At 43.8% G+C, this 203902-nt stretch overlaps 5 protein-coding genes and 3 long non-coding RNA genes across 48 annotated transcripts; 5 read left to right on the forward strand and 3 right to left on the reverse strand.

Annotated features, from left to right (window-relative positions):
* Nucleotides 1–12353: 12353 nt before the first annotated feature.
* Nucleotides 12354–14108, forward strand: LOC148106853 (uncharacterized). The gene is made up of 3 exons (XM_087859699.1): nucleotides 12354–12732; nucleotides 12901–13225; nucleotides 13846–14108. Exons 1-3 carry the CDS (start codon nucleotides 12651–12653, stop codon nucleotides 13922–13924), a joined length of 486 nt encoding a protein of 161 aa, XP_087715825.1. The 5' UTR covers nucleotides 12354–12650; the 3' UTR covers nucleotides 13925–14108.
* Nucleotides 14109–15963: 1855 nt separating this feature from the next.
* Nucleotides 15964–24494, reverse strand: LOC148106854 (uncharacterized). The gene is made up of 4 exons (XR_015723387.1): nucleotides 24409–24494; nucleotides 23685–23757; nucleotides 21225–21298; nucleotides 15964–16546 (listed from the first exon to the last, which is right to left on the reverse strand). It is a non-coding gene; the product is annotated as an uncharacterized LOC148106854 (long non-coding RNA).
* Nucleotides 24416–61537, forward strand: LOC148106855 (NF-kappa-B-activating protein-like). 9 transcript variants are annotated; one of them, XR_015723382.1, is made up of 7 exons: nucleotides 24416–24928; nucleotides 27375–27455; nucleotides 45297–45384; nucleotides 46384–46919; nucleotides 49329–49426; nucleotides 53124–53404; nucleotides 54620–61537. XR_015723382.1 is itself a non-coding variant. In XM_087859832.1 (3 exons), the coding sequence occupies exons 1-3, from the start codon at nucleotides 24543–24545 to the stop codon at nucleotides 32323–32325; spliced, it is 588 nt and encodes a 195-aa protein (XP_087715958.1). In that variant the 5' UTR covers nucleotides 24416–24542; the 3' UTR covers nucleotides 32326–34035. The 9 variants fall into 9 exon arrangements, 1 of the variants encoding a protein (XP_087715958.1); XR_015723380.1 differs by lacking the exon at nucleotides 53124–53404 and adding an exon at nucleotides 53935–54023; XR_015723386.1 differs by lacking the exon at nucleotides 53124–53404 and adding an exon at nucleotides 53935–54023 and having other exon boundaries at nucleotides 45300–45384.
* Nucleotides 61538–78923: 17386 nt separating this feature from the next.
* On the reverse strand, nucleotides 78924–87438 carry LOC148106856 (uncharacterized). The gene is made up of 4 exons (XR_015723419.1): nucleotides 87353–87438; nucleotides 86641–86713; nucleotides 84181–84254; nucleotides 78924–79506 (listed from the first exon to the last, which is right to left on the reverse strand). It is a non-coding gene; the product is annotated as an uncharacterized LOC148106856 (long non-coding RNA).
* A 48-nt stretch (nucleotides 87439–87486) lies between these two features.
* On the forward strand, nucleotides 87487–124483 carry LOC148106857 (NF-kappa-B-activating protein-like). Of its 17 annotated transcripts, none has more exons than XM_087859950.1 (8): nucleotides 87487–87872; nucleotides 90319–90399; nucleotides 95149–98170; nucleotides 98570–98717; nucleotides 99159–99319; nucleotides 100638–100825; nucleotides 102284–102342; nucleotides 108241–108897. In XM_087859950.1, exons 1-3 carry the CDS (start codon nucleotides 87487–87489, stop codon nucleotides 95267–95269), a joined length of 588 nt encoding a protein of 195 aa, XP_087716076.1. In that variant the 3' UTR covers nucleotides 95270–98170; nucleotides 98570–98717; nucleotides 99159–99319; nucleotides 100638–100825; nucleotides 102284–102342; nucleotides 108241–108897. The 17 variants fall into 17 exon arrangements, with proteins under 17 accessions (XP_087716076.1, XP_087716075.1, XP_087716077.1 ...); XM_087859949.1 differs by having other exon boundaries at nucleotides 102284–102333; XM_087859951.1 differs by having other exon boundaries at nucleotides 102284–102333; nucleotides 108244–108897.
* Nucleotides 124484–138310: 13827 nt separating this feature from the next.
* On the forward strand, nucleotides 138311–140010 carry LOC148106858 (uncharacterized). The gene is made up of 3 exons (XM_087859560.1): nucleotides 138311–138640; nucleotides 138809–139133; nucleotides 139753–140010. Exons 1-3 carry the CDS (start codon nucleotides 138559–138561, stop codon nucleotides 139829–139831), a joined length of 486 nt encoding a protein of 161 aa, XP_087715686.1. The 5' UTR covers nucleotides 138311–138558; the 3' UTR covers nucleotides 139832–140010.
* A 1861-nt stretch (nucleotides 140011–141871) lies between these two features.
* On the reverse strand, nucleotides 141872–150427 carry LOC148106859 (uncharacterized). Its single transcript, XR_015723418.1, has 4 exons — nucleotides 150296–150427; nucleotides 149778–149854; nucleotides 147328–147401; nucleotides 141872–142454 (listed from the first exon to the last, which is right to left on the reverse strand). It is a non-coding gene; the product is annotated as an uncharacterized LOC148106859 (long non-coding RNA).
* A 32-nt stretch (nucleotides 150428–150459) lies between these two features.
* Nucleotides 150460–186838, forward strand: LOC123803756 (NF-kappa-B-activating protein-like). 17 transcript variants are annotated; one of them, XM_087859929.1, is made up of 14 exons: nucleotides 150460–150911; nucleotides 153559–153639; nucleotides 161278–161398; nucleotides 161798–161945; nucleotides 162388–162548; nucleotides 164082–164265; nucleotides 165725–165774; nucleotides 171696–171783; nucleotides 172568–173106; nucleotides 173582–173862; nucleotides 175510–175607; nucleotides 179107–179387; nucleotides 179918–180006; nucleotides 180603–186838. In XM_087859929.1, exons 1-5 carry the CDS (start codon nucleotides 150526–150528, stop codon nucleotides 162495–162497), a joined length of 846 nt encoding a protein of 281 aa, XP_087716055.1. In that variant the 5' UTR covers nucleotides 150460–150525; the 3' UTR covers nucleotides 162498–162548; nucleotides 164082–164265; nucleotides 165725–165774; nucleotides 171696–171783; nucleotides 172568–173106; nucleotides 173582–173862; nucleotides 175510–175607; nucleotides 179107–179387; nucleotides 179918–180006; nucleotides 180603–186838. The 17 variants fall into 17 exon arrangements, with proteins under 17 accessions (XP_087716055.1, XP_087716057.1, XP_087716053.1 ...); XM_087859931.1 differs by lacking the exon at nucleotides 179107–179387 and having other exon boundaries at nucleotides 165725–165783; nucleotides 171699–171783; XM_087859927.1 differs by lacking the exon at nucleotides 179107–179387.
* The last annotated feature ends 17064 nt before the right edge of the window (nucleotides 186839–203902 follow it).

Raw genomic sequence — 203902 nt, forward strand, 5'->3', positions numbered from 1 at the left:
TGTTCCCTCTCTCACTGGCTGTCTCTCTGTTGAATAAATAAATAAAAACTCTTAAAAAAAAAACAGACTGAGACAATACAAAGAATAGGAAGAGAAATGAACACTTAATAGGGTTATGGTGGGTTTTAAAAAAAGATTTTATTTATTTACTTGTCAGAGAGAGACAGAGAGCGCGCGCATGCGCACAAGAAGGCCGGGGGGCAGAGGCAGAGGGAGAAGCAGACTCCCCGCTGAGCAGGGAGCCCCATGCGGGACTCGATCCCGGGACCCTGGGATCATCACCTGAGCCAAAGGCGGACACTTCACCAACTGAGCCCCCCAGGCGCCCCAGGCTGCTGGGTGCTATGGTGCTTTGAGAGAATTTATCCTCTCCTAAATTGACTAACATCCCCGACCTGCCACTGTACCCACCGTGCACACCAGGGATCATTTGGGTGACGTTGCCCTCATTATAATCTTTCCTCCTCAAGCCAGAGGAGTTGCTTGGATCGGAGAAGGGCTGTTCTGAATAACTTTCAGGCCAGCTTACTCACAGCAAAGCTGGATTCATTCAGTGCAGTGGAGTGGAGAAGAAACAAAGCTATGCCGAGGAGTCATCAGGAAAGGAGAGAAGGTAGGATTTCAGAGAAAAAAGTTAAAATGCTCTCTTTTGTCCAGGTGTAAAAAAATGCACCATGTGGTATGATCTTCCTGGTTGTTCTAAGGTACCTATGTTCTTGGCAGCATTTGGGAAGATTATGTTAAAATGGAGTAACCCTGGCTGCTCAAGATATGGAAATAAAATGGTTTTCCCTCGCCTTTGGCGGAATACACAAAGTGTAAACTTGCCAAAGCTTAAAAGCACTGTTTTCTCACTCTTTCCATAAAGAAGGTATAAGAATGTGGTTTATATTTTCACTCGGTCCTGCTGCTTAAGACATTTTTGTACATATTCTGAGATAATATAAATTGAACAAATTATAAGCTTTAGAAATGGAACACAAAGAGAATATTAATTATTGTAACATACTCCAGACTCTAAAAGTCAAATACTCAATATTTATTTCTTCCTTCCAAGTCTTACTTAAGCAGCGGGGGTCTAGGGTTAAACTTACAGTCCCTTCAATCTTCGAGCAACACCACATTTCAAGGTATCGAATCAAAACTTTCTCTGTTGAGGGGGCACCTGGGTGGCTCAGTCAGTGAAGCGTCTGACTTGGGCTCAGGTCATGATCTCCAGGTCCTGGGATCAAGCCCCACATCGGGCTCCCTGCTCAGCTTGGAGTCCGCTTGCCCTTCTCCATCTGCCCTCCCCCACTTGTGCACATGTGAACATGCTCTCTCTCTCTCTCTCTCTCTCTCTCTCTCTCAAATAAATAAATAAATAAATAAAACTGTGTTAGAATTTTTTCTAATTTCTAAAAAAAAAAAAAGAACTATCTGTGTTAGAATCCTCTGGGAGTACTCTTTACAACCAGAATGGGAAGGTGGAAGTCTTATTAAAATTGTGCTATGAATTGTTTTATTCTTTTCTCTCAAGACCACATTCCATTGCCTCCATATGAATCACATTCCTTCCATTTTTAATTTCTGCCTCATTCTCCTGGAGACATGGTTTTACTCTGGCCGATTAGAAGGAGCAGGACATTTTGAGCTTCCGCTTTGCATGGACTTTGTTTTCACAGGTTCACTTATATTGCTACTTTTAATACCAAGCGTGCTTCGGGGGTCACCTGATATATATCAATAACGGAGCCCATCGATTTTGAGCCGAATATAGCATCTAGATAGATGTGTAGGCTCAGGAGAAGGTCACAGAAGCCCTGTCCCTTTTCCTGAGTGATCTAGTTTTCATTTCAAGGTGACTTTCGTTGGCTACTGCCCTATCACCCAGCTAGTCCTTTATCTGGTCCTACTTTCATTGAGTAAAGACAATTTTAATGAAAACTGTTTTGTGCTGAAATGAAAGAAACCTTAACATTTCCCATGCTGAACCAGAATGTTAAAATTTTTTTTAAGATTTATTTATTTATTTGAGAGAGAGAGAGAGAGAAGGAGGGGGAAGCTTGCACTCAGGGGTAGGGGCAGAGGGAGAGGGGGAGAGAGAGACATTCAAGCAGACTCCCCACTGAGCCTAGAGTCAGATATGGGCTCCATCTCACAACCCTGAGATCATGACCTGAGCCAAATTCAAGAATCAGACGCTTCACTGACTAAGCCACCCAGGCAACCTTGAACCAGAATTTTTTAACAAACTGCCCTTTGGGGCTCCTGGGTGGCTCAGTCGGCAAAGCATCTGCCTTCGGCCCAGGTCATGATCCCAGGGTCCTGGGATTGAGCCCCACATCAGGCTCCCTGCTAAGCAGGGAGTTTGCTTCTCCCTCTGCCCCTCTCCCCCACTCGTTCTCGCTCTCTCTCTCACAAAATAAATAAAATCTTTTAAAAAAATAAATAAACTGCCCTTTATAACTCATTCCACCTCTCTTTTCTGGGTTAGTACATACTCAGACAGAGCACAATTCATATTTGCATTTAGTTCCAAACCTAACTTTATGTACTCCTTTTTTTTTTTTAAGATTTCATTTATTTATTTGTCAGAGAGAGAGAGAGCACAAGCAGAGGGAGCAGCAGGCAGAGGGAGAAGCAGGCTCCCCACTGAGCAGGGAGCCCGATGCAAGACTCGATCCTACAACCCTGGGATCATGACCTGAGCTGAAGGCAGATGCTTCACTGAGTGAGTCCCCCAGGAGCCTCTAACTTTATGTGCTTCTTAAGGCATTTTGTAATGTTTCATACGAACTGTGCTTATTGCCCTCTTGCCAGACTGGTCTTCCAGAGAGTTATTTTGGCTTCATAGCTAGATCCTTGCTTCTTGGTTTTTATTTCTTTTTAACCTTATGGCTTGCTGAATAGCTTGATGGTGAAGTAAAGAAATTTTTTGCAATAGAGGGCTGAAGAATTCAGCTACCTTAGACTTTTTCCCTAACCGGTCTTAGAAAATTAAGGAACTGATGTATTATTTCAATGGTAAATAAGAATTTTTGGCTGAGTGTACTGCGGTTTCTACATTCTAGCTTCAACTATTCATCTGTAGTTATTCTAGTTTAACTAGTTGCCCAATGCTAGGTAATCTGTACCACTAAATCTAGGACCATAAGAGATAAGAATCAGGATTGTGAGAAATGGTTTTTCAAACAAATTTCCTGGTATCTTTAGCTATCCCTAGTAAACTAGTTACCGAGCTACAATAGCTATTTATAGTGCTAAAGAAATAATGGCAAGAATAAATAAGTAATAGCAAGAATAAATGACCTGATGGATAAATAAATATAAATAAAATAGTAAGAATTGGGGTGCTTGGGTGGTATAGTCGGTTGAGCAACTGACTCTTGGTTTCTTGTTTTTTTTAAACACTTTATTTATTCACTTATTTGAGAGAGAGAGAGAGTGAGAGCGAGAGAGAGCATGAGCAGGGTGAAGGGCAGAGGGAGAAGCAGGCTCCCTGCTGAGCAGGGTGCCCGATGTGGGACTTGATCCTGGGACTCCAGGATCATGACCCAAGCCAAAAGCAGACACTTAACCAGCTGAGCCACCCAGGCGCCCCTGACTCTTGGTTTCTGCTCAGTCATGGTCTTGGGGTGGTGAGATCTAGCCCCAGTGGGCTCTGTGCTTGTTGTGGAGTCTGCTTGGGACTCTCCCTCTCTCTGCCCCTCCTGCTCATGCTCTCTCTCTCTCAAATCAATCAATCAATCTTTACAAAAAATAGTCAGAATTAGGGGCACCTGGGCAGCTCAGGCGTTGTCTGCCTTCAGCTCAGATCATGATCCTGGAGTCCCGGGATCGAGGCCCACATTGGGCTCCCTGCTCAGCAGGGATTCTACTTCTCCCTCTGCCCCTCTCCCTGGCTCGTGTTCTCTCTCTCTCTCAAATAAATAACTCTTTAAAAAAATAAAATAGTAAGAATTAATACATGCTAGTGATACGAATGGTTTTTCAACTTCCTACTTCAATTATTCTTCTCAGCATATCTAGCTACCTCTTAGTAAATAGTTTCTACTATTCTCAATAGTACTAACTCAATATTATCAAAAGAAATAGACGTTGGATTTGAGAATAATGTCTTGATTAACTTCCTGGTCCCAAATATTTATTCTGGTTATAAGTTTTTACTTAGCTCCATTTAACTAATGACCTAGGTGCCACTAGATGAGCATACTAGTCACTCATTTTTCCACTGGTAATAGGAATTTAAATTTGGATAAAATGTTTTTTAGGTTATTGGCTTCTACCAGTTTTTCTACTTATCTCCACTTATTTCTAGTTAACTAGTTCCTTTGATCACCTGGTTATCTGTAGAGGTAACTCATTATCCCAAAGAGAAATAAGAAGAGGTGAGTAGAACATGTTTTCAACTTGCTGGATTCAACTAATTATTTTAATTATCACAACCGTAGTTTCCTCATCCCCCAGGTGTCATGAGTTGTCAAAGTACTAACGCATTATGCCAACAAGAAATATGATTAGAGTTGAGAAGAGTGCTTTTTTTTTTCTGGCTTACTCTAGTCATTCTAGTTACCTCCAGTTACCCATAGAGAGCTAGTTTTTTAGATGCTACCTCTATAGTCTCGCTTCTAGGCTCTGTAGTTCTGAGGCAGTGTTCCAGCAAAGAATTAGAACAAAGTATTACAGGGGCTCCTGGGTGGCGCAGCGGTTAAGCATCTGCCTTCGGCTCAGGGCGTGATCCCGGCGTTCTGGGTTCGAGCCCCACATCAGGCTCCTCCGCTATGAGCCTGCTTCTTCCTCTCCCACTCCCCCTGCTTGTGTTCCCTCTCTCGCTGGCTGTCTCTATCTCTGTCAAATAAATAAATAAATAAAATCTTAAAAAAAAAAAAAAGAACAAAGTATTACAAGGCTGTGTTTTTCAGCTCTCGGGCTTCAAATACTTTTTCTAATCCTATCCAGTTGCCTCTAATTAACTGGTAAAATAAGTACACAAGCTGCCTATAGTACTAACTCATTCTTGTACCAAAGGAGAAGAGCTTAGAGTGGTGACTCATGAATGTTCAAGGTCTTATTTTATTTATTTATTTTAATTTTTTTAAGTACACTCTGCCCTCAACGTGGGGCTCCAATGCATGACCCTGAGATCAAGAATCATATGCTCTACCCACTGAACCAGCCGGGTGCCTCCAATTTCTGGTTTTAAATATCCTCTGGTAATTTCCCGTTAACTTTATCACTCACCTAGGTACCACTATGGCTATTTGATCTAGAGGACACAGTCTTTTTTTTTTTTAAGAAGTAGGGATTTGAAATTGTTGTAAAGGATGTGTTTTCTAGCTTCTGCGCTAGTTATCTTTAGTTGTCTCCAGTTTGGTAGTTCCTAGGTACAACTAGTTATATAGAACTAACTGATTATGCTAACGAGAAAGAAGTCAGTTATAACAAGAATGTGTTTTCACTCGTTGGCTTCATTTACATATCTGTCTCCAATTAACTAGTTTCCTGGGTATAAGTACTGATCTGTAGTACTAACTCATGATTCACACTCTAGATAAGAAGGTAGTGTTGAGAAGAATTCTTATCAAATTCTTGGATTCAACCACTTTTCTTCAGTGTCCTCGTTTTGACTCATTATTCGAATATCATCATTTATCCCGAGGTTACAAAAGATTAAGGTACCACCAGATATATAGGGCACTAACATGTAAATTTAGAGTTGCAAAGAACTTGATTTTTAGCTTCCTGCCTTCAACTAGTTATTCTTATTATCTCTGGTTGTCTCTAATTAAGTATTTACAAAAGTACAATGAGAATCTGCAGAAGTAATTCATTTTTCCAGGAAGAGATGAGAATTTGTAGTTGGTACGGTTGTGTTTTTCATATCCACAGATTTAACTAGTTATTCTTTTCTTTAAAGATTTTATTTATTTATTTATTGAGAGAGAGAGAAAGAGAGCAAGAGTGGGGGGCAGGGGTAGAGAGAGAGAATCCACAAGCAGACTCCCTGCTGATCAGGGAGCCTGATGTGGGGCTCAATCCCAGGACCCTGAGATCATGATCTGAGCTGAAATCAAGAGTCAACTGCTTACCGACTGAGCCACCCAGGCGCCCCTTAACTAATTATTCTTATCTCTAGATAGCCATAGTTTACACGATGTAGTTATATACCACTAATTATTACTAGCAATAACTAATTCTGCCTTTAAAAAAAGATTTGAGAGATAAGATGCATGTGTTTTTCAGCATTTGAGCTTCAGGAAGTTTTCCAGTTATATCTAGTTATCTCTAGTTAAGTTTTATCTACCATTCCATGCCTTCGTGACTTATTTACTATTTACCTACCTTTCCAATATCTTATTTCAAGAAGAAATAAGTTGCACTTCAGAAGAACCTGCTTTTCAGCATCCGGATTTCAGTTACTTTTCTGGTTGTTTCCCCAGTTGTCTTTAAACAGCTACCCAATTACCACTAATTATATTACTATTACACTTCAATGAGAAAAAAATTGAGAAGTATCTGTTTTTCAGCTCCCTGCCTTCACCTCATCATTCAGATAGTATATAATTCTCTACATAAACCAAACACAATAAATCTAGCTGATTATAGTACTACTTCCACATTCTAAAAAGATATGAAAATTTAGAAGTGAGAAGAATGTTTTCTTTCAACACCATCAATATACCAGTGCATCTTGTTACGTCTAGATACCTCTGATAAAATAGGTACCTAGGTATGGTTAATTCCGTATTGGACTAATTCACTAATTCGACAACGGAGAAGAATTTACACGTGAAGATCATTTCTTTTCCATTTCCTGGTCTAACGTCATGATCACCTTATATCTCTGCTTACCTTGTTACTTAGATACCATTAACTATCTCTTGTATTAACTCATTCTTCAAAGGAGATAAGAAGCTAGTGTTGAGAAGAGTGATTTTTCAATTTTCTGGATTTGCCAATTTTCTGAGTCACTTCTAGTTAACTCTAGTAAAGTAATTGCTTAAGCATTACTAGTTACCTCCAGTGCTAATATTTTATTCCAACAGGAAATACGAATTTGGGTTCAGAAGATGATGTTTTTTTCTGGCTTGATGACTTTGAGTATGTTATACAAATGAGCCAAAAATAACCTCAGTCTATTGACCCCAAGGTTGTCTTATTTCTTTACCTCAGGCTGAGACCCATTACCCTGAAAGCCTGCTGGAGCCAAACTCAAATTTTTACACATCCAATTGCTTTAAAAGTATCTGAAATAACCATAACCACATATATTTTTAAATAAACTCTACACCCAACGTAGGACTCAAACTCACTACCGTCATATCAAGAGTCGCTCGCTCTACTCACTAAGCCAACCAGGCACCCCCCCCCATAACCACATTTTTAGCCATTTATAGCCCGGCTGCTTTACATACTCCATGAAATTGAGCCTAACACACAGATAAGATAAACCCTGGGCCATAAAGACCACAAGCCACTGCTGCCCTTTGGTGATTTTGACCCACGCGCTCTCCAACATGCTGCTAAATAACATCGCCTAGACTCGCGAGGCCCTCTCGGCCGATTCCCTTCTCTCCCAGGAGTTAACTTGCCTTCCCCCCACAGCCCCCTTCCAAATGGTGGCAACCACAAGCCTTAGCCTCCAGACACAAGCCCTGACCTCCCACAAAACTGTCAAAGCCTCACCCAAATAAATCTTGTGTATCCTACTGCCATCTTGTGGTCATAAAGTTTTCTTTCGCCGCCCCAGAAATCTGAATATTCACAACTCATTTCTTCTGGTTTACCTAGAATCCCACTGGATGCTACACAATTAACTCATTTTTATTTTTTCAAGTTTATTATTATTATTTTTTTAGAAATCTCTACACCCAACATGGGGCTCAAACTCACGACCCTGAGATCAAGAGTCCCATGCTCTTCCGACTGAGCCAGCCAGGTGCCCCCAATTAACTCATTTTTAGAACAAGGAATTAAAAAAAAAAGAATTTAGACATGAGGGGCACCTGGCTGGCTCAGTTGGTGGAGCTTCGGACTCTTGATCCTGGGGCCGTGAGTTCAAGCCCCACCTTGGGTGTGGAGCCTACTTTAAAAAAAGAATTTAGACATGAAATGATTGTGGTTTTTAGACAGGAAATGATTGTAGCTTGGACCAGTTATTCTAGTTACCACTAGTTATCTATTGTTAACTAATCATCTAGGTCCCCCTACATATCTATGGTACTAACTCGTTATTCCAAAAGAAAATAAGAGTTTACATTTGAGAAGAATGGCTTTTTTAGCTTCCTGACAGCGAGCATTACTAGCTATTTCCAGATATCTCCTGTAAACTAGTTACCTATGAACCACTATTCATTTCAGATTTATGAGTTCTTTCAACATGAAATATAAAGTTAGAAAAACAAGAAATACAGGGGCGTCTGGGTGGCTCAGTCGTTAAGCGTCTGCCATCGGCTCAGGGCGTGATCCCGGAGTCCTGGGATCGAGCCCCGCATCAGGCTCCCTGCTGCACTGGGAGCCTGCTTGTTCCTCTCCCAGTCCCCCTGCTTGTGTTCCTTCTCTCACTGGCTGTCTCTCTCTCTGTCACATAAATAAATAAAATCTTAAAAAAAAGAAAAGAAAAGAAAAACAAGAAACACAAAGCTAGAGTAAGAAGGAAATAGTTTCCAATTCAAGGCTTCAACTCCTTCTACTAATATTCTTTAGGTAGTTAGTTACCTAGGTACCATCATGCATCTGCGTTATTGACTCATTAATCCACCACGAGAAAAAAAGGAATTTGAAGTCTAGAAGAACCGACATTTAAGCTCCTAATTTCAACTATTTATTCTAGATATCTCTCCAATATCCACAGTACAGAATCATTATTCCAACAAGATTTAAGACTAATAGGGGTTCCTGGGTGGCTCAGTCGGTTAAGCGTCTGCCTTCAGCTCAGGTCATGATCCCAGGGTCCTGGGACTGAGCCCTGCATCAGGCTCCCCGGTCAGCGGGGAGTCTGCTTCTCCCTCTCCCTCTGCCCCTTCCCTGGCTTGTGCACTTTCTCTCTCAAATAAATAAATAAATAAATAAATAAAATGTTTTTAAAAAGAAATAAGACTATTATTATTTTGTCATAAAATACAGATAAAGCAAATTTACCATCTTAACCATTTTTATGGGTGCAGTTTGGCGACATGAAGTGCATTCACATTGTTGTCCAACCATCACCACCATCCATCTCCAGAACTTTTTCATCTTCCCAAACTGAGACTCCATACCCATTAAACAATAACTCCCCAGTACCACTTCTCCCAGACCCTGGGAAACTACCGTTCTATTTTCTCTTTCTTTCTTTTGAAGATTTTAAGTAATCTCTACATCCAACATGGGGCTTGAACTCACAACCCCAAGATCAAGAGTTCCATGCCCCACCGACTGAACCAACAGGTGCCCTTACCATTCTACTTTCCCTTCCTTCCTTCCTTCCTTCCTTCCTTCCTTCCTTCCTTCCTTTTTAAAGATTTTATTTATTTGAAGAGTGAGAGAGAGAGCGAGCACAAGCAAGTGGGGGGGCAGAGGGAGAAGCAAACTCCCCACTGAGCAAGGAGCCCGATGCGGGGCTTGATCCCGGGACTCTGGGGTCATGACCCGAGACGAAGGCAGACGCCCAACCGACTGAGCCACCCAGGCGCCCCTAATTTCTGTTTCTACAAATTGAACTACTCCAGGTATCACAGATAAATGGAATCATTCAATATTTGTCTTTTCGTGTCTGGTTTATTTCACTTAGCTTGATTCCTTCAACGTTCATCCATGTTGTAGCATGTGTCAGAATTTCATTCCTTTTTAAGGCTGAATAATATTTTGTTGTATGTATATACCACATTTTATTTACCCATTCATCCATCAGCGGACATTTGGGTTGTTTCCATCTTTCAGCTATTGTGAATAATGCTGCTCTGAACAGGTGTATACAGATATCTGTTCAAGTCCCTGCTCTCAGTTCTGTGGGTTGTATACCCAGAAGTGGAATTGCTGGATCATATGGTAATTCTGACTAAGTGTTTGAGGAACTGCCATACCATTTTCCACAGTGACTACAACATTTACATCCCCACCAGTAATGCACAGGGTTCCAACTTCTCCACATCCTTACCAACACCTCTTATTTTCTATTTTGTGGATAATAGTCATCCTCCTGGGTGTGAAACAGTATCTCGTTGTGGTTTTTATTTTTTTTAAGATTTTATTTATTTATTTGACAGAGAGAGAGAGAGACAGCCAGCGAGAGAGGGAACACAAGCAGGGGGAGTGGGAGAGGGAGAAGCAGGCTCCCAGCGGAGCAGGGAGCTGGATGAGGAGCTCGATCCCAGGACCCCGGTACCATGCCCTGAGCTGAAGGCAGACGCTTAACGACTGAGCCACCCAGGTGCCCCTCATTGTGGTTCTGATTAAGACTAATACGTAAGAAAAATATGTTTTTAGCCTTTTGGCTTCAAATATTTATTCTGCTTTTATATGGTTAATTCTATTTAAATCTCTCCGTGTAACTGTCATTATCTACATTATTCACTGAATATTTAAAAAAATAAGAATTGTGGGGTACCTGGGTGGCTCAGTCGTTAAGCGTCTGCCTTCGGCTCTGGTCATGATCCCAGGGCCCCGGGCTCGAGTCCCACATTGGGCTCCTTGCTTGGCAGGGAGCCTGCTTCTCCCTCTGCCTCTGCCTGCCACTCCCTCTGCTCTCTCTCATTCTCTCTTTCTGACAAATAAATAAATGAAATCTTTTTTTAAAAAAGTAAAAAGAAATCATAGGGACACAGTTAAAAACATGACTTTTATCATTCTCGAAATTCTATGAATTCTTCACCCATCCTTGAGAAACGGATAAAATTGAAAACCATCAAAATAATTGGACTTCTTAAAAATTGGATTGTATGAATGGAAGGTGTTTATAAGAAGTGATGACTCTGGAGCTTACCATCCCAAAGGACAGCACTGAATAGTTAATCTGTTCCTTGAGGGACTAGGATGCTGATGTCTTTCGGATACGGATCATGACGTGATTGCTGATCTTTCACCAGAGTATAAGTTAGCTTTTCCTCGCACCAGGTCCAGCAAGTTATTGGGCACTGGGTATATACATATATTTTTTTTCCTAACTGTAGTCAGAGGGAAGTAGCAGGGTGCACAGCGGCTGTCATTTAGCGGTATTGGACACTATGCAAAACATCACTTTAAGGGAGAAACAGAGCCCTCAATCTGCCCTGGCTCTTCTTTATTTGATATTTATCAGTGGAGAGCTAGAGCTCTGGAAGACAGTTCTAGACAAAGGGAGATGGAGGAAGACGAAGAGGAGGAGGAGAAACAGGAGAAAGTGGAGGAGAATAAAAAAGTGGGAACATGGGGCACCTGGGTGGCTCAGTCCGTTAAGTATCTGCCTTTGGCTCAGGTGATGATCCTAGGGTCCTGGGATCGAGCACCGCACCGCCTGGGGCTCCCTGCTCTGCTGGGAGGCTGCTTCTTCCTCTCCCACTCCCCCTGCTTGTGTTCGCTCTCTCGCTGGCTGTCTCTCTCTGTCAAATAAATAAATAAAATCTTAAAAAAAAAAAAAAGTGGGAACTAACCCAAGTCCCCAGCACCTGCCCAGCCCAGAAACACGTGCGCTTTTGCAGAGGACCTGCAGCGGGGGCGCGGAAGCGGAGCTCAGCCGGCAGAGGGTGTAAGCCCCACAGTCGCGTCCAGCACGTGCAGCGCAAGCATTCTTGGATGCTCAAAACAGTGGACAGGTTTCTCCATTTCTACTCTTGATGTGAATTCCTTAATACAAATCTGGGGTATTTGTTCCTATCGCAAGAGGGAGGTTTGGGTTTCTTAGAGCGTGCATCCGAGCACCCACAGTGCTCTGTAAAACCCAACCTCAAGCTGCCGCTCCGGAGCGCCCAGGAGAGCTTGATGGGCTCCACTTTCCGCGCGTATGGCAAAAACCCAGAGCAAGCAGCCCTCTAGCTAATCGTTTCGTCCGGTCACTAGCCCGGTTCGTGGACTCTGGGTGCGAACGGAACCCAACCAGAGTCCCATCCATTGGTCACTGACTTGCCGGAGGGGAGAGTCGTGCTCAGAGCCCACACGGGGACGGGGATACCGTCGCTTCAGTGCTGGGGCTGCCACGAAGCCCCCCCGCAACTTCTCCAGCCCTACCTCTGCGTCCCTCGCCCTGCAGGAGCTTAGGGCGAGAACCCTGCACCGACCCGCGTGCAGCGAGGGCAGGCGGCGAGACGTTCTCCCAACGCGTCTCCCAGGGCTCGGGAGAGCTGTGGGAAGTTTCCTTCCCCACCCCTTCCCCGCCCCCGGCTGGCTGGCACCACCCACCACCCCCCACGCCAAGGCAGTGCCCCGCGGGAGTCGGGAGTTGTCGCCCCCCCCCGCGCGCGCCCCCTGGCGGTAGCACCCTTCCGGCAAACGCTCCGCCTACTTCGTGGCCACGCCCCGGCCTCGTGCTCGCCCCGACAAGTCCCGCCCACCACACACCTGGCCGTTGGAAGTAACGGGGATCGACGGCGTCTAAGAGCGCGCGGACGTTGAAGCTGAGGTAGAGGCGTAGTAAACCGCACCCCGCACAGAGACAGGCCCGGACCCCGGAGTCTCCGCGGGCCGCCGCGCGAGTCTGTGGAGGCGTTCTGGACATGGAGCCTCCGCCCGAGAGCAGCCAAGAAGGCACCGCTTGCCGCATCCTGGAAGTCGATGAACTTGGAGGAGAACCGTTGGGTGAGTGCGCGAACCGGGACGCGGGTTTGGCGAAGTCTACGAAACGGCCTTTCCCCGGGGGAGGCGAGTGGACGGGACGCCGCAGTGGCGCGGCAGATGTCGCCGCTCTCAGGTCGCCGTCCCACGCGCCCTGGGCTCCAGCGCCCTGATCTCTCTTTTCTTTTCCAGATACGAAGCCTGCGGTGGTCTCCGTAACGGGAGGAGACGTCGAGAAGGAGCTCTGGCCCGAACCTGAGCAGGAAGCCGCGACAGGAGAAGAAAGCCACGGTGGCGCGGGAGCAGCGGGCCCCGTGGACGACGAGAACCACACGGGCGGCGGCTGCGGGCAAGAGCCCCCGCAGCAGCAGCAGCAGGACGAGGCCCAGGCGGCCGCCGAGGGGCCGCAGCCCCAGGAGCCGCAGCAACGCCTCCACCGCAGCGCGTTCCCCCGGCTAGAACTGAAGGAGCTGGAGAGCGTTTTCCAACGCACTCAATACCCCTACGTGTTCGGGCGGTGAGTGGCTTGCTCTGGCGCCCCCCCCCCCCATCTCTAGGACCCTCGGGGACGCCCTGGGCTCTCTCCCAGGTCTCTCTCCCCCCCTCCAAAGCCAAAGCTACCTAGGGGGCCTCGAGCTCTTTCCAAGGTGGGGACGATGCCCCCGTGGGCATCAAGGTAAATATTTTCATGCAGTATATAAACGAATCGTCAGGAAACTCTCGGGTCGGGCTCCTGTTTTTGTAAATAACATTCTATTGGATCACGATCGCGATCAGGATCAGGAGTGACATCAGGGTGCAAAATGAGGCGCGGTTGTGCGAGTGAAGGGGTGGATCTTGCCTTTATTTAACATTTTGATAATTTGGTGGTCCCGGAATTTTTTGTGCATTAGTCTTGACTTTTAAATACTACATTAAAATTGTTAATCTTGAATTCTGAAGTTTTTCAAGGTACCCTTAAATTGTGTACACAAAGGAAGATTGTCCCTAAAGCAAGCCCGGCCTTGGGTATTAAAGAAATGTGTGCTGGGGAGTTGGGGGGAAATATAAATTTAAAAACAAGCATGAAATGTACATTGTATATCTCATTTCATCCACAACTCCAGATACTAAATATTTGCAATTTTCTTCCCTCAGAAAGAAGCTTTCCATACCCATAGATGTGATGGAAGTCAGTAAACGTGAAAAAAGCGATTCGGCTGGGCAGCCATTCTAAAACCTGCTTCAGGAGTTAAAAGCTTTTGTTCTAGACATTCTCAAGTTGTTTTGGTTGCCTATTCCATGTTTGGGTAGTAAGTTTTGAATTTTAGGGCTTTGGTGAGTGGAAAATGGGATAAGTAAATCCCACTTTATGGAAGTTGCCCATTACCGTTAAAGGAAAACAATAAAATAAAAGAGAATTAAACTGCTTGTCTTGTTTCCTGCACAAAATTAAATATAAATAAAGTTCAGCTCTTTCTAACGAGTATCATTCAGGGAGCAATTCTGGGTGGAGTCATGTTGGGGCTGGGTCAAATCTGGGAAGTATGCACATTAACACAAGAAGACCTAGGCTAAGAGAGGATTAGACTATATTGTTATTTTTAATTTTTATTTTTTTAAAGATTTTATTCATTTGAGAGAGAGAGCAGGGGGAGGGGCAGAGGGAAAGGGAGAAGCAGACATCCCACTGAGTGCCAGAGCCTGATGGGGGGCGGGGGCTTGATCCCAGGATGCTGAGATCATGACCAGAGCTGAAGTCCCATGCCACCCGGGTGCCCCTGTACTGTTATTTTAAATATTTAAAACCAGGCATAAGTTCTTAGCTAAATCCACAAAAAAAGTGGATTTATAAATATTCAGGCCTTGGGGTAAGGGAATTATTCCCACACAGAGAACACACTATATGAGTAATGTCTGTTCATTTACACCGAGACTGATGCAGGGAGATAGCTTTTATTTCTTGTTTTTTAAAAGAATTAATTTTTAAAAGATTTTATTTATTCTTTTGAGAGAGAGAGAAAGCACAAGAGCGGGGAAGGTCAGAGGGAGAACCAGACTCCTCGCTGAGCGGGGAGCCCAAATCGGGGCTTGATCCAGGAATCCTGGGACCCTAGGATCATGACCCGAGCTGACGGTAGATGCCCAACCAACCAAGCCACCCAGGTGCCCCATAAAGACTTTATTTATTTGAGAGAGCGCATGAACAGGGGGAGGGGTAGACGGGGGAGAGTGAGAGAGAATCTCAAGCAGAATCCCCACTGAGTTTGGAGCCCAACACTAGCTCCATTTCACAACCCTGAGATCATGACCAAGATTCAACCAATAGACTCAACTGACTGAGCCACCCAGGTGCCCCCCAGGGAGATAAATTTCAAGTCCAAGTGCCTGGTTCTCCTGTTGTTGCTTTAGTCTGTAGTAAAGCACTGTAGACAGCGGCAGCCCTACCTTTTAATTTTCTGAAATACTTTCATGTGTTAGCCTGAAAACATTGCTTAAAATACATTATAGTGGAGGTTGGAGGAAACTGGACATTTGTCTAAAAATTGAAGCAAATGAGAACAATTTTTATGCTAAAACCTGGGAAATAACAATCTTGAAAAAAGTTTCACTGAGTTAAGAAGAGTGAAAAGGTTAGAGAAGAATTGCATACAAACATACCTTGCAGATATGGCACAAATCGAACTTCATGAGTGAATATTCTCAAGGAATTTCTAAGGATATGTTTTTCGATCGTACTATTTTGAAGAGATGGGTTTTATGGAATTTGGTGTTGGTGGCGAGGCTTTCAATTTAGGCCAGATTCCTACCTGTGTTAATTTGAAATAGTTTTTCACGTGTTCAGGCAGTAATGTCTAATTTGTAGGTCAAAAGACTACCATTTGAGACCAGAGAAAATCATAAGTTATCTTAAGAGAGTATTGGTGAAAACCAAAATCCAGGATGAGTTATTAGCTTTGTCCCATGGTATGCATATGAGTGTAGTCGCGGAAATGGGATACAGATCTGGCAGTCTTGAGTTTTAGTGAATTTAGACCCAGTTTGTCTAAATTTTCCTTAACTCTACAGGCTAAAATATCAAGGCAGTATCCGGGGCGTCAGCAACTCTTATGTTCTAGTAAGAAGCCACAATGCCCAGGACTTCCTTGTCAGGTCATCTTTGTAACTCTCAAGAGGTTTTCCGAAGATGAATAACCCCTTAGATACCTTTGAGGGAAACCTGTTTTAAAATCCAACTTGCTCCTATTGAATACTTTTTTTTTTAAAGATTTTATTTATTTATTTGACAGAGAGAGAGACAGGCAGCGAGAGAGGGAACACAAGCAGGGGGAGTGGGAGAGGAAGAAGCAGGCTCATAGCGGAGGAGCCTGATGTGGGGCTCGATCCCATAACGCCGGAATCACGCCCTGAGCCGAAGGCAGACGCTCAACCTCTGTGCCACCCAGGCGCCCCTGAATACTTTTTTTTTTAAGATTTTATTTATTTATGTGACAGAGAGACAGCCAGCGAGAGAGGGAACACAGCAGGGGAGAGGGAGAGGAAGAAGCAGGCTCCCAGCGGAGGAGCCCGATGTGGGACTCGATCCCGGAACGCCGGGATCACGCCCTGAGCCGAAGGCAGACGCTTAACGACTGCGCTACCCAGGCGCCCCTGAATATTTACTTTAGACTCCGGAAGCTTTCATCACGTTCAGCTTCCCCCACAACCAGGACAACACTGTCCCTAGATTGTCGGGGGCAGAGGCAGCTGGACACTGATGGTCTGCTGTCAAGATACCGACATTTCTTCATCTTGTTACCAGGCTTAGCGGCAGCAGAAGATACCGGTGCAGTTCATCAGCTAGACCCACATTCAAGAGCTGGAAAAACCATTAAAGAATATTAAAGGTGGGAGGAGAGAGACAAGGCAGGAATTACAGTCAAAAGCTTAGCACGTAGTAGATGCTCTCTAAGGGTAAACCGAAGAAGACGCTGCAGTGGTAACTTCCTTAAAATATTTTACTAATAAAAAAATAGGTTCTCCCACTGGAGTTTAATATCTCAGTGGCATAAAGAGTTGTATGTTGTGGGGTTGTTTTTCTTTTTTTCTTTTTTGTTTTTTAAAGATTTATTTATTTGACAGAGGGAGAGAGTGAGACAGAGAGCACAAGCAGGGGGAGCAGCAGGCAGAGGGAGAAGCAGGCTCCCCAATGAGCAAGGGGCCTGATGCGGGACTCGATTCCAGGACCCTAGGATCATGACCTGAGCTGAAGGCAGACGCTTAACTGACTGAGTCACCCGGGTGCCCCTGTGGTTGTTTTTTTTTTTTTTTTAAGATTTTATTTATTTATTTGAGAGAGAGTGAGCACAAGCAGGGGGGAGTGGCAGAGGCAGAGGGAGAAGCAGGCTCCTGGGACCCTGAGGCTGGGCTCGACCCCAAGACCCCGGGATCATGATCTGAGTCAAAGGCAGATGCTTGACCAACTAAGCCACCCAGTCTCCCCTATTTATAATATTCTTAGTTGATCTAACAGATAATGGTTTGTTCAAAAGAATAATAGCAAAAATGTATTCAGTGATTATAGCATATGGATAAGTGAAGGGAATGACAGCACAGTTATACAAGACAGGAGAAAGGAACTGGCCACATTCGCATAAGGTACTTGTGCTACCAGTGAAATGATCTAGTGTTTCTTGAAAGTGGACTTATTTGTTGTAAATGTATATTGCAAATTCTAGGGCAACCACTAAAAAAAATTTCTAAGTGTTACTGAGATGTTAAGAGAGGAGAGAAAATTGAATCATAATAAAAAGTTCAATGAAAACCAGAGGAGGCAGAAAAAGAGTGGAAGACAAAATAGAAACCAAGAACAATAACAAAGAATAGAAAATGATCATAAAAATGGTAACTATTAATCAAAATATATCAAGAATAATTTTAAATGTGAATAGTCTAAATATGCCAATTAAAAGAGACAGTAAGTCTGGATAAAAAAATAAACAAGAGCCAACTACATGTCACCTAAAGAAGCCTACTTTGTTTTTAATTTTTTTATTTTTCAAAGATTTTAAGTAATTTCTACACCGAACATGGAGCTTGAACTCACAACTCTGAGATCAAGAGTCACACCCTCCTCTGACTGAGCCAGCCAGGCACCCCAGAAACCTACTCTAAATATAAAGACACAGGGCACCTGGGTAGCTCAGTCACTTAAGCGTCTGCCTTTGGCTCCAGTTGTGATCTTAGGGTCTTGGGATCAAACCTCTCGTTGGGCTCCCGGCTTGGTGGGGAGCCTGCTTGTCCCCCTCCCTCGGCCTGCCACTCCCCCTGCTTGTGTGCTCTCTCTCTCTCAAATAAACCAATGAAATCATAAATAAATAAATAAATAAATAAATAAATAAATAAATAAATAAATAAATAAATAAAAGACACAGGGGTGCTTGAGTGATGGTTAAGCATCCAACTCTTGGTTTCGGCTCGGGGGGTGATCTCAGAGTTGTGAGATCGAGCCCTGCATCAGGCCCCACACTCAGCATGGAGTTCACTTGAGATTCTCTCTCCTTCCTCCCTGCCCCTCCCGATTGTGCTCTCTCTCTCTCAAATAAATAAATAAATCTTTAAATAAATAAATACAAAGACACAGATAGCTTAAAGGTAAAGACATTGAGAAAGATATACCATGCCAACACCCAGCAAAACAAAGCTGCACTATCTCAGACAAAGCACGCTTCAGAACAAGGAAAATTATCAGGGATAAAGAGGGGCATTACATAACAGCAAAAGACTCAATTTTCCAGAAGGCACCAATCCTTAATGTGTACATGCTTAACAACACAGTGTCAAAATACATGAGTCAAAAACTGACAGAACCGCAGGGAGAAATAGACAAATCCATTATTGTACTTGAGGACTTCAACATCCCCTCTGTTACAAACTGACAAAGACAGCAGGTAGAAAACCAGTAGAATCAAATATAATTGAACTAAGAGCACCATCCATAAACCAGATCTAATTGACATTTATAGAATACTTCAACAACAGCAGAATGCTTATCCTTCTCAAGCTCACATGGAACATTCACTAAGATAGACTATATCCTGGGCCATAAAACACACTTCTAGATAACACATGGATCAAAGAATAAACCTCAAGAGAATTAAAAAAAAACATTTTGAACTAAATGGAAATGAAAACACAACTTGTCAAAATTTGAGGATGCAAAGGAAATCAGTACATGGAGAGACATTTGTCACAATGAATGCATATATTAGAAAAGAAGAAAAATCCAAAATTAATAATCTCAGTTTCCACCTTAGGAACCTAGAGAAAGAAGAGCAAGTTAAATCCAAGTAAGCAGAAGAAAAGATATAAAAATCAGAGCACAAATCGTGAAATTGAAAACAAGAAAACAATAGAGAAAATCAATGAATCCAAAAGTTGGTTATGTGAAAATATTGATAAAAGTGATAAGTATCTGTTCAGGCTAACCAAGATAAAAAGAGAGAAGACACAAATTGCTACCATCAGAAATGAGAGGGGGACATCACTTCTGATTCTGCTGACATTAAAAGGATAATAAAAGCATATTATGAACAACTCTGGCCACAAATTTGATAACTTAGAAACAATGGCCCAATTCTTTGAAAAACACAATCTAACAATACTCATAAAAGAGAAATAGACTATATGAATAGGCCTATATCTATTTTAAATTGAATCAATAATTAATAACCTTCCAAAACAGAAAGCACCAGGCACAAATGGGTTCACCGGGGGAATTCTACCAAATGTTTCAGGAAGAAATGATACGAATTCTCTATAATCTGGTCTAGAAAACAGAACCAAGGGAATGCTTCCTAACTTGTTCTATGAGGTCAGCATTACCCTGGTACTAAAACCAGACAATACATTGTAAGAAAGGAAAACCAAAGACCAATTACTCTCATGAAAAAATGCAAAAATCCTCAACCAAATATTAGCAGATCAAATCCAACAATGTATGAAAAGAAGTATATACTATGACCAACTAGGATTTATCTCAGCTATGCAAGGCTAGTTCACATTCAAAAAGTCAATTAATATACTCCATCACATCAACAGTCTAAAGAAGAATGACATGATCATATCATCAGATGCAGAAAAAGCACTTGACAAAATCCAACACCAACTCATGCTAAAAACTCTCAGCAAGGGGCTCCTGGGGGATTCAGGGGGCTAAGCATCTGCCTTTGGCTCAGGTGATCCGTGGGATCAGCCCGCATCAGGTTCTCTGCCCCGCGGGGAGCCTGCTTCTCCCTCTCCCTCTACCTGTCTCTCCCCCTGCTTGTGTGTGTGCTCTCTCTCTCTCTCTCTCAAACAAATAAAATCTTCAAAAAAACCAAAAAACCTCTCAGCAAACTAGGAATGTAAGGGCAGCTCCTCAACACAATAAAGGACATCTATGAAAAACCTACAGTTATTAACATACGTAGTGGTGAGAAATTAGAGGCTTTTACCCTACTACGATCCGGAAGAAAGCAGGGGTGAGCTCTCTAACTACTCTTATTGAACATCATACTGGAAGTCCTAGCTGATGCAGTAAGACAAAGGAAAAAAGGTATGTAGATGGGGAAGGTAGAAATAAAACTGTCTTTGTTCACAGATGACACGATTGTCTAGGGAGAAATTCCCAAAGAATTGTTAAAAAAAAAAAAAACCAACAAACAAATCTTCCTAGAACTCATAAATAGTTATAGCAAAATTGCAGGGCACAGGTTAATATACAAAGGTCAATCACTTTCCTATATACCAGCGATGAGCAATTGGAATGTACAATTTAAAACACAGCATCATTTATATTAGCACCAAAAAATTGAAATAAAAGGCATAAACCCAACAAAATATGTGCGATATCCCAATATCTATATGTGGAAAACTATAAAACTCTGACATAAGAAATCAAAGAACTGAATAAATGAAGAGACTGTCTGTGCTCATGTAAAATGTAGGAGAAAATCTAGGTAACCTCGGCCTTGGCAAAAAGTTTTTAAAATATTTTTTGAAGATGTATTTATTTATTTTAGGGGGAGAGAGCGAGCGAGCATGCGAGTGGGGGGGAGGGGCAGAGGGAGAGAGGAGAGGGAGAGAAAGAGAGAATCTCAAGCAGAGCCCCCACAGAGCCCCGAGCCCCGAGATGAGCTTAATCCCACGACCCCGAGATCGTGACCTCAAGATCATGACCTGAGCCGAAACCAAGAGTCAGACCCCACCCGACTGAGCCACCTAGGTACCCCTGGCAAAGGGTTTTGAAATACGACACCAACAGGGGTCTCCATGCTCAGCACCAGGAGTCTCCTGAAGTTTCTCTCTCCCTCTCCCTCTGCCCCTCCACCCCTCACCCCCCGGACTCTCGCTCTCTGTCTCTCTCTCTAAAATAAATAAATGAATCTTAAAAAAAAAATACAACACCAACAGCACAATCCATGAAAGAAAAACTGAGAACTTGGACCTCATTAGAATTAAAAATGTGTGCCCTGGGGGGCGGTCAAGATGACAGAGTAGGAAAATCCTGAGCTCACCTCCTCCCATGGTCACACCAAGGCTGCATCTATGTATAGAGCAATTCAGGACCAGCAGCTCAATTCTTGCACACCTAAAGATACAAAGAAAAAGCCACATCAAGAAGGGAAGGAGGGACAGAGATGCAGTCTGTTCAGGACCCACACCCCCCAGGGCAGTGACCCACAAGTGGGAGGACATCACAGGTGTGGACATCCTCCATGGGGAACAAGGGTTTAAGCCGAACATCAGGTACCTCCCGCCCTGGAGACCTCCACCAGGAAGATGATCCCATATAATGTCTGGCTTTGCACATCAGAGGGGCAGAACTCCCGGGGAGTCAGAGGGCTGTAGAAAACTGCCGCTCCGCGGCTAAAGGGCCTGTGCATAAACTCGGACCCAGCACAGGGGCAACAGCTTGAAAAGCACCTGGGCCTTCCATGAAGATTTACTGACTAATGTTAGGGTATGTGCTGGAGGAGCAGGAATCTGTAGGTTCTTTAGGACAAAAGCATTGTCAAAGGAAATAAAAAATACTTTGAGGCAAATTAAAATGAAAATATAAACTTAAAAAAGTATTTGGAAAAAAATTAAAAAATAAAGGTGCGCCTGGGTGGCTTGGTTGGTTAAGCGTCTGCCTTTGGCTCCTGTCGTGATCCCTGCTCTCCCTCTGCCTCTGCCTGCCACTTCCCGTTTGCACTCTCTCTCTCTGTCAATTAATTAATTAATTAAAAAATCTTTGGAACACAGCAAAAGCAGTTCTAAGAGGGAAGTTCAGAGCAATACAAGCCTGCCTCAAGAAACAAGAAAAACCTCAAATAAACAATCTAACCTTATACCTAAAAGAACTAAAAGAAAAGAACAAAGTCCGAAGTTAATAGAAGGAAGGAAATAATAAAGATCAGAGCAGAAATAAATGAAATAGAGACGGAAAAAGCAATAGGAAAGGTAGTGAAATTAAGAGCTGGTTCTTTGAAAAGATAAACAAAATTGATAAACCATTAAGAAAAAAAAGAGAGGGGACTCAGGTGAATCAAATCAGAAATGAAAGCGGAGTTACCAGTGACACCACAGGAACACAAAGGACTGTAAGAGAGTACTACCAAAAATTATATGCCAAGAAATTGCACAATCTGGAAGAAATGGATAAATTCCTAGAAACATACACTCTTCCAAGACTGAATGAAGAATCAATAGAAAATCTGAACAGGCTGATTACTAATAATGAAATTGAATCTGTAGTCAGAAGACTCCCAACAAACAAAAGTCCAGGACCAGATGGCTTCACACTTCATACCAAACGTTAAGTTTTTAAAACTTTTAAAATTATTTTGTATTATCATGCCAACGAGAGGGGCTGGGGCATGGGTTTTACCGCTGGAACTAAAGTGCATGTCTACCAGCCATTGGGCAGGTAGCCCAAGGGCTGTTGCAAAGTCGGCTTTTATAGCCAGTAGACGGGAAAGTGTACAGCCTGGTATCCCACAAGTTAGGGATAGGTTTTCCATCCAAAACTTTCTTCTTTAAAAGATTTTATTTATTTATTTGACAGAGAGAGCACAAGCAGGGATAGTGGCAGACGGAGAGGGTGAAGCAGGCTCACTGCTGAGCAGGGAGCCAGAAGCGGGCTCCATCCCAGAACCCTGGGCTCATGACCTCAGCCAAAGGCAGGTGCTTAACCGACTGAGCCACCCAGGTGCTCCCATCCAAAACTTTCTTATTAGAAATTTCTCCAAATCCCCACCCCAAATCATATAATTTCTCCTACTCAGTTCAGTCCTTGGCGCTCATCCCATGATCAACTGTTTTTACATAGACGATATCCAGTAGTGCGGTTCACTTTTTCCATTTACATTATGTTAGCATCTTTCCCTTAAATTCTAAAAAAGGAGATTTCCAATAACTGATGGCATTAGTTTTCATGGTCTGATAAGTTACTTCTTAGGAGGAAAGGCCCAAAAGGCCATCTAGCTACTAGTAGACTGGATTCTGAATTTCCATAGTAAACTCACTGCACCTTCAAAAATTAAAGTCAGTAAATTAGTGTTCAAATATTCTTTCTTTTAAAAACAGTATGAAATGAATAGAATAGATAACCATTAACCATGTATTGCTTGAGCTAGTGTATGATGGGACCAGTTTAAGGGGCTGGACAAGAAGGGGCTTACAAATTCCTTTTGCTGGTGCATATTAGTGGAGATGAATTTCTGGGGAATAAATAATCAGTTTTCTCTGGGCTGTGAACTTAACTGTAGTGTATCAGGCTCAAATTATTAACAAAGAATTTGCACCCTCTAAGCTAACTGGGCAAATGCGGCTTAAACATCATAGCTCACCACCAATATTGATAAACCCTCCTTATTTTGTTTGAGGTTAGAAAGAAAAAATTGGGGGCGCCTGGGTGGCTCATTCGTTATGCGTCTGCCTTCAGCTCAGGGCGTGATGCCAGGGTCCTGGGATCGAGCCCCACATCGGGTTACCTGCTCCGCTGGGAGGTTGCTTCTTCCTCTTTCACTCCCCCTGCTTGTGTTCCCTCTCCAGCTGGCTATCTCTCTGTCAAATAAATAAATAAAATGAAAGAAAAAGAAAGAAAGAAAGAAAGAAAGAAAGAAAGAAAGAAAGAAAGAAAGAAAGAAAGAAAGAAAGAAAGAAAGAAAGAAAGAAAGAAAGAAAAGAAAGAAAGGTAAGGAAGAAAGAAAAATTAAATTGTGGGGGCGCCTGGGTGACTCGCTTAAGCGACTGCCTCCGGTTCAGATCATGATCCCACCATCCTGGGTTCGAGCCCCACCTGGGGCTCCTTGCTCAGCGGGGAGTCTGTTCTCCCTCTACCTCCCCACCTCGTGCTTGCCCGCGCTCTCTCAAATAAATAAAAATCTTTGAAAAAATTGTGTGTGGGGTGGTATACTCCTACACACAGCCACACACATGCAAACAACGTATATATGTAAAGTTACATTGGCTTTGTTATTCACACGGCCGCTCGGGGAAAGGTCTCCTGTGGCCTCTCGCCCTTCCCTTCAGGTATTTCAACTCGAGGCTAAAGCAAAGACTCGTTCTCTAGTCCAGTTTAGATAGGAGCAGCCTCACTCGGGACCGGAAGGGTGAGTGGATCCGGTTGCCCCACGGACTTCTTTACACCGATACACACATCTCCGTCTCGTGGGCAGGACCACCTAGGTCGGGGGAAGGGATTTGCCGACGTACCCGGAACTGTTTCCAAGGTTTCCTCAGTTTCGGGCGGTGGCGCGACGGCGGGTTTGGGACCAGACCAACCGAGATCTTCCTAGGCTCGCGAGAGCGCCCCCTTCTCTAGCGGCTTAGGGGACCCAGCGGCCGCGATGGCTCCGGTGTCGGGTTCGCGCAGCCCTGAGGGGGAGGCCTCGGGCTCCGGGGGAAAGCGTCGCAGTTCGTCGAGGAGCCCTAAACCCAGCAGATCCGCCCGCTCCCCGCGGGGCCGCCGCTCGCGTTCGAGCTCGCGCTCGGACTCGTGCTCTCGGAATGGTCTCAGCCATCAGCTGGGCGGCTTCAGTCAGGGGTCGCGACACCAGTCCTACCGATCCCGCTCGCGGTCACGCTCCCGGGAGCGGCCCTCTGCGCTGCGGGGCAACCCCTTCGCGTCAGCCTCCTCGACCGCGTCTTATGGCGGCTACTCGCGCCCCTACGGGAGCGACAAGCCGTGGCCTAGCCTTCTGGACAAGGAGAGGGAGGAGAGCCTGCGGCAGAAGTGAGTGAGACGGGCACTGGGAGTCTGACTTGCGCTTTTCGCTCTCTGCCGGGCGCCCCTGCCTAGCCCTTCAGCCCCACCCCCCTCCCCCGACAACGCCTTTTTCCGCCCGTTTCTCCCTTTGGGTTTTCACTCGTCCTCGGGCCCCTTCTCCCCGCGCCCTGGTGTCTTCGCTGCTTCTGCCTCCTGGCTATGCAGCGGTTCCGTCGGGAGCCTCAGACCTACCCGAATTACAGTTTTCGCTTGGTTGTAGCTGTTTTATTTTGCTTACTTTTTTTTTCCAAGCGTGCTTTTATTTCGCGCTCGATTGAGCTTTTGGCAAAGGAGACCTATTAGCCCAAAATGAGCAGTGCCTCGCGCTTTGTAGGCGTACCACCGTACCTTGCTGAATGATCACACAGGTTGGAGGTGACAGGACGTGTACAGTGGAAATGTCGTGTAGCCAGTCGGGAAGGCTGGGGATGAAGAGTTTAAATCGGAGGGGAGAAGAACCCCTGAGACCAGATGATTGCATGTGGGAAAAGTGACCTGCTAAACTGTTGATTACGCTACGTGGAAAAAGGCCCTGTTCGGTGGTCTCAGTGTGACCGTGAAAACCGAGGTCAGGGTGAGATCAGGTGTCCTCTCATGAGTGCGTATTGGAGTGGAAAAGTGGATAGTTTAAGAAGGAGAAAGGGAAAGGGTTATAATTATTATCGTGTAAGTCTTAATAGCTAATGGTTATTGAGTGTTAAATTCTGTCAGGCGCTGTACTAGGTGCTCTACAGGTCCGCTGTGTGTGTGTGTGTGTGTGTGTGTGTGTGTTTAGGATTTTTTGAATTTATTTGACGGAGAGAACAAGCAAGGGGAGCAGCAGGCAGAGGGAGAAGCAGGTTCCCCGCTGAGCAGGGAGCCCGCCCCCGGGGCCCGATCATGACCGAGCAGAAGGCCGGCGCTTAACCGGCTGAGCCACCCAGGCGCCCCTACATGTCCTCTGTGTCGAAAAAGATTTTTAAGAGTAGCACAGGCATGGAGGGGCAGGTTAAGATTCCAAAGCTGGGCGACGTCTCCATAAATCTCTTTTTTCCCAAGAATGGGAAGTAATAAAGGATGGCGGTGAAGAGGACGGGCTCCAGAATCGGAATGCCTGAGTTTGAAGCCATGCTTTGCTGTGTAATAGTTGTATGACCTTGAGCAAGTTTCTTGAACTTCTCTGAGCTTTATTTCTTAACCATTTAAAAAGGGATAAAATTGGCGCTGAGCCTTTAGAGTTGTGATGATTTAGTTCCTGGGACATAATCATTAGTCCTTGAGTGTTAGCTATTGGGGTTTCCTGAATGGAAGCAGAAACAATAAAAAACCATACTGAGTTAGGTTGGAGACCTACCTCTCCAAATTAAATTTTTCAGTTACCTCCTGGCTGTGTTCGTCAAAAAGCAACCAGCTTCCTACTGGACGATCCTCATCAAAAGATGTCAGAACTTCTTGGGTGAAATTTGCATTTGTACATTTAGAAGATCAATAATTTACCTTACGAGTACAGATGAAGCTGGGGGCAGCAGGGATGAGAACGTGACTGTTCTTACAGCCTGTCATACTTCCCCCTGCATATATAGTCCAAGTTGGGTTATAAGTATAACCCTTTTAGGCTCTTTCTTCAAGTGGGAAACCTGAGTCTAATTCTGCACGATTATAATCTTTTCTCCTGAATAAAGAAGTAAAAAATAGTATATTCAAGCAGTCAAACCAATTTATTTTGTAAGGGGTGGGTGGGTGTGTGTAACAAATGCAATCACAAGGAGCTAAACTTTGAGGAATTGAGCCTTTGTTTTTTGTATTTTGTTTGTGAGCAAAATTAAAAGGAAAAAAATGACAAATTTTTCCTGTCCTCCAAGAGTAGATAGAGGATATAGTCCTTTTCCAAAAAAAAGGAACTAAAGGGAAAACAGAAAAAAAAAAACCTGTTTCTCATTGAGGACAGTTTTTGTCAAATAAAACTTTTCTTTCATTTTCAGAGCTTTCTTTATTTTCTGTTTCTAATGCTTCATTTTTATTTTCTTTATTAATTCCTGAGTTTCTGAAAACGGGTTTGACTAAATCAAAAGTAGAGATTGCTCTTTACTCTCAAAAATGTATGTAAACAAAGAAGTTATTTCCAAATATAAAACTGTTTGTGTCACATATTGCAGAAGACGAAATGAGCAATTAGGAGCTAGGTCATGCAAGAGGCAGAAGAGATGCACTTGACAACCTTTTAGGCTGTATTTCTGGTCTGGCCTCAGGCTGTCTGTAGTCTGTGCCATTTGATAGTACTATCAAGAACATCAAATTACGATGAGTATACTTAATTTATTAATTTAACTTTTAAAATAGGAAAATAGGACTTAACTGGACTCCTTTGAATTGATTATATATTTAGGAGACAATTTAGCCATGGAGTTATAATTTATATGCCTATATCTTCTAGGAGATTAAGTGAGAGAGAGAGGATTGGAGAATTGGGAGCTCCTGAAGTATGGGGACTTTCTCCAAAGAATCCAGAACCAGAGTAAGTGATTCAAAAAATACTGTTAAAAGATGTAACGTTTGTTTAAATCCAGAGACTATTGTCAAAATTTTTGTTAAATGAATAACTTTTAAGTACAGCTCACGTTTTTTCTTCTTTTTTGTGATTTATGCTATGCTACCCCCTAGAATTTAAAAACATTGAACATACCTAACGATTAAAACATGTTGCTAGTTGATTTGAACATATTAATTGTTCTTTTTATTTATTTGTTTATTTTTAAAGATCATATTTGTATTAGAGAGAGAGAGAGAGAGAGAGCACAGGTAGGCAGAGCGGCAGGGAGAGGGAGAAACAGGCCCCCCAGTGAGCAGGGACCCCGACGACTCGGGCCTCGATCCCAGAACCCTGGGATTATGACCTGAGCTGAAGGCAGCCGCTTAACCAACTGAGCCACCTAGCACCCCTTAATTGTTCTTTTTAAATTGTAATTCGGGGGGGTGCTAATTTCCTATTCATAGAAGGGTTCAGTATTAAGACAAATACATTTATATTATTTTGAATTGTTTTTTCTCAACCTAATAGCAGATTGCGTGTCACATGTTAGCCTTACAAAGTGATTTTTTTTTGAGTTAACAGTTGACAACATGGATGGTAGAGTAGGGTTTTCTTATATATATATCATTTGCAGATAGTGACAGTTTTACTTCTTCTTTACCAATTTGGATGCCTTTTATTTTTCTTGTCTTGTGGCTGGGACTTCCGTATTATGTTGAATAAAAGTGGCGAGAATGGACATCCTTGTCTTGTTCCTGATCTTAGGGTGAAGCTTTCAGCTTTTTACTGTTGAGTGTGATGTTAGCTGTGGGTTTGTCGTATCTGGCCTTTCTTAAGTTGAGTTATGTTTTCTCTATATTCACTTTGGTGAGAGTTTGTATCTTTGGTTGTTGAATTTTGTCAGATGCTGTTTCTGCGTCTATTGAGATGATCGTAGGATTTTTATCCTTTATTTTGTTAATGTGGTATATTCCACATTGATTTGTGGATGTTGAATTATCCTTGCATTTCTGGAATAACTTCTACTTTAGTATGGTGTATGATCTTTTTAATGTAGTATAAAATTTGGTTTGCCAATATTTTGTTAAAGATTTTTGCATCTACATACATCAGGGATATTGGCTTGTAATTTTTTTTTTTAATTTGTGGTGTCTTTGGTTTCCATATCAGGATAATGCTGGCCTCAAAGAGTGAGTTTGTTCTTTCTTCAGTTTTTTGGAATTGTTTAAGAAGTATAGGTCTTAACTCATTAAATATTTAGTAGAATTTACCTGTGAAACCGTCTGGTCCTGGAGTTTGTTTTGTTGGGAGTTTTTTGAGTAATCAGTCTATAGTGTAATCTTCCTGATTTGGACGATTGTTATGTTTCTAGGAATTTATTTCTCCTTGGTTGTTCCATTTGTTGGCACATAATTGTTCTTAGTAGTCTTATGATTTTTTTTCTATTTCTATAGTATTGGGTATAACTTATCCCCTTTCATTTTTGATTTTATTTATATGGGCACTCTTTTTTTCTTGATGAATCTAGCTAAAGGTTTTTATCAATTTTATCATTTCAAAGAACCAACTCTTAGTTTCATTGATCTTTTCTGTTGTCTTTTTAGTCTCTTTTTCATTTATTTTTCACTCTGACCTTTATTATTTTCTTCCTTCTGCTAACTTTGGGCTTTGTTCTTTTCCTAGTTCCTTTAGGTGTAAGATTAGATTGTTTATTTGAGGTTTTTCTTGGTTCTCGAGTTGGGCCTGTATAAAATTTCCCTCATAGAACTTCTTTTGCTGCATTTCATAGATTTTGTACTGTTGTGTTTCCATTTTCATTTGTCTCAAGGTATTTTTTTAAATTTCCTCTTTGATTTCTTCATTGACCCATTGTTTGTTTATTTTTAAAGACTTATTTATTAAAGAGAGAGAGAGAAAGAGCACGTGCACAAGTGGGAGGGTCAGAGGGAGAGAGAGAGAGAATTTCAAGCAGATGCCACACTGAGCACGGAGCCTGACATGGGGCTCAATCTCAAAACCCTGAGATCATGACCTGAGTTGAAACCAAGAGTCAGACGCTTAACCGACTGTGCCACCCGGGCACCCCGACCCATTGGTTATTTAATTCCATGTGTTTATGTTTTTCCAGTTTTCTCGTAATTGATTTCTAGTTTCATACTGTTGTGGTCTGAAAAGATGCTTGATATGATTTCAGTCTTCTTAAATTTATCAAGACTTGTCTTGTGGCCTAACATGGGATCAGTCCTGGAGAATATTCCATGTGCACTTGAAAAGAATGTATGTTCTGCTGTTTTTGGATAGAATGTTTTGTGTATTATCTCTTAATTCCATCTGGTCTAATGTGTTGGTCAAGGCCACTGTTTTCCTTATTGATTTTCTGTCTGAATGATGTATCCATTCATGTAAGTGGGGTGTTAAGGTCTCTTACTATTATTGTATTACTGTCAGTTTCTCCCTTCATGTCTCTTAAAAATTGGTTTATGTATTAAGGTGCTCCTATGTTGGGTGCATAGGTATTTACAAATGTTATATCCTCTTGTTGAATTGATCCCTTTATCGTATGCAGTGTCATTCATGTCCTGTTACAGGCTTTGTTTCCTAGTCTGTTTTGTATGATATAAGTATTGCTACCCCAGCGTTTTGTTTGTTTTCGTTTGCATGGAGTATCTTTTTCCATCCCTTCAGTTTCAGTCTCTGTGTCTTTAGATCTGAAGTGAGTCTCTTGTAGGCAGCTATAGATGGGTATTGTTTTTTTTAATTTATTCAGCTACTGTGTGTTTTGATTGGAACACTTAGGAAGTTTACATTTAAAGTAATTATTGATAAAAAAAAATTATTGGTAGGGGGCGCCTGGGTGGCTTAGTCGTTAAGCATCTGCCTTCAGCTCAGGGCATGATCCCAGAGTCCTGGGATGGAGCCCCATCCTCCGCTGGGAGCCTGCTTCTCCCTCTCCCACTCCCCCTGCTTGTGTTCCCTCTCTCGCTGGCTGTCTCTCTCTCTGTTAATAAATAAAATCTTTAAAAAAATTATTGGTAGGTATGGATTTGTAGACATTTTCTTGATATTTTTCCGGTTTTTTAAAAAGATTTTATTTATTTGTCAGAGAGAGAGAGTGCACAAGCAGGGGGGAGCGGCAGGCAGAAGGAGAAGCAGCTCCCTGCTGAGCAAGGAACCAGATGTGGGACTTGATCCCAGGACCCTGGGATCATGACCTGAGCTGGAGGCAGACGCTTAACCAACTGAGGCACCCAGGCGTCGCTTTCTGATTGTTTTTGTAGTTCTTCTCTGTTCCTTTGTTCTCTTGCTCTCTTCCCTTGAGATTTGGTGACTTTCCTTAGTGTTATGTTTGTATTCTTTTATTTTTTGTTTATCTATTATAGGTATTTGGTCAGTGGTTACCATGAGGTACATATATAACATCTTACGTATATAGCAATCTATTTTAAGTTAATGCCCACTTAAGCTCAAATGCATTCTAAAAGTACTACATCCCTTCACCATGTTTTATGTTTTTGACATCATATTTTACATCTTACTATTTTATGTTTCCATTGACTAATTATTGTGGGTCTAGCTGATTTTACTACTTTTGTCTTTTAACCTTCATACTAGCTATGTAGGTGGTTGATCCACTACCTTTACTATGTGTTTACCTTTACCAATGAGATTTTTCCTTTCATAATTTTCCTTTTTTTTTTTAATTTTATTATTAAGTAATCTCTACACCCAACACAGAGCTCGAACTCATAACCCCAAGATCAAGAGTTGCATGCTCCACTGACTAAGCCAGCCAGGCGCCCCTCCTTTCATAGTTTTCTTACTTGTAGTTATGATTTTTCTTTTCTACTTAAAATTAAGTCCCTTTAACTTTCTTGTAAGGCTGGTTTGGGAGTGATGAGCTTTAGCTTATGCTTGTCTGAGAAACTCCTTGTTTCTCCTTCACTTCTGAGTGATAACTTTGCTGGGTAGAGTAATCTTGGTTGTAAGTTTTTTCCTTTTAGCACTTCTCATATATCATGCTATTCTCTTCTGACCTATAAAGTTTCTTCTGAAAAACCAGCTTATAGACTTAGGGTTCCTTGGTATGTAACTAGTTGTTTTCCTTTTGCTGCTTTTAAGATTCTTTATCTCTAACTGTTGACACTTTGATTATAATGTGTCTTGGTCTCTTTGGGTTCATCTCATTTGGGGGTGTTTGCTTTCTGGACTTGGATATCTGTTTCCTTCCCCAGGTTAGGGAAGTTTTCAGCTATTATTTCTTCAAATAAGTTTTCTGTCCTTTTCTCTCTCTTCTCCTTCTGGGACCACTGTAGTGTGAATATTAGTACACTTGATTTTACCCCAGAGGTCCCTTAAACTTAACCTCATTTTATTCAGTTCTTTTTGCTTTTTTGCTGTTCTGATTAGGTGCTTTCTACTACCCTGTCTTCCACATTGTTAATCTGTTCTGCATTCTGTAATCCGCTTTTGATGCCCTGTATTTTTCATTTCAGTTATTGTGTTCTTTGGCTTTGATTGATTTAAAAAAATATTTTCTGTCTCTTTGTTGAATTCTCACTGTGCTCATCCATTCTTTTGAGTTCAGTGAGCATCTTTATGACCATTCATTTGAATTCCATCTGGTAGATCTCTGTTTTGTTTAGTTCTTTTTCTGAGGTTTTTGTCTTGTTCTTTCACTTGGAACGTATTGTCTGTCTCCTCATTTGCGTCTCAGTGTTTGTTTCTGTGTTTTAGGTGGATCAGCTATTGTCCCAGTCTTGGAGGAGTGGCTTTATGCCCGAAGGTGTCTGTGGGACTCAGCATAAACCCCCGCTGGTCACCCAAGCCAGGTACCCCAGGAGTATCTCTTTTGTAGGCTGTGTGCTCCCTCTTGTGGCTGGTCACGATTGGTGCAGACTCACTGATATGTGGGGCTGTTTACTGGTGCAGCTATCGGCTAGGCTTGGCTATGACTACTGTGGGTATGCTGGTGAGTGGTACAGGCTTCTGGCCTGTCTGATTGACAGGCCTGGTTGCAGCTGGTGTGGGCATGCTGGTGTGTGGGGCTGGCCCTTGGCACAGCTGGCTATAAGGCCTGGTCGTGAGGTGCATGAGCGCTGTTGAGTAGGGCAGGCTTTCGGTGCAGCTGGCTGCAAGGTCCAGCTGCGACTGATGCAGATACTCTAGTGTGTAGGACTGGGCCTCCATGGCAGGAGCCCTTGGGTGGAGGGTGTGCTGGTCCTGGCCAAGGATGTCTGGTATGTATGGTGGGTGGGGGCTGCTAGAGAGGAGTGCCAGGCCAGGGTGGGCAGGTGGGTGGGGTGAGTCTTCTTGGGCTGACAGTAGATAGAGAAACAGAAAAAAGGATAAGGGATGGGACGGGGCTCTCCTGGTTGAGTAGAGGGGCCTAGGAGGTCCTGCCCCACGGGACGCCAGGGGTCCTGTCCAGGGTGCTGGGACGTAGGCAGAGCAGAGCAGCTGACCAGGCGCTGAGCCCGGGAAAGCCTGCGGACGGTGGTGCGGGCTGCAGGCTGGGGAGCTGACAACAGTGACGGCGGTGTGCCTCTTTGCCCTCAGTCTGTTGGCCGGGCAAAGATTTTATGAATTGAGGAAATCTGGTCCTAGTTCGTCTAAACATCCATTGTCCCCAGTGTCTAGACTCTTGAGGTAGTGTCCAGTGCTTCGGCTTCCTCCCGTCCCAGCAAGACAAGCCACAGGCTCCTGGGCCCTCCATGCCCAGGCCTCGCTCACAATGCCACCTTTCTCACTATGACGAGGTTTCAGAAGAGGAATGACCCTTGAGTCATTCTTAAAGGAAAGCTCTTGTTGAAAGATCCAGCACGTCCCTGTGGATTAGTTACTTACTCTCTGTTGAAGATGGGCTGTTCAGAATGGGGGCTGTATCCCATCAGCAGGACTTTTGAATGATACTGAGCTTCCCCCATCAGTAGGGTGACACCTGCCTAGCGACTAGGGGTTAGTGGCAGCCCGACGGCTGCTGGTCAGCTGTGAGGACACACACAACCCAGGTGTCAGAGTCACAGCAGGGCCAGAGAGCAGTGCCTCAGCTGCACATGCTGCTGAGGACGGGAAGAGTAATATGGCAGTTGGGAGCACAGAGTCCAAGCATGGAGCCGGGACAGAGCCTGGCACATCGTGGGTGCTATCTCGGGGTGAGCTGCAGGGAGGCCTGTGGCGGTAACTTCCCTAAGCTGTTTTAGCAAGAAGGAACTAGCTTCCCTGATGCAGTTTCCAACCTGAAGGGCATAGAGAGTAGCCTGCTGTGTTTTGTCCTCTATGACATTCGATGCTCAATGTACTAAAATGTCCTTTTTTGCTCTCTGATTGAAGGTTTGGTTTAAGAATAGGAGGGTCAGGGGCGCCTGGGTGGCACAGCGGTTAAGCGTCTGCCTTCGGCTCAGGGCGTGATCCCGACGCGTTGTAGGATCGAGCCCCACATCAGGCTCCTCTGCTATGAGCCTGCTTCTTCCTCTCCCACTCCCCCTGCTTGTGTTCCCTCTCTCGCTGGCTGTCTCTATCTCCGTCAAATAAATAAATAAAATCTTAAAAAAAAAAAAAAAAAGAATAGGAGGGTCAAGTGGAGAAGACCCCAGAGGGCACTGAGGTTCAGAAACACGCCCCCGGTGGCCCTGGTCCCTCCCGTCGTCATTAACTTGGGTGGACCCTGCCATGCCTCCTCATTCCGGAGCCGGAGTGCTTATGGGTTCTTCAGGAGCCACCGCCGCTGGGGCTACGTCAGCAGCCCATGCCTCTCTTTCCTGTTGTCTTCTTGCCTCCCCTGCCCTGGCTTCCTCCACCTTTCCCTCCGTGCGGCTGCCCTCCTGTGCTCGCTCCCGGTCTCCTACCGTCGGTGGCTCTCTTGTGAGCCCTTTGCCCACACAATGGCCTCGGCGGCGGTTTTTTCCCACGGTGCTTTTGAGCGCATTCCCGTTCTGTGTCGCTCAGGGTTAAGAGCAGTTCCCGAAACGCCCGCGAAATGTACTCGAGAGAAGGGCAAATTCACGGACCCTCTCTTTGGGGGCACTTGTAGTCTTTTCAATAAAGTTCTGAATTTATTCTCTGTGTATTTGTTTTGCGTGTGGTACGGGGTGAGTGCACGTGATGGACGGTGCCGCTCCTCCAGGAAGGCAAGGAGGCCTGCTTTCGTGCAGCCGCGTCCCTGAGCCCCCATCAGGAGGCCACGGCCATCTCCCAAGTTCCCCAAGTGCCCACGCAGCCGGCTTACGAGGAGCCACCCTGTCCTGCAGCACCCCATCTTTCCCCGGCCCTCCCACCCCCACCCCCCTGTGCCCCAGCGGGACCGCGCCGCCGTGCAAGACCGGGTGGCGTCAGCCTCTAGGGAGAGAACAGTGTGCTTCCAGGCGGGGCTGAGGCCCAGTCGCGGCGAGGAGCTGAGGCCCACCCGGGCACTGGAAGGGACACTTGCAAGGGGCTACTCACGGGGCTCCCGGAGAAGCGGCAGCCGCGCGTGCTGCTGGTGCTCGCCCAGGGGTGTCCGATGCCGGCCCTTTGGGTGGAGGAGACGCGCAGACCGCATTCCGGCGGGAGGGTCCTGCGTCTGCAAAGGTACCACGAGAGGGGCCCCTCTTCGAGGCCAGCGGTGGGCTCTGTGTCCTCCCTTTCGCCCCTCCCCAGAGGCCGAGGGCCCACCATCGCTCGGTCGTCAGCTCCAGCCGCCCGGCAGCTTTCGGCGAGATCGTGCCCGGGGCCGGTGGTCCGTGCGTGCAGTGGTTCCAAGTCCGCGGCGGAGAAAGACGTGGGTTTTTGTCCTCTGGGACTCGGGGAGGGAGAGGGGCTCCTGCGGGACCGAGGCCGTGTACCTGTTGCCCGATCGGGTTATTTACACTGGCACACAGCACCCTTCTTGTTGCCAGGACGACCCCAGCCCTGGGGACGAGTTTTGCCGGTGCACCCAAAATGTCTCCCCCGGTCCCCCAAGTTTGGGTTGTGGCGGCGCAGTGGCTTCTGTGAGCCGAGGCGTCCTCGGTCTCCCGTGTCCACGATCGGGTGGCCCCCTCCTGCGGTAGCAGTGGTTCCGGGGTGTTGCCTCGGGGTGGGGGAAGCGTAGCGTTTCTTCGAAGCTCCCCCCTAGCCCTGCGAAGCTGCGGGCTTTCTGCGTAGCCACAGCTGTGACTCGCCCCCTTCCTCCCTGCAGAGACCTGGGTGGCCTCAGCCCTTAGCTGTGGGCTCTGGGCCCCGTCCTACATCTCCCTCTCAAGGTGTGTTCTCGGGAGCCGTCCGGGCATCATCTTCGCGTCGGATTCCAGGATCTTTGCTTGTAGAAAGCAATTTTTTTTTTAAGGGTATGAAATGTTTTAGTACACTTGCCGGGTAATACAAATCAGTAATTACGATAGCCAAATCTCTGTATCATATATATTTAATATATTAAATAACACAATACTAAAATAACCCCTACCTTAAAAAAATATGGATTCATTTTTCATGTCATCAAATACAATGCTCATATGAGAGTGTAATGAAACTTAATAATCTGTTCAGGTGCTAAGGGACAAGGCTAAGCAGTAAATTAATATTTTTAAATATCTTAAAGCAGAATAGTTTCCTTTTTGAGTTTGATAAGCCAAAGACTATCAAGGACTATTTAGAACCTGAATATAATACAGTGGCTATGAAATTATATAGGGAATTTGATGAGAAACAGGCATTTCTTTTTTTCTACTTTTTGTCAGTTAGCAAGTGAATGGAAAACTTTTAACCATAACATTCGTTTCCTTTTTCAGAGCGTCAAGAACCACCTCTGCAGCCTGCCTTGCTAAGGTTACTGCATAATCCTTGCATTCCTGCCATCCATTATCCACCTTCTCAAATTGGAGGGTTTCAGAGTCACTAGGCTACTGTCTAGATCTGCAGCCTAAATATCAGTTTTTGAAACCACTTCCTGGTATGTTCCTTGATGGAGATTAATGTATTCTTTTTCTTTGTGTATTTTAGTAATGTCAGATGCTAGAGTTAGACTGGGTATTTTAAATTTAATTCAATTTTTAAATATTATTCTCAAAACATAGTTGATATACAAAGTTATATTAGTTTCAGGTGCACAGTATAGTGATTCAATAATTGTATATTCTGTGCTGAGAAACTGGCTGTTTTTAATTGTAATATCTGAATTGATGGGTCCTCTGGCTTTGATCGTCTCATCACTATCCTAAGAGATTTAACTACCAGGAGACCTCAGATGGAGTGGTGACTTGATACGGGTCATATTTTTCGTGCTCATTTAGAGTCTTACTTGCATGGTCTGCATTAATTTCAGTATAAAAAGCTTAAGGCCAAACGTAGCATATGGTTTTAGGCTCTAGTAGATCTTGAAATTGGGATATCAGATCTTATTTTTCTACCAGGAAAAAAATATCAACAAGCCTTCCGCAATTCAAAATTGGAAACAAATTTTAGGAAAAATGAAAAGTATAAAAGGATTAATTACCAAATTTTAGATTTAGCTCCTTTATACCTTAAGCCTTTTCGTCTCAATATTTATTCTATTATTGCCAATTTCATCAATATGTACCCAGACACCAATCTAGATTTAATGAGAGTGGGATGGGATTGGGGAAACAGAGTACATAAAAGAGGCTTAGGACATTCAAACTGATGTGTTGTCCCACATCTTATGCCACTTGTGCCCTTTATCATAGTCTTTCCATAATGATTATTTTTCCCTTATATTATTTTTTTAAATTGTAGTAAAATTTAAACAACATAAAATTACCCATTTTAAAGTATACAATTCAGTGGCATTTAATACATTCGCAGTGTTCTCCACCATCACTGCCATCGACTTTCAAAGCATATTCATCACCCAAAAATGAAACCCCTTATTCATTTAGTAGTCACTCCCCATCCCTCCCTTGGCAACCGCTAATGTGCTTTCTGTCTCCATGGGTTTGCCTGTTCTGGATATTTAATATTTAGGGAATCATACAATATGTGGCCTTTAGTGTCTGGTTTCTTTCACTTAGCATCATGTTTTCCAGGTTCATTCACTTTGTAACAACCATTAATACTTTATTCCTTTTTTGAGTTGAATAATGTTCTGTTATATGAATATGCCACATTTTGTTTATCCATTTCTCAATTGATGGAAATTTGGGTTTTTTCTACCTTTTGGCTGTTGTGAATAGTGCTTCTATCTACATTTATGTACAATTATTTGTTTGAATCCCCATTTTTGAAAAATATTGTATTTATTTATTTGACAGAGAGAGAGAGAGCGCATCAGGGGGGCGCAGCAGGCAGATGGAGAGAGAGAAGCAGACTCCCAGCTGAGCAGGGAGACTGATACCGGGCTCGAACCCAGGACCCTGGGATCATGACCTGAGCTGAAAGCAGACGTTTAATCGACTGAGCCACCCAGGTGCCCCTGAATACCGATTTTCAGTTCTTTCAGGTATATACATAGAAGTGGAATTCCTGGGTCACAGGGTAATTCTCTGTTTAATTTTTTGAAGAACTGCCAAATACAGCAACTGCATCATTTTACATTCCCATTAGTAATGTGTGAGTGTTCCAGTCTCTTCACATCCTCACCAACACTTATTATATTCCACTTTTTTCAGTAGTCTCTAAACCCAACGTGCGGCTCAAACTCACAACCCCAAGATCAAGAGTTGTACACTCCTCCAATTCAGCCACCCCCTCCATTTTTTTACTATAGCCATCCTAATGGGGATGAGGTATTATCTTGTGGTCTTGATTTGCATTTCCCTGATGACTGATGATACTGAGCATCTTTTCATGCTTGTTGGCCATTTGTACATATCCTTGGGAAAAAACATCTAATCGTTTGCCTATTTTTAATTTGGTGGTTTATCTTTTCATTGCTGAGTTGTAAGGGTTTTTTAAGTATTCTGGAAACTGACGTCTTACCAGAGACATGATTTGTAAATATTTTACCTCATTGTGTAGGGTGTCTTTTCAGTTTCTTAATAGTGTCCTTTGATGCACAAAAAGTTTGATTTTGATGAAATCCAATTTATGTAATTTTCCTTTTGTTGCTTCTGCTTTGGTGTCATATTGAAGAATTCATTGCCAAATCCCAGATCATGAATTTTTCCCTGTTTTCTCCTGAAGAGAAGGAGTTTTATAGTTTTATAACTCTTTCTCTCTCTCTATATATATATGAGTTTTATATAACCATATATAAATGAGAGTTTTATAATCTTAATTCTTACATATAAGTATTTTCTCCATTTTGAGTTAATTTTTGTATATGATGTGAGGTATGTTTCCAGTTTGATTCTTTTGCATATAGATATCTAGTTGTCCATCATTTCCTGAAGACATAATTATTTCCCAATTGAATGGGCTTGGCACCCTTAACCAAAATCAAACGACCATAGATGTATGGGTTGATTTCTGGTTTCTCACTTCTATTCCATTGATCTGTATGTCTATCCTTATGCCAGTACAATACTGTTTTGATTACTATAGCTTTTTTTTTTTAAAGATTTTATTTATTCATTTGACAGAGATAGAGACAGCCAGTGAGAGAGGGAACACAAGCAGGGGGAGTGGGAGAGGAAGAAGCAGGCTCTCGGCAGAGGAGCCTGATGTGGGGCTCGATCCCAGAACACAAGGATCACGCCCTGAGCCGAAGGCAGATGCTTAACCACTGAGCCACCCAGGCGCCCCTGATTACTATAGCTTTGTAGTAAGTTTTGAAATTTAGAAATCTGGGTCCTACAACTTTTATTTTCTTTTTAAAGATTGTTTTGGCTATTTAGATTCCCTTAGAATTCCATATGATTTTTAGAATTCTTTTTCCTTGTATTTTTTGTTGAAAATTAGACATTCTGAATATTAGAATGTGACAACTTTGGAAATCACATTTTCTCCCCTCTCCTAGGTTTGTTGTTCCTGTTTCATTGAACAGAATACAAAGACCATACAATCCAGGTTTGCCTAGTTAGTGACTTTCTAAGCTATTTTTGTAATATCTGTATTCATTTTTTAAAAACTTCAGTATAAAAAAATGAAAATATAAAAGAATAAAATTTCAGTGTAGTTGACATACAATATGATACGAGTTTCAGGCATACAACACAGTGATTTGACAATTATATACATTATGAGATGCTCACCACGGTAAGTGTAATTATCACCTGTTTACCACACAAAGTTATTACGGTGTGATTGACTATATCCCCTATGCTGTACTTTTCATCTCCACGTACTTTTCATCTCATTTATTTTTAAGTAGACTCGACCCCCAGTGTAGGGCTTAAACCCATGACCCTGAGTTCAAGAGTCACATGCTCTACCAACTGAGCCAGCCAAGTGCCCTGACTCATTTCTTTTATAACTGGAAATTTGTAGCTCTTAATCCCCATTCACCTGTTTTGCCCATCCCTCAACCCCTCGCCTCTGGCAACCACCAATTTGTTCTCTGTATTTATGAGTCTGTTTCTGGTTTGTTTTGTTTTTTTGATTCCACATATAAGTAAAACCACATGGCAATTGTCTTTCTCTGTCTGACGTATTTCACTTAACATAATACCCTCTAGGTCCATCCATGTTGTTGCAGATGGCAAGATTTCATTCTTTTTTATGGTTGAGTAATATTCCTGTGTGTGTGTGTGTGTGTGTGTGTGTGTGTGTGTGTGTGTGTACCACATCTTCCTTACCCATATATCTATGGATGGACACTGAAATTGCTTCCATATCTTGGGTATTGTAAATAATGCTGCAGTAAATAGAATACATATATCTTTTCAAATTAGTGTTTTATTTTCATTGGGTAGATACCCAGTAGTGGGATTACTGGTTGTATGGTATTTCTATTTTTAATTTTTTGAGGAATCTCCATCCTGGTTTACATAACAGCTGCACTCTTTGTCATGTACAGCCACTGAAGTCTATGTTCCATTAGCTTAGTAGCCAGCTAGTGTTTTGAAATACTTACCATCAATTCCTGGATTCAAAAATGAATAAAGATCAATAAAACAAGAAGGCAACCTACTGAATGGAAGAAAGATAGTTGCAAATGATATATCTGATAAGGGGTTAATATCCAAAATTTAAAAGTAACTCATACAACTCAACACCAAAAAACCAATCAAATTAATAAATGAGCAGAGGACCTAATTAGACACTTTTCCAAAGCAGACGTACAGATGGCCAATAGACACATGAAACATCAGTAATCATCAGGGAAATGCAAATCAAAACCACAATATCACCTCACGTCAGTCAGAATGGCTAGTAACAAAAAGACAAGAAATTAGATCGGAGAAAAGGGAATCCTTGAACGTTGTTGGTGGGAACATAAACTGGTGCAGCCCCTGTGGGAAACAGTGTGGCGGTTCCTCTAAAAATTAAAAATAGAACTACCGTACAGTCCAGTAATTGCACTACTGGATATTTAGCTGAAGAAAACAAAAACACTAATTTGAAAAAATGTATGCATCCTTACGTTTTTGGTTTTTGGTTTTTATATCTTATTTTTTAAAGGTTTTATATATTATTTACTTGAGAGAGAGGGAGAGAGTGCGTACACGCGAGTACATGAGCTGGGAGAGGGAGAGGGAGAAGCAGACTCCCCGCTAAGCAGGGAGCTCGAAGCAGGGCTCGATCCCAGGACCCTGGGATCATGACCTGAGCCGAAGGCAGACGCTTAATGGTTTGAGCCACCCAGGCGCCCCACCTCTATGTTTATTGTAAGATATATGATATAGGCACTCCCATTTTTATTGTAGCATTATTTATAATAGCTAAGATATGGAAGTAACCTAAGTGTCCATCAATAGACGAATGGATAAAGAAGACGTGGCACACACTCACACACACACACACAACGCAATATTACTGAGCCATGAGAAGAATGAAATTTTGCCATTTGCAATAACATGGATGGACCTAGAGAAAATTATGCTAAATTAAATAAGTCAGACATAGAAAGACAAATACTGTATGATTTCACTTATATGTGGAATCTTAAAAAACAAAACAAACAACACCGACACACGAAATAGAACAAACTGGTGGTTGCCAGAGGGGAGGAAGATGGGAGGATGGACAAAATAGGTGAAGGGGGTTAAAGAGTACAAACTTCCAGTTACAAAACAAGTAATTCAGGGTGATGAAAAGTCCAGCATAGGGGATACAGGCAATATATTGCAGTAATTTTGTATGGTGACGTATGGTAACTACACTTACAGTGTTAAGCATGGCATAATGTATATAATGTTGAATCACTGTGTTGTACACCTGAAACTAATGTATTTTATGTCAACTATACATCAAAAAGTAAGATCTTAAAAGAAAAGAAGACATTATACTTTTCCTAGTGTTTGGAGATTGTCTCTGTATTATGCACTCCTTCAATGCTTGGCCAGACTATGGACAACTCGGCCTTATCTTTTACTTCCTGCTTACACAGAGCCTGAGAGCCATCCAGACGTGAAAGCTCGTGGTATTCTCAGCTGTTTCTGAGCATGTGTCTAGCACGTGGCCTTCTTGATTCCTCTGCATACATAAGACCTTTTCAAAGCCTTTTTTCTTCCACGTGTCTCTTTTCTGAATCGTGTGTTCCCCACCCTTCTCAGTTGTCTATTCCTTGTCCTGACTGTTGTCTCTTGCCCCAGAACGCTGTGGCCAGTACTTGTGCCTTTAAATGCTTTGGCCAAAGGTACCCAGGAAGTGGCCTCAACCCTGGGTTCACTCCTTGTCAGACAAAACAAAGGCAAACCAACTCTGCCAGTCCTTGAGGGAGCTGGCAGAGCAGAGAAGACCCAGAACCACAATTCTTTGAGAATAAAGTCCATACTGCTCCTTCTAGTACCAGGAGAGCTGCCTTCCCATCCTCAAGGCTTCTACAGGCCTGGGGTCTGAAGGATGATAGGCAGACAATTCAAAACACCAAAGTGTTCCCTTACCACTGTTGGGGAGGAAGAATTTGCCTCTATACTTCCAAATTCGTCTGGGTAATCCAAGAGTTAAATTGACAGGAGACAGATTAACAGGAGAAAACCAACTTTAATTCATATGTATGGAGGCCTCAAAGATACAGGACCTAAGAAATGATGGAGGCGGGCAGTGTTTATACTTGTTACATAAAGAAACAGTAAATCTGGGAGAAATTGGCAGGACAAAGAAAACTGATGTTTGGGAACTTCAATTAGTTAGGAATTCTAAACAAAATTTGGGCCGAGGTAGTAAGTTAGGAGAAGTTACAAGGTTTGTTTACATGGGCTTCTCAGGCCCTGAATTCCCTGTCCCTGATGTCAAAGATGTTTGTCTGCCTCCTGGTGCCTCCTCTGCACCCCCCCCCCCCTGCAGGGAGGGTGCTTTTCACAGGGGAGATGTATTCCCTACTTTCTGGAGACAAAGGTGGATCGGAGTGTTGTTCCTACACTCGCTGTTTTTTTATTAACTTGAATTCAAAATAATCAGTATGGTGCTCTGGCTTGGCTTGGGGTGGCCCACCTTGAGCCCCAACACCACAAAGCAGCAGATTCTTTTTACACCAAGCCTTATCTGGTTGTTGTGAGTTTTTAGCTGCGTTCCAACATTCACCAAAAATTGATTCTGACAGCTTTTCCCAGCTCAGTTGCTTCGGGGGAGAGATGGAGCCCTGGAGTTCCCTACTCCATTGTTTTCCATTCTGTTAAAACTTTGACCTCTCCTTTATGGTCTCTTTTCCCTCTGTATATGAATATATTTAAATTTCTTTAATACTAAACAAAATTCCTCTTGACCTTGCATTCCCCAACATCCCTCCTTTACTTCTCAGAAAAAATTTTCTTCAAGAGTAGTTTCTAATACCCTCCCTCAATGGTGACAAACAAAAATGTCTCCAGACATTCCCTAATGTCACCGGGGTGAAAACTCATTCCAGATTGAGATCCAGTGTATTAACTCAAATTCCGAACATATTTGGATTTAACCTGTTTTCACATGTACTTTTTAATTGTTTGGGGGGTTTTGTTTGGTTGGTTGGTTCTTGTTTTTGTTTGTGTTCTATAGCTCCATGAAATTTTATCCCATGTGTGAATGCATGGAACCATCGCCTCGATTAGGGTACAGGACTCTTCTCTCCATACGAAGAGACTCCTTGTTGTTATACAAACCATTTTCCTAAACAAGTGGCATAAAGGCGAAGAGCATGTGTATACTTCTACCTTTGTATAACAAATGGGAGACACAAGAACGTGTTTTTGCATTTAAATTTGCATAAACAATATGCTGGGTGATAAGTGGGCCTGTGTGGGGCAGGGTATTTAAGCGATTCTTTTCATCGAAAGTGTTATATTTGGGGATTTTTGAGCTATATCATTATGTTATCACTTCAAAGAATTAAAGATAGTAAATGAAACCAAATAAATGGTATGGTTTCCAAGTAGCTTTTCAACAGGTGTTCAGGCTTTAAGAGCAGATGACATATTGAGGCACCTGGCTGGCTCAGTCCGCAGCACATGCAAGTCTTGATCTCGGGGTCACGAGTTCAAGCCCCACATTGGGTGTAGAACTTACAATAAATAAATAAATAAACAAGCAAGCAAGCTACAATTTGGATGAACGTCAACAAAATTATTGAAAAGAAAAAAAGAGCAGATGACATAGTGACTGGACCACATCAGTCAGAGCTGCTATAAGAAAAGTAGAGACATGGAGCGCCTGGGTGGCTCAGTTGGTTAAGCGTCTGCCTTCAGCTCAGGTCATGATCCCTGGGCCCTGGGATCGAGTCCCATGTCAGGCTCTCTGTTCAGTGGGGAGTCTGCTTCTCCCTCTCCCTCTGCCCTTCTCTCGGCTCATGCTCCCTCTGCCTCTCTCTCTCTCAAGTAAATAAATAAAATCTTAAAAAAGAAAAGTAGAGAGAAACAGTGTTCAGAATCAGTAGATTCAGAATTAGACTCGGTGATATCATCTCCATGGGAACACCTGTCTGATTTCTTCCTTTACAGAGACAGTTCCCTTAACAGTCAACTAAATCACGTCTGTGAAACACTTAATAAACACTAGAGACTGTAGTACATGAAGCTTGTACACCTTTCCCTTAACAGCAAAACGTCATTGCCTCACCATCAGGATGGCACAATATAAATTATTAGTCTAAGCAGGAATACCACCTCCTTCCTTCCATAAACTCTGCCCAATATCATGAGGTCAGTGCAGATCACACAGTGCAGATGTTTTTAAGGTCATTATCAGATCAAAAGTTAGATTGCATAAAAAATCATGATAGATGATTTTGTTTTCTCACTTACATATACGGATGTCACCTGTGATGTTGATGGGTACAGATGGAGAAGTTACGCTTTTACAGATGTTATATGGTTCCATTTAAGGCTGGACATGAAACTATTTGAATTGACCACTACAATCTCCTTTTAATAAACATTTAAAAAATGGTTTTTCGTTGTGCCTGTGGTTGTTTCATGGTTGTGGTTGTTCCTGTTCTATTACTTCGATGTTTAAGCTTGTATTATGTGTTAGATACCATACAGAATGCATGAAAGCTGAAAGTTCAATCTCAGTTCTCAAAGAATCCTAACGGAAAACTTAAACATTATGGGTTGCACACAGAAAGGGACTAGAAAGAAACAACACTTTTTGCTTTTCCTGTAACCCTCAGTGATCTACCTTTTATGAAGTATTAAGTGTTGAGCACAGTGATAGGTGCTTGAAATACATTATGTCTATAATTTTACAAGCTTCAGTTGTGTTCTAGTTTTTCCTAAGTGATAAAGATGCATTGGTGGTTTTGTTTTTTTTTTTTTTTTGGTCTTGTGTAATACTATTAAAGTAAGTAAAGAAAAACTTTGATCTTTTTCTTTTTCACGTTAATTTTTTTTTCTTTTTAAGTAGTCTCCGTGCCCAGCGTGGAGCCCAGCCCGGGGCCTGAACTCACGACCCTGAGACCTGAGCTGACACCAAGACTTGGACGCTTAAGGTACTGAGCCACCCAGGTACCCCTTCATCTTCATTTTTTAAGTAGTCTCTGTGCCCAATGTGGGGCTCAAACTCACAACTCCGAGATCAAGAGCCCAAGCTCTACCGACTGAGCCAGCCAGGTACCCCTCATTTTAATTTCTAAAACCTGTAGCAATCTACAATCCTCTGCATTTATATTATACACTGTGTTAGGAAGGAAGATTTTTTTCTCTATCCTGGAAGATCCTTCTGGCTGGTCTAAGAATGAAATTGACATCAGATAGTTTAACAGAAGAAAATGAAATTCAATTATGTACATACAGGGAAGCCACATACACATGAGCGATTCCAAAGAGAGGCAAAATGAGGTATATAAGTCATGGGGGACTAAGTAGAAAGGGGATAGGGGTCTGGGGTTTTCAAAGGAAGGAAGATGAGTCACAGAAAGAATGGAAAGAGTAAATGTTTGGTAAACAAAATGTTTGCTGGACTATCCAGAAACAACGAAACATACCTTGCAAGATTTCTCCCTTGTCTGCCATATCTAGTTCATATTATATTATATTGATGTATGATAATAGCTCCCTTCCTCGAACAGTACCTCTATCTAACTTCTTTTAGGCAGTTAGCACGGAGGCAAAAAAGAAAAACTTATTAAGGCTTCTGTTTCTTAAAAATAACTACCTAAGGGGGCGCCTGGGTGGCACAGCGGTTAAGCGTCTGCCTTCGGCTCAGGGCGTGATCCCGGCGTTATGGGATCTAGCCCCACATCAGGCTCCTCTGCTATGAGCCTGCTTCTTCCTCTCCCACTCCTCCTGCTTGTGTTCCCTCTCTCACTGTCTGTCTCTGGCTCTGTCGAATAAATAAATAAAATCTTTAAAAAAAAAAAAAATAACTACCTAAAATAATCCACATGCCAATGAGACACATGGCCGGGGGTGGGCATGGGGCAGAATTTGCTCCCCTGCGCCGCCAAACCTAGAACGGCAAAGAGAAAGTTCTTTTCCCTCCACTACAGTACTCTGAGTCAAGACGACGTCCTTTTCTCTGCGGGCCACTGTGGCAGGTAAAGGAGCCTCCAAGGCAGAGATGGCGGGCTGAGGCCAGGATCCTGAGCACACTTGAAACGCTCACGTCAGTGGACAGCGAGCCTGCCCCTACCGCTGGCACACTTGGGTCCTCCGTTGAAGACAACATCATTCTCGCCTCACCCCAGAGGGATACCGAGATCCCCCCCCACCGCCTTGGGCCGAGCTGGCTAGTGTTACTTGAAGTGACTAAAGGCAGAGAAGTTGACATTCCTGTCCCTCCCAGGAAGGAGGCGGCCATCCTCCGGAACAGGCGCCTCAAACCACCAGGCACGCTGGGCTGGCCCCCTGCCGCTTCTCTCCTGGCAGACACCTGGTGAGGACACTGCCCGGAAAGAAGGGAGAAGCTTCCAGTTCCGGGGGAGACAGATCAGAGAGGGTCCGCTGAGGAGGACTGCTGTGCTCCGGGGGAAGGCAGCGCGATCACCCTGACCGTGAGGAGGAAGACGTGCCCTCTGCTTTGCTGGTAAGCACCCGCACAGTAGTAAAGACGGGAAAGGTAAGACGGCAGTGCCAGCGCGGGCCTGGCTGTTCCCCCCAATGCGCACGTGTACACACACACACACAGACCCAGGCCCAGGCTTTCCTCGAGGACCTGATCCAGGAGCCAAGTGGAAAGGGGCTGCGGGGCTCCACGGGGGAATGTGCTGGGGAGGCAGCTCCACTCACGGGGGCTGGACTCCAACACCAGGCCGCCATAGTAGGAGAGACAAAAAGCGGCCTCACGATTAGTGTGGGAGGGGGGACTTGTCCCCACAGGAGGCTTTACCCTGCTTCACGTGGCCCTTGGTGACCGGGACGTTCTGGTGCGGAGGGCTGCCCCACCGAAGGCAGGCCTCACGCCGACCCAGGCCGGCCCAATGCAGAGTGTCCGCCGAGGCCTCTCCCTTTCGGTCGCCTCACTTCCCCTCTCCCATCTTAGTATTTGGTCCTTCTGCTGCGGGAGCACGTGGGCGCAAAAAGCCAGTGTCTTGGAGCTCAATCTGGGGGGGACCCAGGTTTCCTGGAGGTCACATCTGCATCAGCATAGCCAAAGCACAAAGCGGCCGACTGAGGTAGAGGCTGACGCTAGTTCCCTGTTTCCAGCCCTGGTTTCGTAAAACAGCTCTTCCCGTGTGTGCAAATAGACGGAGGGCTCCGTTCGTATTTTCTTTGGTGAAATACTGTATGAGCTCATACACATGGGGAACCTTCAAAGAAAAAAACAAAGCTCCTAGAAAAAATGATGAGATTTATGGTTACCAGAGGGGGTGGGGATGGGGAATTGGATGAAGGTGGTCAGAAGGTATAAATTTGCCCTTAAAAAAAATAAGTACTAGGGCACTGGGGTGGCTTCAGCTCAGGTGATGATCCCAGGGTCCTGGGTTCAAGCCCCACATCGGGCTCCCAGCTCAGTGGGGAGTCGGCTTCTCCCTCTCCCTCTGCCGCTCCCCCTGCTTGGGCTCACTCTCTCTCAAATAAATAAATAAAATATATTTTTTTAAAAAGTACTGGGGCACCTGGGTGGCTCAGTCATTAAGCGTCGGCCTTCAGCTCAGGTCATAATCCCAGTGTCCTGGGATTGAGCCCCACATCAGGCTCCCTGCTCAGCAGGGAGTCTCCTTCTCCCTCTCCAACTCCCCCCTGCTTGGGTTCCCTCTCTTGCTGTCTCTCTCTGTCAAATAAGTAAAAATAAAATCTCTAAAAAAAATAAGTACTGAGGTTATAATACACAACCTGCCTATAGGCCCCACTGCTGTAGGGTATTTATGGAAGCTGTAAGAGGGTCAATCCTAAGAGTTGTCACCACAAAGAAAAGAACATTTTCCTTTTTCTGTGTTTGTTTGTATCTCTAGGACACGATGATGGTAACTGAACTTACCGTGGTAATCATTTCACAGTAGGTGTGAGTCAGATGGTCATGCCGTACACCTCAAATGTATACAGGACTCTGCGTAACTCATGTCTTCATAAAACTGGGAAACATTTCTTTGAACATTCCAAGTGCTGTAGAGTTTGGAAATGGATGAGAACATTTTGTGTTTTTCCCCATTTGTGTCTTGTGGCTCCTTTTCCCTTCAGACCCCGACTGAGAGAGCACAGTGCAAGCCCGAGGAGGCCAACATCAACTCACCCAAACTTCAGGCTACCTGTTCCTCCGAGCTTGCTTTGCCTGCTCCACAAAGCAGAGAGGCGTGGGCCTGCCCAGCCCTGGCCACACCTGACTGAGCCCAGCCCCTGGTCTGGGGGCCTGCTTTCTTGGCTGCCTGTCTGGCCTCCCCAGCTCCACTCCTGCCTCCCCTTTCCGTCCCATAAATTACACTCTCCATGACTCAAAGCTAATAAACCCACCCGAGTTTTCTTTTTCTCTCTTTCTCATTCTCTTTTTAAAAGATTTATTTATTTATTGAGAAACAGGGAGAGAGAGCATGCACATTTGCACGGGGATTGAGCAGAGGGAGAGAGAGCAAATATGGAGCAGGCTCCCCGCTGATTGAGGAGCCCCATGCGGGGCTCCATCCCAGGACCCTGAGATCATGACCTGAGCCAAAATCAAGAGTTGGTCACTTAACTGACTGAGCCACCGAGGGGCCCCTTTCTTTTTTCTTTTTCTTTCTTTTTTTTTTCTTTTTAAAGATTTTATTTATTTGACAGAGAGAGACACAGCGAGAGAGGGAACACAAGCAGGGGGAGTGGGAGAGGGAGAAGCAGGCTCCCCACTGAGCAGGGAGCCCGATGTGGGGCTCCATCCCAGGACCCTGGGATCATGACCTGAGCCGCTTAAGGGCTGAGCCACCCAGGTGGCCCCAGGCGGCCCTTTTCTTATCTTTTTTTTGTTGTTGTTGTTATTTTCAAATTATCCTTTGCTACAATTTAGGCTTTTCTATGATTTCAGACAATCACCCCTTGATCTTGTTGAGCCACAAATTAGCCGGCACTGACTGAGCCAATGGAAAGTCTTTCGAATTACCACGTGAAAGAATCCAGCCTGAGGTTAGTCATCCCCCCCACTAGTGACAGTTTCCATACAATGTCTTCATAATAGGACCACAAAAAGGAAGATCAAAATCTGAGGTGTTAGAAATGTCTCAATAGAAAACATTGACTAATGCATTTGGTAGTTAAAGAATTTTGAATGTGTGTGATATCCCCGAGGCATAATTAATTCTCACCTAACATTTCCACCTTTGTGAGGTGGGTGGAACTTTGTTGGAAATTGTTTTTGTAGTCTGTTTCCTGTAGTCTTCAAGGTACTTTTCGCTGTCTTAAGAATTAAATTGACGTGAGACAGATTAACAGGAGAATCGAAATTCCATATAGAGGGAGAATCCACATAAGCATGAGAGATTCCCAAGACAGTCAGGCAAAATGAGGTATAAATGTCTTTCTGGACTAAGGAGGAGGAGTTAGGAGTCCAGGGGCTTCAACGGGAAGGAGGACAATTCACAGGAAGAATAGAAGAGTAGGGGCGCCTGGGTGGCTCAGTCCTTAAGCGTCTGCCTTCGGCTCAGGGCGTGATCCCAGCGTTCTGGGATCGAGCCCCACATTAGGCTCCACTGCTGGGAGCCTGCTTCTTCCTCTCCCACTCCTCCTGCTTGTGTTCCCTCTCTTGCTGGCTGTCTCTCTCGGTCAAATGAATAAATAAAATCTTTAAAAATAAGAGTAAATGTTTGGTAAACAAATCTTTATGGATCATAGAGAAACAACAGGACAAAGAGAATTGTAACAGACTTTGCTAACTTCCTCCCTATTGCCCCTAGTTCAGATTATAATGTAGTTGTATGGTGATCGCTCCCTTCCTGGATCTGGTCCTCTATCTAAATTCTTTTAGGCAGTTAGTGGGAAGGTCTTTTTTCCCCAGCCCTAAATTCCATATATTCTGTTCTATGTTTTTTTCCTAAAGTTTTTAAATTTTACATTTAAGTCCATGATGCATTTTGAATTGATTGTTGCATAATATATGAGGTCTAGTTCAAGGTCAGTTTTTTTGCCTATGGATGTCCAATTGCTGCAGCATCATTTGTTTAAAAGTCTATCTTTCTGGGACACCTGGGTGGCTCAGTCGGTTAAGCAGCTGCCTTCAGCTCGGGGTCCTGGAATGGAGTCCCGTGTCAAGCTCCTTGCTCATCCGGGAGCCTGCTTCTCCCCCTGCTTGTGCTGGCTTTCTCTCTCTTTGACAATTAAATGGATAAAATCTTAAAAAAAAAAAAAAAAAAAAAAAAAAAGGTCTGTCTGTCCTCTATTGAATTGCTTTTGCAGCTATGACAAAAATCATTTGAGCATATTTGTGTGGGACTGTGTTTGGGCTCTCAGTTCTGTTCTATTGATCTCTGTTTCTTTCCTCCTGCCAATGCCACACTTTCTAAATTTCATTCAGTTTATTCATAATAAAACTTAACATCTGGTAGAATAATTCCACCCCTTTTCATTTTTTTCCCCAAATTCTTTTAGCTCTGGGGTGCCTGGCTTGCTTAGTTGGTAGAACTGCGACTCTTGAAATCAGGGTCATGAGTTCAAGCCACACATTGGGTGTGGAGCCTACTTAAGAAAAAAAGTTCTTTTAGCTCTTCTAGGTCAATTGCTTTTCCATATAAATTTTAGAATGTGCTAGCCTGTGTCTGCAACAAACATTGCTGGGATTTTTATAGGACTTCCACTAAATATACAGATCAATTTAGGTGAATTTGGGGGTTACTGTTTTACTTTCATTAGTCATTCATTCATTCATTCCCTGACCATTGTGGAAACTGTGTTCGATAGTCTGGATTTTCTATTATTTTCCCCTAAACATGTTATGGGTTGTCTTGGCAAGCAGTTATATTATGGACAGATTTTATCCTTTCTAGCACATGTCTGTTTCAGTTTTCCTTTTGTTTCTAGGGAGACTCTCTTGGCATGTATGTACTCTTTCATCCTAAAATGCGACCTTTCTGTGGTTTCACATCTTTTAACCTTCCAGTTGTTGCTCTGCCCCTGCACTCTTTGGATTTTAACCCCACATATGTACAATTTTAGAGTCTTTCAAGAATTTGAGAGAAGTTTATATGCACATTTGAGAACTCCCCGTGGAACCTCCCTTTCCTAGTGTATTCTCTACATTCACAGCCAATCTAGCACCGCTGAACGCTGTCCTCTGCCTGCAAAGGCCATAGAGACTGCAGCTTCCGCTCACTTTCTGGGGCCACATGCCATGCAGCCTGGGGGTTATTTCAGGGCAACGAACCTGCTAGATGTGGGAGTAACCTATAATGTTTCCCTTCTTCCAATGGCCTGATCCCCTTCAATTTCTACCCTTTAGGTCACTCTCCAATGCCTTCAAACAGTTTTTCATTCTTGCCAGAATTTATCATTTTTTGGCACACAGGTTAGTTGGATATAACCTAGTCCACCATTATCCCCTTTGTTCTTTTATTCCTTGTTAATTTTAAATCATCAGATTTTTTAAGAAGTTGTCCTGTGGGAGGTATATTTTTATACATTTACCTAAAAAATTTTTTTTAATCACAGTTGTTCTGCTGAAAAGTATTTTAAATCTCCAGTGGATAATCCTCCTTTCCTTCCCAAATTAAATTGATCAGACCACTTCAAAGGAAGAAAGGATCAAATGCTTTTTTTAAAAAAAAGATTTTATTTATTTATTTGACAAAGGGAGAGCACAAGTAGGCAGAACAGTAGGCAGAGGGAGAGGGAAAAGCAGGCTCCCCGCTGAGCAGGGAGCCCCACATGAGGCTTGATCCCAGGACCCTGTGATCACAACCTGAATCAAAGGCAGACACTTAACCAACTGAGCCACCCAGGCGTCCTAAGGATCAAATGCTTTATACTTTGATTGCTTAGACTTGAGAAATGAGAGCTTTCCCTCTGATGGTCAAACTCTTTTGGCGGCTTGTAATGGATGTAAGCACAATAGCAGTATTTTTTACCTTTCTATTTCTAAAATTATTGCAGAATATCTAGATGGACAGGCTGGCAGAGAATCAGAAACACTGCATTATTACTCCAGTTCTTCTTCCTCCCTAAGATGCATTTTATTATTTTTAACATTAATTTATTATTTTTAAAGATTTTATTTATTTATTTGAAAGAGAGCGCAGAGGGAGAGGGAAAAGCAGACTCCCCATGGAGAAGGGAGCCCGATGATGCAGGGCTCAATCCCAGGACCCTGAGATCATGACCTGAGCTGAAGGCAGACGCTCAACCAACTGAGCCACCCAGGTGCCCCTTAATTTGTTTTTTTTAAGTAGGCTCCATGCCCAGCATGGAGCCCAAGGTGGGGCTTGAATTCATGACCCTGAGATCCAGACCTGAGCAGAGATGAGGAGTCAAACATTTAACCAACTGAGCCACCCAGGTGCCCCCTAAGAGGCATTTTAAAATAAAGCAAAGAAATGAAGAAAAATCCCTCATTGCTCTAGTTCTTATCTAAACTGTCCTAAATCTGCACTTGTAGAGTCTTTCAACCCTCTGTCTTGTTTTTATGGTGTTTCTTTCTTGTATCATTGGACTTTATGTGCTGTTGAGGCAGACGTTTCTAAGCAGAGGTATAAGATGATTAGTTCCTTCCGCAGCACAGTATGTCACAGAAGTGACGATATTTTAGAAGAGTTTCAGGAATAACTAGTAATTTTTCAAAGTTCTAAGTCAGGCATTGAAAGGAACATATTCTTTTTTTTTCCTCCAAACTTCCCAGTGTCCTTATTTCTCGGAGCTAATTGCTCTGTGCAAGCACTTAGGAAATCTACACAAAGAATACACATGTCTATGGCAGTCCTGTCGGCCTGGATGCAATTTCGTAAGGGACCTCTGCATACCTGAGCATTGTCTCCCCCTTTGAGCTCAAAGTCGGTGCTCAGGGAAACATGCAGAGAAGGACAGCCCCAGCCCCTCCCAAAAGGGGACATGTGGTGGAGGAGTGGCAGGCCCTGAAGAAGTCCGAAAGCAGACGCGCACGGCAGAGCTGTTCAGGATATGGTATGATTGTTGTTGTTGTTTTAAGATTTATTTTATGTATTTGACACAGAGAGAGACAGCCAGTGAGAGAGGGAACACAAGCAGGGGGAGTGGGACAGGAAGAAGCAGGCTTCCAGCGGAGGAGCCTGATGTGGGGCTCGATCCCAGGGACCTGGGATCACACCCTGAGCCGAAGGCAGACGCTTAACGACTGAGCCACCCAGGCGCCCCAAGATACGGTATGATTGTTGAATCTGATCCAAGTCGTCTTGGATTTGGATCAAAATCAGAAGAAGAAGTGCTTTCACAGAAGAGCGTACCCGAGTGCTAGCAGTTTCTGGGTCAAGCCCGGCAGCGAACACAGGTGCTTCTTGAGCTGTAGGCAGGTCTGCCGCAGGGCCGGTCCGAAAGACTACTTCGGATGCCAGATCGTGGATGACCAAGTTCACTGCCACAACTGCTCCAAGCCAAAGTGCCCTTTGGCGGCCACCTGGAATCAGGTAACCGCTTACCCGTCTCGAAGCTCACTTCCCAATTCCATTTCCCCACAGGAACCTGCTTCTTGAGAACTTCATTTAAGGAGCTCACCAGGAGGGACGCCCGGGTGGCTCAGTCGGTGAAGCGTCTGCCTTTGGCTCAGGTCATGATCCCAGGGTCCCGGCATTGAGTCCTGCGTTGGGCTCCCTGCTCAGCAGAGAGCCTGCTTCTCCCTCTGCCTGTCGCTCCCCCTGCTTGCATTCTCTTTGACAAATAAATAAATAAAATCTTTAAAAAGGCGGGGAGCTCACCAGGACATTCCCAGGTCTGGAGCCAGGCCTTGATCTATTCTCTTTCCGACAAGAATGTTGCTTGTGTCTCACTTTAGGGTTAAGCAGATTGAAACCCCCTCTTGCTGACCCTGAAATCAGCAGTCCTCAGCAGGGCAAGTGTTATTTTGTAATGCTGGCCATTTACCTTGTAAACCTGCTGAAGTCCCATCATCCTGGGGAATATTCCAGGCTTTCTTTTTGCGAGCTTGGTGTCTGCAGCCCACATCCTGTAGATGGGTTAATTTGGTTATTTATAGCATGTAAGCAAGGGACAGCCACACTTGGTTGGCTCTTGAAGTGAGAAGGTTTTACATAGTGAAGCACCTAAATTGGCCCAGAATCCAAAGGATTTCCTTGTGTGATAGCATCAGGGGCAGAACTGGAAGGGACGGCATCCAACCTGGTTGTGTGTTCTGCTTCCTTCCAGGTGGAAGAACTAGTGCAAGAGGAATCATTTGCATATTATGACCACGTTCTCCTCCAGTCCTCCTTGGACCCGATGGGAGTGTAGCGACTTGCTCCCGTCCAGGCGGCCAGCATGATGGAAGAGCCAAGCTCACCCTGGGAAAGGGTGTCCGCCACGGTTATGCCTTCTGTATTCTGTGCCGACCCACCTCCCTTCCAGTCCCTCCAGACAAGATGACCGTAGTATGCCAGGATGTGTGAACTTGACAAACCAGAAAAAGAAAGTCTCTTCATTTTAGTGCTTATTTCAACAGATGTTTAGGCTCTGGGCACCGTTCTAGGTTCTGGGAATAAACTGTCAAACAAAAGACACAAAAACCTCCGACTGCATGGAACGTGCCTCTACTGGTGGGGATGCAGGTGGTAAGCCAAGTAAATAAGGGTACGATGAGGTGCTAAGAGCTAGAGGGAAACAAATGGAGCAGGGACATGGTGTAAAATGTTTCCAGGAGAAGGGTAAGAGATGAAATTTTAGTGAGGGTGGGCAATTAAGAGCCCCTGGTGAATTTGTTTTGAGTGTAGGCCAGAAGAAAGTGAGAGAACAAGCCTTTACAGATATCGGGGGGGGGGGGGGGGGGCAGGGCTTTCCAGGCAGAGGGAAGAGCTAGGTAATTTCTACCCCTGAGCATAGCATGGAGATCATGGGTAACAAACGAAGAACCCTATAAGCCACCTCGATGTTGCTTCCATGGCACAAATCTTTGCTCAGTCAATGAGCCCTTTAGCACAGTCCCCAGATCTAGGCTCAGAATCCTCCCCAACACAGCATGTATGAATTCGCCACTGCTGCCGTAGCAAATGACCACAAACTTTGTCACTTAACACAGATTTCTCATCTCCCGGTTCTGTAGGCCAGCAGTCTAGGTAATAAGTAGCTTTGCTGGATCCTGTTTACAGTGTGACAGAGGTAAAGTCCTGGTGTGAGCAGGGCTGTCTTTCTTTCTGGAGGCTTGGGGGATGAATTCACTGCTAAGGTCATGCAGGTTTTTAGCTAAATTCGTTTCTTGTAGTTTGGGGATTGAGGACCTCCTTTCCTGTTGTCTGTCAGCTGGAGGCAGTTTTTGCTTTTAGAAACCTTCTTCTCATGCTTTTTTTTTTTTTTTTAAGATTTTTATTTATTTATTTGACAGAGATAGAGATAGCCAGCGAGAGAGGGAACACAAGCAGGGGGAGTGGGAGAGGAAGAAGCAGGCTCATAGTGGAGGAGCCTGATGTGGGGCTCGATCTCAGAACGCCGGGATCACGCCCAGAGCCGAAGGCAGACGCTTAACCGCTGTGCCACCCAGGCGCCCCTCTTCTCATGCTTTTTGTGCGGCCTTCCTTCCATAACAGCTGGTGGCGTCCCTCTCACAATCTGAATCTCCCCCACTGTTCCTTTTGCCACAAGTCTGTTGCGTGTAGTCAGGTGAAGTTCTCTGCTTTCTATTATAATTCTTTTTTTTTTTTAAAGATTTTTATTTATTTGAGAGAGAGAGAGTGAAAGAGAGAGAAACAGAGAGCATAAGAAGGGGGAGGGTCAGAGGGAGAAGCAGACTCCTCGCTGAGCGGGGAGCCCGATGCAGGACTCAATCCTCAGACTCTGGGATCATGACCTGAGCTGAAGGCAGTCACTTAACCGACTGAGCCACCCAGGCACCCCAAACTCTCTGCTTTTAAGATGCTTGTGTGATTAGATTGGCCCCACCCAGCTAACCCAGGATAATCTCCCTATGTTAAGGTCCATAACCTTAATTATATCTGCCAAGTCCTTTTTTTTTTTTTTTTTAAGATTTTATCTGTTTATTTGAGAGAGAGCACGAGCTGGAGTGGAGGGGCAAGGGGCAGTGGGAGAGGGACAGGCAATCTCAAGCAGACTCCCTGCTGAGCACAGAGGCCAATACAGGGCTCCATCCCAGGACCCCAAGATCACGACCTGAGCTGAAGTCAGACCCTTAACCAACTGAGCCACCCAGACGCCCCTGCCAAGTCCTTTTTTGGTATATAACGTAACATATTCACAGGATACAGGGATTTGGGCATGGACATCTCTGGTCAACTATTCCATCTACCCCAAGACACTCCAGAGAGTGGCACTAGCAGGCATAGGAAGAGGGGATGAAACTTGTTTGCCTTCCCTGATCCAGATAATGACAGGGAATTCAGGCCTTTCACATCCATACAGCTAGACTTTGGCTCAGCCCATTGCACCTTGTGTGTTAGCTTTCTTTCCTCTTTTTTAAAGATCTTATTTATTTATTTATTTATTTATTTATTTATTTATTTATTTATTTATTTGACAGAGAGAGAGAGACAGCCAGCGAGAGAGGGAACACAAGCAGGGCAAGTGGGAGAGGAGGAAGCAGGCTTCCAACGGAGCAGGGAGCCTGATGCGGGGCTGGATCCCAAGACCCTGGGATCACGCCCTGAGCTGAAGGCAGATGCTTAACGACTGAGCCATGCAGGCGCCCGTGTGTGTTAGTTTTCTATTGCCATGTTAATAAGTTTCTATTTCCATGTTAACAAATTACCAGAAACGTAGCTGCTTAAACCAACAGAAATTTATTATATCATAGTTTCTTTGTGTCAGGAGTATGGGCATAGCTTTGCTAGGTCCCCTATTCAGGGTCTCACAGCCTGTCATCAAGGTGTCAGTCAGGCCATGTTTTTATCTGGAGTCTTGACTAAGGAAGCATCTACTCCCAAACTCATTTGAGTTGTTGGCAGAATTCATTTCCTTGTGGTTTTAGGACTAACGTCCCTATTTGTTAGCTGCCTATCTGCCAAAGGCCACTCTCAGCTTCTAGAAGCTGCCTGAAATTCCTTGCTGTGGGGCCCTCACCATAGGCAATCTCACATCATTGTAGCTTACTTTCTCAGAGCCAGCGAGGGAAGTTTCTCTCTCCAGTCCGCTAACATATGTAGTCTTTTTTTTTTTTTTAAGATTTTATTTATTTATTTGACAGAGATAGAGACAGCCAGCGAGAGAGGGAACACAGGCAGGGGGAGTGGGAGAGGAAGAAGCAGGCTCCCAGTGGAGGAGCCTGATGTGGGGCTCAATCCCAGAACTCCGGGATCACGCCCTGAGCCGAAGGCAGACGCTTAATGACTGAGCCACCCAGGCGCCCCGACACTAAATAAAATTTTTGTACCCAAAGTGTGTGAGGACTTCACTTTTCAAAGTGCTTTCATAACTGTTAATTTCACATTGGTTGTTCTGAACATCACACCCATTCAAAGTCAAATGGCTTACAAAACCAAACTGCGTGCACAAGTGTATACACACACACACACACACACACACACACACACACACACACACTCTCTTCTAATTTTGTTCTCAGACCTGCTTTTCCCGGGATACAGCACCCCTGATGTGGGGCTCTGGAAATGTAGACATTTTTCTACTAACCTGAGTAGGTAAATCTTTTGGTGCATAAAAGAAGAATCTTAACATTTTCAATAGAGACAGAACGATGTTTGCTTTAAATTTTATTGCCCCTTGTGTTTGTGACTGAATTGAACCTAGTGATAAGTCCCTAATTACCTAACGGAGGAAATTCTCATTATATTTAATCATTTCATGACATGCTTCAGACCTTGTGATAGAGTGCAGGGCTTGCCGCCAGGTGTTGATTGGGATTTAAAAAAAAATCATTTACCATTTTAAATTGCACATCTCAAATATAAGCAATTTTCAATGTTAGCATGAACATGTAACTACTACATTCCACTTTCAGCATCCATGTTTGCTTTGTACCTATTGCTTATCGGAAGGTTTGCTAATTACTTATGTCAGTCAAGTGCCTGCCTTCTGCTCAGGTCATGATCCGGAGGTCCTGGGATCGAGGCCTGCATGGGGCTCTCTGTTCATGGGGAGTCTGCTTCTCCCTCTCACTCTCCCTCTGTTCTCTCTCTGTGTCTCTCAAATAAATAAATAAATCAGTCTTAAAAAAGAATAAGAAGGTTTGCTAATTATTTAGCTGAGGAACACTTGCTAATAAGTATTTTGTTTTACTAGCCACAGTAAATATTAAGCATGAAATAAAAGGTATTTATCATGCTTCCTGTCTATCTCAACCCTGCACGGGAAAAGGTAAGATTAGGTAATGGTTGTACTGGATCTCTTTGGAGAAGTGAGTTTCTCTTTGGTTTTATAGTCCCGATGTTTTTCATTTCTATCCTTCCCTCCAGAAATTTGATGGGTATAATCATGTGAGATGACAGGTACTAGCTATATGCAATATTTCTGCTGGATTTGCTTGGGTTCTCTGTCAAGAGTAAACCCTTAGAAGCTTTTTAGTGATCCTGCCTCTACCTGTTTTAACCAGTATAGTCTACCGACTTCCCCAGGCACAAGAGTAACTTTGTTGGGGTGTATAATTTGCAGAACATAAATCTGGTGCTTAACTAAGTCCTCAAATTTATTTAGAAATCCTCTTAAATGTATTACAAGTATTAGCGACATTTTATATAATTTTCTTGAAAATGAATTTTATGATGGGACCGTATACCATGTCTGGAAATACTTATTTTTATATCATTTCTTTTCCTCATTTATTTTTATTGCCAAATCATTTCAAATACTCAGGAAAGGGGCGCCTGGGTGGCTCAGTTGTTAAGCATCTGCTTCGGCTCAGGGCGTGATCCCAGAGTCCTGGGATCGAGCCCCGCATCAGGGTCCTCAGCTGGGAGCCTGCTTCGTCCTCTCCCACTCCCCCTGCCTGTGTTCCCTCTCTCGCTGGCTGTCTCTCTCTCTCTGTCAAATGAATAAATAAAATCTTTTAAAAAAATAGGAAAAATGAAGGAATACTAGGATTATGACCCTGGCACATCCTTCACCTATATATATTTTTTTAATTAAATGTCGTATTTGTTTTCTGTCTCTCTGTCTCCTAAACCTTGTGAAAATAAGTTAATTGTCATGACAATTGTAACTCTAAATATTTCCATCAGACATCTCCTTCAAAAAGGAAATGTTCCTTCATAACCACAATGCTATTGCTACATCTAAAACAATTAACAGTAATGTCATAATAGCATCATACACCTAATCTATATTCAAATTTCCCCAATTGTCCCAAATGTCTTTTATAGCTGTTTTTAGAATAAGTAGGTCATGCATCACATTTATGTTGTATTTAGATATTACATCTCTTCAGTTTCTTTTAATCTATGATACATCTATTTCCCACCTTTCTTATGACATTGGCTTTTTAAAAAGTTGTTTTGGGGCACCTGGGTGGCTCAGATGGTTAGGCGTCTGCCTTTGGCTCAGGTCATGATCCCGGGGTCCTGGGATGGAGTCCCGTGTCGGGCTCCTAGCTCAGGGTGGAGTCTGCTTCTCCCTCTGCCCTCTGCTGCTCCCCCTTCTTGCGCTCTCTTGCTCTCCCTGTCAAATAAATAGATAAATCTTAAAAAAAAAAAGTTGTCTTGTATATTGTCCCACCTCCTGGATTACTCTGTTTTATTATGGTGTCATTAAATTTGTTCCCATATTTCCTGTATTTCCCAGCAACTGCAGGGTAGATCTATCAACATAACTGAATCAGTTCAGGTTAAAAATTTTGACAGGAAGGGCTCCTGGGTGGCCCCATTGGTTGAGCATCTGCCTTAGGCTCAGGTCATGATCCAGGGTCCTGGGATCAAGCCCCACATAGGGCTCCTCGCTCAGCGGGGAGCCTGCTTCTCCCTCTCCCTCTCCCTCTGCTGTTCCCCCTGCATCTGTGTTCTCTCTCTGTGTCAAATAAATAAATAAATTTTTAGAAAAGTTTGTTTTGACAAGACTACTTCATAAATGTTAATGTTGTTTTCCTCCTTTTTAAGCTGGCAGTTTCTTATATTTCTATATTTTTTATTTTTTGAAGATTAGAGACTGTGACAGTCAACAATGCCTAGCTAGAATTTATTAACGATAATGTAATTTTTTCCCAGGGTATCCATTTTTTAAAGAAATTAAGCATAGTTGACACACAATGCTATATTTGTTTCAGGTGTACAACATAGTGATTCCACAATTCTATACATTATGCAGTGCTCACCATGATAAGTGCAGTCACCATCTGAGCTGGTATTCTTTTATTTTTTCATTATTATTTTAAGATTTCTTTATTTATGGGCACCTGGGTGGCTCAGGTGGGCAAGCATCTGCCTTTGGCTCTGGTCGTGATCTCTGGGTCCTGGGACTGAGCCCCGCATCGGGCTTCCTGCTCGGCAGGGAGTCTGCTTCTCCCTCTCCCTCTCCCTCTGCCCCTCCCCACCACTCACTCTCTCTCTCTCTCTCTCAAATAAAGGAGGGGCAGAGGGAGAGGGAGACGGAGAGAGAATCTCAAGCAGACTCTGCACTGAGCACAGAGCCCGATGTGGGGCTGGATCTCACAACCTTGAGATCACGACCTGAGCCAAACCAAGAGTTGGATGCTCAAATGACAGCAAACCAGGCGCTCCTGAGCTAGTATTCTTTTAAAAAGAAATCTTTCTTTTTTATCCCTGGCCCTCTCACCTCTCTCTCTTCTTCCTTCTGACCCTCAGTCTTGTCTTTCCCTTTCTCTCTAATTATGGACTCGTGTGTTTTATAAGCCAGTGGATTATATTTTCATTATTTTTTATTCTTTAAGACTTTAAATTTTTATTTATTTATTGAGAGAGAGAGAGTGCAAGTGAGAGAAGGGGCAGAGGGAGAGGGAAAGAGAATCTCAAGCAAACTGCATGTTCAGCATGGAGTCCAACACCGGGCTCCATCTTACGACCCGGAGATCATGACCTGATCCAAAATCAAGAGTTGGAGGCTTAACCGACTGAGCCACCCAGGTGCCCCCATTATTTTTGATTCTTTATTTTGATTATTCTCTTTGATGGTCAAGTTGCCTCCCACATTTGCTAATAAAAGTTCCTTTAAACTACACGTGATCCCTTCTGGCGTGGCCTTATTGGTCTTTGAGCATGTACTTGTTTTCTGGAGCAAAGATTTCCTGAGCAGCTCTTTTACTTTTCCTGCTCCAGACCAAAGATCAGCCATTTTACCAAGGAACTCTGATTCCTTAACAAGAAATAGTATCTTGAAACCCAGATCTTGGCAGAAATAAATTATTTTAGAACATGCCAGTACTCATATTTTTTTTTTTTAAATTCTACACCCAACGTGGGCTGAAGCTCACAACCTGGAGATCAAGAGTTGCATGCTCTTTGGACTTAGGCAGCCAGGTGCCCCAGGATTCCTGTTTTAGAGGTGTGTGTTGTGAAACCAAATCACACAGTGCCCCCTACAGCACCGCAGTTGTAACAGAATTATTCTTCGTGTACTCAAGCTTTTCGCTTCCCTGGTCATGTATTCTAAATCTATGATTTTGAGTAGTTGAAATAAATAAAATACCTAATCCATGTGGCATGTGGCAGATCTTGAAGGTACTAGATATCATTAATCCTGGTTTTTAAATTATAGTCAGCTTCCATTTTAAAGCTGATACCTGGACAAAATAGCTTAAGATAATCTTATAAGCTTTCTGTATGTAGCTTATTTTGGTAGGAATTATGATTTGGCCCATGTTACATCTCATCCTGGGACAGAGAAGTGAGGACAGGACAAGATGTCTTGTTCTTTAAACGTCTTATCTATGTTACTGTAATTATTCCCAGCCTACAAATGACAAAACTGAGCGTTAGGGAGGGTAAGTGATTTGACCGAGTCCCTGTGCCTACAAGTGGCAGAGCTCAACCTTCACCTCATGTCTGTCTGACGTCAAGTCCCTGCTCTAAACTGCCATGCTGCGGTGACACTGGATAAATGGACAGGTGTGTATAGAGCCTCTGCAATATTACATCTTGGGGGACGGGGGCAATTTAAGAGAGTTTGAGCCAAGAAGCCCTGCCATGAAGTACTGGAGTCCGGTGTGGGGGATAGCCTACATTTTAGGTAGTATAATAGGAAGCCGGTGTTTTGGCAACTTCAAAGTAATATTCTACAGAAGGAAAGTTCCAGAACCGACTGAGACAGGGGCGCCTGGGAGGCTCAGTCGTTAAGTGTCTGCGTTTGGCACGGGTTGTGATCTCAGGGTCTGGGGATCAGCCCGAGTCCAGCTCCCTGCTCAGTGGGGAGTCCGCTTCTCCCTCTGCCTCTGCCACTGCTCCTGCTTGTGCGCGCTCTCTCTGTCAAATAAATAAATAAAACCTTGAAAAAAAAGAACAGATTGAGGGGGCGCCTTGGTGGCACAGCGGTTAAGCGTCTGCCTTTGGCTCAGGGTGTGATCCTGGCGTTCTGGGATCGAGCCCCACATCAGGCTCCTCTGCTGGGAGCCTGCTTCTTCCTCTCCCACTCCCCCTGCTTGTGTTCCCTCTCTCACTGGCTGTCTCTCTGTCGAATAAATAAATAAAAACTCTTAAAAAAAAACAGACTGAGACAATACAAAGAATAGGAAGAGAAATGAACACTTAATAGGGTTATAGTGGGTTTTATTTTTTATTTTTTTTAATTAAAGATTTTATTTATTTATGTGACAGAGAGACAGCCAGCGAGAGAGGGAACACAGCAGGGGAGTGGGAGAGGAAGAAGCAGGCTCCCAGCGGAGGAACCCGATGTGGGGTTCGATCCCGGTACGCCAGGATCACGCCCTGAGCCAAAGGCAGACGCTCAACGACTGCGCCACCCAGGCGCCCCTATGGTGGGTTTTAAAAAAAGATTTTATTTATTTACTTGTCAAAGACAGAGAGAGAGAGAGCGCGCGCGTGCGCACAAGCAGGGGGAGGGGCAGAGGCAGAGGGAGAAGCAGACTCCCCGCTGAGCAGGGAGCCCCATGCGGGACTCGATTCCAGGACCCTGGGATCATCACCTGAGCCAAAGGCGGACACTTCACCAACTGAGCCCCCCAGGCGCCCCAGGTTGCTGGGTGCTATGGTGCTTTGAGAGAATTTATCCTCTCCTAAATTGACTAACATCCCCGACCTGCCACTGTACCCACCGTGCACACCAGGGATCATTTGGGTGACGTTGCCCTCATTGTAATCTTTCCTGCTCGAGCCAGAGGAGTTGCTTGGATCGGAGAAGGGCTGTTCTGAATAACTTTCAGGCCAGCTTACTCACAGCAAAGCTGGATTCATTCAGTGCAGTGGAGTGGAGAAGAAACAAAGCTATGCTGAGGAGTCATCAGGAAAGGAGAGAAGGTAGGATTTCAGAGAAAGAAGTTAAAATGCTCTCTTTTGTCCAGGTGTAAAAAAATGCACCATGTGGTATGATCTTCCTGGTTGTTCTAAGGTACCTATGTTCTTGGCAGCATTTGGGAAGATTACGTTACAATGGAGTAACCCTGGCTGCTCAAGATATGGAAATCAAATGGTTTTCCCTCGCCTTTGGCGGAATACACAAAGTGTAAACTTGCCGAAGCTTAAAAGCACTGTTTTCTCACTCTTTCCATAAAGAAGGTATAAGAATGTGGTTTATATTTTCAGTCGGTCCTACTGCTTAAGACATTTTTGTACATATTCTGAGATAATATAAATTGAACAAATTATAAGCTTTAGAAATGGAACACAAAGAGAATATTAATTATTGTAACATACTCCAGACTCTAAAAGTCAAATACTCAATATTTATTTCTTCCTTCCAAGTCTTACTTAAGCAGCGGGGGTCTAGGGTTAAACTTACAGTCCCTTCAATCTTCGAGCAACACCACATTTCAAGGTATCGAATCAAAACTTTCTCTGTTGAGGGGGCACCTGGGTGGCTCAGTCAGTGAAGCGTCTGACTTGGGCTCAGGTCATGATCTCCAGGTCCTGGGATCAAGCCCCACATCGGGCTCCCTGCTCAGCTTGGAGTCTGCTTGCCCTTCTCCATCTGCCCTCCCCCACTTGTGCACATGTGAACATGCTCGCTCTCTCTCTCTCTCAAATAAATAAATAAATAAATAAATAAATAAATAAATAAAACTGTGTTAGAATTTTTTCTAATTTCTAATTTAAAAAAAAAACTATCTCTGTTAGAATCCTCTGGGAGTACTCTTTACAACCAGAATGGGAAGGTGGAACTCTTATTAAAATTGTGCTATGAATTGTTTTATTCTTTTCTCTCAAGACCACATTCCATTGCCTCCATATGAATCACATTCCTTCCATTTTTAATTTCTGCCTCATTCTCCTGGAGACATGGTTTTACTCTGGCCGATTAGAAGGAGCAGGACATTTTGAGCTTCCGCTTTCATGGACTTTGTTTTCACAGGTTCACTTATATTGCTACTTTTAATACCAAGCATGCTTCGTGGGTCACCTGATATATATCAATAACGGAGCCCATCGATTTTGAGCCGAATATAGCATCTAGATAGATGTGTAGGCTCAGGAGAAGGTCACAGAAGCCCTGTCCCTTTTCCTGAGTGATCCAGTTTTCATTTCAAGGTGACTTTCGTTGGCTACTGCCCTATCACCCAGCTAGTCCTTTATCTGGTCCTACTTTCATTGAGTAAGGACAATTTTAATGAAAACTGTATTGTGCTGAAATGAAAGAAACCTTAACATTTCCCATGCTGAACCAGAATGTTAAAATTTTTTTTAAGATTTATTTATTTATTTGAGAGAGAGAGAGAGAGAGAAGGGGGGGAAGCTTGCACTCAGGGGTAGGGGCAGAGGGAGAGGGGGAGAGAGAGACATTCAAGCAGACTCCCCACTGAGCCTAGAGTCAGATATGGGCTCCATCTCACAACCCTGAGATCATGACCTGAGCCAAATTCAAGAATCAGACGCTACACTGACTAAGCCACCCAGGCAACCTTGAACCAGAATTTTTTAACACACTGCCCTTTGGGGCTCCTGGGTGGCTCAGTCGGCAAAGCATCTGCCTTCGGCCCAGGTCATGATAGCAGGGTCCTGGGATTGAGCCCCACATCAGGCTCCCTGCTCAGCAGGGAGTTTGCTTCTCCCTCTGCCCCACTCCCCCACTCGTTCTCACTCTCTCTCACACAAAAATAAATAAATAAAATCTTTTTAAAAAATAAATAAACTGCCCTTTATAACTCATTCCACCTCTCTCTTCTGGGTTAGTACATACTCAGACAGAGCACAATTCATATTTGCATTTAGTTCCAAACCTAACTTTATGTACTCCTTTTTTTTGGTAAGATTTCATTTATTTATTTGTCAGAGAGAGAGCGCAAGCAGAGGGAGCAGCAGGCAGAGGGAGAAGCAGGCTCCCCACTGAGCAGGGAGCCCGATGCAAGACTCGATCCTACAACCCTGGGATCATGACCTGAGCTGAAGGCAGATGCTTCACCGAGTGAGTCCCCCAGGAGCCTCTAACTTTATGTGCTTCTTAAGGCATTTTGTAATGTTTCATACGAACTGTGCTTATTGCCCTCTTGCCAGACTGGTCTTCCAGAGAGTTATTTTGGCTTCATAGCTAGATCCTTGCTTCTTGGTTTTTATTTCTTTTTAACCTTATGGCTTGCTGAATAGCTTGATGGTGAAGTAAAGAAATTTTTTGCAATAGAGGGCTGAAGAATTCAGCTACCTTACGACTTTTTCCCTAACCGGTCTTAGAAAATTAAGGAACTGATGTATTATTTCAATGGTAAATAAGATTTTTTGGCTGAGTGTACTGCGGTTTCTACATTCTAGCTTCAACTATTCATCTGTAGTTATTCTAGTTTAACTAGTTGCCCAATGCTAGGTAATCTGTACCACTAAATCTAGGACCATAAGAGATAAGAATCAGGATTGTGAGAAATGGTTTTTCAAACAAATTTCCTGGTATCTTTAGCTATCCCTAGTAAACTAGTTACCGAGCTACAATAGCTATTTATAGTGCTAAATAAAGAAATAATGGCAAGAATAAATAAGTAATAGCAAGAATAAATGACCTGATGGATAAATAAATATAAATAAAATAGTAAGAATTGGGGTGCTTGGGTGGTGTAGTCGGTTGAGCAACTGACTCTTGGTTTCTTGTTTTTTTTAAACACTTTATTTATTCACTTATTTGAGAGAGAGAGAGAGTGAGAACGAGAGAGAGCATGAGCAGGGTGAAGGGCAGAGGGAGAAGCAGGCTCCCTGCTGAGCAGGGTGCCCGATGTGGGACTTGATCCTGGGACTCCAGGACCATGACCCAAGCCAAAGGCAGACACTTAACCAGCTGAGCCAGCCAGGCGCCCCTGACTCTTGGTTTCTGCTCAGTCATGGTCTTGGGGTGGTGAGATCTAGCCCCAGTGGGCTCTGTGCTTGTTGTGGAGTCTGCTTGGGACTCTCCCTCTCTCTGCCCCTCCTGCTCATGCTCTCTCTCTCTCAAATCAATCAATCTTTACAAAAAATAGTCAGAATTAGGGGCACCTGGGCGGCTCAGGCGTTGTCTGCCTTCAGCTCAGATCATGATCCTGGAGTCCCGGGATCGAGGCCCACATTGGGCTCCCTGCTCAGCAGGGATTCTGCTTCTCCCTCTGCCCCTCTCCCCGGCTCGTGTTCTCTCTCTCTCTCAAATAAATAACTCTTTAAAAAAATAAAATAGTAAGAATTAATACATGCTAGTGATACGAATGGTTTTTCAACTTCCTACTTCAATTATTCTTCTCAGCATATCTAGCTACCTCTTAGTAAATAGTTTCTACTATTCTCAATAGTACTAACTCAATATTATCAAAAGAAATAGACGTTGGATTTGAGAATAATGTCTTGATTAACTTCCTGGTCCCAAATATTTATTCTGGTTATAAATTTTTACTTAGCTCCATTTAACTAATGACCTAGGTGCCACTAGATGAGCATACTAGTCACTCATTTTTCCACTGGTAATAGGAATTTAAATTTGAATAAAATGTTTTTTAGGTTATTGGCTTCTACCAGTTTTTCTACTTATCTCCACTTATTTCTAGTTAACTAGTTCCTTTGATCACCTGGTTATCTGTAGAGGTAACTCATTATCCCAAAGAGAAATAAGAAGAGGTGAGTAGAACATGTTTTCAACTTGCTGGATTCAACTAATTATTTTAATTATCACAACCGTAGTTTACTCATCCCCCAGGTGTCATGAGTTGTCAAAGTACTAACGCATTATGCCAACAAGAAATATGATTAGAGTTGAGAAGAGTGCTTTTTTTTTTCTGGCTTACTCTAGTCATTCTAGTTACCTCCAGTTACCCATAGAGAGCTAGTTTTTTGGATGCTACCTCTATAGTCTCGCTTCTAGGCTCTGTAGTTCTGAGGCAGTGTTCCAGCAAAGAATTAGAACAAAGTATTACAAGGCTGTGTTTTTCAGCTCTCGGGCTTCAAATACTTTTTCTAATCCTATCCAGTTGCCTCTAATTAACTGGTAAAATAAGTACACAAGCTGCCTATAGTACTAACTCATTCTTGTACCAAAGGAGAAGAGCTTAGAGTGGTGACTCATGAATGTTCAAGGTCTTATTTTATTTATTTATTTTAATTTTTTTAAGTACACTCTGCCCTCAACGTGGGGCTCCAATGCATGACCCTGAGATCAAGAATCATATGCTCTACCCACTGAACCAGCCGGGTGCCTCCAATTTCTGGTTTTAAATATCCTCTGGTAATTTCCCGTTAACTTTATCACTCACCTAGGTACCACTATGGCTATTTGATCTAGAGGACACAGTCTTTTTTTTTTTTAAGAAGTAGGGATTTAAAATTGTTGTAAAGGATGTGTTTTCTAGCTTCTGCGCTAGTTATCTTTAGTTGTCTCCAGTTTGGTAGTTCCTAGGTACAACTAGTTATATAGAACTAACTGATTATGCTAACGAGAAAGAAGTCAGTTATAACAAGAATGTGTTTTCACTCGTTGGCTTCATTTACATATCTGTCTCCAATTAACTAGTTTCCTGGGTATAAGTACTGATCTGTAGTACTAACTCATGATTCACACTCTAGATAAGAAGGTAGTGTTGAGAAGAATTCTTATCAAATTCTTGGATTCAACCACTTTTCTTCAGTGTCCTGGTTTTGACTCATTATTCGAATATCATCATTTATCCCGAGGTTACAAAAGATTAAGGTACCACCAGATATATAGGGCACTAACATGTAAATTTAGAGTTGCAAAGAACTTGATTTTTAGCTTCCTGCCTTCAACTAGTTATTCTTATTATCTCTGGTTGTCTCTAATTAAGTATTTACAAAAGTACAATGAGAATCTGCAGAAGTAATTCATTTTTCCAGGAAGAGATGAGAATTTCTAGTTGGTACGGTTGTGTTTTTCATATCCACAGATTTAACTAGTTATTCTTTTCTTTAAAGATTTTATTTATTTATTTATTGAGAGAGAGAGAAAGAGAGCAAGAGTGGGGGGCAGGGGTAGAGAGAGAGAATCCACAAGCAGACTCCCTGCTGATCAGGGAGCCTGATGTGGGGCTCAATCCCAGGACCCTGAGATCATGATCTGAGCTGAAATCAAGAGTCAACTGCTTACCGACTGAGCCACCCAGGCGCCCCTTAACTAATTATTCTTATCTCTAGATAGCCATAGTTTACACGATGTAGTTATATACCACTAATTATTACTAGCAATAACTAATTCTGCCTTTAAAAAAAGATTTGAGAGATAAGATGTATGTGTTTTTCAGCATTTGAGCTTCAGGAAGTTTTCCAGTTATATCTAGTTATCTCTAGTTAAGTTTTATCTACCATTCCATGCCTTCGTGACTTATTTACTATTTACCTACCTTTCCAATATCTTATTTCAAGAAGAAATAAGTTGCACTTCAGAAGAACCTGCTTTTCAGCATCCGGATTTCAGTTACTTTTCTGGTTGTTTCCCCAGTTGTCTTTAAACAGCTACCCAATTACCACTAATTATATTACTATTACACTTCAATGAGAAAAAAATTGAGAAGTATCTGTTTTTCAGCTCCCTGCCTTCACCTCATCATTCAGATAGTATATAATTCTCTACATAAACCAAACACAATAAATCTAGCTGATTATAGTACTACTTCCACATTCTAAAAAGATATGAAAATTTAGAAGTGAGAAGAATGTTTTCTTTCAACACCATCAATATACCAGTGCATCTTGTTACGTCTAGATACCTCTGATAAAATAGGTACCTAGGTATGGTTAATTCCGTATTGGACTAATTCACTAATTCGACAACGGAGAAGAATTTACACGTGAAGATCATTTCTTTTCCATTTCCTGGTCTAACGTCATGATCACCTTATATCTCTGCTTACCTTGTTACTTAGATACCATTAACTATCTCTTGTATTAACTCATTCTTCAAAGGAGATAAGAAGCTAGTGTTGAGAAGAGTGATTTTTCAATTTTCTGGATTTGCCAATTTTCTGAGTCACTTCTAGTTAACTCTAGTAAAGTAATTGCTTAAGCATTACTAGTTACCTCCAGTGCTAATATTTTATTCCAACAGGAAATACGAATTTGGGTTCAGAAGATGATGTTTTTTTCTGGCTTGATGACTTTGAGTATGTTATACAAATGAGCCAAAAATAACCTCAGTCTATTGACCCCAAGGTTGTCTTATTTCTTTACCTCAGGCTGAGACCCATTACCCTGAAAGCCTGCTGGAGCCAAACTCAAATTTTTACACATCCAATTGCTTTAAAAGTATCTGAAATAACCATAACCACATATATTTTTAAATAAACTCTACACCCAACGTGGGACTCAAACTCACTACCGTCATATCAAGAGTCGCTCGCTCTACTCACTAAGCCAACCAGGCACCCCCCCCATAACCACATTTTTAGCCATTTATAGCCCGGCTGCTTTACATACTCCATGAAATTGAGCCTAACACACAGATAAGATAAACCCTGGGCCATAAAGACCACAAGCCACTGCTGCCCTTTGGTGATTTTGACCCACGCGCTCTCCAACATGCTGCTAAATAACATCGCCTAGACTCGCGAGGCCCTCTCGGCCGATTCCCTTCTCTCCCAGGAGTTAACTTGCCTTCCCCCCACAGCCCCCTTCCAAATGGTGGCAACCACAAGCCTTAGCCTCCAGACACAAGCCCTGACCTCCCACAAAACTGTCAAAGCCTCACCCAAATAAATCTTGTGTATCCTACTGCCATCTTGTGGTCATAAAGTTTTCTTTCGCCGCCCCAGAAATCTGAATATTCACAACTCATTTCTTCTGGTTTACCTAGAATCCCACTGGATGCTACACAATTAACTCATTTTTATTTTTTCAAGTTTATTATTATTATTTTTTTAGAAATCTCTACACCCAACATGGGGCTCAAACTCACGACCCTGAGATCAAGAGTCCCATGCTCTTCCGACTGAGCCAGCCAGGTGCCCCCAATTAACTCATTTTTAGAACAAGGAATTAAAAAAAAAAGAATTTAGACATGAGGGGCACCTGGCTGGCTCAGTTGGTGGAGCTTCGGACTCTTGATCCTGGGGCCGTGAGTTCAAGCCCCACCTTGGGTGTGGAGCCTACTTTAAAAAAAGAATTTAGACATGAAATGATTGTGGTTTTTAGACAGGAAATGATTGTAGCTTGGACCAGTTATTCTAGTTACCACTAGTTATCTATTGTTAACTAATCATCTAGGTCCCCCTACATATCTATGGTACTAACTCGTTATTCCAAAAGAAAATAAGAGTTTACATTTGAGAAGAATGGCTTTTTTAGCTTCCTGACAGCGAGCATTACTAGCTATTTCCAGATATCTCCTGTAAACTAGTTACCTATGAACCACTATTCATTTCAGATTTATGAGTTCTTTCAACATGAAATATAAAGTTAGAAAAACAAGAAATACAGGGGCGTCTGGGTGGCTCAGTCGTTAAGCGTCTGCCATCGGCTCAGGGCGTGATCCCGGAGTCCTGGGATCGAGCCCCGCATCAGGCTCCCTGCTGCACTGGGAGCCTGCTTGTTCCTCTCCCAGTCCCCCTGCTTGTGTTCCTTCTCTCACTGGCTGTCTCTCTCTCTGTCACATAAATAAATAAAATCTTAAAAAAAAGAAAAGAAAAGAAAAACAAGAAACACAAAGCTAGAGTAAGAAGGAAATAGTTTCCAATTCAAGGCTTCAACTCCTTCTACTAATATTCTTTAGGTAGTTAGTTACCTAGGTACCATCATGCATCTGCGTTATTGACTCATTAATCCACCACGAGAAAAAAAGGAATTTGAAGTCTAGAAGAACCGACATTTAAGCTCCTAATTTCAACTATTTATTCTAGATATCTCTCCAATATCCACAGTACAGAATCATTATTCCAACAAGATTTAAGACTAATAGGGGTTCCTGGGTGGCTCAGTCGGTTAAGCGTCTGCCTTCAGCTCAGGTCATGATCCCAGGGTCCTGGGACTGAGCCCTGCATCAGGCTCCCCGGTCAGCGGGGAGTCTGCTTCTCCCTCTCCCTCTGCCCCTTCCCTGGCTTGTGCACTTTCTCTCTCAAATAAATAAATAAATAAATAAATAAATAAAATGTTTTTAAAAAGAAATAAGACTATTATTATTTTGTCATAAAATACAGATAAAGCAAATTTACCATCTTAACCATTTTTATGGGTGCAGTTTGGCGACATGAAGTGCATTCACATTGTTGTCCAACCATCACCACCATCCATCTCCAGAACTTTTTCATCTTCCCAAACTGAGACTCCATACCCATTAAACAATAACTCCCCAGTACCACTTCTCCCAGACCCTGGGAAACTACCGTTCTATTTTCTCTTTCTTTCTTTTGAAGATTTTAAGTAATCTCTACATCCAACATGGGGCTTGAACTCACAACCCCAAGATCAAGAGTTCCATGCCCCACCGACTGAACCAACAGGTGCCCTTACCATTCTACTTTCCCTTCCTTCCTTCCTTCCTTCCTTCCTTCCTTCCTTCCTTCCTTCCTTTTTAAAGATTTTATTTATTTGAAGAGTGAGAGAGAGAGCGAGCACAAGCAAGTGGGGGGGCAGAGGGAGAAGCAAACTCCCCACTGAGCAAGGAGCCCGATGCGGGGCTTGATCCCGGGACTCTGGGGTCATGACCCGAGACGAAGGCAGACGCCCAACCGACTGAGCCACCCAGGCGCCCCTAATTTCTGTTTCTACAAATTGAACTACTCCAGGTATCACAGATAAATGGAATCATTCAATATTTGTCTTTTCGTGTCTGGTTTATTTCACTTAGCTTGATTCCTTCAACGTTCATCCATGTTGTAGCATGTGTCAGAATTTCATTCCTTTTTAAGGCTGAATAATATTTTGTTGTATGTATATACCACATTTTATTTACCCATTCATCCATCAGCGGACATTTGGGTTGTTTCCATCTTTCAGCTATTGTGAATAATGCTGCTCTGAACAGGTGTATACAGATATCTGTTCAAGTCCCTGCTCTCAGTTCTGTGGGTTGTATACCCAGAAGTGGAATTGCTGGATCATATGGTAATTCTGACTAAGTGTTTGAGGAACTGCCATACCATTTTCCACAGTGACTACAACATTTACATCCCCACCAGTAATGCACAGGGTTCCAACTTCTCCACATCCTTACCAACACCTCTTATTTTCTATTTTGTGGATAATAGTCATCCTCCTGGGTGTGAAACAGTATCTCGTTGTGGTTTTTATTTTTTTTAAGATTTTATTTATTTATTTGACAGAGAGAGAGAGAGACAGCCAGCGAGAGAGGGAACACAAGCAGGGGGAGTGGGAGAGGGAGAAGCAGGCTCCCAGCGGAGCAGGGAGCTGGATGAGGAGCTCGATCCCAGGACCCCGGTACCATGCCCTGAGCTGAAGGCAGACGCTTAACGACTGAGCCACCCAGGTGCCCCTCATTGTGGTTCTGATTAAGACTAATACGTAAGAAAAATATGTTTTTAGCCTTTTGGCTTCAAATATTTATTCTGCTTTTATATGGTTAATTCTATTTAAATCTCTCCGTGTAACTGTCATTATCTACATTATTCACTGAATATTTAAAAAAATAAGAATTGTGGGGTACCTGGGTGGCTCAGTCGTTAGGCGTCTGCCTTCGGCTCTGGTCATGATCCCAGGGCCCCGGGCTCGAGTCCCACATTGGGCTCCTTGCTTGGCAGGGAGCCTGCTTCTCCCTCTGCCTCTGCCTGCCACTCCCTCTGCTCTCTCTCATTCTCTCTTTCTGACAAATAAATAAATGAAATCTTTTTTTAAAAAAGTAAAAAGAAATCATAGGGACACAGTTAAAAACATGACTTTTATCATTCTCGAAATTCTATGAATTCTTCACCCATCCTTGAGAAACGGATAAAATTGAAAACCATCAAAATAATTGGACTTCTTAAAAATTGGATTGTATGAATGGAAGGTGTTTATAAGAAGTGATGACTCTGGAGCTTACCATCCCAAAGGACAGCACTGAATAGTTAATCTGTTCCTTGAGGGACTAGGATGCTGATGTCTTTCGGATACGGATCATGACGTGATTGCTGATCTTTCACCAGAGTATAAGTTAGCTTTTCCTCGCACCAGGTCCAGCAAGTTATTGGGCACTGGGTATATACATATATTTTTTTTCCTAACTGTAGTCAGAGGGAAGTAGCAGGGTGCACAGCGGCTGTCATTTAGCGGTATTGGACACTATGCAAAACATCACTTTAAGGGAGAAACAGAGCCCTCAATCTGCCCTGGCTCTTCTTTATTTGATATTTATCAGTGGAGAGCTAGAGCTCTGGAAGACAGTTCTAGACAAAGGGAGATGGAGGAAGACGAAGAGGAGGAGGAGAAACAGGAGAAAGTGGAGGAGAATAAAAAAGTGGGAACATGGGGCACCTGGGTGGCTCAGTCCGTTAAGTATCTGCCTTTGGCTCAGGTGATGATCCTAGGGTCCTGGGATCCAGCACCGCACCGCCTGGGGCTCCCTGCTCTGCTGGGAGGCTGCTTCTTCCTCTCCCACTCCCCCTGCTTGTGTTCGCTCTCTCGCTGGCTGTCTCTCTCTGTCAAATAAATAAATAAAATCTTAAAAAAAAAAAAAAGTGGGAACTAACCCAAGTCCCCAGCACCTGCCCAGCCCAGAAACACGTGCGCTTTTGCAGAGGACCTGCAGCGGGGGCGCGGAAGCGGAGCTCAGCCGGCAGAGGGTGTAAGCCCCACAGTCGCGTCCAGCACGTGCAGCGCAAGCATTCTTGGATGCTCAAAACAGTGGACAGGTTTCTCCATTTCTACTCTTGATGTGAATTCCTTAATACAAATCTGGGGTATTTGTTCCTATCGCAAGAGGGAGGTTTGGGTTTCTTAGAGCGTGCATCCGAGCACCCACAGTGCTCTGTAAAACCCAACCTCAAGCTGCCGCTCCGGAGCGCCCAGGAGAGCTTGATGGGCTCCACTTTCCGCGCGTATGGTAAAAACCCAGAGCAAGCAGCCCTCTAGCTAATCGTTTCGTCCGGTCACTAGCCCGGTTCGTGGACTCTGGGTGCGAACGGAACCCAACCAGAGTCCCATCCATTGGTCACTGACTTGCCGGAGGGGAGAGTCGTGCTCAGAGCCCACACGGGGACGGGGATACCGTCGCTTCAGTGCTGGGGCTGCCACGAAGCCCCCCCGCAACTTCTCCAGCCCTACCTCTGCGTCCCTCGCCCTGCAGGAGCTTAGGGCGAGAACCCTGCACCGACCCGCGTGCAGCGAGGGCAGGCGGCGAGACGTTCTCCCAACGCGTCTCCCAGGGCTCGGGAGAGCTGTGGGAAGTTTCCTTCCCCACCCCTTCCCCGCCCCCGGCTGGCTGGCACCACCCACCACCCCCCACGCCAAGGCAGTGCCCCGCGGGAGTCGGGAGTTGTCGCCCCCCCCCGCGCGCGCCCCCTGGCGGTAGCACCCTTCCGGCAAACGCTCCGCCTACTTCGTGGCCACGCCCCGGCCTCGTGCTCGCCCCGACAAGTCCCGCCCACCACACACCTGGCCGTTGGAAGTAACGGGGATCGACGGCGTCTAAGAGCGCGCGGACGTTGAAGCTGAGGTAGAGGCGTAGTAAACCGCACCCCGCACAGAGACAGGCCCGGACCCCGGAGTCTCCGCGGGCCGCCGCGCGAGTCTGTGGAGGCGTTCTGGACATGGAGCCTCCGCCCGAGAGCAGCCAAGAAGGCACCGCTTGCCGCATCCTGGAAGTCGATGAACTTGGAGGAGAACCGTTGGGTGAGTGCGCGAACCGGGACGCGGGTTTGGCGAAGTCTACGAAACGGCCTTTCCCCGGGGGAGGCGAGTGGACGGGACGCCGCAGTGGCGCGGCAGATGTCGCCGCTCTCAGGTCGCCGTCCCACGCGCCCTGGGCTCCAGCGCCCTGATCTCTCTTTTCTTTTCCAGATACGAAGCCTGCGGTGGTCTCCGTAACGGGAGGAGACGTCGAGAAGGAGCTCTGGCCCGAACCTGAGCAGGAAGCCGCGACAGGAGAAGAAAGCCACGGTGGCGCGGGAGCAGCGGGCCCCGTGGACGACGAGAACCACACGGGCGGCGGCTGCGGGCAAGAGCCCCCGCAGCAGCAGCAGCAGGACGAGGCCCAGGCGGCCGCCGAGGGGCCGCAGCCCCAGGAGCGGCAGCAACGCCTCCACCGCAGCGCGTTCCCCCGGCTGCAACTGAAGGAGCTGGAGAGCGTTTTCCAACGCACTCAATACCCCGACGTGTTCGGGCGGTGAGTGGCTTGCTCTGGCGCCCCCCCCCCCATCTCTAGGACCCTCGGGGACGCCCTGGGCTCTCTCCCAGGTCTCTCTCCCCGCCTCCAAAGCCAAAGCTACCTAGGGGGCCTCGAGCTCTTTCCAAGGTGGGGACGATGCCCCCGTGGGCATCAAGGTAAATATTTTCATGCAGTATATAAACGAATCGTCAGGAAACTCTCGGGTCGGGCTCCTGTTTTTGTAAATAACATTCTATTGGATCACGATCGCGATCAGGATCAGGAGTGACATCAGGGTGCAAAATGAGGCGCGGTTGTGCGAGTGAAGGGGTGGATCTTGCCTTTATTTAACATTTTGATAATTTGGTGGTCCCGGAATTTTTTGTGCATTAGTCTTGACTTTTAAATACTACATTAAAATTGTTAATCTTGAATTCTGAAGTTTTTCAAGGTACCCTTAAATTGTGTACACAAAGGAAGATTGTCCCTAAAGCAAGCCCGGCCTTGGGTATTAAAGAAATGTGTGCTGGGGAGTTGGGGGGAAATATAAATTTAAAAACAAGCATGAAATGTACATTGTATATCTCATTTCATCCACAACTCCAGATACTAAATATTTGCAATTTTCTTCCCTCAGAAAGAAGCTTTCCATACCCATAGATGTGATGGAAGTCAGTAAACGTGAAAAAAGCGATTCGGCTGGGCAGCCATTCTAAAACCTGCTTCAGGAGTTAAAAGCTTTTGTTCTAGACATTCTCAAGTTGTTTTGGTTGCCTATTCCATGTTTGGGTAGTAAGTTTTGAATTTTAGGGCTTTGGTGAGTGGAAAATGGGATAAGTAAATCCCACTTTATGGAAGTTGCCCATTACCGTTAAAGGAAAACAATAAAATAAAAGAGAATTAAACTGCTTGTCTTGTTTCCTGCACAAAATTAAATATAAATAAAGTTCAGCTCTTTCTAACGAGTATCATTCAGGGAGCAATTCTGGGTGGAGTCATGTTGGGGCTGGGTCAAATCTGGGAAGTATGCACATTAACACAAGAAGACCTAGGCTAAGAGAGGATTAGACTATATTGTTATTTTTAATTTTTATTTTTTTAAAGATTTTATTCATTTGAGAGAGAGAGCAGGGGGAGGGGCAGAGGGAAAGGGAGAAGCAGACATCCCACTGAGTGCCAGAGCCTGATGGGGGGCGGGGGCTTGATCCCAGGATGCTGAGATCATGACCAGAGCTGAAGTCCCATGCCACCCGGGTGCCCCTGTACTGTTATTTTAAATATTTAAAACCAGGCATAAGTTCTTAGCTAAATCCACAAAAAAAGTGGATTTATAAATATTCAGGCCTTGGGGTAAGGGAATTATTCCCACACAGAGAACACACTATATGAGTAATGTCTGTTCATTTACACCGAGACTGATGCAGGGAGATAGCTTTTATTTCTTGTTTTTTAAAAGAATTAATTTTTAAAAGATTTTATTTATTCTTTTGAGAGAGAGAGAAAGCACAAGAGCGGGGAAGGTCAGAGGGAGAACCAGACTCCTCGCTGAGCGGGGAGCCCAAATCGGGGCTTGATCCAGGAATCCTGGGACCCTAGGATCATGACCCGAGCTGACGGTAGATGCCCAACCAACCAAGCCACCCAGGTGCCCCATAAAGACTTTATTTATTTGAGAGAGCGCATGAACAGGGGGAGGGGTAGACGGGGGAGAGTGAGAGAGAATCTCAAGCAGAATCCCCACTGAGTTTGGAGCCCAACACTAGCTCCATTTCACAACCCTGAGATCATGACCAAGATTCAACCAATAGACTCAACTGACTGAGCCACCCAGGTGCCCCCCAGGGAGATAAATTTCAAGTCCAAGTGCCTGGTTCTCCTGTTGTTGCTTTAGTCTGTAGTAAAGCACTGTAGACAGCGGCAGCCCTACCTTTTAATTTTCTGAAATACTTTCATGTGTTAGCCTGAAAACATTGCTTAAAATACATTATAGTGGAGGTTGGAGGAAACTGGACATTTGTCTAAAAATTGAAGCAAATGAGAACAATTTTTATGCTAAAACCTGGGAAATAACAATCTTGAAAAAAGTTTCACTGAGTTAAGAAGAGTGAAAAGGTTAGAGAAGAATTGCATACAAACATACCTTGCAGATATGGCACAAATCGAACTTCATGAGTGAATATTCTCAAGGAATTTCTAAGGATATGTTTTTCGATCGTACTATTTTGAAGAGATGGGTTTTATGGAATTTGGTGTTGGTGGCGAGGCTTTCAATTTAGGCCAGATTCCTACCTGTGTTAATTTGAAATAGTTTTTCACGTGTTCAGGCAGTAATGTCTAATTTGTAGGTCAAAAGACTACCATTTGAGACCAGAGAAAATCATAAGTTATCTTAAGAGAGTATTGGTGAAAACCAAAATCCAGGATGAGTTATTAGCTTTGTCCCATGGTATGCATATGAGTGTAGTCGCGGAAATGGGATACAGATCTGGCAGTCTTGAGTTTTAGTGAATTTAGACCCAGTTTGTCTAAATTTTCCTTAACTCTACAGGCTAAAATATCAAGGCAGTATCCGGGGCGTCAGCAACTCTTATGTTCTAGTAAGAAGCCACAATGCCCAGGACTTCCTTGTCAGGTCATCTTTGTAACTCTCAAGAGGTTTTCCGAAGATGAATAACCCCTTAGATATCTTTGAGGGAAACCTGTTTTAAAATCCAACTTGCTCCTATTGAATACTTTTTTTTTAAAGATTTTATTTATTTATTTGACAGAGAGAGACAGGCAGCGAGAGAGGGAACACAAGCAGGGGGAGTGGGAGAGGAAGAAGCAGGCTCATAGCGGAGGAGCCTGATGTGGGGCTCGATCCCATAACGCCGGAATCACGCCCTGAGCCGAAGGCAGACGCTCAACCTCTGTGCCACCCAGGCGCCCCTGAATACTTTTTTTTTTAAGATTTTATTTATTTATGTGACAGAGAGACAGCCAGCGAGAGAGGGAACACAGCAGGGGAGAGGGAGAGGAAGAAGCAGGCTCCCAGCGGAGGAGCCCGATGTGGGACTCGATCCCGGAACGCCGGGATCACGCCCTGAGCCGAAGGCAGACGCTTAACGACTGCGCTACCCAGGCGCCCCTGAATATTTACTTTAGACTCCGGAAGCTTTCATCACGTTCAGCTTCCCCCACAACCAGGACAACACTGTCCCTAGATTGTCGGGGGCAGAGGCAGCTGGACACTGATGGTCTGCTGTCAAGATACCGACATTTCTTCATCTTGTTACCAGGCTTAGCGGCAGCAGAAGATACCGGTGCAGTTCATCAGCTAGACCCACATTCAAGAGCTGGAAAAACCATTAAAGAATATTAAAGGTGGGAGGAGAGAGACAAGGCAGGAATTACAGTCAAAAGCTTAGCACGTAGTAGATGCTCTCTAAGGGTAAACCGAAGAAGACGCTGCAGTGGTAACTTTCTTAAAATATTTTACTAATAAAAAAATAGGTTCTCCCACTGGAGTTTAATATCTCAGTGGCATAAAGAGTTGTATGTTGTGGGGTTGTTTTTCTTTTTTTCTTTTTTGTTTTTTAAAGATTTATTTATTTGACAGAGGGAGAGAGTGAGACAGAGAGCACAAGCAGGGGGAGCAGCAGGCAGAGGGAGAAGCAGGCTCCCCAATGAGCAAGGGGCCTGATGCGGGACTCGATTCCAGGACCCTAGGATCATGACCTGAGCTGAAGGCAGACGCTTAACTGACTGAGTCACCCGGGTGCCCCTGTGGTTGTTTTTTTTTTTTTTTTAAGATTTTATTTATTTATTTGAGAGAGAGTGAGCACAAGCAGGGGGGAGTGGCAGAGGCAGAGGGAGAAGCAGGCTCCTGGGAGCCTGAGGCTGGGCTCGACCCCAAGACCCCGGGATCATGATCTGAGTCAAAGGCAGATGCTTGACCAACTAAGCCACCCAGTCTCCCCTATTTATAATATTCTTAGTTGATCTAACAGATAATGGTTTGTTCAAAAGAATAATAGCAAAAATGTATTCAGTGATTATAGCATATGGATAAGTGAAGGGAATGACAGCACAGTTATACAAGACAGGAGAAAGGAACTGGCCACATTCGCATAAGGTACTTGTGCTACCAGTGAAATGATCTAGTGTTTCTTGAAAGTGGACTTATTTGTTGTAAATGTATATTGCAAATTCTAGGGCAACCACTAAAAAAAATTTCTAAGTGTTACTGAGATGTTAAGAGAGGAGAGAAAATTGAATCATAATAAAAAGTTCAATGAAAACCAGAGGAGGCAGAAAAAGAGTGGAAGACAAAATAGAAACCAAGAACAATAACAAAGAATAGAAAATGATCATAAAAATGGTAGCTATTAATCAAAATATATCAAGAATAATTTTAAATGTGAATAGTCTAAATATGCCAATTAAAAGAGACAGTAAGTCTGGATAAAAAAATAAACAAGAGCCAACTACATGTCACCTAAAGAAGCCTACTTTGTTTTTAATTTTTTTATTTTTCAAAGATTTTAAGTAATTTCTACACCGAACATGGAGCTTGAACTCACAACTCTGAGATCAAGAGTCACACCCTCCTCTGACTGAGCCAGCCAGGCACCCCAGAAACCTACTCTAAATATAAAGACACAGGGCACCTGGGTAGCTCAGTCACTTAAGCGTCTGCCTTTGGCTCCAGTTGTGATCTTAGGGTCTTGGGATCAAACCTCTCGTTGGGCTCCCGGCTTGGTGGGGAGCCTGCTTGTCCCCCTCCCTCGGCCTGCCACTCCCCCTGCTTGTGTGCTCTCTCTCTCTCAAATAAACCAATGAAATCATAAATAAATAAATAAATAAATAAATAAATAAATAAATAAATAAATAAATAAAAGACACAGGGGTGCTTGAGTGATGGTTAAGCATCCAACTCTTGGTTTCGGCTCGGGGGGTGATCTCAGAGTTGTGAGATCGAGCCCTGCATCAGGCCCCACACTCAGCATGGAGTTCACTTGAGATTCTCTCTCCTTCCTCCCTGCCCCTCCCGATTGTGCTCTCTCTCTCTCAAATAAATAAATAAATCTTTAAATAAATAAATACAAAGACACAGATAGCTTAAAGGTAAAGACATTGAGAAAGATATACCATGCCAACACCCAGCAAAACAAAGCTGCACTATCTCAGACAAAGCACGCTTCAGAACAAGGAAAATTATCAGGGATAAAGAGGGGCATTACATAACAGCAAAAGACTCAATTTTCCAGAAGGCACCAATCCTTAATGTGTACATGCTTAACAACACAGTGTCAAAATACATGAGTCAAAAACTGACAGAACCGCAGGGAGAAATAGACAAATCCATTATTGTACTTGAGGACTTCAACATCCCCTCTGTTACAAACTGACAAAGACAGCAGGTAGAAAACCAGTAGAATCAAATATAATTGAACTAAGAGCACCATCCATAAACCAGATCTAATTGACATTTATAGAATACTTCAACAACAGCAGAATGCTTATCCTTCTCAAGCTCACATGGAACATTCACTAAGATAGACTATATCCTGGGCCATAAAACACACTTCTAGATAACACATGGATCAAAGAATAAACCTCAAGAGAATTAAAAAAAAACATTTTGAACTAAATGGAAATGAAAACACAACTTGTCAAAATTTGAGGATGCAAAGGAAATCAGTACATGGAGAGACATTTGTCACAATGAATGCATATATTAGAAAAGAAGAAAAATCCAAAATTAATAATCTCAGTTTCCACCTTAGGAACCTAGAGAAAGAAGAGCAAGTTAAATCCAAGTAAGCAGAAGAAAAGATATAAAAATCAGAGCACAAATCGTGAAATTGAAAACAAGAAAACAATAGAGAAAATCAATGAATCCAAAAGTTGGTTATGTGAAAATATTGATAAAAGTGATAAGTATCTGTTCAGGCTAACCAAGATAAAAAGAGAGAAGACACAAATTGCTACCATCAGAAATGAGAGGGGGACATCACTTCTGATTCTGCTGACATTAAAAGGATAATAAAAGCATATTATGAACAACTCTGGCCACAAATTTGATAACTTAGAAACAATGGCCCAATTCTTTGAAAAACACAATCTAACAATACTCATAAAAGAGAAATAGACTATATGAATAGGCCTATATCTATTTTAAATTGAATCAATAATTAATAACCTTCCAAAACAGAAAGCACCAGGCACAAATGGGTTCACCGGGGGAATTCTACCAAATGTTTCAGGAAGAAATGATACGAATTCTCTATAATCTGGTCTAGAAAACAGAACCAAGGGAATGCTTCCTAACTTGTTCTATGAGGTCAGCATTACCCTGGTACTAAAACCAGACAATACATTGTAAGAAAGGAAAACCAAAGACCAATTACTCTCATGAAAAAATGCAAAAATCCTCAACCAAATATTAGCAGATCAAATCCAACAATGTATGAAAAGAAGTATATACTATGACCAACTAGGATTTATCTCAGCTATGCAAGGCTAGTTCACATTCAAAAAGTCAATTAATATACTCCATCACATCAACAGTCTAAAGAAGAATGACATGATCATATCATCAGATGCAGAAAAAGCACTTGACAAAATCCAACACCAACTCATGCTAAAAACTCTCAGCAAGGGGCTCCTGGGGGATTCAGGGGGCTAAGCATCTGCCTTTGGCTCAGGTGATCCGTGGGATCAGCCCGCATCAGGTTCTCTGCCCCGCGGGGAGCCTGCTTCTCCCTCTCCCTCTACCTGTCTCTCCCCCTGCTTGTGTGTGTGCTCTCTCTCTCTCTCTCTCAAACAAATAAAATCTTCAAAAAAACCAAAAAACCTCTCAGCAAACTAGGAATGTAAGGGCAGCTCCTCAACACAATAAAGGACATCTATGAAAAACCTACAGTTATTAACATACGTAGTGGTGAGAAATTAGAGGCTTTTACCCTACTACGATCCGGAAGAAAGCAGGGGTGAGCTCTCTAACTACTCTTATTGAACATCATACTGGAAGTCCTAGCTGATGCAGTAAGACAAAGGAAAAAAGGTATGTAGATGGGGAAGGTAGAAATAAAACTGTCTTTGTTCACAGATGACACGATTGTCTAGGGAGAAATTCCCAAAGAATTGTTAAAAAAAAAAAAAACCAACAAACAAATCTTCCTAGAACTCATAAATAGTTATAGCAAAATTGCAGGGCACAGGTTAATATACAAAGGTCAATCACTTTCCTATATACCAGCGATGAGCAATTGGAATGTACAATTTAAAACACAGCATCATTTATATTAGCACCAAAAAATTGAAATAAAAGGCATAAACCCAACAAAATATGTGCGATATCCCAATATCTATATGTGGAAAACTATAAAACTCTGACATAAGAAATCAAAGAACTGAATAAATGAAGAGACTGTCTGTGCTCATGTAAAATGTAGGAGAAAATCTAGGTAACCTCGGCCTTGGCAAAAAGTTTTTAAAATATTTTTTGAAGATGTATTTATTTATTTTAGGGGGAGAGAGCGAGCGAGCATGCGAGTGGGGGGGAGGGGCAGAGGGAGAGAGGAGAGGGAGAGAAAGAGAGAATCTCAAGCAGAGCCCCCACAGAGCCCCGAGCCCCGAGATGAGCTTAATCCCACGACCCCGAGATCGTGACCTCAAGATCATGACCTGAGCCGAAACCAAGAGTCAGACCCCACCCGACTGAGCCACCTAGGTACCCCTGGCAAAGGGTTTTGAAATACGACACCAACAGGGGTCTCCATGCTCAGCACCAGGAGTCTCCTGAAGTTTCTCTCTCCCTCTCCCTCTGCCCCTCCACCCCTCACCCCCCGGACTCTCGCTCTCTGTCTCTCTCTCTAAAATAAATAAATGAATCTTAAAAAAAAAATACAACACCAACAGCACAATCCATGAAAGAAAAACTGAGAACTTGGACCTCATTAGAATTAAAAATGTGTGCCCTGGGGGGCGGTCAAGATGACAGAGTAGGAAAATCCTGAGCTCACCTCCTCCCATGGTCACACCAAGGCTGCATCTATGTATAGAGCAATTCAGGACCAGCAGCTCAATTCTTGCACACCTAAAGATACAAAGAAAAAGCCACATCAAGAAGGGAAGGAGGGACAGAGATGCAGTCTGTTCAGGACCCACACCCCCCAGGGCAGTGACCCACAAGTGGGAGGACATCACAGGTGTGGACATCCTCCATGGGGAACAAGGGTTTAAGCCGAACATCAGGTACCTCCCGCCCTGGAGACCTCCACCAGGAAGATGATCCCATATAATGTCTGGCTTTGCACATCAGAGGGGCAGAACTCCCGGGGAGTCAGAGGGCTGTAGAAAACTGCCGCTCCGCGGCTAAAGGGCCTGTGCATAAACTCGGACCCAGCACAGGGGCAACAGCTTGAAAAGCACCTGGGCCTTCCATGAAGATTTACTGACTAATGTTAGGGTATGTGCTGGAGGAGCAGGAATCTGTAGGTTCTTTAGGACAAAAGCATTGTCAAAGGAAATAAAAAATACTTTGAGGCAAATTAAAATGAAAATATAAACTTAAAAAAGTATTTGGAAAAAAATTAAAAAATAAAGGTGCGCCTGGGTGGCTTGGTTGGTTAAGCGTCTGCCTTTGGCTCCTGTCGTGATCCCTGCTCTCCCTCTGCCTCTGCCTGCCACTTCCCGTTTGCACTCTCTCTCTCTGTCAATTAATTAATTAATTAAAAAATCTTTGGAACACAGCAAAAGCAGTTCTAAGAGGGAAGTTCAGAGCAATACAAGCCTGCCTCAAGAAACAAGAAAAACCTCAAATAAACAATCTAACCTTATACCTAAAAGAACTAAAAGAAAAGAACAAAGTCCGAAGTTAATAGAAGGAAGGAAATAATAAAGATCAGAGCAGAAATAAATGAAATAGAGACGGAAAAAGCAATAGGAAAGGTAGTGAAATTAAGAGCTGGTTCTTTGAAAAGATAAACAAAATTGATAAACCATTAAGAAAAAAAAGAGAGGGGACTCAGGTGAATCAAATCAGAAATGAAAGCGGAGTTACCAGTGACACCACAGGAACACAAAGGACTGTAAGAGAGTACTACCAAAAATTATATGCCAAGAAATTGCACAATCTGGAAGAAATGGATAAATTCCTAGAAACATACACTCTTCCAAGACTGAATGAAGAATCAATAGAAAATCTGAACAGGCTGATTACTAATAATGAAATTGAATCTGTAGTCAGAAGACTCCCAACAAACAAAAGTCCAGGACCAGATGGCTTCACACTTCATACCAAACGTTAAGTTTTTAAAACTTTTAAAATTATTTTGTATTATCATGCCAACGAGAGGGGCTGGGGCATGGGTTTTACCGCTGGAACTAAAGTGCATGTCTACCAGCCATTGGGCAGGTAGCCCAAGGGCTGTTGCAAAGTCGGCTTTTATAGCCAGTAGACGGGAAAGTGTACAGCCTGGTATCCCACAAGTTAGGGATAGGTTTTCCATCCAAAACTTTCTTCTTTAAAAGATTTTATTTATTTATTTGACAGAGAGAGCACAAGCAGGGATAGTGGCAGACGGAGAGGGTGAAGCAGGCTCACTGCTGAGCAGGGAGCCAGAAGCGGGCTCCATCCCAGAACCCTGGGCTCATGACCTCAGCCAAAGGCAGGTGCTTAACCGACTGAGCCACCCAGGTGCTCCCATCCAAAACTTTCTTATTAGAAATTTCTCCAAATCCCCACCCCAAATCATATAATTTCTCCTACTCAGTTCAGTCCTTGGCGCTCATCCCATGATCAACTGTTTTTACATAGACGATATCCAGTAGTGCGGTTCACTTTTTCCATTTACATTATGTTAGCATCTTTCCCTTAAATTCTAAAAAAGGAGATTTCCAATAACTGATGGCATTAGTTTTCATGGTCTGATAAGTTACTTCTTAGGAGGAAAGGCCCAAAAGGCCATCTAGCTACTAGTAGACTGGATTCTGAATTTCCATAGTAAACTCACTGCACCTTCAAAAATTAAAGTCAGTAAATTAGTGTTCAAATATTCTTTCTTTTAAAAACAGTATGAAATGAATAGAATAGATAACCATTAACCATGTATTGCTTGAGCTAGTGTATGATGGGACCAGTTTAAGGGGCTGGACAAGAAGGGGCTTACAAATTCCTTTTGCTGGTGCATATTAGTGGAGATGAATTTCTGGGGAATAAATAATCAGTTTTCTCTGGGCTGTGAACTTAACTGTAGTGTATCAGGCTCAAATTATTAACAAAGAATTTGCACCCTCTAAGCTAACTGGGCAAATGCGGCTTAAACATCATAGCTCACCACCAATATTGATAAACCCTCCTTATTTTGTTTGAGGTTAGAAAGAAAAAATTGGGGGCGCCTGGGTGGCTCATTCGTTATGCGTCTGCCTTCAGCTCAGGGCGTGATGCCAGGGTCCTGGGATCGAGCCCCACATCGGGTTACCTGCTCCGCTGGGAGGTTGCTTCTTCCTCTTTCACTCCCCCTGCTTGTGTTCCCTCTCCAGCTGGCTATCTCTCTGTCAAATAAATAAATAAAATGAAAGAAAAAGAAAGAAAGAAAGAAAGAAAGAAAGAAAGAAAGAAAGAAAGAAAGAAAGAAAGAAAGAAAGAAAGAAAGAAAGAAAAGAAAGAAAGGTAAGGAAGAAAGAAAAATTAAATTGTGGGGGCGCCTGGGTGACTCGCTTAAGCGACTGCCTCCGGTTCAGATCATGATCCCACCATCCTGGGTTCGAGCCCCACCTGGGGCTCCTTGCTCAGCGGGGAGTCTGTTCTCCCTCTACCTCCCCACCTCGTGCTTGCCCGCGCTCTCTCAAATAAATAAAAATCTTTGAAAAAATTGTGTGTGGGGTGGTATACTCCTACACACAGCCACACACATGCAAACAACGTATATATGTAAAGTTACATTGGCTTTGTTATTCACACGGCCGCTCGGGGAAAGGTCTCCTGTGGCCTCTCGCCCTTCCCTTCAGGTATTTCAACTCGAGGCTAAAGCAAAGACTCGTTCTCTAGTCCAGTTTAGATAGGAGCAGCCTCACTCGGGACCGGAAGGGTGAGTGGATCCGGTTGCCCCACGGACTTCTTTACACCGATACACACATCTCCGTCTCGTGGGCAGGACCACCTAGGTCGGGGGAAGGGATTTGCCGACGTACCCGGAACTGTTTCCAAGGTTTCCTCAGTTTCGGGCGGTGGCGCGACGGCGGGTTTGGGACCAGACCAACCGAGATCTTCCTAGGCTCGCGAGAGCGCCCCCTTCTCTAGCGGCTTAGGGGACCCAGCGGCCGCGATGGCTCCGGTGTCGGGTTCGCGCAGCCCTGAGGGGGAGGCCTCGGGCTCCGGGGGAAAGCGTCGCAGTTCGTCGAGGAGCCCTAAACCCAGCAGATCCGCCCGCTCCCCGCGGGGCCGCCGCTCGCGCTCGAGCTCGCACTCGCACTCGTGCTCTCGGAATGGTCTCAGCCATCAGCTGGGCGGCTTCAGTCAGGGGTCGCGACACCAGTCCTACCGATCCCGCTCGCGGTCACGCTCCCGGGAGCGGCCCTCTGCGCTGCGGGGCAACCCCTTCGCGTCAGCCTCCTCGACCGCGTCTTATGGCGGCTACTCGCGCCCCTACGGGAGCGACAAGCCGTGGCCTAGCCTTCTGGACAAGGAGAGGGAGGAGAGCCTGCGGCAGAAGTGAGTGAGACGGGCACTGGGAGTCTGACTTGCGCTTTTCGCTCTCTGCCGGGCGCCCCTGCCTAGCCCTTCAGCCCCACCCCCCTCCCCCGACAACGCCTTTTTCCGCCCGTTTCTCCCTTTGGGTTTTCACTCGTCCTCGGGCCCCTTCTCCCCGCGCCCTGGTGTCTTCGCTGCTTCTGCCTCCTGGCTATGCAGCGGTTCCGTCGGGAGCCTCAGACCTACCCGAATTACAGTTTTCGCTTGGTTGTAGCTGTTTTATTTTGCTTACTTTTTTTTTCCAAGCGTGCTTTTATTTCGCGCTCGATTGAGCTTTTGGCAAAGGAGACCTATTAGCCCAAAATGAGCAGTGCCTCGCGCTTTGTAGGCGTACCACCGTACCTTGCTGAATGATCACACAGGTTGGAGGTGACAGGACGTGTACAGTGGAAATGTCGTGTAGCCAGTCGGGAAGGCTGGGGATGAAGAGTTTAAATCGGAGGGGAGAAGAACCCCTGAGACCAGATGATTGCATGTGGGAAAAGTGACCTGCTAAACTGTTGATTACGCTACGTGGAAAAAGGCCCTGTTCGGTGGTCTCAGTGTGACCGTGAAAACCGAGGTCAGGGTGAGATCAGGTGTCCTCTCATGAGTGCGTATTGGAGTGGAAAAGTGGATAGTTTAAGAAGGAGAAAGGGAAAGGGTTATAATTATTATCGTGTAAGTCTTAATAGCTAATGGTTATTGAGTGTTAAATTCTGTCAGGCGCTGTACTAGGTGCTCTACAGGTCCGCTGTGTGTGTGTGTGTGTGTGTGTGTGTGTGTTTAGGATTTTTTGAATTTATTTGACGGAGAGAACAAGCAAGGGGAGCAGCAGGCAGAGGGAGAAGCAGGTTCCCCGCTGAGCAGGGAGCCCGCCCCCGGGGCCCGATCATGACCGAGCAGAAGGCCGGCGCTTAACCGGCTGAGCCACCCAGGCGCCCCTACATGTCCTCTGTGTCGAAAAAGATTTTTAAGAGTAGCACAGGCATGGAGGGGCAGGTTAAGATTCCAAAGCTGGGCGACGTCTCCATAAATCTCTTTTTTCCCAAGAATGGGAAGTAATAAAGGATGGCGGTGAAGAGGACGGGCTCCAGAATCGGAATGCCTGAGTTTGAAGCCATGCTTTGCTGTGTAATAGTTGTATGACCTTGAGCAAGTTTCTTGAACTTCTCTGAGCTTTATTTCTTAACCATTTAAAAAGGGATAAAATTGGCGCTGAGCCTTTAGAGTTGTGATGATTTAGTTCCTGGGACATAATCATTAGTCCTTGAGTGTTAGCTATTGGGGTTTCCTGAATGGAAGCAGAAACAATAAAAAACCATACTGAGTTAGGTTGGAGACCTACCTCTCCAAATTAAATTTTTCAGTTACCTCCTGGCTGTGTTCGTCAAAAAGCAACCAGCTTCCTACTGGACGATCCTCATCAAAAGATGTCAGAACTTCTTGGGTGAAATTTGCATTTGTACATTTAGAAGATCAATAATTTACCTTACGAGTACAGATGAAGCTGGGGGCAGCAGGGATGAGAACGTGACTGTTCTTACAGCCTGTCATACTTCCCCCTGCATATATAGTCCAAGTTGGGTTATAAGTATAACCCTTTTAGGCTCTTTCTTCAAGTGGGAAACCTGAGTCTAATTCTGCACGATTATAATCTTTTCTCCTGAATAAAGAAGTAAAAAATAGTATATTCAAGCAGTCAAACCAATTTATTTTGTAAGGGGTGGGTGGGTGTGTGTAACAAATGCAATCACAAGGAGCTAAACTTTGAGGAATTGAGCCTTTGTTTTTTGTATTTTGTTTGTGAGCAAAATTAAAAGGAAAAAAATGACAAATTTTTCCTGTCCTCCAAGAGTAGATAGAGGATATAGTCCTTTTCCAAAAAAAAGGAACTAAAGGGAAAACAGAAAAAAAAAAACCTGTTTCTCATTGAGGACAGTTTTTGTCAAATAAAACTTTTCTTTCATTTTCAGAGCTTTCTTTATTTTCTGTTTCTAATGCTTCATTTTTATTTTCTTTATTAATTCCTGAGTTTCTGAAAACGGGTTTGACTAAATCAAAAGTAGAGATTGCTCTTTACTCTCAAAAATGTATGTAAACAAAGAAGTTATTTCCAAATATAAAACTGTTTGTGTCACATATTGCAGAAGACGAAATGAGCAATTAGGAGCTAGGTCATGCAAGAGGCAGAAGAGATGCACTTGACAACCTTTTAGGCTGTATTTCTGGTCTGGCCTCAGGCTGTCTGTAGTCTGTGCCATTTGATAGTACTATCAAGAACATCAAATTACGATGAGTATACTTAATTTATTAATTTAACTTTTAAAATAGGAAAATAGGACTTAACTGGACTCCTTTGAATTGATTATATATTTAGGAGACAATTTAGCCATGGAGTTATAATTTATATGCCTATATCTTCTAGGAGATTAAGTGAGAGAGAGAGGATTGGAGAATTGGGAGCTCCTGAAGTATGGGGACTTTCTCCAAAGAATCCAGAACCAGAGTAAGTGATTCAAAAAATACTGTTAAAAGATGTAACGTTTGTTTAAATCCAGAGACTATTGTCAAAATTTTTGTTAAATGAATAACTTTTAAGTACAGCTCACGTTTTTTCTTCTTTTTTGTGATTTATGCTATGCTACCCCCTAGAATTTAAAAACATTGAACATACCTAACGATTAAAACATGTTGCTAGTTGATTTGAACATATTAATTGTTCTTTTTATTTATTTGTTTATTTTTAAAGATCATATTTGTATTAGAGAGAGAGAGAGAGAGAGAGCACAGGTAGGCAGAGCGGCAGGGAGAGGGAGAAACAGGCCCCCCAGTGAGCAGGGACCCCGACGACTCGGGCCTCGATCCCAGAACCCTGGGATTATGACCTGAGCTGAAGGCAGCCGCTTAACCAACTGAGCCACCTAGCACCCCTTAATTGTTCTTTTTAAATTGTAATTCGGGGGGGTGCTAATTTCCTATTCATAGAAGGGTTCAGTATTAAGACAAATACATTTATATTATTTTGAATTGTTTTTTCTCAACCTAATAGCAGATTGCGTGTCACATGTTAGCCTTACAAAGTGATTTTTTTTTGAGTTAACAGTTGACAACATGGATGGTAGAGTAGGGTTTTCTTATATATATATCATTTGCAGATAGTGACAGTTTTACTTCTTCTTTACCAATTTGGATGCCTTTTATTTTTCTTGTCTTGTGGCTGGGACTTCCGTATTATGTTGAATAAAAGTGGCGAGAATGGACATCCTTGTCTTGTTCCTGATCTTAGGGTGAAGCTTTCAGCTTTTTACTGTTGAGTGTGATGTTAGCTGTGGGTTTGTCGTATCTGGCCTTTCTTAAGTTGAGTTATGTTTTCTCTATATTCACTTTGGTGAGAGTTTGTATCTTTGGTTGTTGAATTTTGTCAGATGCTGTTTCTGCGTCTATTGAGATGATCGTAGGATTTTTATCCTTTATTTTGTTAATGTGGTATATTCCACATTGATTTGTGGATGTTGAATTATCCTTGCATTTCTGGAATAACTTCTACTTTAGTATGGTGTATGATCTTTTTAATGTAGTATAAAATTTGGTTTGCCAATATTTTGTTAAAGATTTTTGCATCTACATACATCAGGGATATTGGCTTGTAATTTTTTTTTTTAATTTGTGGTGTCTTTGGTTTCCATATCAGGATAATGCTGGCCTCAAAGAGTGAGTTTGTTCTTTCTTCAGTTTTTTGGAATTGTTTAAGAAGTATAGGTCTTAACTCATTAAATATTTAGTAGAATTTACCTGTGAAACCGTCTGGTCCTGGAGTTTGTTTTGTTGGGAGTTTTTTGAGTAATCAGTCTATAGTGTAATCTTCCTGATTTGGACGATTGTTATGTTTCTAGGAATTTATTTCTCCTTGGTTGTTCCATTTGTTGGCACATAATTGTTCTTAGTAGTCTTATGATTTTTTTTCTATTTCTATAGTATTGGGTATAACTTATCCCCTTTCATTTTTGATTTTATTTATATGGGCACTCTTTTTTTCTTGATGAATCTAGCTAAAGGTTTTTATCAATTTTATCATTTCAAAGAACCAACTCTTAGTTTCATTGATCTTTTCTGTTGTCTTTTTAGTCTCTTTTTCATTTATTTTTCACTCTGACCTTTATTATTTTCTTCCTTCTGCTAACTTTGGGCTTTGTTCTTTTCCTAGTTCCTTTAGGTGTAAGATTAGATTGTTTATTTGAGGTTTTTCTTGGTTCTCGAGTTGGGCCTGTATAAAATTTCCCTCATAGAACTTCTTTTGCTGCATTTCATAGATTTTGTACTGTTGTGTTTCCATTTTCATTTGTCTCAAGGTATTTTTTTAAATTTCCTCTTTGATTTCTTCATTGACCCATTGTTTGTTTATTTTTAAAGACTTATTTATTAAAGAGAGAGAGAGAAAGAGCACGTGCACAAGTGGGAGGGTCAGAGGGAGAGAGAGAGAGAATTTCAAGCAGATGCCACACTGAGCACGGAGCCTGACATGGGGCTCAATCTCAAAACCCTGAGATCATGACCTGAGTTGAAACCAAGAGTCAGACGCTTAACCGACTGTGCCACCCGGGCACCCCGACCCATTGGTTATTTAATTCCATGTGTTTATGTTTTTCCAGTTTTCTCGTAATTGATTTCTAGTTTCATACTGTTGTGGTCTGAAAAGATGCTTGATATGATTTCAGTCTTCTTAAATTTATCAAGACTTGTCTTGTGGCCTAACATGGGATCAGTCCTGGAGAATATTCCATGTGCACTTGAAAAGAATGTATGTTCTGCTGTTTTTGGATAGAATGTTTTGTGTATTATCTCTTAATTCCATCTGGTCTAATGTGTTGGTCAAGGCCACTGTTTTCCTTATTGATTTTCTGTCTGAATGATGTATCCATTCATGTAAGTGGGGTGTTAAGGTCTCTTACTATTATTGTATTACTGTCAGTTTCTCCCTTCATGTCTCTTAAAAATTGGTTTATGTATTAAGGTGCTCCTATGTTGGGTGCATAGGTATTTACAAATGTTATATCCTCTTGTTGAATTGATCCCTTTATCGTATGCAGTGTCATTCATGTCCTGTTACAGGCTTTGTTTCCTAGTCTGTTTTGTATGATATAAGTATTGCTACCCCAGCGTTTTGTTTGTTTTCGTTTGCATGGAGTATCTTTTTCCATCCCTTCAGTTTCAGTCTCTGTGTCTTTAGATCTGAAGTGAGTCTCTTGTAGGCAGCTATAGATGGGTATTGTTTTTTTTAATTTATTCAGCTACTGTGTGTTTTGATTGGAACACTTAGGAAGTTTACATTTAAAGTAATTATTGATAAAAAAAAATTATTGGTAGGGGGCGCCTGGGTGGCTTAGTCGTTAAGCATCTGCCTTCAGCTCAGGGCATGATCCCAGAGTCCTGGGATGGAGCCCCATCCTCCGCTGGGAGCCTGCTTCTCCCTCTCCCACTCCCCCTGCTTGTGTTCCCTCTCTCGCTGGCTGTCTCTCTCTCTGTTAATAAATAAAATCTTTAAAAAAATTATTGGTAGGTATGGATTTGTAGACATTTTCTTGATATTTTTCCGGTTTTTTAAAAAGATTTTATTTATTTGTCAGAGAGAGAGAGTGCACAAGCAGGGGGGAGCGGCAGGCAGAAGGAGAAGCAGCTCCCTGCTGAGCAAGGAACCAGATGTGGGACTTGATCCCAGGACCCTGGGATCATGACCTGAGCTGGAGGCAGACGCTTAACCAACTGAGGCACCCAGGCGTCGCTTTCTGATTGTTTTTGTAGTTCTTCTCTGTTCCTTTGTTCTCTTGCTCTCTTCCCTTGAGATTTGGTGACTTTCCTTAGTGTTATGTTTGTATTCTTTTATTTTTTGTTTATCTATTATAGGTATTTGGTCAGTGGTTACCATGAGGTACATATATAACATCTTACGTATATAGCAATCTATTTTAAGTTAATGCCCACTTAAGCTCAAATGCATTCTAAAAGTACTACATCCCTTCACCATGTTTTATGTTTTTGACATCATATTTTACATCTTACTATTTTATGTTTCCATTGACTAATTATTGTGGGTCTAGCTGATTTTACTACTTTTGTCTTTTAACCTTCATACTAGCTATGTAGGTGGTTGATCCACTACCTTTACTATGTGTTTACCTTTACCAATGAGATTTTTCCTTTCATAATTTTCCTTTTTTTTTTTAATTTTATTATTAAGTAATCTCTACACCCAACACAGAGCTCGAACTCATAACCCCAAGATCAAGAGTTGCATGCTCCACTGACTAAGCCAGCCAGGCGCCCCTCCTTTCATAGTTTTCTTACTTGTAGTTATGATTTTTCTTTTCTACTTAAAATTAAGTCCCTTTAACTTTCTTGTAAGGCTGGTTTGGGAGTGATGAGCTTTAGCTTATGCTTGTCTGAGAAACTCCTTGTTTCTCCTTCACTTCTGAGTGATAACTTTGCTGGGTAGAGTAATCTTGGTTGTAAGTTTTTTCCTTTTAGCACTTCTCATATATCATGCTATTCTCTTCTGACCTATAAAGTTTCTTCTGAAAAACCAGCTTATAGACTTAGGGTTCCTTGGTATGTAACTAGTTGTTTTCCTTTTGCTGCTTTTAAGATTCTTTATCTCTAACTGTTGACACTTTGATTATAATGTGTCTTGGTCTCTTTGGGTTCATCTCATTTGGGGGTGTTTGCTTTCTGGACTTGGATATCTGTTTCCTTCCCCAGGTTAGGGAAGTTTTCAGCTATTATTTCTTCAAATAAGTTTTCTGTCCTTTTCTCTCTCTTCTCCTTCTGGGACCACTGTAGTGTGAATATTAGTACACTTGATTTTACCCCAGAGGTCCCTTAAACTTAACCTCATTTTATTCAGTTCTTTTTGCTTTTTTGCTGTTCTGATTAGGTGCTTTCTACTACCCTGTCTTCCACATTGTTAATCTGTTCTGCATTCTGTAATCCGCTTTTGATGCCCTGTATTTTTCATTTCAGTTATTGTGTTCTTTGGCTTTGATTGATTTAAAAAAATATTTTCTGTCTCTTTGTTGAATTCTCACTGTGCTCATCCATTCTTTTGAGTTCAGTGAGCATCTTTATGACCATTCATTTGAATTCCATCTGGTAGATCTCTGTTTTGTTTAGTTCTTTTTCTGAGGTTTTTGTCTTGTTCTTTCACTTGGAACGTATTGTCTGTCTCCTCATTTGCGTCTCAGTGTTTGTTTCTGTGTTTTAGGTGGATCAGCTATTGTCCCAGTCTTGGAGGAGTGGCTTTATGCCCGAAGGTGTCTGTGGGACTCAGCATAAACCCCCGCTGGTCACCCAAGCCAGGTACCCCAGGAGTATCTCTTTTGTAGGCTGTGTGCTCCCTCTTGTGGCTGGTCACGATTGGTGCAGACTCACTGATATGTGGGGCTGTTTACTGGTGCAGCTATCGGCTAGGCTTGGCTATGACTACTGTGGGTATGCTGGTGAGTGGTACAGGCTTCTGGCCTGTCTGATTGACAGGCCTGGTTGCAGCTGGTGTGGGCATGCTGGTGTGTGGGGCTGGCCCTTGGCACAGCTGGCTATAAGGCCTGGTCGTGAGGTGCATGAGCGCTGTTGAGTAGGGCAGGCTTTCGGTGCAGCTGGCTGCAAGGTCCAGCTGCGACTGATGCAGATACTCTAGTGTGTAGGACTGGGCCTCCATGGCAGGAGCCCTTGGGTGGAGGGTGTGCTGGTCCTGGCCAAGGATGTCTGGTATGTATGGTGGGTGGGGGCTGCTAGAGAGGAGTGCCAGGCCAGGGTGGGCAGGTGGGTGGGGTGAGTCTTCTTGGGCTGACAGTAGATAGAGAAACAGAAAAAAGGATAAGGGATGGGACGGGGCTCTCCTGGTTGAGTAGAGGGGCCTAGGAGGTCCTGCCCCACGGGACGCCAGGGGTCCTGTCCAGGGTGCTGGGACGTAGGCAGAGCAGAGCAGCTGACCAGGCGCTGAGCCCGGGAAAGCCTGCGGACGGTGGTGCGGGCTGCAGGCTGGGGAGCTGACAACAGTGACGGCGGTGTGCCTCTTTGCCCTCAGTCTGTTGGCCGGGCAAAGATTTTATGAATTGAGGAAATCTGGTCCTAGTTCGTCTAAACATCCATTGTCCCCAGTGTCTAGACTCTTGAGGTAGTGTCCAGTGCTTCGGCTTCCTCCCGTCCCAGCAAGACAAGCCACAGGCTCCTGGGCCCTCCATGCCCAGGCCTCGCTCACAATGCCACCTTTCTCACTATGACGAGGTTTCAGAAGAGGAATGACCCTTGAGTCATTCTTAAAGGAAAGCTCTTGTTGAAAGATCCAGCACGTCCCTGTGGATTAGTTACTTACTCTCTGTTGAAGATGGGCTGTTCAGAATGGGGGCTGTATCCCATCAGCAGGACTTTTGAATGATACTGAGCTTCCCCCATCAGTAGGGTGACACCTGCCTAGCGACTAGGGGTTAGTGGCAGCCCGACGGCTGCTGGTCAGCTGTGAGGACACACACAACCCAGGTGTCAGAGTCACAGCAGGGCCAGAGAGCAGTGCCTCAGCTGCACATGCTGCTGAGGACGGGAAGAGTAATATGGCAGTTGGGAGCACAGAGTCCAAGCATGGAGCCGGGACAGAGCCTGGCACATCGTGGGTGCTATCTCGGGGTGAGCTGCAGGGAGGCCTGTGGCGGTAACTTCCCTAAGCTGTTTTAGCAAGAAGGAACTAGCTTCCCTGATGCAGTTTCCAACCTGAAGGGCATAGAGAGTAGCCTGCTGTGTTTTGTCCTCTATGACATTCGATGCTCAATGTACTAAAATGTCCTTTTTTGCTCTCTGATTGAAGGTTTGGTTTAAGAATAGGAGGGTCAGGGGCGCCTGGGTGGCACAGCGGTTAAGCGTCTGCCTTCGGCTCAGGGCGTGATCCCGACGCGTTGTAGGATCGAGCCCCACATCAGGCTCCTCTGCTATGAGCCTGCTTCTTCCTCTCCCACTCCCCCTGCTTGTGTTCCCTCTCTCGCTGGCTGTCTCTATCTCCGTCAAATAAATAAATAAAATCTTAAAAAAAAAAAAAAAAAGAATAGGAGGGTCAAGTGGAGAAGACCCCAGAGGGCACTGAGGTTCAGAAACACGCCCCCGGTGGCCCTGGTCCCTCCCGTCGTCATTAACTTGGGTGGACCCTGCCATGCCTCCTCATTCCGGAGCCGGAGTGCTTATGGGTTCTTCAGGAGCCACCGCCGCTGGGGCTACGTCAGCAGCCCATGCCTCTCTTTCCTGTTGTCTTCTTGCCTCCCCTGCCCTGGCTTCCTCCACCTTTCCCTCCGTGCGGCTGCCCTCCTGTGCTCGCTCCCGGTCTCCTACCGTCGGTGGCTCTCTTGTGAGCCCTTTGCCCACACAATGGCCTCGGCGGCGGTTTTTTCCCACGGTGCTTTTGAGCGCATTCCCGTTCTGTGTCGCTCAGGGTTAAGAGCAGTTCCCGAAACGCCCGCGAAATGTACTCGAGAGAAGGGCAAATTCACGGACCCTCTCTTTGGGGGCACTTGTAGTCTTTTCAATAAAGTTCTGAATTTATTCTCTGTGTATTTGTTTTGCGTGTGGTACGGGGTGAGTGCACGTGATGGACGGTGCCGCTCCTCCAGGAAGGCAAGGAGGCCTGCTTTCGTGCAGCCGCGTCCCTGAGCCCCCATCAGGAGGCCACGGCCATCTCCCAAGTTCCCCAAGTGCCCACGCAGCCGGCTTACGAGGAGCCACCCTGTCCTGCAGCACCCCATCTTTCCCCGGCCCTCCCACCCCCACCCCCCTGTGCCCCAGCGGGACCGCGCCGCCGTGCAAGACCGGGTGGCGTCAGCCTCTAGGGAGAGAACAGTGTGCTTCCAGGCGGGGCTGAGGCCCAGTCGCGGCGAGGAGCTGAGGCCCACCCGGGCACTGGAAGGGACACTTGCAAGGGGCTACTCACGGGGCTCCCGGAGAAGCGGCAGCCGCGCGTGCTGCTGGTGCTCGCCCAGGGGTGTCCGATGCCGGCCCTTTGGGTGGAGGAGACGCGCAGACCGCATTCCGGCGGGAGGGTCCTGCGTCTGCAAAGGTACCACGAGAGGGGCCCCTCTTCGAGGCCAGCGGTGGGCTCTGTGTCCTCCCTTTCGCCCCTCCCCAGAGGCCGAGGGCCCACCATCGCTCGGTCGTCAGCTCCAGCCGCCCGGCAGCTTTCGGCGAGATCGTGCCCGGGGCCGGTGGTCCGTGCGTGCAGTGGTTCCAAGTCCGCGGCGGAGAAAGACGTGGGTTTTTGTCCTCTGGGACTCGGGGAGGGAGAGGGGCTCCTGCGGGACCGAGGCCGTGTACCTGTTGCCCGATCGGGTTATTTACACTGGCACACAGCACCCTTCTTGTTGCCAGGACGACCCCAGCCCTGGGGACGAGTTTTGCCGGTGCACCCAAAATGTCTCCCCCGGTCCCCCAAGTTTGGGTTGTGGCGGCGCAGTGGCTTCTGTGAGCCGAGGCGTCCTCGGTCTCCCGTGTCCACGATCGGGTGGCCCCCTCCTGCGGTAGCAGTGGTTCCGGGGTGTTGCCTCGGGGTGGGGGAAGCGTAGCGTTTCTTCGAAGCTCCCCCCTAGCCCTGCGAAGCTGCGGGCTTTCTGCGTAGCCACAGCTGTGACTCGCCCCCTTCCTCCCTGCAGAGACCTGGGTGGCCTCAGCCCTTAGCTGTGGGCTCTGGGCCCCGTCCTACATCTCCCTCTCAAGGTGTGTTCTCGGGAGCCGTCCGGGCATCATCTTCGCGTCGGATTCCAGGATCTTTGCTTGTAGAAAGCAATTTTTTTTTTAAGGGTATGAAATGTTTTAGTACACTTGCCGGGTAATACAAATCAGTAATTACGATAGCCAAATCTCTGTATCATATATATTTAATATATTAAATAACACAATACTAAAATAACCCCTACCTTAAAAAAATATGGATTCATTTTTCATGTCATCAAATACAATGCTCATATGAGAGTGTAATGAAACTTAATAATCTGTTCAGGTGCTAAGGGACAAGGCTAAGCAGTAAATTAATATTTTTAAATATCTTAAAGCAGAATAGTTTCCTTTTTGAGTTTGATAAGCCAAAGACTATCAAGGACTATTTAGAACCTGAATATAATACAGTGGCTATGAAATTATATAGGGAATTTGATGAGAAACAGGCATTTCTTTTTTTCTACTTTTTGTCAGTTAGCAAGTGAATGGAAAACTTTTAACCATAACATTCGTTTCCTTTTTCAGAGCGTCAAGAACCACCTCTGCAGCCTGCCTTGCTAAGGTTACTGCATAATCCTTGCATTCCTGCCATCCATTATCCACCTTCTCAAATTGGAGGGTTTCAGAGTCACTAGGCTACTGTCTAGATCTGCAGCCTAAATATCAGTTTTTGAAACCACTTCCTGGTATGTTCCTTGATGGAGATTAATGTATTCTTTTTCTTTGTGTATTTTAGTAATGTCAGATGCTAGAGTTAGACTGGGTATTTTAAATTTAATTCAATTTTTAAATATTATTCTCAAAACATAGTTGATATACAAAGTTATATTAGTTTCAGGTGCACAGTATAGTGATTCAATAATTGTATATTCTGTGCTGAGAAACTGGCTGTTTTTAATTGTAATATCTGAATTGATGGGTCCTCTGGCTTTGATCGTCTCATCACTATCCTAAGAGATTTAACTACCAGGAGACCTCAGATGGAGTGGTGACTTGATACGGGTCATATTTTTCGTGCTCATTTAGAGTCTTACTTGCATGGTCTGCATTAATTTCAGTATAAAAAGCTTAAGGCCAAACGTAGCATATGGTTTTAGGCTCTAGTAGATCTTGAAATTGGGATATCAGATCTTATTTTTCTACCAGGAAAAAAATATCAACAAGCCTTCCGCAATTCAAAATTGGAAACAAATTTTAGGAAAAATGAAAAGTATAAAAGGATTAATTACCAAATTTTAGATTTAGCTCCTTTATACCTTAAGCCTTTTCGTCTCAATATTTATTCTATTATTGCCAATTTCATCAATATGTACCCAGACACCAATCTAGATTTAATGAGAGTGGGATGGGATTGGGGAAACAGAGTACATAAAAGAGGCTTAGGACATTCAAACTGATGTGTTGTCCCACATCTTATGCCACTTGTGCCCTTTATCATAGTCTTTCCATAATGATTATTTTTCCCTTATATTATTTTTTTAAATTGTAGTAAAATTTAAACAACATAAAATTACCCATTTTAAAGTATACAATTCAGTGGCATTTAATACATTCGCAGTGTTCTCCACCATCACTGCCATCGACTTTCAAAGCATATTCATCACCCAAAAATGAAACCCCTTATTCATTTAGTAGTCACTCCCCATCCCTCCCTTGGCAACCGCTAATGTGCTTTCTGTCTCCATGGGTTTGCCTGTTCTGGATATTTAATATTTAGGGAATCATACAATATGTGGCCTTTAGTGTCTGGTTTCTTTCACTTAGCATCATGTTTTCCAGGTTCATTCACTTTGTAACAACCATTAATACTTTATTCCTTTTTTGAGTTGAATAATGTTCTGTTATATGAATATGCCACATTTTGTTTATCCATTTCTCAATTGATGGAAATTTGGGTTTTTTCTACCTTTTGGCTGTTGTGAATAGTGCTTCTATCTACATTTATGTACAATTATTTGTTTGAATCCCCATTTTTGAAAAATATTGTATTTATTTATTTGACAGAGAGAGAGAGAGCGCATCAGGGGGGCGCAGCAGGCAGATGGAGAGAGAGAAGCAGACTCCCAGCTGAGCAGGGAGACTGATACCGGGCTCGAACCCAGGACCCTGGGATCATGACCTGAGCTGAAAGCAGACGTTTAATCGACTGAGCCACCCAGGTGCCCCTGAATACCGATTTTCAGTTCTTTCAGGTATATACATAGAAGTGGAATTCCTGGGTCACAGGGTAATTCTCTGTTTAATTTTTTGAAGAACTGCCAAATACAGCAACTGCATCATTTTACATTCCCATTAGTAATGTGTGAGTGTTCCAGTCTCTTCACATCCTCACCAACACTTATTATATTCCACTTTTTTCAGTAGTCTCTAAACCCAACGTGCGGCTCAAACTCACAACCCCAAGATCAAGAGTTGTACACTCCTCCAATTCAGCCACCCCCTCCATTTTTTTACTATAGCCATCCTAATGGGGATGAGGTATTATCTTGTGGTCTTGATTTGCATTTCCCTGATGACTGATGATACTGAGCATCTTTTCATGCTTGTTGGCCATTTGTACATATCCTTGGGAAAAAACATCTAATCGTTTGCCTATTTTTAATTTGGTGGTTTATCTTTTCATTGCTGAGTTGTAAGGGTTTTTTAAGTATTCTGGAAACTGACGTCTTACCAGAGACATGATTTGTAAATATTTTACCTCATTGTGTAGGGTGTCTTTTCAGTTTCTTAATAGTGTCCTTTGATGCACAAAAAGTTTGATTTTGATGAAATCCAATTTATGTAATTTTCCTTTTGTTGCTTCTGCTTTGGTGTCATATTGAAGAATTCATTGCCAAATCCCAGATCATGAATTTTTCCCTGTTTTCTCCTGAAGAGAAGGAGTTTTATAGTTTTATAACTCTTTCTCTCTCTCTATATATATATGAGTTTTATATAACCATATATAAATGAGAGTTTTATAATCTTAATTCTTACATATAAGTATTTTCTCCATTTTGAGTTAATTTTTGTATATGATGTGAGGTATGTTTCCAGTTTGATTCTTTTGCATATAGATATCTAGTTGTCCATCATTTCCTGAAGACATAATTATTTCCCAATTGAATGGGCTTGGCACCCTTAACCAAAATCAAACGACCATAGATGTATGGGTTGATTTCTGGTTTCTCACTTCTATTCCATTGATCTGTATGTCTATCCTTATGCCAGTACAATACTGTTTTGATTACTATAGCTTTTTTTTTTTAAAGATTTTATTTATTCATTTGACAGAGATAGAGACAGCCAGTGAGAGAGGGAACACAAGCAGGGGGAGTGGGAGAGGAAGAAGCAGGCTCTCGGCAGAGGAGCCTGATGTGGGGCTCGATCCCAGAACACAAGGATCACGCCCTGAGCCGAAGGCAGATGCTTAACCACTGAGCCACCCAGGCGCCCCTGATTACTATAGCTTTGTAGTAAGTTTTGAAATTTAGAAATCTGGGTCCTACAACTTTTATTTTCTTTTTAAAGATTGTTTTGGCTATTTAGATTCCCTTAGAATTCCATATGATTTTTAGAATTCTTTTTCCTTGTATTTTTTGTTGAAAATTAGACATTCTGAATATTAGAATGTGACAACTTTGGAAATCACATTTTCTCCCCTCTCCTAGGTTTGTTGTTCCTGTTTCATTGAACAGAATACAAAGACCATACAATCCAGGTTTGCCTAGTTAGTGACTTTCTAAGCTATTTTTGTAATATCTGTATTCATTTTTTAAAAACTTCAGTATAAAAAAATGAAAATATAAAAGAATAAAATTTCAGTGTAGTTGACATACAATATGATACGAGTTTCAGGCATACAACACAGTGATTTGACAATTATATACATTATGAGATGCTCACCACGGTAAGTGTAATTATCACCTGTTTACCACACAAAGTTATTACGGTGTGATTGACTATATCCCCTATGCTGTACTTTTCATCTCCACGTACTTTTCATCTCATTTATTTTTAAGTAGACTCGACCCCCAGTGTAGGGCTTAAACCCATGACCCTGAGTTCAAGAGTCACATGCTCTACCAACTGAGCCAGCCAAGTGCCCTGACTCATTTCTTTTATAACTGGAAATTTGTAGCTCTTAATCCCCATTCACCTGTTTTGCCCATCCCTCAACCCCTCGCCTCTGGCAACCACCAATTTGTTCTCTGTATTTATGAGTCTGTTTCTGGTTTGTTTTGTTTTTTTGATTCCACATATAAGTAAAACCACATGGCAATTGTCTTTCTCTGTCTGACGTATTTCACTTAACATAATACCCTCTAGGTCCATCCATGTTGTTGCAGATGGCAAGATTTCATTCTTTTTTATGGTTGAGTAATATTCCTGTGTGTGTGTGTGTGTGTGTGTGTGTGTGTGTGTGTGTGTGTACCACATCTTCCTTACCCATATATCTATGGATGGACACTGAAATTGCTTCCATATCTTGGGTATTGTAAATAATGCTGCAGTAAATAGAATACATATATCTTTTCAAATTAGTGTTTTATTTTCATTGGGTAGATACCCAGTAGTGGGATTACTGGTTGTATGGTATTTCTATTTTTAATTTTTTGAGGAATCTCCATCCTGGTTTACATAACAGCTGCACTCTTTGTCATGTACAGCCACTGAAGTCTATGTTCCATTAGCTTAGTAGCCAGCTAGTGTTTTGAAATACTTACCATCAATTCCTGGATTCAAAAATGAATAAAGATCAATAAAACAAGAAGGCAACCTACTGAATGGAAGAAAGATAGTTGCAAATGATATATCTGATAAGGGGTTAATATCCAAAATTTAAAAGTAACTCATACAACTCAACACCAAAAAACCAATCAAATTAATAAATGAGCAGAGGACCTAATTAGACACTTTTCCAAAGCAGACGTACAGATGGCCAATAGACACATGAAACATCAGTAATCATCAGGGAAATGCAAATCAAAACCACAATATCACCTCACGTCAGTCAGAATGGCTAGTAACAAAAAGACAAGAAATTAGATCGGAGAAAAGGGAATCCTTGAACGTTGTTGGTGGGAACATAAACTGGTGCAGCCCCTGTGGGAAACAGTGTGGCGGTTCCTCTAAAAATTAAAAATAGAACTACCGTACAGTCCAGTAATTGCACTACTGGATATTTAGCTGAAGAAAACAAAAACACTAATTTGAAAAAATGTATGCATCCTTACGTTTTTGGTTTTTGGTTTTTATATCTTATTTTTTAAAGGTTTTATATATTATTTACTTGAGAGAGAGGGAGAGAGTGCGTACACGCGAGTACATGAGCTGGGAGAGGGAGAGGGAGAAGCAGACTCCCCGCTAAGCAGGGAGCTCGAAGCAGGGCTCGATCCCAGGACCCTGGGATCATGACCTGAGCCGAAGGCAGACGCTTAATGGTTTGAGCCACCCAGGCGCCCCACCTCTATGTTTATTGTAAGATATATGATATAGGCACTCCCATTTTTATTGTAGCATTATTTATAATAGCTAAGATATGGAAGTAACCTAAGTGTCCATCAATAGACGAATGGATAAAGAAGACGTGGCACACACTCACACACACACACACAACGCAATATTACTGAGCCATGAGAAGAATGAAATTTTGCCATTTGCAATAACATGGATGGACCTAGAGAAAATTATGCTAAATTAAATAAGTCAGACATAGAAAGACAAATACTGTATGATTTCACTTATATGTGGAATCTTAAAAAACAAAACAAACAACACCGACACACGAAATAGAACAAACTGGTGGTTGCCAGAGGGGAGGAAGATGGGAGGATGGACAAAATAGGTGAAGGGGGTTAAAGAGTACAAACTTCCAGTTACAAAACAAGTAATTCAGGGTGATGAAAAGTCCAGCATAGGGGATACAGGCAATATATTGCAGTAATTTTGTATGGTGACGTATGGTAACTACACTTACAGTGTTAAGCATGGCATAATGTATATAATGTTGAATCACTGTGTTGTACACCTGAAACTAATGTATTTTATGTCAACTATACATCAAAAAGTAAGATCTTAAAAGAAAAGAAGACATTATACTTTTCCTAGTGTTTGGAGATTGTCTCTGTATTATGCACTCCTTCAATGCTTGGCCAGACTATGGACAACTCGGCCTTATCTTTTACTTCCTGCTTACACAGAGCCTGAGAGCCATCCAGACGTGAAAGCTCGTGGTATTCTCAGCTGTTTCTGAGCATGTGTCTAGCACGTGGCCTTCTTGATTCCTCTGCATACATAAGACCTTTTCAAAGCCTTTTTTCTTCCACGTGTCTCTTTTCTGAATCGTGTGTTCCCCACCCTTCTCAGTTGTCTATTCCTTGTCCTGACTGTTGTCTCTTGCCCCAGAACGCTGTGGCCAGTACTTGTGCCTTTAAATGCTTTGGCCAAAGGTACCCAGGAAGTGGCCTCAACCCTGGGTTCACTCCTTGTCAGACAAAACAAAGGCAAACCAACTCTGCCAGTCCTTGAGGGAGCTGGCAGAGCAGAGAAGACCCAGAACCACAATTCTTTGAGAATAAAGTCCATACTGCTCCTTCTAGTACCAGGAGAGCTGCCTTCCCATCCTCAAGGCTTCTACAGGCCTGGGGTCTGAAGGATGATAGGCAGACAATTCAAAACACCAAAGTGTTCCCTTACCACTGTTGGGGAGGAAGAATTTGCCTCTATACTTCCAAATTCGTCTGGGTAATCCAAGAGTTAAATTGACAGGAGACAGATTAACAGGAGAAAACCAACTTTAATTCATATGTATGGAGGCCTCAAAGATACAGGACCTAAGAAATGATGGAGGCGGGCAGTGTTTATACTTGTTACATAAAGAAACAGTAAATCTGGGAGAAATTGGCAGGACAAAGAAAACTGATGTTTGGGAACTTCAATTAGTTAGGAATTCTAAACAAAATTTGGGCCGAGGTAGTAAGTTAGGAGAAGTTACAAGGTTTGTTTACATGGGCTTCTCAGGCCCTGAATTCCCTGTCCCTGATGTCAAAGATGTTTGTCTGCCTCCTGGTGCCTCCTCTGCACCCCCCCCCCCCTGCAGGGAGGGTGCTTTTCACAGGGGAGATGTATTCCCTACTTTCTGGAGACAAAGGTGGATCGGAGTGTTGTTCCTACACTCGCTGTTTTTTTATTAACTTGAATTCAAAATAATCAGTATGGTGCTCTGGCTTGGCTTGGGGTGGCCCACCTTGAGCCCCAACACCACAAAGCAGCAGATTCTTTTTACACCAAGCCTTATCTGGTTGTTGTGAGTTTTTAGCTGCGTTCCAACATTCACCAAAAATTGATTCTGACAGCTTTTCCCAGCTCAGTTGCTTCGGGGGAGAGATGGAGCCCTGGAGTTCCCTACTCCATTGTTTTCCATTCTGTTAAAACTTTGACCTCTCCTTTATGGTCTCTTTTCCCTCTGTATATGAATATATTTAAATTTCTTTAATACTAAACAAAATTCCTCTTGACCTTGCATTCCCCAACATCCCTCCTTTACTTCTCAGAAAAAATTTTCTTCAAGAGTAGTTTCTAATACCCTCCCTCAATGGTGACAAACAAAAATGTCTCCAGACATTCCCTAATGTCACCGGGGTGAAAACTCATTCCAGATTGAGATCCAGTGTATTAACTCAAATTCCGAACATATTTGGATTTAACCTGTTTTCACATGTACTTTTTAATTGTTTGGGGGGTTTTGTTTGGTTGGTTGGTTCTTGTTTTTGTTTGTGTTCTATAGCTCCATGAAATTTTATCCCATGTGTGAATGCATGGAACCATCGCCTCGATTAGGGTACAGGACTCTTCTCTCCATACGAAGAGACTCCTTGTTGTTATACAAACCATTTTCCTAAACAAGTGGCATAAAGGCGAAGAGCATGTGTATACTTCTACCTTTGTATAACAAATGGGAGACACAAGAACGTGTTTTTGCATTTAAATTTGCATAAACAATATGCTGGGTGATAAGTGGGCCTGTGTGGGGCAGGGTATTTAAGCGATTCTTTTCATCGAAAGTGTTATATTTGGGGATTTTTGAGCTATATCATTATGTTATCACTTCAAAGAATTAAAGATAGTAAATGAAACCAAATAAATGGTATGGTTTCCAAGTAGCTTTTCAACAGGTGTTCAGGCTTTAAGAGCAGATGACATATTGAGGCACCTGGCTGGCTCAGTCCGCAGCACATGCAAGTCTTGATCTCGGGGTCACGAGTTCAAGCCCCACATTGGGTGTAGAACTTACAATAAATAAATAAATAAACAAGCAAGCAAGCTACAATTTGGATGAACGTCAACAAAATTATTGAAAAGAAAAAAAGAGCAGATGACATAGTGACTGGACCACATCAGTCAGAGCTGCTATAAGAAAAGTAGAGACATGGAGCGCCTGGGTGGCTCAGTTGGTTAAGCGTCTGCCTTCAGCTCAGGTCATGATCCCTGGGCCCTGGGATCGAGTCCCATGTCAGGCTCTCTGTTCAGTGGGGAGTCTGCTTCTCCCTCTCCCTCTGCCCTTCTCTCGGCTCATGCTCCCTCTGCCTCTCTCTCTCTCAAGTAAATAAATAAAATCTTAAAAAAGAAAAGTAGAGAGAAACAGTGTTCAGAATCAGTAGATTCAGAATTAGACTCGGTGATATCATCTCCATGGGAACACCTGTCTGATTTCTTCCTTTACAGAGACAGTTCCCTTAACAGTCAACTAAATCACGTCTGTGAAACACTTAATAAACACTAGAGACTGTAGTACATGAAGCTTGTACACCTTTCCCTTAACAGCAAAACGTCATTGCCTCACCATCAGGATGGCACAATATAAATTATTAGTCTAAGCAGGAATACCACCTCCTTCCTTCCATAAACTCTGCCCAATATCATGAGGTCAGTGCAGATCACACAGTGCAGATGTTTTTAAGGTCATTATCAGATCAAAAGTTAGATTGCATAAAAAATCATGATAGATGATTTTGTTTTCTCACTTACATATACGGATGTCACCTGTGATGTTGATGGGTACAGATGGAGAAGTTACGCTTTTACAGATGTTATATGGTTCCATTTAAGGCTGGACATGAAACTATTTGAATTGACCACTACAATCTCCTTTTAATAAACATTTAAAAAATGGTTTTTCGTTGTGCCTGTGGTTGTTTCATGGTTGTGGTTGTTCCTGTTCTATTACTTCGATGTTTAAGCTTGTATTATGTGTTAGATACCATACAGAATGCATGAAAGCTGAAAGTTCAATCTCAGTTCTCAAAGAATCCTAACGGAAAACTTAAACATTATGGGTTGCACACAGAAAGGGACTAGAAAGAAACAACACTTTTTGCTTTTCCTGTAACCCTCAGTGATCTACCTTTTATGAAGTATTAAGTGTTGAGCACAGTGATAGGTGCTTGAAATACATTATGTCTATAATTTTACAAGCTTCAGTTGTGTTCTAGTTTTTCCTAAGTGATAAAGATGCATTGGTGGTTTTGTTTTTTTTTTTTTTTTGGTCTTGTGTAATACTATTAAAGTAAGTAAAGAAAAACTTTGATCTTTTTCTTTTTCACGTTAATTTTTTTTTCTTTTTAAGTAGTCTCCGTGCCCAGCGTGGAGCCCAGCCCGGGGCCTGAACTCACGACCCTGAGACCTGAGCTGACACCAAGACTTGGACGCTTAAGGTACTGAGCCACCCAGGTACCCCTTCATCTTCATTTTTTAAGTAGTCTCTGTGCCCAATGTGGGGCTCAAACTCACAACTCCGAGATCAAGAGCCCAAGCTCTACCGACTGAGCCAGCCAGGTACCCCTCATTTTAATTTCTAAAACCTGTAGCAATCTACAATCCTCTGCATTTATATTATACACTGTGTTAGGAAGGAAGATTTTTTTCTCTATCCTGGAAGATCCTTCTGGCTGGTCTAAGAATGAAATTGACATCAGATAGTTTAACAGAAGAAAATGAAATTCAATTATGTACATACAGGGAAGCCACATACACATGAGCGATTCCAAAGAGAGGCAAAATGAGGTATATAAGTCATGGGGGACTAAGTAGAAAGGGGATAGGGGTCTGGGGTTTTCAAAGGAAGGAAGATGAGTCACAGAAAGAATGGAAAGAGTAAATGTTTGGTAAACAAAATGTTTGCTGGACTATCCAGAAACAACGAAACATACCTTGCAAGATTTCTCCCTTGTCTGCCATATCTAGTTCATATTATATTATATTGATGTATGATAATAGCTCCCTTCCTCGAACAGTACCTCTATCTAACTTCTTTTAGGCAGTTAGCACGGAGGCAAAAAAGAAAAACTTATTAAGGCTTCTGTTTCTTAAAAATAACTACCTAAGGGGGCGCCTGGGTGGCACAGCGGTTAAGCGTCTGCCTTCGGCTCAGGGCGTGATCCCGGCGTTATGGGATCTAGCCCCACATCAGGCTCCTCTGCTATGAGCCTGCTTCTTCCTCTCCCACTCCTCCTGCTTGTGTTCCCTCTCTCACTGTCTGTCTCTGGCTCTGTCGAATAAATAAATAAAATCTTTAAAAAAAAAAAAAATAACTACCTAAAATAATCCACATGCCAATGAGACACATGGCCGGGGGTGGGCATGGGGCAGAATTTGCTCCCCTGCGCCGCCAAACCTAGAACGGCAAAGAGAAAGTTCTTTTCCCTCCACTACAGTACTCTGAGTCAAGACGACGTCCTTTTCTCTGCGGGCCACTGTGGCAGGTAAAGGAGCCTCCAAGGCAGAGATGGCGGGCTGAGGCCAGGATCCTGAGCACACTTGAAACGCTCACGTCAGTGGACAGCGAGCCTGCCCCTACCGCTGGCACACTTGGGTCCTCCGTTGAAGACAACATCATTCTCGCCTCACCCCAGAGGGATACCGAGATCCCCCCCCACCGCCTTGGGCCGAGCTGGCTAGTGTTACTTGAAGTGACTAAAGGCAGAGAAGTTGACATTCCTGTCCCTCCCAGGAAGGAGGCGGCCATCCTCCGGAACAGGCGCCTCAAACCACCAGGCACGCTGGGCTGGCCCCCTGCCGCTTCTCTCCTGGCAGACACCTGGTGAGGACACTGCCCGGAAAGAAGGGAGAAGCTTCCAGTTCCGGGGGAGACAGATCAGAGAGGGTCCGCTGAGGAGGACTGCTGTGCTCCGGGGGAAGGCAGCGCGATCACCCTGACCGTGAGGAGGAAGACGTGCCCTCTGCTTTGCTGGTAAGCACCCGCACAGTAGTAAAGACGGGAAAGGTAAGACGGCAGTGCCAGCGCGGGCCTGGCTGTTCCCCCCAATGCGCACGTGTACACACACACACACAGACCCAGGCCCAGGCTTTCCTCGAGGACCTGATCCAGGAGCCAAGTGGAAAGGGGCTGCGGGGCTCCACGGGGGAATGTGCTGGGGAGGCAGCTCCACTCACGGGGGCTGGACTCCAACACCAGGCCGCCATAGTAGGAGAGACAAAAAGCGGCCTCACGATTAGTGTGGGAGGGGGGACTTGTCCCCACAGGAGGCTTTACCCTGCTTCACGTGGCCCTTGGTGACCGGGACGTTCTGGTGCGGAGGGCTGCCCCACCGAAGGCAGGCCTCACGCCGACCCAGGCCGGCCCAATGCAGAGTGTCCGCCGAGGCCTCTCCCTTTCGGTCGCCTCACTTCCCCTCTCCCATCTTAGTATTTGGTCCTTCTGCTGCGGGAGCACGTGGGCGCAAAAAGCCAGTGTCTTGGAGCTCAATCTGGGGGGGACCCAGGTTTCCTGGAGGTCACATCTGCATCAGCATAGCCAAAGCACAAAGCGGCCGACTGAGGTAGAGGCTGACGCTAGTTCCCTGTTTCCAGCCCTGGTTTCGTAAAACAGCTCTTCCCGTGTGTGCAAATAGACGGAGGGCTCCGTTCGTATTTTCTTTGGTGAAATACTGTATGAGCTCATACACATGGGGAACCTTCAAAGAAAAAAACAAAGCTCCTAGAAAAAATGATGAGATTTATGGTTACCAGAGGGGGTGGGGATGGGGAATTGGATGAAGGTGGTCAGAAGGTATAAATTTGCCCTTAAAAAAAATAAGTACTAGGGCACTGGGGTGGCTTCAGCTCAGGTGATGATCCCAGGGTCCTGGGTTCAAGCCCCACATCGGGCTCCCAGCTCAGTGGGGAGTCGGCTTCTCCCTCTCCCTCTGCCGCTCCCCCTGCTTGGGCTCACTCTCTCTCAAATAAATAAATAAAATATATTTTTTTAAAAAGTACTGGGGCACCTGGGTGGCTCAGTCATTAAGCGTCGGCCTTCAGCTCAGGTCATAATCCCAGTGTCCTGGGATTGAGCCCCACATCAGGCTCCCTGCTCAGCAGGGAGTCTCCTTCTCCCTCTCCAACTCCCCCCTGCTTGGGTTCCCTCTCTTGCTGTCTCTCTCTGTCAAATAAGTAAAAATAAAATCTCTAAAAAAAATAAGTACTGAGGTTATAATACACAACCTGCCTATAGGCCCCACTGCTGTAGGGTATTTATGGAAGCTGTAAGAGGGTCAATCCTAAGAGTTGTCACCACAAAGAAAAGAACATTTTCCTTTTTCTGTGTTTGTTTGTATCTCTAGGACACGATGATGGTAACTGAACTTACCGTGGTAATCATTTCACAGTAGGTGTGAGTCAGATGGTCATGCCGTACACCTCAAATGTATACAGGACTCTGCGTAACTCATGTCTTCATAAAACTGGGAAACATTTCTTTGAACATTCCAAGTGCTGTAGAGTTTGGAAATGGATGAGAACATTTTGTGTTTTTCCCCATTTGTGTCTTGTGGCTCCTTTTCCCTTCAGACCCCGACTGAGAGAGCACAGTGCAAGCCCGAGGAGGCCAACATCAACTCACCCAAACTTCAGGCTACCTGTTCCTCCGAGCTTGCTTTGCCTGCTCCACAAAGCAGAGAGGCGTGGGCCTGCCCAGCCCTGGCCACACCTGACTGAGCCCAGCCCCTGGTCTGGGGGCCTGCTTTCTTGGCTGCCTGTCTGGCCTCCCCAGCTCCACTCCTGCCTCCCCTTTCCGTCCCATAAATTACACTCTCCATGACTCAAAGCTAATAAACCCACCCGAGTTTTCTTTTTCTCTCTTTCTCATTCTCTTTTTAAAAGATTTATTTATTTATTGAGAAACAGGGAGAGAGAGCATGCACATTTGCACGGGGATTGAGCAGAGGGAGAGAGAGCAAATATGGAGCAGGCTCCCCGCTGATTGAGGAGCCCCATGCGGGGCTCCATCCCAGGACCCTGAGATCATGACCTGAGCCAAAATCAAGAGTTGGTCACTTAACTGACTGAGCCACCGAGGGGCCCCTTTCTTTTTTCTTTTTCTTTCTTTTTTTTTTCTTTTTAAAGATTTTATTTATTTGACAGAGAGAGACACAGCGAGAGAGGGAACACAAGCAGGGGGAGTGGGAGAGGGAGAAGCAGGCTCCCCACTGAGCAGGGAGCCCGATGTGGGGCTCCATCCCAGGACCCTGGGATCATGACCTGAGCCGCTTAAGGGCTGAGCCACCCAGGTGGCCCCAGGCGGCCCTTTTCTTATCTTTTTTTTGTTGTTGTTGTTATTTTCAAATTATCCTTTGCTACAATTTAGGCTTTTCTATGATTTCAGACAATCACCCCTTGATCTTGTTGAGCCACAAATTAGCCGGCACTGACTGAGCCAATGGAAAGTCTTTCGAATTACCACGTGAAAGAATCCAGCCTGAGGTTAGTCATCCCCCCCACTAGTGACAGTTTCCATACAATGTCTTCATAATAGGACCACAAAAAGGAAGATCAAAATCTGAGGTGTTAGAAATGTCTCAATAGAAAACATTGACTAATGCATTTGGTAGTTAAAGAATTTTGAATGTGTGTGATATCCCCGAGGCATAATTAATTCTCACCTAACATTTCCACCTTTGTGAGGTGGGTGGAACTTTGTTGGAAATTGTTTTTGTAGTCTGTTTCCTGTAGTCTTCAAGGTACTTTTCGCTGTCTTAAGAATTAAATTGACGTGAGACAGATTAACAGGAGAATCGAAATTCCATATAGAGGGAGAATCCACATAAGCATGAGAGATTCCCAAGACAGTCAGGCAAAATGAGGTATAAATGTCTTTCTGGACTAAGGAGGAGGAGTTAGGAGTCCAGGGGCTTCAACGGGAAGGAGGACAATTCACAGGAAGAATAGAAGAGTAGGGGCGCCTGGGTGGCTCAGTCCTTAAGCGTCTGCCTTCGGCTCAGGGCGTGATCCCAGCGTTCTGGGATCGAGCCCCACATTAGGCTCCACTGCTGGGAGCCTGCTTCTTCCTCTCCCACTCCTCCTGCTTGTGTTCCCTCTCTTGCTGGCTGTCTCTCTCGGTCAAATGAATAAATAAAATCTTTAAAAATAAGAGTAAATGTTTGGTAAACAAATCTTTATGGATCATAGAGAAACAACAGGACAAAGAGAATTGTAACAGACTTTGCTAACTTCCTCCCTATTGCCCCTAGTTCAGATTATAATGTAGTTGTATGGTGATCGCTCCCTTCCTGGATCTGGTCCTCTATCTAAATTCTTTTAGGCAGTTAGTGGGAAGGTCTTTTTTCCCCAGCCCTAAATTCCATATATTCTGTTCTATGTTTTTTTCCTAAAGTTTTTAAATTTTACATTTAAGTCCATGATGCATTTTGAATTGATTGTTGCATAATATATGAGGTCTAGTTCAAGGTCAGTTTTTTTGCCTATGGATGTCCAATTGCTGCAGCATCATTTGTTTAAAAGTCTATCTTTCTGGGACACCTGGGTGGCTCAGTCGGTTAAGCAGCTGCCTTCAGCTCGGGGTCCTGGAATGGAGTCCCGTGTCAAGCTCCTTGCTCATCCGGGAGCCTGCTTCTCCCCCTGCTTGTGCTGGCTTTCTCTCTCTTTGACAATTAAATGGATAAAATCTTAAAAAAAAAAAAAAAAAAAAAAAAAAAGGTCTGTCTGTCCTCTATTGAATTGCTTTTGCAGCTATGACAAAAATCATTTGAGCATATTTGTGTGGGACTGTGTTTGGGCTCTCAGTTCTGTTCTATTGATCTCTGTTTCTTTCCTCCTGCCAATGCCACACTTTCTAAATTTCATTCAGTTTATTCATAATAAAACTTAACATCTGGTAGAATAATTCCACCCCTTTTCATTTTTTTCCCCAAATTCTTTTAGCTCTGGGGTGCCTGGCTTGCTTAGTTGGTAGAACTGCGACTCTTGAAATCAGGGTCATGAGTTCAAGCCACACATTGGGTGTGGAGCCTACTTAAGAAAAAAAGTTCTTTTAGCTCTTCTAGGTCAATTGCTTTTCCATATAAATTTTAGAATGTGCTAGCCTGTGTCTGCAACAAACATTGCTGGGATTTTTATAGGACTTCCACTAAATATACAGATCAATTTAGGTGAATTTGGGGGTTACTGTTTTACTTTCATTAGTCATTCATTCATTCATTCCCTGACCATTGTGGAAACTGTGTTCGATAGTCTGGATTTTCTATTATTTTCCCCTAAACATGTTATGGGTTGTCTTGGCAAGCAGTTATATTATGGACAGATTTTATCCTTTCTAGCACATGTCTGTTTCAGTTTTCCTTTTGTTTCTAGGGAGACTCTCTTGGCATGTATGTACTCTTTCATCCTAAAATGCGACCTTTCTGTGGTTTCACATCTTTTAACCTTCCAGTTGTTGCTCTGCCCCTGCACTCTTTGGATTTTAACCCCACATATGTACAATTTTAGAGTCTTTCAAGAATTTGAGAGAAGTTTATATGCACATTTGAGAACTCCCCGTGGAACCTCCCTTTCCTAGTGTATTCTCTACATTCACAGCCAATCTAGCACCGCTGAACGCTGTCCTCTGCCTGCAAAGGCCATAGAGACTGCAGCTTCCGCTCACTTTCTGGGGCCACATGCCATGCAGCCTGGGGGTTATTTCAGGGCAACGAACCTGCTAGATGTGGGAGTAACCTATAATGTTTCCCTTCTTCCAATGGCCTGATCCCCTTCAATTTCTACCCTTTAGGTCACTCTCCAATGCCTTCAAACAGTTTTTCATTCTTGCCAGAATTTATCATTTTTTGGCACACAGGTTAGTTGGATATAACCTAGTCCACCATTATCCCCTTTGTTCTTTTATTCCTTGTTAATTTTAAATCATCAGATTTTTTAAGAAGTTGTCCTGTGGGAGGTATATTTTTATACATTTACCTAAAAAATTTTTTTTAATCACAGTTGTTCTGCTGAAAAGTATTTTAAATCTCCAGTGGATAATCCTCCTTTCCTTCCCAAATTAAATTGATCAGACCACTTCAAAGGAAGAAAGGATCAAATGCTTTTTTTAAAAAAAAGATTTTATTTATTTATTTGACAAAGGGAGAGCACAAGTAGGCAGAACAGTAGGCAGAGGGAGAGGGAAAAGCAGGCTCCCCGCTGAGCAGGGAGCCCCACATGAGGCTTGATCCCAGGACCCTGTGATCACAACCTGAATCAAAGGCAGACACTTAACCAACTGAGCCACCCAGGCGTCCTAAGGATCAAATGCTTTATACTTTGATTGCTTAGACTTGAGAAATGAGAGCTTTCCCTCTGATGGTCAAACTCTTTTGGCGGCTTGTAATGGATGTAAGCACAATAGCAGTATTTTTTACCTTTCTATTTCTAAAATTATTGCAGAATATCTAGATGGACAGGCTGGCAGAGAATCAGAAACACTGCATTATTACTCCAGTTCTTCTTCCTCCCTAAGATGCATTTTATTATTTTTAACATTAATTTATTATTTTTAAAGATTTTATTTATTTATTTGAAAGAGAGCGCAGAGGGAGAGGGAAAAGCAGACTCCCCATGGAGAAGGGAGCCCGATGATGCAGGGCTCAATCCCAGGACCCTGAGATCATGACCTGAGCTGAAGGCAGACGCTCAACCAACTGAGCCACCCAGGTGCCCCTTAATTTGTTTTTTTTAAGTAGGCTCCATGCCCAGCATGGAGCCCAAGGTGGGGCTTGAATTCATGACCCTGAGATCCAGACCTGAGCAGAGATGAGGAGTCAAACATTTAACCAACTGAGCCACCCAGGTGCCCCCTAAGAGGCATTTTAAAATAAAGCAAAGAAATGAAGAAAAATCCCTCATTGCTCTAGTTCTTATCTAAACTGTCCTAAATCTGCACTTGTAGAGTCTTTCAACCCTCTGTCTTGTTTTTATGGTGTTTCTTTCTTGTATCATTGGACTTTATGTGCTGTTGAGGCAGACGTTTCTAAGCAGAGGTATAAGATGATTAGTTCCTTCCGCAGCACAGTATGTCACAGAAGTGACGATATTTTAGAAGAGTTTCAGGAATAACTAGTAATTTTTCAAAGTTCTAAGTCAGGCATTGAAAGGAACATATTCTTTTTTTTTCCTCCAAACTTCCCAGTGTCCTTATTTCTCGGAGCTAATTGCTCTGTGCAAGCACTTAGGAAATCTACACAAAGAATACACATGTCTATGGCAGTCCTGTCGGCCTGGATGCAATTTCGTAAGGGACCTCTGCATACCTGAGCATTGTCTCCCCCTTTGAGCTCAAAGTCGGTGCTCAGGGAAACATGCAGAGAAGGACAGCCCCAGCCCCTCCCAAAAGGGGACATGTGGTGGAGGAGTGGCAGGCCCTGAAGAAGTCCGAAAGCAGACGCGCACGGCAGAGCTGTTCAGGATATGGTATGATTGTTGTTGTTGTTTTAAGATTTATTTTATGTATTTGACACAGAGAGAGACAGCCAGTGAGAGAGGGAACACAAGCAGGGGGAGTGGGACAGGAAGAAGCAGGCTTCCAGCGGAGGAGCCTGATGTGGGGCTCGATCCCAGGGACCTGGGATCACACCCTGAGCCGAAGGCAGACGCTTAACGACTGAGCCACCCAGGCGCCCCAAGATACGGTATGATTGTTGAATCTGATCCAAGTCGTCTTGGATTTGGATCAAAATCAGAAGAAGAAGTGCTTTCACAGAAGAGCGTACCCGAGTGCTAGCAGTTTCTGGGTCAAGCCCGGCAGCGAACACAGGTGCTTCTTGAGCTGTAGGCAGGTCTGCCGCAGGGCCGGTCCGAAAGACTACTTCGGATGCCAGATCGTGGATGACCAAGTTCACTGCCACAACTGCTCCAAGCCAAAGTGCCCTTTGGCGGCCACCTGGAATCAGGTAACCGCTTACCCGTCTCGAAGCTCACTTCCCAATTCCATTTCCCCACAGGAACCTGCTTCTTGAGAACTTCATTTAAGGAGCTCACCAGGAGGGACGCCCGGGTGGCTCAGTCGGTGAAGCGTCTGCCTTTGGCTCAGGTCATGATCCCAGGGTCCCGGCATTGAGTCCTGCGTTGGGCTCCCTGCTCAGCAGAGAGCCTGCTTCTCCCTCTGCCTGTCGCTCCCCCTGCTTGCATTCTCTTTGACAAATAAATAAATAAAATCTTTAAAAAGGCGGGGAGCTCACCAGGACATTCCCAGGTCTGGAGCCAGGCCTTGATCTATTCTCTTTCCGACAAGAATGTTGCTTGTGTCTCACTTTAGGGTTAAGCAGATTGAAACCCCCTCTTGCTGACCCTGAAATCAGCAGTCCTCAGCAGGGCAAGTGTTATTTTGTAATGCTGGCCATTTACCTTGTAAACCTGCTGAAGTCCCATCATCCTGGGGAATATTCCAGGCTTTCTTTTTGCGAGCTTGGTGTCTGCAGCCCACATCCTGTAGATGGGTTAATTTGGTTATTTATAGCATGTAAGCAAGGGACAGCCACACTTGGTTGGCTCTTGAAGTGAGAAGGTTTTACATAGTGAAGCACCTAAATTGGCCCAGAATCCAAAGGATTTCCTTGTGTGATAGCATCAGGGGCAGAACTGGAAGGGACGGCATCCAACCTGGTTGTGTGTTCTGCTTCCTTCCAGGTGGAAGAACTAGTGCAAGAGGAATCATTTGCATATTATGACCACGTTCTCCTCCAGTCCTCCTTGGACCCGATGGGAGTGTAGCGACTTGCTCCCGTCCAGGCGGCCAGCATGATGGAAGAGCCAAGCTCACCCTGGGAAAGGGTGTCCGCCACGGTTATGCCTTCTGTATTCTGTGCCGACCCACCTCCCTTCCAGTCCCTCCAGACAAGATGACCGTAGTATGCCAGGATGTGTGAACTTGACAAACCAGAAAAAGAAAGTCTCTTCATTTTAGTGCTTATTTCAACAGATGTTTAGGCTCTGGGCACCGTTCTAGGTTCTGGGAATAAACTGTCAAACAAAAGACACAAAAACCTCCGACTGCATGGAACGTGCCTCTACTGGTGGGGATGCAGGTGGTAAGCCAAGTAAATAAGGGTACGATGAGGTGCTAAGAGCTAGAGGGAAACAAATGGAGCAGGGACATGGTGTAAAATGTTTCCAGGAGAAGGGTAAGAGATGAAATTTTAGTGAGGGTGGGCAATTAAGAGCCCCTGGTGAATTTGTTTTGAGTGTAGGCCAGAAGAAAGTGAGAGAACAAGCCTTTACAGATATCGGGGGGGGGGGGGGGGGGCAGGGCTTTCCAGGCAGAGGGAAGAGCTAGGTAATTTCTACCCCTGAGCATAGCATGGAGATCATGGGTAACAAACGAAGAACCCTATAAGCCACCTCGATGTTGCTTCCATGGCACAAATCTTTGCTCAGTCAATGAGCCCTTTAGCACAGTCCCCAGATCTAGGCTCAGAATCCTCCCCAACACAGCATGTATGAATTCGCCACTGCTGCCGTAGCAAATGACCACAAACTTTGTCACTTAACACAGATTTCTCATCTCCCGGTTCTGTAGGCCAGCAGTCTAGGTAATAAGTAGCTTTGCTGGATCCTGTTTACAGTGTGACAGAGGTAAAGTCCTGGTGTGAGCAGGGCTGTCTTTCTTTCTGGAGGCTTGGGGGATGAATTCACTGCTAAGGTCATGCAGGTTTTTAGCTAAATTCGTTTCTTGTAGTTTGGGGATTGAGGACCTCCTTTCCTGTTGTCTGTCAGCTGGAGGCAGTTTTTGCTTTTAGAAACCTTCTTCTCATGCTTTTTTTTTTTTTTTTAAGATTTTTATTTATTTATTTGACAGAGATAGAGATAGCCAGCGAGAGAGGGAACACAAGCAGGGGGAGTGGGAGAGGAAGAAGCAGGCTCATAGTGGAGGAGCCTGATGTGGGGCTCGATCTCAGAACGCCGGGATCACGCCCAGAGCCGAAGGCAGACGCTTAACCGCTGTGCCACCCAGGCGCCCCTCTTCTCATGCTTTTTGTGCGGCCTTCCTTCCATAACAGCTGGTGGCGTCCCTCTCACAATCTGAATCTCCCCCACTGTTCCTTTTGCCACAAGTCTGTTGCGTGTAGTCAGGTGAAGTTCTCTGCTTTCTATTATAATTCTTTTTTTTTTTTAAAGATTTTTATTTATTTGAGAGAGAGAGAGTGAAAGAGAGAGAAACAGAGAGCATAAGAAGGGGGAGGGTCAGAGGGAGAAGCAGACTCCTCGCTGAGCGGGGAGCCCGATGCAGGACTCAATCCTCAGACTCTGGGATCATGACCTGAGCTGAAGGCAGTCACTTAACCGACTGAGCCACCCAGGCACCCCAAACTCTCTGCTTTTAAGATGCTTGTGTGATTAGATTGGCCCCACCCAGCTAACCCAGGATAATCTCCCTATGTTAAGGTCCATAACCTTAATTATATCTGCCAAGTCCTTTTTTTTTTTTTTTTTAAGATTTTATCTGTTTATTTGAGAGAGAGCACGAGCTGGAGTGGAGGGGCAAGGGGCAGTGGGAGAGGGACAGGCAATCTCAAGCAGACTCCCTGCTGAGCACAGAGGCCAATACAGGGCTCCATCCCAGGACCCCAAGATCACGACCTGAGCTGAAGTCAGACCCTTAACCAACTGAGCCACCCAGACGCCCCTGCCAAGTCCTTTTTTGGTATATAACGTAACATATTCACAGGATACAGGGATTTGGGCATGGACATCTCTGGTCAACTATTCCATCTACCCCAAGACACTCCAGAGAGTGGCACTAGCAGGCATAGGAAGAGGGGATGAAACTTGTTTGCCTTCCCTGATCCAGATAATGACAGGGAATTCAGGCCTTTCACATCCATACAGCTAGACTTTGGCTCAGCCCATTGCACCTTGTGTGTTAGCTTTCTTTCCTCTTTTTTAAAGATCTTATTTATTTATTTATTTATTTATTTATTTATTTATTTATTTATTTATTTGACAGAGAGAGAGAGACAGCCAGCGAGAGAGGGAACACAAGCAGGGCAAGTGGGAGAGGAGGAAGCAGGCTTCCAACGGAGCAGGGAGCCTGATGCGGGGCTGGATCCCAAGACCCTGGGATCACGCCCTGAGCTGAAGGCAGATGCTTAACGACTGAGCCATGCAGGCGCCCGTGTGTGTTAGTTTTCTATTGCCATGTTAATAAGTTTCTATTTCCATGTTAACAAATTACCAGAAACGTAGCTGCTTAAACCAACAGAAATTTATTATATCATAGTTTCTTTGTGTCAGGAGTATGGGCATAGCTTTGCTAGGTCCCCTATTCAGGGTCTCACAGCCTGTCATCAAGGTGTCAGTCAGGCCATGTTTTTATCTGGAGTCTTGACTAAGGAAGCATCTACTCCCAAACTCATTTGAGTTGTTGGCAGAATTCATTTCCTTGTGGTTTTAGGACTAACGTCCCTATTTGTTAGCTGCCTATCTGCCAAAGGCCACTCTCAGCTTCTAGAAGCTGCCTGAAATTCCTTGCTGTGGGGCCCTCACCATAGGCAATCTCACATCATTGTAGCTTACTTTCTCAGAGCCAGCGAGGGAAGTTTCTCTCTCCAGTCCGCTAACATATGTAGTCTTTTTTTTTTTTTTAAGATTTTATTTATTTATTTGACAGAGATAGAGACAGCCAGCGAGAGAGGGAACACAGGCAGGGGGAGTGGGAGAGGAAGAAGCAGGCTCCCAGTGGAGGAGCCTGATGTGGGGCTCAATCCCAGAACTCCGGGATCACGCCCTGAGCCGAAGGCAGACGCTTAATGACTGAGCCACCCAGGCGCCCCGACACTAAATAAAATTTTTGTACCCAAAGTGTGTGAGGACTTCACTTTTCAAAGTGCTTTCATAACTGTTAATTTCACATTGGTTGTTCTGAACATCACACCCATTCAAAGTCAAATGGCTTACAAAACCAAACTGCGTGCACAAGTGTATACACACACACACACACACACACACACACACACACACACACACACTCTCTTCTAATTTTGTTCTCAGACCTGCTTTTCCCGGGATACAGCACCCCTGATGTGGGGCTCTGGAAATGTAGACATTTTTCTACTAACCTGAGTAGGTAAATCTTTTGGTGCATAAAAGAAGAATCTTAACATTTTCAATAGAGACAGAACGATGTTTGCTTTAAATTTTATTGCCCCTTGTGTTTGTGACTGAATTGAACCTAGTGATAAGTCCCTAATTACCTAACGGAGGAAATTCTCATTATATTTAATCATTTCATGACATGCTTCAGACCTTGTGATAGAGTGCAGGGCTTGCCGCCAGGTGTTGATTGGGATTTAAAAAAAAATCATTTACCATTTTAAATTGCACATCTCAAATATAAGCAATTTTCAATGTTAGCATGAACATGTAACTACTACATTCCACTTTCAGCATCCATGTTTGCTTTGTACCTATTGCTTATCGGAAGGTTTGCTAATTACTTATGTCAGTCAAGTGCCTGCCTTCTGCTCAGGTCATGATCCGGAGGTCCTGGGATCGAGGCCTGCATGGGGCTCTCTGTTCATGGGGAGTCTGCTTCTCCCTCTCACTCTCCCTCTGTTCTCTCTCTGTGTCTCTCAAATAAATAAATAAATCAGTCTTAAAAAAGAATAAGAAGGTTTGCTAATTATTTAGCTGAGGAACACTTGCTAATAAGTATTTTGTTTTACTAGCCACAGTAAATATTAAGCATGAAATAAAAGGTATTTATCATGCTTCCTGTCTATCTCAACCCTGCACGGGAAAAGGTAAGATTAGGTAATGGTTGTACTGGATCTCTTTGGAGAAGTGAGTTTCTCTTTGGTTTTATAGTCCCGATGTTTTTCATTTCTATCCTTCCCTCCAGAAATTTGATGGGTATAATCATGTGAGATGACAGGTACTAGCTATATGCAATATTTCTGCTGGATTTGCTTGGGTTCTCTGTCAAGAGTAAACCCTTAGAAGCTTTTTAGTGATCCTGCCTCTACCTGTTTTAACCAGTATAGTCTACCGACTTCCCCAGGCACAAGAGTAACTTTGTTGGGGTGTATAATTTGCAGAACATAAATCTGGTGCTTAACTAAGTCCTCAAATTTATTTAGAAATCCTCTTAAATGTATTACAAGTATTAGCGACATTTTATATAATTTTCTTGAAAATGAATTTTATGATGGGACCGTATACCATGTCTGGAAATACTTATTTTTATATCATTTCTTTTCCTCATTTATTTTTATTGCCAAATCATTTCAAATACTCAGGAAAGGGGCGCCTGGGTGGCTCAGTTGTTAAGCATCTGCTTCGGCTCAGGGCGTGATCCCAGAGTCCTGGGATCGAGCCCCGCATCAGGGTCCTCAGCTGGGAGCCTGCTTCGTCCTCTCCCACTCCCCCTGCCTGTGTTCCCTCTCTCGCTGGCTGTCTCTCTCTCTCTGTCAAATGAATAAATAAAATCTTTTAAAAAAATAGGAAAAATGAAGGAATACTAGGATTATGACCCTGGCACATCCTTCACCTATATATATTTTTTTAATTAAATGTCGTATTTGTTTTCTGTCTCTCTGTCTCCTAAACCTTGTGAAAATAAGTTAATTGTCATGACAATTGTAACTCTAAATATTTCCATCAGACATCTCCTTCAAAAAGGAAATGTTCCTTCATAACCACAATGCTATTGCTACATCTAAAACAATTAACAGTAATGTCATAATAGCATCATACACCTAATCTATATTCAAATTTCCCCAATTGTCCCAAATGTCTTTTATAGCTGTTTTTAGAATAAGTAGGTCATGCATCACATTTATGTTGTATTTAGATATTACATCTCTTCAGTTTCTTTTAATCTATGATACATCTATTTCCCACCTTTCTTATGACATTGGCTTTTTAAAAAGTTGTTTTGGGGCACCTGGGTGGCTCAGATGGTTAGGCGTCTGCCTTTGGCTCAGGTCATGATCCCGGGGTCCTGGGATGGAGTCCCGTGTCGGGCTCCTAGCTCAGGGTGGAGTCTGCTTCTCCCTCTGCCCTCTGCTGCTCCCCCTTCTTGCGCTCTCTTGCTCTCCCTGTCAAATAAATAGATAAATCTTAAAAAAAAAAAGTTGTCTTGTATATTGTCCCACCTCCTGGATTACTCTGTTTTATTATGGTGTCATTAAATTTGTTCCCATATTTCCTGTATTTCCCAGCAACTGCAGGGTAGATCTATCAACATAACTGAATCAGTTCAGGTTAAAAATTTTGACAGGAAGGGCTCCTGGGTGGCCCCATTGGTTGAGCATCTGCCTTAGGCTCAGGTCATGATCCAGGGTCCTGGGATCAAGCCCCACATAGGGCTCCTCGCTCAGCGGGGAGCCTGCTTCTCCCTCTCCCTCTCCCTCTGCTGTTCCCCCTGCATCTGTGTTCTCTCTCTGTGTCAAATAAATAAATAAATTTTTAGAAAAGTTTGTTTTGACAAGACTACTTCATAAATGTTAATGTTGTTTTCCTCCTTTTTAAGCTGGCAGTTTCTTATATTTCTATATTTTTTATTTTTTGAAGATTAGAGACTGTGACAGTCAACAATGCCTAGCTAGAATTTATTAACGATAATGTAATTTTTTCCCAGGGTATCCATTTTTTAAAGAAATTAAGCATAGTTGACACACAATGCTATATTTGTTTCAGGTGTACAACATAGTGATTCCACAATTCTATACATTATGCAGTGCTCACCATGATAAGTGCAGTCACCATCTGAGCTGGTATTCTTTTATTTTTTCATTATTATTTTAAGATTTCTTTATTTATGGGCACCTGGGTGGCTCAGGTGGGCAAGCATCTGCCTTTGGCTCTGGTCGTGATCTCTGGGTCCTGGGACTGAGCCCCGCATCGGGCTTCCTGCTCGGCAGGGAGTCTGCTTCTCCCTCTCCCTCTCCCTCTGCCCCTCCCCACCACTCACTCTCTCTCTCTCTCTCTCAAATAAAGGAGGGGCAGAGGGAGAGGGAGACGGAGAGAGAATCTCAAGCAGACTCTGCACTGAGCACAGAGCCCGATGTGGGGCTGGATCTCACAACCTTGAGATCACGACCTGAGCCAAACCAAGAGTTGGATGCTCAAATGACAGCAAACCAGGCGCTCCTGAGCTAGTATTCTTTTAAAAAGAAATCTTTCTTTTTTATCCCTGGCCCTCTCACCTCTCTCTCTTCTTCCTTCTGACCCTCAGTCTTGTCTTTCCCTTTCTCTCTAATTATGGACTCGTGTGTTTTATAAGCCAGTGGATTATATTTTCATTATTTTTTATTCTTTAAGACTTTAAATTTTTATTTATTTATTGAGAGAGAGAGAGTGCAAGTGAGAGAAGGGGCAGAGGGAGAGGGAAAGAGAATCTCAAGCAAACTGCATGTTCAGCATGGAGTCCAACACCGGGCTCCATCTTACGACCCGGAGATCATGACCTGATCCAAAATCAAGAGTTGGAGGCTTAACCGACTGAGCCACCCAGGTGCCCCCATTATTTTTGATTCTTTATTTTGATTATTCTCTTTGATGGTCAAGTTGCCTCCCACATTTGCTAATAAAAGTTCCTTTAAACTACACGTGATCCCTTCTGGCGTGGCCTTATTGGTCTTTGAGCATGTACTTGTTTTCTGGAGCAAAGATTTCCTGAGCAGCTCTTTTACTTTTCCTGCTCCAGACCAAAGATCAGCCATTTTACCAAGGAACTCTGATTCCTTAACAAGAAATAGTATCTTGAAACCCAGATCTTGGCAGAAATAAATTATTTTAGAACATGCCAGTACTCATATTTTTTTTTTTTAAATTCTACACCCAACGTGGGCTGAAGCTCACAACCTGGAGATCAAGAGTTGCATGCTCTTTGGACTTAGGCAGCCAGGTGCCCCAGGATTCCTGTTTTAGAGGTGTGTGTTGTGAAACCAAATCACACAGTGCCCCCTACAGCACCGCAGTTGTAACAGAATTATTCTTCGTGTACTCAAGCTTTTCGCTTCCCTGGTCATGTATTCTAAATCTATGATTTTGAGTAGTTGAAATAAATAAAATACCTAATCCATGTGGCATGTGGCAGATCTTGAAGGTACTAGATATCATTAATCCTGGTTTTTAAATTATAGTCAGCTTCCATTTTAAAGCTGATACCTGGACAAAATAGCTTAAGATAATCTTATAAGCTTTCTGTATGTAGCTTATTTTGGTAGGAATTATGATTTGGCCCATGTTACATCTCATCCTGGGACAGAGAAGTGAGGACAGGACAAGATGTCTTGTTCTTTAAACGTCTTATCTATGTTACTGTAATTATTCCCAGCCTACAAATGACAAAACTGAGCGTTAGGGAGGGTAAGTGATTTGACCGAGTCCCTGTGCCTACAAGTGGCAGAGCTCAACCTTCACCTCATGTCTGTCTGACGTCAAGTCCCTGCTCTAAACTGCCATGCTGCGGTGACACTGGATAAATGGACAGGTGTGTATAGAGCCTCTGCAATATTACATCTTGGGGGACGGGGGCAATTTAAGAGAGTTTGAGCCAAGAAGCCCTGCCATGAAGTACTGGAGTCCGGTGTGGGGGATAGCCTACATTTTAGGTAGTATAATAGGAAGCCGGTGTTTTGGCAACTTCAAAGTAATATTCTACAGAAGGAAAGTTCCAGAACCGACTGAGACAGGGGCGCCTGGGAGGCTCAGTCGTTAAGTGTCTGCGTTTGGCACGGGTTGTGATCTCAGGGTCTGGGGATCAGCCCGAGTCCAGCTCCCTGCTCAGTGGGGAGTCCGCTTCTCCCTCTGCCTCTGCCACTGCTCCTGCTTGTGCGCGCTCTCTCTGTCAAATAAATAAATAAAACCTTGAAAAAAAAGAACAGATTGAGGGGGCGCCTTGGTGGCACAGCGGTTAAGCGTCTGCCTTTGGCTCAGGGTGTGATCCTGGCGTTCTGGGATCGAGCCCCACATCAGGCTCCTCTGCTGGGAGCCTGCTTCTTCCTCTCCCACTCCCCCTGCTTGTGTTCCCTCTCTCACTGGCTGTCTCTCTGTCGAATAAATAAATAAAAACTCTTAAAAAAAAACAGACTGAGACAATACAAAGAATAGGAAGAGAAATGAACACTTAATAGGGTTATAGTGGGTTTTATTTTTTATTTTTTTTAATTAAAGATTTTATTTATTTATGTGACAGAGAGACAGCCAGCGAGAGAGGGAACACAGCAGGGGAGTGGGAGAGGAAGAAGCAGGCTCCCAGCGGAGGAACCCGATGTGGGGTTCGATCCCGGTACGCCAGGATCACGCCCTGAGCCAAAGGCAGACGCTCAACGACTGCGCCACCCAGGCGCCCCTATGGTGGGTTTTAAAAAAAGATTTTATTTATTTACTTGTCAAAGACAGAGAGAGAGAGAGCGCGCGCGTGCGCACAAGCAGGGGGAGGGGCAGAGGCAGAGGGAGAAGCAGACTCCCCGCTGAGCAGGGAGCCCCATGCGGGACTCGATTCCAGGACCCTGGGATCATCACCTGAGCCAAAGGCGGACACTTCACCAACTGAGCCCCCCAGGCGCCCCAGGTTGCTGGGTGCTATGGTGCTTTGAGAGAATTTATCCTCTCCTAAATTGACTAACATCCCCGACCTGCCACTGTACCCACCGTGCACACCAGGGATCATTTGGGTGACGTTGCCCTCATTGTAATCTTTCCTGCTCGAGCCAGAGGAGTTGCTTGGATCGGAGAAGGGCTGTTCTGAATAACTTTCAGGCCAGCTTACTCACAGCAAAGCTGGATTCATTCAGTGCAGTGGAGTGGAGAAGAAACAAAGCTATGCTGAGGAGTCATCAGGAAAGGAGAGAAGGTAGGATTTCAGAGAAAGAAGTTAAAATGCTCTCTTTTGTCCAGGTGTAAAAAAATGCACCATGTGGTATGATCTTCCTGGTTGTTCTAAGGTACCTATGTTCTTGGCAGCATTTGGGAAGATTACGTTACAATGGAGTAACCCTGGCTGCTCAAGATATGGAAATCAAATGGTTTTCCCTCGCCTTTGGCGGAATACACAAAGTGTAAACTTGCCGAAGCTTAAAAGCACTGTTTTCTCACTCTTTCCATAAAGAAGGTATAAGAATGTGGTTTATATTTTCAGTCGGTCCTACTGCTTAAGACATTTTTGTACATATTCTGAGATAATATAAATTGAACAAATTATAAGCTTTAGAAATGGAACACAAAGAGAATATTAATTATTGTAACATACTCCAGACTCTAAAAGTCAAATACTCAATATTTATTTCTTCCTTCCAAGTCTTACTTAAGCAGCGGGGGTCTAGGGTTAAACTTACAGTCCCTTCAATCTTCGAGCAACACCACATTTCAAGGTATCGAATCAAAACTTTCTCTGTTGAGGGGGCACCTGGGTGGCTCAGTCAGTGAAGCGTCTGACTTGGGCTCAGGTCATGATCTCCAGGTCCTGGGATCAAGCCCCACATCGGGCTCCCTGCTCAGCTTGGAGTCTGCTTGCCCTTCTCCATCTGCCCTCCCCCACTTGTGCACATGTGAACATGCTCGCTCTCTCTCTCTCTCAAATAAATAAATAAATAAATAAATAAATAAAACTGTGTTAGAATTTTTTCTAATTTCTAATTTAAAAAAAAAAACTATCTCTGTTAGAATCCTCTGGGAGTACTCTTTACAACCAGAATGGGAAGGTGGAACTCTTATTAAAATTGTGCTATGAATTGTTTTATTCTTTTCTCTCAAGACCACATTCCATTGCCTCCATATGAATCACATTCCTTCCATTTTTAATTTCTGCCTCATTCTCCTGGAGACATGGTTTTACTCTGGCCGATTAGAAGGAGCAGGACATTTTGAGCTTCCGCTTTCATGGACTTTGTTTTCACAGGTTCACTTATATTGCTACTTTTAATACCAAGCATGCTTCGTGGGTCACCTGATATATATCAATAACGGAGCCCATCGATTTTGAGCCGAATATAGCATCTAGATAGATGTGTAGGCTCAGGAGAAGGTCACAGAAGCCCTGTCCCTTTTCCTGAGTGATCCAGTTTTCATTTCAAGGTGACTTTCGTTGGCTACTGCCCTATCACCCAGCTAGTCCTTTATCTGGTCCTACTTTCATTGAGTAAGGACAATTTTAATGAAAACTGTATTGTGCTGAAATGAAAGAAACCTTAACATTTCCCATGCTGAACCAGAATGTTAAAATTTTTTTTAAGATTTATTTATTTATTTGAGAGAGAGAGAGAGAGAGAAGGGGGGGAAGCTTGCACTCAGGGGTAGGGGCAGAGGGAGAGGGGGAGAGAGAGACATTCAAGCAGACTCCCCACTGAGCCTAGAGTCAGATATGGGCTCCATCTCACAACCCTGAGATCATGACCTGAGCCAAATTCAAGAATCAGACGCTACACTGACTAAGCCACCCAGGCAACCTTGAACCAGAATTTTTTAACACACTGCCCTTTGGGGCTCCTGGGTGGCTCAGTCGGCAAAGCATCTGCCTTCGGCCCAGGTCATGATAGCAGGGTCCTGGGATTGAGCCCCACATCAGGCTCCCTGCTCAGCAGGGAGTTTGCTTCTCCCTCTGCCCCACTCCCCCACTCGTTCTCACTCTCTCTCACACAAAAATAAATAAATAAAATCTTTTTAAAAAATAAATAAACTGCCCTTTATAACTCATTCCACCTCTCTCTTCTGGGTTAGTACATACTCAGACAGAGCACAATTCATATTTGCATTTAGTTCCAAACCTAACTTTATGTACTCCTTTTTTTTGGTAAGATTTCATTTATTTATTTGTCAGAGAGAGAGCGCAAGCAGAGGGAGCAGCAGGCAGAGGGAGAAGCAGGCTCCCCACTGAGCAGGGAGCCCGATGCAAGACTCGATCCTACAACCCTGGGATCATGACCTGAGCTGAAGGCAGATGCTTCACCGAGTGAGTCCCCCAGGAGCCTCTAACTTTATGTGCTTCTTAAGGCATTTTGTAATGTTTCATACGAACTGTGCTTATTGCCCTCTTGCCAGACTGGTCTTCCAGAGAGTTATTTTGGCTTCATAGCTAGATCCTTGCTTCTTGGTTTTTATTTCTTTTTAACCTTATGGCTTGCTGAATAGCTTGATGGTGAAGTAAAGAAATTTTTTGCAATAGAGGGCTGAAGAATTCAGCTACCTTACGACTTTTTCCCTAACCGGTCTTAGAAAATTAAGGAACTGATGTATTATTTCAATGGTAAATAAGATTTTTTGGCTGAGTGTACTGCGGTTTCTACATTCTAGCTTCAACTATTCATCTGTAGTTATTCTAGTTTAACTAGTTGCCCAATGCTAGGTAATCTGTACCACTAAATCTAGGACCATAAGAGATAAGAATCAGGATTGTGAGAAATGGTTTTTCAAACAAATTTCCTGGTATCTTTAGCTATCCCTAGTAAACTAGTTACCGAGCTACAATAGCTATTTATAGTGCTAAATAAAGAAATAATGGCAAGAATAAATAAGTAATAGCAAGAATAAATGACCTGATGGATAAATAAATATAAATAAAATAGTAAGAATTGGGGTGCTTGGGTGGTGTAGTCGGTTGAGCAACTGACTCTTGGTTTCTTGTTTTTTTTAAACACTTTATTTATTCACTTATTTGAGAGAGAGAGAGAGTGAGAACGAGAGAGAGCATGAGCAGGGTGAAGGGCAGAGGGAGAAGCAGGCTCCCTGCTGAGCAGGGTGCCCGATGTGGGACTTGATCCTGGGACTCCAGGACCATGACCCAAGCCAAAGGCAGACACTTAACCAGCTGAGCCACCCAGGCGCCCCTGACTCTTGGTTTCTGCTCAGTCATGGTCTTGGGGTGGTGAGATCTAGCCCCAGTGGGCTCTGTGCTTGTTGTGGAGTCTGCTTGGGACTCTCCCTCTCTCTGCCCCTCCTGCTCATGCTCTCTCTCTCTCAAATCAATCAATCAATCTTTACAAAAAATAGTCAGAATTAGGGGCACCTGGGCGGCTCAGGCGTTGTCTGCCTTCAGCTCAGATCATGATCCTGGAGTCCCGGGATCGAGGCCCACATTGGGCTCCCTGCTCAGCAGGGATTCTGCTTCTCCCTCTGCCCCTCTCCCCGGCTCGTGTTCTCTCTCTCTCTCAAATAAATAACTCTTTAAAAAAATAAAATAGTAAGAATTAATACATGCTAGTGATACGAATGGTTTTTCAACTTCCTACTTCAATTATTCTTCTCAGCATATCTAGCTACCTCTTAGTAAATAGTTTCTACTATTCTCAATAGTACTAACTCAATATTATCAAAAGAAATAGACGTTGGATTTGAGAATAATGTCTTGATTAACTTCCTGGTCCCAAATATTTATTCTGGTTATAAATTTTTACTTAGCTCCATTTAACTAATGACCTAGGTGCCACTAGATGAGCATACTAGTCACTCATTTTTCCACTGGTAATAGGAATTTAAATTTGAATAAAATGTTTTTTAGGTTATTGGCTTCTACCAGTTTTTCTACTTATCTCCACTTATTTCTAGTTAACTAGTTCCTTTGATCACCTGGTTATCTGTAGAGGTAACTCATTATCCCAAAGAGAAATAAGAAGAGGTGAGTAGAACATGTTTTCAACTTGCTGGATTCAACTAATTATTTTAATTATCACAACCGTAGTTTACTCATCCCCCAGGTGTCATGAGTTGTCAAAGTACTAACGCATTATGCCAACAAGAAATATGATTAGAGTTGAGAAGAGTGCTTTTTTTTTTCTGGCTTACTCTAGTCATTCTAGTTACCTCCAGTTACCCATAGAGAGCTAGTTTTTTGGATGCTACCTCTATAGTCTCGCTTCTAGGCTCTGTAGTTCTGAGGCAGTGTTCCAGCAAAGAATTAGAACAAAGTATTACAAGGCTGTGTTTTTCAGCTCTCGGGCTTCAAATACTTTTTCTAATCATATCCAGTTGCCTCTAATTAACTGGTAAAATAAGTACACAAGCTGCCTATAGTACTAACTCATTCTTATACCAAAGGAGAAGAGCTTAGAGTGGTGACTCATGAATGTTCAAGGTCTTATTTTATTTATTTATTTTAATTTTTTTAAGTACACTCTGCCCTCAACGTGGGGCTCCAATGCATGACCCTGAGATCAAGAATCATATGCTCTACCCACTGAACCAGCCGGGTGCCTCCAATTTCTGGTTTTAAATATCCTCTGGTAATTTCCCGTTAACTTTATCACTCACCTAGGTACCACTATGGCTATTTGATCTAGAGGACACAGTCTTTTTTTTTTTTAAGAAGTAGGGATTTGAAATTGTTGTAAAGGATGTGTTTTCTAGCTTCTGCGCTAGTTATCTTTAGTTGTCTCCAGTTTGGTAGTTCCTAGGTACAACTAGTTATATAGAACTAACTGATTATGCTAACGAGAAAGAAGTCAGTTATAACAAGAATGTGTTTTCACTCGTTGGCTTCATTTACATATCTGTCTCCAATTAACTAGTTTCCTGGGTATAAGTACTGATCTGTAGTACTAACTCATGATTCACACTCTAGATAAGAAGGTAGTGTTGAGAAGAATTCTTATCAAATTCTTGGATTCAACCACTTTTCTTCAGTGTCCTGGTTTTGACTCATTATTCGAATATCATCATTTATCCCGAGGTTACAAAAGATTAAGGTACCACCAGATATATAGGGCACTAACATGTAAATTTAGAGTTGCAAAGAACTTGATTTTTAGCTTCCTGCCTTCAACTAGTTATTCTTATTATCTCTGGTTGTCTCTAATTAAGTATTTACAAAAGTACAATGAGAATCTGCAGAAGTAATTCATTTTTCCAGGAAGAGATGAGAATTTCTAGTTGGTACGGTTGTGTTTTTCATATCCACAGATTTAACTAGTTATTCTTTTCTTTAAAGATTTTATTTATTTATTTATTGAGAGAGAGAGAGAGCAAGAGTGGGGGGCAGGGGTAGAGAGAGAGAATCCACAAGCAGACTCCCTGCTGATCAGGGAGCCTGATGTGGGGCTCAATCCCAGGACCCTGAGATCATGATCTGAGCTGAAATCAAGAGTCAACTGCTTACCGACTGAGCCACCCAGGCGCCCCTTAACTAATTATTCTTATCTCTAGATAGCCATAGTTTACACGATGTAGTTATATACCACTAATTATTACTAGCAATAACTAATTCTGCCTTTAAAAAAAGATTTGAGAGATAAGATGTATGTGTTTTTCAGCATTTGAGCTTCAGGAAGTTTTCCAGTTATATCTAGTTATCTCTAGTTAAGTTTTATCTACCATTCCATGCCTTCGTGACTTATTTACTATTTACCTACCTTTCCAATATCTTATTTCAAGAAGAAATAAGTTGCACTTCAGAAGAACCTGCTTTTCAGCATCCGGATTTCAGTTACTTTTCTGGTTGTTTCCCCAGTTGTCTTTAAACAGCTACCCAATTACCACTAATTATATTACTATTACACTTCAATGAGAAAAAAATTGAGAAGTATCTGTTTTTCAGCTCCCTGCCTTCACCTCATCATTCAGATAGTATATAATTCTCTACATAAACCAAACACAATAAATCTAGCTGATTATAGTACTACTTCCACATTCTAAAAAGATATGAAAATTTAGAAGTGAGAAGAATGTTTTCTTTCAACACCATCAATATACCAGTGCATCTTGTTACGTCTAGATACCTCTGATAAAATAGGTACCTAGGTATGGTTAATTCCGTATTGGACTAATTCACTAATTCGACAACGGAGAAGAATTTACACGTGAAGATCATTTCTTTTCCATTTCCTGGTCTAACGTCATGATCACCTTATATCTCTGCTTACCTTGTTACTTAGATACCATTAACTATCTCTTGTATTAACTCATTCTTCAAAGGAGATAAGAAGCTAGTGTTGAGAAGAGTGATTTTTCAATTTTCTGGATTTGCCAATTTTCTGAGTCACTTCTAGTTAACTCTAGTAAAGTAATTGCTTAAGCATTACTAGTTACCTCCAGTGCTAATATTTTATTCCAATAGGAAATACGAATTTGGGTTCAGAAGATGATGTTTTTTTCTGGCTTGATGACTTTGAGTATGTTATACAAATGAGCCAAAAATAACCTCAGTCTATTGACCCCGAGGTTGTCTTATTTCTTTACCTCAGGCTGAGACCCATTACCCTGAAAGCCTGCTGGAGCCAAACTCAAATTTTTACACATCCAATTGCTTTAAAAGTATCTGAAATAACCATAACCACATATATTTTTAAATAAACTCTACACCCAACGTAGGACTCAAACTCACTACCGTCATATCAAGAGTCGCTCGCTCTACTCACTAAGCCAACCAGGCACCCCCCCCATAACCACATTTTTAGCCATTTATAGCCCGGCTGCTTTACATACTCCATGAAATTGAGCCTAACATACAGATAAGATAAACCCTGGGCCATAAAGACCACAAGCCACTGCTGCCCTTTGGTGATTTTGACCCACGCGCTCTCCAACATGCTGCTAAATAACATCGCCTAGACTCGCGAGGCCCTCTCGGCCGATTCCCTTCTCTCCCAGGAGTTAACTTGCCTTCCCCCCACAGCCCCCTTCCAAATGGTGGCAACCACAAGCCTTAGCCTCCAGACACAAGCCCTGACCTCCCACAAAACTGTCAAAGCCTCACCCAAATAAATCTTGTGTATCCTACTGCCATCTTGTGGTCATAAAGTTTTCTTTCGCCGCCCCAGAAATCTGAATATTCACAACTCATTTTTTCTGGTTTACCTAGAATCCCACTGGATGCTACACAATTAACTCATTTTTATTTTTTCAAGTTTATTATTATTATTTTTTTAGAAATCTCTACACCCAACATGGGGCTCAAACTCACGACCCTGAGATCAAGAGTCCCATGCTCTTCCGACTGAGCCAGCCAGGTGCCCCCAATTAACTCATTTTTAGAACAAGGAATTAAAAAAAAAAAGAATTTAGACATGAGGGGCACCTGGCTGGCTCAGTTGGTGGAGCTTCGGACTCTTGATCCTGGGGCCGTGAGTTCAAGCCCCACCTTGGGTGTGGAGCCTACTTTAAAAAAAGAATTTAGACATGAAATGATTGTGGTTTTTAGACAGGAAATGATTGTAGCTTGGACCAGTTATTCTAGTTACCACTAGTTATCTATTGTTAACTAATCATCTAGGTCCCCCTACATATCTATGGTACTAACTCGTTATTCCAAAAGAAAATAAGAGTTTACATTTGAGAAGAATGGCTTTTTTAGCTTCCTGACAGCGAGCATTACTAGCTATTTCCAGATATCTCCTGTAAACTAGTTACCTATGAACCACTATTCATTTCAGATTTATGAGTTCTTTCAACATGAAATATAAAGTTAGAAAAACAAGAAATACAGGGGCGTCTGGGTGGCTCAGTCGTTAAGCGTCTGCCATCGGCTCAGGGCGTGATCCCGGAGTCCTGGGATCGAGCCCCGCATCAGGCTCCCTGCTCCACTGGGAGCCTGCTTGTTCCTCTCCCAGTCCCCCTGCTTGTGTTCCTTCTCTCACTGGCTGTCTCTCTCTCTGTCACATAAATAAATAAAATCTTAAAAAAAAGAAAAGAAAAGAAAAACAAGAAACACAAAGCTAGAGTAAGAAGGAAATAGTTTCGAATTCAAGGCTTCAACTCCTTCTACTAATATTCTTTAGGTAGTTAGTTACCTAGGTACCATCATGCATCTGCGTTATTGACTCATTAATCCACCACGAGAAAAAAAGGAATTTGAAGTCTAGAAGAACCGACATTTAAGCTCCTAATTTCAACTATTTATTCTAGATATCTCTCCAATATCCACAGTACAGAATCATTATTCCAACAAGATTTAAGACTAATAGGGGTTCCTGGGTTGCTCAGTCGGTTAAGCGTCTGCCTTCAGCTCAGGTCATGATCCCAGGGTCCTGGGACTGAGCCCTGCATCAGGCTCCCCGGTCAGCGGGGAGTCTGCTTCTCCCTCTCCCTCTGCCCCTTCCCTGGCTTGTGCACTTTCTCTCTCAAATAAATAAATAAATAAATAAATAAAATGTTTTTTAAAAGAAATAAGACTATTATTATTTTGTCATAAAATACAGATAAAGCAAATTTACCATCTTAACCATTTTTATGGGTGCAGTTTGGCGACATGAAGTGCATTCACATTGTTGTCCAACCATCACCACCATCCATCTCCAGAACTTTTTCATCTTCCCAAACTGAGACTCCATACCCATTAAACAATAACTCCCCAGTACCACTTCTCCCAGACCCTGGGAAACTACCGTTCTATTTTCTCTTTCTTTCTTTCTTTTGAAGATTTTAAGTAATCTCTACATCCAACATGGGGCTTGAACTCACAACCCCAAGATCAAGAGTTCCATGCCCCACCGACTGAACCAACAGGTGCCCTTACCATTCTACTTTCCCTTCCTTCCTTCCTTCCTTCCTTCCTTCCTTCCTTCCTTCCTTCCTTTTTAAAGATTTTATTTATTTGAAGAGTGAGAGAGAGAGCGAGCACAAGCAAGTGGGGGGGCAGAGGGAGAAGCAAACTCCCCACTGAGCAAGGAGCCCGATGCGGGGCTTGATCCCGGGACTCTGGGGTCATGACCCGAGACGAAGGCAGACGCCCAACCGACTGAGCCACCCAGGCGCCCCTAATTTCTGTTTCTACAAATTGAACTACTCCAGGTATCACAGATAAATGGAATCATTCAATATTTGTCTTTTCGTGTCTGGTTTATTTCACTTAGCTTGATTCCTTCAAGGTTCATCCATGTTGTAGCATGTGTCAGAATTTCATTCCTTTTTAAGGCTGAATAATATTTTATTGTATGTATATACCACATTTTATTTACCCATTCATCCATCAGTGGACATTTGGGTTGTTTCCATCTTTCAGCTATTGTGAATAATGCTGCTCTGAACAGGTGTATACAGATATCTGTTCAAGTCCCTGCTCTCAGTTCTTTGGGTTGTATACCCAGAAGTGGAATTGCTGGATCATATGGTAATTCTGACTAAGTGTTTGAGGAACTGCCATACCATTTTCCACAGTGACTACACCATTTACATCCCCACCAGTAATGCACAGGGTTCCAACTTCTCCACATCCTTACCAACACCTCTTATTTTCTATTTTGTGGATAATAGTCATCCTCCTGGGTGTGAAACAGTATCTCGTTGTGGTTTTTATTTTTTTTAAGATTTTATTTATTTATTTGACAGAGAGAGAGAGAGACAGCCAGCGAGAGAGGGAACACAAGCAGGGGGAGTGGGAGAGGGAGAAGCAGGCTCCCAGCGGATCAGGGAGCTGGATGAGGAGCTCGATCCCAGGACCCCGGTACCATGCCCTGAGCTGAAGGCAGACGCTTAACGACTGAGCCACCCAGGTGCCCCTCATTGTGGTTCTGATTAAGACTAATACGTAAGAAAAATATGTTTTTAGCCTTTTGGCTTCAAATATTTATTCTTCTTTTATATGGTTAATTCTATTTAAATCTCTCCGTGTAACTGTCATTATCTACATTATTCACTGGATATTTAAAAAAATAAGAATTGTGGGGTACCTGGGTGGCTCAGTCGTTAGGCGTCTGCCTTCGGCTCTGGTCATGATCCCAGGGCCCCGGGCTCGAGTCCCACACTGGGCTCCTTGCTTGGCAGGGAGCCTGCTTCTCCCTCTGTCTCTGCCTGCCACTCCCTCTGCTCTCTCTCATTCTCTCTTTCTGACAAATAAATAAATGAAATCTTTTTTTAAAAAAGTAAAAAGAAATCATAGGGACACAGTTAAAAACATGACTTTTATCATTCTCGAAATTCTATGAATTCTTCACCCATCCTTGAGAAACGGGTAAAATTGAAAACCATCAAAATAATTGGACTTCTTAAAAATTGGATTGTATGAATGGAAGGTGTTTATAAGAAGTGATGACTCTGGAGCTTACCATCCCAAAGGACAGCACTGAATAGTTAATCTGTTCCTTGAGGGACTAGGATGCTGATGTCTTTCGGATACGGATCATGACGTGATTGCTGATCTTTCACCACAGTATAAGTTAGCTTTTCCTCGCACCAGGTCCAGCAAGTTATTGGGCACTGGGTATATACATATATTTTTTTTCCTAACTGTAGTCAGAGGGAAGTAGCAGGGTGCACAGCGGCTGTCATTTAGCGGTATTGGACACTATGCAAAACATCACTTTAAGGGAGAAACAGAGCCCTCAATCTGCCCTGGCTCTTCTTTATTTGATATTTATCAGTGGAGAGCTAGAGCTCTGGAAGACAGTTCTAGACAAAGGGAGATGGAGGAAGACGAAGAGGAGGAGGAGAAACAGGAGAAAGTGGAGGAGAATAAAAAAGTGGGAACATGGGGCACCTGGGTGGCTCAGTCCGTTAAGTATCTGCCTTTGGCTCAGGTGATGATCCTAGGGTCCTGGGATCCAGCACCGCACCGCCTGGGGCTCCCTGCTCTGCTGGGAGGCTGCTTCTTCCTCTCCCACTCCCCCTGCTTGTGTTCGCTCTCTCGCTGGCTGTCTCTCTCTGTCAAATAAATAAATAAAATCTTAAAAAAAAAAAAAGTGGGAACTAACCCAAGTCCCCAGCACCTGCCCAGCCCAGAAACACGTGCGCTTTTGCAGAGGACCTGCAGCGGGGGCGCGGAAGCGGAGCTCAGCAGGCAGAGGGTGTAAGCCCCACAGTCGCGTCCAGCACGTGCAGCGCAAGCATTCTTGGATGCTCAAAACAGTGGACAGGTTTCTCCATTTCTACTCTTGATGTGAATTCCTTAATACAAATCTGGGGTATTTGTTCCTATCGCAAGAGGGAGGTTTGGGTTTCTTAGAGCGTGCATCCGAGCACCCACAGTGCTCTGTAAAACCCAACCTCAAGCTGCCGCTCCGGAGCGCCCAGGAGAGCTTGATGGGCTCCACTTTCCGCGCGTATGGCAAAAACCCAGAGCAAGCAGCCCTCTAGCTAATCGTTTCGTCCGGTCACTAGCCCGGTTCGTGGACTCTGGGTGCGAACGGAACCCAACCAGAGTCCCATCCATTGGTCACTGACTTGCCGGAGGGGAGAGTCGTGCTCAGAGCCCACACGGCGACGGGGATCCCGTCGCTTCAGTGCTGGGGCTGCCACGAAGCCCCCCCGCAACTTCTCCAGCCCTACCTCTGCGTCCCTCGCCCTGGAGGAGCTTAGGGCGAGAACCCTGCACCGACCCGCGTGCAGCGAGGGCAGGCGGCGAGACGTTCTCCCAACGCGTCTCCCAGGGCTCGGGAGAGCTGTGGGAAGTTTCCTTCCCCACCCCTTCCCCGCCCCCGGCTGGCTGGCACCACCCACCACCCCCCACGCCAAGGCAGTGCCCCGCGGGAGTCGGGAGTTGTCGCCCCCCCCTCCCGCGCGCGCGCCCCCTGGCGGTAGCACCCTTCCGGCAAACGCTCCGCCTACTTCGTGGCCACGCCCCGGCCTCGTGCTCGCCCCGACAAGTCCCGCCCACCACACACCTGGCCGTTGGAAGTAACGGGGATCGACGGCGTCTAAGAGCGCGCGGACGTTGAAGCTGAGGTAGAGGCGTAGTAAACCGCACCCCGCACAGAGACAGGCCCGGACCCCGGAGTCTCCGCGGGCCGCCGCGCGAGTCTGTGGAGGCGTTCTGGACATGGAGCCTCCGCCCGAGAGCAGCCAAGAAGGCACCGCTTGCCGCATCCTGGAAGTCGATGAACTTGGAGGAGAACCGTTGGGTGAGTGCGCGAACCGGGACGCGGGTTTGGCGAAGTCTACGAAACGGCCTTTCCCCGGGGGAGGCGAGTGGACGGGACGCCGCAGTGGCGCGGCAGATGTCGCCGCTCTCAGGTCGCCGTCCCACGCGCCCTGGGCTCCAGCGCCCTGATCTCTCTTTTCTTTTCCAGATACGAAGCCTGCGGTGGTCTCCGTAACGGGAGGAGACGTCGAGAAGGAGCTCTGGCCCGAACCTGAGCAGGAAGCCGCGACAGGAGAAGAAAGCCACGGTGGCGCGGGAGCAGCGGGCCCCGTGGACGACGAGAACCACACGGGCGGCGGCTGCGGGCAAGAGCCCCCGCAGCAGCAGCAGCAGGACGAGGCCCAGGCGGCCGCCGAGGGGCCGCAGCCCCAGGAGCCGCAGCAACGCCTCCACCGCAGCGCGTTCCCCCGGCTAGAACTGAAGGAGCTGGAGAGCGTTTTCCAACGCACTCAATACCCCGACGTGTTCGGGCGGTGAGTGGCTTGCTCTGGCGCCCCCCCCCCCATCTCTAGGACCCTCGGGGACGCCCTGGGCTCTCTCCCAGGTCTCTCTCCCCCCCTCCAAAGCCAAAGCTACCTAGGGGGCCTCGAGCTCTTTCCAAGGTGGGGACGATGCCCCCGTGGGCATCAAGGTAAATATTTTCATGCAGTATATAAACGAATCGTCAGGAAACTCTCGGGTCGGGCTCCTGTTTTTGTAAATAACATTCTATTGGATCACGATCGCGATCAGGATCAGGAGTGACATCAGGGTGCAAAATGAGGCGCGGTTGTGCGAGTGAAGGGGTGGATCTTGCCTTTATTTAACATTCTGATAATTTGGTGGTCCCGGAATTTTTTGTGCATTAGTCTTGACTTTTAAATACTACATTAAAATTGTTAATCTTGAATTCTGAAGTTTTTCAAGGTACCCTTAAATTGTGTACACAAAGGAAGATTGTCCCTAAAGCAAGCCCGGCCTTGGGTATTAAAGAAATGTGTGCTGGGGAGTTGGGGGGAAATATAAATTTAAAAACAAGCATGAAATGTACATTGTATATCTCATTTCATCCACAACTCCAGATACTAAATATTTGCAATTTTCTTCCCTCAGAAAGAAGCTTTCCATACCCATAGATGTGATGGAAGTCCGTAAACCTGAAAAAAGCGATTCGGCTGGGCAGCCATTCTAAAACCTGCTTCAGGAGTTAAAAGCTTTTGTTCTAGACATTCTCAAGTTGTTGTTTTGGTTGCCTTTTCCATGTTTGGGTAGTAAGTTTTGAATTTTAGGGCTTTGGTGAGTGGAAAATGGGATAAGTAAATCCCACTTTATGGAAATTGCCCATTACCGTTAAAGGAAAACAATAAAATAAAAGAGAATTAAACTGCTTGTCTTGTTTCCTGCACAAAATTAAATATAAATAAAGTTCAGCTCTTTCTAACGAGTATCATTCAGGGAGCAATTCTGGGTGGAGTCATGTTGGGGCTGGGTCAAATCTGGGAAGTATGCACATTAACACAAGAAGACCTAGGCTAAGAGAGGATTAGACTATATTGTTATTTTTAATTTTTATTTTTTTAAAGATTTTATTCATTTGAGAGAGAGAGCAGGGGGAGGGGCAGAGGGAAAGGGAGAAGCAGACATCCCACTGAGTGCCAGAGCCTGATGGGGGGCGGGGGCTTGATCCCAGGATGCTGAGATCATGACCAGAGCTGAAGTCCCATGCCACCCGGGTGCCCCTGTACTGTTATTTTAAATATTTAAAACCAGGCATAAGTTCTTAGCTAAATCCACAAAAAAAGTGGATTTATAAATATTCAGGCCTTGGGGTAAGGGAATTATTCCCACACAGAGAACACACTATATGAGTAATGTCTGTTCATTTACACCGAGACTGATGCAGGGAGATAGCTTTTATTTCTTGTTTTTTAAAAGAATTAATTTTTAAAAGATTTTATTTATTCTTTTGAGAGAGAGAGAAAGCACAAGAGCGGGGAAGGTCAGAGGGAGAACCAGACTCCTCGCTGAGCGGGGAGCCCAAATCGGGGCTTGATCCAGGAATCCTGGGACCCTAGGATCATGACCCGAGCTGACGGTAGATGCCCAACCAACCAAGCCACCCAGGTGCCCCATAAAGACTTTATTTATTTGAGAGAGCGCATGAACAGGGGGAGGGGTAGACGGGGGAGAGTGAGAGAGAATCTCAAGCAGAATCCCCACTGAGTTTGGAGCCCAACACTAGCTCCATTTCACAACCCTGAGATCATGACCAAGATTCAACCAATAGACTCAACTGACTGAGCCACCCAGGTGCCCCCCAGGGAGATAAATTTCAAGTCCAAGTGCCTGGTTCTCCTGTTGTTGCTTTAGTCTGTAGTAAAGCACTGTAGACAGCGGCAGCCCTACCTTTTAATTTTCTGAAATACTTTCATGTGTTAGCCTGAAAACATTGCTTAAAATACATTATAGTGGAGGTTGGAGGAAACTGGACATTTGTCTAAAAATTGAAGCAAATGAGAACAATTTTTATGCTAAAACCTGGGAAATAACAATCTTGAAAAAAGTTTCACTGAGTTAAGAAGAGTGAAAAGGTTAGAGAAGAATTGCATACAAACATACCTTGCAGATATGGCACAAATCGAACTTCATGAGTGAATATTCTCAAGGAATTTCTAAGGATATGTTTTTCGATCGTACTATTTTGAAGAGATGGGTTTTATGGAATTTGGTGTTGGTGGCGAGGCTTTCAATTTAGGCCAGATTCCTACCTGTGTTAATTTGAAATAGTTTTTCACGTGTTCAGGCAGTAATGTCTAATTTGTAGGTCAAAAGACTACCATTTGAGACCAGAGAAAATCATAAGTTATCTTAAGAGAGTATTGGTGAAAACCAAAATCCAGGATGAGTTATTAGCTTTGTCCCATGGTATGCATATGAGTGTAGTCGCGGAAATGGGATACAGATCTGGCAGTCTTGAGTTTTAGTGAATTTAGACCCAGTTTGTCTAAATTTTCCTTAACTCTACAGGCTAAAATATCAAGGCAGTATCCGGGGCGTCAGCAACTCTTATGTTCTAGTAAGAAGCCACAATGCCCAGGACTTCCTTGTCAGGTCATCTTTGTAACTCTCAAGAGGTTTTCCGAAGATGAATAACCCCTTAGATACCTTTGAGGGAAACCTGTTTTAAAATCCAACTTGCTCCTATTGAATACTTTTTTTTTTAAAGATTTTATTTATTTATTTGACAGAGAGAGACAGGCAGCGAGAGAGGGAACACAAGCAGGGGGAGTGGGAGAGGAAGAAGCAGGCTCATAGCGGAGGAGCCTGATGTGGGGCTCGATCCCATAACGCCGGGATCACGCCCTGAGCCGAAGGCAGACGCTCAACCTCTGTGCCACCCAGGCGCCCCTGAATACTTTTTTTTTTAAGATTTTATTTATTTATGTGACAGAGAGACAGCCAGCGAGAGAGGGAACACAGCAGGGGAGAGGGAGAGGAAGAAGCAGGCTCCCAGCGGAGGAGCCCGATGTGGGGCTCGATCCCGGAACGCCGGGATCACGCCCTGAGCCGAAGGCAGACGCTTAACGACTGCGCTACCCAGGCGCCCCTGAATATTTACTTTAGACTCCGGAAGCTTTCATCACGTTCAGCTTCCCCCACAACCAGGACAACACTGTCCCTAGATTGTCGGGGGCAGAGGCAGCTGGACACTGATGGTCTGCTGTCAAGATACCGACATTTCTTCATCTTGTTACCAGGCTTAGCGGCAGCAGAAGATACCGGTGCAGTTCATCAGCTAGACCCACATTCAAGAGCTGGAAAAACCATTAAAGAATATTAAAGGTGGGAGGAGAGAGACAAGGCAGGAATTACAGTCAAAAGCTTAGCACGTAGTAGATGCTCTCTAAGGGTAAACCGAAGAAGACGCTGCAGTGGTAACTTTCTTAAAATATTTTACTAATAAAAAAATAGGTTCTCCCACTGGAGTTTAATATCTCAGTGGCATAAAGAGTTGTATGTTGTGGGGTTGTTTTTCTTTTTTTCTTTTTTGTTTTTTAAAGATTTATTTATTTGACAGAGGGAGAGAGTGAGACAGAGAGCACAAGCAGGGGGAGCAGCAGGCAGAGGGAGAAGCAGGCTCCCCAATGAGCAAGGAGCCTGATGCGGGACTCGATTCCAGGACCCTAGGATCATTACCTGAGCTGAAGGCAGACGCTTAACTGACTGAGTCACCCGGGTGCCCCTGTGGTTGTTTTGGTTTTTTTTTAAGATTTTATTTATTTATTTGAGAGAGAGTGAGCACAAGCAGGGGGGAGTGGCAGAGGGAGAGGGAGAAGCAGGCTCCTGGGACCCTGAGGCTGGGCTCGACCCCAAGACCCCAGGATCATGATCTGAGTCAAAGGCAGATGCTTGACCAACTAAGCCACCCAGTCTCCCCTATTTATAATATTCTTAGTTGATCTAACAGATAATGGTTTGTTCAAAAGAATAATAGCAAAAATGTATTCAGTGATTATAGCATATGGATAAGTGAAGGGAATGACAGCACAGTTATACAAGACAGGAGAAAGGAACTGGCCACATTCGCATAAGGTACTTGTGCTACCAGTGAAATGATCTAGTGTTTCTTGAAAGTGGACTTATTTGTTGTAAATGTATATTGCAAATTCTAGGGCAACCACTAAAAAAAATTTCTAAGTGTTACTGAGATGTTAAGAGAGGAGAGAAAATTGAATCATAATAAAAAGTTCAATTAAAACCAGAGAAGGCAGAAAAAGAGTGGAAGACAAAATAGAAACCAAGAACAATAACAAAGAATAGAAAATGATCATAGGGGCGCCTGGGTGGCACAGCGGTTAAAGCGTCTGCCTTCGGCTCAGGGCGTGATCCCGGCGTTCCGGGTTCGAGCCCCACGTCAGGCTCCTCCTCTATGAGCCTGCTTCTTCCTCTCCCACTCCCCCTGCTTGTGTTCCCTCTCTCACTGGCTGTCTCTATCTCTGTCAAATAAATAAATAAATAAATCTTTAAAAAAAAAAAAAAAAAAAAAAAAAAAAAAAAAAAAAGAAAATGATCATAAAAATGGTAGATATTAATCAAAATATATCAAGAATAATTTTAAATGTGAATAGTCTAAATATGCCAATTAAAAGAGACAGTAAGTCTGGATAAAAAAATAAACAAGAGCCAACTACATGTCACCTAAAGAAACCTACTTTACTTGTTTTTAATTTTTTTATTTTTCAAAGATTTTAAGTAATTTCTACACCGAACATGGGGCTTGAACTCACAACCCTGAGATCAAGAGTCACACCCTCCTCTGACTGAGCCAGCCAGGCACCCCAGAAACCTACTTTAAATATAAAGACACAGGGCACCTGGGTATCTCAGTCACTTAAGCGTCTGCCTTTGGCTCCGGTTGTGATCTTAGGGTCCTGGGATCAAACCCCTCGTTGGGCTCCCGGCTTGGTGGGGAGCCTGCTTGTCCCTCTCCCTCTGCCTGCCACTCCCCCTGCTTGTGTGCTCTCTCTCTCTCAAATAAACCAATGAAATCATAAATAAATAAATAAATAAATAAATAAATAAATAAATAAATAAATAAATAAAAGACAGGGGTGCTTGAGTGATGGTTAAGCATCCAACTCTTGGTTTCGGCTCGGGGGGTGATCTCAGATTTGTGAGATCGAGCCCTGCATCAGGCTCCACACTCAGCATGGAGTTCACTTGAGATTCTCTCTCCTTCCTCCCTGCCCCTCCCGATTGTGCTCTCTCTCTCTCAAATAAATAAATAAATCTTTAAATAAATAAATACAAAGACACAGATAGCTTAAAGGTAAAGACATTGAGAAAGATATATCATGCCAACACCGAGCAAAACAAAGCTGCACTATCTCAGACAAAGCACGCTTGGGGCATTACATAACAGCAAAAGACTCAATTTTCCAGAAGGCACCAATCCTTAATGTGTACATGCTTAACAACACAGTGTCAAAATACATGAGTCAAAAACTGACAGAACCGCAGGGAGAAATAGACAAATCCATTATTGTACTTGAGGACTTCAACATCCCCTCTGTTACAAACTGACAAAGACAGCAGGTAGAAAACCAGTAGAATCAAATATAATTGAACTAAGAGCACCATCCATAAACCAGATCTAAATGACATTTATAGAATACTTCAACAACAGCAGAATGCTTATCCTTCTCAAGCTCACATGGAACATTCACTAAGATAGACTATGTCCTGGGCCATAAAACACACTTCTAGATAACACATGGATCAAAGAATAAACCTCAAGAGAATTAAAAAAAAACATTTTGAACTAAATGGAAATGAAAACACAACTTGTCAAAATTTGAGGATGCAAAGGAAATCAGTGCATGGAGAGACATTCGTCACAATGAATGCATATATTAGAAAAGAAGAAAAATCCAAAATTAATAATCTCAGTTTCCACCTTAGGAACCTAGAGAAAGAAGAGCAAGTTAAATCCAAGTAAGCAGAAGAAAAGATATAAAAATCAGAGCAAAAATCAGTGAAATTGAAAACAAGAAAACAATAGAGAAAATCAATGAATCCAAAAGTTGGTTATGTGAAAATATTGATAAAAGTGATAAGTATCTGTTCAGGCTAACCAAGATAAAAAGAGAGAAGACACAAATTGCTACCATCAGAAATGAGAGGGGGACATCACTTCTGATTCTGCTGACATTAAAAGGATAATAAAAGCATATTATGAACAACTCTGGCCACAAATTTGATAACTTAGAAACAATGGCCCAATTCTTTGAAAAACACAATCTAACAATACTCATAAAAGAGAAATAGACTATATGAATAGGCCTATATCTATTTTAAATTGAATCAATAATTAATAACCTTCCAAAACAGAAAGCACCAGGCACAAATGGGTTCACCGGGGGAATTCTACCAAATGTTTCAGGAAGAAATGATACGAATTCTCTATAATCTGGTCTAGAAAATAGAACCAAGGGAATGCTTCCTAACTTGTTCTATGAGGTCAGCATTACCCTGGTACTAAAACCAGACAATACATTGTAAGAAAGGAAAACCAAAGACCAATTACTCTCATGTAAAAATCCTCAACCAAATATTAGCAGATCAAATCCAACAATGTATGAAAAGAAGTATATACTATGACCAACTAGGATTTATCTCAGGTATGCAAGGCTAGTTCACATTCAAAAAGTCAATTAATATACTCCATCACATCAACAGTCTAAAGAAGAATGACATGATCATATCATCAGATGCAGAAAAAGCACTTGACAAAATCCAACACCAACTCATGCTAAAAACGCTCAGCAAGGGGCTCCTGGGGGATTCAGGGGGCTAAGCATCTGCCTTTGGCTCAGGTGATCCGTGGGATCAGCCCGCATCAGGTTCTCTGCCCCGCGGGGAGCCTGCTTCTCCCTCTCCCTCTACCTGTCTCTCCCCCTGCTTGTGTGTGTGCCCTCTCTCTCTCTCAAACAAATAAAATCTTCAAAAAAACCAAAAAACCTCTCAGCAAACTAGGAATGTAAGGGCAGCTCCTCAACACGATAAAGGACATCTATGAAAAACCTACAGTTATTAACATACGTAGTGGTGAGAAATTAGAGGCTTTTACCCTACTACGATCCGGAAGAAAGCAGGGGTGAGCTCTCTAACTACTCTTATTGAACATCATACTGGAAGTCCTAGCTGATGCAGTAAGACAAAGGAAAAAAGGTATGTAGATGGGGAAGGTAGAAATAAAACTGTCTTTGTTCACAGATGACACGATTGTCTAGGGAGAAATTGCCAAAGAATTGTTAAAAAAAAAAAAAACCAACAAACAAATCTTCCTAGAACTCATAAATAGTCATAGCAAAATTGCAGGGCACAGGTTAATATACAAAGCTCAATCACTTTCCTATATACCAGCGATGAGCAATTGGAATGTACAATTTAAAACACAACATCATTTATATTAGCACCAAAAAATTGAAATAAAAGGCATAAACCCAACAAAATATGTGCGATATCCCAATATCTATATGTGGAAAACTATAAAACTCTGACTTAAGAAATCAAAGAACTGAATAAATAGACTGTCTGTGCTCATGTAAAATGTAGGAGAAAATCTAGGTAACCTCGGCCTTGGCAAAAAGTTTTTAAAATTTTTTTTGAAGATGTATTTATTTATTTTAGGGGGAGAGAGAGAGTGAGCATGCGAGTGGGGGGGAGGGGCAGAGGGAGAGAGGAGAAGGAGAGAAAGAGAGAATCTCAAGCAGAGCCCCCACAGAGCACCGAGCCCCGAGATGAGCTTAATCCCACGACCCCGAGATCGTGACCTCAAGATCATGACCTGAGCCGAAACCAAGAGTCAGACCCCACCCGACTGAGCCACCTAGGTACCCCTGGCAAAGGGTTTTGAAATACGACACCAACAGGGGTCTCCATGCTCAGCACCAGGAGTCTCCTGAAGTTTCTCTCTCCCTCTCCCTCTGCCCCTCCACCCCTCACCCCCCGGACTCTCGCTCTCTGTCTCTCTCTCTAAAATAAATAAATGAATCTTAAAAAAAAAATACAACACCAACAGCACAATCCATGAAAGAAAAACTGAGAACTTGGACCTCATTAGAATTAAAAATGAGTGCCCAGGGGGGCGGTCAAGATGACAGAGTAGGAAAATCCTGAGCTCACCTCCTCCCATGGTCACACCAAGGCTGCATCTATGTATAGAGCAATTCAGGACCAGCAGCTCAGTTCTTGCACACCTAAAGATACAAAGAAAAAGCCACATCAAGAAGGGAAGGAGGGACAGAGATGCAGTCTGTTCAGGACCCACACCCCCCAGGGCAGTGACCCACAAGTGGGAGGACATCACAGGTGTGCACATCCTCCATGGGGAGCAAGGGTTTAAGCCGAACATCAGGTACCTCCCGCCCTGGAGACCTCCACCAGGAAGATGATCCCATATAATGTCTGGCTTTGCACATCAGAGGGGCAGAACTCCCGGGGAGTCAGAGGGCTGTAGAAAACTGCCGCTCCGCGGCTAAAGGGCCTGTGCATAAACTCGGACCCAGCACAGGGGCAACAGCTTGAAAAGCACCTGGGCCTTCCATGAAGATTTACTGACTAATGTTAGGGTATGTGCTGGAGGAGCAGGAATCTGTAGGTTCTTTAGGACAAAAGCATTGTCAAAGGAAATAAAAAATACTTTGAGGCAAATTAAAATGAAAATATAAACTTAAAAAAGTATTTGGAAAAAAATTAAAAAATAAAGGTGCACCTGGGTGGCTTGGTTGGTTAAGCGTCTGCCTTTGGCTCCTGTCGTGATCCCTGCTCTCCCTCTGCCTCTGCCTGCCACTTCCCGTTTGCACTCTCTGTTTCTGTCAATTAATTAATTAAAAAATCTTTGGAACACAGCAAAAGCAGTTCTAAGAGGGAAGTTCAGAGCAATACAAGCCTGCCTCAAGAAACAAGAAAAACCTCAAATAAACAATCTAACCTTATACCTAAAAGAACTAAAAGAACAAAGTCCGAAGTTAATAGAAGGAAGGAAATAATAAAGATCAGAGCAGAAATAAATGAAATAGAGACTGAAAAAGCAATAGGAAAGGTAGTGAAATTAAGAGCTGGTTCTTTGAAAAGACAAACAAAATTGATAAACCTTTAAGAAAAAAAGAGAGGGGACTCAGGTGAATCAAATCAGAAATGAAAGCGGAGTTACCAGTGACACCACAGGAACACAAAGGACTGTAAGAGAGTACTACCAAAAATTATATGCCAAGAAATTGCACAATCTGGAAGAAATGGATAAATTCCTAGAAACATACACTCTTCCAAGACTGAATGAAGAATCAATAGAAAATCTGAACAGGCTGATTACTAATAATGAAATTGAATCTGTAGTCAGAAGACTCCCAACAAACAAAAGTCCAGGACCAGATGGCTTCACACTTCATACCAAACGTTAAGTTTTTAAAACTTTTTAAATTATTTTGTATTATCATGCCAACGAGAGGGGCTGGGGCATGGGTTTTACCGCTGGAACTAAAGTGCATGTCTACCAGCCATTGGGCAGGTAGCCCAAGGGCTGTTGCAAAGTCGGCTTTTATAGCCAGTAGACGGGAAAGTGTACAGCCTGGTATCCCACAAGTTAGGGATAGGTTTTCCACCCAAAACTTTCTTCTTTAAAAGATTTTATTTATTTATTTGACAGAGAGAGCACAAGCAGGGATAGTGGCAGACGGAGAGGGTGAAGCAGGCTCACTGCTGAGCAGGGAGCCAGAAGCGGGCTCCATCCCAGAACCCTGGGCTCATGACCTCAGCCAAAGGCAGGTGCTCAACCGACTGAGCCACCCAGGTGCTCCCATCCAAAACTTTCTTATTAGAAATTTCTCCAAATCCCCACCCCAAATCATATAATTTCTCCTACTCAGTTCAGTCCTTGGCGCTCATCCCATGATCAACTGTTTTTACATAGAAGATATCCAGTAGTGCGGTTCACTTTTTCCATTTACATTATGTTAGCATCTTTCCCTTAAATTCTAAAAAAGGAGATTTCCAATAATTGATCGCATTAGTTTTCATGGTCTGATAAGTTACTTCTTAGGAGGAAAGGCCCAGAAGGCCATCTAGCTACTAGTAGACTGGATTCTGAATTTCCATAGTAAACTCATTGTACCTTCAAAAATTAAAGTCAGTAAATTAGTGTTCAAATATTCTTTCTTTTAAAAACAGTATGAAATGAATAGAATAGATAACCATTAACCATGTATTGCTTGAGCTAGTGTATGATGGGACCAGTTTAAGGGGCTGGACAAGAAGGGGCTTACAAATTCCTTTTGCTGGTGCATATTAGTGGAGATGAATTTCTGGGGAATAAATAATCAGTTTTCTCTGGGCTGTGAACTTAACTGTAGTGTATCAGGCTCAAATTATTAACAAAGAATTTGCGCCCTCTAAGCTAACTGGGCAAATGCGGCTTAAACATCACAGCTCACCACCAATATTGATAAACCCTCCTTATTTTGTTTGAGGTTAGAAAGAAAAAATTGGGGACGCCTGGGTGGCTCATTCGTTATGCGTCTGCCTTCAGCTCAGGGCGTGATGCCAGGGTCCTGGGATCGAGCCCCACATCGGGTTACCTGCTCCGCTGGGAGGCTGCTTCTTCCTCTTTCACTCCCCCTGCTTGTGTTCCCTCTCCGGCTGGCTATCTCTCTCTCTGTCAAATAAATAAATAAAAAGAAAGAAAGAAAGAAAGAAAGAAAGAAAGAAAGAAAGAAAGAAAGAAAGAAAAGAAAGAAAGGGAGAGAAAGAAAGAAAGGGAGAAAGAAAGAAAGAAAGAAAGAAAGAAAGAAAGAAAGAAAGAAAGAAAGAAAAAGAGAAAGAAAGGTAAGGAAGAAAGAAAAAATAAATTGTGGGGGCGCCTGGGTGACTCGCTTAAGCGACTGCCTCCGGCTCAGATCATGATCCCACCATCCTGGGTTCGAGCCCCACCTGGGGCTCCTTGCTCAGCGGGGAGTCTGTTCTCCCTCTACCTCCCCCCCTCGTGCTCGCCCGCGCTCTCTCAAATAAATAAAAATCTTTGAAAAAATTGTGTGTGGGGTGGTATACTCCTACACACAGCCACACACATGCAAACAACGTATATATGTAAAGTTACATTGGCTTTGTTATTCACACGGCCGCTCGGGGGAATGTCTCCTGTGGCCTCTCGCCCTTCCCTTCAGGTATTTCAACTCGAGGCTAAAGCAAAGACTCGTTCTCTAGTCCAGTTTAGATAGGAGCAGCCTCACTCGGGACCGGAAGGGTGAGTGGATCGACCAACCGAGATCTTCCTAGGCTCGCGAGAGCGCTCCCTTCTCTAGCGGCTTAGGGGACCCAGCGGCCGCGATGGCTCCGGTGTCGGGGTGGCGCAGCCCTGAGGGGGAGGCCTCGGGCTCCGGGGGAAAGCGTCGCAGTTCGTCGAGGAGCCCTAAACCCAGCAGATCCGCCCGCTCCCCGCGGGGCCACCGCTCGCGCTCGAGCTCGCGCTCGGACTCGTGCTCTCGGAATGGTCTCAGCCATCAGCTGGGCGGCTTCAGTCAGGGGTCGCGACACCAGTCCTACCGATCCCGCTCGCGGTCACGCTCCCGGGAGCGGCCCTCTGCGCTGCGGGGCAACCCTTTCGCGTCAGCCTCCTCGACCGCGTCTTATGGCGGCTACTCGCGCCCCTACGGGAGCGACAAGCCGTGGCCTAGCCTTCTGGACAAGGAGAGGGAGGAGAGCCTGCGGCAGAAGTGAGTGAGACGGGCACTGGGAGTCTGACTTGCGCTTTTCGCTCTCTGCCGGGCGCCCCTGCCTAGCCCTTCAGCCCCACCCCCCTCCCCCGACAACGCCTTTTTCCGCCCGTTTCTCCCCTTGGGTTTTCACTCGTCCTCGGGCCCCTTCTCCCCGCGCCCTGGTGTCTTCGCTGCTTCTGCCTCCTGGCTATGCAGCGGTTCCGTCGGGAGCCTCAGACCTACCCGAATTACAGTTTTCGCTTGGTTGTGGCTGTTTTATTTTGCTTACTTTTTTTTTGCAAGCGTGCTTTAATTTCGCGCTCGATTGAGCTCTTGGCAAAGGAGACCTATTAGCCCAAAATGAGCAGTGCCTCGCGCTTTGTAGGCGTACCACCGTACCTTGCTGAATGATCACACAGGTTGGAGGTGACAGGACGTGTACAGTGGAAATGTCGTGTAGCCAGTCGGGAAGGCTGGGGATGAAGAGTTTAAATCGGAGGGGAGAAGAACCCCTGAGACCAGATGATTGCATGTGGGAAAAGTGACCTGCTAAACTGTTGATTACGCTACGTGGAAAAAGGCCCTGTTCGGTGGTCTCAGTGTGACCGTGAAAACCGAGGTCAGGGTGAGATCAGGTGTCCTCTCATGAGTGCGTATTGGGTGGAAAAGTGGATAGTTTAAGAAGGAGAAAGGGAAAGGGTTATAATTATTATCGTGTAAGTCTTAATAGCTAATGGTTATTGAGTGTTAAATTCTGTCAGGCGCTGTACTAGGTGCTCTACAGGTCCCCTGTGTGTGTGTGTGTTTTTAGGATTTTTTAAATTTATTTGACAGAGGGAGAGAACAAGCAAGGGGAGCAGCAGGCAGAGGGAGAAGCAGGTTCCCCGCTGAGCAGGGAGCCCGCCCCCGGGGCCCGATCATGACCGAGCAGAAGGCCGGCGCTTAACCGGCTGAGCCACCCAGGCGCCCCTACATGTCCTCTGTGTCGAAAAAGATTTTTAAGAGTAGCACAGGCATGGGGCGCCTGGGTGGCGCGGCGGTTAGGCGCCTGCCTTCGGCTCAGGGCGTGATCCCGGCGTTATGGGATCGAGCCCCACGTCAGGCTCCTCCGCTATGAGCCTGCTTCTTCCTCTCCCACTCCCCCTGCTTGTGTTCCCTCTCTCGCTGGCTGTCTCTGTCAAATAAATAAATAAAATCTTTAAAAAAAAAAAAAGAGTAGCACAGGCATGGAGGGGCAGGTTAAGATTCCAAAGCTGGGCGACGGCTCCATAAATCTCTTTTTTCCCAAGAATGGGAAGTAATAAAGGATGGCGGTGAAGAGGACGGGCTCCAGAATCGGAATGCCTGAGTTTGAAGCCATGCTTTGCTGTGTAATAGTTGTATGACCTTGAGCAAGTTTCTTGAACTTCTCTGAACTTTATTTCTTAACCATTTAAAAAGGGATAAAATTGGCGCTGAGCCTTTAGAGTTGTGATGATTTAGTTCCTGGGACATAATAATTAGTCCTTGAATGTTAGCTATTGGGGTTTCCTGAATGGAAGCAGAAACAATAAAAAACCATACTGTGTTAGGTTGGAGACCTACGTCTCCAAATTAAATTTTTCAGTTACCTCCTGGCTGTGTTCGTCAAAAAGCAACCAGCTTCCTACTGGACGATCCTCATCAAAAGATGTCAGAACTTCTTGGGTGAAATTTGCATTTGTACATTTAGAAGATCAATAATTTACCTTACGAGTACAGATGAAGCTGGGGGCAGCAGGGATGAGAACGTGACTGTTCTTACAGCCTGTCATACTTCCCCCTGCATATATAGTCCAAGTTGGGTTATAAGTATAACCCTTTTAGGCTCTTTCTTCAAGTGGGAAACGTGAGTCTAATTCTGCACGATTATAATCTTTTCTCCTGAATAAAGAAGTAAAAAATACTATATTCAAGCAGTCAAACCAATTTATTTTGTAAGGGGTGGGTGGGTGTGTGTAACAAATGCAATCACAAGGAGCTAAACTTTGAGGAATTGAGCCTTTGTTTTTTGTATTTTGTTTGTGAGCAAAATTAAAAGGAAAAAAATGACAAATTTTTCCTGTCCTCCAAGAGTAGATAGAGGATATAGTCCTTTTCCAAAAAAAAGGAACTAAAGGGAAAACAGAAAAAAAAAAACCCTGTTTCTCATTGAGGACAGTTTTTGTCAAATAAAACTTTTCTTTCATTTTCAGAGCTCTCTTTATTTTCTGTTTCTAATGCTTCATTTTTATTTTCTTTATTAATTCCTGAGTTTCTGAAAACGGGTTTGACTAAATCAAAAGTAGAGATTGCTCTTTACTCTCAAAAATGTATGTAAACAAAGAAGTTATTTCCAAATATAAAACTGTTTGTGTCACATATTGCAGAAGACGAAATGAGCAATTAGGAGCTAGGTCATGCAAGAGGCAGAAGAGATGCACTTGACAACCTTTTAGGCTGTATTTCTGGTCTGGCCTCAGGCTGTCTGTAGTCTGTGCCATTTGATAGTACTATCAAGAACATCAAATTACGATGAGTATACTTAATTTATTAATTTAACTTTTAAAATAGGAAAATAGGACTTAACTGGACTCCTTTGAATTGATTATATATTTAGGAGACCATTTAGCCATGGAGTTATAATTTATATGCCTATATCTTCTAGGAGATTAAGTGAGAGAGAGAGGATTGGAGAATTGGGAGCTCCTGAAGTATGGGGACTTTCTCCAAAGAATCCAGAACCAGAGTAAGTGATTCAAAAAATACTGTTAAAAGATGTAACGTTTGTTTAAATCCAGAGACTATTGTCAAAATTTTTGTTAAATGAATAACTTTTAAGTACAGCTCACGTTTTTTCTTCTTTTTTGTGATTTATGCTATGCTACCCCCTAGAATTTAAAAACATTGAACATACCTAACGATTAAAACATGTTGCTAGTTGATTTTAACATATTAATTGTCCTTTTTATTTATTTGTTTATTTTTAAAGATCATATTTGTATTTGAGAGAGAGAGAGAGAGAGCACAGGTAGGCAGAGCGGCAGGGAGAGGGAGAAACAGGCCCCCCAGTGAGCAGGGACCCCGACGACTCGGGCCTCGATCCCAGAACCCTGGGATTATGACCTGAGCTGAAGGCAGCCGCTTAACCAACTGAGCCACCCAGCACCCCTTAATTGTTCTTTTTAAATTGTAATTCGGGGGGGTGCTAATTTCCTATTCATAGAAGGGTTCAGTATTAAGACAAATACATTTATATTATTTTGAATTGTTTTTTCTCAACCTAATAGCAGATTGCGTGTCACATGTTAGCCTTACAAAGTGATTTTTTTTGAGTTAACAGTTGACAACATGGATGGTAGAGTAGGGTTTTCTTATATATATATATCATTTGCAGATAGTGACAGTTTTACTTCTTCTTTACCAATTTGGATGCCTTTTATTTTTCTTGTCTTGTGGCTGGGACTTCAGTATTATGTTGAATAAAAGTGGCGAGAATGGACATCCTTGTCTTGTTCCTGATCTTAGGGTGAAGCTTTCAGCTTTTTACTGTTGAGTGTGATGTTAGCTGTGGGTTTGTCGTATCTGGCCTTTCTTAAGTTGAGTTATGTTTTCTCTATATTCACTTTGGTGAGAGTTTGTATCTTTGGTTGTTGAATTTTGTCAGATGCTGTTTCTGCGTCTATTGAGATGATCGTAGGATTTTTATCCTTTATTTTGTTAATGTGGTATATTCCACATTGATTTGTGGATGTTGAATTATCCTTGCATTTCTGGAATAACTTCTACTTTAGTATGGTGTATGATCTTTTTAATGTAGTATAAAATTTGGTTTGCCAATATTTTGTTAAAGATTTTTGCATCTACATACATCAGGGATATTGGCTTGTAATTTTTTTTTTTAATTTGTGGTGTCTTTGGTTTCCATATCAGGATAATGCTGGCCTCAAAGAGTGAGTTTGTTCTTTCTTCAGTTTTTTGGAATTGTTTAAGAAGTATAGGTCTTAACTCATTAAATATTTAGTAGAATTTACCTGTGAAACCGTCTGGTCCTGGAGTTTGTTTTGTTGGGAGTTTTTTGAGTAATCAGTCTATAGTGTAATCTTCCTGATTTGGACGATTGTTATGTTTCTAGGAATTTATTTCTCCTTGGTTGTTCTATTTGTTGGCACATAATTGTTCTTAGTAGTCTTATGATTTTTTTTCTATTTCTATAGTATTGGGTATAACTTATCCCCTTTCATTTTTGATTTTATTTATATGGGCACTCTTTTTTTCTTGATGAATCTAGCTAAAGGTTTTTATCAATTTTATCATTTCAAAGAACCAACTCTTAGTTTCATTGATCTTTTCTGTTGTCTTTTTAGTCTCTTTTTCATTTATTTTTCACTCTGACCTTTATTATTTTCTTCCTTCTGCTAACTTTGGGCTTTGTTCTTTTCCTAGTTCCTTTAGGTGTAAGATTAGATTGTTTATTTGAGGTTTTTCTTGGTTCTCGAGTTGGGCCTGTATAAAATTTCCCTCATAGAACTTCTTTTGCTGCATTTCATAGATTTTGTACTGTTGTGTTTCCATTTTCATTTGTCTCAAGGTATTTTTTTAAATTTCCTCTTTGATTTCTTCATTGACCCATTGTTTGTTTATTTTTAAAGACTTATTTATTAAAGAGAGAGAGAGAAAGAGCACGTGCACAAGTGGGAGGGTCAGAGGGAGAGAGAGAGAGAATTTCAAGCAGATGCCACACTGAGCACGGAGCCTGACATGGGGCTCAATCTCAAAACCCTGAGATCATGACCTGAGTTGAAACCAAGAGTCAGACGCTTAACCGACTGTGCCACCCGGGCACCCCGACCCATTGGTTATTTAATTCCATGTGTTTATGTTTTTCCAGTTTTCTCGTAATTGATTTCTAGTTTCATACTGTTGTGGTCTGAAAAGATGCTTGATATGATTTCAGTCTTCTTAAATTTATCAAGACTTGTCTTGTGGCCTAACATGGGATCAGTCCTGGAGAATATTCCATGTGCACTTGAAAAGAATGTATGTTCTGCTGTTTTTGGATAGAATGTTTTGTGTATTATCTCTTAATTCCATCTGGTCTAATGTGTTGGTCAAGGCCACTGTTTTCCTTATTGATTTTCTGTCTGAATGATGTATCCATTCATGTAAGTGGGGTGTTAAGGTCTCTTACTATTATTGTATTACTGTCAGTTTCTCCCTTCATGTCTCTTAATAATTGGTTTATGTATTAAGGTGCTCCTATGTTGGGTGCATAGGTATTTACAAATGTTATATCCTCTTGTTGAATTGATCCCTTTATCGTATGCAGTGTCATTCATGTCCTGTTACAGGCTTTGTTTTCTAGTCTGTTTTGTATGATGTAAGTATTGCTACCCCAGGGTTTTGTTTGTTTTCATTTGCATGGAGTATCTTTTTCCATCCCTTCAGTTTCAGTCTCTGTTGTCTTTAGATCTGAAGTGAGTCTCTTGTAGGCAGCTATAGATGGGTATTGTTTTTTTTAATTTATTCAGCTACTGTGTGTTTTGATTGGAACACTTAGGAAGTTTACATTTAAAGTAATTATTGATAAAAAAAAATTATTGGTAGGGGGCGCCTGGGTGGTTTAGTCGTTAAGCATCTGCCTTCAGCTCAGGGCGTGATCCCAGAGTCCTGGGATGGAGCCCCATCCTCCGCTGGGAGCCTGCTTCTCCCTCTCCCACTCCCCCTGCTTGTGTTCCCTCTCTCGCTGGCTGTCTCTCTCTCTGTTAATAAATAAAATCTTTAAAAAATTTATTGGTAGGTATGGATTTGTAGACATTTTCTTGATATTTTTCCGGTTTTTTAAAAAGATTTTATTTCTTTGTCAGAGAGAGAGAGAGTGCACAAGCAGGGGGGAGCGGCAGGCAGAAGGAGAAGCAGCTCCCTGCTGAGCAAGGAACCAGATGTGGGACTTGATCCCAGGACCCTGGGATCATGACCTGAGCTGGAGGCAGACGCTTAACCAACTGAGGCACCCAGGCGTCGCTTTCTGATTGTTTTTTGTAGTTCTTCTCTGTTCCTTTGTTCTCTTGCTCTCTTCCCTTGAGATTTGGTGACTTTCCTTAGTGTTATGTTTGTATTCTTTTATTTTTTGTTTATCTATTATAGGTATTTGGTCAGTGGTTACCATGAGGTACATATATAACATCTTACGTATATAGCAATCTATTTTAAGTTAATGCCCACTTAAGCTCAAATGCATTCTAAAAGTACTACATCCCTTCACCATGTTTTATGTTTTTGACATCATATTTTACATCTTACTATTTTATGTTTCCATTGACTAATTATTGTGGGTCTAGCTGATTTTACTACTTTTGTCTTTTAACCTTCATACTAGCTATGTAGGTGGTTGATCCACTACCTTTACTATGTGTTTACCTTTACCAATGAGATTTTTCCTTTCATAATTTTCCTTTTTTTAAAAAATTTTATTATTAAGTAATCTCTACACCCAACCAGAGCTCGAACTCATAACCCCAAGATCAAGAGTTGCATGCTCCACTGACTAAGCCAGCCAGGCGCCCCTCCTTTCATAGTTTTCTTACTTGTAGTTATGATTTTTCTTTTCTACTTAAAATTAAGTCCCTTTAACTTTCTTGTAAGGCTGGTTTGGGAGTGATGAGCTTTAGCTTATGCTTGTCTGAGAAACTCCTTGTTTCTCCTTCACTTCTGAGTGATAACTTTGCTGGGTAGAGTAATCTTGGTTGTAAGTTTTTTCCTTTTAGCACTTCTCATATATCATGCTATTCTCTTCTGACCTATAAAGTTTCTTCTGAAAAACCAGCTTATAGACTTAGGGTTCCTTGGTATGTAACTAGTTGTTTTCCTTTTGCTGCTTTTAAGATTCTTTATCTCTAACTGTTGACACTTTGATTATAATGTGTCTTGGTCTCTTTGGGTTCATCTCATTTGGGGGTGTTTGCTTTCTGGACTTGGATATCTGTTTCCTTCCCCAGGTTAGGGAAGTTTTCAGCTATTATTTCTTCAAATAAGTTTTCTGTCCTTTTCTCTCTCTTCTCCTTCTGGGACCACTGTAGTGTGAATATTAGTACACTTGATTTTACCCCAGAGGTCCCTTAAACTTAACCTCATTTTATTCAGTTCTTTTTGCTTTTTTGCTGTTCTGATTAGGTGCTTTCTACTACCCTGTCTTCCACATTGTTAATCTGTTCTGCATTCTGTAATCTGCTTTTGATGCCCTGTATTTTTCATTTCAGTTATTGTGTTCTTTGGCTTTGATTGATTTAAAAAAATATTTTCTGTCTCTTTGTTGAATTCTCACTGTGCTCATCCATTCTTTTGAGTTCAGTGAGCATCTTTATGACCATTCATTTGAATTCCATCTGGTAGATCTCTGTTTTGTTTAGTTCTTTTTCTGAGGTTTTTGTCTTGTTCTTTCACTTGGAACGTATTGTCTGTCTCCTCATTTGCGTCTCAGTGTTTGTTTCTGTGTTTTAGGTGGATCAGCTATTGTCCCAGTCTTGGAGGAGTGGCTTTATGCCTGAAGGTGTCTGTGGGGCTCAGCATAAACCCCCGCTGGTCACCCAAGCCAAGTACCCCAGGAGTATCTCTTTTGTAGGCTGTGTGCTCCCTCTTGTGGCTGGTCACGATTGGTGCAGACTCACTGATGTGTGGGGCTGTTTACTGGTGCAGCTGTCGGCTAGGCTTGGCTATGACTACTGTGGGTATGCTGGTGAGTGGGACAGGCTTCTGGCCTGTCTGATTGACAGGCCTGGTTGCAGCTGGTGTGGGCATGCTGGTGTGTGGGGCTGGCCCTTGGCACAGCTGGCTATAAGGCCTGGTCGTGAGCTGCATGAGCACTGTTGAGTAGGGCAGGCTTTCGGTGCAGCTGGCTGCAAGGTCCAGCTGCAACTGATGCAGATACTCTAGTGTGTAGGACTGGGCCTCCATGGCAGGAGCCCTTGGGTGGAGGGTGTGCTGGTCCTGGCCAAGGATGTCTGGTATGTATGGTGGGTGGGGGCTGCTAGAGAGGAGTGCCAGGCCAGGGTGGGCAGGTGGGTGGGGTGAGTCTTCTTGGGCTGACAGTAGATAGAGAAACAGAAAAAAGGATAAGGGATGGGACGGGGCTCTCCTGGTTGAGTAGAGGGGCCTAGGAGGTCCTGCCCCACGGGACGCCAGGGGTCCTGTCCAGGGTGCTGGGACGTAGGCAGAACAGAGCAGCTGACGGTGCGCTGAGCCCGGGAAAGCCTGCGGAGGGTGGTGCGGGCTGCAGGCTGGGGAGCTGACAACAGTGACGGCGGTGTGCCTCTTTGCCCTCAGTCTGTTGGCCGGGCAAAGATTTTATGAATTGAGGAAATCTGGTCCTAGTTCGTCTAAACATCCATTGTCCCCAGTGTCTAGACTCTTGAGGTAGTGTCCAGTGCTTCGGCGTCCTCCCGTCCCAGCAAGACAAGCCACAGGCTCCTGGGCCCTCCATGCCCAGGCCTCGCTCACAATGCCACCTTTCTCACTATGACGAGGTTTCAGAAGAGGAAGGACCCTTGAGTCATTCTTAAAGGAAAGCTCTTGTTGAAAGATCCAGCACGTCCCTGTGGGTTAGTTACTTACTCTCTGTTGAAGATGGGCTGTTCAGAATGGGGGCTGTATCCCATCAGCAGGACTTTTGAATGATACTGAGCTTCCCCCATCAGTAGGGTGACGCCTGCCTAGCGACTAGGGGTTAGTGGCAGCCCGACGGCTGCTGGTCAGCTGTGAGGACACACACAACCCAGGCGTCAGAGTCACAGCAGGGCCAGAGAGCAGTGCCTCAGCTGCACATGCTGCTGAGGACGGGAAGAGTAATATGGCAGTTGGGAGCACAGAGTCCAAGCATGGAGCCGGGACAGAGCCTGGCACATCGTGGGTGCTGTCTCGGGGTGAGCTGCAGGGAGGCCCGTGGCGGTAACTTCCCTAAGCTGTTTTAGCAAAAAGGAACTAGCTTCCCTGATGCAGTTTCCAACCTGAAGGGCATAGAGAGTAGCCTGCTGTGTTTTGTCCTGTATGACTTCTGATGCTCAGTGTACTAAAATGTCCTTTTTTGCTCTCTGATTGAAGGTTTGGTTTAAGAATAGGAGGGTCAGGGGCGCCTGGGTGGCACAGCGGTTGAGCGTCTGCCTTCGGCTCAGGGCGTGATCCCAGCGTTGTGGGATCGAGCCCCACATCAGGCTCCTCTGCTATGAGCCTGCTTCTTCCTCTCCCACTCCCCCTGCTTGTGTTCCCTCTCTCGCTGGCTGTCTCTATCTCTGTCAAATAAATAAATAAAATCTTAAAAAAAAAAAAAAAGAATAGGAGGGTCAAGTGGAGGAGACCCCAGAGGGCACTGAGGTTCAGAAACACGCCCCCGGTGGCCCTGGTCCCTCCCGTCGTCATTAACTTGGGTGGACCCTGCCATGCCTCCTCATTCCGGAGCCGGAGTGCTTATGGGTTCTTCAGGAGCCACCGCCGCTGGGGCTACGTCAGCAGCCCGTGCCTCTCTTTCCTGTTGTCTTCTTGCCTCCCCTGCCCTGGCTTCCTCCACCTTTCCCTCCGTGCGGCTGCCCTCCTGTGCTCGCTCCCGGTCTCCTACCGTCGGTGGCTCTCTTGTGAGCCCTTTGCCCACACAATGGCCTCGGCGGCGGTTTTTTCCCACGGTGCTTTTGAGCGCATTCCCGTTCTGTGTCGCTCAGGGTTAAGAGCAGTTCCCGAAACGCCCGTGACATGTACTCGAGAGAAGGGCAAATTCACGGACCCTCTCTTTGGGGGCACTTGTCGTCTTTTCAATAAAGTTTTGAATTTATTCTCTGTGTATTTGTTTTGCGTGTGGTACGGGGTGAGTGCACGTGATGGACGGTGCCGCTCCTCCAGGAAGGCAAGGAGGCCTGCTTTCGTGCAGCCGCGTCCCTGAGCCCCCATCAGGAGGCCACGGCCATCTCCCAAGTTCCCCAAGTGCCCACGCAGCCGGCTTACGAGGAGCCACCCTGTCCTGCAGCACCCCATCTTCCCCCGCCCCGCCCCCCCGTGCCCCAGCGGGACCGCGCCGCCGTGCAAGACGGGGTGGCGTCAGCCTCTAGAGAGAGAACAGTGTGCTTCCAGGCGGGGCTGAGTCCCAGTCCCGGCGAGAAGCTGAGGCCCACCCGGGCACTGGAAGGGACACTTGCAAGGGGCTACTCACGGGGCTCCCGGAGGAGCGGCAGCCGCGCGTGCTGCTGGTGCTCGCCCAGGGGTGTCCGATGCCGGCCCTTTGGGTGGAGGAGACGCGCAGACCGCATTCCGGCGGGAGGGTCCTGCGTCTGCAAAGGTACCACGAGAGGGGCCCCTCTTCGAGGCCAGCGGTGGGCTCTGTGTCCTCCCTTTCGCCCCTCCCCAGAGGCCGAGGGCCCAGCATCGCTCGGTCGTCAGCTCCAGCCGCCCGGCAGCTTTCGGCGAGATCGTGCCCGGGGCCGGTGGTCCGTGCGTGCAGTCGTTCCAAGTCCGCGGCGGAGAAAGACGTGGGTTTTTGTCCTCTGGGACTCGGGGAGGGAGAGGGGCTCCTGCGGGACCGAGGCCGTGTACCTGTTGCCCGATCGGGTTATTTACACTGGCACACAGCACCATTCTTGTTGCCAGGACGACCCCAGCCCTGGGGACGAGTTTTGCCGGTGCACCCAAAATGTCTCCCCCGGTCCCCCAGGTTTGGGTTGTGGCGGTACAGTGGCTTCTGTGAGCCGAGGCGTCCTCGGTCTCCCGTGTCCACGATCGGGTGGCCCCCTCCTGCGGTAGCAGTGGTTCCGGGGTGTTGCCTCGGGGTGGGGGAAGCGTAGCGTTTCTTCGAAGCTCCCCCCTAGCCCTGCGAAGCTGCGGGCTTTCTGCGTAGCCACAGCTGTGACTCGCCTCCTTCCTCCCTGCAGAGACCTGGGTGGCCTCAGCCCTTAGCTGTGGGCTCTGGGCCCCGTCCTACATCTCCCTCTCAAGGTGTGTTCTCGGGAGCCGTCCGGGCATCATCTTCGCGTCGGATTCCAGGATCTTTGCTTGTAGAAAGCAAATTTTTTTTTAAGGGTATGAAATGTTTTAGTACACTTGCCGGGTAATACAAATCAGTAATTACGATAGCCAAATCTCTGTATCATATATATTTAATATATTAAATAACACAATAATAAAATAACCCCTACCTTAAAAAAAATATGGACTCATTTTTCATGTCATCAAATACAATGCTCATATGAGAGTGTAATGAAACTTAATAATCTGTTCACGTGCTAAGGGACAAGGCTTAGCAGTAAATTAATATTTTTAAATATCTTAAAGCAGAATAGTTTCCTTTTTGAGTTTGATAAGCCAAAGACTATCAAGGACTATTTAGAACCTGAATATAATACAGTGGCTATGAAATTATATAGGGAATTTGATGAGAAACAGGCATTTCTTTTTTTCTACTTTTTGTCAGTTAGCAAGTGAATGGAAAACTTTTAACCATAACATTCGTTTCCTTTTTCAGAGCGTCAAGAACCACCTCTGCAGCCTGCCTTGCTAAGGTTACTGCATAATCCTTGCATTCCTGCCATCCATTATCCACCTTCTCAAATTGGAGGGTTTCAGAGTCCCTAGGCTACTGTCTAGATCTGTAGCCTAAATATCAGTTTTTGAAACCACTTCCTGGTATGTTCCTGGATGGAGATTAATGTATTCTTTTTCTTTGTGTATTTTAGTAGTGTCAGATGCTAGAGTTAGACTGGGTATTTTAAATTTAATTTAATTTTTAAATATTATTCTCAAAACATAGTTGATATACAAAGTTATATTAGTTTCAGGTACACAGTATAGTGATTCAATAATTGTATATTCTGTGCTGAGAAACTGGCTGTTTTTAATTGTAATATCTGAATTGATGGGTCCTCTGGCTTTGATCGTCTCATCACTATCCTAAGAGATTTAACTACCAGGAGACCTCAGATGGAGTGGTGACTTGATACGGGTCATATTTTTCGTGCTCATTTAGAGTCTTACTTGCATGATCTGCATTAATTTCAGTATAAAAAGCTTAAGGCCAAACGTAGCATATGGTTTTAGGCTCTACTGGATCTTGAAATTTGGATATCAGATCTTATTTTTCTACCGGGAAAAAAATATCAACAAGCCTTCCGCAATTCAAAATTGGAAACGAATTTTAGGAAAAAAGAAAAGTATAAAAGGATTAATTACCAAATTTTAGATTTAGCTCCTTTATACCGTAAGCCTTTTCGTCTCAATATTTATTCTATTATTGCCAATTTCATCAGTATGTACCCAGATAACAATCTAGATTTAATGAGAGTGGGATGGGATTGGGGAAACAGTACATAAAAGAGGCTTAGGACATTCAAACTGATGTGTTGTCCCACATCTTATGCCACTTGCGCCCTTTTTTTTTTTTTTTTTAAGATTTTATTTATTTATTTGACAGAGAGAGACAGCCAGCAAGAGAGGGAACACAAGCAGGGGGAGTGGGAGAGGAAGAAGCAGGCTCATAGCAGAGGAGCCTGATGTGGGGCTCAATCCCACAACGCCGGGATCACGCCCTGAGCCGAAGGCAGATGCTTAACCGCTGTGCCACCCAGGCGCCCCGCCACTTGTGCCCTTTATCATAGTCTTTCCATAATGATTATTTTTCCCTTATATTATTTTTTTTAAATTGTGGTAAAATTGAAACAACATAAAATTACCCATTTTAAAGTATACAATTCAGTGGCATTTAATACATTCACAGTGTTCTCCACCATCACTGCCATCGACTTTCAAAGCATATTCATCACCCAAAAATGAAACCCCTTATTCATTTAGTAGTCACTCCCCATCCCTCCCGTGGCAACCGCTAATGTGCTTTCTGTCTCCATGGGTTTGCCTGTTCTGGATATTTAATATTTAGGGAATCATACAATATGTGGCCTTTAGTGTCTGGCTTCTTTCACTTAGCATCATGTTTTCCAGGTTCATTGACTTTGTAACAACCATTAATACTTTATTCCTTTTTTGAGTTGAATAATATTCCGTTATATGAATATGCCACATTTTGTTTATCCATTTCTCAATTGATGGAAATTTGGGTTTTTTCTATCTTTTGGCTGTTGTGAATAGTGCTTCTATCTACATTTATGTACAATTACTCGTTTGAATCCCCATTTTTGAAAAATACTGTATTTATTTATTTGACAGAGAGAGAGAGCATCAGTGGGGCACAGCAGGCAGATGGAGAGGGAGAAGCCGACTCCCAGCTGAGCAGGGAGACTGATACTGGGCTCGAACCCAGGACCCTGGGATCATGACCTGAGCTGAAAGCAGACGTTTAATCGACTGAGCCACCCAGGTGCCCCTGAATACCGATTTTCAGTTCTTTCAGGTATATACGTAGAAGTGGAATTCCTGGGTCACGGGGTAATTCTCTGTTTAATTTTTTGAAGAACTGCCAAATACAGCAACTGCATCATTTTACATTCCCATTAGTAATGTGTGAGTGTTCCAGTCTCTTCACATCCTCACCAACACTTATTATATTCTACTTTTTTCAGTAGTCTCTAAACCCAACGTGCAGCTCAAACTCACAACCCCAAGATCAAGAGTTGTACACTCCTCCAATTCAGCCACCCCCTCCATTTTTTTACTATAGCCATCCTAATGGGGATGAGGTATTATCTTGTGGTCTTGATTTGCATTTCCCTGATGACTGATGATACTGAGCATCTTTTCATGCTTGTTGGCCATTTGTACATATCCTTGGGAAAAAACATCTAATCGTTTGCCTATTTTTAATTTGGTGGTTTATCTTTTCATTGCTGAGTTGTAAGGGTTTTTTAAGTATTCTGGAAACTGACGTCTTACCAGAGACATGATTTGTAAATATTTTACCTCATTGTGTAGGGTGTCTTTTCAGTTTCTTAATAGTGTCCTTTGATGCACAAAAAGTTTGATTTTGATGAAATCCAATTTATGTAATTTTCCTTTTGTTGCTTCTGCTTTGGTGTCATATTGAAGAATTCATTGCCAAATCCCAGATCATGAATTTTTCCCTGTTTTCTCCTGAAGAGAAGGAGTTTTATAGTTTTATAACTCTTTCTCTCTCTCTCTCTATATATGAGTTTTATATAACCATATATAAATGAGAGTTTTATAATCTTAATTCTTACATATAAGTATTTTCTCCATTTTGAGTTAATTTTTGTATATGATGTGAGGTATGTTTCCAGTTTGATTCTTTTGCATATAGATATCTAATTGTCCATCATTTCCTGAAGAGGTAATTATTTCCCAATTGAATGGGCTTGGCACCCTTAACCAAAATCAATCGACCATAGATGTATGGGTTGATTTCTGGTTTCTCACTTCTATTCCATTGATCTGTATGTCTATCCTTATGCCAGTACAATACTGTTTTGATTACTATAGCTTTTTTTTTTTTAAAGATTTTATTTATTCATTTGACAGAGATAGAGACAGCCAGTGAGAGAGGGAACACAAGCAGGGGGAGTGGGAGAGGAAGAAGCAGGCTCTCGGCAGAGGAGCCTGATGTGGGGCTCGATCCCAGAACACAAGGATCACGCCCTGAGCCGAAGGCAGATGCTTAACCACTGAGCCACCCAGGCGCCCCTGATTACTATAGCTTTGTAGTAAGTTTTGAAATTTAGAAATCTGGGTCCTACAACTTTTATTTTCTTTTTAAAGATTGTTTTGGCTATTTAGATTCCCTTAGAATTCCATATGATTTTTAGAATTCTTTTTCCTTGTACTTTTTGTTGAAAATTAGACATTCTGAATATTAGAATGTGACAACTTTGGAAATCACATTTTCTCCCCTCTCCTAGGTTTGTTGTTCCTGTTTCATTGAACAGAATACAAAGACCATACAATCCAGGTTTGCCTAGTTAGTGACTTTCTAAGCTATTTTTGTAATATCTGTATTCATTTTTTAAAAACTTCAGTATAAAAAAATGAAAATATAAAAGAATAAAATTTCAGCGTAGTTGACATACAATATGATACGAGTTTCAGGCATACAACACAGTGATTTGACAATTATATACATTATGAGATGCTCACCACGGTAAGTGTAATTATCACCTGTTTACCACACAAAGTTATTACGGTGTGATTGACTATATCCCCTATGCTGTACTTTTCATCTCCACGTACTTTTCATCTCATTTATTTTTAAGTAGACTCGACCCCCAGTGTAGGGCTTAAACCCATGACCCTGAGTTCAAGAGTCACATGCTCTACCAACTGAGCCAGCCAAGTGCCCTGACTCATTTCTTTTATAACTGGAAATTTGTAGCTCTTAATCCCCATTCACCTGTTTTGCCCATCCCTCAACCCCTCGCCTCTGGCAACCACCAATTTGTTCTCTGTATTTATGAGTCTGTTTCTGGTTTGTTTTGTTTTTTTGATTCCACATATAAGTAAAACCACATGGCATTTGTCTTTCTCTGTTTGACGTATTTCACTTAACATAATACCCTCTAGGTCCATCCATGTTGTTGCAGATGGCAAGATTTCATTCTTTTTTATGGTTGAGTAATATTCCTGTGTGTGTGTTGGTGTGTGTGTGTGTGTGTGTGTGTGTGTGTGTGTGTGTACCACATCTTCCTTACCCATATATCTATGGATGGACACTGAAATTGCTTCCATATCTTGGATATTGTAAATAATGCTGCAGTAAATAGAATACATATATCTTTTCAAATTAGTGTTTTATTTTCATTGGGTAGATACCCAGTAGTGGGATTACTGGTTGTATGGTATTTCTATTTTTAATTTTTTGAGGAATCTCCATCCTGGTTTACATAACAGCTGCACTCTTTGTCATGTATAGCCACTGAAGTCTATGTTCCATTAGCTTAGTGGCCAGCTAGTGTTTTGAAATACTTACCATCAATTCCTGGATTCAAAAATGAATAAAGATCAATAAAACAAGAAGGCAACCTACTGAATGGGAGAAAGATAGTTGCAAATGATATATCTGATAAGGGGTTAATATCCAAAATTTAAAAGTAACTCATACAACTCAACACCAAAAAACCAATCAAATTAATAAATGAGCAGAGGACCTAATTAGACACTTTTCCAAAGCAGACGTACAGATGGCCAGTAGACACATGAAACATCAGTAATCATCAGGGAAATGCAAATCAAAACCACAATATCACCTCACGTCAGTCAGAATGGCTAGTAACAAAAAGACAAGAAATTAGATCGGAGAAAAGGGAATCCTTGAACGTTGTTGGTGGGAACATAAACTGGTGCAGCCCCTGTGGGAAACAGTGTGGCGGTTCCTCTAAAAATTAAAAATAGAACTACCGTACAATCCAGTAATTGCACTACTGGACATTTAGCTGAAGAAAACAAAAACACTAATTTGAAAAAATGTATGCATCCCTACGTTTTTGGTTTTTGGTTTTTATATCTTATTTTTTAAAGGTTTTATATATTATTTACTTGAGAGAGAGGGAGAGAGTGCGTACACGCGAGTACATGAGCTGGTAGAGGGAGAGGGAGAAGCACACTCCCCGCTAAGCAGGGAGCTCGAAGCAGGGCTCGATCCCAGGACCCTGGGATCATGACCTGAGCTGAAGGTAGACGCTTAATAGTTTGAGCCACCCAGGCGCCCCACCTCTATGTTTATTGTAAGATATATGATATAGGCACTCCCATTTTTATTGTAGCATTATTTATAATAGCTAAGATATGGAAGTAACCTAAGTGTCCATCAATAGACGAATGGATAAAGAAGACGTGGCACACACTCACACACACACACACAACGCAATATTACTGAGCCATGAGAAGAATGAAATTTTGCCATTTGCAATAACATGGATGGACCTAGAGAAAATTATGCTAAATTAAATAAGTCAGACATAGAAAGACAAATACTGTATGATTTCACTTATATGTGGAATCTTAAAAAACAAAACAAACAACACCGACACACGAAATAGAAACAGAACAAACTGGTGGTTGCCAGAGGGGAGGAAGATGGGAGGATGGACAAAATAGGTGAAGGGGGTTAAAGAGTACAAACTTCCAGTTACAAAACAAGTAATTCAGGGTGATGAAAAGTCCAGCATAGGGGATACAGGCAATATATTGCAGTAATTTTGTATGGTGACGTATGGTAACTACACTTACAGTGTTAAGCATGGCATAATGTATATAATGTTGAATCACTGTGTTGTACACCTGAAACTAATGTATTTTATGTCAACTATACATCAAAAAGTAAGATCTTAAAAGAAAAGAAGACATTATACTTTTCCTAGTGTTTGGAGATTGTCTCTGTATTATGCACTCCTTCAATGCTTGGCCAGACTATGGACAACTCGGCCTTATCTTTTACTTCCTGCTTACACAGAGCCTGAGAGCCATCCAGACGTGAAAGCTCGTGGTATTCTCAGCTGTTTCTGAGCATGTGTCTAGCACGTGGCCTTCTTGATTCCTCTGCATACATAAGACCTTTTCAAAGCCTTTTTTCTTCCACGTGTCTCTTTTCTGAATCGTGTGTTCCCCACCCTTCTCAGTTGTCTATTCCTTGTCCTGACTGTTGTCTCTTGCCCCAGAACGCTGTGGCCAGTACTTGTGCCTTTAAATGCTTTGGCCAAAGGTACCCAGGAAGTGGCCTCAACCCTGGGTTCACTCCTTGTCAGACAAAACAAAGGCAAACCAACTCTGCCAGTCCTTGAGGGAGCTGGCAGAGCGGAGAAGACCCAGAACCACAATTCTTTGAGAATAAAGTCCATACTGCTCCTTCTAGTACCAGGAGAGCTGCCTTCCCATCCTCAAGGCTTCTACAGGCCTGGGGTCTGAAGGATGATAGGCAGACAATTCAAAACACCAAAGTGTTCCCTTACCACTGTTGGGGAGGAAGAATTTGCCTCTATACTTCCAAATTCGTCTGGGTAATCCAAGAGTTAAATTGACAGGAGACAGATTAACAGGAGAAAACCAACTTTAATTCATATGTATGGAGGCCTCAAAGATACAGGACCTAAGAAATGATGGAGGCGGGCAGTGTTTATACTTGTTACATAAAGAAACAGTAAATCTGGGAGAAATTGGCAGGACAAAGAAAACTGATGTTTGGGAACTTCAATTAGTTAGGAATTCTAAACAAAATTTGGGCCGAGGTAGTAAGTTAGGAGAAGTTACAAGGTTTGTTTACATGGGCTTCTCAGGCCCTGAATTCCCTGTCCCTGATGTCAAAGATGTTTGTCTGCCTCCTGGTGCCTCCTCTGCACCCCCCCCCCTGCAGGGAGGGTGCTTTTCACAGGGGAGATGTATTCCCTACTTTCTGGAGACAAAGGTGGATCGGAGTGTTGTTCCTACACTCGCTGTTTCTTTATTAACTTGAATTCAAAATAATCAGTATGGTGCTCTGGCTTGGCTTGGGGTGGCCCACCTTGAGCCCCAACACCACAAAGCAGCAGATTCTTTTTACACCAAGCCTTATCTGGTTGTTGTGAGTTTTTAGCTGGGTTCCAACATTCACCAAAAATTGATTCTGACAGCTTTTCCCAGCTCAGTTGCTTCGGGGGAGAGATGGAGCCCTGGAGTTCCCTACTCCACTGTTTTCCATTCTGTTAAAACTTTGACCTCTCCTTTATGGTCTCTTTTCCCTCTGTATATGAATATATTTAAATTTCTTTAATACTAAACAAAATTCGTCTTGACCTTGCATTCCCCAACATCCCTCCTTTACTTCTCAGAAAAAATTTTCTTCAAGGAGTAGTTTCTAATACCCTCCCTCAATGGTGACAAACAAAAATGTCTCCAGACATTCCCTAATGTCACCGGGGTGAAAACTCATTCCAGATTGAGATCCAGTGTATTAACTCAAATTCCGAACATATTTGGATTTAACCTGTTTTCACATGTACTTTTTAATTGTTTGGGGGGTTTTGTTTGGTTGGTCGGTTCTTGTTTTTGTTTGTGTTCTATAGCTCCATGAAATTTTATCCCATGTGTGAATGCATGGAACCATCGCCTCGATTAGGGTACAGGACTCTTCTCTCCATACGAAGAGACTCCTTGTTGTTATACAAACCATTTTCCTAAACAAGTGGCATAAAGGCGAAGAGCATGTGTATACTTCTACCTTTGTATAACAAATGGGAGACACAAGAACGTGTTTTTGTATTTAAATTTGCATAAACAATACGCTAGGTGATAAGTGGGCCTGTGTGGGGCAGGGTAGTTAAGCGATTCTTTTCATTGAATGTGTTATATTTGGGGATTTTTGAGCTATATCATTATGTTATCACTTCAAAGAATTAAAGATAGTAAATGAAAGCAAATAAATGGTATGGTTTCCAAGTAGCATTTCAACAGGTGTTCAGGCCGTAAGAGCAGATGACATATTGAGGCACCTGGCTGGCTCAGTCCGCAGCACATGCAAGTCTTGATCTCGGGGTCACGAGTTCAAGCCCCACATTGGGTGTAGAACTTACAATAAACAAACAAACAAACAAGCAAGCAAGCTACAATTTGGATGAACGTCAACAAAATTATTGAAAAGAAAAAAAGAGCAGATGACATAGTGACTGGACCACATCAGTCAGAGCTGCTATAAGAAAAGTAGAGACATGGAGCGCCTGGGTGGCTCAGTTGGTTAAGCGTCTGCCTTCAGCTCAGGTCATGATCCCTGGGTCCTGGGATCGAGTCCCATGTCAGGCTCTCTGTTCAGTGGGGAGTCTGCTTCTCCCTCTCCCTCTGCCCTTCTCTCGGCTCATGCTCCCTCTGCCTCTCTCTCTCTCAAGTAAATAAATAAAATCTTAAAAAAGAAAAGTAGAGAGAAACAGTGTTCAGAATCAGTAGATTCAGAATTAGACTCGGTGATATCATCTCCATGGGAACACCTGTCTGATTTCTTCCTTTACAGAGACAGTTCCCTTAACAGTCAACTAAATCACGTCTGTGAAACACTTAATAAACACTAGAGACTGTAGTACATGAAGCTTGTACACCTTTCCCTTAACAGCAAAACGTCATTGCCCCACCATCAGGATGGCACAATATAAATTATTAGTCTAAGCAGGAATACCACCTCCTTCCTTCCATAAACTCTGCCCAATATCATGAGGTCAGTGCAGATCACACAGCGCAGATGTTTTTAAGGTCATTATCAGATCAAAAGTTAGATTGCATAAAAAATCATGATAGATGATTTTGTTTTCTCACTTACATATACGGATGTCACCTGTGATGTTGATGGGTACAGATGGAGAAGTTACGCTTTTACAGATGTTACATGGTTCCGTTTAAGGCTGGACATGAAACTATTTGAATTGACCACTACAATCTCCTTTTAATAAACATTTAAAAAATGGTTTTTCGTTGTGCCTGTGGTTGTTTCATGGTTGTGGTTGTTCCTGTTCTATTACTTCGATGTTTAAGCTTGTATTATGTGTTAGATACCATACAGAATGCATGAAAGCTGAAAGTTCAATCTCAGTTCTCAAAGAATCCTAACGGAAAACTTAAACATTATGGGTTGCACACAGAAAGGGACTAGAAAGAAACAACACTTTTTGCTTTTCCTGTAACCCTCAGTGATCTACCTTTTATGAAGTATTAAGTGTTGAGCACAGTGATAGGTGCTTGAAATACATTATGTCTATAATTTTACAAGCTTCAGTTGTGTTCTAGTTTTTCCTAAGTGATAAAGATGCATTGGTGGTTTTGTTTTTTTTTTTTTTTTTGGTCTTGTGTAATACTATTAAAGTAAGTAAAGAAAAACTTTGATCTTTTTCTTTTTCACGTTAATTTTTTTTTCTTTTTAAGTAGTCTCCGTGCCCAGCGTGGAGCCCAGCCCTGGGCCTGAACTCACGACCCTGAGACCTGAGCTGACACCAAGACTTGGACGCTTAAGGTACTGAGCCACCCAGGTACCCCTTCATCTTCATTTTTTAAGTAGTCTCTGTGCCCAGTGTGGGGCTCAAACTCACAACTCCGAGATCAAGAGCCCAAGCTCTACCGACTGAGCCAGCCAGGTACCCCTCATTTTAATTTCTAAAACCTGTAGCAATCTACAATCCTCTGCATTTATATTATACACTGTGTTAGGAAGGAAGATTTTTTTCTCTATCCTGGAAGATCCTTCTGGCTGGTCTAAGAATGAAATTGACATCAGATAGTTTAACAGAAGAAAATGAAATTCAATTATGTACATACAGGGAAGCCACATACACATGAGCGATTCCAAAGAGAGGCAAAATGAGGTATATAAGTCATGGGGGACTAAGTAGAAAGGGGATAGGGGTCTGGGGTTTTCAAAGGAAGGAAGATGAGTCACAGAAAGAATGGAAAGAGTAAATGTTTGGTAAACAAAATGTTTGCTGGACTATCCAGAAACAACGAAACATACCTTGCAAGATTTCTCCCTTGTCTGCCATATCTAGTTCATATTATATTATATTGATGTATGATAATAGCTCCCTTCCTCGAACAGTACCTCTATCTAACTTCTTTTAGGCAGTTAGCACGGAGGCAAAAAAGAAAAACTTATTAAGGCTTCTGTTTCTTAAAAATAACTACCTAAAATAATCCACATGCCAATGAGACACATGGCCGGGGGTGGGCATGGGGCAGAATTTGCTCCCCTGCGCCGCCAAACCTAGAACGGCAAAGAGAAAGTTCTTTTCCCTCCACTACAGTACTCTGAGTCAAGACGACGTCCTTTTCTCTGCGGGCCACTGTGGCAGGTAAAGGAGCCTCCAAGGCAGAGATGGCGGGCTGAGGCCAGGATCCTGAGCACACTTGGAACGCTCACGTCAGTGGACAGCGAGCCTGCCCCTGCCGCTGGCACACTTGGGTCCACCGTTGAAGACAACATCATTCTCGCCTCGCCCCAGAGGGATACCGAGACACCCCCCGCCCCCCGCCTCGGGCCAAGCTGGCTAGTGTTACTTGAAGTGACTAAAGGCAGAGAAGTTGACATTCCTGTCCCTCCCAGGAAGGAGGCGGCCATCCTCCGGAACAGGCGCCTCAAACCACCAGGCACGCTGGGCTGCCCCACTGCCGCTTCTCTCCTGGCAGACACCTGGTGAGGACACTGCCCGGAAAGAAGGGAGAAGCTTCCAGTTCCGGGGGAGACAGATCAGAGAGGGTCCGCTGAGGAGGACTGCTGTGCTCCGGGGGAAGGCAGCGCGATCACCCTGACCGTGAGGAGGAAGACGTGCCCTCTGCTTTGCTGGTAAGCACCCGCACAGTAGTAAAGACGGGAAAGGTAAGACAGCAGTGCCAGCGCGGGCCTGGCTGTTCCCCCCAATGCGCACGTGTACACACACACACAGACCCAGGCCCAGGCTTTCCTCGAGGACCTGATCCAGGAGCCAAGTGGAAAGGGGCTGCGGGGCTCCACGGGGGAATGTGCTGGGGAGGCAGCTCCACTCACGGGGGCTGGACTCCAACACCAGGCCGCCATAGTAGGAGAGACAAAAAGCGGCCTCACGATTAGTGTGGGAGGGGGGACTTGTCCCCACAGGAGGCTTTACCCTGCTTCACGTGGCCCTTGGTGACCGGGTCGTTCTGGTGCGGAGGGCTGCCCCACCAAAGGCAGGCCTCACGCCGACCCAGGCCGGCCCAATGCAGAGTGTCCGCCGAGGCCTCTCCCTTTCGGTCGCCTCACTTCCCCTCTCCCATCTTAGTATTTGGTCCTTCTGCTGCAGGAGCACGTGGGCGCAAAAAGCCAGTGTCTTGGAGCTCATTCTGGGGCGACCCAGGTTTCCTGGAGGTCACATCTGCATCATCATAGCCAAAGCACAAAGCGGCCGACTGAGGTAGAGGCTGACACTAGTTCCCTGTTTCCAGCCCTGGTTTCGTAAAACAGCTCTTCCCGTGTGTGCAAATAGACGGAGGGCTCCGTTCATATTTTCTTTGGTGAAATACTGTATGAGCTCATATACATGGGGAACCTTCAAAGAAAAAAACAAAGCTCCTAGATAAAATGGTGAGATTTATGGTTACCAGAGGGGGTGGGGATGGGGAATTGGATGAAGGTGGTCAGAAGGTACAAATTTGCCCTTAAAAAAAATAAGTACTAGGGCACTGGGGTGGCTTCAGCTCAGGTGATGATCCCAGGGTCCTGGGTTCAAGCCCCACATCGGGCTCCCGGCTCAGTGGAGAGTCTGCTTCTCCCTCTCCCTCTGCCGCTTCCCCTGCTTGGGCTCACTCTCTCTCAAATAAATAAATAAAATATTTTTTTTAAAAAAGTACTGGGGCACCTGGATGGCTCAGTCATTAAGCGTCGGCCTTCAGCTCAGGTCATAATCCGTGTCCTGGGATTGAGCCCCACATCAGGCTCCCTGCTCAGCAGGGAGCCTCCTTCTCCCTCTCCAACTCCCCCCTGCTTGGGTTCCCTCTCTTGCTGTCTCTCTCTGTCAAATAAGTAAAAATAAAATCTCTAAAAAAAATAAGTACTGAGGTTATAATACACAACCTGCCTATAGGCCCCACTGCTGTAGGGTATTTATGGAAGCTGTTAAGAGGGTCAATCCTAAGAGTTGTCACCACAAAGAAAAGAACATTTTCCTTTTTCTGTTTTTGTTTGTATCTCTAGGACACGATGATGGTAACTGAACTTACCGTGGTAATCATTTCACAGTAGGTGTGAGTCAGATGGTCATGCCGTACACCTCAAATGTATACAGTACTCTGCGTAACTCATGTCTTCATAAAACTGGGAAACATTTCTTTGAACATTCCAAGTGCTGTAGAGTTTGGAAATGGATGAGAACATTTTGTGTTTTTCCCCATTTGTGTCTTGTGGCTCCTTTTCCCTTCAGACCCCGACTGAGAGAGCACAGTGCAAGCCCGAGGAGGCCAACATCAACTCACCCAAACTTCAGGCTACCTGTTCCTCCGAGCTTGCTTTGCCTGCTCCACAAAGCAGAGAGGCGTGGGCCTGCCCAGCCCTGGCCACACCTGACTGAGCCCAGCCCCTGGTCTGGGGGCCTGCTTTCTTGGCTGCCTGTCTGGCCTCCCCAGCTCCACTCCTGCCTCCCCTTTCCGTCCCATAAATTACACTCTCCATGACTCAAAGCTAATAAACCCACCCGAGTTTTCTTTTTCTCTCTTTCTCATTCTCTTTTTAAAAGATTTATTTATTGAGAAACAGGGAGAGAGAACATGCACATTTGCACGGGGATTGAGCAGAGGGAGAGAGAGCAAATATGGAGCAGGCTCCCCGCTGATTGAGGAGCCCCATGTGGGGCTCCATCCCAGGACCCTGAGATCATGACCTGAGCCAAAATCAAGAGTTGGTCACTTAACTGACTGAGCCACCGAGGGGCCCCTTTCTTTTTTCTTTTTCTTTCTTTTTTTTACTTTTTAAAGATTTTATTTATTTGACAGACAGAGACATAGCGAGAGAGGGAACACAAGCAGGGGGAGTGGGAGAGGGAGAAGCAGGCTCCCCACTGAGCAGGGAGCCCGATGTGGGGCTGGATCCCAGGACTCTGGGATCATGACCTGAGCCGCTTAAGGGCTGAGCCACCCAGGTGGCCCCAGGCGGCCCTTTTCTTATCTTTTTTTTTTTGTTGTTGTTGTTATTTTCAAATTATCCTTTGCTACAATTTAGGCTTTTCTATGATTTCAGACAATCACCCCTTGATCTTGTTGAGCCACAAATTAGCTGGCACTGACTGAGCCAATGGAAAGTCTTTCGAATTACCACATGAAAGAATCCAGCCTGAGGTTAGTCATCCCCCCCACTAGTGACAATATCCGTACAATGTCTTCACAATAGGACCACAAAAAGGAAGATCAAAATCTGAGGTGTTAGAAATGTCTCAATAGAAAACATTGACTAATGCATTTGGTAGTTAAAGAATTTTGAATGTGTGTGATATCCCCGAGGCATAATTAATTCTCACCTAACATTTCCACCTTTGTGAGGTGGGTGGAACTTTGTTGGAAATTGTTTTTGTAGTCTGTTTCCTGTAGTCTTCAAGGTACTTTTCGCTGTCTTAAGAATTAAATTGACGTGAGACAGATTAACAGGAGAATCGAACTTCCATATAGAGGGAGAACCCACATAAGCATGAGAGATTCCCAAGACAGTCAGGCAAAATGAAGTATAAATATCTTTCTGGACTAAGGAGGAGGAGTTAGGAGTCCGGGGGCTTCAAGGGGAAGCAGGACAATTCACAGGAAGAATAGAAGAGTAAATGTTTGGTAAACAAATCTTTATGGATCATAGAGAAACAACAGGACAAAGAGAATTGTAACGGATTTGCTAACTTCCTCCCTATTGCCCCTAGTTCAGATTATAATGTAGTTGTCTATGGTGATCGCTCCCTTCCTGGATCTGGTCCTCTATCTAAATTCTTTTAGGCAGTTAGTGGGAAGGTCTTTTTTCCCCAGCCCCAAATTCCATATATTCTGTTCTATGTTTTTTTCCTAAAGTTTTTAAATTTTACATTTAAGTCCATGATGCATTTTGAGTTGATTGTTGCGTAATATATGAGGTCTAGTTCAAGGTCAGTTTTTTTGCCTATGGATGTCCAATTGCTGCAGCATCATTTGTTTAAAAGTCTATCTTTCTGGGACACCTGGGTGGCTCAGTCGGTTAAGCAGCTGCCTTCAGCTCGGGGTCCTGGAATGGAGTCCCGTGTCAGGCTCCTTGCTCATCCGGGAGCCTGCTTCTCCCCCTGCTTGTGCTGGCTTTCTCTCTCTTTGACAATTAAATGGATAAAATCTTAAAAAAAAAAAAAAAAAGGTCTGTCTATCCTCTGTTGAATTGCTTTTGCAGCTTTGACAAAAATCATTTGAGCATATTTGTGTGGGACTGTGTTTGGGCTCTCAGTTCTGTTCTATTGATCTCTGTTTCTTTCCTCCTGCCAATGCCACACTTTCTAAATTTCATTCAGTTTATTCATAATAAAACTTAACATCTGGTAGAATAATTCCACCCCTTTTCATTTTTTTCCCCAAATTCTTTCAGCTCTGGGGTGCCTGGCTTGCTTAGTTGGTAGAACTGCGACTCTTGAAATCAGGGTCATGAGTTCAAGCCACACATTGGGTGTGGAGCCTACTTAAGAAAAAAAGTTCTTTTAGCTCTTCTAGGTCAATTGCTTTTCCATATAAATTTTAGAATGTGCTAGCCTGTGTCTGCAACAAACATTGCTGGGATTTTTATAGGACTTCCACTAAATATACAGATCAATTTAGGTGAATTTGGGGGTTACTGTTTTACTTTCATGAGTCATTCATTCATTCATTCCCTGACCATTGTGGAAACTATGTGTTTGATAGTCTGGATTTTCTGTTATTTTCCCCTAAACATGTTATGGGTTGTCTTGGCAAGCAGTTACATTATGGACAGATTTTATCCTTTCTAGCACATGTCTGTTTCAGTTTTCCTTTTGTTTCTAGGGAGACTCTCTTGGTCCATGTATGTACTCTTTCATCCTAAAATGCGACCTTTCTGTGGTTTCACATCTTTTAACCTTCCAGTTGTTGCTCTGCCCCTGCACTCTTTGGATTTTAACCCCACATATGTACAATTTTAGAGTCTTTCAAGAATTTGAGAGAAGTTTATATGCACATTTGAGAACTCCCCGTGGAACCTCCCTTTCCTAGTGTATTCTCTACATTCATAGCCAATCTAGCACCGCTGAACGCTGTCCTCTGCCTGCAAAGGCCATAGAGACTGCAGCTTCCGCTCACTTTCTGGGGCCACATGCCATGCAGCCTGGGGGTTATTTGAAGGCAACGATCCTGCTAGATGTGGGAGTGACCTATAATGTTTCCCTTCTTCCAATGGCCTGATCCCCTTCAATTTCTACCCTTTAGGTCACTCTCCAATGCCTGCAAACAGTTTTTCATTTTTGCCAGAATTTATCATTTTTTGGCACACAGGTTAGTTGGATATAACCTAGTCCACCATTATCCCCTTTGTTCTTTTATTCCTTGTTAATTTTAAATCATCAGATTTTTTAAGAAGTTGTCCTGTGGGAGGTATATTTTTATACATTTACCTAAAAATTTTTTTTCTAATCACAGTTGTTCTGCTGAAAAATATTTTAAATCTCCAGTGGATAATCCTCCTTTCCGTCCCAAATTAAATTGATCACACCACTTCAGAGGAAGAAAGGATCAAATGCTTTTTTTTTTTTAAGATTTTATTTATTTATTTGACAAAGGGAGAGCACAAGTAGGCAGAACAGAAGGCAGAGGGAGAGGGAAAAGCAGGCTCCCCGCTGAGCAGGGAGCCCCACATGAGGCTTGATCCCAGGACCCTGTGATCACAACCTGAATCAAAGGCAGACACTTAACCAACTGAGCCACCCAGGTGTCCTAAGGATCAAATGCTTTATACTTTGATTGCTTAGACTTGAGAAATGTGAGCTTTCCCTCTGATGGTCAAACTCTTTTGGCGGCTTGTAATGGATGTAAGCACAATAGCAGTATTTTTTACCTTTCTATTTCTAATAATTATTGCAGAATATCTAGATGGACAGGCTGGCAGAGAATCAGAAACACTGCATTATTACTCCAGTTCTTTTTCCTCCCTAAGATGCATTTTATTATTTTTAACATTAATTTATTATTGTTAAAGATTTTATTTATTTATTTGAAAGAGAGAGAGAGCACAGAGGGAGAGGGAGAAGCAGACTCCCCATGGAGAAGGGAGCCCGATGATGCAGGGCTCAATCCCAGGACCCTGAGATCATGACCTGAGCCGAAGGCAGACGCTCAACCAACTGAGCCACCCAGGTGCCCCTTAATTTGTTTTTTTTAAGTAGGCTCCATGCCCAGCATGGAGCCCAAGGTGGGGCTTGAATTCATGACTCTGAGATCCAGACCTGAGCTGAGATGAGGAGTCAAACACTTAACCAACTGAGCCACCCAGGTGCCCCCTAAGAGGCATTTTAAAATAAAGCAAAGAAATGAAGAAAAATCCCTCATTGCTCTAGTTCTTATCTAAACTGTCCTAAATCTGCACTTGTAGAGTCTTTCAACCCTCTGTCTTGTTTTTATGGTGTTTCTTTCTTGTATCATTGGACTTTATGTGCTGTTGAGGCAGACGTTTCTAAGCAGAGGTATAAGATGATTAGTTCCTTCCGCAGCACAGTATGTCACAGAAGTGACGATATTTTAGAAGAGTTTCAGGAATAACTAGTAATTTTTCAAAGTTCTAAGTCAGGCATTGAAAGGAACATATTCTTTTTTTTTCCTCCAAAATTCCCAGTGTCCTTATTTCTCGGAGCTAATTGCTCTGTGCAAGCACTTAGGAAATCTACACAAAGAATACACATGTCTATGGCAGTCCTGTCGGCCTGGATGCAATTTCTCAAGGGTCCTCTGCATACCTGAGCATTGTCTCCCCCTTTGAGCTCAAAGTCGGTGCTCAGGGAAACATGCAGAGAAGGACAGCCCCAGCCCCTCCCAAAAGGGGACATGTGGTGGAGGAGTGGCAGGCCCTGAAGAAGTCCGAAAGCAGACGCGCACGGCAGAGCTGTGCAGGATATGGTATGATTGTTATTGTTGTTTTAAGATTTAATTTATGTATTTGACACAGAGAGAGACAGCCAGAGAGAGAGGGAACACAAGCAGGGGGAGTGGGAGAGGAAGAAGCAGGCTTCCAGCGGAGGAGCCTGATGTGGGGCTCGATCCCAGGGACCTGGGATCACACCCTGAGCCGAAGGCAGACGCTTAACGACTGAGCCACCCAGGCGCCCCAAGATACGGTATGATTGTTGAATCTGATCCAAGTCGTCTTGGATTTGGATCAAAATCAGAAGAAGAAGTGCTTTCACAGAAGAGCGTACCCGAGTGCTAGCAGTTTCTGGGTCAAGCCCGGCAGCGAACACAGGTGCTTCTTGAGCTGTAGGCAGGTCTGCCGCAGGGCCGGTCCGAAAGACTACTTCGGATGCCAGATCGTGGATGACCAAGTTCACTGCCACAACTGCTCCAAGCCAAAGTGCCCTTTGGCGGCCACCTGGAATCAGGTAACCGCTTACCCGTCTCGAAGCTCACTTCCCAATTCCATTTCCCCACAGGAACCTGCTTCTTGAGAACTTCATTTAAGGAGCTCACCAGGAGGGACGCCCGGGTGGCTCAGTCGGTGAAGCGTCTGCCTTTGGCTCAGGTCATGATCCCAGGGTCCCGGCATCGAGTCCTGTGTTGGGCTCCCTGCTCAGCAGAGAGCCTGCTTCTCCCTCTGCCTGTCGCTCCCCCTGCTTGCATTCTCTTTGACAAATAAATAAATAAAATCTTTAAAAAGGCGGGGAGCTCACCAGGACATTCCCAGGTCTGGAGCCAGGCCTTGATCTATTCTCTTTCCGACAAGAATGTTGCTTGTGTCTCACTTTAGGGTTAAGCAGATTGAAACCCCCTCTTGCTGACCCTGAAATCAGCAGTCCTCAGCAGGGCAAGTGTTATTTTGTAATGCTGGCCATTTACCTTGTAAACCTGCTGAAGTCCCATCATCCTGGGGAATATTCCAGGCTTTCTTTTTGCGAGCTTGGTGTCTGCAGCCCACATCCTGTAGATGGGTTAATTTGGTTATTTATAGCATGTAAGCAAGGGACAGCCACACTTGGTTGGCTCTTGAAGTGAGAAGGTTTTACATAGTGAAGCACCTAAATTGGCCCAGAATCCAAAGGATTTCCTTGTGTGATAGCATCAGGGGCAGAACTGGAAGGGACGGCATCCAACCTGGTTGTGTGTTCTGCTTCCTTCCAGGTGGAAGAACTAGTGCAAGAGGAATCATTTGCATATTATGACCACGTTCTCCTCCAGTCCTCCTTGGACCCGATGGGAGTGTAGCGACTTGCTCCCGTCCAGGTGGCCAGCATGATGGAAGAGCCAAGCTCACCCTGGGAAAGGGTGTCCGCCTCGGTTATGCCTTCTGTATTCTGTGCCGACCCACCTCCCTTCCAGTCCCTCCAGACAAGATGACCGTAGTATGCCAGGATGTGTGAACTTGACAAACCAGAAAAAGAAAGTCTCGTCATTTTAGTGCTTATTTCAACAGATGTTTAGGCTCTGGGCACCGTTCTAGGTTCTGGGAATAAACTGTCAAACAAAAGACACAAAAACCTCCGACTGCATGGAACTTGCCTCTACTGGTGGGGATGCAGGTGGTAAGCCAAGTAAATAAGGGTACGATGAGGTGCTAAGAGCTAGAGGGAAATAAATGGAGCAGGGACATGGTGTAAAATGTTTCCAGGAGAAGGGTAAGAGATGAAATTTTAGTGAGGGTGGGCAATTAAGAGCCCCTGGTGAATTTGTTTTGAGTGTAGGCCAGAAGAAAGTGAGAGAACAAGCCTTTACAGATATCTGGGGGGGGGGGGCAGGGCTTTCCAGGCAGAGGGAAGAGCTAGGTAATTTCTACCCCTGAGCATAGCATGGAGATCATGGGTAACAAACGAAGAACCCTATAAGCCACCTCGATGTTGCTTCCATGGCACAAATCTTTGCTCAGTCAATGAGCCCTTTAGCACAGTCCCCAGATCTAGGGTCAGAATCCTCCCCAACACAGCATGTATGAATTCGCCACTGCTGCCATAGCAAATGACCACAAACTTTGTCACTTAACACAGATTTCTCATCTCCCGGTTCTGTAGGCCAGCAGTCTAGGTAATAAGTAGCTTTGCTGGATCCTGTTTACAGTGTGACAGAGGTAAAGTCCTGGTGTGAGCAGGGCTGTCTTTCTTTCTGGAGGCTTGGGGGATGAATTCACTGCTAAGGTCATGCAGGTTTTTAGCTAAATTCGTTTCTTGTAGTTTGGGGATTGAGGACCTCCTTTCCTGTTGTCTGTCAGCTGGAGGCAGTTTTTGCTTTTAGAAACCTTCTTCTCATGCTTTTTTTTTTTTTTTTTTAAGATTTTTATTTATTTATTTGACAGAGATAGAGATAGCCAGCGAGAGAGGGAACACAAGCAGGGGGAGTGGGAGAGGAAGAAGCAGGCTCATAGTGGAGGAGCCTGATGTGGGGCTCGATCCCAGAACGCCGGGATCACGCCCAGAGCCGAAGGCAGACGCTTAACCGCTGTGCCACCCAGGCGCCCCTCTTCTCATGCTTTTTGTGCGGCCTTCCTTCCACAACAGCTGGTGGCGTCCCTCTCACAATCTGAATCTCCCCCACTGTTCCTTTTGCCACAAGTCTGTTGCCTGTAGTCAGGTGAAGTTCTCTGCTTTGTATTATAATTCTTTTTTTTTTTTTAAAGATTTTTATTTATTTGAGAGAGAGAAAGAGAGAGAAACAGAGAGCATAAGAAGGGGGAGGGTCAGAGGGAGAAGCAGACTCCTCTCTGAGCGGGGAGCCCGATGCAGGACTCAATCCTGAGACTGAAGGCAGTCACTTAACCGACTGAGCCACCCAGGCACCCCAAACTCTCTGCTTTTAAGATGCTTGTGTGATTAGAGTGGCTCCACCCAGCTAACCCAGGATAATCTCCCTATGTTAAGGTCCATAACCTTAATTATATCTGCCAAGTACTTTTTTTTTTTTTAAGATTTTATCTATTTATTTGAGAGAGAGCACGAGCTGGAGTGGAGGGGCAAGGGGCAGTGGGAGAGGGACAGGCAATCTCAAGCAGACTCCCTGCTGAGCACAGAGGCCAATACAGGGCTCCATCCCAGGACCCCAAGATCACGACCTGAGCTAAAGTCAGACCCTTAACCAACTGAGCCACCCAGACGCCCCTGCCAAGTCCTTTTTTGGTATATAACGTAACATATTCACAGGATACAGGGATTTGGGCATGGACATCTCTGGTCAACTATTCCATCTACCCCAAGACACTCCAGAGAGTGGCACTAGCAGGCATAGGAAGAGGGGATGAAACTTGTTTGCCTTCCCTGATCCAGATAATGACAGGGAATTCAGGCCTTTCACATCCATACAGCTAGACTTTGGCTCAGCCCATTGCACCTTGTGTGTTAGCTTTCTTTCCTCTTTTTTAAAGATCTTATTTATTTATTTATTTATTTATTTATTTATTTATTTATTTGACAGAGAGAGAGAGACAGCCAGCGAGAGAGGGAACACGAGCAGGGCAAGTGGGAGAGGAGGAAGCAGGCTTCCAACGGATCAGGGAGCCTGATGCGGGGCTGGATCCCAAGACCCTGGGATCACGTCCTGAGCTGAAGGCAGATGCTTAACGACTGAGCCATGCAGGCGCCCGTGTGTGTTAGTTTTCTATTGCCATGTTAACAAGTTTCTATTTCCATGTTAACAAATTACCAGAAACGTAGCTGCTTAAACCAACAGAAATTTATTATATCATAGTTTCTTTGTGTCAGGAGTATGGGCATAGCTTTGCTAGGTCCCCTATTCAGGGTCTCACAGCCTGTCATCAAGGTGTCAGTCAGGCCATGTTTTTATCTGGAGTCTTGACTAAGGAAGCATCTACTCCCAGACTCATTTGAGTTGTTGGCAGAATTCATTTCCTTGTGGTTTTAGGACTAACGTCCCTATTTGTTAGCTGCCTATCTGCCAAAGGCCACTCTCAGCTTCTAGAAGCTGCCTGAAATTCCTTGCTGTGGGGCCCTCACCATAGGCAATCTCACATCATTGTAGCTTACTTTCTCAGAGCCAGCGAGGGAAGTTTCTCTCTCCAGTCCGCTAACATATGTAGTCTTTTTTTTTTTTAAGATTTTATTTATTTATTTGACAGAGATAGAGACAGCCAGCGAGAGAGGGAACACAGGCAGGGGGAGTGGGAGAGGAAGAAGCAGGCTCCCAGTGGAGGAGCCTGATGTGGGGCTCGATCCCAGAACTCCGGGATCACGCCCTGAGCCGAAGGCAGACGCTTAATGACTGAGCCACCCAGGCGCCCCGACACTAAATAAAATTTTTGTACCCAAAGTGTGTGAGGACTTCACTTTTCAAAGTGCTTTCATAACTGTTAATTTCACATTGGTTGTTCTGAACATCACACCCATTCAAAGTCAAATGGCTTACAAAACCAAACTGCGTGCACAAGTGTATACACACACACACACACACACACACACACACACACACACACTCTTCTAATTTTGTTCTCAGACCTGCTTATCCTGGGATACAGCACCCCTGATGTGGGGCTCTGGAAATGTAGACATTTTTCTACTAACCTGAGTAGGTAAATCTTTTGGTGCATAAAAGAAGAATCTTAACATTTTCAATAGAGACAGAACGATGTTTGCTTTAAATTTTATTGCCCCTTGTGTTTGTGACTGAATTGAACCTAGTGATAAGTCCCTAATTACCTAACGGAGGAAATTCTCATTATATTTAATCATTTCATGACATGCTTCAGACCTTGTGATAGAGTGCAGGGCTTGCCGCCAGGTGTTGATTGGGATTTAAAAAAAAATCATTTACCATTTTAAATTGCACATCTCAAATATAAGCAATTTTCAATGTTAGCATGAACATGTAACTACTACATTCCACTTTCAGGATCCATGTTTGCTTTGTACCTATTGCTTATCGGAAGGTTTGCTAATTACTTATGTCAGTCAAGTGCCTGCCTTCCGCTCAGGTCATGATCCGGAGGTCCTGGGATCGGGGCCTGCATGGGGCTCTCTGTTCATGGGGAGTCTGCTTCTCCGTCTCACTCTCCCTCTGTTCTCTCTCTGTGTCTCTCAAATAAATAAATAAATCAGTCTTAAAAAAAAATAAGAAGGTTTGCTAATTATTTAGCTGAGGAACACTTGCTAATAAGTATTTTGTTTTACTAGCCACAGTAAATATTAAGCATGAAATAAAAGGTATTTATCATGCTTCCTGTCTATCTCAACCCTGCATGGGAAAAGGTAAGATTAGGTAATGGTTGTACTGGATCTCTTTGGAGAAGTGAGTTTCTCTTTGGTTTTATAGTCCTGATGTTTTTCATTTCTATCCTTCCCTCCAGAAATTTGATGGGTATAATCATGTGAGATGACAGGTACTAGCTATATGCAATATTTCTCTGGATTTGCTTGGGTTCTCTGTCAAGAGCAAACCCTTAGAAGCTTTTTAGTGATCCTGCCTCTACCTGTTTTAACCAGTATAGTCTACCGACTTCCCCAGGCACAAGAGTAACTTTGTTGGGGTTATAATTTGCAGAACATAAATCTGGTGCTTAACTAAGTCCTCAAATTTATTTAGAAATCCCCTTAAATGTATTACAAGTATTAGCGACATTTTATATAATTTTCTTGATAATGAATTTTATGATGGGACCGTATACCATGTCTGGAAATACTTATTTTTATATCCTTTCTTTTCCTCATTTATTTTTATTGTCAAATCATTTCAAATACTCAGGAAAGGGGCGCCTGGGTGGCTCAGTTGTTAAGCATCTGCTTCGGCTCAGGGCGTGATCCCAGAGTCCTGGGATCGAGCCCCGCATCAGGGTCCTCAGCTGGGAGCCTGCTTCTTCCTCTCCCACTCCCCCTGCCTGTGTTCCCTCTCTCGCTGGCTGTCTCTCTCTCTGTCAAATGAATAAATAAAATCTTTAAAAAAAATACTCAGGAAAAATGAAGGAATACTAGGATTATGACCCTGGCACATCCTTCACCTATATATATTTTTTTAATTAAATGTCATATTTGTTTTCTGTCTCCTAAACCTTGTGAAAATAAGTTAATTGTCATGACAATTGTAACTCTAAATATTTCCATCAGACATCTCCTTCAAAAAGGAAATGTTCCTTCATAACCACAATGCTATTGCTGCATCTAAAACAATTAATAATGTCATAATAGCATCATACACCTAATCTATATTCAAATTTCCCCAATTGTCCCAAATGTCTTTTATAGCTGTTTTTAGAATAAGTAGGTTATGCATTACATTTATGTTGTATTTAGATATTACATCTCTTCAGGTTCTTTTAATCTATGATACATCTATTTCCCACCTTTCTTATGACATTGGCTTTTTAAAAAGTTGTTTTGGGGCACCTGGGTGGCTCAGATGGTTAGGCGTCTGCCTTTGGCTCAGGTCATGATCGCGGGGTCCTGGGATGGAGTCCCGTGTCGGGCTCCTTGCTCAGTGTGGAGTCTGCTTCTCCCTCTGCCCTCTGCTGCTCCCCCTTCTTGCGCTCTCTTGCTCTCCCTGTCAAATAAATAAATAAATCTTAAAGAAAAAAAGTTGTCTTGTAGATTGTCCCACCTCCTGGATTACTCTGTTTTATTATGGTGTCATTAAATTTGTTCCCATATTTCCTGTATTTCCCAGCAACTGCAGGGTAGATCTATCAACATAACTGAATCAGTTCAGGTTAAAAATTTTGACAGGAAGGGCTCCTGGGTGGCCCCATTGGTTAAGCGTCTGCCTTAGGCTCAGGTCATGATCCAGGGTCCTGGGATCAAGCCCCACATAGGGCTCCTCGCTCAGCGGGGAGCCTGCTTCTCCCTCTCCCTCTCCCTCTGCTGTTCCCCCTGCATCTGTGCTCTCTCTCTGTGTCAAATAAATAAAATTTTAGAAAAGTTTGTTTTGACAAGACTACTTCACAAATGTTAATGTTGTTTTCCTCCTTTTTAAGCTGGCAGTTTCTTATATTTCTATATTTTTTATTTTTTGAAGATTAGAGACTGTGACAGTCAACAATGCCTAGCTAGAATTTATTAACGATAATGTAATTTTTTCCCAGGGTATCCATTTTTTAAAGAAATTAAGCATAGTTGACACACAATGCTATATTAGTTTCAGGTGTACAACATAGTGATTCCACAATTCTATACATTATGCAGTGCTCACCATGATAAGTGCAGTCACCATCTGAGCTGGTATTCTTTTATTTTTTCATTATTATTTTAAGATTTATTTATTTATGGGCACCTGGGTGGCTCAGGTGGGCAAGCATCTGCCTTCGGCTCTGGTCGTGATCTCTGGGTCCTGGGACTGAGCCCCGCATCGGGCTTCCTGCTCGGCAGGGAGTCTGCTTCTCCCTCTCCCTCTCCCTCTGCCCCTCCCCACCACTCACTCTCTCTCTCTCTCTCTCAAATAAAGGAGGGGCAGAGGGAGAGGGAGAGAGAATCTCAAGCAGACTCTGCACTGAGCACAGAGCCCGATGTGGGGCTGGATCTCACAACCTTGAGATCACGACCTGAGCCAAACCAAGAGTTGGATGCTCAAATGACAGCAAACCAGGCGCTGCTAAGCTGGTATTCTTTTAAAAAGAAATCTTTCTTTTTTATCCCTGGCCCTCTCACCTCTCTCTCTTCTTCCTTCTGACCCTCAGTCTTGTCTTTCCCTTTCTCTCTAATTATGGACTCGTGTGTTTTATAAGCCAGTGGATTATATTTTCATTATTTTTTATTCTTTAAGACTTTAAATTTTTATTTATTTATTGAGAGAGAGAGAGTGCAAGTGAGAGAAGGGGCAGAGGGAGAGGGAAAGAGAATCTCAAGCAAACTGCATGTTCAGCATGGAGTCCAACACCGGGCTCCATCTTACGACCCGGAGATCATGACCTGAGCCAAAATCAAGAGTTGGAGGCTTAACCGACTGAGCCACCCAGGTGCCCCCATTATTTTTGATTCTTTATTTTGATTATTCTCTTTGATGGTCAGGTTGCCTCCCACATTTGCTAATAAAAGTTCCTTTAAACTACACGTGATCCCTTCTGGCGTGGCCTTATTGGTCTTTGAGCATGTACTTGTTTTCTGGAGCAAAGATTTCCTGAGCAGCTCTTTTACTTTTCCTGCTCCAGACCAAAGATCAGCCATTTTACCAAGGAACTCTGATTCCTTAACAAGAAATAGTATCTTGAAACCCAGATCTTGGCAGAAATAAATTATTTTAGAACATGCCAGTACTCATATTTTTTTAAGTTTTTTTTTTTTTAATTTCTACACCCAACGTGGGGCTCAAGCTCACAACCTGGAGATCAAGAGTTGCATGCTCTTTGGACTTAGGCAGCCAGGTGCCCCAGGATTCCTGTTTTAGAGGTGTGTGTTGTGAAACCAAATCACACAGTGCCCCCTACAGCACCGCAGTTGTAACAGAATTATTCTTCGTGTACTCAAGCTTTTCACTTCCCTGGTCATGTATTCTTTTTTTTTTTTTTTTTTTTTAAGATTTTATTTATTTATTTGACAGAGATAGAGACAGCCAGCGAGAGAGGGAACACAAGCAGGGGGAGTGGGAGAGGAAGAAGCAGGCTCATAACGGAGGAGCCTGATGTGGGGCTCGATCCCACAACGCCGGGATCACGCCCTGAGCCGAAGGCAGACGCTTAACCGCTGTGCCACCCAGTCGCCCCTCCCTGGTCATGTATTCTAAATCTATGATTTTGAGTAGTTGAAATAAATAAAATACCTAATCCATGTGGCATGTGGCAGATCTTGAAGGTACTAGATATCATTAATCCTGGTTTTTAAATTATAGTCAGCTTCCATTTTAAAGCTGATACCTGGACAAAATAGCTTAAGATAATCTTATAAGCTTTTTGTATGTAGCTTATTTTGGTAGGAATTATGATTTGGCCCATGTTACATCTCATCCTGGGACAGAGAAGTGAGGACAGGACAACATGTCTTGTTCTTTAAACGTCTTATCTATGTTACTGTAATTATTCCCAGCCTACAGATGACAAAACTGAGTGTTAGGGAGGGTAAGTGATTTGACCGAGTCCCTGTGCCTACAAGTGGCAGAGCTCAACCTTCACCTCATGTCTGTCTGACGTCAAGTCCCTGCTCTAAACTGCCATGCTGCGGTGACACTGGATAAATGAACAGATGTGTATAGAGCCTCCGCGATATTACATCTTGGGGGACGGGGGCAATTTAAGAGAGTTTGAGCCAAGAAGCCCTGCCATGAAGTACTGGAGTCCGGTGTGGGGGATAGCCTACATTTTAGGTAGTATAATAGGAAGCCGGTGTTTTGGCAACTTCAAAGTAATATTCTACAGAAGGAAAGTTCCAGAACCGACTGAGACAGGGGCGCCTGGGAGGCTCAGTCGTTAAGTGTCTGCGTTTGGCACGGGTTGTGATCTCAGGGTCTGGGGATCAGCCCGAGTCCAGCTCCCTGCTCAGTGGGGAGTCCGCTTCTCCCTCTGCCTCTGCCACTGCTCCTGCTTGTGCGCGCTCTCTCTGTCAAATAAATAAATAAAACCTTGAAAAAAAAGAACAGATTGAGGGGGCGCCTTGGTGGCACAGCGGTTAAGCGTCTGCCTTTGGCTCAGGGTGTGATCCTGGCGTTCTGGGATCGAGCCCCACATCAGGCTCCTCTGCTGGGAGCCTGCTTCTTCCTCTCCCACTCCCCCTGCTTGTGTTCCCTCTCTCACTGGCTGTCTCTCTGTTGAATAAATAAATAAAAACTCTTAAAAAAAAAACAGACTGAGACAATACAAAGAATAGGAAGAGAAATGAACACTTAATAGGGTTATGGTGGGTTTTAAAAAAAGATTTTATTTATTTACTTGTCAGAGAGAGACAGAGAGAGAGCGCGCGCATGCGCACAAGAAGGCCGGGGGGCAGAGGCAGAGGGAGAAGCAGACTCCCCGCTGAGCAGGGAGCCCCATGCGGGACTCGATCCCGGGACCCTGGGATCATCACCTGAGCCAAAGGCGGACACTTCACCAACTGAGCCCCCCAGGCGCCCCAGGCTGCTGGGTGCTATGGTGCTTTGAGAGAATTTATCCTCTCCTAAATTGACTAACATCCCCGACCTGCCACTGTACCCACCGTGCACACCAGGGATCATTTGGGTGACGTTGCCCTCATTATAATCTTTCCTCCTCAAGCCAGAGGAGTTGCTTGGATCGGAGAAGGGCTGTTCTGAATAACTTTCAGGCCAGCTTACTCACAGCAAAGCTGGATTCATTCAGTGCAGTGGAGTGGAGAAGAAACAAAGCTATGCCGAGGAGTCATCAGGAAAGGAGAGAAGGTAGGATTTCAGAGAAAAAAGTTAAAATGCTCTCTTTTGTCCAGGTGTAAAAAAATGCACCATGTGGTATGATCTTCCTGGTTGTTCTAAGGTACCTATGTTCTTGGCAGCATTTGGGAAGATTATGTTAAAATGGAGTAACCCTGGCTGCTCAAGATATGGAAATAAAATGGTTTTCCCTCGCCTTTGGCGGAATACACAAAGTGTAAACTTGCCGAAGCTTAAAAGCACTGTTTTCTCACTCTTTCCATAAAGAAGGTATAAGAATGTGGTTTATATTTTCACTCGGTCCTGCTGCTTAAGACATTTTTGTACATATTCTGAGATAATATAAATTGAACAAATTATAAGCTTTAGAAATGGAACACAAAGAGAATATTAATTATTGTAACATACTCCAGACTCTAAAAGTCAAATACTCAATATTTATTTCTTCCTTCCAAGTCTTACTTAAGCAGCGGGGGTCTAGGGTTAAACTTACAGTCCCTTCAATCTTCGAGCAACACCACATTTCAAGGTATCGAATCAAAACTTTCTCTGTTGAGGGGGCACCTGGGTGGCTCAGTCAGTGAAGCGTCTGACTTGGGCTCAGGTCATGATCTCCAGGTCCTGGGATCAAGCCCCACATCGGGCTCCCTGCTCAGCTTGGAGTCCGCTTGCCCTTCTCCATCTGCCCTCCCCCACTTGTGCACATGTGAACATGCTCTCTCTCTCTCTCTCTCTCTCTCTCTCTCTCTCAAATAAATAAATAAATAAATAAAACTGTGTTAGAATTTTTTCTAGTTTCTAAAAAAAAAAAAAGAACTATCTGTGTTAGAATCCTCTGGGAGTACTCTTTACAACCAGAATGGGAAGGTGGAAGTCTTATTAAAATTGTGCTATGAATTGTTTTATTCTTTTCTCTCAAGACCACATTCCATTGCCTCCATATGAATCACATTCCTTCCATTTTTAATTTCTGCCTCATTCTCCTGGAGACATGGTTTTACTCTGGCCGATTAGAAGGAGCAGGACATTTTGAGCTTCCGCTTTGCATGGACTTTGTTTTCACAGGTTCACTTATATTGCTACTTTTAATACCAAGCGTGCTTCGGGGGTCACCTGATATATATCAATAACGGAGCCCATCGATTTTGAGCCGAATATAGCATCTAGATAGATGTGTAGGCTCAGGAGAAGGTCACAGAAGCCCTGTCCCTTTTCCTGAGTGATCTAGTTTTCATTTCAAGGTGACTTTCGTTGGCTACTGCCCTATCACCCAGCTAGTCCTTTATCTGGTCCTACTTTCATTGAGTAAAGACAATTTTAATGAAAACTGTTTTGTGCTGAAATGAAAGAAACCTTAACATTTCCCATGCTGAACCAGAATGTTAAAATTTTTTTTAAGATTTATTTATTTATTTGAGAGAGAGAGAGAGAGAAGGAGGGGGAAGCTTGCACTCAGGGGTAGGGGCAGAGGGAGAGGGGGAGAGAGAGACATTCAAGCAGACTCCCCACTGAGCCTAGAGTCAGATATGGGCTCCATCTCACAACCCTGAGATCATGACCTGAGCCAAATTCAAGAATCAGACGCTTCACTGACTAAGCCACCCAGGCAACCTTGAACCAGAATTTTTTAACAAACTGCCCTTTGGGGCTCCTGGGTGGCTCAGTCGGCAAAGCATCTGCCTTCGGCCCAGGTCATGATCCCAGGGTCCTGGGATTGAGCCCCACATCAGGCTCCCTGCTAAGCAGGGAGTTTGCTTCTCCCTCTGCCCCTCTCCCCCACTCGTTCTCGCTCTCTCTCTCACAAAAATAAATAAAATCTTTTAAAAAAATAAATAAACTGCCCTTTATAACTCATTCCACCTCTCTTTTCTGGGTTAGTACATACTCAGACATAGCACAATTCATATTTGCATTTAGTTCCAAACCTAACTTTATGTACTCCTTTTTTTTTTTTAAGATTTCATTTATTTATTTGTCAGAGAGAGAGAGAGAGCACAAGCAGAGGGAGCAGCAGGCAGAGGGAGAAGCAGGCTCCCCACTGAGCAGGGAGCCCGATGCAAGACTCGATCCTACAACCCTGGGATCATGACCTGAGCTGAAGGCAGATGCTTCACTGAGTGAGTCCCCCAGGAGCCTCTAACTTTATGTGCTTCTTAAGGCATTTTGTAATGTTTCATACGAACTGTGCTTATTGCCCTCTTGCCAGACTGGTCTTCCAGAGAGTTATTTTGGCTTCATAGCTAGATCCTTGCTTCTTGGTTTTTATTTCTTTTTAACCTTATGGCTTGCTGAATAGCTTGATGGTGAAGTAAAGAAATTTTTTGCAATAGAGGGCTGAAGAATTCAGCTACCTTAGACTTTTTCCCTAACCGGTCTTAGAAAATTAAGGAACTGATGTATTATTTCAATGGTAAATAAGAATTTTTGGCTGAGTGTACTGCGGTTTCTACATTCTAGCTTCAACTATTCATCTGTAGTTATTCTAGTTTAACTAGTTGCCCAATGCTAGGTAATCTGTACCACTAAATCTAGGACCATAAGAGATAAGAATCAGGATTGTGAGAAATGGTTTTTCAAACAAATTTCCTGGTATCTTTAGCTATCCCTAGTAAACTAGTTACCGAGCTACAATAGCTATTTATAGTGCTAAAGAAATAATGGCAAGAATAAATAAGTAATAGCAAGAATAAATGACCTGATGGATAAATAAATATAAATAAAATAGTAAGAATTGGGGTGCTTGGGTGGTATAGTCGGTTGAGCAACTGACTCTTGGTTTCTTGTTTTTTTTAAACACTTTATTTATTCACTTATTTGAGAGAGAGAGAGAGTGAGAGCGAGAGAGAGCATGAGCAGGGTGAAGGGCAGAGGGAGAAGCAGGCTCCCTGCTGAGCAGGGTGCCCGATGTGGGACTTGATCCTGGGACTCCAGGATCATGACCCAAGCCAAAAGCAGACACTTAACCAGCTGAGCCACCCAGGCGCCCCTGACTCTTGGTTTCTGCTCAGTCATGGTCTTGGGGTGGTGAGATCTAGCCCCAGTGGGCTCTGTGCTTGTTGTGGAGTCTGCTTGGGACTCTCCCTCTCTCTGCCCCTCCTGCTCATGCTCTCTCTCTCTCAAATCAATCAATCAATCTTTACAAAAAATAGTCAGAATTAGGGGCACCTGGGCAGCTCAGGCGTTGTCTGCCTTCAGCTCAGATCATGATCCTGGAGTCCCGGGATCGAGGCCCACATTGGGCTCCCTGCTCAGCAGGGATTCTGCTTCTCCCTCTGCCCCTCTCCCTGGCTCGTGTTCTCTCTCTCTCTCAAATAAATAACTCTTTAAAAAAATAAAATAGTAAGAATTAATACATGCTAGTGATACGAATGGTTTTTCAACTTCCTACTTCAATTATTCTTCTCAGCATATCTAGCTACCTCTTAGTAAATAGTTTCTACTATTCTCAATAGTACTAACTCAATATTATCAAAAGAAATAGACGTTGGATTTGAGAATAATGTCTTGATTAACTTCCTGGTCCCAAATATTTATTCTGGTTATAAGTTTTTACTTAGCTCCATTTAACTAATGACCTAGGTGCCACTAGATGAGCATACTAGTCACTCATTTTTCCACTGGTAATAGGAATTTAAATTTGGATAAAATGTTTTTTAGGTTATTGGCTTCTACCAGTTTTTCTACTTATCTCCACTTATTTCTAGTTAACTAGTTCCTTTGATCACCTGGTTATCTGTAGAGGTAACTCATTATCCCAAAGAGAAATAAGAAGAGGTGAGTAGAACATGTTTTCAACTTGCTGGATTCAACTAATTATTTTAATTATCACAACCGTAGTTTCCTCATCCCCCAGGTGTCATGAGTTGTCAAAGTACTAACGCATTATGCCAACAAGAAATATGATTAGAGTTGAGAAGAGTGCTTTTTTTTTTCTGGCTTACTCTAGTCATTCTAGTTACCTCCAGTTACCCATAGAGAGCTAGTTTTTTAGATGCTACCTCTATAGTCTCGCTTCTAGGCTCTGTAGTTCTGAGGCAGTGTTCCAGCAAAGAATTAGAACAAAGTATTACAGGGGCTCCTGGGTGGCGCAGCGGTTAAGCATCTGCCTTCGGCTCAGGGCGTGATCCCGGCGTTCTGGGTTCGAGCCCCACATCAGGCTCCTCCGCTATGAGCCTGCTTCTTCCTCTCCCACTCCCCCTGCTTGTGTTCCCTCTCTCGCTGGCTGTCTCTATCTCTGTCAAATAAATAAATAAATAAAATCTTAAAAAAAAAAAAAAAGAACAAAGTATTACAAGGCTGTGTTTTTCAGCTCTCGGGCTTCAAATACTTTTTCTAATCCTATCCAGTTGCCTCTAATTAACTGGTAAAATAAGTACACAAGCTGCCTATAGTACTAACTCATTCTTGTACCAAAGGAGAAGAGCTTAGAGTGGTGACTCATGAATGTTCAAGGTCTTATTTTATTTATTTATTTTAATTTTTTTAAGTACACTCTGCCCTCAACGTGGGGCTCCAATGCATGACCCTGAGATCAAGAATCATATGCTCTACCCACTGAACCAGCCGGGTGCCTCCAATTTCTGGTTTTAAATATCCTCTGGTAATTTCCCGTTAACTTTATCACTCACCTAGGTACCACTATGGCTATTTGATCTAGAGGACACAGTCTTTTTTTTTTTTAAGAAGTAGGGATTTGAAATTGTTGTAAAGGATGTGTTTTCTAGCTTCTGCGCTAGTTATCTTTAGTTGTCTCCAGTTTGGTAGTTCCTAGGTACAACTAGTTATATAGAACTAACTGATTATGCTAACGAGAAAGAAGTCAGTTATAACAAGAATGTGTTTTCACTCGTTGGCTTCATTTACATATCTGTCTCCAATTAACTAGTTTCCTGGGTATAAGTACTGATCTGTAGTACTAACTCATGATTCACACTCTAGATAAGAAGGTAGTGTTGAGAAGAATTCTTATCAAATTCTTGGATTCAACCACTTTTCTTCAGTGTCCTCGTTTTGACTCATTATTCGAATATCATCATTTATCCCGAGGTTACAAAAGATTAAGGTACCACCAGATATATAGGGCACTAACATGTAAATTTAGAGTTGCAAAGAACTTGATTTTTAGCTTCCTGCCTTCAACTAGTTATTCTTATTATCTCTGGTTGTCTCTAATTAAGTATTTACAAAAGTACAATGAGAATCTGCAGAAGTAATTCATTTTTCCAGGAAGAGATGAGAATTTGTAGTTGGTACGGTTGTGTTTTTCATATCCACAGATTTAACTAGTTATTCTTTTCTTTAAAGATTTTATTTATTTATTTATTGAGAGAGAGAGAAAGAGAGCAAGAGTGGGGGGCAGGGGTAGAGAGAGAGAATCCACAAGCAGACTCCCTGCTGATCAGGGAGCCTGATGTGGGGCTCAATCCCAGGACCCTGAGATCATGATCTGAGCTGAAATCAAGAGTCAACTGCTTACCGACTGAGCCACCCAGGCGCCCCTTAACTAATTATTCTTATCTCTAGATAGCCATAGTTTACACGATGTAGTTATATACCACTAATTATTACTAGCAATAACTAATTCTGCCTTTAAAAAAAGATTTGAGAGATAAGATGCATGTGTTTTTCAGCATTTGAGCTTCAGGAAGTTTTCCAGTTATATCTAGTTATCTCTAGTTAAGTTTTATCTACCATTCCATGCCTTCGTGACTTATTTACTATTTACCTACCTTTCCAATATCTTATTTCAAGAAGAAATAAGTTGCACTTCAGAAGAACCTGCTTTTCAGCATCCGGATTTCAGTTACTTTTCTGGTTGTTTCCCCAGTTGTCTTTAAACAGCTACCCAATTACCACTAATTATATTACTATTACACTTCAATGAGAAAAAAATTGAGAAGTATCTGTTTTTCAGCTCCCTGCCTTCACCTCATCATTCAGATAGTATATAATTCTCTACATAAACCAAACACAATAAATCTAGCTGATTATAGTACTACTTCCACATTCTAAAAAGATATGAAAATTTAGAAGTGAGAAGAATGTTTTCTTTCAACACCATCAATATACCAGTGCATCTTGTTACGTCTAGATACCTCTGATAAAATAGGTACCTAGGTATGGTTAATTCCGTATTGGACTAATTCACTAATTCGACAACGGAGAAGAATTTACACGTGAAGATCATTTCTTTTCCATTTCCTGGTCTAACGTCATGATCACCTTATATCTCTGCTTACCTTGTTACTTAGATACCATTAACTATCTCTTGTATTAACTCATTCTTCAAAGGAGATAAGAAGCTAGTGTTGAGAAGAGTGATTTTTCAATTTTCTGGATTTGCCAATTTTCTGAGTCACTTCTAGTTAACTCTAGTAAAGTAATTGCTTAAGCATTACTAGTTACCTCCAGTGCTAATATTTTATTCCAACAGGAAATACGAATTTGGGTTCAGAAGATGATGTTTTTTTCTGGCTTGATGACTTTGAGTATGTTATACAAATGAGCCAAAAATAACCTCAGTCTATTGACCCCAAGGTTGTCTTATTTCTTTACCTCAGGCTGAGACCCATTACCCTGAAAGCCTGCTGGAGCCAAACTCAAATTTTTACACATCCAATTGCTTTAAAAGTATCTGAAATAACCATAACCACATATATTTTTAAATAAACTCTACACCCAACGTAGGACTCAAACTCACTACCGTCATATCAAGAGTCGCTCGCTCTACTCACTAAGCCAACCAGGCACCCCCCCCCATAACCACATTTTTAGCCATTTATAGCCCGGCTGCTTTACATACTCCATGAAATTGAGCCTAACACACAGATAAGATAAACCCTGGGCCATAAAGACCACAAGCCACTGCTGCCCTTTGGTGATTTTGACCCACGCGCTCTCCAACATGCTGCTAAATAACATCGCCTAGACTCGCGAGGCCCTCTCGGCCGATTCCCTTCTCTCCCAGGAGTTAACTTGCCTTCCCCCCACAGCCCCCTTCCAAATGGTGGCAACCACAAGCCTTAGCCTCCAGACACAAGCCCTGACCTCCCACAAAACTGTCAAAGCCTCACCCAAATAAATCTTGTGTATCCTACTGCCATCTTGTGGTCATAAAGTTTTCTTTCGCCGCCCCAGAAATCTGAATATTCACAACTCATTTCTTCTGGTTTACCTAGAATCCCACTGGATGCTACACAATTAACTCATTTTTATTTTTTCAAGTTTATTATTATTATTTTTTTAGAAATCTCTACACCCAACATGGGGCTCAAACTCACGACCCTGAGATCAAGAGTCCCATGCTCTTCCGACTGAGCCAGCCAGGTGCCCCCAATTAACTCATTTTTAGAACAAGGAATTAAAAAAAAAAGAATTTAGACATGAGGGGCACCTGGCTGGCTCAGTTGGTGGAGCTTCGGACTCTTGATCCTGGGGCCGTGAGTTCAAGCCCCACCTTGGGTGTGGAGCCTACTTTAAAAAAAGAATTTAGACATGAAATGATTGTGGTTTTTAGACAGGAAATGATTGTAGCTTGGACCAGTTATTCTAGTTACCACTAGTTATCTATTGTTAACTAATCATCTAGGTCCCCCTACATATCTATGGTACTAACTCGTTATTCCAAAAGAAAATAAGAGTTTACATTTGAGAAGAATGGCTTTTTTAGCTTCCTGACAGCGAGCATTACTAGCTATTTCCAGATATCTCCTGTAAACTAGTTACCTATGAACCACTATTCATTTCAGATTTATGAGTTCTTTCAACATGAAATATAAAGTTAGAAAAACAAGAAATACAGGGGCGTCTGGGTGGCTCAGTCGTTAAGCGTCTGCCATCGGCTCAGGGCGTGATCCCGGAGTCCTGGGATCGAGCCCCGCATCAGGCTCCCTGCTGCACTGGGAGCCTGCTTGTTCCTCTCCCAGTCCCCCTGCTTGTGTTCCTTCTCTCACTGGCTGTCTCTCTCTCTGTCACATAAATAAATAAAATCTTAAAAAAAAGAAAAGAAAAGAAAAACAAGAAACACAAAGCTAGAGTAAGAAGGAAATAGTTTCCAATTCAAGGCTTCAACTCCTTCTACTAATATTCTTTAGGTAGTTAGTTACCTAGGTACCATCATGCATCTGCGTTATTGACTCATTAATCCACCACGAGAAAAAAAGGAATTTGAAGTCTAGAAGAACCGACATTTAAGCTCCTAATTTCAACTATTTATTCTAGATATCTCTCCAATATCCACAGTACAGAATCATTATTCCAACAAGATTTAAGACTAATAGGGGTTCCTGGGTGGCTCAGTCGGTTAAGCGTCTGCCTTCAGCTCAGGTCATGATCCCAGGGTCCTGGGACTGAGCCCTGCATCAGGCTCCCCGGTCAGCGGGGAGTCTGCTTCTCCCTCTCCCTCTGCCCCTTCCCTGGCTTGTGCACTTTCTCTCTCAAATAAATAAATAAATAAATAAATAAAATGTTTTTAAAAAGAAATAAGACTATTATTATTTTGTCATAAAATACAGATAAAGCAAATTTACCATCTTAACCATTTTTATGGGTGCAGTTTGGCGACATGAAGTGCATTCACATTGTTGTCCAACCATCACCACCATCCATCTCCAGAACTTTTTCATCTTCCCAAACTGAGACTCCATACCCATTAAACAATAACTCCCCAGTACCACTTCTCCCAGACCCTGGGAAACTACCGTTCTATTTTCTCTTTCTTTCTTTTGAAGATTTTAAGTAATCTCTACATCCAACATGGGGCTTGAACTCACAACCCCAAGATCAAGAGTTCCATGCCCCACCGACTGAACCAACAGGTGCCCTTACCATTCTACTTTCCCTTCCTTCCTTCCTTCCTTCCTTCCTTCCTTCCTTCCTTCCTTTTTAAAGATTTTATTTATTTGAAGAGTGAGAGAGAGAGCGAGCACAAGCAAGTGGGGGGGCAGAGGGAGAAGCAAACTCCCCACTGAGCAAGGAGCCCGATGCGGGGCTTGATCCCGGGACTCTGGGGTCATGACCCGAGACGAAGGCAGACGCCCAACCGACTGAGCCACCCAGGCGCCCCTAATTTCTGTTTCTACAAATTGAACTACTCCAGGTATCACAGATAAATGGAATCATTCAATATTTGTCTTTTCGTGTCTGGTTTATTTCACTTAGCTTGATTCCTTCAACGTTCATCCATGTTGTAGCATGTGTCAGAATTTCATTCCTTTTTAAGGCTGAATAATATTTTGTTGTATGTATATACCACATTTTATTTACCCATTCATCCATCAGCGGACATTTGGGTTGTTTCCATCTTTCAGCTATTGTGAATAATGCTGCTCTGAACAGGTGTATACAGATATCTGTTCAAGTCCCTGCTCTCAGTTCTGTGGGTTGTATACCCAGAAGTGGAATTGCTGGATCATATGGTAATTCTGACTAAGTGTTTGAGGAACTGCCATACCATTTTCCACAGTGACTACAACATTTACATCCCCACCAGTAATGCACAGGGTTCCAACTTCTCCACATCCTTACCAACACCTCTTATTTTCTATTTTGTGGATAATAGTCATCCTCCTGGGTGTGAAACAGTATCTCGTTGTGGTTTTTATTTTTTTTAAGATTTTATTTATTTATTTGACAGAGAGAGAGAGAGACAGCCAGCGAGAGAGGGAACACAAGCAGGGGGAGTGGGAGAGGGAGAAGCAGGCTCCCAGCGGAGCAGGGAGCTGGATGAGGAGCTCGATCCCAGGACCCCGGTACCATGCCCTGAGCTGAAGGCAGACGCTTAACGACTGAGCCACCCAGGTGCCCCTCATTGTGGTTCTGATTAAGACTAATACGTAAGAAAAATATGTTTTTAGCCTTTTGGCTTCAAATATTTATTCTGCTTTTATATGGTTAATTCTATTTAAATCTCTCCGTGTAACTGTCATTATCTACATTATTCACTGAATATTTAAAAAAATAAGAATTGTGGGGTACCTGGGTGGCTCAGTCGTTAAGCGTCTGCCTTCGGCTCTGGTCATGATCCCAGGGCCCCGGGCTCGAGTCCCACATTGGGCTCCTTGCTTGGCAGGGAGCCTGCTTCTCCCTCTGCCTCTGCCTGCCACTCCCTCTGCTCTCTCTCATTCTCTCTTTCTGACAAATAAATAAATGAAATCTTTTTTTAAAAAAGTAAAAAGAAATCATAGGGACACAGTTAAAAACATGACTTTTATCATTCTCGAAATTCTATGAATTCTTCACCCATCCTTGAGAAACGGATAAAATTGAAAACCATCAAAATAATTGGACTTCTTAAAAATTGGATTGTATGAATGGAAGGTGTTTATAAGAAGTGATGACTCTGGAGCTTACCATCCCAAAGGACAGCACTGAATAGTTAATCTGTTCCTTGAGGGACTAGGATGCTGATGTCTTTCGGATACGGATCATGACGTGATTGCTGATCTTTCACCAGAGTATAAGTTAGCTTTTCCTCGCACCAGGTCCAGCAAGTTATTGGGCACTGGGTATATACATATATTTTTTTTCCTAACTGTAGTCAGAGGGAAGTAGCAGGGTGCACAGCGGCTGTCATTTAGCGGTATTGGACACTATGCAAAACATCACTTTAAGGGAGAAACAGAGCCCTCAATCTGCCCTGGCTCTTCTTTATTTGATATTTATCAGTGGAGAGCTAGAGCTCTGGAAGACAGTTCTAGACAAAGGGAGATGGAGGAAGACGAAGAGGAGGAGGAGAAACAGGAGAAAGTGGAGGAGAATAAAAAAGTGGGAACATGGGGCACCTGGGTGGCTCAGTCCGTTAAGTATCTGCCTTTGGCTCAGGTGATGATCCTAGGGTCCTGGGATCCAGCACCGCACCGCCTGGGGCTCCCTGCTCTGCTGGGAGGCTGCTTCTTCCTCTCCCACTCCCCCTGCTTGTGTTCGCTCTCTCGCTGGCTGTCTCTCTCTGTCAAATAAATAAATAAAATCTTAAAAAAAAAAAAAAGTGGGAACTAACCCAAGTCCCCAGCACCTGCCCAGCCCAGAAACACGTGCGCTTTTGCAGAGGACCTGCAGCGGGGGCGCGGAAGCGGAGCTCAGCCGGCAGAGGGTGTAAGCCCCACAGTCGCGTCCAGCACGTGCAGCGCAAGCATTCTTGGATGCTCAAAACAGTGGACAGGTTTCTCCATTTCTACTCTTGATGTGAATTCCTTAATACAAATCTGGGGTATTTGTTCCTATCGCAAGAGGGAGGTTTGGGTTTCTTAGAGCGTGCATCCGAGCACCCACAGTGCTCTGTAAAACCCAACCTCAAGCTGCCGCTCCGGAGCGCCCAGGAGAGCTTGATGGGCTCCACTTTCCGCGCGTATGGTAAAAACCCAGAGCAAGCAGCCCTCTAGCTAATCGTTTCGTCCGGTCACTAGCCCGGTTCGTGGACTCTGGGTGCGAACGGAACCCAACCAGAGTCCCATCCATTGGTCACTGACTTGCCGGAGGGGAGAGTCGTGCTCAGAGCCCACACGGGGACGGGGATACCGTCGCTTCAGTGCTGGGGCTGCCACGAAGCCCCCCCGCAACTTCTCCAGCCCTACCTCTGCGTCCCTCGCCCTGCAGGAGCTTAGGGCGAGAACCCTGCACCGACCCGCGTGCAGCGAGGGCAGGCGGCGAGACGTTCTCCCAACGCGTCTCCCAGGGCTCGGGAGAGCTGTGGGAAGTTTCCTTCCCCACCCCTTCCCCGCCCCCGGCTGGCTGGCACCACCCACCACCCCCCACGCCAAGGCAGTGCCCCGCGGGAGTCGGGAGTTGTCGCCCCCCCCCGCGCGCGCCCCCTGGCGGTAGCACCCTTCCGGCAAACGCTCCGCCTACTTCGTGGCCACGCCCCGGCCTCGTGCTCGCCCCGACAAGTCCCGCCCACCACACACCTGGCCGTTGGAAGTAACGGGGATCGACGGCGTCTAAGAGCGCGCGGACGTTGAAGCTGAGGTAGAGGCGTAGTAAACCGCACCCCGCACAGAGACAGGCCCGGACCCCGGAGTCTCCGCGGGCCGCCGCGCGAGTCTGTGGAGGCGTTCTGGACATGGAGCCTCCGCCCGAGAGCAGCCAAGAAGGCACCGCTTGCCGCATCCTGGAAGTCGATGAACTTGGAGGAGAACCGTTGGGTGAGTGCGCGAACCGGGACGCGGGTTTGGCGAAGTCTACGAAACGGCCTTTCCCCGGGGGAGGCGAGTGGACGGGACGCCGCAGTGGCGCGGCAGATGTCGCCGCTCTCAGGTCGCCGTCCCACGCGCCCTGGGCTCCAGCGCCCTGATCTCTCTTTTCTTTTCCAGATACGAAGCCTGCGGTGGTCTCCGTAACGGGAGGAGACGTCGAGAAGGAGCTCTGGCCCGAACCTGAGCAGGAAGCCGCGACAGGAGAAGAAAGCCACGGTGGCGCGGGAGCAGCGGGCCCCGTGGACGACGAGAACCACACGGGCGGCGGCTGCGGGCAAGAGCCCCCGCAGCAGCAGCAGCAGGACGAGGCCCAGGCGGCCGCCGAGGGGCCGCAGCCCCAGGAGCCGCAGCAACGCCTCCACCGCAGCGCGTTCCCCCGGCTAGAACTGAAGGAGCTGGAGAGCGTTTTCCAACGCACTCAATACCCCGACGTGTTCGGGCGGTGAGTGGCTTGCTCTGGCGCCCCCCCCCCATCTCTAGGACCCTCGGGGACGCCCTGGGCTCTCTCCCAGGTCTCTCTCCCCCCCTCCAAAGCCAAAGCTACCTAGGGGGCCTCGAGCTCTTTCCAAGGTGGGGACGATGCCCCCGTGGGCATCAAGGTAAATATTTTCATGCAGTATATAAACGAATCGTCAGGAAACTCTCGGGTCGGGCTCCTGTTTTTGTAAATAACATTCTATTGGATCACGATCGCGATCAGGATCAGGAGTGACATCAGGGTGCAAAATGAGGCGCGGTTGTGCGAGTGAAGGGGTGGATCTTGCCTTTATTTAACATTTTGATAATTTGGTGGTCCCGGAATTTTTTGTGCATTAGTCTTGACTTTTAAATACTACATTAAAATTGTTAATCTTGAATTCTGAAGTTTTTCAAGGTACCCTTAAATTGTGTACACAAAGGAAGATTGTCCCTAAAGCAAGCCCGGCCTTGGGTATTAAAGAAATGTGTGCTGGGGAGTTGGGGGGAAATATAAATTTAAAAACAAGCATGAAATGTACATTGTATATCTCATTTCATCCACAACTCCAGATACTAAATATTTGCAATTTTCTTCCCTCAGAAAGAAGCTTTCCATACCCATAGATGTGATGGAAGTCAGTAAACGTGAAAAAAGCGATTCGGCTGGGCAGCCATTCTAAAACCTGCTTCAGGAGTTAAAAGCTTTTGTTCTAGACATTCTCAAGTTGTTTTGGTTGCCTATTCCATGTTTGGGTAGTAAGTTTTGAATTTTAGGGCTTTGGTGAGTGGAAAATGGGATAAGTAAATCCCACTTTATGGAAGTTGCCCATTACCGTTAAAGGAAAACAATAAAATAAAAGAGAATTAAACTGCTTGTCTTGTTTCCTGCACAAAATTAAATATAAATAAAGTTCAGCTCTTTCTAACGAGTATCATTCAGGGAGCAATTCTGGGTGGAGTCATGTTGGGGCTGGGTCAAATCTGGGAAGTATGCACATTAACACAAGAAGACCTAGGCTAAGAGAGGATTAGACTATATTGTTATTTTTAATTTTTATTTTTTTAAAGATTTTATTCATTTGAGAGAGAGAGCAGGGGGAGGGGCAGAGGGAAAGGGAGAAGCAGACATCCCACTGAGTGCCAGAGCCTGATGGGGGGCGGGGGCTTGATCCCAGGATGCTGAGATCATGACCAGAGCTGAAGTCCCATGCCACCCGGGTGCCCCTGTACTGTTATTTTAAATATTTAAAACCAGGCATAAGTTCTTAGCTAAATCCACAAAAAAAGTGGATTTATAAATATTCAGGCCTTGGGGTAAGGGAATTATTCCCACACAGAGAACACACTATATGAGTAATGTCTGTTCATTTACACCGAGACTGATGCAGGGAGATAGCTTTTATTTCTTGTTTTTTAAAAGAATTAATTTTTAAAAGATTTTATTTATTCTTTTGAGAGAGAGAGAAAGCACAAGAGCGGGGAAGGTCAGAGGGAGAACCAGACTCCTCGCTGAGCGGGGAGCCCAAATCGGGGCTTGAT

Source organism: Ursus americanus, chromosome X (assembly GCF_024610735.1).
Source record: "Ursus americanus isolate L20-20 chromosome X, mUrsAme1.1.p, whole genome shotgun sequence".
In the NCBI taxonomy this organism is placed as follows: domain Eukaryota; kingdom Metazoa; phylum Chordata; class Mammalia; order Carnivora; family Ursidae; genus Ursus; species Ursus americanus.

Bases quoted from the DNA above. Each gene is read 5' to 3' on its own strand.
- LOC148106858 (XM_087859560.1), top strand. From the start codon at position 138,559: ATGGAGCCTCCGCCCGAGAGCAGCCAAGAAGGCACCGCTTGCCGCATC. The intron at 138,641-138,808 runs GTGAGTGCGCGA...TTTCTTTTCCAG, and splicing joins ACTTGGAGGAGAACCGTTGG to ATACGAAGCCTGCGGTGGTC. The intron at 139,134-139,752 runs GTGAGTGGCTTG...TTCTTCCCTCAG, and splicing joins TACCCCGACGTGTTCGGGCG to AAAGAAGCTTTCCATACCCA.
- LOC148106853 (XM_087859699.1), top strand. From the start codon at position 12,651: ATGGAGCCTCCGCCCGAGAGCAGCCAAGAAGGCACCGCTTGCCGCATC. The intron at 12,733-12,900 runs GTGAGTGCGCGA...TTTCTTTTCCAG, and splicing joins ACTTGGAGGAGAACCGTTGG to ATACGAAGCCTGCGGTGGTC. The intron at 13,226-13,845 runs GTGAGTGGCTTG...TTCTTCCCTCAG, and splicing joins TACCCCTACGTGTTCGGGCG to AAAGAAGCTTTCCATACCCA.
- LOC148106857 (XM_087859946.1), top strand. From the start codon at position 87,487: ATGGCTCCGGTGTCGGGTTCGCGCAGCCCTGAGGGGGAGGCCTCGGGC. The intron at 87,873-90,318 runs GTGAGTGAGACG...TATATCTTCTAG, and splicing joins GAGGAGAGCCTGCGGCAGAA to GAGATTAAGTGAGAGAGAGA. The intron at 90,400-95,148 runs GTAAGTGATTCA...TCTGTGTTTTAG, and splicing joins CCAAAGAATCCAGAACCAGA to GTGGATCAGCTATTGTCCCA.
- LOC123803756 (XM_087859931.1), top strand. From the start codon at position 150,526: ATGGCTCCGGTGTCGGGGTGGCGCAGCCCTGAGGGGGAGGCCTCGGGC. The intron at 150,912-153,558 runs GTGAGTGAGACG...TATATCTTCTAG, and splicing joins GAGGAGAGCCTGCGGCAGAA to GAGATTAAGTGAGAGAGAGA. The intron at 161,399-161,797 runs GTGGGTTTTTGT...TCCTCCCTGCAG, and splicing joins AGTCCGCGGCGGAGAAAGAC to AGACCTGGGTGGCCTCAGCC.
- LOC148106855 (XM_087859832.1), top strand. From the start codon at position 24,543: ATGGCTCCGGTGTCGGGTTCGCGCAGCCCTGAGGGGGAGGCCTCGGGC. The intron at 24,929-27,374 runs GTGAGTGAGACG...TATATCTTCTAG, and splicing joins GAGGAGAGCCTGCGGCAGAA to GAGATTAAGTGAGAGAGAGA. The intron at 27,456-32,204 runs GTAAGTGATTCA...TCTGTGTTTTAG, and splicing joins CCAAAGAATCCAGAACCAGA to GTGGATCAGCTATTGTCCCA.